Raw genomic sequence first — 287,278 nt, forward strand, 5'->3', positions numbered from 1 at the left:
CTAGGCGGCTTACAATATACTGAAATAATGGAGATATAAAAACAATAATAAATATAAACCAGATTAAAACTGCAGAAGATTAAATACAAACTAAAAAAAAGCAACCATGGATTTAGAATGGAGCAGAGGTGATGGGTTCTCTGTCCCTATACCAACCAGATCCAGCTTCTTCATCGGGGCTCCATGCCAACCTGCATAACTGAGTTTAAGGCTCTTCCTGTAGGCCAGAAGGATAAGGTGAATCTTGCCTCCAGCGGGAAGACGTTCCAAAGGGGGAGGGGGGGCCTTGGCAGAAAAGACTCTTCTAGTCCCCACCAGCCAAAATTCCTTGGCTGATGGAGTCTGCAAGTAGGCCCCTTCTGTGGGGTGGGCCAGTCTCATTGGGATAAAATAATTTCTCAGATATCCTGAGCATGGATGTATGGGCTCTCGCGTGTCGTGCCTTCCAACATCTGGAATCAACAATATGTTTCTTTATGCACATGGATATTCCATGTTGCCATCAGGCCACCTTATTTACTCTATGGTTCTCTGCTTATACACTGTCATGATTTTTGCCATCCGACACAAACTTTTAATTTTCTAATAAAGGAGAATATTTGTAACTCAGGGTTGAAATGAGGGGTCCTTGGTGCTCTCTGAGCTTGCTTGTTTTCTTACCCTAACTAGATAACATCATCAGCACTGATGGTGGGGACCGCTCATTTTAATTTTCTCACTAACGGAGCATCTACTGCAAGTAATTCCTTCAAACAAAATTCTTTTGTATTTGGTAAGATAGACTGCTTCCCAGATACATTCCTTCAAACATACAGGTTGCAATAGCAGTTAAATTCAGAACATGGCTGCATAAGAAAAACTTGGGTTTTCTTCCTGCTTTGTGGGTGGGGAATTGAAGCTTGACTTTTGAGACAACTAAAGCTCCCCACTGTAGGAAGTTAGCACCCACCCCTCTCCTAGAAGAATGAAATATTCTAGGAAATATTAAAAAGGCAGAATATTATACCTCCCTGGATGAGAAAAGGAGAAACTCTTGGAAAGCAGTCCACCTTTTGCTAATAGCCCCAGAAAGACTGGTGCCAATCTATCTACAAGACAAAAGTCTGGGCCAACCTATCTACAACACAAAAGAACTTCACCCTCAGGACATGATAGGATTAGCTCTCACTCAAGGTCCAAACCAGGACAAAGCCATTAAGCCCTAATAGGAATTGCCCAAAGCCTCTTCATTACATCATCACCCAGCAAGATTCAACCAGACCTGGGACTTAAGACAACCTACAAAGTTACCCCTGCATGGCTCCATGGGAGTCTGACAACCAATCAGAGTATATTTCTTACACAGGAACAGGATGCTCCAAGGCGGGGCCCAAGAGAGGGGTAGAAATCTCTCTCACCCATGTGCTCAATTGCCCAGGACCTCAAACCATGTGATCCTGTCCACCATTAAACCATCTTTACAAATAGCCTCCATGTTTCCAGTGTCTTTCTCCCCACTTGGAACTGAACCCAGATGGACATTTCTTCCAACACCACCATTGTCACTATGGTGGTGACCTCCAAGTAGGCCTCCTCTCTCCTACAGCCTGCCAAAATTTTAAGCATCTGGGAAAGGTAGATTGGCTTAAAATATAGAGGTACCAAGGAGAATGGAGGACGGGCCAAGTTCACATGTGGTGTGGTGAAGGGGCAGAAGAAATCTCCCACAATCTGAGCTCTGCAAAGAAGGAATCTAATAACAGAACATTGATATGGTGGAGCTCTCATAAGCCTTTCATAGGAAACTCCCCTACTAATGACTCTAGGGCACTGTTTATCTCCAAAGGAAGGAAGGAAAATGATTCAGAAGGAAAGACATTACAGCTGACTGGCTGTTCTGGGTCCCAGGAAAGGGACCTAAACAACAGGAAGTAATGCCGAGTCTTTCTCCTTCCTGTGAAGAAGAAAAAAAATCACGATTGCCTGGCTGAGGAAGGTAGGATTAAAGGGTTACACAAACAGGTGTGTTTTATTTAGCCAGGTGGCAGGCCAGTTAAGGAGAAGGCTTTGGAAAAAGCTGGCAGGGAGTAAAAAATAGCTTTCCAAGCAACCCTGCTGACTTTATTCAGAAGTGTTTTATTTATTTTATTTATTTATTATTCGAATTTCTATACCGCCCTTCTCCTTTCGGACTCAGGGCGGTGAACAGCCAGAATAAAAAACATTTATACATAAGTATGATTAAAAATAGATTTAAAATAATTAAATTTGGCCCATAGTTTAAAATTTATCAATTTAAAATCCATATCAAAATTTAAAGTTTTGTTGTCTAGAATTTTATTTTGATGATGTTTCTTTGATAAGACTTATAAATGTCATTTTGGTTACAATTACATTGGCTATTGGATGGAAGAGAGTGGAAAACTGCTAATGGAGTGGCAGTCTCTCTCTAAATATTAGAATTATAGGAAGTTACTATTCCAAATACAGATGGCTGTAGTATGGCAGTATTACTATTATCCTTCCCATCTTTTCTACTACTTTCTTCTATTGGTATCTTATGATTATATTACTTGTTTGTATGTACACTGAGAACTTATGCACCAGAGAACAATTCCTTGTGTGTCCAATCACACTTGGCCAATAAAGTATTCTATTCTATTCTATTCTATTCTATTCTATTCTATTCTATTCTATTCTATTCTATTCTATTCTATTCTATTCTATTCTATTCTATTCTAAATGCATGTCTAAGTACTCACTGTATACTTATGACCAGAGGTGAGATTCACATAATTTACCTACTGGTTCGCCCAGCACTGAAAATGTGAGCGCGCGCACATGCGCCCAGCCTTCTGCACATGCGCTTTGCTCACATGTGCGCCTTCCATGTATGCGCCTGGCCTCAAAAACCTGCCTAAATAGGACAGCGTAGAGTTGGGGCTGGTGGGCAGGCCCACCTGCAATTTCCGCTACTGGTTTATCTGAACTGGTCCGAACCGGCTGAATACCTCCTCTGCTCATGATAGATGAGGGCAGGGGTTATACTGAGCCGTGATGGCACAGTGGTTAGAATGCAGTACTGCAGGCTACTTCTGCTGACTGCCAGCTGCCTGCAGTTTGGCAGTTGTAACCTCACCAAGCTCAAGGTTGACTTGACTCAGCCTTCCACCCTTCCGAAGTCAGTAAAATGGGGCCCCAGATTGTTGGGGGCAATAGGCTGACTCTGAAAACCACTTAGAGAAGGCTATAAAGCACTGTGAAGCAGTCTAAGTGCTATTGCTATTATGACGTTCTTCTCTTTCTTTTTCTTTCATTCAGTCAAGGAACTACCAACTCAGTAAACCACAGCCTAATCAAGGAACACCAAAAAAATTCCCACCAACACTTGGACAGGGCAAGCCACTTGTTATATAAATACAGAGAGAACCCCACTCCAGGGATGGGTTCTACTTACCTTTACTACCGGTTTGCAATGGGATCGTGTGCAGATCACCTATGACGACATCCGGGGCGGTGAGCGGAACCTCCCGCCAGTTTTACTACCGGTTCTTCCAAACCGATCCGAACCGGGAGCAACCCACCACTGCCCCACTCCCTTCTAGCACTGATGATATTACCTAGTTGGGTAAGGAAAGGTCTGTAAAAAAACTAACCGAGTTCAGAGACTGGTCTCCAGTGTTTTTCTTCTTTGAAGTATTTGGCTTTATGCATATTTGCGGAGGAGAGCTTTGAGAGAAAAGGTTGCTTTTTCTAAGGTAGTTCCTGCCATCTGACATTTTATAACTGCCTTTTCTAATGTTGCTAGGACTATACAGCCTGTATCATTGTAGCTCACCAACTTTCAAAAAAAATGTTTAGGAAACATCTGTCTTATGCCAAACCAGATTAATTATCTATCCAACCAACCAACCAACCAACCAACCCAGTCCTAATTCTTTTGAACGGCAATGTTTTTGCACAGTTGTGAGTACGGGAAAGAAAACCTTTTCCTGCCATTCATTTCCTCTTTTTCTTTTCTTTTACTTAATTTAATTTTTAAAAAATTCAAAAGGAAGATTAAAAACTAATCTGAAACTAATATACGGTTAAAAAAAGAAAGAAAGAAAGAGAAAGCTGAATGTCCAAGAAAGTGGAAAGAAGTAAAATAAACACAGAAAAGAAAGGGGAGGGGGAAATATGCAAAGAAATCACTTCTTTTCAGCAGATATAGGTACAGTTATAAATTCGCCTCTTACACTGTGGTTTCAACATAATTCTCTTCTTTTTATAATCTACCTGTTTCCTCATTTTCTTAGTTATAGATGTCAAGGATTGTTATTGATGTGGGACTATTTGCTTTCAGAGCAGGTGCTCTGTTGCTGTGTTAACTAGCCTTCCTTTTGGCCAAATCACCATCTCCCTTGCACATATCCAGGTGACTGAAATATACACAGAATAGTGAATGAAACTTTTTTTTCAGGACAGGACGGGGAGAACTTGGATCCGAAGAAATTCTTAACAGAGACTATTTTTAACCGCTGTCTGCTCTGCCTACTGTGCCTTTCATATTTTGGGATAAAGGCAAGTTCTCCCACACTGTAAACCTGAATGTAAAAACAGTACACAACCCAGCCAAGCCCAAGGACAACTGGCTGTGTGTTTACCAGTTGGGTCCTTCCTGCTCTGTCTGGCCCAGGCTTCTTGTTTATCTCAGGCAGGAGAATTGGAGGCCCTCCAGATCTACCCTTTAGGAATCGATGGTGCAGCAGAAAATCAACAAGTCAGCTACAGCAAGCAGATATTCTTGCTGAGCTCTGTCTCCCCCACCACAACCTGGCACATTCTGTTCTCAGGCATGGCCCACACAGAGCACATCCACCAATCTTAAGGCTTGCGGTTGGATCGGATCTTTCATCTTCCCCCAATTCTATTTCCTGCCTGTATCCAAAGCTTTCTGCAAAATTCTTTCCTTATTATGAAGACTCCCCCGTTATATTACAAGACCGTAATGTGAAATGCAAGAGCTGAAAATGGTAAAGAATAAATGAATTTTATTTATTAAATAAAACAATTCATAAATGAATGAATGAATGAATGAATGAATGCTATGCGAAAACACCCGAACAGATGGATGTGATAACTCTGAATGAAGGTAATCTGATTTGTTGAAATGGGTTAATGAAGACATACAGAGAAGTGAAGCTCTTGATTTATTTATGAATACAGAATAATAGAGATGGAAGGGACTTTCATGGTCTTCTAGTCTAACCCTAAAATAGAACACCGCTTAGGGGGGGCTAAAAGCCCTACTAAGCAGGTATATACAAAAGTATGAAGGCTATTGCTTAAAAGCATTGTAAGCCGCCCTGAGTCTCCAGAGAAGGGCGGCATATAAATCAATCAATCAAACAAACAAACAAACAAACAAATAAATAAACCCCCTGTTCAAGCATAAACCATTTCAGACTAGTGGCTGTCCAGTCTCTTCTTAAAAGCCTCCGGTGTTGCGGCACCCACAACTTCTGAAGGCAAGCTGTTCCACTGTTAATTGTTCTCACTGTTAGGAAGTTTCTACTTAGTTCTAGGTTGCTTCTCTCCTTGATTAGTTTCCATCCATTGTTCCTTATTTTGCCTCTTTGGAAAATAGGTTGATCCCCTCTTCTTCATGGCAGTCCCTCAAGTATTGGAACACTGCTATCATCTCATCCTTAGTCCTTCTTTTCTCTAGGCTAGCCATACCCAATTCTTGCAACTATTTTTCATGTGTTTTAGTCTCCAGGCCCTTAATCATTTTAATTGCTCTTCTCTGCACTCTTTCCAAATTCTCAACATCTTTTTTTATAATGAGGTGACCAAAACTGGATGCAATATTCTGGATGTGGTCTAGATAATCAGATGCAGATCAAATGGATATGTGGATGCATATGAAAGTAGGAATCCGAGGGTTAATAATAGTTTGCTATTTATCCATGAACTGTAATAGCAGAAGAGTCAGAGATTAATTTTAGGAAAAATTGTGCAAGGTTGTGAATGAATGTGATCCAGGAGAAACATTCCATTCCATACCCAGTTGGAGCTGGACAAATTCCATTCCTATCAACAGCCACATTTTGAATGTAGTGTGCTAGATTTTATCCATGGCAACAATTGTGCCAGGAGGACATGACTTTAAAGCCGGAACAGTTAAAGACTGCATTAAGCTGCCTCAGCTGCAGATGTGATGAAAGCAACATCATTAGGACACAGTCCCAAAGGTGCTTTTTCAAGAGGCAACTGGACTTTCTGGTTTGTTTTTTTCTTTGAAGACTTTTCGCTTCTCATCCAAGCAGCTTCTTCAGCTGAAACGTCTTCAAAGAAAAAAAAACCAGAAAGTCCAGTTGCCTCTTAAAAAAACACCTTTGGGACAACCATGACTTGGATGACCGAGAATCTCCATAGACATTAGGACACAGTATTGCATAGCAATTACTAGTCATGTTCAAGTCATGGTTAAGAGGGACGAGATAATAGAATGAATGAGAACTGAGTTGCAAAACAAATATATGAAGAATGCATTGAGTGAAAGGGAAATATCAAGGAAAGTTGGGTTTGAATGGAAAAAGTCTTCAAAAAGAAGTTAAGCAGTTTAAAAAACAAAAGGCAGCTTGGGAAATGGCATGTAGACATGGTGGAAATAAAGATCACTTGCAATGGATGAAGTGAATTGTCTTGGTATAAATGAACCATCCAGAATCACTTGTCAGTGAAATCAGCATATAAATGAAATAAACTAATAAAGATATATCTGCCCCAAGCAGTATTTCCTTTTCTTTCTTTTCTTTCTCTTGTGCCATTTATTTGCTTTGGCTCCTTTTCTGTATTTTGCAGAATAGAAGGGAATGGAAAGGAATATAAACAGGAATAAGAATATTCTTTATTGGCCAAGTGTGATTTGACACACAAGGAATTTGTCTCCGGTACATAAGCTCTCACTGTGCATACAAAAACAAAGTCATAAATCATTAAGATACAATAATAAATCATAAGATACAATCAACAAAGTGATCGGTCATAAGATACCATGAAATGATGCCTTTCCTGAAAAAGACTAGCATAAAGAATGTACATTATGAATTATGATGGCTGGAAGATACATCCTAGGGCTACTAGAGCCTGTCTTCAAAAAATTCCAGGCAAACTCCAGATATTAGCAATGAGGTGTGGAAAACTTTGTGAATACAGGCCCAGATCTGGCAGTTCTATATCATCCATTTGCAAATCCTGCTAAATGGATGTGCTTTTCCCACTTTTCACTGTAAGCCCCTTAGGGTAGAGGTAAGACCCTCAGAACAATGGACTGAATTTCTGTGCTGAATGTGGTATAGGAATCCCTCGACTTAAGACCACAATCTTGCCCAATATTTCTGTTGCTAAGCGAAACATTTGTTAAGTGCACTTTGCTACCTATCTTGCCACCGTTGTTAAGTGAGCCACTGCAGTTGTTAAGTTAGTAACACGGTTGTTAAGTGAATTGGGCTCCCCTATTGACTTTGCTTGTCAGAAGGTCACAGACATGACCCTGGGACCCTGCAACTGTCATAAATACGAGTCAGTTGCTGCGTGTCCGAATTTGGATCATGTGACCATGGGGGGGGTGTTTCTACAATGGTCGTAAGTGTGAAAAATGGTCATAAGTCACTTTTTCAGTGCTGTCGTGACTTTGAATGGTCACTAAAGGAACTGTTGTAAGTTGAGGACAAGTTGTAATCTTCCTGTTCCTCTGCACAAAGTCAGCAGTTTTGCAAATGAAGCTGTTGTCAACCAATAGCTATAGCCAATGCAACCACGAATCCTTGTATGCTCTGTCCTTAAAAATAAAATTGATTTTCCAAAGGCTGCCAAAGCTTTCCCCAGTACTCTGGCACAGCGGAAGACAAACTGCAGAATGAACAAAAACAACCTAAAAAGAAGGAACAGAAACAGGGAGCTGTGTTTACAGTTTATTTTTAAACAGGTGGGTTCAAAAGTATTCTCTTGTCAAGACCCGAGAACTATAAATACGCATGTTTAATGGGCCCTGGTGGTTGATGTAATCCAATCTATATATGTTTCTGCCACAACCCAGTTCATTTGGGCTGTGATACTGAGTAAGCACAGACTGAGTTACCGTCACTGTGGCTCAGGTTGAAACTGACAGCACTGTTGAATGGGGATTGAAGGTGATGACATGATGCCATCGAGCCACACGATTGCCTTGTGCTTGGCAGTTGGATGCTGCTTGGATGATGCCGACAGGCTGAAAATGTCCTTTTTTTGGTTGGGTTTCATAGTGCTTACAAGATATTGGTTTTTGAATAGGCAGCTTGAACAGTGGGTGAATGCAGCCTACTAAGGGTCTTCCTAGAGAATTTAGTGGGACCTTCTTTAGGAAGAATAGACCCAAGAAGGATCTTGACAGACTTGAGCTTTGGGCCCTAGCCAACCAGATGTATTTCAGTAGTGAGAAAAGTAAGGTTCTACATTTAATTTTCCTTGCTTTTACAGAAAAAACCAAAGGTAGTACCTGACTCAATAGTAGTAATAGTGAGGGGGATCCAAGAATCCTGATGAATCACCACTGATGTATAGTAATAGTACTTAGACTTATATACCGCTTCACAGTGCTTTACAGCCCTCTTTAAGCGGTGTTACAGAGTCAGCATATTGCCCCCAACAATCTGAGTCCTCCTTTTACCCACCTCGGAAGGATGGAAGGCTGAGTCAACCTTGAGCCTGGTGAGATTTGAACTGCCAAATTGCAGGCAGCTGGCAGGCAGCAGAAGTAGCCTGCAGTACTGCACTCTAACCATTGCACCACTGCATGCGAGCCAGCAATGTGTTGCAGCTGCCAAAAAAGCCAATTAAATCCTAGATTGCATCAACAAAAAGGTAGCATCAAGACCACTGGTGGGATCCTCCCGGATTAACAACCGGTTCGGTGATCGTGTGCTTCGTGTGCACAGTTTGAAGAAATCTTCACCTCCGGGTTTCTTCGGAGGAGTAACACAGCTGATTCGCACAGCAATCTGCTCTGCTGTGCGAATCAGCTGAGGAGATAAAGGTAGGAAAATAGTGCAGGTGGGTGGGTGGGCCCATCTGATTGTTAAGACAAACCAGTTCGCTCCCAGCTGATCATCGGAGCTACCAGTTTGTCTGAACCGGTCTGAACTGGTAGAATCCCACCACTGATCAAGACCACGAAAAGTGGGAGTACCCACTCTATACTGCACTAATAAGACCACTTTGTGGAATACTGCATCCAGTTCTGGTCACCATGATAGAAAAAAGATGCTCAGGTCCTAAAAAGTGTGCGGAGAAAAGCAACAAGGATGATAATGGGTCTGTAGGCTAAACTGTACGATAAACATCCCAAGGCTTATTTTATTTATTTATTTATTGGTTGGATTTATATGCCGCCCTTCTCTGGAGACTCAGGGCGGCTTACAATGCATTAAGCAATAGCTTTCATACTTTTGTATATACCTGCTTAGTAGGGCTTTTGGCCCACCTCTAAGCGGTGTTCTTTTTTATACAAAGTCGTCTTATTTCCCCCACAATCTGGGTCCTCATTTTACCTACCTCGAAAGGATGGAAGGCTGAGTCAACCTTGAGCCTGGTGAGATTTGAATTTGCAGTAATTGCAGGCAGCTGGTGTTACTTAACAGCAGTTTAGTCTGCTGCACCACCAAGGCTCTTGGTATTGCAATCAATAATCTAGGAAGCTCTAATTAGACAGGCAGGTAGTACCAGTATTGAGAAGGGGCAGTTGCACAGGTTGTGAGCTATGAAGGACATTACAGGTGACAATTCAGTCCACTGAATTTTAACCAAAAGGAAATTGGTAACCAGTGTAACTCTCGAGGCAGTGTTACATGGAAAAATAGAGAGGAATAGAAAATGGATATAAAAATATTTTACAAAAGACTTTGTTTTTGCTGGAAGATATTTCGCGTCTCATCCAAAAAGCTCTTCAGTTCAGAACTGGAGAAGCTTCTTGGATGAGAAGCAAAATGCTTGCCTCACTTTGCGACCTATCTTGCCACCATTGTTAAGTGAGTCACTGCAGTTGTTAAGTTAGTGACACAGTTGTTTAGTGAATTGGGCTTCCCTATTGACTTTGCTTGTCAGAAGGTCACAAAAAAGACCCTGGGACAATGTAACTGTCATAAATATGAGTCAGTTGCTATGTGTCCAAATTTTGATCATGGAGGTGCTGCCACGGTCGTAAGTGTGAAAAAGAGTCATAAGTCATTTTTTCAGTGCTGTTGTGACTTTGAATGGTCACTAAGTCTTTAAGGAAAAACAAAATCCAGCTGCCTTTTGTAAAACCATCTTTGAGACAACCATGACCTGGATGTTGTGGGCTGTCAGAGCTGGCGGCAGACTCGGATGATGAGGAGCTTGGGGAGGAGCTTGGACCATTTCTGGAGTCTGGGGAAGGCTCTGAATGGATGTTCTGCGTCGGACGCAGAGATAGAGCCTTCTGACATTCCCCAGCCACTGGAGAGGCAGATGCCTTTGGAGGCTGATATGAGTGAGGAGGAAGAACAGCTGGGGCCTGTTCTAGAAGCGCAAATGCGCAGAGCTGTTAGGAGAGAAGAACAACTGAGGACTAGGAGTCGGCTCTACTCGGGAAAACAAGGCATACATGGACGCTGAATGGCCCCTCCCTGGCTGGGGAATAAATAGAAGGAAAGTGGTGGTGGTTGTAGGAGACAACAGTTCAGATTTCTGAAGATTTGGTTCATCGTGTTTTGTGCCTCAGAGACTGCTTGCCAGAACTTAATTTGCAACTTTGCAGCTGGGAGCTCAAGGAACTGATAAGGTCTGTTACTGCAGTTAACTCTTTGAAGGACTATTGCCTGGACTTTTCTGTGTGTGAATGCCATTAATTCACAGGAGATAAATAAAGAGGTTTTTCGGGACAAGGAGTCTGTTTCTTGTTTCTGCTAAGGCTGGGTCAGAACACTGGATGACCGAGAATCTCCATAGACATTTACAATGAATGGCTAAGAGAACTAGGTATGTTTAGTCTGAGAAAGAGAAGGCTTAGGGGGTGACATGATAGCCTTCTTCTAATACTTGAAGAGCTGTCACAGGGAAGACAGGGTCAATTTATTCTCCAAACCACCTGTGGGTAGGACAAGAAGCAATGGATGGAAGCTCGTCAGAGGGAGGTCTAATCAGGAACTAAGAGGAAATATCCTGATAGAACAATCATTTTATAGTCAGAACAATGGAACTGCTTGTCTTCCAGAGTTGTGGGTGCTCCATCTTATTTATTTATTTATTTATTTATTGAATTTATATACCACCCTTCTCCCCGAAGGGACTCAGGGCAGTGAACAGCCGAAAATTAAAATAACATACAATATAGAAGTTAAGATAACTAAAAATAAATTAAATTAATCGGCCTCCCAATTTAAAACCCCAAGCTACAATTAAAAACTATCCCATAAAACCTATTCATTCTATTCTATTCTATTCTAGAATGGTATTGTGAAATGTGGAAATTAGCTTTAAACGATAAAATGACATGTGATATTAAAATTAGAAATGGTGACTATAAAGAAGATATTTTCTGGAAAATTTGGAAACCATTCGTGGACTATGCGCTGGGAAAATTGGATGCTTCGGTACCTGTACCCCGAGAACGTGGATTTTGGCGATCATGAGGATATATCCGAAGAACCAAATCTTCCTTTCTTATGTATAGCACAGGGTGAAATATTGTATATGTTGTTTGTAATGTTAGTAATTTAAAAAAAAAAATCAATAAAAAAATAAAATAAAATAAAACCTATTCATTCATTGCTGGAGGTTTTCAAGAAAAGATTGGACATCCATTTGTCCGGGATGCAATAAGGTTTCCTGCCTTTGGCATGGGGGTTGGACTAGAAGACCTCCAAGGTCCCTTCCTTCCAGCCCTATGATTCTAAGATATAATTCGCAAAGCATGGTATATTTCCCCATCCCCCAATCCTTACGCTTCATAGCTGCACAGCGTCTCCTGTGTGGCACATGTTATTTCCATTTCTAAATGGCTTATAAGGATTTTATTAGTGCACATTCTTTGAATTGTCATACAGTACTTTAGGGATCTCTTCCAGCTTCTTAGAAAATAGATCTCTTGTTTGGAGGATGGCTGCTTCTCGTTCTGGGATGTGCACTGTGCATGCAGGGAATTGCCCTGTTGAGTCAGATTATTTCTCCTAGCCCACAATTCTGCTTCCAGCAATGATTAACTTGGCAGAGTTCACAGGCGGGTTTTAAAAGTGAGTGTCATGGCCATCCATTTGTTCTTTTGTCCCTAAAATTAGAGATAAATAGTGCCACAGTTTATGTACAGCCCATTTAGTGATTATGGTTAATACCCATCCATGTCTCCTTTCTCCCAGGTTATAGTGGCTGTATTTATGACTAATTACTCAAAAGATTGAATGGCACTTTTCGAGTTTTAGGCCCAGAGGAGATACTAATAGAGAAAATCCTTATTATTGTATAACCCAGAAGGGAGCTATCTATTTTGACTGCTGAATTATCATGTAAAAACCATATGTCTTCCTGTTCTGCTCTTACATGTGATTGAGGGAAATAACTGCGGTGTCTTCTCTGTGAAATTCCCATCTTCCTTGTGTTGCATCTGTGTGTAGCCTTACAGATTATAAAACCTTTGTTTGGGGAACATCTGGACTGCTGGGACAGTTCACTTTTTAAAGGACTGGGTATGTTGGCTATGCTATACAGGTAGTCCTCAACTTACGACCACAATTCAGTCCAACATTTCTGTTGCTAAGTGAGACATTTGTTAAGTGAATTTTGCTCCATTTTATGACCTTTCCTGCCATATTTGTTAAGGGAATCAGGGCAGTGGTTCATTTAGTAACACGGTTGTTAAGTGAATCTTCTGACAAGCGTTGGCTTTGCTTGTGAGACGGTCACAAAACGTGATTCCATGACCCCGGGATATTGCAACCGTCATAAATAGGAGTCAGTTGCCAAGCGTCTGAATTTTGATGATGTGACCCTGGGGATGCCACAATGGTCATACTGTAAGTGTGAAAAACACACCAGAGGAGCTCTGGTGGCTCAGCAGACTAAAGCACTGTTATTAACATCCACTAACATTTGCTGCCTGCAATTACTGCAAGTTCAAATCTCACCAGGCTCAAGGTTGACTCAGCTTTCCATCCTTTCTAAAGTAGGTAAAATGAGGACCCAGATTATGGGGGCAATAAACTGACTTTGTATAAATATACAAAAGTATGAAGGCTATTGCTTAACACATTGTAAGCCGCCCTGAGTCTCCGGAGAAGGGCGGCATATAAATCAATTTTTTTTTTAAAAATGTCACTTTTTTCAGAGCTGTTGTAACTTTGGACAGTCGCTAAACGATGAGTAATACAAAGTGAAGGCTGGGAAAACTCTCTGTTGTGTGACAGGGGTTAGTAGCCTGACCTATTGTAAAGGCACCTTCATACACTGAAAAACATTTTGAGTGTGCCATGTTTTCCCTATAAACAGACTTTTCAAAGAAAACAGTTGAAAAACAACGGGGGAAACACGCCCAGGCTAAATGACGCTGATTATTATGGTCCAGCAGTGATGCCGTCCGTTGTCTCTCCACATCCAGTCTGTAAACAACTCTCTTTTTCCGCTGTAGCTGTCATTTCTCCTAAGGAGACGGCCTCTTTTGGAAGCACGGGTTGTTTGTTACTATTTTCGTCTTTCCCTGAAGAATCGGCACTGCAGTCTACGACTTCCAAATGTGATGAACCTGGATCCTTTCATTTCAAAAGCTGTGGGAAAACTCGTGGCCAGGGAAAAGGGAGAATTCCCTTCCTTCAGACTCTTCCAGCAGCACTTTAGATCAACAGTTGGCGAGACAGCAGATGTTTATAATATTTTTTTCCTCCCCAAGCCAAGGGTTTTGCTTTTCAGTATTTTTGCTTTTGCTACTCGGGGCAATAGTCCAAGGGGCAGATGGAATTGGAGAAAACAATTCATTTCGTTTGGATTTCAATTCGGTTAATCAAATCAGTGCAAGAGGATTACTTGCCACAAAAACGATCTTGTTATACATAGCTGTCTGTCTGCCCTCTTGTCTTTTATTATTTATTTATTTATTAAATTTTTATACCGCCCCCTCTCCCGAAGGACTCGGGGCGGTGAACAGCCAAAATTAAAAACACACAATACAAATATTAAAATACATTAAAACGAAATTAAATTATCTTTGGCTTCTCCAATTTAAAACCCCTTACCCCTAAAATTCCCCAATTAAAAGATTTTTAACCCAGCTCGGCTTGCTGAAATAAAAAAGTCTTCAGGGCCCAGCGGAAGGTACAGAGGTCCGGGATCAGTCGTATCCCTGGGGGTAGCTCATTCCAGAGGGCGGGTGCCCCCACAGAGAAGGCTCTTCTTTATTGATTCTGCCCCTCCAGACGCAGCTTTTGGTGGCACCTCTACAACAGAAGATGTTGAAGTCCTGGGCCAGGGGCTTTAGAAAACCATATAAGGTGGGCAGTGGTGGATTTCAAATTTTTTTACTACCGGTTCTGTGGGTATGGCTTGGTGGGCGTGGCCTGGTGGGCATGGCAGGGGATTGATACAGTAAAATCTCCATTCCTTCCCCACTCCAGGGGAAGGATACTGCAAAATCCCCATTTCTTCCCGATCAGCTGGGACTTGGGAGGCAGAGAATAGATGGGGGTGGGGCCAGTCGGAATTTTTACTACTGGTTCTCTGAACTACTCAAAATTTCTGCTACCGGTTCTCCAGAACTGGTCAGAACCTGCTGAAACCCACCTCTGAAGATCGGGGTCTCCAACCCCCCGGGGCCCTGGGCCAGCACAGGGCTGCGGGCCGCCAGAAACCGGGCCACACAAGCGAGCAAAAACCCATCCAAGCATGTGTGGGATCCAAGCAGTCTGCACAACCACACTTCCCTGGTCCACCAAAATAACACCCTCCAAGAAACCTGTTCTGACCTAGGCTTCCTTAGAAATTAAACAGCACAAACTTAGGCCTGGCAAACCTCTTTAATTTATATGGCTGTAAATTACTTTCATTTACAGTCCGCAAGGCTTGATAAACAGTCTTTCAGAGGAAGGTTATCAACACCCCCCTATCTCACGTGGAACGCTGCCAAAGAGCTAATTTCCAGACGCAAGGCAAGGCCAAACTTGGCACTGAGTCACAAACAGAACGTTCAAATCTTGAACGAATTGCTTCCTGCAAAAGCTCACCTCCCGTTCGCTTCTCTTTTATGTCTTATGGGAGGGGCCAATCATCTCCAAGCCTTACTCCCAAGTTGACCCTGTTTCCTTAATTGTTCCTGTCTCCTGGCAGCTCTACGCATGCACACACTGGGAACAGGCTCACACCATTCTTCTGCTTCGCTGATGTCAGACTCCGGAGGCAGCAAAGAACTACCAGATGGCCTTGGCCCGCTTTCTGCCTCTGACTCAGAGCCATCATCTGAGCCTTCCCCAGACTCCAGGACTGGCCCATGTTTCTCCCCAACCTCCTCACTGTCTGAATCTGCTGCCAGCTCTGCTGGCTGCTGGCGGGCCACAACAGAACGGTCCCCTGGTACCCAAATGTTTGGGGGCTGCTGATATAAGGGGTAATATAATTCAGCACCTCAGGCTTAAAGAAAAGGAAAGTGCTTCAACTGGAGACGCTCAAAGAATCTGAAATTGTGGTGGATGGAATGAGAATGGAAAGATCAGAGGATCCTAAGATGTACAGGTGGTCCTTGACTTACGACAGTTTGTTTAGTGACCGTTCAAAATTACAACAGCGCTGAAAAAAGTGACTTATGACCATCTTTCACACTCATGACCATTGCAGCATCCTCATGGTCTCATCAGCACAATTCTGATACTTGGCAACTGATTCATATTTATGACGGTTGCAGTTTCCCCGGTCACTTTTTGTGACCTTCAGGCAAGCAAAGTCAATGGGGAATCCAGATTCACTTAACAACCCTGCAACTAACTTAACAACTGCAGTGATTCACTTAACAACTGTGGCAAGAAAGGTCGTAAAATGGGGCAAAACTCACTTAACAACCGTTTCACATAGCAACAGAAATGTTGGGCTCAAGTGTGGTCGTAAGTTGAGAACCACTTGGATTGGGTTTCATATCCACCTGAATTCTTCACCTTTACTCCCAGGTTGAGTAAGTTTTGACGATATCCTACACATGTTCAGAGGTACTATTTTTGACTGATTTCCCCGGCTCCTGCATCAATGAACCTTGTCCCAAATTGAGTTAGCTCTCTATCCAGGCCAAAGGCTGTGAATGTGTCCTAAAGCACAAAGGTTCTCAGCATGATTCCCATTTGGCTGTAGCCTTATCATATGTATCTGGGGGCCTCTTACAAAATGACAACACCGCCCTTTTCCTAGAGTTGGCAAAATTTACCTAGAGGTAGCTGACCACAAACACTGCTCTTTAGCCAAAAAAAACGCAAGTCACTCAGGTGAGCTGAGCTGGACAATAACAGCTTCTACTGTACTAGGAATTCTGTTTTATACTGTATTTTCAGTTGCAGCCTAGCTGAGATGCTCAGAGCTTTTCTGCAACGTCCCTCCAAAGTCTTAGCCAAAGGGAATGACTTCCCAGCAGCTTTGTATCTTAAGCTGAGATGCGATATATGGAATGCCCACATTTGGACTTTGAGCAGTAGGTTCTCTAAGGGAACATATGTTAATGAGAATGTTTACTTTTAAAGCAGCTGGTCTAGTAACACACAGCCCTTAGCAGGCAATATCTCCCCCACATGCCAGGGGTGTCAAACTCAAGGCCTGCGGGGTGCTTAGATCTGGCCCACAGGGCCACCCTGGAAACAGCCGAGGATCACCCTGTGGTGCCTCTGCCAGCGAAAACAGGCTCCCGGGCTCCGTTTTCGGCTGCGCCGGCCTCCTGCAACCCTCTGCCAGCGAAAACAGGCTCCCGGGCTCCATTTTCGGCTGCGACGACCTCCTGCAACCCTCTGCCAGCGAAAACAGGCTCCCGGGCTCTGTTTTCGGCTGCGACGACCTCCTGCAACCCTCTGCCAGCGAAAACAGGCTCCCGGGCTCTGTTTTCGGCTGCGACGACCTCCTGCAACCCTCTGCCAGCGAAAACAGGCTCCCGGGCTCTGTTTTCGGCTGCGACGACCTCCTGCAACCCTCTGCCAGCGAAAACAGGCTCCCGGGCTCTGTTTTCGGCTGCGACGACCTCCTGCAACCCTCTGCCAGCGAAAACAGGCTCCCGGGCTCTGTTTTCGGCTGCGCCGACCACCTGCAACCCTCTGCCAGCGAAAACAGGCTCCCGGGCTCTGTTTTTGGCTGCGCCGGCCTCCTGCAACCCTCTGCCAGCGAAAACAGGCTTCTGGGCTCTGTTTTCGCTGGCAGAGGGTTGCAGGAGGCCGGTGCAGCTGAAAATGGAGCCCGGGAGCCTGTTTTCGCTGGCAGAGCACTGGGGCCCCCACAGGCACCCCTGATACAAGTGATGTTGAGCTGGCCATGCCCACCCTGGCCACACCCACCCCAGCCCCCCATAGTCAAACACAACTCTGATGCTGACCTCAATGAAACCGAGTTTGACACCCCTGCTCTACGCACAGGCCTTCATCTGATCACAGATCATTCATCTGAAAATGTTAGGTATTGAACTTAGGACGTCTGCAGGCGAAGCCTACAGCCATATTAAGAACAGCTGCTCTTCAAATATTCCTAAATGAAGTACTGGCTTTCCCTTTCTCAAGCTTTTTATTTATTTGCCAAAATATATACGCCCCTTTCTTTTCCAGTTCCAGAAGGTTTACAACGCGTGCAATTAATAAACTCACGAGATCCATTTGTAAAACCAATCATTAATCAGAGCTGCTACAACCGCAAGGAAAGCCATAGCAAATATAAAATGAATCCAAATGCTCTCTTAAAAGAGGACTGCTTTTGTCATCTTCTGAAACATGCCAGGAAACGTTTTTCCAAAGACAATTTAAAAAGTCTCTGGATTCCGGGCCCCTCAATGGAGGGGTGGGTTCTACTTACTTTACTACCAGTTTGCAGCAGGGACGCGCATGCGCGCTCTCTTTGCTCGCTTGCTCGCTCGTTCTTCTGCACATGCGCAGAAGCTTCTGCACATGCGCAGAAGCGTTTTGATGACGTCAGGGTCGGTGGGCGGAGCCTCCCGACAGTTTTACTACCGGTTCTATAGAACCGGTGTGAACCGGGGGCAACCCACCACTGGAGATCTGGTATCTACAATTATATGAAAATAAAGATAGTAAGCAAATTAGGCTTAAAACTACCAGCTACGGAGACTTTGGGAAATTGCAGTAAACCTCAAATCCCTAAATTTCTATCTGCCCAGCCAGCAGCAACTGAAAAAGTTGAGATATTGTGTTGGGTGCTCCATCACTGGACAGCCACCTGTCTGAAATGGTATAGCAGGGGTGTCAAGCTGGCGGCCCGTGGGTTGGAAGTGTCACACGCAGGCCACGCCCACCTGAATGGGGAAAACGTCATAAAATGTCACATGACGGCAACATGACACAGTGAGTTTGACACCCGTGGTATAGGGTCTCCTGCTTGAGCAGAGGGTTGGACTAGAACAGAGGTCACCAACTGGCGGTCCGTGGACCACTGGTGGTTCGCGAGAAAATTATGGTGGTCCGCAGAAAAATTATTTGCGTTTTTTATATTGCACTAAATCAGGGGTCCTCAAACTACGGCCCCTGGGCTGGATACATGCAATGAACACTTGTGTTGCTGCAGAGAGTCTCCCCCTTCGGGGTCTTTTTGTGTGGGTTGGATGGGGGCAGAAATTCCGACTTGGGGTCTGCTTCAGCCTCCTGGTGCAGAGCTTTGGGCAAAAGCTGGAGGGAAGTAATGCTGGTGGCAAGGAGCCGGAGAGCCTTGTTCCAGTGGGACTGCATCATGGCTTGGAAATGGCTGACCATCTCAGCCTGCTGAGCCTCCAGGTGCCGGTACCTGGCCTTGCACTCCTGCAGGTCTTCCCTCTGCTTGGAAAGCCTATGCTCATAGTCCTGAGTGAGGTGCTTCTGCTGAGCCTCCTTCTCGGTCAGATCCAATTTGAACTGAGCTGTTTTGCCAACTCTTTCTCCTGGTGGCTGCTTAGCTCCAACAACTACTTCCTGTTGGGGCCCTAAAGAGCCCAGGCGGGCAGGTGAGGAGTGGCTGGCTGGGTGGGTGAGTAGAGGCTGGCGAGGCATCCCTTGATGCGAGTGACATCAAGTTGGCCATGCCCACCCAGTCACATGATCACCTAGCCACGCCCACCCAGCCAGTCATTAGGCAGATCATATTAGTGGTCTGCAGGATTTAAAATTATGAATTTAGTGGTTCCTGAGGTCCAAAAGGTTGGGGACCCCGACCTCCAAGGTCCCTTCTAACTCTGATCATTACAAGCTGAACACATTTAGTAATGAAATATCAGTGAATTTCAGGGGTTCTCTCTAAATCAGACGCAGAAAGAACAGCCTGGGTTGCATAAAGATCACTAGCAGGATTGCCCAGTGGAGAAGGTCGTATTCACATTCAGAGAAGAAAATAAAATACAAACTAATCAAAGATGGAAGGACATCAGACAGATATGATCATCCCTACATAGCAACGAGTTAGCAAAACAAGTTTTAGTGTGCTAATAAAATCCTGAGAGGCAATTATTTTCCATTTTGGATTGCCTCTGATATTATTCATTTTTATTATTTATTTATTTATTTAGGAGATTTATATTGCCGCCTATTCGCACATGGCGACTCAAGGTGGCTTACAAGAATATAAAAAGATCATATAAAAACAATAAAACTCATAAAAGAGAGAATCATATATAATAAAATAAAATAGCCCCCCACCCCCCACGTTGGCGACAACACATCATACAAGCCTTTTAATGGGCTCCATCCCGCTCTGCAGTCCCCAGGCCCGCTGGCAGAACCAGGTCTTTCAGCACCTTCCGGAAGAGTGTCAGAGTGGGGGCCATTCTAATCTCCCTCAGAGAGAGGGAGCCACCACAGGGTAGACTCTTCTTCTGGGTCCCACCAGGTGTATTTCCCTAGGGGATGGGACCCACATAGGTTCTACTTACCTTTATTACCGGTTCCTAACACGCTTGCGTGCATGTGCTCGCTTCACTCATGCACGCACTTTGCTTCTGCACATGATGACATCCGGGGCAGTGGGCGGGGCCCCTCGCTGGTTTTACTACCAGTTCTTGCGAACTGGTCCGAACCGGGGGCAACCCACCACTGGACCCACCACATTCCCTGCCTACCCTATGGGTCAGGTAGATGTGACTGGCAAGAGACGGTCCCTCAGATAACCTGGTCCCAAGCCATGAAGGGCTTTAAAGGTGACAACCAGCACCTTGAATTGCACCCAGAAGCAAATCGGCAGCCAATGCAGCTCTCGCAGGAGAGGTGATATATGTGCACATTGAGGTCTGCGCAAAACCATGCGGGCTGCTGCATTTTGCACCAACTGGAGGTTACGGATGCTCTTCAAGGGCAGCCCCATGTAGAGCACGTTGCAGTAGTCAAGATTAGTAACTGCTGAATTAACTTTATTTATGAAACTTGCCTGTTGTCTTTTAAAGCCATTTAGGTAGGTGGTAACAGCAAATTTTAACTGATTTTAAACTAATGCTCCACTTGACTTACAGTAAATTAAATCCCAACTTTAGTTACATATTGTAAGTAGAAGGATTTCTTTCCACCTGTCCTGGATCTCTCAAGTGTTTGCTTAGTTAGAGGGTTGTAATTTTAGACTCTGGCTGGAATTTTGTCTTACCTAGATTCCTATCAATAAAGAAAATATTGAGTAAATATTGCCTTTCCTCTCCACCTGTGTTCCTGCCTGGTAATCTACCACTTCTCTGAAATCCCAGATATGTTCCTTGGCTAGGTCCTACCTTGCCTTGTGATCACAAAAATAGCTAACAAAATAGAGAACACAGCCAAGGGAGTATTCTGCCTAGTGGGCCAAAGCTGGATTAAGTGGATGTCACATCCTCAAATGGTATCTTTGCTTTCAGACTTGAAGATACAATTTCCCTGGTACTTTTCCACCTATAACTCTGCAAAGCAGTCTAACTCAGACTTATATTGTTTTTCAAGTAGAAACATCCCCTCCAACATTATTAGAATCCATGTTTGCTATTTTCTAATCCTTGAAACACACAGAAGGTGCATGTTCAACATACTTGGGCCATTCCAACTGACAGCTTGTGAATTTGATGGGGGCGATAGCAGCTGCTGGCTTTCCAAAGCACCAGAAGGCAAGACAAGAAACAACGGATAGAAACTGCTCAAGGGGAGAAGCAATCTAGAACGAAGGAGAAATTTCCTAACCGTGAGAACAATTAACCAGTGGAACAGAAGTTGCCTTCAGAAGTTGTAGGTGCTCCATCACTGGAGGCTTTTAAGAAGAGACTGGACAAGCATTTGTCTGAAATGGTATAGGGCCGTGATGGCGAACCTATGGCATGCGTGCCACAGGTGGCACGGGTAGCCATATCAGTAGGCACCCCAGCTCAGCTCTGGCATGCATGCCAGCTGATTTTCGGGCCTTCTGGGCCCACCAGAAGTAGGGAAACAGGCTGTTTCCTGCCTCCAAAGGGCCTGGGGTGGGTGGGCCCGTTTTTCTTTCTCACCTGGATCCAGATCCATTCTATGCATCTGGGGAGGGCGAAAACAGCCTTCCCCACCCCCTCGGAGATCCTCCAGAGGCCCGAAATGGCCCACATAGAATTATGGGTGTGGGCACACATGCGTGCGAACCTCCCCCACCCCCCCTTCCTGGCACGTGATGACAGAAAGGTTAGCCATCACTGGTATAGGGTTTCCTGCCTAAGCAGGGGGCTGGACTAGAAGACCTCCAAGGACCCTTCCAACTCTTATTCTGTTAAGAGTCACACTAGATTTTGCACAGCTTAATAAATAGAAAGGGGCGTGATTCATTTTTTTGTAGGGGAGATTTCAAGACTTTCAAAAGCTGTAATTGTAAAGCTTATGGTGAAAAGGGAGAATGCCTCTTCTCCAAACTGACCCTGTAGTTTGAGCCTTGTGAGTTTGGGGAGGGGCGGGGGGGCTTTGACAACCATGAATGGAGGTGTCTGATGCAATCATGGGAATGTCCCATTCTCTAAACACACTTTGAATAGCAGCGCGCGAAAGGTGAACAAGTGCAGCAGAAGATTTAAAGTTGCAATCTGGCAGGACAATGTAAGTGATTATGGAGGCGAGACTTCCTGTCCTAGAACTACTGTTCTTTTTATATATATGTTCCCATTTGGAAGCAGGCATGCTCCGGATGTCTGGACGTCTGACCAATCCGCTGAATAGAAGATATTCCCTACCTCAAATGTAAGGCAGAGTAGAGATGGGAGTAACTGGACAGGAACACCGAGGCCTTAATGCTTGAAAAGCTCAAGATGTCAAACTGTAATTCATGTCTGCGTAACCCTTCCCTAAATAGCAAGTGCTTGGTCACAGCCGAGGCCCAGCTGAAGCCTCTGGGACTTCAGGCAGCCCAATTCTCACGCCTGCAATTAGGTGAGAAAGTTGTTCGGTGTTCCCATCCCCACCCTTATTTCTGGAGAGAGAGAGAGAGCGCGCATCAATAGCTCACAACATTGTCCATTTATGGTAGCATTTTGGCTTTGTGATCTCAGTGGTGTTTGCGGGAGGGTATGAGCCACAGATTCCCGACCCCCTGAATTAGACACAGCAGTTCCACTTATTAGATTCAGTTAGCAATCTGAAGCATGTCGTATAAACTCTGGCATTCTACTTGGACATGGGTAAAACCTAAGTGTTAAAGAGCCTTGGTGGCGCAGCAGACTAAAGTGCTGTTAACTAGCACCAGCTGCCTGCAATTACTCCAAGTTCAAATCTCACCAGGCTCAAGGTTGACTCAGCCTTCCATCCTTTCGAGGTAGGTAAAATGAGGACCCGGATTGTGGGGGCAATAAGCTGACTTTATATAAAAAAGATCACCGCTTGGGGGGGGGCAAAAAGCCCTACTAAGCAGGTATATACAAAAGTATGAAGGCTATTGCTTAACGCACTGGAAGCCGCCCTGAGTCTCCAGAGAAGGGCGGCATATAAATCGAACCAATAAATAAATAAATAAGACGGTTTGAATGAAAAAAGGAAAGAAAATTCCAGTGATTAAAAAGTTTGATTAATTTAATTGCAAACCTCGTACAAAACTAGGAATTCTGAGAAACACACATTGCTTTCAAATAGTTAAAGGCAGCCACGTTTATAAAATGCAAACCTAGAAATAGGTTTATGTCCGTATCAAACCAGAGTATACAGTAACAGAAAGGAGGTACAAAAACAAGGCCACCAGCCCCACATGGGGCAGAAGCAGGATGTTTACATGCTTAGAAGCATTTGGAATGCATTTGAGGGAGGGGGGGGATTCACTTCCCACCCCACCCCTCGTGGGAGTCTAATTAAGACCCATCTTGAAATGGGGGAAAGCATCCTCCCAATAACTTTTCATACAATCCATTTCTATTCTCCATTTCTGTTGAATTCATACAGCCAACAAAATCCAAAGATATTTTTTTTTCTAAATTCTGTAACTCAAAGGGTTAGTTTTGAGAATTTAGACGCACTATAAATGAAATTGCAAAATCAACCACCTGTTACAACCACATCAATCCTATTCCCTGATAGTACAATTGCAATTCTGTTGCATTTAATCAAAAACAAACCACTCCCTGATGTAAGGGAGAAAAAAATATGTGCACCCCTTCTGTCCTTATCAACAATTTTTAGACTGGAGACTCTTATCCACTCAACCCCTGACCATTCCCATAAGCGTCTGCTTAATGGATGAAATTAAAAGGGAAACCCAGTTGGGTAATCCAAAAAAAAAACGTCAGACGTGTTAACAGTGACATAGACAGTGTCATAAGGCAGGACTTCTTTTAGCCAACTTCCGTCTGAAAGTCATTTATGGAATTCTAGGCAATGGAACAGAAGCATCTTCTCAGATTCTCAGGGTGAATGGGTTCCTTCGGCAGCTTCAGTCTACACAGAGTAAAAACCCCCTCTGTAGGTGTAGGAAGGACATCGTGAAATGCACCCAAGGAAAGCACAGTAGATCGGTCTAGAGTTCAAAATGCTTTTGTGCTGATCCTGAACAGTCACCACTTTATGCGCTGAGGAAGAGCTCTCGTCTCGCTCTTCATCCCGAATGCCGATCTAGCTCGCTCTGTTTCAGAGAGAGTCCAATGAAGGCATTTTGTGTAGAGCACCGACTAAGAATGGGCACCCACATTTGCTCTTGGGGCAATCTTCTTCTTCACCCCACCATTGAGCTTCCACTCGCGGTAATCTCTCTTATTAAAGGATTTCCTTTGATCTCAAGTCAGGCAGTGCTTCCTTCAGCAAGTCATGCAACGTGGACGGATGCTGTTGTCAGAGGGAGGATTGGGGTCCACCTAGATTTCAAGGAGAGCAAGAGAAAGAGAAAATGTTACGAATAGCTCCCCCGGGAAAACTGATTTGATAAAACACATTTACTAGCAAGATCCTGATAGCGTCTAGTATAGGGGTCGGCAACCCGCGGCTCTGGAGCTGCATGTGGCTCTTTCATCCCTCTGCTGCGGCTCCTGTCACCGTTGGCTCCACAATTGATAGGGCTTTCAGTTAGGACAGGTAGAGGAAAAAGGACACTGCGCTAGGAGGAGACTCTATGGTGGGGGAACCAGACTTCCGGTTGGCTCCAGAATTGAATGGGGGGCTTCTGGTTAGGACCTTTGTGGCTCTTTGAGTGTTTAAGGTTGCCGACCCCTGGGTTAGTATAAGAAGGGCAACAAAAAGAAGAACTTTGCCAGCAAAGCAATAAGTTGTGCATCACTCTCCCGTGCTCACCTCAGAGTAGAGAGGAGGTGGTCGGAAACGAAATTCTTGGATGTAGGCAAAGAAAGGTCCTTCAAGTAAGGCAGGACACTCATCCTGAGAAGGCGGGGACAAGTTCTCAATGGTTTCTTCACCAGACACTACAGTAGAGTACTCTGGAGGAGCTAAGGAGAAACACAGTAGATTAACTTGAGTGCCTTTTACACATGATTTCTAGACTTAAATCTAAATGATGCTACCAGCAGGGCCTCATTTGTTTTTACATAAATTATCCCAAATACTATCTAAGGACAAAGTTTGTCATAGCCTAGCAGAGTACGTGAACCTAAACTAAGAATCTTAACTCCAACTAGATTCATGCAAATGAAATTGTATTGCTTTTAACCATTCCAAGAAAGATGGTATCTGGTCAGGTCTTAAAATTGCAGAAGGTTGCAACTTGCTACACTGAGAAAGCTTCAATGTCATAAATGCACAATATAGCCATGGACCTCAGGAATTCATCCACCTGCCTTTAACTCCCCCCCCCCATTACAAACTTTAATATTTTAGAACAAGCAAAATACAGTCCAGTAACTCCATCCCAAAGAAGGCTTCTGTTTTTTTAAAAAGGTAAAAGTGAAGGTTCCCCTTGCACATATGTGCTAGTCGTTCCTGACTCTAGGGGGCGCTGCTCATCTCCGTTTCAAAGCCGAAGAGCCAGCGCTGTCCAAAGACGTCTCTGTGGTCATGTGTCCAGCATGGCTAAACGCCAAAGGCGCACGGAATGCTGTTACCTTCCCACCAAAGGTGGTCCCTATTTTTCTACTTGCATTTTTATGTGCTTTTGAATTGCTAGGTTGGCAGAAGCTGGGAGAAGTAATGGGAGCTCACCCCATTATGCTGCACTAGGGATTCAAACTGCTGAACTGCCAACCTTTCGATCGACATGCTCAGCGTCTTAGCCATTGAGCCACCGTCTCTCTCTCTCTCTCCCTTCCTTCCTTCCTTCCTTCCTTCCTTCCTTCCTTCCTTCCTTCCTTCTTTCTTTCTTTCTTTCTTTCTTTCTTCTTTTTTTTACAAAAGCACAATTTTTGGAATTGTACTTGATGCAGGCCTTCTCAGTAGAGATGCTGCAAATTCAGGACCACCAACTAAAGAACCATTTTCTTTGCCTAGTTTCAATCACTCAGACCCAAAGATGCTTTTTCTAACACGCAACTGAACTGTGTTTTGTTTTTTTTCCCTTTGAAAAAGTTTCGTTTCTCATGCAAGAAACTTCTTCAGTTCTAGCTGAATTAGAACTGAAGAAGCTTCTCTGATGAGAAGTAAAACATTTTCAAAGGAAAAAAAAACAAGAAAGTTCAGTTGCCTTTTGGAAAAAGCATCTTTGGCACAACCATGACCTGGAATCTGGATGACTGAGAATCTCCATAGACTTTCAATCCCTAAATCTCCCAGTTTGTTTCACTCTTCACTTCAACCTTAAGCTGCTCACCCTCAGGCCGTTCAGAGATCCCCAACTGTAGCCAATCCATATTGAGGCTGTACTGGCTGCTGATGCTGGACGTGCGGCTGCCAAATGGATGCAAAGGAATTGTGCCTATCACTAGTGGCAACTCCAGGAGCAGCTTGGAAGTCCCTGGGATGTCAACACAGACCTGCCAATAAAAAAGCCCACCATTAGCTTTTAGGAAAAAGAGAGAGAGAAAAAAAGATACTCTATCTCATCCATCATTTCCAGATTGCCCTACATATAGCAAGCCCAGGTTTCTTTGTTCTACATCTCAAAAGCTAAGACCGCATTTCATTTTGCATTCTTTGCATAAGTGAAGACATTCAACATTTTTTCTAGTTCTGGGCGCTTTACCTTAAATAGGGCTCAAATTGCAACAGGGGAAAAGGGCAGTGAGAAAGATTGGGGAGGCAGGGGGGGGAAACCAAATCCTATGAGTCTGAGAGAGGATGTTTAGCTTCTATTTTTCCAAAGTGGGACAATGCACACATAAGCATATTTGCATCCAGTAAAAGTCAATTGACAGTGGGACTGGTAAAGACTGGAGTATTCTCCCCAGGGAAGCTCTTTTTATCGCCCTAAAAGGAGTCTAGACTAGGGGTGTCCAATCTTGACCACTTTAAGACATATTTATTTATTTTATTTTATTTTATTCAATTTGTATACCGCCCTACTCCCAAAGGACTCAGGGCGGTGAACAGCCATAGAATAAAACATATGAATACAAAATTTAAAATAGATTAAAACGAATAGACTTCAACTCCCAGAATTCCCCAGACAGCCATGCTGCAAGTCTTAAAGTGGCCAAAATCGGACTTTAAAGTCTTAAAGTGGCCAAGATTGGACTCCCCTGGTCTGAGATAGGAGAAATCTCATTTGGATATGTGCCTTCAAGTCAGTTTGACTTCTGGAGATTACATAGACAAGTCCATGCAGTTTTCTTGGCCACCCTTTTTGGGAAATGGTTTGCCTTTGTCTTTTTTCCTGAGCTGAGAAACAAAGGTTGGCCCAAAGTCAGCTGGCTCTGTGCCTAAGGCAGGATTAGATCTCATAGTCTCCTGGTTTCAAGACATCTTTAGGTGGAAAAAAGAATATTTCACCAAACTGATTTCAACCATTCTATTTTTGTTAATTTCACTGATTCTATCCAGCTTGTGAATTATCAACTTTGGCTGCTGTTTAAGTACCGGATTAAAACGGATGTTTTGAAATCGTTCATTTATACGAATAGCCTGAGCTCTTTTAAGAAGAGGAAGGATAAATGGATGAGGAAAGAAAAATGAGATTTTTCTGGGATGCAGTGTGTTAACCCACCAGACAACCCCAAATCTCTAAACTCTCTTATGTTTACATGGATGCCCTTTTTCACCTCACCTTCAGTGCATATTCAACATGGATGATGCGACACTGCAGGATGGAGGGCCCAACCGGTGGGATCTTGAGCGCACGGCCATGCCACACCTCTCTCGTCCCTGCTATAATAGAGTCTCCTGCAATGCTTGCCACCACACATTTCTTCTGTTTTTTAGTGCCTCGGGCAATGAATGTCTGTGTCTGGATGATGGCAGCCTTTGGTACGATAGAACGGTTGGTGCAGTTGTCAATTTCAGCAAAGATGGGGATGACCTCACCTGCAAAGGGAATGGAAGAGAGGCGGGTATTAGAAAGGAATCTGCTACAGTTACTCGTCTGCTCTTTTAAACTTTTTCTCTAACCTTTTGCTGGTCTTTGAAATTTTTGTAAGGGCACACAAATATTTGATGGCAACAGTACTGCTTCTCCCTACCCCTCTCCCCAAGAATTTTGATGATTCTGGTTCTTCATGAGGGAACTTTGAGAACATCTTAGCTAATGCTATGTTCGTGATTTATATAGTTATCAAATTTATATACTTCCCATCTCACCTAAGTGACTTTGGGTGGTTTACAAATGAAAAAAAAAGAAAGAAAGAGACCCAGTTTGGTTCAGTGGTTAGGGCACAGGCTAGAAGCTGGGAAACCATGAATTTAAGTCCCATTTTAGCCATGATAGCCAGCTGGGTGACACTGTGCCAGTCACTCTCTCTCAGCCCTTGTGAGGAAAATTAAGAGGAGGAAGGTATATTGAGTTATTTGTAAAAATAATAAAAGCTGGATATAAATAAATAAATAAATAACCCATACAACCATGTACAAGATGATTGTACATAGATTTGGAGGGGGGGGAGTTAAAAACAGGACTAGATTTTTAAAAAGTGGCGGGAGTACCATCAAGCCACTAACCACTCAGGGTTGCACGTCACTCTCAAATCCCCCTGCCAGTTTTGGAATTTGAGTGACTGCAGTTGTATAAAAATGAGCCATTCACCAAAATTCTGAATGTTGGGCACATCTGGGGTAAAGATGAAAAGAGGAACGATCCCATATTGCAGCCCCCTCCTAAACAATTGCCTAAAAGATTACCTGGTGTGTAGCCTTTCCGATCAATTTTGGCTGAGACCGAAACCTGGCCACGGTTACAGTACCACGCTCGCGCCAGCTTTTCTTTGGCACCAGCCTGGGGAGTCTGTTGGGAAAAGCGAAAAGAAGAGAAACACATTAGCAGCAGGAAAAGAAGAATCTGAAGTTGCTTTTCTTTTTCCATATTAAAAAATGTTTCAATGAGGAAGAGGATAAACTTGGAGAAAGGTTCACAGACAATAGCAGATTCCTTCCAACAAAGCACTTGGAGGATGAAGAGGGTTTTTTTTAGATTTTCTTTGGGTGCTGGATTCTTTGGGTCTTGTTTCTAGATCTTCAGAAGTATAAAAATAAATGAACCACGGTGTCACAAATGATTAGAGTTTGCTTGTCCTTCAGCACAAATTAGACAAGCTTATGATTGGGTTACCTAGGAACTACCAACTTTGGTATTAGGAGTTACAAACCATGGTGATGAAATAAGCAGCTCAGACATACTTGACAAATGTGTTAAGGCTGCAAATTCTGGACAGCGCAAAGTTAGGGAAGGCGGGATTATGATATTCGATAAAAGCATGGCAATAAGCTTCGCCATCCTATGACAGAAATCTTTAAAAGACTTCAGCTCATTCATATTGTCACCGTTCATCCTCAACATCTCACCAGGATATTGGAGAGAATCACAAGAGGCAAACATGATGGATATGGTTTTGATAAACGAGAGACCTCAATTAAGTAGCATGTATTTAATGCTACTGAATTAAATACTACACTTTCTGGTGTTAAATTTATATTTTAACACCAGAACACCCGGGTTCGAATCCTAGAAAGGTATGTCTAGCTGACGAGAACTAAATAGCTTGAAATAGGTCTATATTAGTCTCCCTTTATTTCTTTGTCGGTAAATATTAATTTAGCACAAACATTGTTTGTCATGAAAGTGATTGCCTGCAAAGGTTCCTGGACTGGGTCTGAAAGGCAAAAGCGGAAGCAGTATGCTCCATCCCATATTTGGGTAAACCAGGTTGCCCTGATAAAAAACACTTATACTTTCTGGTGTTTAAGTAATACATTATAGACAATTATAACCTAATACTTTGGACACAAGAATAGAATAAGCTGGCAATAAACTGTATAAGGCCATTAAGCCACTATAGTTCTTAAGGAGAGTCTAAGATTGTTCTTGATTGGTCTGTGAGACTAGATAAGACTTAATTAAGTATCTCCAAAGAATTCTATGGCTGCACCAAGACAGGAAAACTTTAATAACAGCCTGGAAAAAGGCAGCTGCAAACCACTGCTGTATGCATGACAAAACTATATGGGACTACCTGCAATCCAACTACCTCCTAACTAATATAGTCTTTTATCAATTGTAAATTGCTAGTGTGATCCAGGTTAGCTTTCTGGGAATAATCTGGAATGACTGTCTTTCCTTTGACATCCCATCTCAGCTTACCAGTAAGGTTGGGGTGTTGATATCAATGGGTTCAATGACTGTGAACTCCTTCTTGGCTCGTTTGACGGAAGACCAAGGCCGGTGTAATTTGGCCTTCACCCAGTAGCGGACACTGCCATGCTTGCCTTCAAAGGAGGTGGCCAAGGTCCTGTTTCGGGAAAAAGAAATATTGCGACTAAGAACAAGGCCGGTGTCAACCGCTCCAGCTAGAAAAAGCCTAAAATAGTCACTGTTATGAACCCACAATATATCTGAAAAAGATAAGGACTTACCCTGGGAGCTGGAAAGTGAAGGGAAATTCATGCCTTCCTGCCTGAAGGACCGTGACATCTCCATTGTCTGTTAAGGAACAGAAGAAAGAACAAAAGCTCTTTTTAATTTTTTAATTTTTTGCATAAAGTTGTGCCAAGCTTTTATGCAGTAGCAAACCAACAGAACTTAGGTGAAATTAAACACACATGCACATCCAAGAGATAGTAACCTGGAGATAGGTAACCAAGAATCAGGTTCAACTACATTAACCACAAAGGTGTTTTTAAAAAAGGAAAAACAAAGCCTCAAGTCATCCAAGAGATTACAGAACAGGGCTGTCTATACATTTTTTCCCCACCATAACCTTATCTTTCTGCTTTCGACATCAATACACCCAAGGGAAATATCTTGATATACCTGTCAATGGAACAGGTCGAAGCTACACCGAATTCCTGCTGGCTTACAAGAGGCATTTGGGAAACTCGCGCTTGGCTTGCCTAATAAAACTACCAGACTTCAAAGCAAGTTGCTAAACTCAAGAGAAGCAGTGCATAACGTCTCAGGCCTTTCTCTTTCCTTCGTCCACCCCCCCAAACGTTATATAATGCGCGGCTTCCGAGAAGAGAACTGGCTGGTCCCAAATTTGCCAGTTGCATCCACCTCCCGTCTGGCACGGAGGCTCGGGCAACCGGCCCCGCCGGAGGAATTCTGCAAGAGGGCAGCTGCACAAAGATCGGAGCAGCCTTAACCCAAGAGGGGGGGAAAATAAAATAAAATAAAATAAAATCCAGCTCTCTCGGGCAAACTCGCCTTCCCCATCAGACCGAGCCCGTCTGCGCCACGAGCAGCAGCGAAGCCAGCCAAGTCTTAGCGCGGCGCCCTTGCCCGGTTCTTTCTTTCTCGCAAGAAGCCAGAAGCTGGGTAGGCGTGATGCGCAGCTCCGGCGCTTCCCCGAGAGAGAGAGAGAGATTTATTTTATTTTATTTATTTTATTGCAATTTATATGCTGCCCTTCTCCCGAAGGACTCAGGGCGGCTTACAAGATAAAAATTGAACAATATGGATGAAGATGGATGAAGGAGCCCGGGGAGGCTGGGATCGGGGTCCGTTCCGCCCCAGCAGAGTAACAAAGTTGGAAGGGACCTTGGAGGTCATCTAGTCCAACCCCCGTGCTCAAGCAGGAGACCTGCACTTGGGATTCGAACCGTCGGACTGCCCACTTTTCTGATCGACAAGCTGAGTGTTTTAGCCACCTAGCCAGGTAAAAACCCACCCAGCCACCCGAGTCCGGGATGCTCCGTCGTCTCTACCTGGCGGGGCGAGGAGGGTCTCCCGGTGGTTGAGGAAGTCCACCTGGTCGCCGTAGCTCTGCGTATAGGCTGTGCTGGAGCCGGCGCTGCGGGACTCGGTCCAGTGGACCTTGGCGCAGCCTTCGGCGTGGATGTGGAGGGCGCCCAAGCGCGCTTCGCCGGACAGCTCCAGCACGACGCGACCGGTCACGCTCTCGCCCGAGCTGAAGACCGGCGGAGAGGCCAACTCCGGGCAGTCCAGCACGATGGAGAAGCGCTTCAGCCGATCGAAGAGCATGGCCGAGAGGAGGAGGAAGAGGAAAAAAATAATAATAACCCTCGACGGGAAAACTCGACGTGCGATCAAGCGGGGCGCAAGTGGCGCTTTTGGCTCTTTCTCCGCGCGCGGCCCCTTTAAATGCTTCAGCCGCCTGCCCGGGGCCCCCTCCGCAGCCCGAAAGCCACGCCCCCGGCAGCCGAGCGGCCAATCCGAGGGTGAGGGTTAAAAAAAAAAAAAAAAAAAAGGTTGGGCCTCGGGAAGGCGGGGCGAGAGGAAGCCCTTGGAAAAACAAGTCAACAAAACAGGCGCTCCTCAGGCTTTGAAAAGTTGGCTGGCGGGGCTGCTTGCTTGCTGCTCGCTTGCCTGTTTGACCCCCGCCCCCTCCCCTCGCTTTGCTCTCGAGTTTGCAAACGGGGGTTGGCTGGTGGTTGGTGGGAGAAGTTTCCAGAGAGATAAACTTTCCTCCACTGGGCAAAGTTAGCTTGGTAAACCGGGGCCAGATATATATATATATATATATTTAAATAATAAAATAGAATAAAATGCCTTGCGATTTAGGAAACTCAAGGAGAATTGAAATAGGTCCATGTCAGAAAAACAACACTGTAGGTCAGAGGTCTTCAAACTTGGCAGCTCAGAGGTCTTCAAACTTGGCAGCTTTAAGACTTGTGGGCTTCAACTCCCAGAATTCTCCAGCCAGCAAAGCTGGCTGGAGAATTCTGGGAGTTGAAGCCCACAAGTCTTAAAGCTGCCAAGTTTAAAGACCTCTGCTGTAAGGTTGTTTGTTGTGATGACTTTTCCGCCTTTCTCCCGCCTCACACAATGCATCCTATCCTAGGATCTGGAAAGAAGGTGTCCTTCAATTAAATAGAAATAAAAATTCTAGTCAGATCTGGTCTGGAGAATGTCCACCTTAATTATAGAAAGATGCGGAGAAAAACAGGGTGCGGGCATTTAAGGGGAATATCAGCCGGGAGAGAAAAAAAAAAAAAACAGCACCCAAATCCAGGAGCATCCAGGAAGTTTTTTTTTTCCTCTCCCTCCCTGTTTTTCTCTGCATCTTTCTATAATTAAGGTGGACATTCCCCAGACCAGATCTGACTAGAATTTCTATTTCAGTCAACCGAAAGTGCAACTGTATTGCCCTATCTTGCCCTGAGGCTAAACCAATATGCATTCCTTTGTGGGATACTTCGTTTTCTTGCCAGGAGAATTTACTTCGGAAATTCCCCTCTCCTCTACCTGCTTTTCCATTCCAGAACTGACTTAATCTAGTTCCCGACAAATGTCACTTCTGTCATTCTCTGGTAAAGACCTTAGTTGACTGGGGAAGAATTGGACTCTGATCCCTGTAGAAAAAGGCTGGATGCACCTTTTTTCCATCACTGATTTTTGCAGCCTTCCTTCCATCCAAGCTCCCAGGTGCAGCCAGGAGTTTTCCAGCATTAGTTTGGGAAGTCCAAGGTCTTGGGAGTGGGGGGAATAGAAAGGCTGCCTGATCCAAGGAAGGACATTTTATTTTCTTGCAAGATCCAGTATCAACCCTAGCTCTGAATCTGGGACAAGAGGGTGTCTTTTCACCCACACACAAGTATAGATTTCAGTTAAACATCATCATTATTTTTTGGAAATTTGGCACTATTGTTCCTATACAATTCTTCCCGCCAAAAGATCAAATGCAGAATGGTACAATCTCAATCTCTCTCTTCAAAGTTTTGGCAGGCTCACCTGGGCTATGGAGAAACCTGTAACTTAAAAGCAGTGTGTAGAATTGTAATAGAGAGGGGTGGCAAGAATACTAGAGATTTCCTCCTGATTAGCTCCTAGGTCTAAGAAGAACTCAAAAATTGCCAGTGGAGGATTACAAGGAAAAAGGGAAGGTAACATTCTGAGAGCATCTTCTATCCCAGGGCTCTGCAACCTTAAACACTCAAAGAGCCATATGGACCACATAGTTTCCCACAGAAAAGAAAACACCGGGAGCCACAAAACCTGGGTGGGCGTGGTCAACTCGACATCACTCACTTCTACCAGTCATATGACACCCCCCCCAGCCACGCCTATCCAGCCGGTCATTAGGGCAGAGAACCAGCTGTTAAAAAACACCGGGAATCACAAAACCCTTTTGACATTTCTCTCTCCCTCCCCCCTCCCCCCTCTCTCCCCCCCCCTCTCTCTGTATCTCTCTGTCTCTGCCCCGGACACTTCTCCATCACCTGCCATCGCCCTTACATTCTCAGGCTAGGTGAGAAGTGACTGGGAGGGGAGGGTGGGGGCTGGGCCAGCCAGTGGTGGGATCACCTGACGGAGCCACAGCAGAGGGCCCAAAGAGCTGCATGCGGCTCCAGAGCCGCAGGTTGCTGACACCTGTTCTATCTCCTTGAGTGGATATAAGAAGACTAAGAGTTATTAGGGTCAAATATGTGCTTTAACTCAGAGAATTATTATAAAAAATGTACAATGGAAACCAGAGGCTTTACATCTGAGGGAGAAATAGTTGAAGAAAAAATATGGGACTGTTTATATATATGAAAATTGCCATGAGACTTTTGTATTCCCAGAGATGGAAAGATTCCCACAATGGAAAAATAGATGAAGTTAAAAGAACTGGCTCAGATGGCAAAATTGACTACTTTGATTAAAGAAAACACCTTCTGTGACTTTATTTCTAGCCGGAAACCATGTCAGACTTTTTGATAGAGACCAAAAGAAATAGAGCATTAATTTTGCCATTTGACAATTAGAAATGTTTATGATTATAGAAATACTGGGTATTTATTATTGAATTTTAGATCAAAAAGTTAATATTTTTTATATTTGTGTCAAAGAAAGTTGGAAGTTACTCTTGCTTTATTTCTTTTCATTTTTCTTTGTTCCTTCCCTTCCCTTATTATTTCCTTCTTAATAATTTTTGTCTGTTTTTCATATCTTATAGAACTTTAATAATAAAAAAGGGAAGGCAACAATCTTCTCATCTTGGACATCTGGTATTCAGAAGTAAACAACCTAAGGACACGGAGGTTCCTGAATACCAGGAAAAATTACAAGCGTTCTGGCAAAGCAGTCACTTGATGAGCATAAAAACACCCATATTTTGCTCATAAGACATGGTCATGCCAGAGAAAAAGAAATTTCTTCCAACATTTGGCGTACACTGCCCTCATATGGGGACCAGGGGGAATAACAAGTGCATTTTGCATGAGGTAATTTTTATTGTTTGGTTATATTTAATGGCCCAGAAATAAATAGTCCTAAGTAACCAAAACAATTCTGGGAATGGATTAATGATGCTGTAATCTCTTATGCTTTTATGGACTGTCATACATTGCACTTTTCTTCAATAAAGATGCAACATTGGTAGATCATCCAGCCACTCATTTCATGTGTAATAAACAGAATCTCACAATGCAGGAATCCTATAAAATAGATCCTATAAAATAGATCCTTAAATGGATCCAAGTTGAGCACAAATTCCAAAGAACAAGGACCCCTGTTAGTATGTAGTATAATAACTTTCTTCTCTCCCACTCTTAAATATTTAGACATACTTCCTTATGGTACCTTAAAGGTTAACAGCCAATCAAAGGCTGTTTAATGAGAATTTTTTACCAGATTAAAACTACAGAGTTCCTTTAATTTCCCCTTTGATGCTGAAAAAAACAAGGTTCGCTACCACTCTAGAATTTAATATTTGAAAGGAGTATCCTCTAATTTATTTTATAAACGTAGAAATGTAGTACATCCTATAAATGTATTGGATTAAAGCTATATTTCCAGCCAGTTTACGTTGGGATAGAAATTCAGTCCTGTTGCACATCACTTAATGGGAATGAGCCAATTCTTTGGGAATAAGGGCTGGTTGTAAATCTGCTCTTGGCACGTAATGAATCGTGTGGGATTCCAGTTGAATTTTTAAAAGTTGTTTGCTTTTTGTTAAACCACAAAAGGGTTTTGTTATTACAAAAATATAATAAATGCTAAAAAGAATATGCTAGCCTCTTTGTTAAGACCAAGTAAAAGAGTGAAAAATAAAAAAGAGTGATCTTTCAAGCCCTTCAAAGCTCCTCTGGAGATGATGATAATGGCATCCATTAAGGGATATCCTGAAGCTGCAGTAATTCTTGTTCTGGAATCACTAGTAGACTAGCATCTCCTAATTAGAAATCAGAATCTGTTGGACACCTCTAGTAATGGAGTTGTGGATGTTTCATCACTGGAGGTTTTCAAAATAGACTGGACAACTATTTGACTGAGATGGTATAAGGTCTTCTGCCTTGAGCAGAGGGTTGGACTAGAAGATCTCAGAGGTCCCTTCCCGCCCTATGATTCTATGTTCTACCCTCTCTGCCCACCTGAAATTTTACAATGGTTTTATAAATTAAAACAAATGAATAGAAGGTTAATATTCTGCCAGGTGAACCACTAATCTTTACCATTGTGTTTTTTTTCAGTAATATCCTTGGATTCCATGCAATATCAGCTTGTACAAAACAGAGTATATTAAGATTAGTTAGCTTCATGGCAAATGAAGGCTTTGTGACTGTTTTTGCATGTATTGTGGCAGCCATTTTGTGAATAAGGTAATCTCCCACAACAGCCATGTTAGGAATATTTTTAATATTCTAAATCGGCCCAAAAGGATTGCCTGGTCCCATTGGTGAAATCCAAATTTTTTTACTATGGGTTCTGTGGGCTTGGCTTGGTGGGCCTGGCAAAGGAAGGCTACTGCAAAATCCCCATTCCCACCCCACTCCAGGGGAAGGATACTGCAAAATCTCCATTCCCATCCCACTCCAGGGGAAGGATACTGCAAAATCTCCATTCCCACCCCACTCTGGGGCCAGCCAGAGGTGATATTTGCCGGTTCTCTGAACTACTCAAAATTTCCGCTACCGGTTCTCCAGAACCTGTCAGAACCTGCTGGATTTCACCCCTGCCTGGTCCTGAGTGGATTAGATGGACTACTTGGTTGAATTAGTAATACACAAGAAGTCATAGTGACTGAGCCATTGATCTGTATGCAAAAATTTAGGCCTAGTTCTCCCTATCTGACCTCCATCTAAAGGATTTTAGGCAGCGAAACTAGATTAGGCATGTTTCTACATGAGTTGCATTGCCAATATATAAAGTAGGCAGATCAATCAGCTGTTTTGATAGAAAAGAAGGTTACCTATCATGAGCCCCTGGGTGCTCCTGCCTTGCTGACTCATAAACTGAGGCAAGATCTGAATTGCCTAAGGAGGGGTGTTGTTTACCAAGCTAGTTAATTGCTCCTAGTCAAATCTCAGAAAAAGCGTTTTATGTTTACACATCCTTGTGCAAATAGCTCCAGGCTTGGTATCCTGGGTCCCAGGAAGATTTCTGAAAATGATAACTAAAGAAAATAAGAAATGCACCAGGAGATTCTGCAAACACTATGCCGGAGTGCTGAATTAGTATGTTCTCTCCCTGGCTTCATGCTCTTGCTAAAATTCTTTTCCAAAATTGTGGGATATTTGAATGCAGCAATTTCAAGAGTGCTTGTTCGGCCACTCTAGTACTGTTAGGTTCCTTCTCTAATTGTCCCCAATTTTGCATCTGCTATGGAGGGCAAAAACTACAGACAGAATCTTTTCTCTGATGGGACATGAGTTTTGGAGCAGATCTTTACACTGGGAGGTTCTTATGTTAATAGTGTTTAAATGTTAAAGTGAAGAATTGTTTTTTTTTTCCACCTTTCTTGCAGAATGTGATTTAAATTTGATTGATTTGAATGTACATTGTTTTGTAATCGCCTAATTTCATTTTTAAGACTCAATCATGTTGTACTTTGTGATACAAATTTATGAATAATAAGTATAAACGTAAATATATACCCTGTAGTTTACAATGATTGGGGAGTTATTTCGTTGATTGTTCACTGTTTTGCAAACCAGTTGTATACTGATTATAAACAGATAAGGTGTGGCCTTTCTCCACCAAAACAGAACTTGCATTCATTTTGCATTTTATCTATTATGCTTTGTGTACAAAACCTGGAGCAATCAATCCTTGTGTAAATTCCCTTGCATATTTAGAGTGCTTATGGTCCTTTTGTTCTTAAGCACCCTAAGAAGAAAACAGGAGTCCAGATCAAGTCCATCTAGACCAGCAAGATGTCTTCAGGAAGTCTACAAACAGAAAACGAAAGGCAATTGCCATTTTTGGCTGTTGTTATTCAATTGAATGTATTTCATCTCAGCTCCCTTCTGAACATGGAAGTTCTATTTATTTACCAAAGCAAAGAATGCAACAGAGAAACCCAGCAAAGGAGAATTCATTTAATTTTAAGTGTTTCAACCTGCTAGAGGCTTATTAGAAGCCTTTGAAAAAAGTCGCCTTTATGGTTATCCTAACAAGTGCCATGTGGCATATTCCCTCTGAAAATAGAGATGTACAGTTGCCATTTTCTGCTGCTTATAGTGTCACTGTCTAGAACAGTGTTTCTCAACCTAGGCTGCATGAAAATGTATGGATGTCAACTCCCAGAATTCCCTAGCCAGCCATGCACTGGCCTAGAGCCTGGGACTGTGTAAAAAGGACATTTTTTTTTTTTGCCTCAAGAGAACCCAGAACTCTGGAACTATCCATGTCATATTTTTCATTGTTTTGCATTTTTCTTTGACTTTCTCATAGAAATGGAGAGAAATACAGAATCCTTTCTCATCCGAATTTAAACAGAAACAAGGCTGGGAAAGTTAAAGGTCTGCTACTTTTTCAAACAAAATAAAGCCTTTTCACTTCCCCTTCCCCTTGCATTTCTCTTATTTTTTTTCTTTTTCTTCCACTTTTCTTGGCTCTGATGGGTGAAAAATCTTGCAAAGCCTTTTTATGTTTTCACCAGTTGCTTCAGTCCATGGGTGGGACCCAAAGACACAAATATTTTAAATGAAATGTGAAGAACGGTGATTCCTTTGATATTCAACTACCATTAAAGCATAGAATATAGCTATTTAGTCTGTAGCTATTTTGACTACTTTGGGAGCAAAGAACAATGCATGTTTCAGTATTCATCAGCAAAAATGACAAACCAGTTGCGCCAAGGCACTTTCCAGCATGCACATGGGTGTTTCAAAGCCCTGTTGCGCTTCCAGCATATTAGCGAACCCAGCTGTCTACAAATTCTCTGCTTGTTTGTAGTCCTCATTAAATACGAAGAATTGCTGCCACTCCTGTATAGCAGCCTGTTGGCATCAAGGCAAGAAGTAATTAATTCTCCCAATGGAATTCTTGCCTCTGCACTGCTTTTGGCCAGAAACCCACCCTTCCTTCCTTCCTTCCTTCCTTCCTTCCTTCCTTCCTTCCTTCCTTCCTTCCTTCTTTCCTCCCTCCCTTCCTTCCTCCCTCCCTTCTGCCACCCATCCTCCCTCCTTTCCTTCCTATTTCTACATTCTACTTTTCCAGCCCAAACCTAAAGTAGTTAAGGAAAAACAACAATGTCAACGCAACAAGATCAAAACAACCCACACGAGGCGCAAACAAATCACACTGAAAAACTGACAAGATCTGCCTGCACTACCTTTCACAATAACCTTTCAGGCATTTAAATGTCAGCTCTTCTCAAGCCCATACAGTATCTTGGAAACCTGGTTTCTGTGTTTAGCTGACATTTGACAAATGATTTCCTGAAAGGCACCAGTTATGAAGCAACATATCTTTTCCCTTGCAAAGTGCTTAACATGCATAACCATAAACAAAAGGAAGTGCAAACTTGGACAATAATGGGACCCTCTTCACCCAGTGGTTTTTTGTTTTTTTGGCCAAAACCCTGAGAACAGAAACCTTTCCAGTTTTGGGAATACTATAATAAGTCTTGACACACATTTTATGTTTAAAAGGCAGGGTTGTTTCTTTGGGGTGGGTCAGACAGGGAAATGGTTAAATTGCTGTTAATTATTAAGTTCGGGTTTTAGTTAGCAGAATAGTCACCTGCTTAGATAAGGGGTGCTTTGGGGCACATTCCATGTCTTGGACCCACTCCCCAAATGGTGGGAGTGGACCAAAGAGACAAGATCATGAAGCTGCAAAGACAATCCTGTATTTCTACCTTGCCCAGGCAAGCCAGAAAGTCAACACCGGGAGGAAAACAGGGGGGGAAAATAGACCCTCTCACCTCTAATCAGGTGCTGCCGTCTTCGCAGGTAGGTCTCGTAGGCAGTGTAGTCGCTATAGACCGTGTTCATGCCAAAACTCTTGCTCTCCAGCCAGTGGGTAGCAGCCAAGCCTCGCGCACAGACCGCCAAAGCTCTCACTTTTAGTCCTTTGGCCACATCCAACACCACTCGGCCGGAAAGCAGCTCTCCTCCCCGGTAAGCGACTCCAGGACCGCGTCCTGCGTCCAGCTCCAGCATAAAAGTGCGGATCCTGCTGAAATGCTGCATTTCGGGCTGCAGGGGACCTCCAAGCAAGCCGCTGGAGAGCGAGACAGGTTGGAGGCTGCTTCTGAAGCAGGAGCGCGATGTTGGCAGGGTGTCTTTTTTTTTCTTTTCTTTTTGGTGCAACTGCTCTTCAGCACGTAGCCCTGAGCTGTGTGCTCCACAGCACAAGTGATGTGTATCAGATCAGGCCTTCCGATGTGCAGGTGTGGTGCAGAATCCACGGGTCTGGCGATGCTCCTTATCTCAGTCGAAGGGCCCGGGGTTTGGAGAGGGAAGACCTGAGCTTTGCCTACAACCGCTATCTGCAATCACACAAGGGGGACTGGCTGGCTGATTCTCTTTCCTGTTGACTTTATTAGGTGCATCGCCTTGCCTTAACTGTACAACTGACAGCAACAGGCGAGGAGCGTCACCAGCTGAGACACCTCCCACTCCTGCTCCCCCCACCCCCCCCACCCCCACTTCTTTCTTTCAGGGAGTGTCTCCAAAGTGCAGCGTGCAAAGACGTCGCTCAGCCCTAGGCGCGGAGATAACAATAAACGCAGGATGGAGGTGGAGAAGTTCAAGCCAGTCATTTCCCTGCTGCGCATTTTTTGACACTTGCATATTTGCATTTAACCCTTCGCGATAGGGATAGCAGCCGCTTTTTAATTTGGTTTTTGGATGAGCAGAAGAATGATTTCGAATGGGCAAATGCTCACGTTCTGCATGGTTGTTGGTTACCAATTAATAACTATTTCCAGGGTTAATTCTATTTTGTTATAATGTTAAAAACTGGTATTGTATATGAAATGCTCCTAATTATATATTTCTCTGTGTGTGTGTGTGTGTGTGTGTGTATACACGTCCACACTTGACAGTCACATTTGCCTAATTTACCTAATAGTTTTAAGTTGTTTTGGGTGTTTAATTATTGATCATTGGGTTTTATTTGGAAAAGTAGAGCAGAAAAATATTAATTGAACATGGAAGGATATACCTACTTATACACATAGTGTGTTCATGAGCATTCATTTGTATTTCCTTATGTGTGTATTTGTGTGCATTTTTCTATTTGGAAGATTGCAGATTTATCTATTCGGAAGATTCATATATCACCACAAAGTATATATGCATGTTTGTATATATTTATTTAAAACATAAGGATCCAACCTTTTGGTTTGCCTGGGCCACACTGAGTGGAGAGGAATTGGCATGGGCCACATATAGAATATAGTTAATGTATATAAATCACATAATATAATTAAAAGATTGTAATCTGGTGAGGCTGGCAGTTGTTCAGGGCCACATGCAGCCTATGGGTTCGAGATGCCTGTGTTGGAAGAAACATCCTTCTAGGTTCTGCTCCAAGTGGGGAAAACAGATACTGGAAGCATGGAGACTGCTTGGAAAGATGGTTTAATGGTAGACAGGATCACATGGCTTGAGTTCCTGAACAGAAAAAGGGGGGAGATACAGTAAATCCTCGGGTTTTTATGCTCTCTCTGGCTCTGCATTTCTTGGGGCCCCGAAAGAGTATCCTGATTGGTTGTCAGACTCCCAGGGGGTGGGGGCCTTGCTGGCTGATGGTCACATGTGCTTCCCAGGTCACATGTGGTGAGTTTCTGCTGCTATTGTGTAGAGAGCTAATCCTATCTTTGGCAATTCCTACTATGGCTCTGCCTGAAGGAGGTAGATCTTTGTTATGTAGAATAGACTGGCCCAAGCCTTAATGGCCCATTGACAAAGGGTGGGGGGCAGGAAGGTGGGAGCTGCTTTGTCTGTAAAATATGCTTCTCATATTTCTCATCCAGGGAAATATAATATTCTGCCTTTTTCATATTTCCTAAAATATTTCACTCTTCCAGGAAAGGGGTGGGTGCTAACTTCCTACACCTGATTTAAAAAATTTATATGGCTGCCTCAACAAAAAAGTAAGAACATAATTACCAACTATTGTAAGTATTACGGTATAAAGAAACCTGTTTTAATTTGAATCCCAAACCCATGACACCATAGTTTCTGTTCCCCATGGTTTGTGATTTGATTGCTGCACTTTTATCTCTAACTTTTGAATTAGTACAATTGTTCTTAGACTTATTTTAGAAATGATTGAATGGTTTAGAAACTATTTATTATAGAAATTGTATGCTTATGGCAGCATTGTCTAAGTGAAGATCTGTTTTGTGTGTCGAGTGTTGTTTGGGCTCACATTCAATTCTTGAACCCAAGGGTCAGTCTCAATGCTCCATGTATATGATTAGGCTTTTATTGGGTATCCTCATTTTCTGACTGGAAAAAGAGCCCTCAGGAATTCTCTTGCTAAGATTCCCTTCAAGAATTATGATTAGAATTGGAGTGGGAGAAGAAAAAAGGGATATTGACTGTTGGAAAGCTGACTATACTATCTGGAACGAGCTTCCCCCGGAGATCCCGGATCTGCGCACTTTCCGCTGTGCTTTGAAGACACTCCTATTCCAGCAGGCCGGCCTGGCCTAATTTTTTCCCCTTCTTTTAAATTTTTAAACTCAAATTTTAATTTGTTTTAAATTATTGGGAGTTTTAAATGGTCTCGGGCAAAAATTATTTAATTAGGTTTTAATCATGTTTTAACTTTCGTATTTATGTGTTTTATTTTGTGCCTCTTCACCGCCCTGAGTCCTTCGGGAGTAGGGCGGTATACAAATTTAATAAAATGAAAAATGAAATGAAAATACATCTTAAATTTTGTGTCCCTAAACAAATCGTTGCACTTGTAAATTTAAGATTAGGTGCTTGGGATGCAATCGAATCTAAATTCAATCTAGCAGTTGTCTAATTTAGCAGCTCATCCAAGTGCAAATCCTACTTCAGTCTAGCCACTCAATGCATCTAATGAAGGCAGCTACAGCTCATGAAACCTCTAAATAAACTTGGTTAGTGAGAAAAGCTACCAGAATCCTTCTGGAGAATTTATGTAATCCAAGTAGACAATACAAAATTAGATAGATTACTAGATAAATGGGACCTGATTTATTCATTCAAACATCTCAGTTACAGAGACATTTTTCAAGAACCAAGCTTCTTTCTGGGTTGATACTTGACCATCGTGCCAAGGGGAACATTGCTCCCTTGGAAGTCTGCCGTCGCGAGTGTGATTGGTCCACTGTACTTGTTTGTGTAGGCATCTCTCTGTTCAGTGCTGAACCAACGTTTCCCCTTCCATGGGTGGACAAAATGGGAATATTTAATCTGGAAAGGCAGAAAGGTCAAAGAATAAATCTTTTACAATATAGTTTTATTGTCATTGGTCATTCAAATCCTGCCCTCCTTGTGATATTTGCAGCATACAGGATGGGCAGGACAATTTAGAAATGGTAAGATCCTGTGAGAAATTAGTACAATAATTATGAACAATACAATGATGCTGAAAATAGGTGCAAATATATTTATTTATTTACTTATCTATATACTATTCTGGCTGAAATCACCAAGGTAACTCTAGGCAGTTTAAATTTATTTTATTTTATTTTATTTATATATTAGAATTTGTCAAACAAAAACGAGAACAAGTATTGGAGCATTGAGACCGACCCTTGGGTTCAAGAATAAAAGAATAAAAATACAATGACAGGGATGCTATCCACATTAGTACACTTATGCACGCCCCCTCTACTGGGATTAAAACAATAACAAAACAGTAAAGTTTACTTTACCACTTACTGGGGAGGATATCCAACTCAAAAGGATTAAACCATAAAAATAAACTATTAGGAAGATGATTCACCACAGCCTACTCCAGGGCTGCTGAAAACAAAGTTTTCACAGCTTTTTGAATGCCCAACAGAGTTTGTGCCATGTGGATTTCAGAGGCAGACTCCGTTCCAGGGAAGGCATTCCTCCTAAACTCCACAAGATCAGACCATACATAGTGCTTTACAGCTCAGTCCCCCAAACCCTCCCAATCTTGACTCCATAGCAGAGTTGGTGTCCACCAGCCGGAACGTGAATGCATAACTGAGTCCAATTTTTTTGTAAGCCACCCAGAGTCAATAAGAGTGAGTGGGTGGCCATATAACTTTACTAAATAAAATAAAAAAATAAAATTAGAAAGCTAGCAAGTGAAACAGCCTCTTGAACTGAGAAGATATCCAAGAAGCAAAACAGGATAGAGCCATGATGGTGAACCTATGGCAAGCGTGCCAGAGGTGGCACTTAGAGCCTGCTCTGCTGCCGTCACCCCAGGTCAGATCTCCATGGCGTTTCTTTCGTGAGCTGTTTCCCTGCAAACGACGAAACAGAAGCTCAGGAAAGAAAAAGATCTTACTTCTTGCCGTGCTGCTGGTGTTGGGATGCCCCGCCTCCTGCCAACCAGCTGTTCACGCATGTCCGCACATGTGCATATCGACATATGTCTGTGCATGCGCACGTTCACACATATCCATGCATGCATGTGTTCGTGCATGTCCACACATGGGCATGTTCGCACGTTTGTGTGCACCTATCAGTTTGGGTGTGTGCGCGCACATGCAGTTTGGGCACTTGATGTCTAAAAGGTTTGCCATCACTGGGATAGAGGGTCCAATAGATCACAGAGGAGAGGAAAATTAAAATACCCTCCCCCCAAGCTGGTTAATAGGAAAGGAGATTGTTCTTTCGGTAGTTTGGGCCTAGGTTAATATCCAATTAATATTTCTTCAATGGGAATTCTTGCTTAAAAGCGAGCTCCTGATCACGCTGTCTGAAATATCCAACAGAGCTAGCAAGAGAAGGGAAGGGAAGGGAGGCAGAGAAAGAAGAGCTGGCTAGTTTTGAATTCGGAGACTGAGATACAAGTTGAAAAGATGGAGAGGGGAAAAGGATGCTACTAAAGATGGTCTTCAGAAGATCTATTATCCTGTAGAAGAGGGATCTGCAAACTCAGGAACTTTTAAGACTTGTAGACTTCAACTCCCAGAATTCTTCAATGGCTGTCAGAGGAATTTTGGGAGTTGAAGTCCACAAATCTTAAAAGTTGCCATATTTGGAGACCCCCTGCTGTAGATGGGACCAGTTGCTATCACATAACTAGAGTAGTTAGTCAACTCTGGTTGGTCTCAAAAAGCTAGGCAGCATCCAACCTGGTTAGTATTTGGATAGAGGTCTTACAAGAATTCAGAACAGTAGAATAGACTAGGAAGTAAAAAAAAAACCCAAAAATACCCTTCTGTACTATTGCCAAAAATCCTACACTGATGTGTAGGTGGAATCATCAGATCTAATGTGTGATTTGAAGGGAACTTTATCTTTTTTCACCAGGAATACTTAGAGGAAGTACAGTATCAATGAGAAAGGGTGTTTTTTTCCTCTGACATGGCCCAGCTGACAATGCCAAGCGTGTGGGAGAGATATCACATGCTTCAGTAGGGCATTCAAGACAATAAGAAGAACCTTCCTAACCTTTTGCAGGTCTTCTTCTGTCAGCTGATACTTCCTCCCTTGGTGAGGAACAAGCATATCTTGAGTTGTAGTGGTGTTGAAGGTGGGCACTCCAGGCCCTGAATGAAAAACAGAATAACAGAGTAACCGTTGGAAGGGGCCTTGGAGGTCTTCTAGTCCAGTCCCCTGCTCAAGCAGGAGACCCTATACCATTCCAGAGAAGTGGTTGCCTAGTCTCTTAGAAAACAGAATATTTAAGAATCAAACATTGCTTTCCCTCCTACAAAAAGTCAGAAAGATTACATAAGAGTTACGTCAAGATACATCTCGAATGGAACAAAAAAAAGGGTGAAAATTATCTCCTCTCAGAACAAACTGTCACATTCACACACATAAACTGACTTACAGTTCATTGCCCAAGCAACTAAGGAACACATGAAGCCACGAAAAATACAGGTTAAAAATAGCTGAATTTAATCTGTTGAATGAATGCAGTCACTAGGTTTGTAACTGACCTGATTAAGTGCATTATGTAAGCATACTTACTGATTATTTTTCTAATTGGGGGAATCTCATGAATTCTTCTCCTACAATAATTCCAAACCACAGCTATATATAAGGATACCTAGGTCATTATCATGATTTCATGATAAACATCACCTTTATCTTTTTCATATGGAAATATTAGGGGCATATAATTTCCTGTTAATTTTTTCCTTTCCCTCCCCTAAGAACATTTGTTTCTCATAGGATTGTGAGCCATGGTGGCACAGTGGTTAGAATGCAGTACTGCAGGCTGCTTCTGCTGACTGCCAGCAGTTCGGCAGTTTGAGTCTCACCAGCTCAAGGTTGACTCAGCCTTCTATCCTTCCGAGTTCTGTAAAATGAGGATGCAGTTTGTTTGGGGCAATATGCTGATTCTGTAAACTGTTTAGAGAGGGCTGTAAAAGCACTATGAAGCGATATATATATATATAAGACTAAGTGCTATTGCTATTATCTGTTTATTTCAATATGATATCTCCAATGGCATCTTTTGTCAGAGGTGAGAATGAACAATATAGTTTTATTCTATCTAATAAACATTCTTTTGGCAGGGCTCCTGAGGTTGGAGGGCAGAGTGCTGGTGAAAGTGGATACAGGAGATACTTTAGAATATAGAATCATAAGGCTGGAAGGGATCTTAGAGGTCTTCTAGTCTAACCCACTGTTCAAGGTAGGAGATTTTATACCATCCCAATCAAGCTATTCCATTGTTTAATTGTTCTCATGGTCAGAAAATACCTCCTTATTTCTAAGTTAGATCTCTCTTTAACAAGTTTCTACCCTGACTTCCTGTCCTGCCCTCTGGTGTTTTGGAAAATAAGTCTGTTTCCTCTTCTCTATGGCAGCCCGTCAAGTACTGGAAGACAACTCTGTAACTTCATCATTTCATAAATGTAGAACTAAATGGAGTGCCCTCTCATTTTTTCAAAGGGAAGTCTGGCAACCAATTTCTTTGCTGGCGATTTCTATGTACTGTATACAGGTAGTCCTCCATTTACTACAACTGAGCCCCAAATTTGTGTTGCTAAGCAAGACAGTTGTTTTGTCCCATTTTATGGCCTTTCTTGCCACAATTGTTAAGTGAATCACTGCAGTTGTTACGTTAGCAACACAATTGCTAAGTGAATCCAGCTTCCCCATTGTCTTTGCTTGTCAGAAGGTTGCAAAAGGTGATCACATGACCCCGGGACACTGTGACCGTCATAAATATGAACCAGTTGTCAAGCATCAGAGTTTTGATCACATGGCCAGGGGAATGCTGCAAGGGTCGTAATTGTGAAAAACGATCATAAATCACTTTTTTTGCTGTTGTAACTTCTGCCACCAATCAAACTTTCTCTTTTAACTAGGTGAAAACCGTGGGAACCTTTAGAGTCAGTTTAATGTCAGGGTTCCAAGTAATAGATCCATAGCAAGCAAAGCTCCAAGGAAGAGAGATTCCTCAAGGAATAGCTTTATTGGAAATGTCATTGGCACATATCTGGTGAAAACCGATATGCGTTCCCACGGTTTTCACCTAGTTAAAAGAGAAAGTTTTCCCACAACCCCAAACAATCAGTCACATGGCCCAATCAAGTCACTGTCTGGTCATCTGGTGACCTCACTTCTCCTTCCACGGTCCAGGTGTGGGAATGACCTTGGTTCTCAAGAGAAAATATTTTGTTTTGGCTACACCAGGGGTGTCAAACTCAAGGCCCAGGGGCCGAATCTGGCCCACGGGGTGCTTAAATCTGGCCCACAGGGCTGGCCTGGAAATAGCAAAGGACAGGCTTGTGGTGCCCCGTTTTGGCTGACACAGTGTTGCAGGAGGCCGTCCAGGTCGAAAATCGGGTGCGGGGGGCACGCATGGCAATCCCCCCATGCCCCCATTTTGTACAGCAGGGTGCTGCAGAAGGCATCTGTCCTGTCTCTCTCCCCCCCCCCACTGGCCCACGGAGAACTACAATGCTGATCCAGCCCTTGAAGAAATCCAGTTTGACACCCCTGAGCTACACAAACCCCTCTATCTTAATCCTCCCTCCCTATCCCTCAACTCCAGTGTGGTGGCACTGAAGCTTCAATATGGCTTTGGTCAGGTCAGCTTCAGGGTTGACAGCAGTGGTGGGTTACCTCCATTTTGGACCAGTTCGCAAGAACTGGTAGTAAAACCGGCAGGAGGCCCATCCACCTCCCCGGATGTCGTCATCAGCGATCTGTGCATGTGCAGAAGTAAGGCACATGCACGTGAGCAAAGCGATCCCATTGCAAACCGGTAGTAAAGGTAAGTAGAACCCACCCCTGGTTGACAGGTTGTAAGTCGAGGACTACCGGTGTGTGAATGAGAACCCTGTAAGACTTAGCTCATGATCCCACCTGAAATAAATAGGACTGTACCTTCATAGTTGAGGAAAATGTGGCTATCAGTTGAAGTTTTGTTTTTGGAATCCAATTTGTGTATTTCAGGAGGTGGCTGATAGTCAGAATGATGGATACTTTGAAACAATGGCAACAACTGTTTATCTCCCAAGCACAGCTTTGTTGGTGGTTGAGTCCGTGGCCGGGTCACAAAGTCCTTAGCGTTTGGCTGAGTGGAGAGAAGACATGAATACTTTTATGTGTCCTGAATCTTTCCCTGTTCAGCTTCATTCAATAATCCTGAATTTAAAAGCACATTAAGAAAACTATTTTCTTCTCTTCCTTTTCTTAACATTGCAGATGTCATAGTAAAAATGTGAAATTCATTGCTATATGATTTACTGTTCAGATAGCTTTTAAGTCTGACCCAGATGGCTTTCTTTAGGCTCTTAACTTATACATCTCTTTTCCTTGACAGCAGCTGAGGATAGGAAATAGCCTAGAAATATAAAATTATAAAATAAAATATAAAATTATAAAATAAAAACAGCAAATAGCAAATAGCTAGAGCAGTGTTTTTCAACTGTGGCAATTTGAAAATGTGTGGACTTCAGTTCCTAGAATTCCTCAGACAGCATTGCTGACTGGGGAATTCTGGGAGTTGAAGTCCACACATCATTGAAATCCACAGCTAGACTAAGTTACACCCTAGGTTAAATTCTTAACAATGAGAAGCTGGGTATTACCGCTTTGTAGTAAAATTGGTTGTTGGTTATACCGGTGCATTTTCTCTTCTCATTGTGATCTCCTAGGAGAACAAACGACTCATTCTTTTTGGAGTTAGAATAGGATGGAGGGCCTGGAAAAACCACAAAGACAGAGAATAGATGGAGACTTAATCAGAACTGTGGTTCAGTCCTGGGATTTTTAGTGCCAGAGGAGTAAAAAATGTAAAAGGTAAATGGTATATGGTGAGCAGGCCAGGATCCAAATTCTGTTGATCCCCATCTCACCTCTTCCACACACATCTAAGAGTGTGGTGGTGCAGTGGACTAAAGTGCTGTTAAGTAGCACTTAGCTGCCAGCTGCCTGCAATTACTGCAAGTTCAAATCTCACCAGGCTCAAGATTGACTCAGCCTTCCATCCTTCCAAGGTAGGTAAAATGAGGACCCGGATTGTGGGGGGCAATAAGCTGACTTTGTATAAAAAAAGAACACCGCTTAGGGTAAGGTGACCAGACATCCCGCTTTTGGCAGGACAGTCCCGATTTTTAGCAATTTGTCCCGGATCCTGCGGCGTTTAAAAAAAGTCCCGATTTTTCATTCTGCCTCCTGAGTCCCGACTGCCTCCTGAGTCCCAGCTGATGGCTAGAGGGAAAAAAACTGTTTAAACTCTTGCCGCGGGGCTTCAAAGGGCCGCCCTACAGGTGATCAGTGTTAAAAGAAAACAAATGAGTAGACCGATGCCTGCAAAAATAGAAAAAACAGCTTCCGCATAGGTTAATTAGCACAAGTTGATTAGCTCGGCTTCCCCACTCTCAGCTGATTTGCTCTCAGCTGTTTTGCGCAGGGCTCTGTTCTGTTGCTAGCTGCAAAGAGTTCCTGGAGCAGATTTTTTTTCCCCTAGCTATGCTGAAAAAGGAAACTGAAAGTAAAGAAGAGTCTTTGCTGCAACGTGACAAAATGAGGCAGAGAGAGATTTCTTTTTCTTTTTCCTCACCAAAAAAGGTAGGTGCAAAACTGCAAACAATGGGAAATTTAGGGCAAAAGAGGAGAGTTCAAGATTTTAAAACACAAAAGAAAAAAAGCTCTATTTAACTAGGGAATTGTAATAATTGAGATACTATTAATTGTATATTGTGTTGAAAGCAGAAATGGTTAAGTTGTGGTTTGGAGGAATATATGGGGGAAATTATTTGGTTTATTATTATTGGTAAATATAATTAATTGATTTCTAAGAAATTGGATTGCATGGAAATAATTGGAATATTCATGTTCATATTAATATACAAAAAAGATAGTTATATAACTAATTGATTTATATTAAAATATTGAATTTGTATTAAACAACTGTATTACATAATTACATAATTAACCAATGTGAGGATGGATATAAAAATAGATGACAATGCGAAGGGGTATAATATAGAATAGAAGGGAAAAATTGAATTTGATTAAGATTAGAGATGAGAATGAAGGGTAATATTGTTTTTTTTTAAAAAATAGATGAGGAATAAATATGGCAAAAAAGAAATATAGAAATTGTAAATTTAATTGAAATGACTAAACACTGTTTAAATTTGTGAACCGGCCAAATACTCTGTTCAAAGAAAATACATTGTATGTTTGTATGTGTGTTTCTAATTATTGTTATTTATTCATATTTGTTCTCTTTTATTCTTTAAAGTTTAACAATTCATTCTTTATCTTAATATCTTTATATTTGTTTGGGGTTGGCTTTCTTTCCTTTCATCTTTTTTATTGTACAGCAATCTTTCTCCTCAAACCTACCACCTCTCTTTTCTTTCCTTCTTACTTTCTCTTCCCCTCACCCTCTTCTTCTCCTCCCTACTTCCTCTTCCTTTCTCCTTCTCCTCCTCTCTTCCTCCCTCTCTTACCCTCACTCCTACTCTAATTTCCCTTCCCTTCCTTCATCCCTCTCTATTGCTGTATCCTTTTATGCATATGGACTACTCAGAGGGCTGAAAAAGTTATTTTTGACTGGTCCTCACACTTTTGACCAGTCCTCGAACTTACGACTGTCCTCACATTTTACATTTTTGCCCTATCTTGTCATCATGGTGAAGAGAAGCAGTTGTGAAATGAGTGACATGGTTGTTAAGAATGCTGCACGAGCATAAATGTGAGGATGTTCATAAGTGTGAGGACCAGTCAAAAGTGCGAGGACCTGTCAGAAATGACTTTTTTCAGCCTTCTGGTTAGTCCTTTTGTGCATATGGACTACTCAGAGGGCTGAAAAAGTTATTTTTGACTGGTCCTCGCACTTTTGACCAGACCTCGAACTTACGACTGTCCTCACATTTTACGTTTTTTGCCCTATCTTATCACCATGGTGAAGAGAAGCAGTTGTGAAATGAGTGACATGGTTGTTAAGAATGCTGCACGGGCATAAATGTGAGGATGGTCATAAGTGTGAGGACCAGTCAAAAGTGTGAGGACCTGTCAGAAATGACCTTTTTCAGCCCTCTGAGTAGTCCCTATGCACATAGCCATGGCCACCCGGTCACATGACCAGCTAGCCACGCCCACCCAGTCACATGACCTCCAAGCCACTCCCACAAAATAAGCCACGCCCACAATGGTGTCCCTCTTTACCAATGTTAAAATCTGGCCACCTTAGCTTAGGGGGGGCCAAAAGCCCTACTAAGCAGATATATACAAAAGTATGACGGCTATTGCTTAACGCATTGTAAGCTGCCCTGAGTCTCCGGAGAAGGGCGGCATATAAATCGAACCAATAAATAAATAAATAAATAAATAAATAAATAAATAAATAAATAAATAAATAAATAAATAAATAAATAAATAAATAAATCTTTCAGATGCACTCATCCCATACCTCACTCAAGTGTGTACATAGAGAGTGGGAGTCAAAAAGTCAAGCTATTTTTTTACCTGCAGAATTTTGATCACACATTGTGACCACCTTCCTGACATTTTTGACCCTTCCGCAGACTCCCCTGATCCCATTCATGCCCACACTTTTACTGTATGTGGATGAAAAAATGTAGTACAGGTAGTCCTCAATGTATGACAACAATAGAGCCCCAAATTTCCGTTGCTAAGCAAGACAGTTATTAAGCAGCATCCTCACAGTCACATGATCAAAATCCAGACACTTGCCATGTATGACCCACGGTTGCAGCATGTGATTGCCCTTTGCCATTTGCGGTCAAGTGATCGCCATTTGCAATCTTCCCAGCTGGCTTCTGACAAGCAAAGTCAATGGGGGAAGCTGGATTCGCTTAACAACTGCATGATTCACTTAACAACTGCAGTGATTTGTTCAACAGATGTGGCAAAAAAAAAAAGATTGCAAAATGGGGTGCGACTCATTTAACCGCTTTAATTAGCAATGGGAATTCTGGTCGAATTGTGGTCGTAAATCGAGGACTATCTGTATTTACTTCACAACCATCTCTTGCCTATTTCCTCTGGGTGCCCAGATTTTTTAAAAAACCAAAGTAATATCACAAACAAAGTAGGGAGATGGGGAAATTGACCAGGGGAAGCATTGGCTCCAGCAGTCCATTTCTAATACACAAGGAGCCATGGAAATAATGAGCAGTGGAGCAGAAAGAAACGTACATCTTTTAGGGGACAGCTCCTTTCTTCATACAGAAACTCCCTCCTCTGAGTACTTGGCTCCAGGTACAATCATTCAGGAGATTTGTCAAGGCCTTCACAGATCAAGGGAAGAGGAGGAGGCCTCCAAGGTTCCATTCAAACTATGGACTAGAACCGTGATGGCGAACCTATGGCATGTGTGCCACAGGTGGCACACGTAATCATATCGATGGGCACATGAGCTCAGCATGCATGTGCCGGCCAGCTGATTTTCGGGCCTTCTGGGCCCACTAGAAGTAGGGAAACAGGTTGTTTCCTGTCTCCGGAAGCAAGAAACAGGGGGTGGTGGGGAAGGCCCATTTTTCTCTCTCCCCAGGCTCCAGAGCCTTTCTAGGAGCTTGAGGAGGGCAAAAACAGCCTTTCCCACCCCCCTGGAGGCCCTCCAGAGGCCAGAAACAGCCCATTTCCCAACTTCCAGTGGGACCAGAAGGCCCGTTTTTTGCTCCTAGAAAGGCTCTGGAGCCTGGGGAGAGAGAAAAATGGGCCTTCTGGGCCCACCATGCCATCGTGTGCCAGGAGTGGGGGGGGGTCGCATGCGCGGGGGCAGGGCACATAGAATTATGAATGTGGGCATGCGTGTGTGCAACCCCCCCTTTCTGCCCCCTCCTGGCACACGATGGCAAAAGGTTAGCCATCACTGGACTAAAAGTTTCCCATCCTCCTCTAGTAGTTTCGAATTAAGAATAATATCTCTAAGCATAGAGAGAGTGAATTCCTGTCTCTTGCCCTTAAGGCGATCTTTTGCACATTGAACAGATGTGCTGTTGAAAATGGAATCAATTGAGGAGTCCCTGGTGCTCTCTGAGCTTGGTTGTTTTCTTGTATAGTGGTACCTTGGTACTCAACCTCTTTGATACTTATCTGATTTGGTACTCAACACATTTTTACGCAACAATTTTGTCCCAGGACTCATTGTTTGTTTCGTACTCAATACACAAGCCAAAACTTGTCTATGTTGGCTGCCTTATAACTCATTACATTATTCCAATTGTTTGGTACTCATCATTTTTGGTATTCATTGTGCCTCCCAGAACAAATTAATGATGAGTACCGAGATACCACTGTAAATATTTCATTATCTAAACTAGATAACATCAACAGTGCTAGTTACAAGCACTGATGATGTTACCTAGTTAGGGTAATGAAACGCCTGCAAAAAAACAAGCAAACTCAAAGAGCACCAAGGACCCCTCATTTCAATCCTGAGCTACAAATATTCTCCTTTATGGAAACAACTCTTTGACCTTATGAACCTGTTTTGACAACTGGCATAAGTGATGACAGAGAGATTTTGGTAAAGTTCCCATCTCATCTTACTGAAATGAGTGAAATGATCTCATCTTAGCGAAATGAGTCTCTGTATTTAAAAAGAAAAAGGAACTTTCTGTCTTCCTTTCTCTCTTGTTCTTCCTTCTTTTCTAGATGCCCTTGAAGCAGAAGTAAGATATTTCTATCCTTATGTGTATATTAAGAAATTTACCCTGTTTTCCTGAAAATAAGACTCAACCGGAAAATAAGCCCTAGCATGATTTGTCAGGATGCTTGTAATATAAGCCGTACCCCCAAAATAAACCCCAGTTAAGATTGTCAGCCAAATAGACGCATTTAGTACTGTATTTCCCCGAAAATAAGACCTGACCAAAAGAACAAGCCCTAATGCGTGTTTTGGAACAAAAAATAATATAAGACCTGGTCTTATTTTTGGGGAAACACAGTATAAGAATCTAGTAGCACTTTTTTTTTTAACTTCCAGGTGATTCTCTGCTCATTTAGCAACCATTCAAAATTACAATGGTGCTGAAAAAAGTTAGGCCTGATCATCGCACTTACAACCATCACAGTGTCCTTACATGATCAAATTCAGGCACTTGGCAACCACCATGTAATTATTTTATTTATTTATTTATTTATTTTTCAAATTTCTATACCGCCCTTCTCCTTTTGGACTCAGGGCGGTGAACAGCCAAAATAAAACATTTGTACACAAAAGTTAAAATAGGTTTAAAATAATTAAATAAGGTTTGGCCCATAATTTAAAACATATCAATTAAAATCAATATCAAAATTTTTAAAAAAAACCATAAAATCAGGACAGCCTGGCTAACTGAAAAAAATAGGTTTTAAGGGCCTGACGAAAGGTCCAGAGGTCTGGGATCACTCGTATCTCTGGGGGTAGATTGTTCCAGAGGGTAGGTGCTACCACAGAGAAGGCTCTCCCCCTGGGGGTCACCAGCTGACATTGCCTGGCCGACGGCACCCTGAGGAGGCCCTCTCTGTGGGAGAGAACTGGCCGGTGGGAGGCAATTGGTGGCAGAAGGCGGTCTCGTAAGTACCCTGGCCCTAAGCCATGGAGCGCTTTAAAGGTGATCACCAACACCTTGAAACGCACCCGGAAGTCCACCGGGAGCCAATGCAGTTCGCGCAGGAGAGGAGTCACATGTCGCTCCCATAATCCCCCACCATATTATGGTGGCAGCCTCACAGGGTCACATTATCATTATTTGTGACCTTCCCAGATAGTTTCTTTTCCAATAAGAAAGGTCAGTGGGAGAAGCTGGATTCATGTAACAACTGCATGATTCGCTGGATGACTGCAGGAAAAAGGTAATAAAATTGGGATATCAGTCACAACAACTGCCTCACTTAGCAATGGAAATTCTGGTCCCAATTGTGATCATAAGTCAAGGACTACTTGTACAAGGTTTATAAAAGGCATAAGCTTTCATAAACTTCATCCAGATGCAGAGAATGTCTTATGTATGATTTCAATTACATCTAATGTTCCTTTTCCATCAAATGTCACAAATGTTCTTTTAGCATTCATTAATAGCTGGGCAAAGACCATGCTTTGCATTCAAGATTTATATATGTCATCCATCCACCCACCCACATGTATGAACATACGCACAGATACTTTGTCTCTCTCTCTCTCTGTGTAATGGTACATTGTGCTGCTCAGTATTACAGGCAGTTCTCGACTTACAACAGCTCGTTTAGTGACTATTCAAAGCTATAACAGCATTGAAAAAGTGACTTATGACCGTTTTCACATTTACGACCATTGCAACATCTCTAGGATCACATCATCAAATTTTGGACGCTTGACAAATGACTCGTATTTATGACGGGTGCACTATCCTGTGGTCACATGATCACCATTTACGACCTTCTGACAAGAAAATCAAGCCAGATTCACTTAACAACTATTACTAACTTAAAAACTGCAATGATTCACTTAACAATTATGGCAAAAAAGGCTGCTCACTTAACAACTGTCTGTTGCTTAGCAACAGAAATGTTGGGCTCAGTTGTGCCCATAAGTTGAGGACTACCTATAATTCACTTATCCTATTACAGGGGTTCTGCTGAATTTGGATCTCTAATATATACATTGTGCAGGGTATATATTATTGGGCATGTTGCATATTTAACAGAGTTGGAGACACTGCCTGAGTTGTTGTAATCTTGGTTCCCTCTCTATCACCATACCAGGTTGCTGCCATAAGTATGATTCAGACATGATAGTAGAAAACCTGTGTTGCCCATCTCCAGGCTGAACGTTTGAATGGTGAACCATTGCTGAGGCAATATGTGGGTCATAGCTGTGGGAGAAAATTTGAATTACTAGTGATTAAAAATAATGAACTTAATACTTTATTAGATTTCTAAGGCTGCAAATCAAAGAAAATTCAAGATGGTACACAAAAATTGAAATCATATGAAGAGTGCAGTCATCAAATCACACGATAGACAAAGTTTACACAAAGCTGGAGTGTCACAAATGGCTATTAAGCATTGAATAGGGCAGTGATTCTCCACCTTGGCAACTTTAAGATGTTACTGTTGGCTGAGGAATTCTGGGATCTGAAGTCCCCACATCTTAAAGTTGCCACAGTTGAGAAATACTAGACTAAGGGATGAATGTTTCTACAGAAAACTGTTCCCCCTCAATCTATCATAATGACACAACGACAAAATGTACACATACAGTACAAATTAGTTCAACTATAACTTCAATTGTTGTTGTTATTAGTCGCGAAGTTGTGTCCGACCCATCGTGACCCCATAGACAATGTTCCTCCAGGCATTCCTGTCCTCTACCATCCCCCGGAGTCCATTTAAGCTCACACCAGCTGCTTCAGTGACTCCATCTAGTCACCTCATTCTCTGTCGACCCCTTCTTCTTTTGCCCTCAATGCTTCCCAGAATTAGGCTCTTCTCCAGTGAGTCCTTCCTCTCATTAGGTGGCCAAAGTATTTGAGTTTCATCTTCAGGATCTGGCCTTCTAAAGAGCAGTCAGTCCTCTAGAACTGACTGATTTGATCGCCTTGCAGTCCAAGGGACTTGCAGGAGTCTTTTCCAGCACCATAGTTCAAAGGCCTCAAATTCTTTGGCGCTCAGCCTTCTTTATGGTCCAGTTTCACAGCCAACTTTCATAACTTCAATAGCATTCTCCAAATATATACTATACATTATTTTCCAAAAGGAACTAATTAGAGAACCAGACTTCGTTAAAATCCTTAACCTTGTTTCGATATAAAACAGGCTTTAACAAATTAAGAACAACAGTTCCAGTTAATTTTGCTGGCAGGGAATTTTATATAATGCAGTCCCAATGCATTTGAGGATTGGGGAAAGCTGGTATAATCTTAGTCAACAACTACAGCAAAGTCTTATAATTGTATAAATTTTAAAAGGCCAAATCTCAGGAGATGCTAGGATCTATAAAAACAGATGATGATGATGATAATGATGATGTTGTGATAATGATGATTTAATTACCAGTAGGTGGCACCATCTAGCTGACCTTGCCTAAGCTAGGAGACTACAGTAACCAGACTATAGTAAATATCTGGAAGCCAAAGGCTATATTTCAGATTTCAGACTTTAGGCCAGATATAGATATATGCAACCCACAACACACACGCCAGAAAAAGGCAATGATATTGTAAATCATATTGTTTAAGATTCATTACATCCATGTAAATCCCCAGTAGTCAAGCTTGAGTCAAAAATAATTTTACTTTCTAATTTTTCAAATGAACTTTTTTAAAACCAGAGAGGACAGGTAGCAGCATTAAAAGGGTGATAATATCATTGAGAGTCACGCTGATAAACCTTGTTGCATGTCATCTTGGAAGCCTAGTATTAGAAAGATAAACTATACAGATAGTCCTCAATTTACAGCAGTTTGTTTAGTGACTGCTCAAAATTATAACAAACTGAAAAAAGTGACTTATGGCCATTTTTCAGACTTATGACCATTGCAGCATCCCCATGGTCACCTGATAAAATTTCAGGTGCTTGGCAACTGAGTCATAGTTATGACAGTTGCAGTGTCCCGGGGGTGTCATGTGATCAACTTTTATGACCATCTGACACGCAAAGACAATGTGGAAGCCGGATTCACTTAACAACTGGGTTACTAACCTAACAATTGCAGTGATTCACTTAACAAATGTGGCCAACACAGTCAAAAAAATGGGGCAAAACTCATTTAACATCTGTCTCAAGTAGCAACCGAAATTTTGGGCTCAATTGTAGTCATAAATCGAGGACTACTTGTAAACATTTTAAGCAATTGAAAGAAAATCATGAGTATAACCAAAGGACATCCAGGTATGTTTCTTAAAAGATTGGTTAATGTGGAAAGGAGTTTGTAATTCTAGGAGGCTTGAGATGCAGTATATTAGCATGACGCACAAGAGACTATAGCAGCGTTTCTCAACCTTGGTAGCTTGAAGATGGCTGGGGGATTCTGGGAGTTGAAGTCCAGACATCTTCAAGCTTCCAAGGATGAGAAACACTGGACTATAGCCTTCTCCATTCCAGCCATCCCTTTCTGAGGCAAGTGTTGCATTGCTTACCGTTGACCTTCAGGTTCCTGGACAGTATATGCACGCTTCTGCTCACTCACTGCCTGGGAGTATCGAGGGTCACCCAAAACTATAGATACCACATTCTGAAATAGGAAAATGCATGAAGTGACCCAATGCTGCAAGTAATGTCTTTCCATCTTGTATTGTGGCGCCATTAGCAGAAGGTGCTTTTAAAATGGTAGGCACAATTGTGTGGAATGAATCCACCGATGGCTGTGATGTGGGTGACATTTCTCATCTTAGAAACAGTCTACCTCTGATTAAAGCTGGATTACCGCTTCCACATTTCCCTAGAAATATTCAGTTAATCACTGTCAGAAGAGAAATGCTCAGTTAGATGGCCCACTAAATATTCACCAAGGTTTTCCTTATGTTGGGATGAATCTGCCAGTAGCTATTAGCCATGTTAGCTGACCTGTATCTCCGTGGGTAGAAATGGTCTCCCTATAATAACAGCATCTTGGATTTTGCATGTAAAGATCTAGTTGTATTATATCTACAGTTGGGAGATCAAAAATGTTCCTCCATCTTGCTTAGGAACAGTTAATCCGGAACATTTTTCAGCTCCTGTTGATTTTCTATCAGTGCTCAGGTAAAAAAAATTGTCATTAATTTTTTGATATTAAAAATGCAATCTCATCCAATTCTGTTTAATGCAAGTCCATCCCCCACTTCCTTTGTGCAGGCCATCTTGTTCATCTATATTTCTCAGGATCTGTTACAGCTAATTCCTCTTCCCTCTACTACATAATGAGACCATCTTTGCCTCATCTTTTTGTTGGCTATATTCCGTTTGATTATTCGTGGAGCAGATTTGTCTAATTTAGCTGCATTTTCCTCCTCCTCCTCCTCCTCCTCCTCCTCCTCCTCCTCCTCCTCCTCCTCCTCCTCCTGATGTGAGAATGAATACTTTGTACATCCCCTCCCTTAGCTAAGCCTAAATTGGTAGCTAGGAAATACAGATCAGAGGCCAAGTAACCCGAGACACTCTTACCTCAGTGCAGCACTTGATTGGAGGTGCCCATTCACCTGTGAACTGTGATTGGTAAGACGTGTTGAAATAGTTATGATCATCACCTCTCAGGGTTAAACCACCTCCTGCCAAAGAAAATCGGAAAATCCATCATGGTGGATCAATCAGAATAGCTATCTAACTTGTCCTGTCCTGTATGAATGTTTGTGTGAGAGGGATATAAATTAAACTTCAGCAAGTAAAGTCTTCTTTGAATGTTGTTGGGTCACTTACCATATGCTAAAATCCATCTAGTCATTCAACCATCCAACCGTACAACCAACCCACCAGCAATAGCTTCACAATCTGTCTGGAAGAGGAAAGCTTCTGCCTATTTACAGAGATTGAACTCCAGCACTGTTTTTTTGCACATCACTGCTCCATCTAGCTTAATATTATTTATTTTGCTTGGCAGCAGCTCTTCCAAACTTGGCTGAGAATATGTTAATTGCAGAAACTAACTGATGAACTTGAGATCACCTGCATGCCAAAGAGATGCTACAGCTCGGAGGTTGAACTTTGCCTGCCCATTTTATCTATTTTATGCACTCTGCATACATCAGTGGCACTTGGCTGGTAGCCCTGGTCAAAAGATTCAGTCTAGGCCCACTGCAGAAATGTGGAAACACTCTTTAAGTATTTAGAAAATTAAAAGCAATGCCCAAAGACTGTCCAGGTACAGTTCTAGACAAATGTCACCATTGGGATATGTCTTCGTGGACATAAATTGCCTTAGTGAGCCACTGTTTAGAAGGTTTGAACTTGCTGTAGGTTTGGCAAACGCACCCAGGTGTTGGCTTGGAGCCCTGACTGCAGGTACCACCCCTTGGTAGGCTGGGTAGGACTGCTGGTAAAGGGTCTCTGGTAGGGGTTCCTTCTCTTTGTCCCCACTGGGAAAACTGTCGTCCCACTTGTCTACACGGTTGGGAGTGGTATGCGGGAGGCTAGGAGGATAAGAATAGCTTTCTCGGGTAATAGAAGTGAGGATGCTGTGGCGGGGATCTGCATGCATTTGGAAGTTGGATACAGGTATTTTAATAGCAGATTTCATTTCCAAAGGCCAGGTCGGATAAGAAAGGTATGATTCTGAGCAAGTGTCCCAGGCATCGCCCATTTCTTGGTTTAGGACATCAGCACATTTTGGAGGCAGAATGGGTTGTCGCTGATAGGAGCCCCATCTAGGAGGATAGTCTATACGATAAGGGGAGATTACTGTGCTACCCTCAGGCCTCTGGTCAAAGCCCAGTTTGAAATGGGAAGCCCTCAGGAAGGATTCAGAGGCCAGAGGAGCTTGGACTTTCTCAAAGGAAGTGGAGGGCATTCTGCAACCTGCAGTTAGGTAGCAACTGGGAGAAGATTAGCCAAATTCACAGGAGGAAAGATAAAACTGGAGCCAAAAAATCTCTATTTTTGGCAAGGAGGCCTATCACTTCTGGATTTTAAGTAAAAGCTATACATATCTCTTCAAAAAGGGGATGTGTAGAAGAAAAACAGCCTTCTTCCAGAAATGTGTGTGTGGTTTAAAGGGCAATAAGGAACCATGAATTCAATATTTGCAATCTCTCGTATGCTGCTTGAGTCAATCAAATACACCTTTGTTTTCTGATGAGTTCTGACATTCCAGAATGGAACACAGCTTACGGCATCACAGAAGAGAGAATTCATCCCAACTTGATGAAGTTTCTCATGATAGGTTATCCCCCTCTGGTGAGTGGAGAGTCAAATGGTCACTAGGGGGCTCTCTCGGACAGCCCATGAACCACCAAACTGGGCGCTCAGGACTGCCAGGCCCCTAAGAATAAAATAAACAACAGGACAACTCATGATTCAGACAAACAAAAGCCTTGTGTGGGACTGGAGAAGAGATGGAGCCAATGATGCAGGTCCCAAGCTGTGCTGGGTTAGAGGGAGGCCTGATGGGAGCTGCCACTCTCCTGTAACCAGACGTATTGTGAGATCCAGGATCCGCTCTGATTTTTGTTTTGCTAAATCAACAAGAAGCCTTGTGATTCTGTTTTGGAAACAAACCTGTTTTATCATTGCAATCGGCTCTCCATTTCATCTGCTACAGATTAGCTTTGAGGTCACAATGCAGTTTGTCACTAATAATGTAACCCATATTTCAATCAAGATGGACATTCCATTGCCTACATCAGTGTTTCCCAATCTTGACATCTTTATGTGTGGACTTCAGCTCCCAGAATTCCCATGACTGGCTGGGGAATTCTGGGAGTTGAAGTCCACACATCATAAAATTGCCACGGTTGAGCTGGCCAAACTGCTAAAATCTAGCATGGTGGTGGTGGCGTGTGTAGATGTAGATGTGAGAGAGAAGAAGGGTGGGGGAGAAAAGGGAAGTAGACTTTTGTCAAAATTACTGTATGTTTTATTGGTTATCTGATCATTTCTCAGTGAATTACAGGCTTTGTTCTCCCCACATTGCTTCCAGATGTTTACATCTGTTAAATGCTTATTTATTTCTTCCCTGTACAATTTCTGAGAATCAGCTTTAGTGAAACATCTATGTACAGGTAATTTTTGACTTACAATCATTCATTTAGTGATGATTTGAAGTTACAAAGGCATTGAAAAAAGTGACTTAAAACCATTTTTCATACTTACGACTGTTGCAGCATCTCCATGGACACGTGATCAAAATTGGATGCTTGGTAACTATTTCATATTTATGACAGTTGCAATGTTCTGGGGTCATATGATCACCTTTTGCGATCTTCTAACAAAGTCAATGGGAAAGCCAGATTCATTTAACATTTAACAATTATTTATTTATTTATTTATTTATTTATTTATTTATTTATTTATTTATTTATTAAATTTATATAGTAATTTATATGTTACTAACTTAACAACAGCTGTGATTCATTAATAACTGTGGGACGAAAAGCTGTAAAATGGGGCAAAACTCAGTTTATTTATTTATTTATTTATTGGTTCGATTTATATGCCGCCCTTTTTCGGAGACTCAGGGTGGCTTACAATGCATTAAGCAATAGCCTTCATACTTTTGTATATACCTGCTTAGTAGGGCTTTCGCCCCCCTCCTCCCAAGCAGTGTTCTTTTTTATACAAAGTCAGCTTATTGCCCCCACAAACCGGGTCCTCATTTTACCTACCTCGAAAGGATGGAAGGCTGAGTCAACCTTGAGTCTGGTGAGATTTGAACTCGCAGTAATTGCAGGCAGCTGGTGTTTAACAACTGTCTTGCTTAGCAACAGAAATTTTGGGCTCAATTGTGGTTGTAAATCAAGGACTATCTGTAGGAGGACAGGATATTTGGTTTTTTTAAACTCTATTGACAGATTAGAAATAAGATGGAAGTTACTGTATACAGAATTCTACAAACAGCCATTCAAAGTAAGGATATTATTTGCTGTGTTTACAAACTCTACAATACCAAACTGTGCATTAGGGGATTTTTTTAAAGCTTAAAACTGTTGTGAAAGTTTAGTTTTATCTTCTGGGATTACAATTTTCAGAGTTCCACAAATGCTGCAACCAACAACTATTCTAACTAAAGAATTCTGGGAGCTGAACCGGTACAGAGAGCATTAGGGTAGAATAGCAATAGCACTTAGACTTGCATACTGCTTCACAGTGCTTTTACAGCCCTCTCTAAGCAGTTTACAGAGTCAGCCTATTTCCCCCAACAATCTGGGTCCTCATTTTACCCACCTCGGAAGGATGGAAGGCTGAGTCAACCTTGAGCCTGGTGAGATTCAATCTGCCAAACTGCTGGCAGCCGGTGATCAGCAGAAGTAGCCTGCAATACAGCACTCTAACCACTGTGCCACTGAGGCTCATCAGAAAAACTGATTTATGACTTAATTCTTCTTGCAAAGCCAGCCAATTGTTGTTTATTCAATAAAGTAATGAATTACACAATTTATTTCTGTGAGCACAACCTAGGTATTGAATTTATGATTGACATTGTGCTTTTTATACCAAAGTAGTAAAAAAAACCTACGTCAGAACACATATCTGGACACAGGGATACTATTCATTTGCCAAAGACCCTCAAGAACTATCTTTCATAGCCTCCAGAAGGTTAACAATAAAAGGGTGTGTTGAATTATTCTAGAGGTGATATAAAGAAGATAATAAATTAATTCTGAAGATGCATCACCTTTAATAGAATCAAGAAAGATTCTGAGTGCAGCATGTTTTATTAAATACTCTTTCTTGAAAATGGACAAAGTCATAAGGGGAAAAAAAGTAGGAAATTAAAATACTGAATTCAACAGTACAAGAAGGAGGGGCCTCTCCTGAAAGAATATAATTTTAGAACACTAAATATTTCTGAAGATAGAACCCTTGCAGTCTCCATACAATTATCTAATTTGATTTCTCCTCCTCCTCATTCTTCATATCATCCTATCTGAAATGGCCTTCAACATTAAAAAATAAATTGGCAATAGAGAGCTTTGCAAAAATTTAAGAAATTGATTACATGCTAGAAATGGGCTCTAACATTGACATCCATTAAAAAAATTAACAGAGTATCAGTGATTCATGGACCCAGTAGAAAGACATCTTGTAATAACAAAATCTTTTACAGGTAGTCCTCAACTTACAACAGTTTGTTTAGTAACCATTCAAAGTTACAACGGCCCTGAAAAAAAGTGACCTATGACCAGTTTTCACACTTAGGACTGTTGTAGCATCCCCATGGTCATGTGATCAAAATTCAGACACTTGGGAATTGAGTCATATTTATGAAGGTTGCAGTGTCCCGGGGTTATGTGATTTCCTTTTGCAACCTTCTGACAAGCAAAGTCGATGGGGAGGTCAGATTCACTTAACAACAGTTTGACTTATTTAACAACTACAGTGATTCACTTAACAACTGTGGCAAGAAAGGTCGTAAAATGAGGCAAACTCACTTAACAAATGTTTCACTTAGCAACAGAAATGTTGGGTTTAATTGTGGTCGTAAATCGAGGACTGCCTGTATTAACTGCTGCTGCTGAACCTGCTAATCCCTGCTGTAAACTTTTACAATGAAAAAATGTAAACCTCTGATGATACAGAGTACATGTGTGCTGTTCCTGTTTTTAATACTGTTTACCTATTATGACTCCTAAAAATATACTTCAAAATAATCTTAAACACTGTAAATATCAAAAAGTATAATTGGTTCTGCTTTCCACACTCCAAGGGATTTAGTATACTTTGTCAGGGAAACAGTTCTGAATAAAGCTGGATTTTATAGTTTCAGAACGGAGGGAAAGAATAACCATTGCTGCTGTTGGAAGAATCCTAGCCATATCCTGAAATTAGCTCGGAGGCTAAATTAAATGTGTAATAGAAAGGCCAACTCTGTCATTAAGCTGACTGAAGTAGTAATTTTGGGCAGCAGACCAGAAAGAGCAATGGATTGGGACAATTCTTTCAGAAGTAGTTTCTTAAGCAGCCATTTTACAGCCCACCTTCTTTGTAAGAACTTAGAGCACCATCTATAATATGCCATTCTCCACTTGATCCTCTCAAAAAGACTGTAAGATAGATGATTGAGAAAGAATTGCATATTTGACCATGTACCCTCCCAACTAAAGCCCATCACACCAGCTTCTATCTATTCTAAACCATGTTGCTTATCTTCTGAGTCAGCCTTCCATAAGCATTATTTTAAGAGGGTTTGTGGTAGAACTACCGCCTACCAGCCATCTGGAGGGTGATTGACAGGGTAATGGGACAATTCACCACGGCCAACTCACTGCAGCCAACTCACCATGGCCAACTCACTGCAGCCAACTCACCATGGCCAACTCGCTGCAGCCAACTCATCATGGCCAACTCACCGTTGGATAAGTCGCCATGGCCAATTCCCCACAGAATAACTCGCTGCGAGACAATTTAACAATTCTATTTAATCATTTAAAATAAATAAAAATTATTTTAATTTTTGCCATTCACATTTCATTCTGTCCCTCCTTTTGCATCCTTTCAATGATTCTATTCCACCATTTCTTAGATATTATTTAACTCTTGTCCCGCAGCGAGCTGTTTTGTGGCGAGATGGCCATGACAAGTTGTCCTGCAGTGAGTTGGCCATGGAAAGTGGACTGTGGCAAGTTGGCCATGGTGAGTTGGCCATGGCGAATTGTTATAGACCTGACTGGCAGTGCAGTTGCCATTAGAGAAATGGACTAGAATGAGCAGCAGAGATACCAAAATCTCCTCCTGCATCACAGGGCAGCCTCCTCTCAACTCACATAAAGGGACTTCTTGGCCTACTTCAGTTAAATATCTGCAGCTCATTCCAGCATTCAAAAGACTTAATTACAACCAAGCCTTGTGGCTTGAGCCTTAGCTATTCATTTCCCCCTTCATTTACTTCTTTGCTGACAAAAGAGTTTGGGAGATTTGACAAACTTGCCTACAGTATTTTGTGCCCTTGAGCTGACATAAGAAACATATTGCTACTACATCCACTTTAGCTCCCTAAAGACTATTTGACCATGAAGAGTCACCTTGCATAGAAAATTTAAAAGCTCTATTGGTCAAGGAGCAGATAAATGGACATATATGGCAATGCTGTAATCCTTACATGTAAATATATGTTAAGATATTTAAATTTAGTAGCGGGGGACAGTGGGGTTTGAACAATGAGTCAGAACACCAAGTTGTAACTGATTGGTTGGAGAGAACTGGCTCCTGCATGAGGCAATCTAAACTGTGATTGGTTGCTGTGGGTGTAAAGGGGGAGCCTCCTTGTTTCCCGCCTTTTTTTCCCCTCTGTGTGCTCTGTAATTTACCTCCTGATGTTCCTGCTGTATTGATTTACCTGATGATGTTCCTCTTTGCCTAGTTTGCTGTATACATAGATGTAAAATATATTTAGTTTTTCACATAATATATTTTTTAGAATAACAGAGTTGGAAGGGACCTTGGAGGTCTTCTAGTCCAACCCCCTGCTTAGGGAGGAAAGCCTACACCACTTCAGACAAATGGTTATCCAACATCTTAAAAATTTCCAGTGTTGGAGCATTCACAACATCTGGAGTCAAGTTGTTCCACTGATTAATTGTTCTAACTGTCAGGAAATTTCTCCTTAGTTCTAAGTTGCTTCTCTCCCTGATTAGTTTCCACCTATTGCCCTTGTCCTGCTTTGGAGAATAGCTTGACTCCCTCTTCTTTGTGGTAGCCCCTGAGATATTGGAGCACTGCTATCATGTCTCCCCTAGTCCTTCTTTTCATTAAACTAGACATACTCAGTTCCTGCAACCGTTCTTCATATGTTTTAGCCTCCAGTCCTCTAATCATCTTTGTTGCTCTTCTCTGCACTCTTTCTAGAGTCTCAACGTCTTTTTTACATCGTGGCGACCAAAACTGAATGCAGTACTCCAAGTTATATGAAACTACAAGTTTGTGTCAGCGTCTCTGACTCCATTTGGACACCAGCTGTGTAATTCCCTGTGTCAGACCTGCCCCAGTTGGGCTCTCAGGAAAGCAAGACTCTTGAATCCATTGAGTTGAATCAAAAGAACGTTTACTGAGAGTCACTGGATACAATAAAGTCAGGCAGAATCTGAAGTCCCCGTGTAAAGCACAAAGTAATTCTTTCGATTTCCCAATCCCAACCCCCCAGACCAGTCCAGCGGCATGCCGAGAAGATGTTTTGAGAACTCTGAGGTGCTCAAGGGTAGTGAGGTGAACTAGGCAGATAATAGTTCACACTCAGGGTCTGATGACCTTGGAACCTGGCGAAAACCGGCTGGGAAGAAGTCCGTCCCATCTCTGAAGACAGTCCCCCTCCCTAATTCCCAAGCGAACTGCAGAAGCAGAAAAATCTCAAGCATGCTCATCCACTTCCCTCCCCTCCCTGCAGCATAGTGACAGGACACCAGAGCAATGGTGGATCTGACACCCCGACAATGTAGGAATGAAACTGTGCATTAACTGTAGAGCTTGGAAGAGGGACAAGTGACGATCAGTAGAAGGCAAGGACTTTCTGTATGTTATGGGTTCATGATGTTTCTTCACTAGCAGTTTCTACAGAAATAGTTCTGCAGAGTTTAAAAGACCAGGAATGTGTGATTTCTTTTGAAATCTCAGGACTACACTCAATTTTCAAGTCATGTGTGAAGGATTGCGTTTGAGAAATTTTCTGGGACAAACAAACTTAAACCAAACCAAACAAACAAAGACAAACAAACAAACAAAAATTAAGAGCTGTTGTGGCACAGTGGTTAAAATGCAGTACTACAGGCTACTTCTGCTGGCCTCCCCCTGCCAGCAGTTTGGCAGTTTGAGCATCACCTTCCATCCTTTTGAGGTTGGTAAAATGAGGACCCAGATTGTTGGGGGCAATATGCTGACTCTGTAAACCGCTTAGAGAGGGCTGTAAAGCACTGTGTAGGAGTATGTAAGTCTGCTATATTGCTATTGCTATTAAATTCAGTCAAACCAATTTGAAATTCAAATACAATTAAAGGGTTACTCCATTTTTATCATATAACGTAACATGTACAATTTAGTGGCAGCTTTAAAATGAACTCCATAGGACGCATCATGTGAGGGAGGGGGGGCTCATGTTCTGCCCCCGTGATGGATAGTTTTTCTCAGCCTTGTGGCCCAGAATGTTAGAAAAAAAGTCTGATGTTAAATACTGAATCCAGTGAAATCTATCAATTGAAGCTATCTCTGCCACATGTTCCACTACTGTCAGCTTTCCGACTAGCAATAACTGTCCAAGATCTCAGGTAAAGAAAACTATGCAGCACTACTTCTAGACAATCCAACAAATATCTTCTTGAAAATTACACTGTGCCTCTGGGCTATGGTGTCTTTCCTCAGAGAGTGGTTTCTTTTTTTCGATTTGCTGTCTGCAAGATAGTAAGTTGTTTTCTAGAAGCTCAAAAACAGTTCTGGGTTGAAGTACCATCACTGCATGGAATGTCAAAGCCTTCACCTACATTCTTAATCACCACCAGTTTATCAAACAGTTTGAAGGAGAGTGGAACTTGGGACATACATATGCCATTTTGGTCTCCAGCTTCAGTATTGTTCAGTAAGAGATGGGGACCATCCCCAGTCCTTTCTTCATGAGAGACACCTACAAAATCTTCAGATTCTTCCACAGGACTCAGAAATCTTTGCCCCTTATATTCAGAAAATAGGATTTCATCAGAGACCACCTCGTCCTCCTTGGGAGAATTTTCCTCTTCTGTACCTTTGACAAATCCCAACAAGTCCATTGTTGTATCAGTAACTGGCTCCTCTTTGTCAGATGAAGGCTCTACAACTAATGGTTGCATGGAGTTGTTGGCTTCCATTGGTTCCATAAAATCCAACTTTACCTGGGCCTGAAAAACATTAAGCAAATGTCTGTCTGGGGTTGGAGTCATCCCAAACTATTGTTTGTTTAATCATAGTTTATTGGATCAATGACAATTGGGAGGGCTTGCACCCTGGGGCAAGACAAATGATTTACAAGCTACAGTAGATATGTTTACCCAAACCAATGTGCCAAAAAATGAATATATCATTAAGCATAATGTGGGAGACTAGGATCTGCAGATCTCTATTAAGATGCTTTAAGATGAGTGGTGGTGAGGTCTTAAGGAACCATGTTTTTACCAAATTAGGATGTTTACCCATTTTATCCAGTATTGTGTGCTCTGATTGGCAATTCTGATCTAATTTGGCCATCTGGAAATGCTAGCAGAGGTTAAGTCCTCTTTCTAACTTAATTGGGAGGAAACCTGCACTATGAAATTGTGCACTGCTGTATATTAGTGCTGGCTGAGAAATTCTGGGAGTTGAAGTCTACACATCTTCAAGTTGCAAGGTTGAGAAACACTGATCTACAGTGTACAAGAGTATAGCACGAGTCTAGGCCAAAGAGATACTCTTGCAAGACAAAAAGATCCTAAAAGAAAGATTCATCCTACAGATCCAAAGTGCTGTAATGTCAACCATTTGACAATTGTGCTTTTGGTATATTCAAAAAAATGTCCTTCTCCCATATTACAGCTAGTCCTCAACTTACGACAACAATTGAGCCCAAAATTTATGTTGCTAAGTGAGAAATTTGTTAAGTGAGTTTTGCCCCATTTATGACTTTTCTTGCCACGTTTGTTAAGTGAATCACTGCAGTTGTTAAATTAGTAACACGGTTGTTAAGTGAATCTGGCTTCCCCATTGACTTTGCTTGTCAGAAGTTTGTAAAAGGGGATCATATGACCTTGGGACACTGCAACTGTCATAAATATGGATCACTTGTCAAGCATCCAAGTGTAAATCACATGATCATGGGGATGCTGCAATGGTCACAAGTATGAATAATTGTTACAAGTCCCTTATTTCAGTGCCGTTGTAACTTTGAACAATCACTAAACAAACTGTTGCAAGTCGAGATCATACTGTTCTGTGAACTTCAGAAGTACCTTTTCTTAGCTTCTCTGTCTCAAATACAGAGGTCTCCAGCGATCAAGAGATGATCTGCTACTTCTATCTCCTACTGATAAAACATGCAGAAATCCTCATTCAATAAATGAAGAAATCAAAATACCATGATGTAGAAAAATCTTCACTTGATGCTCACCTGGCCTATTTCTGCTCTGGTGTGGAACTTCACAGCTTCTGTATTCGTAGGATCTGGCAATGCTGGGCATAGAGATTTCTTCATTCTGGAACAAATGTTAAAACAATGGTTTGGGAAGCAGAAGTAGGAGGGGGGAATTGCTTAGCTCTTGGAAGGCCAGGAAAGGCTCACGATACAGATGTGGTTCTTTTGCATATCTCCAGTTTTAAAAAGTTTATGCATTTGCAAATCAAGTTAAGCCAGGACCTACAGCCAAGTCCTATAGAACAGCAGCCCCCAACCTTTTGGGTACCAGGGACCACAGATGGGGCTTCGCTTGTTTGCGCAGGGCGGTTTTTGATATGCCGTGGCCAGGGGTGAAATGTAAAATTTGTTACTATGGGCATGGCTTGGTGGTGGCGGGGTAATGTGACTGGGTGGGCGTGGCCAACTTTTTTTTTTTAACTTTTCAAAGCATTTTTTCTACCACCTCTTTAGCTGAAGAGGTTGCAGAAAAAAATGCTTTGAAAAGCCTCTATGATGATCAGGCAACTCAGCTGGGATCGTCAGAGACTTTTCAAAGCATTTTTTTTAACCACCTCTTCAGCCAAAGAGGTTGCAGAAAAAAATGCTTTCAAAAGCCTTTGACGATCCCAGCTGAGCCGCGCGATCATGCTTTGGCATTATGTGCAAACTAGGTCATTGAACTTTAGTACATCTGATCGTCCTGAAAGATAGGCCGATAGCATGATTTCCCATATTACAGATATGGAATACTATTGTCAGCACGCAAGACAATACCTTTGCTAGAATTTCTATCAGAGCTGGGATAACAAGTGACAATTCCCCAGCTCATGTTCTCAGCTGCTTTACTGCATCAACTCACTGAAGCCACATAGTAGATGATTAATTAGCTGACGACTTTGAAATCAACTATCCAGGGAGATAACAGTTGCTCACGGCAGCTGCTTAGGAGTTAATTTTATATGTTTCTTAACACCAATTCTTTAGGTAATTTCAGCATAAAATGCTGCCTTATATCAGTCAGTTTATATAGCCTATGCCATCCAATTCAGTTTACAAATTAATATTCATCAACAAAAAAAGAGTTGATTAAAACAGGAATCTTTTTCTTGTACAGCAAGTGCTGGAATACTATGCAAAGAGTCAATGTAATAAAGTGTGTTGTAAATGTAATAAAATGTGTTGTACAAGTGGTCCTTGACTTACGACCACAATTCAGGCCAAAATTTTGTTGCTAAGTGAGACTGTTGTTAAGTGAATTTGGCCCCATTTTATGATCTTTTTGTCATGGCTGTCAGGTGAATCACTGCAGTTGTTAAATTAGTAACATGGTTGTTAAGTGAATCTGGCTTCCCCATTGACTTTGCTTGCCAGAGGGTTACAAAGGGTGATCCCGTGATCCCTGGGATACTGCAACCATCATAAATATCAGTCAGTTGCCAAGTGTCTGAATTTTGATCACGTGACCACGAGGATGCTGCCATGGTCATAAGTGTGAAAAATGGCCATAAGGCCCTTTTTTCAGTACCATTGTAACTTTGAATGGTCACCAGATGAACTATTGTAAGTTGAGGTCTACCTGTATTCTCTCCCTTCATCATTGCTACATAGCCAGTCTATAGACTAAGCTTCCTGTGTCTTAAAGCAGGCACTTCTCTCCTGCCCTTGAAATAGTTATTGCACATGGCTTCATCACAGTTACCTTTTTTTGCCAAGGCAGAAGATGATGGTGACAAAAAGGATGCCTCCAAAAATCCCCAAAAATAGAAAGCTAAGCACCAGAGGTAGCTGCTTGGGATCTAGAGAGGAAGAAAAAAACATGAGAAGCTATTGCTACTATTGGGATTTCAGAAGGAGAACTCGGGGGGGAGAGAAGTTATACCTGGAGCTTTGGTTAGAAATCGATAAAAAGCTTTGCAGTTGTCTTTGCTGTTTGCTGTGGAGACCCAGATGCCAACAAGATAGACAGTGTCAGGCTGCAAGTCCTGGATCATATACCATGTTTGTGACATGTCGACGTCATAATCTGAACAAGAACAAGACAGTAATCAGAGCCCTTTGGTTGGCATTTTCCACAGCACCATGGCAGCAGCAACCAAGATTTTGGCCCAAATTCCAATGGGGAACCTTGCCAGGACACTAACCTTCCCTTCCAAATTGTATGACCCAAGACACGAAGGTCAGACCCCCAAACTCACATGTTAAGTTACCGTATTGCTCCTTTTGACAACATATGATATATTTCTTCAGTAGACCTGGGCAATCAGAGAGGGGTCTGGGAGGCTTCCACTGGATGACAGCAGAATTCGCAGTTTGGTTAGACACATTTACATGGATGGCATCTTCAAGAGAAGCTGCAGACCAAAGAGGACAGTTATCATTGGCTCTTGAAGACCATAAATTCCATTGATTTCTTCCATCTTTGGGAGGTTCTCTCATCACTTCCCTGAGAACCTGAATATAGAGCTAAGGATGAATTGCAGTCAGTGGTGGTTCCAACCGGTGTTACCACCAGTTGTCTTCGTGCATGTGCTTTGCGCGCGATCGCGCAAGCGCATTAGGTTTCTGCCCAGCTGAGGTGCGGCAATCTACTCTGTCGCGCCTATCAGCTGGGCTAAAAAACGAGAAATAAAGGTAAGTTTAACGTGGGGGTGGGCGGGAGGGCCCAGCTCCCAGTCAAGGAGAACCGGTTCGGTGACGTCACATCATCACTACTACCGGCTTGCCCGAACCAGCCCGAACCAGGAGCAACCCAACACTGATTGCAGTCAATTGTTGACCAGTGTAGGATAGTCAGACAAGGCTACCAGAGAAGGGTAGTCAAGGTCAAGGTTTTGAAATGTTCTCAAGTTGTAGAAGCTGTTTTAAAAAAAGAATTTCAGAGCCTCTGGTTGAAGCTTTGGTGATAAATTGGCTACGTTGAAATGAACCTTTTGTGTGGACATCTGCCTATCAAGTTCTTGCAGAACTCTAGACTTCTGTGGAATACAGTTTGAAAAACTTCGTTTAGGTGATCTTTGTTTATTCCTGAAAAACCGAAATACTTTTCACTGGCCCTCATAGAAGCTATCATTCTTCCTTCTTTCCCGAAAAATCTTACCTTCTTTCCTTCCATTCCATGCATTATTACAATCAATATTATAGTGAATTTCCAGATACAGGTAGTCCTTGACTCACAATAATTTGTTTAACAACAATTCAAATTATGATGGCCCTGAAAAAAGTTATTTGTGACCAATCCTCACACTTATAACTGTCACAATTATCAAAATTTGTCTGCAAAACTGTCGCATAATCAAAATTGGGGCATTTGGCAACTGGCATGTATTTAGGACAGTGACAGAGTCCTGGGTCATGTGATCTCCATTTGCGACCCTCCAATGGCTCGTCTAACAAGCGAAGTCAATGAAGCCAGATTTGCTTAACAACCATGCAATTCTTTTAACAATTGCTTAACCTGTATTAAACACTGAACTATAGAAACCACTTGTTGCCTGTTACACAAGACAAAATATAAATTTATATTGCCACAGAAATGGCATTTTTTAATTAGATTTTTATCCTGCCTTTATTTCTTTATAAATAACTCATGGCAGTAAATACACATACTCCTTCCTCCTTCTCTTTCCCCCTCAACAAGAACCCTGTGAGGTGGGTTGAGCTGAGAATGTCTGGCCCAAGGTCACCCAATTGGCTTTTAGGCCTGAGACAGGACTAGAATTCAGAGACTCCTGGTTTCTAAGCCAGCATCTCAACCATTATACCAAACTGGCTCTCTTTGTTAGATAAGTACAGTGAAATACTGTAGGGCAGGGGTGGGCAAATGTGGCTTGGCTGTCTCAGGAATTCTGGGAGTTGAAGTCCACAGGTTGTAAAAGAGCCATATTTGCTCACCCCTGTTGTAGAGTATGAAAATGCTCATGCATTTCTCTATTTAGTCATCTTTGATAACCCCTACAAGAGGTTACCTTACAGTATTTTCAAGATAATGGGCTTTCTAGATGGCCTGCTAATCACAGTGATAATAATAGATGCTCTATTACAGTGGTCCCCAATCTTTGGGACCTGGCTGGGGAGTGGGGAGATGGGAACTGGGCCATGCAAGCACACATGAAGCCCTTGCATGAGTGGGTGGGCTGGTGAGCGGCGGGGCAGCATGCATGCATGCGATTGCCCACTGGCCCACCGCTCACCCAAGTTTTGCTGTGTGTGTGCACATTCCAGAGAGCCACTCACACGGCCCAATTCCTAATAGGCCATGGCCCGATAGTGGGCTGTAGGCGGCCCAAGGCTTGGTACCCCTGCTCTATTATCTGTTTTTGAGGTATGAGATGCAGCCTCTGTCTCATCCCCAAGATTTCATAAAAGCAACCTGAATTTGCATTTGGCTAGAAAACTTGCTGGTTCTGGCTCAAATTAATGAATTAAGTTTCCTACTGCTTCTGCTCACCTGGGGGGCGGGGCTGGTGGGATAATTCTAGATATTGCTAGCTCTGGCCACTTGCTGCCAGCACTGCCGTTCCCCTGCAACCCTTCTTGATTTGGAATATTTGGGAGTTGGGGTTGAAACTAACAAGAGACTCCCATATTAAGCTGAAGGGAAGGGAAGACTGGTAAACCTCTCTAGAAGGCTCTTTTAGAACAGCTTAGAAGAGTGAATCATAGAGTCATAGGGCTGCGCACAGTCACTCAGGCACTCGTCACTTCCCGCCTGGACTACTGCAACAGTCTCTACATGGGGCTCCCCCTGGGGTGCACCCGGAGGCTCCAGCTGGTCCAGAACACGGCCGCGTGGGGGATTATGGGGGCGACGAGGCGCTCCCACGTGACACCTCTCCTGCGCGAGCTGCACTGGCTCCCGGTGGTCTTCCGGGTGCGCTTCAAGGTGTTGGTGACCACCTTTAAAGCGCTCCATGGCTTAGGGCCGGGGTACTTACGAGACCGCCTTCTGCCACCAATAGCCTCCCACCGGCCAGTACGCTCACACAGAGTGGGCCTCCTCAGGGTGCCGTCCGCCAGACAATGTCGGCTGGCGACCCCCAGGGGGAGACCCTTCTCTGTGGTGGCGCCCACCCTCTGGAACAACCTCCCCCCAGAGTTACGTACAATAACAGACCTCCGGATTTTTCGTCGGGCCCTGAAAACCCATTTATTTCAACTAGCTGGGCTGGCTTGAGTCAAATTTTAAACTGATTTTAAATTGGAATTGTTTTAATTACGGCCAAAATATTTAATTATTTTAATCAGTTTTTAGATTCTGTATGTTTTGTATGTATGTCTTGTTTTTACTTTGGCTGTTCACCGCCCTGAGTCCTATGTTGGAGAAGGGCGGTATAGAAATTTAAACAAATAATAAATAAATAAAAAATAAAGGACCTCGGAGGTCTTCTATCTGACCCCCTGCTCAAGACACAAGCCTTATACCATCTCAGTCACATGGTTGTCCAGTCTATTTCTGAAAACCACCAGGGATGGAGCACCCATAACCCCACTGATTAATTGTTCTCACTGTCAGAAAATTTTTCCTTACTTCTTGATTGGATCTCTCTTTAAGCAACTTCCACCCATGACTTCTTGTCCTCCCCCCCCACACCCAATGCTTTGGAGAATAAGTCAATAAGGGTGAAATATAGCTGGGATGAAGCTTGATGGACTTTCCAATGCACCATGAAATTCCCTCCACCCTTTCCTCCACCCCACTGATCTGTTGCCTGTGCTGTTTGTAGACAAGGTCCATCACCTTTTCAGAAATTGCCTGAATGACAGGTTACTGTTACAGAGCAATTCCATACCAATGATCTATTGTTCCAGCAACTTGAAAGGTGGCTAAAGGCTCTATCCCCAGATTCTGCCCCAGACTGTCCTGCTAAGGAGCTATTAGAGGTGTCCTGTCCCCCCCTCCCAACTGGTTAGTGACATTGGGCGGGAGGGAAAAATAAGAGGAGGAGCCTGGAGGAGGAACCTGGATAGCTCTGCAGACTAAAGCACTGTAATTTAACATCAGCTGTCTGCAATTAAAGTAAGTTCGAATCTTGCCAGGCTCAAGGTTGACTCAGCCTTCCATCCTTTCTAAGGTAGGTAAATTGAGGACCCAGTTTGTGGGGGCAATAAGCTGACTTTGTATAAAATATACAAAAGTATGAAGGCTATTGCTTAACGCACTGTAAGCCGCCCTGAGTCTCCGGAGAAGGGCGGCATATAAATCAAATTAAAAAAAAAAAGAGAGAGAACCATATTATTCCGCCAAATCAAGGATTGAAGTAATGCACTTTAACCTAGTTATGAGAAAGGGCTAATGGGTGACAAAGTATTACAGATTGGAAATGTTTGAAGTTGTGGTGCTTAAAAGGAAACACTACATTAAGCAGTTTGTTTAATAATGACTAGTAGGCGGTTTCACTCATGGGTTGGGGATGAGATGAGGATAGTGTTGCGGGACTAAGGGGAAGACTGGGTTTAGCAAGATAAGATTGTGCGATGATAAATTGCAAGTTGAGTCGAATCTAAGAACTTCAAAGTGCTCGAGGCAGAAATGTTACGGTTGCCAATTTAAAACTGCAACTATTCTGTCCTTATCTATCTTTTTCTGGTAAGTACAAAGCTAGAAGTAATAAAGGAGACGTTCAAAAAGCTTATCATTAAAAGACAACATCTAGATTACAAAATTCTGTGAATGAAGCAGGCAGAAACATTTTTTTTTAACTCTGTCCAGACATGAAGTAACTATTTAGGGCTATTGGTTGGTCTGACTGGTAGGATAAGCGGGGGTGGAAAGTCAGCATGTCATACTCACCATTTCTATGGAAAAGGTACCTATATCCAAAAGTTTTCCACTTTTTAAAGTCATGTTTGTATACTGCAAAGCGATAACACCTGTTGGATTCAATTTCCCCTGGAATTGAGGAGCAAAAATCACAGGTTTCAAAACCTTAGAAGAGACTTGTTGGATCAGTCCAAAGCTTTCTCTTACACACCATCATATTTCTAACAGTAATTAGTTAGATATTTCTCAAGGTCCAGTCAATAAACATCAGAAACTGTTTTCCCTCCAGCATCTGTTATGAAGCTAGATTGACTCCATAAATGACTATTTCAATTAGCTCTTGCTAATAATATCCATTTACCCATTTCATCCATTTCATCCATTTCTCTAATTTCCTTTTGAAGTCGATGACCATCCCTACAATTTCATCCTAGAGGTCTAAACAAATCAAGACTCTTATTGTATAAAGAAGTGCTTTATCACAGTTGTCCTGAAGTCCCTTCACAGCTTCTTCAGAGGATCCTGAGGTCTGAAGTCTATTCAACTATGATATAAAGAAAGGGGGTGGACCAAATTACTTCCCGCTTCCTCCTTTAGCCTATATTGTACTAGCTGTGTGTTCCCAGGATGTCCCACTTTAGCTTTCTTCTATGATTCCAAGATGGCACTATTAACAAAATATCAAAATTCAGCAATCCTAGAGGAATTGACAGATGCACCGTGCAAAATAACCATTTTATAGTATATTTCAGCTAGTCTTCCTGCCCCTGATTTGTTGGTTTAAATTAATGGCAAAGCTATTCACTAATCCCTTCCAGTGAAATACCACCGTTTTCAAACTCCTTCCCAACCCAAGTATAGCTCCAGCTAGAGATGCACTTGGGCCAATCTGGAGGGGATAAAATTAGAAAGCGACACAGCAACAAAGAGCACTTTCTCTTGATCCCGCTGCTTCTGCCAAGCAAGCTATGCCACTTTGAAAATTTCTCTGATGGAAAGAGTGATATTCTAGTGGAGGAACCTGGGTGGGCCTTAGGAAGAGTTTTCAGTGTTACCTGTAACCATGTTAGTAGCTTCAGGTCCCATGCAGTCTTTCTTAGGCAAGGTTTCTCCAAGAGGCTGAGCTTCAAAGCAAAAGTTAGCAATGTCCTCATCCATTTCCCACTCCAGAGTGTAATGCCTTCCGGACAGATTGACATTCAGAAAATTGAGACCTAGGACTGTAGAATCATAGTATTAGAAATTAACATTAAGGCTATCTAGAGGTAGCTGGAGAATTCTAGGAGTTGAAGTCTACGCATTCTTAAAGTTGTTAAGAATAGGCAACACTGTCTAGACCAACCGTGGTCAATGAATGAGCCGTGGAGCATCTCTGACAGATACGTGCCCTACTTTTTCCTGAGATTTCACAAAAGAAGGGCCATGGGGCAACAATCTTGCAATGCAATTAAAAATATCAGATATACAGTATATTTACAATATGCCACTGTTATTGAAATGGAATATATGCTCAAACCTGAGCTCTTAATTGGTCAAATTCACTTTTTGTCTTCTGCCAATTTCATTCTCTCTCTCTCTCTCTCTCTCTCCTGCTATTTCATTTCTTGAAGCTCCTAATAAACCAGGCTTGGTAAAACAGAGGGAAGCCATTCAAAGCAAGTCTATCCATGTTGCCATCAACCTTATGTTCCAACTGGTAACTAAAGCCTTGGTGAACAGCTTGCCAGGATCTTGGGAATTTCTGGATACATCCAATGTCTGGAGCAGACTTTCAATAGGTCCATCTTTTCTGTAGTGATTGGTGCCACTGACCAGTTCAATGGCAATCAGAGAGTGACCTGATGGAGAGATGCTCCAGAGAAATTTTTCTAGGACTAGGTTGGTCATTTTACTCAATTTATACCACATAAAATATAAAGGAGCAATTGATGGTGGAAGAGGGTCCCCATACAAAATGAGATTACTAGAAGATGGGTTGCTGTGATGGATTATATCTACAAAGGGGAAGATGTTGTGATGGGTAACAGTGAAGCAGCAGTTTCCCACAAAGGAGGAGATCACGCTCCAAGGACGGGGATGAGACAAGAGTCAACACAGCCTGGAGCTGGATCAAAGAAAGAGGAAGATATTTAGGACAGCTGCTCCATAGAATCTCCCAGGGTATATTCGTTATGGTTAGAGTATAGGTAGTCCTTGATTTACAACAGTTCAATTAGTCACTCTTCCAAGTTTCAACAGCACTGAAAAAAGTGACTTATGACTGTTTTTCCCACAATCATTGCCACATCCTCATGTGATCAAAATTCAGACAGTTGGCAATTGACTTTTATGATGGCCACAGTCCCCCAGGATCATGTGATCAGTTTTTGCAACCTTGTGACCTTCTGACAAGCAAAATCAATGGGGAATCAAGATTCACTTAACAACCGGGTTACTAACTTAACAATGATGCAGTGATTCACTTAACAACAAGAAAGGTCCGTAAAATGGGGCAAAATTCACTTAATTGCCTCGCTTAGCAATGGAAATGTGGGGTTCAACTGTGATCGTAAGTCGAGGACTACCTGTGGTATATGTTTAGTCTGGCAAGATTCTGTCTATATCGTGTAAACAAATAACGAATTGAACTTTGCCTGGGATTATGCGATGTTGCTCTTGGGCTGGGCCTGACCGTTTCTTTGTATACCAACCTGCATTTTGTTCTGGTGGTAACTTAAAGGAATAAGCTGGAGAAGGTCCCGCCTTGTTAAATGCCACCAGCGAAATGTTATATTCAGCTGCAGAAAGAGCAGTGTGGCACGAAGTTGCACTATGTACGGTAATGCTGTACTTTTCGAAGCCAGTAAAGCACTGCTTGCAGGCCAGCATGACGAAAGTCAGATTATAGCTCACCACCCCTTGCTCCACGGAGGGTCTCTGCAAAAATACAAAAGAGAGGATAGAAAGCATTTTCCAAGCCACCAGCTAATGCTTCCATTTCTATCTTTCTTTTCTGGGGAGAAAACCATTAGGGAGCACTATCCAGTCTAGGCTGGGTGATGTCTGCATGACAGCACTAAAAGATCTGCAGAGACTTTGCATCAGGCCTCATGACCCACTAATCCTCTTCTTTTTTAGATTCTTGAATTAAGAAAGGTTGTCACCTTGTAAAATAAAATGACAGATTCCAATTTCATTTACAACAGGGATGTCAAACTCAAGATCTGGCCTGTGGGGCTGGCCTTGAAATAGCAAAGGACAAGCCCGCAGTGCCTCTGCTAGCGAAAACGGGGCACAGGGGGACGGTGCGCCCTACCCCTGCCCCCCGTTTTCGGCCTGCAACACCCGGCCGGCCAAAACAGGGTATGAGGGGGCACAAAAACAGGGTGCGGCAGGGTGCTGCAGGAGGCTGTCCAAGCCAAAAATGGGGTGTGGGGCAGGGGTGAAATGCTCTCGGTTCGGACCGGATCACCTGATCTGGTAGCGATGGCGGCGGGTGGTTCGGAGAACCGGTAGCAAAAATCCCTGTGCCCACCCCCTTATGCCCAGTTGAGCCGCACAATCATCAGAGGCTGGTTTTTTTTAACTTTTAAAAGCATTTTTCCTACAACCTCTTCCGACGAAAAAATGCTTTTAAAAGTAAAAAAAAAGCCTCTGATGATCACAGGGCTCAGCTGGGATCGTCAGAGGCTTTTAAAAGCATTTTTTCCTGCAACCTTTTTGGCCGAAGAGGCTGTAGGAAAAAAAATGCCTTTAAAAGCCTCTGGCGATCCCAGCTGAGTTGCCTGATTGTCAGAGGCTTCTAAAAGCTTTTTTTTTGCAACCTCTTTGGCGGAAGAGGTTGTAGAAAAAATGCTTTTAAAACTAAAAAAAAAAAAATTGGCCACGCCCACCCAGTCACATTACCCTCCACCAAGCCACGCCCACAGAACCGGTAGTAACAAATTTTAGATTTCAACCCTGGTGTGGGGTGAGTGCGTGCGGGGGCCTCCCACAACCCATTTTGGCTGGCAGGTGCTGCAGGATGCATCCATCTTGTCTGCGGTCCACCCCATCTCTCCCCCCACTCGTCTGGCCTGAGGAGGACAACTGCGGATGCTGATCTGGCCCTCGAAGAAATCCAGTTTGACTCCCCTGATTTACAAGTACACCCTGGGCCCTACATTGGCCCTATAGACATCTTTAGCAAATTAAAATAACGGGTGACTGAAATCCAGGAGTATATTTGCAAATGGTACTTCTGCCCTCCAACCACCACCACCAGCTGAACGCATCAGCCCCGAACATACAGGTAGTCCTCAACTTACTAAAGTTTGTTTTGTGACTGTTCAAAAGTTACAACAGCATTGAGAAAAGTGACTTATGACCGTTTTTCACACTTACGACTGTTGCAGCATCCCCATGGTCACGTGATCAATATTCAGATGCTTGATAACTGACTCATATTTATGATGGTTGGAGTGTCTCAGAGGGTCATGTGATTGCCTTTTGCAAAATTCTGGCAAGCAAAGCCAGATTCACTTAACAACCATGTTACTAACTTAATAATTGCAGTGATTCACTTAACAACTGTGGCAAGAAAGGTCTCAAAAATGGAGCAAAAATAACTTAATAAATGTGTCACTTAGCAACAGAAATCTGGGGCTCAGTTATGGTCATAAGTCAAGGACTACCCGTATAACTTTCATATTTATGGGAGATTCATATGGGAGCTTAAATATTCGCACTGCATGTTTTTCTTGTCTTCTGCCTGCTTAAGAAACAATATTTTTAATATTTGAAATGCAGGCAATCCAAATGCAGGGTGGATTAGGAATCTGAGCCGCAGGATGTTTGACTGATGGATTCAGATGCCCCAAAGACTGAATAAAAGCATTCCCCTTACCGCCCATTGCAGAGTTATGTTCCTCTGGCCTTCCTTTCCTAGAGACTCCACAGTATAATTTACTGTGGGACTTCTGAGGATTTCTAGAAGGAAAAAAATGCATTTATTAGAGTCTGGAAACTTTGCTAATTTCCCCCCAAGCCTCTTTATACACCGGAGACAAATTCTTTGTGTGTCCAATCACACTTGGCCAATAAAGAATTCTCTGTTCTGTTCTGTTCTGTTCTGTTCTGTTCTGACAAGAAAAAGACACACAAACAAATCTCACCATAAGGAACAAAGAGGATTTCACTCCAGCTGCTCCAGTGACTGCTCCAGTGATCAGTTCGATACCGAATCTGCACTTCATAACGAATATTTTTTTCCAGGTGACATGTGGCTACTAGACAAAGGCAAGGATATCTGGATCAGTCTTCAATTGTCTGCAGACACGAAGACTATAGTAGCTGTTAAGCGGGGTTATCTACAGAACTACTTTCTTTTCTAGCCCGCATCCTTCATTGTAATCTGATCAGAATTTAACTATTCAAGCATGAAGGTGGCAGCGAGTCCAATCTATCATGTGGATTTGATTCAGAAATATCAACGGAACAGCTTGCCTCCCGCTGTTTTGGGTGCTCCATCACGGGTGGTTTTCAAGAAAAGATTGGACAACTGTTTGTCTGGGATGGTATAAGGACTCCCGCCTTGGACAGGAGGTTGGATTAGATGATGATTCTATATCCATTATGGTGAACCAATGGCACGCGTGTCAGAGGTGGCACGCAGCGACCCAGTTCAGATCCACGGTGCATGTGTGTATGCCTCCCGCCGGCCAGCTGGTCTTCAGGTCTCCGCTGCGCATGCGCAGGGGGGCACATGTGCAGGGGGCGGGGCATGTGCACAAGGGTGTGCACATGTGTGGGGTGGTGGTACGCATGCAGGGGCCGTGCATGCATGGGTGGGATGCATGCGCGGGGGGGGCGGAATGTTGCATGGGGGCGTGCACACCAGGGGTGGGTTCTAATATTTTTTACTACCGGTTCTGTGGGTGTGGCTTATTTTGTGGGTCTGGCTTGATGGTCATGTGACAATTCTTTAGGATTTAGCAGAGGTACTGGTCTACCAGGCTTTTAACTGCTTGCACAGCTGTACCGGTCTACCCATTTGTTTTTGCAGGCACTGGTCTACTCATTTGTTTTCTTATAACATTGATCAGTTGTAGGGAGGCCCCTTAAAGCCCCGCGGCAAGAGTTTAAATAGTTTTTTCCCCTCTAGCCGATCAGCTGGGATTCAGGAGGCAGCAATAGATTGGGGATGGGGGCAAATAAAAGGTAAGAATAATGCAGGGGGGGCGGGGGGCAGGGGGCCCAGAACCGGTTCGGTGACGTCATATCGTCACCGCTACCGGCTCGGCGGAACCAGGCAGAACCGGGAAGAACCCACCACTGGTGCACACATTGTATTTTGGGGGTTTGGACACACACACCCTTTGGGCACTCGGTCCGGAAAAGGTTAGCCATCCCTGTTCTATATCATTCAGTTTAACGGCAGGGGTGTCAAACTCAATTTCATTGAGGGGCACATCAGGGTTGTGTTTGACCTCGGGGGGCTGGGGTGGGCGTGGCCAGCTCGACATCACGCATGTGGTGGCCCGAGCGCTCTGCCAGCAAAAACAGGCTCCCGAGCTCCATTTTCGGCTGCAACGGCCTCCTACAGTCGTCTGCCAGCAAAAATGGAGCTCGGGAGGGCCGCACGCTCCATTTTCACTGGCAGACACACCGCAGGCTGGTTCAGTGTGGCCCCACGGGCCAGATCTAAGCACTTCACAGGCCAGATATGGCCCCCAGGCCTTGAGTTTGACACTCCTGGCTTAAGGTGTTGTATTCTATGACTCAAACACACCTTGGCAACATCTTCTTTCTCCATGTTTCTATAATGTTCATTTCATCCCCAGCCCTTGGATGAGGCCAGTGTAAGTCATCCTTAGCTTACTGGTGTTAAAGCGGGTATTTTCTTTAAGTGGATAGCATCCAAAAGTAGTCTCAAGTTTGTAACCTTGGAATGAGGTCAGGGGATTGGGAAGAAATATAACGGTGGAAGGAGAAAGACCAGCATGAGGATCTGCTCATTATGCCTCTGAACAAACCAGCACTTCCTCTGAAGGAGCAAATTTGTGACAATTGTACTAGCATGATTACAATTCACAGTGTTGGTATTAACCTATAAAATCCTTTATGACTTGGTGCAGAGGTTATCTCCAGGATTGGATTCTCCTTCATTCAATTAATCAAATTCATTCAATCTATATGGCTGCTTGACTAACAAATTGTAATAGTGGCTGGCTAATGTAGAACTAAAACCAATGCAATTCTAGCATATAAAAAAAAAAAAATAGAAAGCATGATACAAATCAAGGCCAGTCATTAAGTAACACCCATTACAGATAGACTCATCTACCATCCTGGTTCAATCCCGGGAGAAATGCCAAGTTTTCAAGGGTTTATGCTGGGTCTTGTGAGGTGAATTGATCTGAAGGAATATGACTAGGTCAAGGAGGGCCAGAATTAATGCACTACCCTCATCCAGTCCCAGCACAAGGGAAATCAATGCCATCTCAGTACTGAATCTTGGTCTGAAATTAAAGTAAATAGAGTCTGGGTAATCCCTGTTCTTTCAAGATCCTCTTAAACTGATTACCTTTCCTAAAGAGAGAAATTTAGGGCTAGAACAAATGTTGTCCAACACCAGAGGTGGGCTCCTGGGGGTTCGGTAGGGTTCGGGCGATCCTCTAGCCAAGGATTGCCATGGTTTGGCGAACCCCCAATTGCCACCCCTGACTGGCCATGCCCACCCCACCCCACCCCGCCCTACCCCACCCCTTCCAGGAATCTCCATGCAGCCCGTTCATCATTCCAGGTAAGTGCAGGGGCCGTGCGGAGGGTCTGGGAGGGCAAAAAACGGGCCTATAGGAGATTCCAGAAGTCCAGAAATGGGTCTGTTTCCGGTCTCCAGAGGGCCTCTGGACCCTGGGGAAAGCTGCTTTCGCCGTCCTGGAGGCTCGAGGAAAGTCTCTGGAGCTTGGGGAGGGTGAAAAACAGGCCTCCCGGAAGTTCCAGAAGTCCAGAAACAGGCCTGTTTCCGGCCTCCGAAGGGCCTCCGGACCCCTTTGGAAGCAGTTTTCGCCACCCCGGAGGCTCGAGAAAAGGCTCTGGAGCCTGGGGAGGGCGAAAAATCCCCACCACCACCATGGTGTGTGCGGCCGACTAGGCCATGCCCACCATGGCCACACCCACCCAGCAACGGGGCACCAAACCTATTGCTAAAGGATCTGAAGCCCATCCCTGTCTAACACCATCAGATATAGCGATGACTTCCTGAGGAAGGGATCAACAACTGATTCACTAAGAGCCAGTAGAACTACCTTCTCCTTCAAGGATGCATTCATCATCACCTAGATGTGTTCCCTGCATAGAGGCCTTAACCAGTCAGGAGGAACATAGATTTAATTCACAGGTGACCATGCTAACAGCTCCAGGAACTCAATCCACTTCAGCAGGACTAAGGAGCTCACATTTGTCCCAGATAACGAGCAAGACTGTGCCTCAAGCAACTGTGCCTCAGTTAAAATCCAAATTAGAGTGGATCTGATTAATTTTATCTGACAGATGCCTAGACAATTTTTCACAGCAGCTCTGCATATGTTCCTCAGACACCCTTCTTTTCCCAAAATTGGGTCATCCTGAGCAGAACCTACAGACATGTTAAGAACAGAAAAATAGCTATGTTTTGTTAGTCTTATTGACACAAGGTACTGTAACTCTTGATAAAAGATTTTGCTCATGTTTCATTGGATTCAATGTTTGTTCATTAGTGTGCTAAGTGTCTCTTTCTATATCATCTCCCAGAGTTTTGAAAACCACGAGGACCTTCATGATGCATATATATAAAGAGTGCAAATGAGCATAATCTAATTTAAGGTCCCTTCATTCTGTGAAGTGATTACAATAAAGTCTCAGCTGAACTGTGCACTAAAACTTTAGGAGTAATTATTATTAGGTAACAGTTGCAGACATTCACCTAGACAGGGGGTCCTTCATTTTGTAAAAATTAATTATTATTTTGCATTGGTGTATTAATAACTTCTATTTTTGATGAAATTTGCAACCAAAATATAATAGAAGGACATATAACAGAATAACAGGCTAGCTCCGCTGGTATGGAGTGTCCTGAGAGCAGAACCTTCCACTGTTGCCAAGACTGCCTACCAACTAGAAGTCAATGGCCGGCAACCTTGCAGGCAGCCAAAACAGAGATGGCAAGACACCATCAACAAAGATATGCAAGCTGCAGGCCTGTGCCCTGGAGACGCAGCTGACCGTGCAAAGTGGCATTCAATGATCCGAAAAGCCGACCCAACACTTGCAGGAATATGCTAGGAAGAAGAAGAAGGTAACAGAATAACAGAATGAGAGAGTTACAAGGTCTTGGAGGTCTTCTAGTCTACCCCCTGCTCAGGCAGTAAACCCTATACCCGTGATGGCGAACCTATGGCACGCATGCCACAGGTGGCACACAGAGTCATCTCTGGGGGCACACGAGCCGTCGCCCTAGATCAGCTACACCGCACGTGTGGCACGCCTCCCACTGGCCAGCTGATTTTCAGGTCTCTGTCACGCATGCGGGAGACGCGCACGCATGCCCATGCTGCCCTGCCCTTCCCAGGAGTCTGTTTTGGATGCCAAATAAGTGCGTGGAGGCCCTGGAATGGTGAAAAATGGGCCTACCGGAAGTCCGGAAATGGGCCATTTCCGGCCTCTGGAGACTTCAGGGAGGCCTGCTAGGCCCAAAATGGGACTCAGGGGGTTGGGTGGGTCGTGTGCACATGCACAGGGGGCAGGGCAGCACAGGGAGGTCACACGCGCATGCACGGATATGTGTGCGTGGGGAGCATTGTATTATGGGTGTGGGCCCACGCATACGCAAGCCCCCTGTGCTCCCCCCACTTTTGGCACGCGACAGCAAAAAGGTTTGCCATCACTGCCCTATACCATTTCAGACAAATGGTTGTCCAATCTCTTCTTAAAAATTTCCAGTATTATCTTAATAATTCAGTTATAATTAAATCAGAATAGAAATGAATACATGGTAGATGGTTAATCCTTTAAACATGTTACTAAGTCTAGACTTTATCAGTTGCTAGGTGAATAGATAGTTTATAGATTTGATGACATATATAGAATTTATTATTTTCTTGGTTACACTACATATCTCCAGAAGACTTTTTGAGAATGTAGGGGTATATTCATTACAGTAAATTAATAGTTACATATTTTTTAGCAATAGCACTTAGATTTATATACCACTTCACAATGCTTTACAGCCCTCTCTAAGCGGTTGACAGAGTGAGCATATTTCTCCCAACAATTTAGGTCCTCATTTTACCAATCTCGGAAGGATGGAAGGCTGAGTCAGCCTTGAGCTGGTCAGGATCGAACTCCTGGCAGTGAGCAGAGTCAGCTTGTAATACTGCATTCTAATCACTGCGCCACCAAGACTCTTTCCTAGTGGCTCAAGGTTGACTCAGCAGTGGGTTGACATATTGGCACAATTTACATCAAGCTGGGTCATGGATGTGATGATCATTTTGGTCCTATTAGACTAACATCCTACTCTCCACAATGTCCTCCAGGAAGCCTTCATTTATAGCTGGAGCTTAATTTTTGCAATAAATCATGAGAGATCCGTCATCATGTTCTTTGAGGGTGAATGCCACTTATTTTAAAACAGTAAGAATTCAGAAACATTTATTTTCTGTAAACGGTACATGTATTAATTTATTTATGTTTCACTTTTCCGAACCTCCCATATTCCTTAGAGGGATTCTGGCAGGTGTACAATAATATACCAAAGATCAGAAGACAAAGTATATAAAATTAAAAAGTTAAAGTTAAAAATTGTAAAAATTGTAAAATTATAAAAAAAAAATTAAGAAGGCAAAAATTATTAAACCCTGTTAAAAATTAGTTGCCCAAAGCAAAGGGAGACCCCCATCACACCAACCAGGCCCATATCTTTGGTAGTCAGAGCTATTATTAAAAGCACACAATTATTAAAATTTTAAAGTCTGAATTAGAAATGGAATCAACCTACCTATTAATCCCTCCGTGGTGTCATCAGAACTACAGTTTCCCTGAAAGCAACCCAGATAATATTCAGAATGAGGAGAAGGCTGATGATAAAAGGACTAAACTAAGCAAAAAAAAAACAACATATTCTTCTCAGAAACACAAAACGGAAAATCTGAGCTGTTTTATGTGGTAAGACTAATAAATAGATTATGCTGAAGTTTTTTTGTTTATACTCATCATCTCACTTGCACATGAGCAGGATGAAAAAAATATTGATTGATGGATTGATTTACAAGATGTAGATGGTAGCCGATCTCATATAACGACTTTAGGTGGCTCACAACAATCCATAAAAAATGGCTAAAACTAAAAGTGCCCTTCCCCCACCTCCAGATGGAAAACATTGCAGCCCTAAACTTGACTGTTAGCTCAACGGAAGCCAAAGGCATTTGCTTTTAAATGGGGATCAGAATTTTTCTTCTTCTGAACAATGAATTCCCTCAATAATTTGTTGGGGATTGCACGTCGGGTGGAGCTAAAGCAAGGAATGGGGGGAAATGGCAGAGCCGAAGTGGGGGGATGGCAGTGGTGAAATTCAATTTTTTTTACTACAGGTTCTGTGGGCGTGGCTTGGTGGGCGTGGTGTGGCTTGGTGGGCGTGGCAGGGGAAGGGTACTGCAAAATCTCCATTCCCACCCCACTACAGGGGAAAGATATTGCAAAATCCCCATTCCCTCCCCACTACTGGGGGAAGGATATTGCAAAATCTCCATTCCCACCCCACTACAGGGGAAAGATATTGCAAAATCCCCATTCCCTCCCCACTACTGGGGGAAGGATATTGCAAAATCTCCATTCCCACCCCACTCTGGGGCCAGCCAGAGGTGGTATTTGCCAGTTCTCTGAACTACTCAAAATTTCCACTACCAGTTCTCCAGAACCTGTCAGAACCTGCTGGATTTCACCCCTGGGGATGGGCAATCCAGGGCTGGCTTTAAATTATGGCTGAGCCAGCACCGGCCTTAGGACACAACATTTTAGGGATGCCAAGATTGAAAAGACTTCCAAAAGAACAGAGTTTATAAAAAGTAATGGATGGTACCAATGCACTCTGTGACCCAGTATGCCCACTCGAGGTCTAAATATAATTCTGCAGAATAATTGCCATTTGACCACAATAGGTACAGATGTAATTAAAACAATGTAAATAGTGTGAAAATGTCTGACAAAAGAAAAAAAAATGTTCAGGGCTGAAATCTTAAGAGTAAAAACTGAAAAAAAAAAAAAAGAAAAGAAGGAAGGAAGGAAAGAAGGAGAAAAAAGGGGAAAAAAATAGAAAAGAAAAAGAAAGTGACTTTTTTGAGATTTCCACCAAAACTGGAAGATGAGCCGAATCATAGGGGCACCAATATTTTATTATTTTTAAATGTATTAATAAATTATTAAATTATTAAAATTTATTATTAAATTTATACACTGCCCATTTCACTGTTAACAGGATAACAAAAGGTAAAAAAGATAATATAAAACAAAATTAAAATTTATTTTTTGGTTATCATATTGATGTATTCTTGTGTTCTTTTTATTGTTTATTTTATTGTTCTATTATCTTACCTCTGTTCCTTTTATACTCTTTTCATTTCTTCCTTTTTTATTTATTTGTATCCTGCCTTTATTATTTTTTATTAAAAAACTGAACATATCCAACACACTTTCCTCCTCCTATTTTCCCCACAACAAAGTGACTGGCCCAAAGTTATTCTGTCAGCTTTCATGCCTAAGGCAGAACTAGAACTCTTAGTCTCCTGGTGATTGCCCCGAAGTCACTTTCATGGCTAAGGCAAGATTAGAACTCATGGTGTTCCCACTTTCTAGACTGATGCCTTAACCACTAGGCCATACTGGTTCTTTTTTATTGTTTAAGCCACCTAGAGTAGCAAGATAGGTGACAAACTTATCAAATAAATAACTAAATAAAATTATGAAGATTAAATAAAAAAAACTAAATATGGCTTTGTATAGAGCCGTGATGGCGAACCTATGGCACGCGTGCCACAGGTGGCATGCGTAGCCATATCAGTGGGCACGTGAGCTCAACTCTGGCGTGCATGCGCGTGCTGGCCAGCTGATTTTCAGGCCTTCTGGGCCCACCAGAAGTTGGCAAACGGGCCTCCGGGGGGGGGGGAGGCAGTTTTTGCCCTCCCCAGACTCCTAGAGAGGCTCTGGAGCCAGGTGAGAGAGAAAACGGGTCTACCAGGCCATTGCGTGCCAGGAGGGGGGAAGCGGGGGGTCGCATGTGCATGCGTGGGGGCGGGATGCATAAAATTATGGGTGTGGGCCTGTGCATGCATGCCTCCCCAGCCCCCCACTCCTGGCACGTGATGACAAAAAGGTTAGCCATCACTGGTCTAGGGCAGTGGTCCCCAACCTTTTTATCGCCGCGGCCCGCTGAGCGCACGCAGGGGTGGGGCCACGGCCCAGGAGCTTTTGCGCAGGCCCATTGCGCACGGCCCAGGAGCCTTTGCGCTGCAGCGTTCCTGCCCCCGGCCGCTGCGCGGCCCGGTGCCAGGTACTCCACGGCCCGGCACCGGTCCGCGGACCGGGGGTTGGGGACCACTGGTCTAGGGCATCAAAAAATCTAGAGCCAGCCATGGGAGTATTGATCCTTGCAGAAACATCTATTACAAACTAAATAATGAAACAGGCAATGTGGCATCATGAACCAAGCTCTGACCATTTTAAAACATTGTTCACCGCCCAGAGCAACTTGGTAAGAAGTGTGGCTGTACAAAATAGATTGATTGAACAAATGAACGAATGAATGAACGAACGAATGAACAAACAAACAAACAAATGAATGCACACATACATATCAGTGATAGTCACAATGACTGTGGACCCTAGGAACTTCTAGATCTGTGACTGTGTTGCATCCAGAAAGGCACTAAATGTAGTTTCATTGCAAACTGCACTAAGATCGTCATTCTTTAAACATTCCTGCCCTTATTCACCAAATATTTTCCTCCCCATAATCTCTTGATGTTGTTATATTTGGAAGAATTATCTCATCTCAGCGGAAGTCCCAGAGTGGGGTAAAGATGGAGGGATTTATTTTGCGACAGCTGGAGAGCAGCTGGCGATGGGGCGATGTGTCATCCAGGCACCTTCCTGCTCCTAAGTCTTTCCATAGGGGTAACATTTCACACAGCTGTTTGAGAGTAGCAAGAAGAGGGTGTATTCCAAAGGGAGGGGTTGTGGAAATGCCTCTATCTTTAATGGGGGAGGGGGAGAAAACCCTATGATCTGCAGAATTTCATTCTCTGGCAATCATCTATGATGAGAGTTTCATAGATAGCAACCCCAACAGACATATACATAAGCTGCCTATCTGTCTATCTGATTAAATTCATCTCCTTTTCCTTTCTCATTTCCTCTGTAGCGAGTTTTAAACAATTGTCTCTTTGAAGCAGAGAGAAGCAGTGATACATATGATCGTTGCTTCAATAAATGCAATCTCCTGATCTCAACAAAGCCCTTGTGACTGTTGTCTGACTGATTGTGATTGTTTAACTGCTGGGCATTTTTATTCATTCTTCTCAGTAGTGAAACTAAACAACTTTACCTTCCCCAGTCTGAAGCCTTTTCGAGATGTAGGAGCTCAACATCCAAATTTCCTTAAATCAGGGGTCAGCAACCTGTGGCTCTGGAGCCACATGTGGCTCTTTCACCCCTCTGCTATGGCTCCCTGTCACTCAAAATATGCGTCACAACCACCAATGTGCGACACCTGCCAGCACGCGATTTATTGAGCTTTTCAACCCCCGGTAGGCCAATCATGGATAAATCAAAGAAAAAAAGACATTCAGAAGAAAACAGAACGTTTAATTCAACTACTTATGCTAGTTTTGTGGCCGCTCAAGAAATAGTCAGGCATCGGAAGGATTTTGTGGCTCCCAGTGTTTTCTTTTCTGTGGGAAATGGGTCCAAATGGCTCTTTGAGTGTTTAAGGTTGCAGACCCCCGCCCTAAACCTTTCAAGTGGAAGAAACTATCAAGGCAGCCCAAGAGCATCAGGTAGAATAGAGGTGGTTGAATCCAAAGCTGGACAATGAATAATTATCTAGCAAGTCTTGCCTACCTAGGTAGAGAATCTTGGTGGAAACCATTACACATGGCCATCATTTCCAGTGTTTACATGCAACTTACCAGTGTCCAGTTTATATGGTTGAACTGTCTCATCCTGACTTCACTTAGTGTAGAGCGACATGTGCTGGATCCAGGCCATTTCAAGGTCAGGATACCTTTCGCTCTAGAAATGTTGATGGACTTGGCTGATGGTGGATTAAATTTTACTGGAATGAAAAGACAACAGCTGAGGCTACTGAGTAAGAGACAGATGTGCAAGACTACAAATGCAAGATAATAATATGCCCCTTCACTCATTTTTGTACACTAATTTTTTCTCTCCCCTCCCCATAATCTTTTATGGTCCTTTTGATTTTTAGTTCGGCTCATCTGCTCATTTTCACCATCCTTTTCACTGAGGGTTTAGGAATAACAATTATGAATATCACCCAGAGGAAATCAGCCAGTCTGCTTCCACTGATGGGTTAAGATTGTACTGATGCTGTGTATGAGCTTGGCATTCGAAAATGTGTTTGTTGGTAAAGTGGAATTCATAATACGTACAATCTTCTCTACCTATGATAAACATTGTTCCAAAATGAAGCAGAATCCTACTTATTTTCAACTCCTAGATATCCTTAGAAAAGGAAAGGAAGGGAAACTTTGCTGCTTTCTTTGGAACCGCATTACCCATGATAAACTGAAAAGTTGAATAGGGAGCCATCTCAACAGTTTGTCTTCTGGTAAACTGGAGTTGTGTGGTTTGCAACAGTTTTAGGAATGCACGCCCACAACAACTCCTCAACAAATGGAATTTCCAAAATTCCAAATTCTAAACTTTCCCTAATAGGTGAAATCCCTTAACCTTGCAACATGCACCCAGAAAACACCTAAATCTTCCCTTTCTGTTTGTCTCAAAATGTAGCCAGGAACAGAATCAAGATCTTTAGAATACAGTAGGACAGTGTTTCTCAACCTTGGTAGTTTGATGTGTTGACTTCAACTCCCAGAATTCTGCAACCAGTAAGGCTGGCTGGAGAATTCTGGGAGTTGAAGTCCACACATCTTTAAACTGCCACAGTTGAGAAATACTGTAATGATAGATACTTCATGCTATAGGAAGTATTTAGCTTCTTTTAACTTACTGGCTTCCTTGACCAACAGTGTATGATTCTTTGAGACCCGAGGAGAACTGTCCCTCGGCACGCTTTCTACCCAGACAGTATAATTTCTTCGAGCATAGACTGTGTCGGTGTTAAAAATAAAGTGGGTCCGATCTCCAACCTCAAATGTATTTAATTCCCCTTCTGTTTGATCCCTGCGGGTGAGAAAGGGGAAGGAATTTGATTAGCTATTAAAGCCGTGTTTCTCAACCTTGACAACTTTAAAATGTGGGGTCCTTAATGTTTTCCTAGTTTGGTGGTTTTCTTGCAGACATTTCATTACCAAAGTAGGTAATGTCATCAGTTCAACAGCTACAAATATTTTTTTCAATTGGTATTTTAAGATGTGTGGTCTTCAACTCCTGGAATTCTGCAGGTCCTGCATGCTTTAAGTCCACAAATCTTAAAGTTGCCAAGGTTGAGAAACACTGCATTAAAGCAAACAAAAGGAATACTTAGAAAAATGGCCATCTGGTAACAAAATGAAATAAATTTTGTTTATTTGAGCCTGGTGGCTCAGCAGACTAAAAGCATTGTGATTAACACCAGCTGTCTGCAACTACTGTAAGTTAGAATCTCACCAGGTTCAAGGTTGACTCAGCCTTCCATCCTTTCTAAGGTAGGTAAAATAAGGACCCAGTTTGTGGGGGCAATAAGCTGACTTTGTATAAATATACAAAAGTATGAAGGCTACTGCTTAACGCATTGTAAGCTGCCCTGAGTCTCCGGAGAAGGGCAGCATATAAGTCAAATTTAAAAAAAAATTAAATAAATGAACAAAATGAAATAAATGAATAAAAAAATCTCTTATATTGTGGCAGAAAAAGCTTCCTAATTAGAATTTCTTTCTGCATCATGCTGGTCTGCTCCTGGAATGTATTTTTTTAAAAAAATTGTATCTCACCTTTATGTTTTTTCATAAATAACTCAAGGAGGCAAACATATTCAACATATGTCCTTTAACCTATTTTCTTCACAACAACGACCCTGTGAGATGAGTTGGGCTGAGAGAAAGTGACTGGTCCAAGGTCACCTAGCTGGCTTTTGTGGCTAAGGTGGCACTAGAATTCACAGTCTCCCACTTTGCAGCCTGGTGCCTTAACTACTAGACCAGTGGTCCCCCAAGCTTTCCAGCTTGGCGGCCTGGCCTGGTGCAGGGGGGGGGTACATGTGAGTGGCAGGCACATGTGTGCGCATACAGCTCCACTTGTACGTGCGGAGGGCACTCATGTGCATATGTATGTATGTATGTATGTATGTATGTATGTATGTATGTATATGTATTTCTCTTTAGCCAGGTTCTTCCTACGTAAGCCAAGATTTTTATGCAGCCCTAGTTCAGTGAAATCACAATCCTAGGGCTGAAGTAGGGCTGCAGAGAGAAATACACATAAAACCTATGAAAAGGGAAGAAAACAAATATATATACTGTATATATATTTGTCTCCCAAACTGCAGCACAGAGTTGTTGCTTTTCAGCAAGATACAAAAAGCCCAGAATGAGATTTCACAGAACTAGGGCTGAAGGTAAAATTGGAAGTGTCTTGGCGACGTTTCCTGGAAGCACGAAGCCGAGAACACCAGCCTGAAGATGACGAATGAGACTTCGTCGAAACGTCGCCAAGACACTTCCAATTTTACGTGGGAGAAGACCCGAATAACCAAAGACCTACATACAAACACCCGCGAAAACCTGAGAAAACATATATATATATATATATATATATATATATATATATATATATATATATATACACATACATACATACATACATATACATATATTGAAATTTAAACTAACCAAATGGATTAGGTTTGATCACCATAATAATCCACAACAAAAAATAAATACTATTAATATTTTTTTAAAAAATTAAGGGGCGTGCATAAGAGCACCAGTGTGCCTACCGTCCTTGTCCTAATGTTCCCTTTAATTGTATTCATTTTATGTATTCAATTCACGCTTATACTTATATATATTATCTAATATGTACTCGACAAAATAAAATAAAAATAAAAATCTCTCCCACAGCCCAATAGTAGGCCATGGCCTGGGGGTTAGGGATCCCTGCACCAAACCAAACTGGCTCTCAGTTTGAAATAGTTTACTTTCAGCTCCCAGCCTCCAATTTCTTTCTGGCATCCAGAGCATCATATTTCTGTAATGAGTGCTAGAAAAAGACTAGTTATAAAGATAGGTGAGTTTTAAGCTTCTATATGGGACCGTTGGTGAACATCAAAATGTTCCCAGTCCACTCCTGCTTATTTAATGTAAACAAGGGCCTTTTGCACTATTCCAGCACGTGAAAACCAGCTGCGCTTTCTGATGAAAGTGAAAATTCTGGTTGCAGTTACAAAAGATTAGTTAAATGCATCAATGTCTTTTTTTCCCCCCCTTATACTCCACACTTTCCCCCTTTTCCTTGCCTAGTTTCCCATTATTTACATTTTCTTTGCATTTTGTATTCTGGTAAGCTAATAAACATTTTAAACAAGGAGGATTAATTAAATACAGGTTAATGGTGGCAATGTACTGTACTCATCATTATCACTGCCTTTAAAGTGTTTATGGCTCTTTAGCCTCAGAAGACAAAGGGGAATGAGAGAAAAAAAAGATATAAAATGTGAATAAAGAAATATATCCCCACCCCCACCCCAAGAATCCAAGATCAGCAAGTATAGACTGGAATGAGGAGCAATAGAAGCATTTTTTGTAACACCGCGCATAATTAAAGTATTTGTTGTTAGGATCTGTAGCAATGCCCTCCAGATCAGACTCCTTTTCAATGTATACACTAAACCAAATCAAACTAGCCACTTAATGGCTTAGAAATAGGATGAGGAGAAAGACACAGAGAGAGATTTTTATAACAGAGGCATCAACATGCTTGGGCCAGCATTCACCTTAAGTGGAGGATATGGTTGACATCTTCTTTACATCCAGCCTCCCAGGAGCAGTTCATAAGACAGAGGAAGGCTGCTTCACAGCAGGGCTTGTAGCAAATCAGATTTCGGGGAGCACAATTGCTGGGATCTGCAAACATAAGACAAAGAATGATATTCCTGGAAACCCTGGAATTAGGAAATAGTAATGTAAGATGTTTACTTATTTAGGGCAACCCCTATCCTGCTTTTCCCATAGAATGCGTCTCATTTTGGCCAATTGTCAAACAACATGCGCAAAAAACGCAAACTAAAACTATGTTAACACACACACAAACACACACCAAAGCACTAAAGAGAGCTAAAGTTAAAGATAATATCTACAGCAAACAGAAACCATAATGTCATATTATAAACTGACTTTTACTAAATTAATAGAAAGTTTACTCAATTTCTGCTGTTTCTATGGTTATGTGTTTGGGATTTTGTGCCATGTTACCTGCCCAGATTTATTTGGTTAAGATGGATGGCCACATTGATAGACTGAAAAACAAATGAATAAGATGGTGAGACTTCATAAATCAAGGTGTTGCATTCTCCTTGTTCCTCCACTCTACTTTCTTTTTAAAGAAAACTCCCCAGCAGGTGAGAAAGTGATTCTAAATTTATTTATATACAGTCCAGCTCTCCTCCATTTCTATTTCATAACTGATGGCAGAGTAAGGAAGAGCGTTTGAAAGCATAGGAAGCTCTGGTTTTTGTGTCGGCATGGCTGGCTTTATCGCTTCCTGGTCTTCCCTCAGACGAGATAAACTTACCACTCAAGAGCTCCGGTGCAACCAACCACACTAGCATCATCACTGCAACAGCAACTTGTACCATCTTCAGTTTCTTCCACCTTGAGTGATGGGTGCTTTTCTCTTCCTAAAGGTGCTGGTTATTGCAGGATCTATCATTGCTTGCAGAGAAGTCTGCCCCTTTGCTCCTAATGGAAGGCAGGTACACCTGATTTGACCAGGAGGAGCTGATTCAACTCAATGGCCTCGCCGCTCGAGGCACTTTCAAGAAAGCTGTGCACGTTATCCTGTTTTTCTCTTTCACTTTGCTTTCAACGAAGCGCTGACCACAGAACCTATTGACTCAGCAGCACACACAAACACATGCGTGCCCCATATCTGTGTGCCTAGTTTGCAGGAACAGCTCCGCTTCTTCTTTCTCACAAGAAAAACCTTCAAGTGTGAGATCTAGAACAACTCCCATTCTCTTTGAGCTTGATGTAGACAACTTCTGAGTTGTGAGGTTTCATTCAGTAATCATATCATTCACTGACTTCACCGATGTCTTAGCCTGCATATCTGTGGCCCACGGGTATTTTTAAAACTAAGGGTTTTTTTTAAAAAAAAAAGCTTAAAAATGTAATATGGCAAGAGATTTAACAAACTGGAATCAGATTTGCGTGCAGGTTTTGAATTATGATCCCCTTTAGCAGATGCATGCAATGGTGTTAACAACCATCGTTTGGTGGAAGGTTAAGATTAATAATTCATCTTCATGGTTTGTAAATTGCAGTCGCAACATATACTTTGCCTGGTTGCTGAATTATGGAAGACATGATGGAACCATTAACCAAAGGTACACACAACAGGCTAAGCCACAAAAAGACTAATCAAGCCAGTCATGTGCTAATAAACTAGGCAGTTCTTTACAAGGTCTGGTTAAACATATTGTAAATATCAACGGCACTCTTATAATCTTCTCTTCCTCAATCTTGTTTATATACCAGATTAATCTTGAACTATCTGGAGGATAAAACAAAGGGTACTCTGTGAAAAAAACGTGGTTATAATAAATTCTAAATTATTGAGCTACGGTGGTGCAGTGGTTAGAGTGCAGTACTGCAGGCTATTTCTGCTGACTGCTGGCTGCCTGCAATTTGGCAGTTCGAATCTCACTAGGCTCAAGGTTGACTCAGCCTTCCATCCTTCTAAGGTGGGTAAAATGAGGATCCATTTTGTTGGGGGCAATATGCTGACTCTGTAACACCGCTTAGAGTGGGCTATAAAGCACTGTGAAGCAGTATATAAGTCTAAGTGCTATTGCTATTGCTATATGTTCTCTGTGTTATCTTTTCAGAAAGCAGAAGAAAGATTCCTGTAATAATCAATGTTTTCCTTTGGTTAAAACCAAGGAAAACATCTCATTCTGTGCTAGTGTTTTTTTCACGAGTGGGGGGAAGCCCCACCTTGTTGTGGGTAGAAAGCCACATCCTTTGAATATATCAAACTTTGCAGAAAGCCTTAACTAGGTCAGAAGTGTGGTGAGTAACTTAGGCGAGTCAGATTTTCTCACATGTTCCTGTCTAAAACCAGTTTATTCACTTGCATGTTAGGTGGGGAGGAGATATTGGCCAACTGGAACTGCAAGAGACTATATCAGACAATGGCACACCTTATTTATTAATATATTAATTTATTATTGATTAAATTTATATGCCACCCATCTCACTATCAAGCAGTTTTGGGTAGCTAATTTTTATTTATTTATTAAATTTATATGTGTAGGACAGGGGTGGTATTCACTTACCTTTGCTACTGGTTCGCAAATGTGAGCGCATATGCAGAGCGTCAAAAACGGGACGTGGTTATGTCCGGGTGGGTGGGCAGAGCCTCCCGCCACCGCCGCTACTGATTCACTCAAACCGGATAGAACCGGCTGAATACCACCACTGATGTAGGAGAAGGCAGAGCTGGGGGCGGAATTAAATATGTCATCAGCTTAGAGTCCTTGCCAATTTAGCACTGACTGTTACAGGTAGTCCTCAACTTCGTCAACTGAGTCCTTTGGGAGAAGGGCGGTTTTTTTACCTAATTACCTAAGCGTGAAATAATTGAATTGAAAGTGAATTACAATTGATTTTTTTTTTTAATTTGATTTATATGCCGCCCTTCTCCGGAGACTCAGGGCGGCTTACAATGTGCTCAGCAATAGCCTTCATCCTTTTGTATATTTATACAAAGTCAGCTTATTGCTCCCACAAACTGGGTCCTCAATTTACCTACCTTAGAAAGGATGGAAGGCTGAGTCAACCTTGAGCCTTGGCGAGATTCGAACCTGCAGTAATTGCAGGCAGCTGGTCTTAATAACCAGCTTAATAACAGGGTGCCTTAGACCACTGTACTACCAAGGCTCTTCTACCAAGGCTACCAATTTCAATTGAATTGAAAGAGAATTACAGGTCATCTTCAACTTATAACTACAATTGAGCCCAAAAGATTTGTTGCTAAGCAAAACATTTGTTAAGTGAATTTTGTCCTGTTTTACAACATTTCTTGCCACAGTTGTTAAATGAATCACTGCAGCTGTTAAGTTAGTCACACAGTTATTAAGTGAATCTGGCTTCCCCATTGACTTTGCTTGCCAGAAGGTCGCAAAAGAGAACGCATGACCCCGGGACACTGCAACCGTCATAAGTATGAGTCAGTTGCCAAGCATCCAAATGTTGATCATGTGACCATGGGGATGCTGCAATGGTTGTAAGTGGGAAAAACAGTCGTAAGTCATTTTTTCCAGTGGTGTTATGAATTTGAATGGTCACTAAATGAAGGGCTGTAAGTTGAGGGCTATTTGTACTTGATTAAATTGCATTTCTAATTCATCCAGTTTAAACACAGCTGTGGACTGTCACAATCATACTAACACACTAACAATGGCAAGAATCAATCTGGCACAACACAGGAGAAGATAAATCTTGCAGAGTGTATGTGTTTGGAAAGCCAAAACTAGAGGATATTAAAATATTCATAACAGAAGTCTAACCAAATTCAAGCAAATTCTTTTAAATTTAACATATCATCCAGCCAGGCCAATTAAAACACATAGAATTGGGTGTTTGAAGAAAAAAGAAACTGTTTTATCAAAAATAAAACAATCTAAACAGAAATGAGTAACAATCATTGAAGTTTAAACCTTACTAAAAAATACTGAAGCAGCAATTAATGGTTAAAGAAAAGAAAGGAGAAAGAAACAAGAATAAAAGGGTTTTTCCCCCTTTCAGACACATTTTAAAAATCTTAATATTATATTAAATCTCATCTTCTCAATGTCCGCTTCCACCCACCTCCGTGGAAAACTTAGGCCACAGCAATAGCAATACTAATTCATTTTTTGAAAGATCAAGAATAACATAGATAAATTAGCAACGAGACCAGGATGTATATACATATAATTATTTCTATATATTTTGTTCTTTTCCTCCTTCTATTTGTTTTTTTTCCCCGTTTGCTTTTTACTTACGGTCATTCATTTTTTTAAAAAAAATAAATGCATATAACACAAATTACTTCGGAGTTCTCCGACTTCTGCTCCTATTACATGCAATATTGCTAACAGAAGACATCATTCATTATGTATGTCTGTGGAAAGTATGCAAGCTTTTCTTAAATACAGTATTTGATGTGTGTTTAGACATTTATTAAAAACACACAATTAGAAACAGATTTACCAAAAAAAAACCCTCCATTTATAATCTTCAAAGAGCCCCAAGTCACATTTCTGTCTCTCTCCTTCCCTGGCTGGGGAATTCTGGGAGTTGAAGTCCTCCAGGCTTAAAGTTGCCAAGGTTGAAGAACCCTGTCCTAGTTGACACAACTGAGTGTTTTTTGCTATTCATCAGTAGAAACCAACCTCTCAACCAAGGAAGGAGCAATGTTCCAGGAGCTATAGGTTGGGTTGGACAGAGAGAGGTCTGTTCTTGGGATGGGTGTCAAGCTGAAGGGTCCTACAAAGATGCTTTGATCTCTGCAGGTGCAAAGCGAGAACAAAGCATCTCAGTGATCATCACTGCTGTTTCATCCCCAGAAACACAGAGCACAACCGCACACCCGAATGGGTGAGTCACCCAGCAGCCTTAGTGACATTGCCAGGCACTGAAACAACTGTCAGCAGAGCAAATGGTGCCAGGAAATGGGGCCCAGCAAAGGCAACTCAACGGCGGAGAAAAACAAGATCCTCATTCTCAAGTTGAAAGTAAAAACATCTGGTATAACTGGGAAATTTAACTGTAGAGTAGGAAGCAAAGCAGAAGATCTCTCTTTCTATCTATCTGTCTCATCTATCTGTCTATCTATCTATCTATCTATCTATCTATCTATCTATCTATCTATTTATCTATCTATCTTTATTTCCCACCTTTATTATTTTTATAAATAACTCCAGGCAGTGAACATATCTAACCCGTCTTCCTCCTCCTCTTATTTTCTCCACAACAACAAGCCTGTGAGATGAGTTGGACTGAGAGTCACTGCCCAAAGTCATCCAGCCCTCCCTCTTTCCCTCACCTCCCTCTCTCTTCATCTATCCATCCATCCATCCATCCACCCACCCACCCACCCACCCACCTACCTACCTACCTACCTACCGTATCTATCTCTATGTCTGTCTGTCCGTCTATTCATCCATCCATCCATCCATCCATCCATCCCATCCATCCATCCATCCATCCATCCATCCATCCATCCAATCCATCCATCCATCCATCCATCCATCTATCTATCTATCTATCTATCTCTATTAATTTAGAAACCGCCCATCTCCCACACAGAGGGACCCTGGGCAGTGTACAAATATAGTGTTAAAAGCATATAACATGTTAAAAACATAAAAAACTGAATGTAAACATTTAAAATGGGGCAAGAACAGTTAGAAACAGTGATATTAAAATTAATTAAAAGGCAAGGGAATGGCTTTCAGGGCACTAACTAGCTCTACAGCTGTGTGCTCCGCTGTGAGCTTCAAGCAAGATGGCAGAACCAGGTTTTCAAATATTTTCCAAAGGCCATCAGATTGGGGAAATTCAAATTTTTGAAGGCAAATACCTTTTCCCAGGCCTTTGAGGCCTTTGAACTATGATGCTGGAGAAGACTCCTGCGAGTCCCTTGGACTGCAAGGTGATCAAACCAGTCAGTCCTAGAGGAGATGTAGGAGATGTTGTGGCCCGCCAGTGGCCTACACGGATTGTGGCTGATCCTGATGACGAGGAGGCTGGTGTGGTGTTGCACCAGCAGCCTGTGCAGCTGGCGCTCGAGTCAGACAGTGAGGAGGCTGAAGAAGATGTGGTGCCAGAGGCAGAGATTCAGCCAGGGCCTTCAGATCCTCCAGAGGCTCCTTCAAGTGAAGAGACTGAAGTGGAGGAGCCTCTTCTCAATGCACGAGCACGCAGAACTGCTAAAAGACAGGAGTGGTTACTCAGGAGAAGGTCTCCTCGAGTGTAAGGCTTGGGGCTAATTGGTCACTCCCTTAACCTATTTAAGTTTGCACACAGCTGGCAAACGTTGCAGGAAACAACGTGTGTTCGTCTGGTCGTTCGTTGAGCATTTGAGAGTGAATTTTCCTTGCAAACCTGGTTTCTGGGCTAATTGCCAACTATTGTAAGCCTTTATCTAATCTTTGGAATTTCTGGCAGGCTGTTAAGGACATTTTTAGTAATAGCCTGCATTTGAAAAAGACTGTGTTTGTAGTAAACGGAGTTGTTCGGAGTTTTGTGTGTGCTACATTTCTTGGGTTCCGTAGCTGGGGCAGAACAGGAGATCAACCCTGACTGCTCTTTAGAAGGCCAGATCCTGAAGATGAAACTCAAATACTTTGGCCACCTAATGAGAAGGAAGGACTCACTGGAGAAGAGCCTAATGCTGGGAAAGATTGAGGGCAAAAGAAGAAGGGGACGACAGAGAACGAGGTGGCTGGATGGAGTCAGTGAAGCAGTTGGTGTGAGCTCCCGGGGATGGTAGAGGACAGGAAGGCCTGGAGGAAAGTTGTCCATCGGGTCGCGATGGGTTGGACATGACTTTGCAACTAACAACAACACCTTTTCCCAACAATCTAAAAGATGCATCTGTACACAGACATCATCAGTTGCACAAGACCAAAATCAAACTGTCTATATACTCTGTGAGCAGAGATGGAAAATTTCTATTTTGTCAGCAAAAACAGGATCTGTGCTAATTCTAGTTTAGATCATGTACTATTTTGGGGGTTGGGGACTGGAAATGAAACTAAGGAAAAATGAATATATGATGAAGATTAAAAATGGACTGGAATTGATAAATAAAAGGCATGAAGAAACCTGAAATGAAATTCAAGACATCATCAAAATGGAGGAAACATCCTGAAACAAACAAACAAAAACAAAAGAAGGCAAAATATCTGTTAACCTGTTGAAAATATTTGAAAAAATGACAGAAAGAAAAGCATCTGAGACAGAGGACAATTTACTCAGTCAAACACTGAGTTCCTAAGAACAAGAAGAGACACGGAATTACTGTACATTTACATAAGTAATGCAAAGAAACTGAGGCCAATAGTTTAATGGGAAAGATAAGGGACTTGTTTAAAAATAGAGTAATCTAGGGAAACGTTATATATACTCTGGTTTCTCTTCGAATCATATAAAATTTTCATCTTTTACTAAGGATTTCCATGGAAGGGAACATAAATGAATTTGGAACTACTTTTTTGAAACTTTACACTATCCAAGTCTCTTTCCGTGAGATGGGTGGCCATATACTGTACATTTGATAAATAAATAAAATAAACTTTATGCAAAGATGAGCATCATAAAAATCAAAGAAGACAAAAAAGCTATTGAAGATACGAAAAATGGATTGTAATAAATGAAACTGGGCAAAATATCTGAGTTGATAATACATATGAAGGTTTGGTCACTGAATGTCAAGAACGATCAGCCAGGCCCATGCATGTAGAGTTCAAACCAGGGATGAAATCCAGCAGGTTCTGACAGGTTTTGGAGAACCGGTAGCAAAAACTTTGAGCAGTTTGGAGAACCAGCAAATGCCACCTCTGGCTGGTCCCAGAGTGGGGTGGGAGTGGGGTGGAGATTTTGCAGTATCCTTCCCCTGCCACGCCCACCAAGCCACACCATGCCCACCAAGCCACGCCCACAGAATCGGTAGTAAAAAAAATTAGATTTCACCACTGGTTCAAACCAGCTACTTTATTGTTGCATGCCTATTTTATAGGAATCTCCCCAGACTGGCAGCTTTCACCTGGGAAAGATTAGACAAGGCTGAAGGACAATTGTGAAAGGAGGGGGGGTCAGACCTTGCCCTCTTTCGTTTATGTAACAGGTTCAGACTAATTCTCCCCTTGAGCCCTGCTCCCAAATGGGACAATTGCTCTCCAGCACTGAATTAGACCAAATGTCCACAGGATATAGTTTTAAAAAGGCAAAGGTGTCAGCCACAATGGTGCAGATGAAGTTCTATCCGTTGTTTATATCCATCACACAACTTGACTTTTTAAAACCACACCCTATGGGCACCCCTGGAACTAGAGATGAACATCCTGGAAAGTGAAGTTAAATTGGGCCTAGAAAATATGGTATGCAGATGGTCTTCAATGTATAACCCTTCATTTAGTGACCGTTCAACTTTGCAACAGCACTGAAAAAGGTAATTTACAGCCAGTCCTCGTGCTTACGACCATTATACCATCCCCCCCGTTATGTGATCAAAATTTGACACTTGACAATCAGCATGTATTTATGATGATTGCATCATCCTGGGGGTCATGTGGTCACCATTTGCAACCTTCCCAGCCAGCTTCTCACTAGCAAAGTCAATGGGAAAAGTTGGATTTGTTTCACAATCACCTGGTTTATTTTAAAACTGCAGTGATTCGCTTAACGACTATGACAAAGGAGGTTGTAAAATCAGGCGCACCTCACTTAACAACCACCTTCGCTTAATAACAGAAATTCCGGTCCCAATTGTGGTTGTAAGTCAAGGTCTACCTGTATTTAAGAACAAAGCTGCAGGTGTTCTTACAAGAGGTGCAGGTGATGTGATATAGTTTATCGAGAAGTATAGAAAACAGGGCAGTGACTATGGGACAGGAAGGATCAATTGATATTCCAGTATCTAAGAATGACAGTAGGAAAGAATGCTCAAACTATCAAACAACTGTGCTTATTTCATAGTTAATAAGATAATGCTCAAGAGTGCAGGCCAGACTTTAAAAATGCAGTATATAGAATAAGATCCAGCTCGATTTACAAGCTGGATTCAGAAGTGGGGATAGCTTGCTTTCAGAGATTGTGGGTGCTTCATCACTGGAGATTTTTAAGAAAAGACTGGACAGCCACCTATGTGAAAAGATATAGGGCTGTGATGGCGAACCTATGACACGCGTGCCACAGGTGGTACGCGGAGTCATATTGTGGGCATGCAAGCGTTGCCCTAGCTGAGCTACAGCATGCATGCGCGCGCTGGCCAGCTGATTTTCGAGCCTTCTGGGACCACCGGAAGTTGGCAAACGGACTGTTTCCGGCCTCCGGAGGGCCTCTGGGGAGGGGAAGGCTGTTTTTGCCCTCCCCAGGCTCCTAGAAAGCCTCTGGAGCCTGGGGAGGGCGAAAAACAGGCCTACCAGGTCCACTGTGCCATCACATGACAAAAGTGGGGGGGAGCATGGCAGATCACATGCACATGCGCAAGGGGGCAGGGCTCGTAGAATTATGAGTGTGGGCATGCACATGCATGACCACCCCGCACTCCCCCAGCTTTTGGCACGCGATGGCAAAAAGGTTAACCATCACTGGTATAGGGTCTCCTGCTTCAGCAGGGGGTTGGACTAGAAGACCTCCAAGCAGTGGTGGATTGCCCCTGGTTCGGACCGGTTCTATAGAACCGGTAGTAAAACCGGCAGGAGGCTCCGCCCACTGACCTTGATGTCATCAGAAGCGACTTGCGCATGTGCAGAAGTGCGCGCGATCCCGTTGCAAACTGGTAGTAAAGGTAAGTAGAACCCACCCCTGCCTCCAAGGTCCCTTTCAGATCTATTCTGATTGATTGACCTGGGATCACATTGCTAACATCCAAGCAGTAATAGAAAGGACAAAGGAGCTCCCTCAAAATATCTAGCTTTGCCTTACTGATTATACTAACCCTCTTAACTGTGTAGACCACAACAAATATGGCTCTTTGTGCCACTTGTGCCACATATACAAAAATGTACATGATGACTAGCAACAATTATAGTCTAGCCACTAAACACATCTGATGAAATGAATTACAGTTTATGAAAATTGATGCCTTTAAATCGATACCTTTTTGGACTAAATTTATTGGTTAAAAAAAGCTGCTCTCAGACTCCTTTGATCCTTTGCCACTAGAGAATAAGAATATGGAGAAATTAAACATTTCAAATTGAGAAAGGAGTGTAGCAGGGTTGTATAACACACATTTACTAATTTAACACATGCAGAATATATCATGAAAAAAGCTGAACTACGAGCCATTGAAATTAAAACTTCCAGAAGACATAGGGTTGCCAGGTCTGGTTCCAAAAAATAGCGGACAAGCGGGGTGGGTGGGGTGTTTAAGTAGTAAAAAAATAAAACAAATTTTTACAATTAAATTATATATTTTCTTACAAACATTTTAACACGTATTAAAATAATCACTTCAAAACTTTACTTAAAATTCAAAACATCAAATATAATAATATGTAAAATATTAAATTACATTTTACTTTGCTGTCGTGTGTATTTTTTATTTGACTGTGCAGCTTTGATCAATTCTTTGTGTTTAAGGAATAATTCTTTAATTTCAGTACAACGTTGAGAAATATTAAAAAATATACAAAGTTCACTTCGAACTGATGGTACAAGCAGTCGGTTACGTTCGTCAGTCCACAAATTTCCCATGACACTGAAAATTCATTCAACGTTTGCATTTGATACCGGAATTGATACACAATACTGGAACAGTTTCAGTGAACTCGGAGCTGGCTCTTTCTTGAAAAAGTACATCCACTTATCAAGGGATGAATCGCCCTGCAGATGAACATAAACTTCTTCTAAGGCAGAAATTTCATCAAAGAGAGTGTTGGGTGGAAGTTCTTCTCGCCATGGTGATAATAACCAGATGTTCGTCATTTCTTCTAAAGTTGGAAGATTATTGTGATCAATTAGATTGAAACAACTTAGCGTCTCATATACTGAATAGGTGAAATTATACCACTTTTCTAGGTACGCAATGGCTCTTTGATACACGTTGACGGCTTCTTTCTTGAACTTTTGCATGGCATTCTCAGGCAAATGTTTTTTACGTAAGGCAAATAAAACTTTCATTCCAAAAAACTGCTCATCGTATTTTTTTTTGCAAAGAATCACGCAGCTTACATATGATAATGTGAAGATCACATGCAAGAATTTTCTTGCTTTCCAGCTTCAGTAGGGTGTCTTGCATTATTGACATGAAGAAGTGCGTGAAATATAAATACAATTCTGAAATTGTTGGTTCATCGTCCTTTGCGAGTTCATTTTCCTGATCCGAAATAAGGTTCCAGATAACCTTATGGCACTCATCAGATCCAAGAGAAATAAAATACGATTTTAGAGGTATCCAGTTTAAAATAAGTCTTTCGACCGCTTTAAACAAACTTAACCAATGTGTTGGAACATGGCGCAAAACTTCATGGAATTCTGACTCGCAAAACTTAGGTACCATTTCATCATAAAGCTTTTGAATAAAAAAAATGTCCACTATTTTGTGAAAAAAAATAGTGAACATAATGTGAAAAAAGCGGACTGTCCGCTCAAATAGTGGACACCTGGCAACCCTACTTTAAATCGATACCTTTTCGGACTAAATTTATTGGTTAAAAAAAGCTGCTGCCAGACTCCTTTGATCCTTTGCCGCTAAAGACTAAGAATATGGAGAAATTAAACATTTCAAACTGAGAAAGGAGTGTAGCAGGGTTGTATAACACCCATTTACTAATTTAACACATGCAGAATATATCATGAAAAAAGCTGAACTACGAGCCATTGAAATTAAAACTTCCAGGAGACACATCAGCAACCCCAGAAATACCACTTGAACAGCTAAAAGCAAGGAAGACCCAAGAAATCTCTCATTGAAGGTAGACTATAAAAGGCAGTTGGCTGTTTAATCTACTGCAGGGGTGTTAAACTCGATTTCATTGAGGGCCGCATCAGGGTTGTGTTTGACCTCGGGGTGGGCGTGGCCAGCTCAATGTCACTCGTGTCAGGGACGCCTGTGGTGGCCTGAGCACTCTGCCAGCGAAAACAGACTCCCGAGCTCCGTTTTTGGCTGCGACGGCCTCCTGCAACCCTCTGCCAGAGAAAAATGGAGCTTGGGAGGGCCGTTTATGGCCCTCCTGAGCTCCATTTTCACTGGCAGAGGCACTGTGGGGCAGTCCTTCACTGTTTCTAGGGCAGCTCCATGGGCCAGAGCTAAGTACCCCGTGGGCTGAATCTGGCCTCTGGGCCTTGAGTTTGACACCCTCATCTACTGTGTTCTATTATGTCAATTGAAAATAGCAACCCAGTACAGTCAGCAGGAAGTAGCAGAGCCTTTATTTCCTTAGCTTCAAAAATTGACAGGAATGGAAACTGCAACTATGAAATAACAACCCATCTCCAACTTGGGAGACTATGAAAATTGTAGTCACGGGCACTGCAGAGACATTGTACCTACCAAAAATGCATGCATTATCAAGGCTATTGGGTTTTTTCTTTTTTAATTGAAATATAAGGCTGGAAAGCTGGATCAATAGAAAAAGTGCATGAAAAATTATTAGTGCCTGTTTTTGTCTGAGAGTGACATTGACTAGCCCAAAGTCACCCAACTGGCTTTCATGCCTAAGGTGGTACTAGAATTCACAGTCTCCTGGTTTCTAGGATTTTGTGGGGCTAGGAAATTTTTGAGACTAACTTCGATGGATAAGAAGAAATAATTAATGTTTGATTTGTTTTTGCTGTACAGTGTCCAGAGTGGTTTTTTTTACTTAGTTGTACACTGATTGGGAAGGTTTATAAGTACAATAAATAGATAAATACCCGTGTTTCCCCAAAAATAAGACCCTGTCTTATATTTTTTTGAACCCTGAAATAAGCACTTGGCCTTATTTTCGGGGAGGTCTTACTATTTTGGGGCGCGTGGAACAAGATGGGGCTCCTCTTGCTGTCTTACCTGATTTCCAGCTCTGTGTTTAAATATTTTTGGGGAGGGCTTATTTTCGGGGGGAGGCTTATTTTAGTGCATGCGCTCAAAAGCCCAATTGGGCTTATTATCAGGGGATGTCTTATTTTCAGGGAAACAGGGTATTAGATTAAGTAAAACTAGTCTGCTTACTAGAAGCACTAAGAATGAAGCTAAAGGTTAGATACTTTGGACACAGAAAACAAAGCCAAGAGTCATTGGAAAAGATCCTATTGCTTGGAAAAATGAAAGGAAACTGAAAATCCAACATACTAGGGAGATACTATAGCTGATGACTCAAGCAGGAGCTTATGAGAACTTAGTAAAACCGATACTGACTTGGTGAAGTGATATCACAAAAAATGAGAAGTAACTGAATGAATGAGCAACAACTTAAACAAACTTGGGTTTTGGCCTGAGCTGACAATTTGGGGAGGGGGGTGGGATTGCCTTTTCCAGCAGGCTACCAACATGCAGCTCAGGTCTAATCTGATAGATGTCAGAAGGCAGAGGTTTCCTCAAAATGATGCCTTTTGAGTTGGAAACTGAAACTGCTTTATGCTAAGTCAGCTCACCAAGAGTCTAACCAACTTCCCCTTTCTACTGCCCTTCATCTGTATTCAGGCTGCAATTCTCCTTGGCTATGCTATCTTAAAATATTACAGACTGTAATCTCAAACCATCAGATTCAGATTCTGATATATTGTGCAGTCACACAATGAAAGCTATACAGGTAGCCTGTATCACATTTGTTCAGTGAATGTTCAGAGATGCAATGGCACTGAAGAAAGTGACTTATGATCGTGTTTCACACTTACGACTGTTGTTGCAGCATCCCCAGGGTAACATGATCAAAATTTGGATCTTGGCAATTGGCTTATATTTATGACAGTTGCAGTGTCCCAGGATCATATGATCACCTTTTGTGACCTTCTGACAAGCAAAGTCAATGAGGAAGCCAGATTCACTTAACAACAGTTTGACTAATTTAACAACTGCAGTGATTCACTTAACAACTCTGGCAAGAAAAGTCATAAAATGGGACAAAACTCACTTAACAACTGTCTTGCTTCATAATAGAAATTTTGGGCTCCATTGTGGTCTCAAGTCGAGGTCTACCTCTGTATAGTACACAATAAATCTTTAGTTCCCAGGATTGGGTCTACCTTAGAGAGCAGAGCAATCTTTCAGGTGGCAAAAAGATGGTTACCTGTTATTCTAGAGATGCTTTGCTATACCTGATGTAAATCCAGGATGTGAGAACATTTTCCATTGGAGGAATTTAAGAAACAGTCAACTGAAATCAAATTAATTAATCAAATTTGTGAAATGGGGCAGCAAGGACTTTTTCTCATACTTTGCCTCAGAGTACAAAATACTCTTTCATTCAAGACATAGAAACTGCACACTTTGGGTGACGTCCATTCATCCCAGTTTGGTCTCTAGTGGTTAGGGTACCAGACTAGGAACTGGGAGAATGTGAGTTCTAGTCTTGCTTTAGTCATGAAAGCTGGCTGGGTGATTCTCTCTTAACCCAATCCACAGGGTTATTGTTGTGGGGAAAATAGGAGGAGGAAGGAGTATTAGAGATAAATCTTGAGTGATTTATAAAAATAATAAAGGCTGGATATTTTTTAAAAAAGTTAAAAGTTAAAATTTTAAAGTTTTTTTAGAAGTTAGAGGAGGCTGTGGTAGAAGCAGCTTTATCTTGTGTGCTTTCAATGCAAAGGGCTGTTTGCCCACCCCTTGATCTTTACACCAGACCTGCCAGGTAGGCAAGCCTTATTATCAATGCTCCTTTTGCAAGAGAGGCAGGAAGGATTTGTCAACTGAGGGGTTCCTGAGATTGCCAAGTCAAGGCACCCCACTTCAGGAGCTCTTCTTTAGAGAAAGCCCTATTCCCCACCTCATTAGAGGAATATAGGTGCAAATTGCAAAAGGCATAAAAGAATCACCCTGGTCTGAAATATCTTTGGCTGCCTCTTTCAAAAACAGTAACTGTGAGAGAGATCTTAGAGTTCTAGGGAGCAATTACTTAAACGTGAGCCAGCAGTATGCGGCAGCATCTGAAAAAGCTAATATGATCCTTGGTTGCATAAACAGAGGCACAGAATCGAAATCACATGGAGTATTACAAATGCTTTATAAAGCCTTTAGTAAGACCACACCTGGAATCCTGCATCCAGTTTTGGTCACCGCATTACAAAAAAGATGTTGAGACTTTGGAAAAAGTGCAGCGAAGAGCAATTAGGATGATTAAAGGCCTGGAGACTAAAACAGATGAAGAACGGTTGCAGGAATTGGGTATGCCCAGGCTAGAGAAAGAAGAAGATGGGTCAACTGAGCCACCAAGAGGGCCTGATGGCTCAGCAGACTGATAGCATTGTGATTAACACCAGCTGTCTGCAATTACTGTAAGTTCAAATCTCACCAGGCTCAAGGTTGACTCAGCTTTCCCTCCTTTCTAAGGTAGGTAAATTGAGGACCCAGTTTGTGGGGGAAATAAGATGACTTTGTATAAATATACAAAAGTATGAAGGCTATTGCTTAATGCATTGTAAACCGCCCTGAGTCTCCGGAGAAGGGCGGCATATAAATCAAATTAAAAAAAAAAAAAACTTCAGGGGTGAAATCCAGCAGGTTCTGACAGGTTCTGGAGAACCGGTAGCGGAAATTTTGAGTAGTTCGGAGAACTGGCAAATACCACCTCTGATTGGCCCCAGAATGGGGTGGGAATGGAGATTTTGCAATATCCTTCTCCTGGAGTGGAGCGGGAATGGAGATTTTGCAGTATCTTTCCCCTGCCACGCCCACCAAGCCACACCATGCCCACCAAGCCGGTAGTAAAGAAATTGGGATTTCACCACTGGAATTTGGAAACTTATTTTCCAAAGAAGGACAAGAAAGAATGGATGGAAACTATTCCAGGAGAGAAGTCAGCTGGAATTAAGCAGAAACTTCCTAACAGTGAGGACAATTAACCAGTGGAACAGCTTGCCTTCAGAAGCTGTGGGTGCTCCATCACTGGAGGCTTTTAAGAAGAGACTGGACAGCCAGTTGTCTGAAATGGAATGGGGTCTGCTGCTTGAGCAGGGGTTGGACTAGACGACCTCCAAGGTCCCTTCCGTCTCTACTCTGATTGCCGTGATCTTTGGGAATCGCAGTTCTCCATCCCTACGGCTACCTCGCGCCTGTCTCTGCCGTTCCCCCCCCTCCACCTTAGTTATTGCAGGGCTCGACTGACACGCCGGGAGCTCCAAGTCTCCTTTTCTCCACAAGGGAAAGATCAGATCAGCTGATTCCCCACCAGCCAATGCAGGCCGGGGGATTTCCGCCTCCCGCACGGTCCGGCCTTTCCTCCAAGCGTCGGGACCACTTTCCACCCTGCGGACGAGCTCGGAGAGGCATGGAGGAGGAGCAGGAGCAGGAAGAGGAGGCAGCATGGACGAATCCAGCATCTTGAGGCGCCGAGGGCTGCAGGTGAGGAGGAGGGTGGGAGAGTGGAGAGCCATCGCGGGCAGGTATAAAGATGCGGCAGAACCTAAGAAAACCAGATACGCCGGGGAGGAGGAAAGGATCTCCCTCGATTCCTAGCTGAAGACCCCACTAGGCGCGCCCGCAGATCTCCTGGTCTCTTTTCTGCAAACCGATCTGCTGCGCTTTTGCAGGGTGTGCCTGAGGGAGGGGGCAGAATTGATTGTGGGGGGGGGGAGGAAAGTAGAAGGCGAGTGTGCAAGGAAGGCACTGAGAAGGTGGCTGGGTGCGTGGGTGGGCGAGGGGGTCTACCAGCGTGGGCATCTTTTCGCCGGGAAGGGCTCGGGAGAGCACCGTGGCAAAAGCGGGGCGTGTTTCGTGCCGGCTGGACGTTCCCAACGACTGGCGGTAAGGGGCGCTGGTGAGCTGCAGCGAAAAAAGCAACTCGCTCCTCTTCTTCCCGCTCGATTCCCCCTTTGGCTCCTGCGTTGGGCAAGCGGGATCGGGGTGCCTCCGGCTGTCTGGAGTCGAAACGCTCGGTGGCTTTTCTGCCCTCTCTGCTTTTTTTATATGGGGTTCCCCATCGGGGCTGCGCCATAATGAAGAACACGCCTTGAAAAGTGGATGAAAAGCGCAGAAAAGCGCAGGGAATGTTGTGGCGATCCCCACCCTAAGAAGAGAAGCATGCTGGAAATCCTTGGAGGAATAGGAAGGAAATTCCTGGTTTCTTAGTGGCTTTGAGAATTTGGTTCAGTCCAGTGTTTTCTGGGGCACCAGCGAAATAGAGAAGATTTGGCCACTTCAGTTAAGGTGGGAGGGTGGCTGAGCCATCTCCATCCACTACTCTCTGATTTTTATTTATTTATTTATTTATTCAATTTATATGCCGCCTTTCTCCGGAGACTCAGGGCAGCTTACAATGCATTTAAAAATAAAACACACACAACCCCCCCCCAAAAACCATTATATATCCAGTATCCAGTATTTGAGATCACGGGTCCTAAGTCATCGAAGTATTTGCTCTGTAAATATGCACCAGGAGTAGATCTTTTTCAATCATTTACTGTTTATTCGTTTAAAGCAAAAATAAATAAATAAATGCAGGCAGGGGCCTGAAACTGCATATTCAGCAATATTTATAAATGCCAATAACTTTAGATAAATGAAACCTAACAGCTAAGAGTCAGAGCTGATATGAACAAGCTAAAATGGGGCTAAATGAAATAGCTCCCGAAATGCATGTTTGCTTATTTATTAAATTTATGTGCCACCCATCTCACTGTCAAATGACTTCGGGTGGTTTACCGCGTCATAAAACAACAATATAAAACAATGAGCATGTTAAAGACATTAAAAATTAAAACATGAAATGTTAACAAAAAGTAGATAAAGGAACAAACACACAAATGGGGTGGAAGTGGGATCTTCTTAATGTACTAGCCACCTCCTTCTGAGTGGGATGCCTTCTTGGGGCCCCAGACCAATTAGAGTCAGGTTTTAAGGCCCTTTTGGAAGGCCAAGAAAGTGAGGGGAGGCAGGTCTCACCTTGAGGGTCATTATATTTCAAAGGGCGAGACCAGTGGTGAATCCAATTTTTTTTACTACTGGTTCTGTGGGCGTGGTTTGCGCGTGGTGTGACTTGGGTGTGGCAGGGGAAGACTACTGCAAAATCCCCATTCCCACCCCACTCCAGGGGAAGGATACTGCAAAATCCCCATTCCCACCCCACTCTGGGGCCAGCCAGAGGTGGTATTTGCTGGTTCTCCGAACTACTCAAAATTTCTGCTACCAGTTTGCCAGAATCTGTCAGAACTTGCTGGATTTCACCCCTGGGCGAGACCCAGGTCAGAAAAGACTCTTTTCCTAGACTCCGCTGCTGAAATTCCTTGACTGATGGGGTCTGCAGCATGCCTCTTCTGAGATGGTTCCTCAGGTAGCTTGGACCCATGCCATAAAGGGCTTTAAAGGTGATAACCAACACGAATTGAACCTGGAAACAAACCAGCAACCAGTGCATTTCATGCAACAGTAGTGTTACGTGGGCCTCCTTAGGGGGCTCCAAGAACTGTCCACACTGCTGCATTCTGTGCCAGCGGTAGCTTCCGAATATCTTCAAGGATAGCCCCATGTAGAGTGCATTGCAGTAGTCCAAACATGAGATGACCAGAGCATGAGTGATTGAGTGCAGGGCCTCCATGATTTTGGAGAGGATGCAACTGGTGCATAACATGAAGTTCTGCAAAAATTCTCCTAGCCACAATTGCCACTTGCTCATTGAGTTTAGGAGAACTGCCAGATTGTGCGCAGGGTCTGTTTGAGGCAGTGCAACCCCATCCAGAACTCCCAGATCCTGAAGTTCCACACTTCCATAGCCACTTAGTCTTACCAGGGTTCAGCCTGTTGTCCCCCATCCAGACTCCCAAGCCTCCAAGCTCTGTGAGAGGGCAATGATAGCAATTCTGCTGTCATCACAAAGGAGAATATTTCTAGCTCAAGCTTGAAAGGAGGGGTCCTTGGTGCTGTCTGAGCTTCGTTGTTTATTTTTGCAGAGAATAGAGTAGAGTAGAGTAGAGTAGAGTAGAGTAGAGTAGAGTAGAATAGAATAGAATAGAATAGAATAGAATAGAATAGAATAGAATAGAATAGAATAGAATAGAATAGAATAGAATAGAATAGAATTCTTTATTGGCCAAGTGTGATTGGACACATAAGGAATTCATTTTTGGTGCATATAAAAAAAATACAAATTAGGTAACTTCATCAGTGTTAATGGTTGCATGCTGGGGAATTCTGGGAGTTGAAGTCCACAAGTCTTAAAAGTTGCCAAGTTTGGAGACTCCTGGAATAGAAAATTGGAAGATCCACAGGGCCAGTGGGATGGTATACCAAGCATGGCTAAAATGTCTGAACAGTGACAATGACTGAAGAGTTTCAGATCTGAGATTTGTGTTTTATATACCGTACATGCTGGGCACCTATCTGGTTGGGATTTTTGGAAGCTGTGGTCCAATGTATCTGAAAAGCTCCAGTTTGGGAAAGTTTAGCTAATCTACTTTGCAGATTTGTGACAAAAATGAAAGATAAGTGGAACTTATTTTTTTTTTCTCCTCAAAGGCCTCATTCATCCGAAAACGATGTTTATTTACAGCTACCATATCTGGACTAAGAGATCCAGCTGAGAAATACAGATAATGACACCTCTTTGCTGCCATCTAGCGCCCATATAGATTTGTTCAGCCCAGATACCATATAGCAGAAATCTTCAACCCCCAGGCTGCATCTGTGGCCTGCTAGGAACCAGGTCACACAGCTAGAAGTGAGCGGCAGGTGGGCAAAACTGCGCAAGCACCTGATCTAAGTTGCACGCTCCTCCTCGTCCATACCCTTCCCCCGGTCCATGGAAAAAATTGTCTTCCACGAAACCCATCCCTGGTGCCAAAAAGGTTCGGGACTGCTGCCCTATAGCACACTGTTCATGATTTATCTGTCAAAAACTCCATACTGTTGGGTGAAGTTAATGATGAATATGAGTGGCATTATCACATCTTCTTTCTTCCCTTTATCTTCTTTCTGCCACTTGCCTCTCTCTCTCCCTCCCCACCAGCAGGCAGCTAAAGAGATACCTGATCACTAGCAGACTGCTTCTGAATTTAAGCCAGCTGTCCTTCTTAAATGCACTGTTTTTACTCAGGGTAAAGTCCCAACGGTGCTTTTCCAAAAGACAAGTGGACTTTCTTGGGTTTTCCCTTGAAAATGTTTCGCTTCTCATCCAAGAAGCTTCTGAAGAAGAAGCTCCTTGGATGAGAAGTGAAACATTTTCAGGGGGAAAAAGCAAGAAAGTTCAGATGCCTTTTGGAACAACCATGGCCTAGATCAGGAGTGTCAAACTCGATTTCATTGAGGGCCACATCAGGATTGTGTTTGACCTTGGGGGGGTGGGGGGCGTGGCCAGGGGGGCATGGCCAACTTGATGTCACTCCTGTTGGGGGGGCACCTGTGGTGGCCAAGTGCTAAAGCAGGACTTCCCTCTGACCCTCCCTCTCTCTCATTATAATCTTCCTTCCTTCCTTCCTTCCTTCCTTCCTTCCTTCCTTCCTTTTCTTCTTTTTCCTTCACTCTTCACTCTTTTTTTTTTTTTTTTTAAATTTGATTTATATGCCGCCTTTCTCCGGAGACTCAGGGCGGCTTACAGTGCGTTAAGCAATAGCCTTCATACTTTTGTATATTTATACAAAGTCAGCTTATTGCCCCCACAAACTGGGTCCTCATTTCACCTACCTTAGAAAGGATGGAAGGCTGAGTCAACCTTGAGCCTTGGAGAGATTCGAACCAGCAGTAAATTGCAGGCAGCTGTGTTAATAACAGGGTGCTTTAAACCACTGTAGTACCAAGACTCTTCATTCTCCTTTCTTCTTCCTTCCCCTCTTTCCTTTTTTTCCTTCCTTGCTTTCTTCCCATATTTCCTTCTTTTTCTTTTTCTTTGTCTTTCTCCTTTCCTATCCCTTCTTGGATGTTCAAATGCAAAAGGGGATTTTCTCCTTTTGTTTTATTTTTATTTTGTTTTGCTAGCCCTCTGCCAGCGAAAATGGAGGGCCCCCCCTGAGCTCAACTTTCGCTGGCAGAGGCACCGCTGGCCGGTCCTTCCCAGGGCAGCATCTAAGCATCCCGTGAGCCAGATCCGACCCCAGGGCCTTGAGTTTGACACCCCTGGTCTAGATGATAGACACTCAGGATAAAGGTATTAAGTAACCCCTTTGTATCTTCTCCCCAAATAAACTGGGAGCAAATCATCCCTTTCCTGCTTGCTCTGGAGAAGACAAGAATTTTTGCTCTCATCATCCACCAAGGCAGTTCTGGTTGCTGAGAAAGTGCCCTGCAAGGGTTAAGCAAGCTGCTTCCACTGAGTTACCTTAAGGGCAGAGTCCTGCTGTTATTGGTCTTGGCAGCTCCCAGGAGCACAAGGCAGACGGTCCCCCTCTGCACCCTCTCCTGCCTGATTTAACTCATGGGAGAGCGACAGAAATTTATCTTGGCATTTCACGTGCCTCACTGCTTGGCTGAGAGTCCTGGGGGAGAAGTCCAAGCCTCAGAGATCAAAGCTTCAAGGGCTTCAGTGACATTTTGCCTGTCACTGAGAGACCAATCTCAGCCACGAAACAGAAACATGGACCTGACAGCAATGAGCAAGCAAGAAGACCAGGGTTATTTGCGCCCCCCCCTTTTTTTTGTTTTCAAATCTGGGTGGAGGTTGCAGGCAAAGATGTCCACAATCATGTAAGAGCTGGTGAAACTAGGAAAGAACTTGCCCAAATTATACTCCTGTCTCTTTTTTTTCTCTCTACCTTCCCAAAATCTCTCTCTAGCTCAGTGGTCCCCAACCTTTTTAACGCCGCGGCCCGCTGAGCGCGCGCAGGGGTGGGACCACGGCCCAGGAGCTTTTGCGCACGGCCCAGTGCGCAAAAGCGGCCGGGGGACATGAACGCTGCAGCGCAAAGGCTCCTGGGCCGTGCGCTGCAGCGTTCATGTCCCCCGGCCGCTGCGCGGCCCGGTGCCAGGTACTCCACGGCCCGGCACCGGTCCGCGGACTGGGGGTTGGGGACCACTGCTCTAGCTGAGCATCTTACTTTCTTTCTACCCTAGTTGGACAGACACCTCTGGGAAGCTCACACACCCAAGGAGGGAGATACGTTACTGTTTCTCAGAGGAACTGATGTTCAGACATTGATATCTGTAGCCCTGTTGATGGACCTCTTCAAAACTGTTACAAGATTCCTTTCCTTTCCTTTCCTTTCCTTTCCTTTCCTTTCCTTTCCTTTCCTTTCCTTTCCTTTCCTTTCCTTTCCTTTCCTTTCCTTTCCTTTCCTTCCCTTCTTTCCTTTCCTTTCCTTTCCTTTCCTTTCCTTTCCTTCCCTTCCCTTCCCTTCCCTTCCCTTCCCTTTCCTCCTCCTCCTCCTCCTCCTCCTCCTCCTCCTTCCCATAGATTTTTCCAATCCAAGTCCACAATAATCAACTTCCTGCTATTCAGAAGCTCCCAGACCACAAAAAGGAACTGCTGTCCCCATTTGACCCTAAAGTCAACTGGTGTTGAATAGAGAGGTTCATTTTAGACATCATAACTAGTAGCCTTGAATGGAGATGATGCAAGAAGATCTAGATACAATTATTGGTTAGTCCCAGAATTACACCATCTGCTTCTTGGTTTGGAACTTCAGGGCATTCTGGGTGTAGACAGGCCTTGCATGGAATCTGAGATGAGGATTGTTCAGGCTACACCCACCTCTTTCTTAAGTCAGGCTGTTCCACAGCTAGTGGCAAGTGGAGTGTGACATCATTGGTTGCCATGGCAAACGCTTCCTGCAGTTTCTTGCCATCCCAGAATGGTTGAAAAGCAAGAAAGCATTGGAAGGGGATGCTTTGGAGGAAAAAATGAATAGCAAAAAGGCAGCTTTAAGAGTTCTTCCATGAAAGTTGAGCATTTTTAAGCATTGGGTACATAAGGTGTTCGTGAGACACTGCATAGGCATGTGCTTAGGAGTACTTTTCTCAGTGAATGCACTTTGTGCATGAAATGTGCGAGCTGGATACTAATATAACAATGGCTAAGTTCATACATCATATGGTGGTTAAGCCATTCTGGGGCCCTGGAGCTACACACAGGCAATGAAGCCAGCTGTGGTCACCAGAGACTTCTAGTCTTAACCAAAGTGGAAATTTTAATGTGAAGGGGAAATTATTAGACATATGGCTGGGGGGTATCTATTCTAACTGTGCTTAATTTTAATTAAATACAAAGCCAAGCCAATGTTATTTCGTTTTTGCCCTGGCTTTGCCTATTACTATTATTATCATGAAGCCTAAAAATCAAGTCTGTCTCTTGGATTGGAATTGACCTTAAACCAAAAGCGAGCATACCACATTTGGCTTATTATTTGGTATGTGAAAGGAGCCAACATTTTCTTTATATTTCTTCTTCTCGTTCAAAACTTCCTTGTTTTTGATAAGGATCCCAGGATTTTGTTGGAAAAGGCAACAGTTTCCCCTTTTCTCTACAGCATCTCTACAGCAAATTCTGACAATATATTTGAGAAGAGAAGGAAACACAGTAGGGAATTGTGTACCAAAGGGCTTGTGATATTATTCCATTTTAACAAAAACAATGCACAGTCACCTTGGACTGATTCATTAATTGTGGGAGAAGTTTTTTGTGTCACCAAATACTGTTCTGTTTCAAAATGTTTATATTCCACCCTTAAATAAAACCACTTCCAGTTTGGTTTGTGATAAAGGATTAAGATCATCTTTCCCAATCCACTTTTTAAAGAGTTACTAAAAATTCAGAGTTATTTTTGGGTGTTTAGGAACTAGAAATAAACATTAATTTCTTCCTAAAAGCCCATGGAGACTTTAAAAAATACCCCTGAGGCACTTTTTGAAATGTCTGTCAAAACTCTAACAGCAACTCCCAAATAAGAAAGCTAGATTTTCACACAGTCTCATTAATTAAGTTAATTCCAAAGAAAAGGGCCACTGGAACACATCTTCAGTTTTCAGCCACCATTTATCTGTGAGTTGATGACTTTCATGCTCTTTTGAATTGTCTTTTAATTAAGCAGGAAGTTTCCTATCCATTAGTGGCATTATGAAAAGAATATCTGTCTGTTCTTGCCCTACCATATTTTGAAAATGCCCACTCCTGTTTCCAGATTCAGTGAATTCTGTTATTCCTGGAGTAACAGAAATTATTCCTGGAAGCCAGTCCTCCTTCTGGAAGAAGAGAATCCTTCCTAGGAGTGGATGAATTCTGTTCTCCACTTGATAGCCATTACTTGTGAATTCATATATGCTAGAGGAGTTTGGGACAGAAAAAGAGTCTTTGGGACTCAAAATCAAGATCCTAAGCCTCAAAGGCTCTTTTTTCACAAACAAGCTTTATCAGTTCAGTTGAGGTTACACAGCTTCCTAATCTTGATTAGTTGTCTTGGTGAGATTCTTTGTGGTTTGACAGTTATGTAAACCCCAGCCCATTGCTTAATTGACCATCCAGGATATTGTGTGTGAGCCCAGAAAATGGACTGATTCAGTAATCAGGTGATGCGTGTTGTGAGAATACAGCCAGAAAGTGGGGAAAAGATTGTAAGTACTGGTTAGCTCTTAACTTGTACGATTTCTGCTTTAAACCTTTTCTTTGCTAATTGGGAGTTAAGACTCAGGGCGGCTTATAATGCGTTAAGCAATAGCCTTCATACTTTTGTATATACCTGCTTAGTAGGGTTTTTGCCCCCCCCCAAGCGGTGTTCTTTTTTATACAAAGTCAGCTTATTGCTCCCACAATCCAGGTCCTCATTTTACCTACCTTGGAAGGATGGAAGGCTGAGTCAACCTTGAGCCTGGTGAGATTTGAACTTGCAGTAATTGCAGGCAGCTGGGAGCTAAGTGCTATTTAACAGCATTTTAGTCCTCTGCACCCCCCCCCCCCCATTTTTTTTAAAGATGGCTTCCTGGGTAATTTGCATTTGAAATTTTTATGTGAAAGAAGAGGGAAATTAAAGAATATATAATACATTTAAATTCAATTAATGTAGGTTTTGCTTTGCCTTGCCCATTTTTTGAGGCTGGGCCATACAGCGTAGAGCATCATGGGGAAGATTAGACTTGATGCAACCCTAGGTATCTCTCCCCATTTCCCCCCCCCCCAAAGGAAGTGCTTCCTGCTTTTACAATCCAGGACTTTTGAAAGACTCCATTTAACTCATCTCTTTCTCATGGAAAAAGGCAAATTGACATGCTAGCCATCACCCATTCCAGATGCACAAATATAGGTTCCCTATGCCAGTCTGAATTTTTTACAAATTTGCTATATTAGACTAAGTTGGAATTCTATAGATTTTAAGGTCCTATGGGAATCTAGACATTATCTAGCATGAATCAGAAAACATGTTAATCCAAGCTTACTGGATGCCTCAGCCCATTCACTGACGTTTTCTATACTAGCCACCTTGGTAGTAGATTTATTCCATCTACAGCAAGATGTTCTTCCCTCTTCTTGTTTATTTTTACTTGACTGCAGGAATATTGTAGTGTAGAAGCCATCTCTCATTTTATCCAACAATACGGTGGTAGGCAGGGTTGAATGAGAGAAATTGGCTCATAGTCACCCAGTAAGTATTGCTAGCTGAGGACCTGAACAAAGATTGTATAGAGGGAATGCTCTGGAACATAAGCAGTGTATTTCTTTCCTTTCCTAACAAGTACAAAGAGCATGTTCTTGCTGAAAAATCTGGCGCAAGAATCCCAGGAAAGGAAGATAACAGTAACAGAGTTGGAAGGGACCTTGGAGGTCATGTAGTCCAACCCCCTGCTCACGCAGGAGACCTGTACTAGGGATTTGAACCGCCGAACTGCTGACCTTTCTGATCGACAAGCTCAGTGTCTTAGCCACTGAGCCACCTAGTCAGGCTAGTCAGCTGCATCTTGAATAACCCTCATTTGTCGAGTGAAGAGAAACACTTACCACTTTTCCCATTCATCCATTCAGGCCAGCAGGAAGCTAAAAGAGCAAAAGGTTAACAGTGTTGGAAGGGACCTTGAAGGTCTTCTAGTCTAACCCCCACTGCTCAAGTGGGGAACTTTATACCACACCAACTTTATACCATTTCAGGCTAAGATTTGGGGAGTCTGAGCAAAGGCAAAGAAACAAGATATGGGTAATACAGAAGCGATGTAAACACTCTTTTATTTTCTCTTTTCTTCGTCCAGAAGGAGCTGAGCCTGCCACGCCGAGGGAAGATGTGAGTAAAGGGCAACCAGCCCAATTTTTTCTTCATAGGCTTCATTTTCATTCTCCCCTTTGGAGCTTCATTCATTTTCCATGTTCCATGTAGCTGAGCCTCTTGTGTAAACTGCATTGGGGCCATCTGCTTGAAGAGGGATCCACAAAGATCCAGAGAGCTTTGTGGACACCCACAAGTGCAAAACCATGTAAAAAAGAGGCTGGGTTTGATTGCAAAGCTGTGGGTGCCCTCTTAATTTTGTTGACTCCCTCCTTGTGTGGACACTCGTTATTTTGCTACTTACAAGTGGTCCAATGGTGAAATCTAAAATTTGTTACTACCGGTTCTGCGGATGTGGTTTGGTGGGGGGGGGTAATTTGACTGGGTGGGTGTGACCATTTTTTTTTTAACTTTTAAAACCATTTTTTCTACAACCTCTTCAGCGAAGAGGTTGTAAAAAAATGCTTTCAAAAGGCTCTGATGATCAGGCAACTCAGCTTGGATCGTCAGAGGCATTTAAAAGAAAAAAGGGGTTTTTTTTCTTTTAAAACCCTTTGACGATCCCAGCTGAGCCACACAATCATCAGAGGCTTATTTTTACTTTTAAAAGCATTTTTTCGGCCAAAGAGGTTGTAGTAAAAATGCTTTTTTTAAAAAATAAAGCCTCTGATGATTGCGGGACTCAGCTGAGCATGGGGGGGGGGCAGGGATTTTTGCTACCGGTTCGCCGAATCACCCGCCTCCATTGCTACCGGATCAGGCGATCTGGTCCGAACCGGGAGCATTTCATTCCTGAAGTGGTCTTTGCTTGGCAAACACTTATTCAGTGACTGCTCAAAGTTACGACAGCGCTGAACAAGTGACAGTTATGACCAGCTCTTAAATTTCCAGCCGTCAAAGCATCTCCAAGATCACATGATCACAATCCGGGCATTCAGTGACCGGCTCACAATTATGACATTGAAGCATCCCACAGTCATGTGATCGACATTTGCAACTTTCACTGCTGGTTTCTGACAAGCAGAGTCAATGGAACAGCTGGCACGAGATCCCAAAGTGTAATTATGTGAAGTTGTGCTTAACAATGGTGCAGGATTCTCTTAATGACGGCCACAAGAAGCACCGGAAGTGCTGTCGCTAAGCAGCATGATCACATGACATGACTTTACAGCTCTGTTGCTTAGCGATGGAAAATCTGAACCCAATTACCATAGTTAACCAAAAACTACCTGTATTTGTTTTTCTGTCAGCTGCATCTTAATTATTTATTTTATTTATTATTAAATTTCTTTTGTTTCCCATCTCACCCACGCGTTACAAGAATAGAGAAGTTCTGCTTTCTTGGGCCACAAAAAAATAGCGTTCCATTTCTGGCATTGGCTGGTCAAATAATTTGGGTAGCCCATAAAGACGCCAGGAAGGAAACCAGTCTCACTCTCTGATACTAGACACGGATGGTCTCTAAGAACATTTTGCTATTTTAGATTTAGATTTTTAGATTTTATTACACTTCTATACCGCCCTTCTCCCAAAGGACTCAAAGGGCGGTGTACAGCCATCTTAAAACACATATACACTTTCAAAATTTAAAAACAATTTAAAAACAAATATATAAATGTGGCCCACCAAATTAAAAGCTAACAGACACCCAATTTAAAATTCCTATTAGGCCAGCCCGGCTTGTTGGAATAAAAGAGTCTTCAGGGCGCGGCGAAAGGTACGCGGGGATCATACGAACCTCTAGGGCAGCTCATTCCAGAGGGCTGGTGCCCCCACAGAGAAGGCTCTCCCCCTGGGTGTTGCCAGTCGACATTGGCCGACGGCACCCTCTGTGTGGGAGCGTATTGGCCGGTGGGAGGCTATCGGTGGCAGAAGGCTATCACGTTATCTTCATCACTGATAGAAGTTGTCCTGAAAGATCTTTGAATATTAGTATTATTAGAATTATAGTATTATTAGAAGTTGTCCTTTTGTTTAATGACGGGTTTGCACCACACTTCGTGGCAGATTATTCTGCTTAATTGCTTTGTGAAGCAGTTGTGTCTGTAGCTGTCCAATTTACTTTTAGTATTCCTGTAAATCTAAGTGGGGGAGGAGGGGTGGAATTGTCCATAGAAAGATGACGGCACCAATGGGTTGGTTTCACAGAGCATTTAATACTCTCCTATTGTCCCTCTATCTTTTGTTAGAATGTTTTGGGTTTTGAAAATAATGTACGAAGAATTGTCATCCGATGTGCAAATGTACTTCCTACTCTGAAGGTTATTGGACTGGATACCAATCGTGCTGAGCATTGCATTCTTATTAAATCACAATCTTGGCTCCCCTTCCCCATTCTTTTATTATGCAGAGCTGTTGTTTTCTTTGTAAACTGGCTTTTGACACACATCTGCGGGTGGGAGATGTGGATGACAGTATGATCTCAAAAAACACAGAACAATCAAACATCTCAGTCTTAAGTGTGGAAAGTACTGAATATGTTTTCCTGGGCAACTTGCTATAATGCACACCCAAGAAAAGAGTTCCTCTATCGAGGTAGAGAGTGCTTTCTTCAACATTAATTTTGAACTTGTAGGTACAGGTAAGTCCTCAACTTACAACCATGTAACGACCGTTCAAAGTGCAATGGCACTGAAAAAAGTGACTTATGACTGGTCCTTGCCATCATCGTAGCATCCATATGGTTGCATGATCAAAATTTGGGCACTTGGCAACCGGCATGAATCTATGATGGTTGCAGTGTCCTGAGGTCATAGGAATCACCATTTGTGACTTTCCCAGTCAGGTTCCAGCAAACAAAGTCAATGGAGAAAGTTGGATTCATTTAATGACCGTATGATTCACTTAACAACTGCAGTGATTGCTTAACACTGGCACAAAACATTGTAAAATGAGATATGACTCGCTTAACAACTGCCTTGCTTAGCCACAGAAATTCGACTCCCAATTGTGGTTAAGTCAAGGCCAGCCTGTACATCCATAATCTGGAGAAGTAGTCATGGCATATGAAGTATCTCTGTGCATATCTCTTTATTTCCTTTTATAGTGACTTCAATAAACCAATCGACCTATGGCCTTCTGGAAACCACCCTAAGGATCAGAAAATGCCTATTTGAAACAGAACAGCTTTTTGTACATATGCAGGAAGTGCTTTTTAAAAATTATATTTATTGGCATTTTGAAATAGCATGACATGCCTGGTCTATGATCATAATAAAGATTGGCCTGATTTGATTAAATGGTATTAAGCCCCACTGCTGGTTAACATCATCATTTATTTGAGCTCTGCTGTGATTTTCTACTTAAAAAGGGGTTCAAGGCAGTTGAGATTAGCACCTCTAGGAAACCAGTGGTGGGTTGCCGCCGGTTCGCACCAGTTCTATAGAACCGGTAGTAAAACCGTCGGGAGGCTCCGCCCACCGACCCCGATGTCATCAAAATGCTTCTGCGCATGCGCAGAAGCTTCTGTGTGCGGCCCCATTGCGAAACGGTAGTAAAGGTAAGTAGAACCCACCCCTGTAGGAGACCTTCAGTCTCTTCCCTGCTACAGGTAGTCCTCAACTTAAAACAAAGCATTTAGTGACTATTCAAAGTTACAACAACACTGACTGAATAAAGTGACTTATGACCATTTTTCACCCTTACAACTATTACAGCATCCCCACGGTCATGTGATCAAAATTCAGATGCTCGTCAACTGACTCACATTTCTGACTGTTGGCGTGTCTCGGTCACCCGATCCCCTTTCGCTTAAAACAATTGTTTTACAACAACAACTTAACCCCTGCAGTGGGGTCCCTTTAACAACGGTGGCAAGAAAGGTGGTAAAACGGGGTAAAATTCACTTAACAACCAAAATGTGGGGCTCAGTTGTGGCCGTAAACCAAGGACTATAGCTGTACGGTACCAAACCCTGGAAAAAAGCATTTAAAAAATGCCAGTGCCTCACTCCTTTCTTAGCATTGTCAATCAGAAAGGTTGGCAGTTCGGCGGTTTGAATCCCTAGTGTAGGTCTCCTGCGTGAGCAGGAGGTTGGATTAGATGACCTCCAAGGTCCTTTCCAACTCTGTTAGTGTTAATGTTACATTCTTCCAAAAAGGGTCAGCATTTCTGGTCAGCTAGAAATTACCACCAGCTGTGGAAATTTGGTATTATTGGGGGGGGGGGGCGGCAAGAACTGTACATATGCTGCTAACCTTCCCCGCCCCAGAGTCTGTTTCACCCCCTTTTAAAGTCGGGGGCTAAGATTGGGGAGAGGAATAGCTCCGCGCGCGCGCGCGGAGGGCTCTTCCGCCGTCCCCCCTTTTCCCCTCCGAGGGCCGCGGGGGAGGAGTGGCAGGTGGGCGGGCAGCGGGGGAAGCCGGCGAGCAGCCTCGCCTCCTTTCTTGCGGCTGGTTCCCTCTCACTTGCTGCCCGACCGGGTTGGCGGGCAGAGAGAGAGAGAGAGAGGCGAGAAGGGCGCGCACCGTCGGGGCGGCAGCAACAACAATGCAAGCGCGCCGGGCCAAGCTGAAGATTCCCTCGCTGACCTTGGTGGAGTAAGTGAGGAGGGGCTGTGGAGTGGGGGGGGGTCCGTGGCCGGTGGAGGAGGGAGGGAGGGATTGCGGGGGGGGGAGGGAAATCTGAGATGAAGGCAATGGTTTTTTTGGGAGGGGAAGGACGGACCGGAGGGATCAAAGCACCCGGGACAAAGCTGCGTGAGGTGGGGGGGTGGCGCGAACGCGGGTGGGCGCTTCTCCCTTCTAGGGATTCCTTTCTTCCCCGCGCGCTCCCTCCTTCGATCCAGGGGTCTCCAATGACGCATGTTTCGGTTGCCAGGGAACCAGGTTGGGAGGGAGGGAGGGGGCGGGTTGTTCCCAAAAAGAAGCGAAGAAGAGGCTCACCTTCCTTCTCCACCGTTTCCATCTCCTGGCCAGCAGCTGCTTTAAAACTGAGGTCTTCCCAGCGTCCCTATTCAGCCACCCTGTTTCTTCGCCTCGCCCCCCCCACTCCCCACTCACCCCAATAATACGTAGTTTTAACAGCAGCTGCTTGAGAGTAGAAAGGAAGCAGGTGTACTAGACCTGCCGGATTCCTCTCCCTCCTGTACCTCCGTCCTAAGGAAGGGAGGAAAGCCTCACCTGTTGGATTTCCGCTTGCTCTTTTACCTTTTGAAGCGTCCACCTGCCCAGTTGAGGAGCTGAAAAGGGGAGATGGAGGAAGAATGGGGTGGGAAATGTATCTTGTCTTTTTATGTGCTCCGAGAGAGCGTATGCACCAAAGACAAATTCCTTGTGTGTCCAATCACACTTGGCCAATAAAAAATTCTATTCTATTCTATTCTATTCTATTCTATTCTATTCTATTCTATTCTATTCTATTCTATTCTATTCTATTCTATTCTATTCTATTCTATTCTATTCTATATTAAACCTTGCAAGATTAGGGTTTGGTAGGCTTTCCTAATTTAAACAGCAAGAGTAGCTATGTATCAGGAATCTGTTCCCCCCCCCCAGCAGCCTCATCAATATCTGGCAAGCCCATCTCTCCCCTACCCTCCCCCCCCACAACACCTTCTGTTGTAATCCCTCCCACACAAATTTTACCCCCAATTACTTGATCACAAAAAAAAAACACCCGGCTTCTTGTTGTTTTGGTAATCCTTGGATTTCCATAGTTTCAGAATCACACAGCTCTGGTTTTAGGATTGTCCAGCTGAAAGAGACCTCTGAGATCATCTAGTCCAGCCCTGCCCAGGGCAGAAATTCTGACATCATCCCTGACAAATCACTTGAAAACCTCCAGTGATGGAGCCCCCACAATGTCAGAAGGCAGGCTGATTCACCACCTAATAACTGTCATTCCTCCTTATTTCAAGTGTGGATTTACTGTTTGGATCTAGTGTAAAGCTTCCAGCATAGATTCTTATCCTGCCTTCAGGAGCTGTGGACATTTTCCCTTGACAGCCTTTCATATATTTCCTGTCTCCCCTTCTTGAGGCTAAACCCACCTAATGAATCCAACTTTCATAGGATTAAGAGAGCTGAGTATGTATAGCCTCAAGTCTTTTTGTGATGGAATTTAATAAGAGGAATGAAGGAATTCAACACAGCGTCATTTCAGGGTAGATAAATAAAATTGAGAACAGGGTTCAGAGTTCAAATTCTAAAGCTTGGCAAAGGATAACCCAATTTCCCTTCTAGTTGGGAATGCACTAGCATCTTTCAAGGCAGGTCACTAAGAAAGAATATACGGCTGAATATAGAGAGCCAGTTTTTGTTTTTTTTTAATTTGATTTATATGCCGTCCTTCTCCGAAGACTCAGGGCGGCTTACAATGTAGAAGCAATAGCCTTCATACTTTTGTATATTTATACAAAGTCAGCTTATTGCCCCCACAAACTGGGTCCTCATTTCACCTACCTAAGAAAGGATGGAAGGCTGAGTCAACCTTGAGCCTTGGCGAGATTCGAACCCTGCAGTAATTGCAGGCAGCTGGTCTTAATAAGCTTAATAACAGAGTGCCTTAAACCCCTGTACTACCAAGGCTCTTAAGTTTGGTGTAGTAGTTAAGGCATCAGGCCAGAAACTGGGAAGCCGTGACTGTCTATGGAGATTCTCAGTCATCCAGGTCATGGTTGTCCCAAAGGTGCTTTTTTCAAGAGGCAACTGGACTTTCTGGGTTTTCTTTGAAGACGTTTCGCTTGTCATCCAAGAAGACTCTTCAGCTCTGAGATTCTTGGATGAGAAGTGAAATGTCTTCAAAGAAAAACCAGAAAGTCCAGTTGCCTCTTGAAAAAAAACACCTTTGGTCCAGTTTCTAGTCCAATGCTTTAACCACGACACCAAACTGACTCTCTATATTCAGCCATATATTTTTTCGTAATGATCTGCCTTGAAAGATGCTAGTGCATTCCCAACTAGTGGAGAAATTGGGTTACCCTTTGCCAAGCTTTAGAGAAAAAAACACACCTTTGGGAGACCATGAGTTCTAATCCCACCTTAGGCACAAACCCAGCTGGACGACCCTGGACCAGTCATTTTCTCTTTGGTAGAGTATTTTGGGAAATACTAGGAAAGAGGTAATAGGAAACTTCTGAAAAACTTGCCAAGAAAGCTACAGGGACTTACCCAGGAAGTCTACAAGAACTGGAGATGAATATGGTCAGCTACAGATCATTTTGTGGCTTTTGAGCTAGTCTTACCCAGACTAGTACAGATTCTGAATGATGTCAGGTAGTCCAGGAAAGGAAAGCTGATCTGGCAGGCCCTCTTCCCTGTGCTCCCTGACACAAAACGTTGTCTTCAAGAGTGGTAGAAAGATCATTAGAACTTGAAGGAAGGATGAAGCAAGTGGATTATAGAAATGGGAGATGGCAACACTTTGTCCTATGCTCAATATGGTAGCAACCTTCTTGGGACTGGACTTGTTGCTTAGAGCTTGAGAAGGAATTGAGGGGGGGGGACCAAAAGGGCCCCGCCACTGTCAGAGGAGGGTCACTGCTAGGAGACCTCTTCGCATTATTCACCCACCCTTCCTTTGGTTGCCTCTCTTCCTTTGCAGCTTGTCACCCGGTAGCCAGAGCCCGACCCTTCTCAGCCCCTGCAGTCCTTGTAGTCCTTTGACTCTGCATCCCTGGAGGTAAGAGAGACGGTGCTTGTGGAGGTGGGGAGGGCCACTGTCCCTTCGGATTCTGAGAGGAAACCTTCATTAGAAGAGGTACGGTAAATGGTGGAACCAATTTCCTACAAGGCCACCTGCATTTACATCAGGCAAGCCTGAGTGGCACATTCTGTTGCTCCTCTCACGTTCATGGCCAAGTTCTCCTCTAGTTGCATTGCTAAAAAGATTAATGAATAACATTGCTGCACAGCATTATCTCTGACGCTTGAGGAGGGGGGCTGTTGGCAAGCAGCAGAGAAACAGCAGGAAAAGGTGAACGGGCAACAGCAGTGGGAGGGGAAAGGAAAACATTGTTTACTGAGCTGTTGGACTAGGGTTGTTGTGTTAATTATGCCACGATCTGATTCTGCTTGTTCAGCTGTTTTTATCTTGATGAACTGAAAATGCATTCTGGATTGGGTCTGTTCCTTATTTCCTGCCTAAGAAATTAATTTTCCCCCATCTCACTCTAATTAAGCAACAGGGTTGTGCTTTGTATGATGGGTAGCAGGAAATGAGATTTCTCTTTGACAGCCTGAACTAAAAGGAAAGCAAACTCTTGCAAAAGGAAGGTTTCTATTGCGTTTTTGGCGTTCTCTGCAGACATTACTTAGCCCATGACTGAAACATCTGCAGGAAAACAACCAGGCTCAGAGTATACGAAAAACCCAAAAGTTTAACCCATATAATTTCTGGAATTGGAAATTTTCTACAAAAAAAGTAGCAGGGGCTATTTTGAATCCGCTATGGGCAACCATTGTGCTCTTACAAGAGTCTTTAAGCTAGTTCACTTTTTCTGAGTACAGAGTTCGTTTCCTTTTCGGAGAAGGCAGAAGAATATTTTGAAATATTTGCATGTATTTAGAAATATATAGATTAATCATAGGCATATGTATACAGATAAAATACACAAACCCACATTAGATTTCCAGAAGGCAAACAACCTCCCCAAATGCTTGTAATTTAACTGAATTTTTTAAAAAATGCGAGCTACATTTTATTGTTCTTTCCATATGCAGAAATCTGCATCTCTCAATGGTCAAGGCTAGGTTGTAAGGCCTAGATTAATACAAGTAGAGTGAATTTTCTTTTCTTTACTCTCCACATATTGGTCATAACAGTTGTGGGTTATTTGGTTAAGTTAATGTGATCCATTATCTCTGTAATATTATGAATAATGATGGAGGCATTGCATTGGGGAATAATGAAATGTTTGCCAACAGGAACGGAAATCTGTTTTTTTCCTGTGACATTTTAGTTAGTTATATCAGGAAGAGGAAATCTTTAACTTGTTATTTTTGTAGAAACAGCACAGTGCTATTATAGGTTCATTAAAATCCTTTTATTTTGGATTTTGGGATTACTCAATATAGCAATCGAGAGGAAAAGTGAGGGGGAAAGGCTTAAATCAGTGTTTCTCAACCTTGGAAGCTTGAAGATGGGTGGACTTCAACTCCCAGAATCCCCCAGCAAGCGCTGCTGACTGGGGGATTCTGGGAGTTGAAGTACACCCATCTTCAAGCTACCAAGGTTGAGAAACACTGGCTTAAATACATTTAGAAGCTCTAAATAATAGGTATATCAATCATTGCCCTGACTTACTCATTGACCAAACAATATTGAAAGATGGGAGCAGATGGCTTCTCACCAAATAATTGGACAAAAGAGTACCTGTCAGTACCCTGCTAACTTATAACTGATACGGGATAATTATTTATTGTTTGCTTTTTAAATATGAAAGGTAGGAATCGGGGAATTATCTATTAATTTGCAAAGGCAACTTCTGCTTGCCTCCCTCACTGTTTGCTTACACAGGTTGTTCATTAAAATGTATTTTATATTGGTTGTGGAATTTAGCTGTTCCTGATACAGAATTACATGAGCACAGAATTTTGATATGAGGAATGGAATAAGTCAGAGTCTTGGAAGCAATAAATTATTTCCATTTAATTCTTTTGCAACATATTCTTACATTTTGTTTTGTAAAATGTATTTTTTTTATATTTTATTTATAGATTATAGAGTTGCTTCATGAAAATCTTCTTTTCAAGGAAATTGTTTCTTTCTTATAAATGTATTTACTAGAGAATCAGATGAGTGCAGTGGTTAAGATAGTGGGCTAGAAACTAGGAGACCGTAAGTTCTAGTCCTATTTTAGGCACAAAGCTAGCTGGGTGACTTGGAGCCAGCCATTCTCTCTTAGCTCTAAGAGACTTGTTTCGAAAACTGTTGCCAAAAAATCTGCAGGGACTTGTTCATGTAATCTACAAAAGTGAGGACTGACTTAAAGGCACAGAGAAAAAAAATTATTGATTAATAATCCTGTATCACAGGGGTCCCCAACCTTTCTGGCTTGGCAGACTGGTGGAGGTGGCAGGTGGCAGCAGTGTGGGGGGAGAGAGGCTGGTTTCACGTGCACGCTTTCCCAAATGCAGCTTCGCGCATGTGCATACATATGTGCACTTACCTTCCACTTCCATGGCTGAGTTCTGAATGGGCTGTAGTCCGGCACAAGGCCATGGGTCAGGGGTTGGGGACCCCAGATGTACTGCATCAATTGGTGGGTCCGTGGCTCAGAGTTTAAGACACTGGGCTTGTCAGCTGGAAAGTTGACAGACCAAGTTCAAGACCCGAGCAACACCCAATGGGGTGAGCGCCCGTCCTCGCCCCAGCTCCTGTCAACCTAGCAGTTTGAAAGCGTGCAAATACAAGTAGATAAATAGGTTCCACTTTGGAGGGAAGATAACAGTGTTCCATGATGTCATGCTGGCCACATGAGGGCAGAAATATCTTTGGACAGTGCTGGTTCAATGGCCTTGAAATGGAGATGAGCACCGTCCCCTTTAGTCAGCAAAAACTAGTGGAGTAAAATCCACAGGAATTGCTTTACCTTTACCGTATCAATTGCTATAGATACAGGGGTGTCAAACTGGCGGCCTGTGGGCTGGATGCATCACGCAGAGGCCACACCCACCCTTTGCCTCCGCAAAGACAAAAAAATGCCGGGATATGTCACGTGGCGCAATCGAGGTTGACACCCATGCTATAGAACAGGGGTCTCCAACCTTGACAATTTTAAGCTTGGCGGACTTCAACTCCCAGAATTCCCTAGGCAGCAAAGCTGGCTGGGGAATTCTGGGAGTTGAAGTCCTCCAGGTTTAAAGTTGCCAAGGTTGGAGACCCCTGCTATAGAACATAAGCAGTATAAAACATCCAGGTTCTCTTGTTGCAGATGAAGTTGGACTGAACTCCAGAAAGATTCACTTGAATGATTTCCTTAACCTAAACATCCTGAGTGGTAGATGACATGTGGACACATGAGCTAGGGGGTTATTTTGCAGTTTTTGTCTGATGTGGATTCTTTTAGACAGATTCCTGCACACACTTTTTTGCAGCATTTTAGAAGAGGCAGCTTAGACCTTAGACACAGGGACAACTGTGTGAACCTGCCCCACTCATATTATTTAATGACCCTATAAACTGTAGATCAAAATAAGGGAGTCGCTTTAGACATTGTCCCGTCTGACACCTAGGTTCTAGGAACATAGGTGTGCTCCTGAGCAGACCTGAGTAGGTATGGTCAGCTATGGTTGGTGACTCCAGGACCCTTGTTATCTCTATGGAGTCCTTTCAGGTGAAAGAGAGATCTTTAAGGAAAGGTATTTTCAGAAATCAAAACTAAGCACTCAAGATCTATGCTTCTGCCCACTGAACACCTGCAAGAAATTCTAGGTTCTTCCATGTACATCTAAAATCAGTGTCATGCCTCTGTAGCCCTACAATCTCAGAACTTGCATAAGACTTTGGAAAATAGAGCCGATTCCTATCAACTCTTTTTGGAAGGGAAAAAGCAAAGATATTTTTGCATCACAGTGTTTCCTTTGATGCTTTGCAGCAGGCAGCTTCCCATTAGAATTTCCACTTCATCCTATATCCTGTCTGCCTCTCTCTGATAACCAAGGGAGGATGGCAACTTGCCACCATCATGTCCCTCCCGCAACATTTTTTCAAGTAGCCCCGAAGAGCTGCCTCGTCCAACAGTACCTGATTGAACTTTCCCCTTTTTCTTTTCCTTGCTGCAAAAAGGAAGTGTGTAGGGGAAGAATAAAAGTGGGCGCCAAGTGCTGGTGTTAGTTTTTTTTATGGGAATGCTGGCTCGATCCATGAACATTGTATTGGCAACACTAGCATGATGATGTCAACCTAGGTGATGTTTGGTGGTCCTGGGGAAGTGCCTTCTCATCTATAGCAGAAAGGCAATTGCAGAGGGAGCTCTGACATTCTGCAAGGAGGGAACAACTAACAAAATGAAATTCAATGTAGAGAAAAGTAAAGTCTTACACTTAGGCAAGAAAAACCAAAAGTACACATATCGACTGGGTGAAACCAGGCTTAATAGCAGTAACTGTGAGAAGGATCTTGGAGTCATAGTGGACAACCAGTTAAATATGAGCTAATAGTGTACGGCAGCAGCCAAAAAAGCCAATGCAATCCTAAACTGCATTAACAGAGGGATGCAATCAAGATCAAGTGAGGTACTAATACCACTCTATAAAGCCTTAGTAAGACCACACCTAGAATACTGCATCCAGTTTTGGTCACCACACTATTAAAAAGATGTTGAGACTCTAGAAAAAATGCAGAGAAGAGCAACCAGGATGATTAGGGGACTGGAGACTAAAACATAGGAAGAACAGTTACAGGAACTGGGCATGGCTAGTCTACTGAAGAGAAGGACCAGAGGAGACATGATAGTAGTCTTCCAATATTTGAGGGGTGCCACAGAGAGGAAGGGGTCAAGCTATTTTCCAAGGCACCTGAAGGCCAGACAAGGAATAATGAATGGAAACCGATCAAAGAGAGATTCAACCTGGAAATAAGGATTTTTTTTCTGTCAGTGAGAACAATCAACCAATGGAACAGAAGTTGCCTTCAGAAGCTGTGGGAACTTCATCACTGGAAGCTTTCAAGAACAGACTAGATTGCCATCTGTCAGAAATGGTGTAGGGAAGTGTTGGCGAACCTTTTCGGCACTGAGTGCCAAAACAGGGGCATGCGCATGCATGGTGGGGGGAGCCCAGGGGAGCGACGGAATCCTGAAGAGCAGCTCCCCAGCACGCAAGCACGGGACCACTGGAAATGGAAGAGCAGTTCCCCGGTGTGTATGGATGTACCAGGACCCTGGTCTTCCAGCTGGATGGCATGCTTGTGCGCGCCAGAACCTGGAAGAGCAACGGGTGATGGCTGGCGTGCCCGGAGAAATAGCTTTGCGTGCCACTTCTGGCACACGTGCCATAGGTTTACCATCACTGGTGTAGGGTCTCCTGCTTGGGCAGGGGGTTGGACTAGATGACCTACAACAAGGTCCCTTCCAACTCTGTTAATCTGTAACTCTCTAATAAAAGATCCCCCAAATTTCTACTACTTAAATTGAGCAAATAGAAAAATATGGGGTTGTTGATTTGTGAATTGTGGTTCAAATTGTCTCATGGGACATACTTCCAGGTACTCAGAAAGAAAGCAGAGAGTTAATCAACAGCAGGCAAGTACAATAACTTTAAGATGCATGGACTTCAACTCCCAGAATTCCACAGCCAGCATGATCTAGTATAGGGGTCTCTCCAGACTTGGCAACCTGGCATGGCTATATACCAAAGTCGCGCTGAACATTGTTACCTTCCCACTGAAGTGGTACCTATTAATCTACTCGCATTTGCATGCTTTTGAACTGCTAGCTGGGCAGGAGTTGGGGCAAGTAATGGGAGCTCACTCCGTTGCGTGTAGCTTGGGTTTCGAACCTGGACTGTGAGCTCTGACAAGCTCAGTGTCTTTAACCACTGAGCCATTGTGCCCCCTAAATGTATTGTAGCTCTTGCTCATTACCATGCAGAGTGCAAACATTTCTTATGTAGGCAGCATTTCAGTATAATTGCTGAGAACCACAATTCACCCTCCTTCCTGTATCAAAGAGTTCACTAGCTGCATTAGCTGACTTGCATTTCTGACATCTTCATGGATTTGTTTATAAAAGATTTGTGGATTCACTGTAACTTAATTTCAGAGAGTGCCTTATCATGTAATGCCATAAGGTAGCAGGACCTATTTAATCTTTGCTATTTCAACCAAACTAAACACAGTCTAGCCTGATTAATAACTGGATGAAAGAGCACAAGAAAATCACAGAACTGTTGGCTAATTTAGGAAGTTGAAAAGATGTTCTGAAGGAAGAAATTTCAGACCACAGTTCTGTTGTTGCTAAAGAAGCTATAAAGCTATATGCTTGTGTGGTCAGTAGCTGTTAATGCCAGATATTTCTTTAACCTTTATTATAATGAAACATTGTCCATAAATATGTAAAAACAACAGTAAAGATCCAAAATATACAATAAGTACAAAGTAGGCATCCAGAATCCACCATATGCTGTAATGTATTAAAAGATTAAAAGCATGCCTAAAGTTTTTGAAAGCTTACTGTGCTTTTATGCTTTTATTTCTTATTGTGGTGGTCCAAGCACTGTAGAGAAAGGATGAAGGAGAATATTTGGTTAAATAAATAAGTAAGTAAGTAAGTAAGTAAATGGATGGATGGATGGATGGATGGATGGATGGATGGATGGATATAGCAGTGATGATGATGATGATGTTAGAGAAAATACCTGGGAAAATTTAGAAAGTCCTTTATCTGCAGCCAAAAGGAAAGGGAGTTCCATAGATAGGCTGGTGGAGCTGAAAATGTTTTCTCTCTGAATCAATATTTGTCAACCTTGGCAATTTTAATATGTGCGGCCTTCAGTTCCCAGAATTCCCAGTCAGATTGCCAATTCTGGGAATTGAAGTCCATGCATCTTAAAGTTGTCAATTTGACAAACTCTGCTCTGAACAGCCACCCGCCCACCTTACTTCTGATGAGGAAAATTGGCTTCATTCTATTAACGTAAGAAGTTCCCCACAGATCCAAACAATTTTTTTCCCAATGTTCGGGTTTTCCAAAGGGAGGCAATAACCATAGAAGACTGCAGGTATGGAATCTATGGGGTGTTCGTATGTTTCAACATGAATGCAACAAATCTCATTTGCACTGTTGTTCATCAGCAATTGAAAAAATAACTTTGGAATAAGTTCTGTAAGATACTTTTTTGTGTGTGCTTTCGATTCCTGGAGACTACCTGTAGACAACTTTGCAGTTTTCTTGGCAAGATTTTGGAAGTGGTTTACCATTGCTTTGTTCCTAGCCTTAGAGAGAGTAATTAGGGCAAGGACACCCAGCTGGTTTTGGGCCTAAAGTGGGAGTAAAACTCAGTCTCCTGGTTTCTAATCTGGTAACTCCACCACTAGACCAAATCTACAGCAGCCCCCAACTTTTTGAGTGCAAGGGACCAGTTCCATGGATAGAGGTTTTTCTACGGACCGGAGGTGATGTGATTTCACACACTGGCTGCATTCCGTGTGTGTGCGGATGGGGACTCACTTTTTTGCACGGCCCAGTTTCTGGTGCACCGTGGACTGGTGCTGGCCAGTGGCCCAGGGGTTAGGGACATTAGCCAATTTGTAAAGACAGGATTATCAACCACTGAGTTGAGTACCTGCTTTGAGGTTTTTGGTCCCAGCATTTTTTCAGGATGGAAAAGTTGCTTGCTGAAATCTTGAACAGTGGTGGCAATTGCATTATGTTTCAGTGAGCCAAGGATCTCACTTGTTATAAAGCAACCTGCAGTGTTCCAGTGGGGTGAAGCCCATAGACACATTCCAGGCGTATGAACTCAGTGTAAGCTCTGCGTTCATCAGCAATCTACCTCTGAATACCAGTTCGTGACAAGAGGCTTTCGAAACCTGCTTGTTGCCTTCTTGGAAGTACCCACTAGGGAACTCAATGTTGCACTACATAGCTCTGTAACAGAATAGCAGAATAACAGAGTTGAAAGGGACCTTGGAGGTCTTCTAGTCCAACCCCCTGCTCAGGCAGAAAATCCTATACCACTTCAGACAAATGATTGTCCAATCTCTTCTTAAAAAACCTTCAGTGTTGGAATACCTGCAACTTCTTGGAGGCAAGATCTATAGAGTCTGATCCAGTTGTTCTTTTATTTATTCTTATTTTCTCTTCTTTATTGAGAAGCACATTAAATATTTGGAGGTAGAGACAAACTATAAGGCAGCTGTGCATTATTTATGATTATTATTATTATTTATTATTTATTTCATTTTTATACCGCCCTTCTCCAGCAGGACTCAGGGCGGTGAACAGCCAAGGTAAAACATAACATACAAAGTTTAAAAACAGTTTAAAAGATATTAAATGATTTCAGCCCACAATTTAAAACAGTCCAATTAAAATCAATTACAAATTAAAATCGAAAGGATGGGATCAAGCCAGCCTGGCTAGATGAAATAAGTGAGTTTTAAGGGCCCAATGAAAAGTCCAGAGGTCTGGTATTGTGCGTATCTCTGGGGATAGGTCGTTCCAGAGGGCAGGTGCCGCCACAGAGAAGGCTGTCCCCCTGGGGGTCACCAGTCGACATTGTCTGGCCGACAGCACCCTGAGGAGGCCCTCTCTGTGCGAGCGTACTGGCCGGTGGGAGGCTATTGGCGGCAGAAGATGGTCTCGTAGATACCCCAGCCCTAAGCCATGGAGCGCTTTAAAAGTGGTCACCAACACCTTGAAGCGCACCTGGAAGACTACCGGGAGCCAGTGCAGCTCGCGCAGGAGAGGTGTCACATGGAGCGCCCCATTGCTCCCATGTGACACCCATAATCCCATAATCCCCTGCGCGGCTGCATTCCCATAATCCCCTGCATGACCACATTCTGGACCAGTTGGAGCCTCCGGGTGCACCCCAAGGGGAGCCCCATATAGAGCCCCATTTGTGCCCTATTTCCTCATATCATAAAAGCCTTGGCTGTCTACTGCAGGAAACGTTTAAAGAAGATGAATCCATCTTGATCTAATCCAGTGGCACCTCTTTCTTTTTTTATATATGAGGTGGAAAGTGATGAAATGTCAAAGCTTTCCATTCCCTCTGCCTTTTAGCCAGCTTGACAAAGAGCTAAGTTATTTTTAAAAGTGCTAGTAAAATGCCATGGAATTGGGAGGCCCTAAGATCGACTGCAGTGTGGTGCCATATCCTAGTATATACAGTACAATCGGTGAGCAACAAAATTTGTCTGAGCGTCTGTTACACTGTGACTGATCCTATCTTGCCTGTTATTTCTCAGAGATGGAAAATAGTGTGCGCTTTGTAAAAAACAGAGATTTTTTTTCAGTATAGCTGTTAAGAAGAGAAAATTATGTTGATACTCCTGTAAAGCATCTTACCAAACTGTGAAGTCAGTGCAAGAATTAACAAGATAGCAATCATTATCTCTTCCCAACCTGTCAGTTAAGGCTATCCATCCATCCATCCATCCATCCAACAATTGAATAAAACAACAAAGATAAAATCCGTATTAAAAGATACATATTATAAAAATGAATATACAAGCTTGCGGCAAAGAGAGGATAATTAGGCTGTAGCCAAATATTTCACAAGGAACAGTTGGTTGTGGCAATGCAAACAGACTGCCTTGCTGTTTTTCATCCTGCAGTGCTTTGGAAATAATTCTGAAAAAGTACTTTGGAGTATCTGAAGTGTAACTGTAAGCTCTGTCTCTAACTCTTTAAAGCAGCTGCCTCTTTTCCTAGAATGGTCCATCTCTGCAACGGCCATGGGTTCCCGGGGGGGGGGGATGTCTACTTTACCATCCCAGACAGGTATTGTGCTTGTGCTCCAAAACACCTTTTTGGAATTGAATCTGGACATTATACAACCCTAAAATACTGCACTTAGAGAAGAGTGATTGCCAAATCTTTTTGTAAGAAGGGGTTCAGTTGACTGCTGGCACACAAGCTGCTGAAAGAAAGCATCAAAAGGCAAAATGCCTGAGACAACTATCTTGCTGTTTTTAATCAGGAAATCAGAGCAAACCATTCCCAGTTGTGTATGTTTGTCTTCCTTGAAATAATGGTGGTGCCAAACTTCTCAAAGAAAGCCAAATCACGTTGTATCCAAATTCAAACCACAAGAAGGAAATGACAGCAAATGCATTACATTCCAAGTGGGTTTACATATCATTCTGCCAAGTCATAATTTGGTTTATTTGCTTCTGGCTTAATGCATTGTGTGAACCCAGCTGTTGTGGTTTACAAGTGCCCCAGACCCTCTTTTCCAATTCCTTATTTGTACTCTGTTGACTACAGTTGCCAAAAAACAGCAGCGTGGCTTCCCAACCATTTTCAGGCTGGAAAATATATCAAATTTGCACTCTAACCCTGCAAGTTTGTTTAACATACTTAAATCAACAATGACAAAATTCTTGCCCCCTCCAGAGGGGAAAAAACTAGAAAGATTGGCTCCATCCCTGTATGGAAATTTTTAATCTATCTACTTGCTTTAATACTCAACATTTATAGTTCTCGCATTCAAATGAACTACAGATACTCTTCAACCTATGTCCATATTTGGGACCAGAACTGTTGCTAGGCAAGGCAGTGGTTAAGTGAGTCATGACCGATTTTATGACCTTTTTTTGCCATGACTGTCAAGCGAGTCATTGCAGTTGTTAAGTGAATCACACATTCATTAAGTGAATCTCATTTCCCCCACTGACTCCGCTTGTTGGAAGCCAGTGGGAAAGGTCACAAATGACGATCACGTAACTCAGGGACACTGCAACTGGTGTAAATACACACCGGTTTTCTGGTGCCTGAATTTTGATCATGTGACCATGAGGATGCTGCAGTAGCCATAAATGCGAGGACCTATCATAAATCACATGTTTTTTAGTGCCATTGTAATTTCAAATGATTGCTAATGAATGATTGTTAAGTTGAGGACTGCTGTATTAAGAATAGTCCTTGGCCCCCAGAAGATTGCACGCCCCTTTTCATGTTCAATGAACCCAGTCAATTGTAGTTCAGCTAAAAAGAAAACATGGCTTAGCATAATGTGTAGTCTGTCAACTTTCATTCCCATCCCCCCAAAATAAGGAAAACTAAACCAGGTGTGGGAGATGACCAGGCTGAGCCTGAGGGAGGGGTCAAACACGTCATCGGTCACGAGTCCTTTCGCACCCACAAGAGATCCAGCCCACTTTGAATTCCTTAGACTCTTATCTACCACCAATTTGTTTGGACCGTTAGTAGCTCAGATTCTTTTAGAGAGCTTAAACTTGCAATAAATCTTCATATCCATTTGAACTGCCCGGAACTTCTGATTTCCCTTAACACCAGCTTTGTGATCTTCACAAAATGTAAGGTAGCCGACCTAAGGTTCAAGTCATGCTCAGATCAGCTCTTTGCTATTATACATACATACAATCAAATATATATAACTGCCCATCTCACTGGTGGCTCACTGAAGGTGTGGCGTGGTGCACAACAAACAGTAAAACCACATATAAAACTATATAAACATCACATTAACTGTAAGTATTATATAAATAGAGTTAGATCCTAAAAGGAAGACAGGAAAAAATGATTTACTGTATATTAGTAGTTTAGGAGATTACGGAAACCCACTTTCTTTGATTTCTTCTTTGGCTTATGTCAGTGTGGAATGTTGACATTTTCATACAAAAAAAATAAAAATAAAAATAAAAAGCCAGCTTGTTCTTGGCCACCAAATCCACCAGCTAGTAGCTAAGGAAAGCAATCCAAATGGAAGCAGCTTGCTAAAGACCCTCCTGAGACTGCTGAGGTGGTTTCATAAACCTTGGCCAGGAAATGAAGACTGACATTTTACTAAAGTAGTAATGGTTCAAGTCCAGTTTGGTAGTGTGTCATTTCTCTCAAACCAACCTGATCTGCTATGCAGTAGCTATGAAGAGGATAGCAACTGCCTGGGCTGCAGACTGTGTAGTGCTGTTGTTCTAAAGGCAACCTCATTGCCATGAACAAGAGAGAGAGAGCAAGAGGAAATCCACTGGGTAACACATGATTTCCTGCAGGGGAGGATATTGGTCCGTGTAAGCTGTACATTGTCGTCCCCATCCCAGGCAGGCAGCCACTGCTCTAGAGAGAGAGAGCCTTCGCCCACTTCTGCCTGACTGCTTGCTATCTCTTTTGAACCCTCTGCCACTGTATGCGTTGCCCTTGGCTGCTGACCTCAAGCTGAGAGGGTTAAAGCTTTGCCTCTTTGGTGGCTGTTGCACACAGAGAGGCAGGCAGGATGTTTGGGAAGGGAGGCTGGCTTGGATTCAGATTGGATCGATTGGATCCATCCAAGCTGAAATTTCCTCATTCTAGGGTGCAAGTTTCTGGAGGACATTAGTCTTTTCAATTTTAGCAGGCGCCATTGGCACACTGAAGTTTAAAGCCAATTTATTTCTTCTCTTTTCAGAGCCCCGGAAGTCTTAAGTTTTCAAATTTAACAAGACAGAATGGGGATGGGTTTGTCCTCTGTTCTTGCTGATGTAGTTCCCTTGCAGATAGCCCTTGACTTAAAATTCCCATGAAGCCTGGATTTATTTATTTATTTATTTATTTTGCTTTAATTTATATGCCGCCCTTCTCCGGAGACTTAGGGCAGCTTACAATGCGTTAAGCAATAGCCTTCATACTTTTGTATATTTATACAAAGTTAACTTATCGCCCGCACAATCTGGGTCCTCATTTCACCTACCTTTGAAAGGATGGAAGGCTGGGTCAACCTTGAGCCTGGTGAGATTTGAACTTGCAGTAATTGCAAGCAGCAGATGTTAATAACAGTGCTTTAGTCCACTGTACTACAGGCTCTGTATTTCCATGACAGTCGCAAATTGAGACACCCATGTGATCATATCCAATTTTACCCCTTTTTTTGCAGTTGCCATTAAACAAAACACCACAGTTGTTAAGGGAAAGCAGTGGTTATTAGGTGAATGTTGTGGTCATTAAGCAAATCAATATATTCCTAAACCAAGCGAAAAAGACAGAAAACGGTGTCATGAATTGCACTTACTTGACTGCAAAATGCTACAACTGGTTGTAAAGGTGAGCCAGTTGCCAAGTCCCCAAAATGTGGTCATGTGACTACAGGAGTGTGTGCAGCTGTTGGAACTCTGGAGCAGGGTTGCAAGTAGCTTGGGGGGGGTGTCCATTGCAACATTGAATGGTCCTTAAGTGACCAGTCATAAGTTGAGGAAAACCAGGCATATTGTCCATTATTTGGTTTGCATTTTTCTTTAGTGTTTTTATTAGTCAATTTTAGTCTTGAATTGGATTGACAGCGGAACGAGGTCAGACACAATGTAATTGCACACAATTTGCAATTATAAGCACATGATGTGATCATGGTGTTGGCTTAAATAGCTTTAAAAGGAATTGGATCAATAAACAAGAAAGGAGATATCTATTTGTGGCTGTTAGCAATGATGAATAATTGGAATAGCCTAGTTCAAAGTACGTCTGTCTGACAAATAATAAAGGAAGGCTTTTGGGCTTTTAAAGACCTCCAGCTATTCAGTGCAATAAAAAGAATTTTGGATTAGCATATCTAATGGGTTTATGTAAGAAAAAACATGTTATTTTTCTCCCCTATTCTGTAAATTAATCCATGTCTGTGTCAATAGCCTGTTTTGTCAGATGTTAAGTTTGGTATGGAATTTAGAACCAAGCAGTTTTCAAAATGTTTTCAGCCAAATGTAAATAAATCCAACTGATAAACCTGATACCACCACCACTTAAATCTAACCATGTCTACTTCTGCAAGAATATTGAGGTGGGACTTACATTTTACCGTATTAAGGATCTTCATTGTTGGGTCAAATTTCTTCAGGACTATTTTAAATAGGAGATGATGATTCAGGATACTAAAGTTTGCGGTACTGATGAGATGATCAGACCTGTTCAAACCTGTTCAAACTGAGCAGAGGGCTACAGCAACTCTCTTAAAGGAAAAAAATATATAACGGTTGCCATGTTTCTAGTTTGGATCATAGATAACAGGAGATAAGATATTAAATAACGCATGGTCTGGAATATGGGATTAATTAAACTTTTTTTTTTGCCTACATTTCATAATATGAAGTTCATCCACTAAATTGAATGGTAGATTTGGGACTCCTAAAAGGATCTATTTCTTTGCACAAAATAGAATTCAACTGTAGAACCCTCTACCATACTGCCAAAGGGTATCAATTTAAATGACTAGACTAGACAATACAGCAGGGTGGTCTGTATGGCCATTAGTTTTGATAGCTGCTTCTTGGCAAGCTGCATTTTTTGAATACCAACTGCCAGGGAGCAACAGTGAGAAGAGGGGCTGTTACAGCTGGCTGGCCTTTAAGTGACCCCAAATGCTGGAGGCCCAAGGCTGATCGGACAGGACACTTTCAGTACCTAGGAACCCTTGAATTTAAAGTTTAGTTTAAGCTGCAATGCAAAGCATGTCACTGGATTTCAGGCCATTCACATTCCAGCCTTGCCTGGAGCACTTCGGTTAATGGCATAATAAGACATAGTTAAATGCTCAATGGAAACTACAAGTTTCTAGTTTTCATAAATGAGAAGGAGGCGCTAGTACCAAAAGGAAACCGTGCAGGGGCCACCTCTCCTCCTCCCAAGGAGCCCCGTGCTTTTTTCCCCAAGGCTGCTGAGTCCAAGTTAACCCTTCTTTCAAATCGGCCGTTTTTGGAAAGCGCCACCGTGCATTCTCCCCGCTGCTGGGATTGAGAGGGGCCACGCGAAAGAAAAAAAAGGAGCTTTGCAAAGATCGAAAGGCGGCGCTGCAGAGTCCCTCCCCGGCTGCAAGACGGGCGGACCTCGGAGGCGGCGGTGGCGAAGACAAACCGGTGGGCCGCTGGCCGGTCGTTTCCCATTGACTGGGAGTGAGTTGGCCGGGGCGCGATGTCCGATCTGAGTTGCTGGGAAACTTTGGCGGGCACCCTCTTCCGGCGCTCCAAGAGGTAGGGAGATAAAGGGAAGGAGAGAAGCGCGCGTAACAATAGCCTTGGTATCCCTCCCCACCCCAACCTCCCCAGCAAAGCGTTTGCTTTCCGTGCGCAATTACGCATCGAACGGGACTGTCTCTGAGAGGGAAGTAGCCAGGCTTTGAAAGACGGGCGTTTGCGGAACGGGGAGTTTGATTTCGGGGAGCGGGAGAGCAGCAAATTAAGGCTCGGCGGTTTGGGGGAAAGCTCCGGGATCTTTCGGATCCGCGCCGCTCTTTTGAGAGCTGCCGGGGCTGCGCCCGCGCCACTTTTCTGCTTCACGGGAGGATTGGCCAGGAGAGGAACTTCTCTTTCTCCCATCCCCCGCCCGGCATCTTTTGTTGTTGCTGCTGCTGGGGATATCCAGATTAGGACATGAGCTGCAGCCCATATTCAGCGGCTGTGATGCAGGCGTGCCTCGGGATGAATGGCTGGTCCCAGGCCGGGCCATTTGAGGTCACTTGATCTCATTTGGATATCAAGCGGTGAAAGGAGCCAAGAGATTTAGGATTAAAAATCCGGCAATCTGCCTTGTTCCCAGCCCTGACTGAACTTTGACTGCTCCGCCCCTTCTGGATCTTTGGCACCATCCCCCAGAGTATCCTTCTGGACTAGTTCTAGGGATTGGGAAGCATTTGTCTTGCATTGGTTCCCCTCCTTTCTCCATGTCAATCACTGCAGGCTAGGTTATGGGGAGGGGGTAAGAAGTCTCCGTAGTGTGGGGTGCCTCAGGTTCCCATCTCTTGCTGCTGCTCTTTAACATCTAGGTGAAACTGCTGGGTGAGGCCATTTAACAATACAGGGTGTGGTATTGTCGTATGCTTCTGATATGATATTCAGTTGTCTCCAACCTTGACCGAACAGGTAATGCCATTGTGATGCTGACCCAGTGCCTAGAGGTTGTGATGGGGAGGAACCAGCTCTGACTCAACCAACCCCTTGGGTTTTTAGTCCTCTTTCAAGATCTAGTGATGTGTTATCTCTGACATGCACTGGTGCACAATCTGAGGACTCTCCTGGACTTGCAGCTTCTGCTCAAAGAGCAGGAGACAGCCATACCTGGGGAGGGGGCTTTGCATTTCTTGCATGCCAGTTATACCATACTTATTCCTGGACCAAGAGGCTTTGTTCATAATCAATCATGTCTTGATCACTCTGCTTAACAATTAATTCCCACAACACTGTCAAATAATTTACTAAGACTATATTACTATTATTCTTCTCTTCCTTACTAGCATCTCTTTCCACTTATTACTATAACCATGTTTCTTGTATCTTTCAATTTATATTGTTTTTATTTGTTTCCTAGTACGATTTGATAGCTTATTAGTAACCTTGACTATTACTAAGTCTTGTATCTTTTTATTATTGATGTATGTATTTTATTCTCTTTGTGTACACTGAGAGCATATACACCAAAGACAAATTCCTTGTGTGTCCAATCACACTTGGCCAATAAAGAATTCTATTCTGTTCTGTTCTGTTCTGTTCTGTTCTACTCTACTCTACTCTACTCTACTCTACTCTACTCTACTCTACTCTACTCTACTCTACTCTACTCTACTCTACTCTATTCTATTCTATTCTATTCTATTCTATTCTAGATCACTTCCTGCCTAGACTACTACAATAAACCCTAGATAGGGCTGCTCTTGATATTATAACTAGTCTAGAATATGACATATCATGCAGTGCCCCTTGCTTCACCCATATTACATGGCTGTTTGTGAATTACATTGGCTTCCAGTTGCAATTCAGGGTGCTGGTTATCCCCTTTAAATCCTGACATGGCATGGGATAAGGTCATCTTTGAAACTGCCTTTCCCTCTCTGCCTAGCACACCAGATTGAAAATTATGGGTGCATTCCGGGTTTTCCCCCCCTTAAACGTTGCCATCTAACAGAACCTAGGAAGCCTGCCTCTTCCATAAAGTCCTTGCAGTTGGAGTGTCCTTCCTTTATGATTCAACAGCTCCCCCCCCACACACCCCGCCTTTTAACATTCTGGAAGGACCTAAAGAGCTGACTCTTTCCACACATTGGGACAGAGTGAGGTTGGAGCCTGGTGATAGTTTCGTTGGAAGCATTAGAGAAGGGTAGGTGAAGTGCCAGGTTTTTGCTTTTATTCCTTTCATTGTTTTTTTTTTTTTTAATTGCTGTTGTGAGCAGCCGGAATGGGCAGCCACCGTATAAATCTATTAAATAAATAAACATATCTTGGTTTATTTATAAGGTTGGGCTCTGTGTGCACAAGATACGACTATTTCCAACACAGTCTACCTGCCAGATCACTCTGGATGCCTCCAAGAGAGGCCTTATAGCCAGACCTACTTAGAGTACTCATTTTAGTAGTTCTTCTGAACGTGGTACTTTTCATAGCTTTCAGGACCAAAATGTATGTGAATACCATTTGTCTTAAACTTTTGGAAGAATTTTAAGGTCTGTATGGGTTCGAGCTTTAAAAAGTTCTGTTCTTCTCAATGTCCTTCTTGTCTGCCTCTTAGAACAGTCCCCAAAAATGGACAAAAAGGAACCAGGTCTTCTACAGTAGCATCCTAGTTGCTAAAACTCAGGGATAGAGTGCTTTTAAATAATATGGAGGTTCTGTGATTTAATCTACCCTTTCAAAGCTATCTATAGAATAACTGCTTTTCGTGGCAGAGAATTCAATGAATGAATGATGTGCGGTCTTTTCTGAATTGCTTGTCTCTCAGTCTTAAAGTATTATACAGCTAGTCCTTGACTTATGATCGGTTGCTTAGCAACCCTCGGAAGTTACAGCATACCTGAAAAAAGGAGCTACAATCCAGTTCTGAAGTTTCAACCGTCGGTCATGTGACCACGTTATGGGCATTCAGCAACATGGCCACATTTATGGCTGTTTGTGGTCATATGACTGAATTATATGATGGTTTTGCTGAAAATTGGAAGTTACTTTGATACAATGGGTTTACTTAACGACTGCTGCATTTGTCTTATAGCCACTGGGTTCACTTAACGACCACTGCAAAAAAGGTCGTAAAATAAAATTGACTGGGTTACATGACCATTTTGCAACCTTCACAACGTTCCACTGCAGTGGGCAGATGTCAGGGAGTACGTGGCAAATGGAAATAAAATCAGGGATGACTTTATCCATTCCATGCCTTACTGACTAGGCATCACATGTCTTTTGCTAAAGAGAAAAAAAAAGGTGCAAACGCTTTTATATTTTTTCAAGGGGATTTCACAAAGACGGTACCTTTATTTACTTAATTGCTTCAGCAATCCCCATTTTATTTCCGCACCCCCATTGCTCTTATCCTTTTCAATGGACTAGCTCTTCTTTCTTCTTCAGCCTTCCAACCCCCCGCCCCCCCGCCATCCCTGTGGAAGATGAATTCATTAAATCCCCTTTTGCCTGTTGCATCTTTAATAACCATCATGCTTGGAATTATGTCTTTGTGATTAAAGAGATTGCAACGTGCAGGAGGAAAGTCACCACTTCCTGTTGTCGAAATGTGCTTTTGGGTAGAAAACTTCAGTTTTGGGGATGGGAGGCAGCTAAGCAGTCTTTTATAAAGCAACCTCAATTCTGCTTGATCTTCCCTCTCAGCTTCGCCCCCTGGTATCTGAGAACATTCTTCCCATCTAAAACGTCATCCGTAATCTTCATGTCTGTAATCGTCTCTGCAAGATCTCCCTGTTCCTGTTATGTAATTGGTTTAGTTGTATGTACATTTCACAGGGGCAGAGTTTGAACGTGGGCGTTTTCCAGTGCCCAGTGTCAATTTTGCAGTGCTATTTGATTCAGCCGTGAGTTGTGTTCCTTCAAGGTTTGGTGTGTGCTTTTCTCTGGACTGACTTTTAGTGAGCCCAGGTCAGAGTGTGACACAGAAATGATGGCCATTTACTTCCTAAAATTGCTTTGCAGCTGTGGAATGCAGCTGTTTATGGCCCTCAGCATTTAAAGTCACCCTTAACAGAGCTAATGAAAGGGGTTTGTGCAGAAAAAGCCCACTTCTATCAAATTGGTGAAGGGATACACAGATGCAGTGTGCAGGCAGGCCGGAAGCTGCCTTGGTGTGCATAGACCAGTATAATCTGGTCTGATTAGCAACAGCTCTAGCAATTCAGGCAGAAAGATGCTTTTACCAACCGGGCTGGCTTTTAAACATGGAAAATGATGAGAATTAAAAACAACCAAGCTCAGAGAGCACCAAGTACCGCACAGTTCAACCCTGAGACACAAATATTATCTTCTATTGAGGAGAATTAAACTCGGAGCTTTTAAAACCTTGGTCATTTTCTAGCATGTCTGGTATTTTCAATTATAACTCCCCATTATCCTCCATGTATCTCCTGTTTGGACTATCTCGCCTTTGAATTATTGCAATGGGCTCTACATGGGGCTATCCTTAAAAAATATCTGGAAGGTTTAGCTGATAACAGAATGTGGCTGCAAACACAATCTTGGGCACCCAAAGAATAGTGCATTTAATAACTTTGCTGCACGAGCTACATTGGGTGCCAGTTTGTTTCTGGGTTCAATTCAAGATATTGATTATAATCTTTAAAGCTGTACATGGGATGGGGCCAGTCTACCTTGGATACTGTTTTCATCCCATTATATCTATCCATCCCACCTGGTCAGGCAGGGATGATATGCCCAGAACCTGGACTGGTGGGGTCAAGGAAGAGGATCTTGTCTACTGTTTGCCTCTGCCCTCTCTAGAGGTGAGATGGGCCCCCACTCTCCTGGCCTTCTGGAAGGGGGTGAAAACATGGCTCTGTGGGATTGTTTGGAGAGCACAGAGGAGCATACAGTCTAGGAGCCTGGTGGTGCACTGGACTAAACTACTGTTAAAGTAGTATTTGCTACTACTGTCAGCTGCCTGCAATTACTGCGAGTTCAATTCTCACCAGGCTCAAGGTTGACTCAGCCTTCCATCCTTCCGAGGTAGGTAAAATGAGGACCCGGTTTGTGGGGGCAATAAGCTGACTTTGTATAAAATAGAACACTGCTTGGGCGGGCCAAAAGCCCTACTAAGCAGGAATATACAAAAGTATGAAGGCTATTGCTTAAAAGCATTGTAAGCCGCCCTGAGTCTCCGGAGAAGGGCAGCATATAAATCAAACTAATAAATAAAAATAAATAAATGAGACTGGTTAGCACCCTGAACCCCACCTTTTAATTAAGATCAAATGAGGTACTAATACCACTCTATAAGACCACACCTAGAGTACTGCATCCAGTTTTGATCATCACACTATTAAAAATATGCTGAGACTCTAGAAAGACTGCAGAGAAGAGCAACCAAGATGATTAGGGGACTGGAGGCTAAACATATGAAGAACGATTACAGGAACTGGGCATGGCTAGTCTAGTGAAGAGAAGGTCCAGAGGAGACATGATAGCAGTGTTCCAATATTTGAGGGGCTGCCACAGAGAGGAAGGGGTCAAGCTATTTTCCAAGGCACCTGAAGGCCAGACAAGGAATAATGGATGGAAACTGAACAAGGAGAGGTTCAACCTGGAAATAAGGAGAAATTTTCTTACGGTGAGAACAATCAACCAATGGAACAGAAGTTGCCTTCGGAAGTTGTGGGAGTTTCATCACTGGAAGCTTTCAAGAAGAGACTGGACTGCCATCTGTCAGAAATGGTGTAGGGTCTCCTGCTTGGGTGGGGGGTTGGACTAGATGACCCACAACAAGGTCCTTTCCAACTCTGTTAATCTGTAACACTCTGATAATGAACTTTTAACATTTTTTAATAATCCTTGCCTCATTTTAAGTTTTATATATTGCTTTTATGTTTTCATATTTTATTGAACACTATACAGCGTCTCTCTGTTTCAAACTCTGATAAATAAAAATATAAAATGTAGTCTGATAGGACAGGAGGTTGAGCAAGGTTGAGGGAGGGTTTCCTCTTATAGCTATGTCTAATCTGCTCCTGGGGAAATCTTATCTTCTTATGGCATGCACTCTGTCACACTTTTACTGTAATCATGAATCAAAAATGGGAAGCTAATTTCATAAACACAGAGACTGATGAGTAAGACTGAACAAGCTTAAGTGTTGTATGTGTGTGTATATGCAAAAGACCTAAACGTGGCTAAATGACATGCTGTACTTGGGTCAATACTGTGAAAATATTGGTTGTCTTTTAAAGAAATGAGCCACAGCTGGCCAGAAACAAACTAGACTTTATTTATGAATCATCCAATTAACTAGCAATAATGGGATTGCCCCCTGTGCGATTAAAATCATTATAAGAATGGTATGATTCCTCCCCATGTATTTTGCTCCTATCAATATATTTACTTGATAGCTGATTTTTTTGGGAAGAAATAGTTTTACAATTATTTAAAATAAAAATAGCTAAGCCAGTGTTTCTCCAACCTGGCTACTTTAAGATGCGTGGACTTCAGGGATATTTTAGGATTTAAAAAAAAAAGTCAAGATGGTGGCCACAACTGCACAGTTAAAGATCTCCCCCCTTTTTTTTACTTGTGCATGGTTTGATCGCCTCATCTCGTTTTTTTTTTTTAAAAAAAAATCCTGTGATTCCTCTGTTGCTTTTTTTTCTTCTGGCCATTACATTTGCTGCTGGAAGGGTGACATATTCCATGTCCAGCTGTGACAGCCTTTATTTACCTCTCTCCTGATGGCCAGCCAATGTCCAGTTGCTGATCCAGGTCAGCAAAGTGGCTCTCCCCTGTTGTGCTGTCTGTTTCCTCCTGGCTGGACACTCCCACTTTCCTTATGCCCTGATCTTGCCAAGCAGCCATGAAAAGGGATCCCAGGTCATTGTGAATTGTGCTTAGGGCAACAGTGAATCACTTCCTTTCTCAAGTTCAGCTGCTGATGCTTCTGACTGTGACTTTCCATTCCATTCCTGGGGGAATGCTTTTGGCTGATATTTAAGTCTTGGAGGCAGATGGGCTGTCTGCCACTGGTTCTAGGCCAGGGGTTTCAAAGTCGATTTCATTGAGGGCTGTATTAGGGTTGTGCTTGACCTTGGGGGGCCGGGTTGGGTGTGGCTGGGGTGGGCGTTGCCAGGTTGAGGTAACTCCTATCGGGGGGATGCCTGTGGTGGCCTGAGCACTCTGTCAGCAAAAATGGAGCTCGGGGGGCACATGCAGCTCCCCCGGGCCCTGTTTTTGTCCACAATGACCTCCTGCAGCCCTCTGCCAGCGAAAACGGAGATTGGGGGTGTGCACAGCTCCCCTGGGCCCCATTTTCAGTCACAACAGCCTCCTGCAGTTGCACGCAGCCCCCCCCCCCCCCATTTTCACTGGCAGAGGGCTTCAGGAGGCCGTCATGGCTGAAAACAGAGTCTGGGAGGGCCGCATGTGGCTCTGTTTTTGCTAGCAGAAGCACCACAAGCCAGTGCTTCGCTGTTTCCAGGGTGGCCCCGCGGGCCAGATCTAAACACCCTGTGGGCCAGATGCGGCCCACGAGCCTTGAGTTTGACACCCCTGTTCTAGGCAGTGGCCTGTGTCTACACACTTCCCATTTACTTTTCTTTCAACAAATGGAATAGAGACTTAACTTCCATCCTGGTGCCAGGATCATAACTTTTTATTGAATTGACTGAAAAAGCGGCTGTTGCATTGAAGTGTTTCATTAATTTGCGTGTGTTTCATTAATCATGACCATGGTCTTTGGATCATTGTCTTTCAACCTCAGCAACTTTAAGATTGTGTGGACTTCAACCCCCAAAATTCCCCAGCCAATATCTGTTTAAACTTTCATTCCATTTTCCATTAGCCTTGGTAGTTAAGAATATATCATTAAAACCCATAATATTCTGAATTTTTCCTACCCCAGAGTTCTGGTGATACTTGCTGCCTATGAAACCTTGTCCCTGGCATAATATCATTTATCCTGCTTTTGCAGCTGTCGCAGCAACAGGAAGAGCCTAGTGGTTGGAACTCCTTCGCCTACCCTCTCACGTCCTTTGTCGCCCCTCTCTGTGCCAACAGGTAAGTGTATGCCAAATTAGAAAAGCTTCTTTGTTGGAGGAACAGAGGACGGATATCCCTACCAAGACATGAAAAGTGGCAAGCTGGACTCAGGTTTATGGTGAAGAATATCTTGGTGCTGCATTCTGAGTTGTGGGAAGAGAGTCCTAGTGAAATAATCTCTTGTATTATCTTCAATATGATGGCCAACATCATGTAACGTCAGGTTATTTGAAGGACCATCTTTTCCCTGTTTATATCTGCCCATCCACCAGAGCAGGGAAGAGGTGTGTTATAGATCTCCTCTCTTAAGAAGGCCCATCTAGTGCGACCAAGAAAAAGGGTCTTCTCCGTGGTGGCTCTTTCCCTGTGGAACATCATCCTTGTGGAAAAAGATTGACACCCCACCTACCCCTTTGACTCTGTTTTGAAAGGTCCTGAAGACATGATTTTGCCATGGGGCCTGGTGATCTCAGGATGATATGGAACCCATCAAGTGGTTGATTTGCTTGTTGTCACTGGGGGATGGTGGGTGGTGAATTATTGAGTTTTGTATTGGGTGTTTTAGTTCTATAAGCCACCTGAAGTCCCCATGAGTGGGTTGGGCTGACATATAAATTTTCTTTTCCATGAGATGCTTCCTTCCTCTGCTTCTTTCATGACGGATGTTTTATTGAGTGACAAAATTAATCAGAGACTAGCCACTTTTTAAAATATTCATTTATTCATTTACTTACTAGCAGTTCTATGCTACTCAATTCCCAATGTTTCATAGTGGCATATATAGAAAAAGTACCCCAGAAGATTAACATAGCAAAAGAATATTAATATTATAATAGCACTGAGTAACATAGGTAGATACCAACATCTAATATTCTCCTTAGACTCTTTCCTAGAGCCATGTTTTTTTGTGGACATTCATTAGGGAGTGTCTATAACAAAGTATTCTTTATCAGGAAAGATAAAGGACAACCTGTTCCACAATAAGAGTAGCCACAGTGAGAAGATCCTGAGATAGGCTTTCTGTAGGTGGAAATGTCATGTGAAGGGATGGGACCTTCACATGACCTCTCTCCAAGATCTACCTGGTTGGCAGATTCACATTGGAGTAGTCAGTCTTAGAGAGATAATCAAGTCTTGAGCTCTGTAGGATTTTCAAGTAGTAATCAGCACTTGAATTGCTCAGAGAAGTCTGCTCACCAGCAGTCAGTGTAATTCCTAGAATAGAGTGCCAAAGGTGCTTTTTTTAAGAGGCCACTGGACTTTCTGGTTTTCTTTGAAGATGTTTCGTTTCTCATCCAAGAACTGATGAGAAGTGAAATGTCTTCAAAGAAAAACCAGAAAGTCCCATTGCCTCTTGAAAAAAGCACCTTTGGGACAACCATGACCTGGATGACTGAGAATTTCCATAGATTCCTAGAATAGAGGTATTTGATGGATAAATCTTGAAGCACCCATTCCTACCCAACTTTAAGTTTTTGAGTGGTGTTCAAGATCTCTTGGTTTCTTCTATACCCTTTGAATCTTTAATAAAAGTCCATTGTTTTCTTTTGTCCTGCCTCTGTCCAATCTCCTCCTCTCTCTCTGCAGCCAGTAGCAGTCCAGTTGATAGTCCTCGCAACTTCTCCACTGGTGCCTCTGCCAGCTTTCCATTTGTTCGCAGGTAAGAGGCCACAACTTCTTCGGTGGCCACATCTGGTGGAAAGAATCAGGGGAGTCTGCTGTAAGGGACCACAGAAGCTATTTGGGACCAGGGAAGAAGAAGGATGGAAGGAAGTGAATCTAGGCTAAGAGAAAGAGTTCCACTTCAAAGTTTGGCAAAGTGGGGAGCAAGCAGTAGAGATGCTATCAATAAAATATTAGGGCTTCACAAATTGGAAAAGTGAGTTATTTTACTTACTCACTCCTGATTTTTATATTGTTATTATATAAATGCCTTGGAAATCTCCATTTTTGCCTAGAAGTGGAAATTTATCTCTCCCTTCTTTTTCCATTGTGGAATTCAAAGCAGCTATTTGTGCAGGATAATTTCCTCTCCAGATTTAGATCCAGTTTTGCTAAACGTCAGCAAGTTTTTGTTCCTTAAAGGCATATAATGAATTTTAAGAAAAAGTGTGTTTTGAAAATGGTTCTCAGGTAATAAAGATATGTTTGTCAAACATATCAAATCAAAACATAATTGCAAATTGAGTAAAAAACCTCAGAGAGGCTTCCCTTTCTAGTTTGTCAACTACAGGTTTTCTTCTTTGCCATACATCATTACTTTGTGAGTTTTGGAAGGAAAAGACTTATTTCTCATGACAGAGTTTGCCTTGAATCACAGTTATCAAAATGAAAGTATGATGTAGAACAGGAGTGCCAAACTGGCGGCCCGTGGGCTGGATGCATCACGCTCAGGCCATGCCCACTCCAGTTCCGCAAAGGGAAAAAACATCGCAATATGTCATGTGACGGCAACGTGAGGCCACAAGTTTGATACCCATGATGTAGAAGAAGAGAGCTGGGGGCGGAGTTAAGTGCATCATCAGTTTAGAGTCTTTGCGTTCCCATAAGACCTCCAAGTCCAACCCCTCCTGAATTTTGTTGACCCTTATCTGGTGCCAATTTAGTGTTGAAATTTGATTGACCAGAGTCTTGTGTATAGGCTTGAATAAATCCATGCCACAGCCTTACAAATGGTCCTGATTCTTTGTGTCTGACATATCTCTAATCATGTGCAGAATAAATTTCTCCATTGTAGAAATTATAGCTAACTTCTACACAGTAACATCACTCTGTTCTTTTTCAACCTACTTTCTAACTTACGTTGGAATTTTTATTCCTTCCCAAGTTCATTTCTGAACTGGAATCGAAAAAAATTAGACAGTTGTATGAATTAAATTATTTTTTCCCCAAGAGCAATGACCGCAAGCTGTTGGGTCTTTCATTCTTTTGCTTGCCAATCAATTTTTACATTAAAAAAAAATCAAATGAAGTAAAGTACATACTGTATAACTATTTCTAATTTCAGTTTGGGGGAGGGTTTAGAAAAATGCCCCCAGGCCTGGGGAAGGCATTTTCCTGTGATTCCTAATTGTATATCCTCCCCCACCCTTTTCTTTCCCTACTTCCTTTTGCTTTTCTACTTCTCCTGTTCGCTCAATGATGCCTCGGAAAAAGCCATGTTCCTCGAACTGACAGGTAACTTTAACAACAGGAAGAAATCATGTAGGATTCTTAAATCTATTCAGTCGTTCTGTTCTGTTAGGGACTGTGCTATAAATACTTTGTTATAGAGTGGCCTTGTTAACAGAGCTGGTAATGAAAAATAAAAAATGACCATTACTTTTTTTGTGGGCAAAAACTTAATCATTGAATCATGACCCATAAGAAAACCATCACCCAGAACAGACAGTCTGGCTCTCCGCTAATTGCCTTGACTTTTGGGGTGGGGTGGGGGGGGGGGAGAAAAGATGATGTGTATATTTAAATACAATCCATTGCCCCAAGTTAAAAGAAGAACAATTTTTCAGATTTGGAGATTGCAAATTATAGCGCTTTGGCTGCTGGGTCGGAAGTAAATAAAAAGAAACTTCATTGATTTCCCCTAATTGCTGAGCAAAATAAAGCTTTAATTTTAATTTTCTTGATTGCAGTATGTTGCTACTGTTGGGAATTCTGTTGAGAATAGATATTTTGCAGTTATCAAAAAAAGAATTCATCTTTCAGAAGTGGATATTACTGTCCACTGATTGAAGCCCTGAGAAGCAGTCCAATGTTTAGGATTGATTGAAGGAGAGAATCCTCATAATTCTCTAGCCCTGGCAACCATCTGTAGTTCCCTCAGGAAGTCTGCCTGATGTAGAGCCAAACAGCCTGAAATATGCTGGAAGACCTATTGTCTTGTTTTTATAAATCTTTTAAAGAAGCTACCAAGAAGGCAAAACAGGGAACTGGAGGGCAAGGATATGTGTGTTTGTGTGCCCGAAGATGGTTCCTCTTATTCCAGCATTTGGCAGTTTGGGGAGAAGATGAGAGCTTGTAGTTAGAAATACCACATTCACATAAAGAGAATCATCCTAGGGAAAAGTCATAAAAAAAAAATCTCTGCTTGGTCTGGAATATACGGTGTATTTTGACTGGGTTTGAAAGAGAAAAGGTATGGGGATATAAAGGGCCTTTGATGTGTATAAGGAAAAAGTCCCTTCTTTCCCCCAGATCAGTGGTCCTCAACCTTTTTGGCACCAGGGACCAGTTTTGTGGAAGACAATTTTTCAACAGACGGGGTTGGGGAGGAGGAGAGTGCTACCTAGATCCCTCAAATGCGCAGTTTACAGCAGGGTTCACGCTCCTGTGAGAATCTAATGCCTGATGAGCTGAGGTGCAACTGAGGCAGCGATGCTGGCACTGGGGAGTGGCTGCAAATACATTTTGTTCACCCGCCCCTCACCTCCAGCTGTGCGACCCAGTTCCTAACAAGACACGGACCAATACTGGTCCATAGCTCAGGTGTTGGGGACCTCTATTGTAGATGATATTTGGGCAGTCATATTAGCCTTTCTCAATTGTTTTCATCAGTTTGACGGTGCATTTATTGGGTTTAAATAGCAATCCTCTGTTCTCCAAGACTTGTCGTAATGTCTACCTCTGTTTCTGCAGGGCTGATGGCCGAAGGTGGTCACTCGCGTCATTGCCCTCCTCCGGCTATGGGACCAACACCCCCAGCTCCACCGTTTCAGTAAGTACCATGGAGTAAATCTAGCATCTTATTAATAGGCAGATTGTGTGCTAAAGTGAGTCAGATTCATATTTTCTAGTCTAGGAAATCTAAGAATTATCACTGTAGTTCATATAGAAAGCAGGAGACCGAGAAAGGGTGAGCTACATGAAGTCCATTAAGACAGACATTTCTTTGGAGATGGGATGAATGGCACCTGCCAATAACCTGTTTTCCATCTTGTTTTCCTGGAAATATTCATTTCATACCTGCTTTCCTAAGGTGGGAATTAACCTACTTTGCTATAATTTTTTTTTAAGTTGGTGCTGTTGAACTGTTCTTATTTCTGCTTTCACTGGCTGTCTCAAGTATTTGCTAGAAATGTATCAACTTATCAGCATCAAAAATATGGCCAAACATGTAATTCCAAAGAAAATTTGGTTCTGCAGCTTGGGCACTGTAATAGGAACACAAACTTGTAATTTAAACTCTCAGTGGCTTTTTTAAAAAACGCTGCCAGGCTAAGAGGATATTGAGAGAGGCCTAGAAGTTGCTTGCAGAAGTGCTGGTGGTCGAGATAAAGAGGCCCCGTAGAAACCAAGGCTTAGACGTATGTAAACTTTACAGTTGCCAGAGTTAACATAGGAAGCGCATATCTTCCTATGAAAGGAAGTGGCTTTTTTCACTTTATTTCTTAAATACCTCATTTCCCCCTCCCTCAGTTTTTCCAGCTGCCTGTTTATTCCGAGGCTCTTCTGCAGATATTAAATTATTCCATGATGGTGTGTCAGAACAAGGGTTACTCACCTTCCTTCTCATGCTGGTCTGTCATCTTTTTCTCCTTCTCTTGTCCAGTCATCGTCTTCCTCCTCTCAGGAGCGTCTCCACCAACTGCCCTACCAACCTACGCCTGATGAACTGCACTTCCTTTCAAAGCACTTCCGCAGCACCGAAAGCGTTCCAGGAGAAGACGGGCGCCACTCGCCATATTTTCGTCCTCGGTCCCGCAGCTTGAGGTATTCTTGGCTTTGGACGGGCGTCTCTTCTTTAGATGGTTCAGAATGACACCACTAATGAAAGTAGGAGAAGGCTCTACAGGTGGTCCCCACTTAATGTCTGGTCACTTAGCAACTGTTCAACATTGCCATGGAAAAATACAAAAGGTACTCATGACTTGATCCCAGAGTTCCAGTGGCAGCACATGCACACACCCTCCCAGGGTCACATATCTGCATTTGCCAATCAGCTCCCTTTACTGCTTGGCTGTAACATTCCATAGTCATGTGACATGATTTCCGGTGATTTTTAGAGGAAAAAAATGCCAATAGGTATGCATTGACTCTCTTCACAATCATGGTGTTTGCTTAACAGCCGCCACTTTTGCTTTTCGACCACTGTGTTTATTTTTACAACTGTAGCAAAAAAAAAAGGTAATCAAATTGGGCTGTGGATGCCTCAACGTATAACCATCATAATTTACAACATAAATTCTGGGCTCGGTTGCGGATGTAAATCAAGAATTACCTGTATTAAGTGGATTTCATAGGAAGGAATTTATGTAGGGATATTTATGCATGGCCATTCTTAGCAAATGTCTTAAAGATTCACTCATTTTACCCCTTACAAGGCATCCATTTTGCACCTGAACTTTCTAACTCTGATTTTTTTTTAAAAAGGTGAACCTACCTTGAACTGCACTTTTTTCTCTCCTGCAGAAGGAGAACAATCTCTTCTTTATCACTTGCTTCCTAAGAACTTTTTTTTTTATTTGAGACACTGTCTATTACATTTCCTCACCTAGATTGAGCAATAAATCACCGATTGGGCAATTCATGACATAACTTGACTCCTCCGCTTGACTTGGCAGAAAACTGTCAGACGGGGCACTAGATTAGAATCTCTTAAATAAGAATAGAGTAAAGCCTTACCTTGAGTGGGTGGCCCCCTGCTAGCGCAAAGCTGGAGAAGGCTCAGTCTCCGGTATTTAAACTGGAGGCTGTCTTCCTCTCAATAGCAATAGCACTTAGATTTATATACCGCTTCCCAGTGTTTTCCAGCCCTCTAAGCGGTTTTACAGAGTTTGCCCCCAACAGTTTAGGTCCTCATTTTACTCACTTTGGAAGGATGGAAGGCTGAGTCAATCTTGAGCCTGGTGAGATTCGAACTGCCAAATTGCAGGCAGCCGGCAGGCAGCAGAAGTAGCCTGCAGTACTGCACTCTAACCACTGTGCCACCGTGGCTCATTAAAATAGCAGATAAGTGGAAACTCTTATCCAAAGAGGAGGGGCAAGCACTTGTGCCTGAATTTCAATATAGATAATGTAATGTCATAGTGTCTGGTAGCCTTGAAGCTGAGTGGTACTTTTATATGATGAGCATCTCTGCCCTGACCACCACTGGTTCTCACCTTGCCTGCCTTGTTTTACCAGAGATTGAACCAGGGATGTTCGTCATGCCGAACAAATATTCTAGTAGCTCCCTTGTCCTTTTTACAATCCACAACTGACTTCTTTAATTAACAGCAACTCTGCTGTTTGAACAACCGTAAATCACATCCATTTGAAAGAATCATCCTTGGATTCTTTTTTAGTCATGGCTGGGCCAGACTCCAATGCTGAGCCATTGGGGTGCATTTTAGGAAAGGAGGAAGCAAAATCAGGCAACGCTGTTTTCTCTTCCTCCTGATTTCAGTGGTTTAAGTTAGTCACGACATAAAGGTTCTTTGACTGATTAGTTAGATTATTGTCGGTCTGCAGCTTTGACACATTCAAAAGATGAGAACTGTGGCTAAAGCAAGAAATTTTGGGGAAATGTGACATCTTGAGCATTACTAAAGCTCTCTTCTACTTCCTGATTCCTGCCTTGCTTGAGTTCTTAGGACATGTCCTCAGCAGTTGCCTCTTCTTTTCACAGCCCTGGGCGGACAAGTGGGATCTTTGACAATGAAGTGGTAATGATGAATCATGTATACAAGGAGAGATTCCCAAAGGTAAGACTCTCTTAAGAACCGAGCAGGGGAATTTTCTTTTATCTCTTAGAATTAATGAACCATAGACCCATAGGTTTATCTTAGAATAATCTGTAAACCCTTGCTAAAATCTAGATCCAGCATTGTGGCTCCACATCCCATGGCACTGAAAGGAAATAAATTATATTTAATTGTATTTTAAAAAGCATTGGGTACAACAGTCATAGTACTGTGCTTCTATGGCTTTCATCTCTTTTCCTGTGTTGGAATTTTGTAGAAATTTAAGAACCGTAACCTTGTTGAAGTAAAGTGTGTTTTAATGAGAGAAAGACGAATGAAAACCGTCCAAAGGAAAGACATTTCACTGTTTTGGTGCCTCGGGCAACACATTTCAGAAGGAACTGTTTGGCGCTTCATTCCCTTCTCTTGCAGTTCATGTTTATTTTTACAAGTAGCTTGCGTGAATGTTGGAAGGATGCAAGAGAAACAAAAGATGGAGTGGGGGATTTGATCATGAGCCTTTTAGTTCTTCTGAGACGGGGTCATCTTAACACTGAAAATTGTACGTGGATCCCAACTGAAGCTTCTGGATCGCACGGTCACCCTCTGCTTTTCTCCCTCTTCTCCCTCCCTTCAAAGGCCACTGCCCAGATGGAAGAGCGCCTGGAAGAGACAATAGCTGCTTTCTCACCCAGTAGCATCCTGCCTTTGGCTGATGGTCTACTGGGATTCATTCACCACCAGATCATTGAACTGGCCCGTGACTGTCTCAACAAATCCCAAGGGGCCCTCATTACCTCCCGCTATTTCATTGAACTGCAGGAGAAGCTGGAGAAAATGCTAAGAGATGTGAGTATCTCTGTTGTTTCCCCACCAACCCAGACTTCTCTGGTGAGTTTTTCCTCAATAATGTTTATGAGTTCTTCGTTATGCTCTCTGCCAGGCTCAGGAGCGCTCTGAGAGTGAGGAACTGCACTTCATTGAACAGTTGGTCCGTAAATTACTGATCATCATTTCCCGGCCAGCTCGGCTGCTGGAGTGCTTGGTAAGGATGAAGCTGACTTATCTGCTATACTCAGCCTAAGCTGGATGGGAAGGGACAAAGGGTTACAGGATCTCCATCATCCTCTAGAGCACAAGTGTCAAACTCATGGCATCACGTTGCCATCACGTGATGTATTGCAACGTTTTTTCCCTTTGCAGAGCTGGGGTGGGTCTGTGTGACTCATATGGCCTGTGAGCCACCAATTTGACACCCCTCCTCTAGAGCAACAACAAGCCTTGAGAGATCATTTTTCTGCTGAAACTCTCACGTAGACCCCCCCAAAACTGTATAGAACAGTAGAGATGGTTGCCTGAGTGGATTGAGCTGTAAACCAAATGGTAAGGTCAAGGGTGAATGTGAACTGAAGCTTCCTCTTGATCCTTGTGGGTCAGATTGAAGATCTATAATGTAATCGATCATTTGACAGTGGCCAGCCAGATCCCCCTAGAACCGTGATGGTGAACCTATGGAACGCGTGCCACAGGTGGCACGCGGAGCCATATCTGTGGGCACGCGAGTGTTGCCATAGCTCTGCTCCAGGGTGCATGTGTACGCATTTTTGGGCCTTTTGGGCTCACCAGAAATCTGGAAACGGGCCATTTCTGGCCTCGGGGGGGGGGAGGCCATTTTCGCCCTTCCCCAGGTTCCTAGAAGGCCTCTGGAGCCTGGGGAGGGCAAAAAACAGGCCTACCGGGCCCACCATGCCATCACGTGCCAAAAGCGGGAGGAACACAGGGGGGGGGGTCACACGTGCATGCACAGGGGGGTGGGGCACAGTGAATTATGGGTGTGGGCACATGCGCGCTCGACCCCCCGCGCTTCCCCCGCTTTTGGCACGCGACGGCAAAAATGTTAGCCATCACTGCCCTAGAACAAGGGTCTACAAACTCAGTAACTTTAAGACTTGTGGATTTCAACTCCCAGAATTCCTCAGCCAGCTATGCTTGCTGGGGAATTCTGGGAGTTGAAGTCCACAAGTCTTAAAAGTTGCCAAGTTTGCAGAACCCCTACTCTGGAAGGTTACAAGCAATTCAAAAAGGTAACAGCCTTGCTTTTCTTCTCTTACTGAAACCATTTGTTACTATAAAGCTGGAAGATCCATTTAGACTTCATGGAGATTTGATAGATCTATTCTGCAATTTGAGAATGCAGCCCCACTCTGCACGTCCCTAAAACAGTTCCTGGAGCCTTCTGAAACTGAGCTAAACTTAAACATGCATGGTTCCAGCCACTTTTCCAAAATTTAAATTTTGAGCACCCCTTAGCCTTTCTGAATTTAACATACTGCCAGTGACTATCCTTAAAAAACAGTGCTAAATGTACAGTAGATGTGTTAACTTAGTTTGCTTTCAGCCTACACTTGTGTTTTAACTTCTTTTAGTAAAAAGGATGAAACATATATACTGAACTGGAGAGGCTATCACTGGCTATTAACTAAGCTAACAAAGCCCTCATGTCTACTTTTGGATGCTTGTTGCTGCTGGCAGTGTTTGCAAGACCATGTGTGCAAGATGGATCCTTGGTGAGAATTCATTGGGGCCAGTACTTAATTACAAGCAGGCTGAAATATGGGAATGGAAGCTTTCTTGGAACTGAAAATACCTCCGTTTCCCATGATGGCACCAGGAGACGATAGCTTGAGTTTTCCAGATGGCTCAGAGTTGAGATGAGTGATGGTTCTAGGCAGGGTTTATGCAGCAGAGACAGGGAAATTTTAATCTTTGGTATTTATAGATAAGCTTTTGTCTTCTGATTTCTGAGCCAAGGAAGCTGCTGCTTCCTGTATCGTGGCGTTGTTCCTGCTGTGGCTCTGTCTGCATCGCAGAATTGAGTGCAAGAGAAAAAAAATTATTTGGTCTTCTCGGAGTGACATTATTACAGATTAGGTTTCACAGTTTATTGGCTTTCATGAAAGGGATCCATCCTGGATTGTTAACAGTAACAGTCCCTAAATGTGAGAGGTCCAGGCAGAGAAGGAGAGCTCTTGTGATTTATTTTTAGGCCTGCTCATTTCCACAGCCTTTGGTTTGTTGTGGAGGAAGACTTTTGTTATAATTTCATTCATTTTTAAGACTTTTAAGTTGCTAAGCCTTATTATGTTATGAAAAAGCTCATTGTTTTCTATTTTCTCCGCTTCTTCTTCCCTTTCCGGCTTTCAGGAGTTTGACCCGGAAGAATTTTATCACCTTCTGGAGGCTGCCGAAGGTCATGCGAAAGTGGGACAAGGCATCAAAACAGACATTCCACGTTACATTATCAGTCAACTGGGACTCACCAAAGACCCTCTGGAGGGTGAGAGAAAAAAGAGTTTTTTTCTAGTTTGAGCAGGGCTATACAGAGTTTATATGTCAATCACTTGGAATTAGTGTTAGAACACAGCAGTATATAAAAATTGGATGAAATAAACAGTCCAGTGATATCTGTTTTGTATGCATCGCTTGGGCTTTGCTGCAGGCAACACCTCTAATTTAACTTGATCTAAATACTAGACCAACATTCAAGCAGTAAACAATACCCCATTCAAGGAACTATCAACTCAGACAAACAATCAATCAATGTAAGCAACAGCCTAATCAAAGAACCACGAAGACCATTCCCACCAACACTGAAAGGGCAAGCCACTTGTATATAAACCGAGACCATACCCCACTCCCTTCTAGCACTGATGATGTTACCTAGTTTGGTAATGAAATGTCTGTAAGAAAATAGTCAAGTTCGGAGAGCATGCCAAGGACCTCACAGTTGATTTAAATCCCGGATAATGGAAAGAATTCTGCCAATCAGAAAAAAGCAATATTGTTGTGGCCGTCAAAAAGAAGACCACAAAAGCATGGAAGGCAGATGGGAAACAGATCCAGTGTCTTGTTTGTCATTGCTTTCAATTGTGCTTCTCTTTTTTCCCCAGAAATTGTGCAGTTTGATCAAGTTGACTGCCCTTCCCCAGCAGGCCCAGAGCAGCAAGATGAACTTCCTGAGGTAAAATTATATTCTTCCCTTTCTGGTCTGTTGCAAGGCATTTCTCTAAAGCTGTATGTTTCTCAATTCAGGCAGCTTTAAGATGTGCAGACATCAGTTCCCAGAATTCTCCAGGGGAATCCTGGGAGTTAAAAAGTTCCCAAGGTTGAGAAAAACATTACTCTAGACCAGGGGTGTCAAAGTCAATTTCATTGAGGGCCACATCAGGGTTGTGTTTGTCCTGGGGGGGGGAGGCGGGATGGGCATGGCCAGGGTGGGCATGGCCAGCTCAACGTCACTCATTTCGGGGGTGCCTGAGACAGCCCGAGCGCTCTGCCAGCAAAAATGGGCTCCCAAGCTCCGTTTTCGACTTGCTACGGCCTCCTGCAGCCCTCTGCGAAAATGGAGCTGCGTTTTTGCTGGCAGAGGCAATGTGGGCCAATCCTTCACTTTTTCCAGGTTGTCCCCATGGGCCAGATCTAAGTACCCTGTGGGCCCGTTCTGGGCCATGGGCCTTGAGTTTGACACCCCTGCTCTAGACTGATATTCCTAAAGAGCCAGATGTACTCAAGATTGATATTTTATTTCATTTACTGTTAATTTACTATTTTTCTTTTCTCATTATAAAAATACTTAACATTAAGGACTCACATTGTCACAAGCAAAGGTCATGATACCGGATCCATCTGCTAGCAAAACAAGAGACACAGAAGCAATCCACCTAACAAAGTGGATTTACTAGTTAGCCACTTTACCCAGTTGTATAAATTACCTAGTTGGGTAATGAAACATTGGTAAGAAAACCACCAAGCTCAGAGAACACCAAGGTTTCCAAAGTTCAACCCTGAGCTACACAAATTCTCTTCCAGAGTGGCTTCTACTCCATTATATTACATGGGTGGGGAAGGCACAGGAGTTTGAACTTTGATTTTAATATAAATAGGATTGATATTTGATGTGTATTAGTCATTGGAATTCTTTCATGGCACTTCTTCAGCCTTCCTACAATAAATCTACTTATCATTTGGGTATTCTTGAAGGCCTGTTTATCAATACAGGCATTCCTTGACTTACGAACACAGTTGAGCCCAAAAATTCTGTCGTTAAGTAAGACATTTGTTAAATGACTTTTGCCCCATTTTTACGGCCTTTGTTACCACAGTCATTAAGTGAATCGCTGAAGCTAAGTTAGTAACACAGCTGTTAAGTGAATCTGGCTTCCCCATCGATTTTGCTTGTCAAACAGTTGCAAAAAGTGATCACATGACCTTGGGACACAGCAAGGGACATAAGTTTGAACCAGCTGCCAAGCATCTGAATTTTGATCACATGATGTTACAAAAGTCGTAAGTGTAAAAAATGGCCATAAGTCACTTTTTTCAGTGACCTTGTAACTTTGAACGGTTCCTAAATTGACTGTGTAAGTCCAGGATTACCTGTATCCAGTTCAGCTTGCCATCATCATTTAAAATAGTTCTGTAATCATTCATTGAAACATTAATAGGAAAGTCTTCTTTGAGATCATACTGCCTCTGTCAGGCACAAAAATCGCAGCATGGAAAATTTATTCAGGTCTATAACCAAGAATCTGGTCAACCAGGGGTGGGTTCTAAATTTTTTTACTACTGGTTCTGTGGGCGTGGCTTATTTTGTGGGCGTGGCTTGGTGGGGGTAATGTGACGGCGGGCGTGGCCAACTTTTTTTTTTTTTTTTTTACTTTTAAAAGCATTTTTTCTACAACCTTAAGAGGTTGCAGGAAAAATGCTTTTAGAAGCCTCTGACGATCCCAGCTGAGCCGCATGATCATCAGAGGCTTTTTTTTTACTTTTAAAAGCATTTTTTCGGCTGAAGAGGTTGTAGAAAAAATGCTTTTAAAAGTTTTTTTAAAAAAAGCCTCTGATGAGGTGGGCGGGGTAAGTGAGCGGCGACCGGGCCGGGACTGGTTCGGGGGCGTGGCCAGCTAATGTTATTATGGTTCTCCGAACTACTACAAATTTTTACTACCGGTTCTTGTGAACCGGTGCAAACCGGGAGCAACCCACCACTGTGGTCAACTAAGATTCAATGCTGAATTGGCGCCAGATAAGGGTCAACAGAATTCAGAAGTGTTGGATTTGGAGCCCTTGTGGGAACGCAAGGACTCTAAACTAACAACGCATTTAACTCTGCCCCCCATCTCTGTCTGCTCTTCTCCTACATCCTCCTAGGGCTGGTGGGAGCTGTGTTTGGTCCCCAGACTGGTTCTAATCCCCACCAGGAGATAGGATTTAGAGTTCTTTGATATTTCTTTAGACTCCCAGTAAACTCTTGTGTTCTTCCATCATATTGGGATAAATGAGGGTGTGTTTTTTTCCCTTATATTCTTGTATGCTACTTATTTCAGAAAAGTAACAACTCAATAGATGTCATTCTTTCTGTATAGACTGCAAGTAATAGGTATTCCCCTTCACTTTCCCTGTCTCTTGCAGAACCAGTCTTCTACCCCCATTCCTCGGAGGAAGCCCCGTGAAAGCGATTTTGAAACTATCAAGTTGATCAGCAATGGGGCTTACGGGTGAGTAGGCTCAGCAAATACAGTCTTCCCCTTTTGCCATAAGACCAAAACTCTTAGAAAAACATGGTGCAAAAAAGGAAAAGGACAAAGAATTGTGCCAGTGAGAAGGTTAGGTGACTTTCCTCTTTGCTGAAAGGGTTATCTAGTGCAAAAAATTTTGCACAAGGTGGTTCTCAACTTACAGCCCCAAATGGGACCAGAATTTCCATTGCTAAACAAGGCAGTTGTTAAATGAGCCACATCCGATTTTACAACCTTCTTGCCATTGTAGCTAAACAAATCACTGCGGTTGTTAAGCGAATCGCATGGCCATTAAATGAATCCATCTTCCCCATTCACTTTGCTTGTCGGAAGGCAGCTGGGAAGGTCATAAATGGCTATCACATGATCCCAGGATGCTGCAGCTGGGACATGTCAGTTGCCAAGCACCCAAATTTTAATAACGTGACCATGGGGATGCTACAATGGTTGTTTAAGTAAGTGGTGGTTGTTCAGTTGTGAGCCGTAGCAGCGCAGTGGTTGAAATGCAGTATTGCAGGCTAATTCTGCTGACGGCCGACTGCCAGCAGTTCGATCCTTGGGACTGTTTTCACTGCTTATAGCAGTCTTCTACAACTTGGTGCTCTCTAGATTGACGTTCCCATAATTTACAAATAGCATAAGTAGATGTTTGCTGGCTGGTTAGCTAGCTGGAGGATTGTTAAAAGTGTAGAATTGCAAGCAAATTCTGCCGACTGTCAGAAGTTCGATTCTCACCAGGCTCATGGTTGACTCAGACTTCCATCCTTCCAAGGACGGTAAAATGAGGACCCAGATTGTTGGGGGTAATATGCTGATTCTGTAAACCTCTTAGAGAGGGCTGTAAAAGCACTGTGAAGCATATATAGGTAGTCCTCGACTTACAACAGTTCAATTAGTGACCATTCAAACTTACAACGGCACTGAAAAAATTGACTTATGAACGTTTTTTTCAAAGTTACAACTTTTGCAGCATCCCCACAATCATGTGATCAAAATGCAGACGCTTGGCAACGGGTTCATATTTATGACCGTTGAAGTGTCCCAGGGTCATGTGATCACTTTTTGCGACCTTCTGACAAGCAAAGTCAATTGGGTAGCCAGATTCACTTAACAACCGGGTTAGTAACTTATCAACTGCAGTGATTCACTTGACAACGGTGGCAAGAAAGGTCGTAAAATGGGGCAAAACTCACTTAACAAATGTCTCACTTAACAACAGAAATTTTGGGCTCATTTGTGGTCGTAAGTCAAGGACTGCCTGTGTAAGTCTTAAATACTATTGCTAAGTGTGAGGACCACTCATAAGTCATCTTTTTCAATACTGTTGTAATTTCAAGCGGTTGCTAAATGAATCGTAAGTCGAGGACTACTTGTACTCGAATTAAATCCTCATTATGGCCATGGTGAACTGAGACAGTCACTATCTATCAGCCTCATCTACATTTATTTATTTTTATATATATATATATATATATATATATCTGCTGCCTTTCTCCGGAGACTCAGGGCGGCTTACAATGCATTAAGCAATAGCCTTCATACTTTTGTATATACCTGCTTAGTAGGGCTTTCACCCCCCCCCCCCAGCAGTGTTCTTTTTTATACAAAGTCAGCTTATTGCCCCCACAATCCGAGTCCTCATTTTACCTACCTTAGAAAGGATGGAAGGCTGAGTCAACCTTGAGCCTGGTGAGATTTGAACTTGCAGTAATTGCAGGCAGCTGGTGCTACTTAACAGCACTTTAGTCTGCTGCGCCACCAAGGCTCTTACATCAACGCTCTGCCAAGAGGACTAAACAATGGGTAGAAAACATCAAGATGTTCCCGTCTTCCCAAGTTGCCCAATAGTTCTCCATGTTCCTTTAGGGCTGTGTATCTGGTGCGGCACAAGGAGACTCGCCAACGGTTTGCCATCAAGAAGATTAACAAGCAGAACCTGGTGTTACGGAACCAGATCCAGCAAGTCTTTGTGGAACGCGACATCCTGACCTTTGCGGAGAACCCTTTTGTGGTTAGCATGTTCTGCTCCTTCGAAACCAGGTGTCACCTCTGCATGGTCATGGAGTATGTGGAAGGTGAGGTTGCAGAAGGACATACCTTGATGGGCATGGGTGGAAATGGAGCAACAAAGATGTCTAGGAAAGAGCAGCAGGTCTGTGTGGAAGAAATCCTGAGTCTGTCTAAGGTAGCATCTTTAGTCAAGGGATCACGGGTGGCAAAACTTGGAAAAGGCTTTTTTCCATGGACAGATTGCTAATGTCAGTTAGTGGAGGCAGTCGTGGGATAGATATATCAGTGGTTTGACTTGGTATCGGGTGGCTTCTAGTATCCTTTGCTCCAAAGAGAAAGAACTTCCATCTTGGCAAAATTTGGCTTTGGCTTGAATTTAATATCCATTTCTAGAAGAGCACAGAGCATTCCACAGTTCTGCGGTTTCATATTGTATGTGCTGAATTCCTAAAAGGCTACAGAGTTTGGAATCCAGAGATTGGCGAACTTTGAAAAGCAACATTTATATCCCTGTCAAACAGCTGCCAAAGGAAGTCTGCAAAATATGTTGTATGACGCCTGCCAAAGTCTCAAAAACATCATTGGTGTTTTAGACTTTGCATATTGAAGTGCTTGACATTTTCGTCTCCCTTCCCCAAACCCTCCTTGGTTTGCCTAAAATCTGCTTCTTGATCTTAAAAGTTTTCCTAGTGGTCTCTGCCAAAAGAAATCTCAGTCAGAGACTTTTAAAAAAAGCTCTTTTTGGGAAACGAAATAAAAGAACGAGGTATTGCCAAATATGTTTATTTGGCACGATGACATGTGCTTTTGGCTTTTCTAAGTGTGTGAGGGGGGAAGGAGGGTGAAAGTTTTTCCCTTTGATTTCTGCAGGATACTTTTAAAAAGCATATGTAAAATGTTTTCCATTTTGAAATTTTTAAAAAGCACTGGAATCTTTTTAAGAACATTAAAGGATCGCTATCCTGGACAATAAAAGTAATGCCATTGAAAGAAGCATTTTGGTAAAGAGATTAAAAGAACCACATAAAAGGCAGAATTAAATAAAATCTGTTTACTTGATGTCTAAAAGTCAGTTAACACAACAAGTTGAAAAAAGGTTTAGATTAGGGATGTCTAATTCTGGGAGTTGAAGTCCCCAGGTTTTAAAGTTGCCAAAGTTGGACAAACCTGGTTTAGATGTCAAATAATCAAAGCTGGGTTTGTCAAATGTCCCTGGTGTTTTACATGTAGTGAGCTCTCTGACATTCTATCTCCTTTAGGTGGGGACTGTGCCACACTGCTGAAGAACATGGGACCTTTGCCTGTGGACATGGCCCGGATGTATTTTGCTGAGACAGTCCTTGCCCTTGAGTACCTCCACAATTACGGCATTGTTCACCGGGATCTCAAACCAGACAAGTGAGAGTGGGGTACAAGTCAGATTGTGAAATGCAGGGAAGTGGGTGGGATGCATTTGTTTCAATAATTCTTGTTAGGGAGTCTTCTTCTAATACGTTTGTCTGCTGTAGCCTAGAATGCTGGCTGGCTGTGTGGGTTGCCTGAGCAGTAACACCTATACATTTGTGACAAACAACTAAATTCCCTCACATTGTATTCTACTTTTAGAATTAGAAGCCAGTGTCCCAAAAGGCTAAAAAGTTTGCTAATTTTTTAAATTTATTTTCTCTAATTTATATAGCTGTCCATCTCATAAGTGAGTGACTCTGGACAGCATATAACAAAAAGTTTACAGGTTTTGAACTATTTGGTTGATTCCTTTCATGGTTCAAACTCGTTTCATTTTGTTCCTTCACTCCCTCCCTCCCTCCTTTCCCTCTGCCTCCTTCCTTCCTTCCTTTTTTCCTTCCTCTCTCTCCCTCCTTCCTCTTCCTTCCTTCCCTCCTTCCTTCCTTCCTCCCCCTCCCTCCCTCTTTCCTTCCTTCCTTCCTTCCTTCCTCCCTTCCTTCCTTCCTCCGTCCCTCCCTCCCTCCCTCCCTCCCTCCACCTCCCTTCCTCTTTCTTTCCTTCCTTCCTTCCTCCCTTCCTCCCTCCCTCCACCTCCCTTCCTCTTTCTTTCCTTCCTTCCAGTTTGCTCATCACATCCATGGGCCACATCAAGCTGACCGACTTTGGCCTTTCCAAGATTGGCTTGATGAACATGACTACCAATCTCTATGAGGGCCACATTGAGAAGGACACCCGAGAGTTTGTAGATAAACAGGTATGATGTTTATGGGCAGGAGCCTGCACGTCTTCTAATGAAATCTTACTAGATTGTTTTGCTGGGTACAAAGGAAAGAGCCTCCAAACATTGGAAGCCACGAACCCATCTGAAGGAGTCCTCGCTCTCTTGATTCTGCCCTTTCTGGGTTTAAGGGGGAGACAGGGATCCCATCCATCCCTAAGAAGAAACCTCCTTGTTCCCAGAAACAGGCAGAATGCTGTTTTCTGTCCCTTTGCAGGTCTGTGGTACTCCTGAGTATATTGCTCCGGAAGTGATCCTGATCCAAGGCTACGGCAAGCCAGTGGACTGGTGGGCCATGGGCATAATACTCTACGAGTTCCTGGTCGGCTGTGTCCCGTTCTTCGGTGACACCACAGAGGAACTCTTTGGGCAAGTGATAAGTGGTAGGTTTGCTTTTTCTTAATGAAGAGACATATATTACTAGACTAGAGAAATTCAGTGACGAAGCAGTAAGGGCCCCATTTATTGCAGAAGTCAAGCCAGTGCCAGTCCCAGATGCCTGGCGGAACAAAAGAACCTTTGAGAAATCCAGTAGATAAACTCAGCGAACTGGAGAAGACAAAAGTGACCTTCGCTCAGCATGTGATGTGTCCCTGGAGATGACAGAAGGGGGAGGGTGTTGCCTTCCCACTTCACAGGGCCTTTTTTTCAGGGCTGAGTTGAAGTGCTCTCCGCTTGTCCTTGAACGGAAAGAATATTATGCCAGTGTAAGATTTGCCGCTTTGCTGAGCCTCCCCCTCCCCCTTGCTCTCTTCTGACACACTGCTGAATAGCAATGTCTTGGTTAGGCACCTTCAGAATATGGGAATATCCTGAGCATCCCCACGGTTTGGAAAATTCCCATCAATGGCAGCAGTGTTGCAGGGAGAGGATGATAACGATGAGCTTCTCTGCCATTTCCATTGATAAAAATGAAACTCTGGGAGTTGAGAAGAGGGATGAAGGAGTTGTCTTCCTCTCACCAACAGTATTTCCCCAAACATGCCAAGAGTGCAAAAAAGCAGGAAGTCAGATCTCTGGTGTTCTTAACCCAACTGTGCAAATAGCATCCCTGTACCAGTTTTTGGACTTGGTGCTAGAGAATTTCTAGAAGCCTGGCACTTTTGACAAATTAGCCATCAACAGACACATAGATGTAAACAGTATCTACATACTGTACAAAAGAGACAATCAGCAAGCCAAAAAGGGAACAAAAAGACCAAAACACCTCCCCACCAGCAATCAACACCCAGATGAGCCTAGATTAACTCCAAGATTAATATCAGACCAATGATCAATAAATAAACAATACTTCAGTCAAGGAACTGCTGAACAAACTAACAGTTAAACAGCCCAACCAATCAACCACCAAGACTACTCCCACCAACATTGACAGGGCAAGCTACTAGAATATAAACTGAGAGCAAACTCTACTCCTTATTAGCACTGATAATGTTAATCTGGTTTGGGAAATGAAATGTCTATAAAAAAAACCCAACCAAGCTCCCTAAGGACCCGTCATTTCAACCCTGAGTTAGAAATATTCTCCTGTATTGATACAAAACTTACGTCTGATATTTTCAGAGTCAGACCTTAAGGAGATTTATTCAGGAATCTCCTGGATTTCTGGCTAGCATGGTTGATCTCAAGGAAAAAGTAGGAGCAAAGTTTACTCTGTATTTCATTATTCATAAGATGGCCTTTACTAGAGGTATTCTATATTTTATGGTGGGCTAAGAATTAAGAGTGGAACTTTATGTACCTGTGAGTTAAGAAGAGCATCCTTATGTTCTCCCAACCTCACATCTACTAAAAAAGAGCACCGCTCTTCCCATCACATCCCCAAAACAATCTAAATTCTGAGAAGAGAAAAATTAAGGAAGGGAAGGTTGTCCAAACAGGAGTTTCTCTTATGTGATGTTGATCTTTCTGGCTCTATGCATAGAGGTTCCACTCGGGCCACACGATAAAAAAACTTTTGAGACTTTTGAGAAGAAAACTTTTTTTTCTTCTTCCATGAATTTCTCTAATAGCTCTGTCCCAGTTCAAAAGTTTTTGAAAACTTTTGGGGTAGGGAAAATTTCAAGGAGCACCCTCCAAAACTGCTTTGGTTTTACTTCCTTAATTTCAGATGAAATCATTTGGCCTGAGGGGGATGAAGCTCTTCCTGCTGATGCCCAAGATTTGATCACACAACTCCTGCGTCACTGCCCTCTGGAGCGGCTGGGCACAGGTATCCCAACAGCATCCGTACAGTTAGGCCTGACGGGTAGTCATTAACTCAAATGATGCGAATCATTTAGCATTTAGCAAGTTAAAACGGCACGGACCAGTCCTCATACTTACAACCACTGAAGCATTCCTACGGTCATGGAATCAAAATTTGGGCACCTTATAACCAACTAGTTATGATGGTTGTAGCTTCCCGGTATCATGTGATCCCTATTTACAACCTTTCCACCTGACTTCCAACAAGCAAAATCAGTGAAGGAAACTGGATTCGCTTAACAACTGCATGATTCATTTAACAATTGCAGTGATTCACTCAGCAATCATGACAAAAAAAAAGGCTCACTGAACAACCATCTTCCTTAGCAATAAAAATTCTGGTCCGTTTGTGGTCGTACGTCAAGGACTACCCGTACCTAAAGCTATGGGACAAGTTGAGATGTTGTGGCTCTCCTGCCCCAATAATCAGCTCTCAGTGCCTTGGATCCCTTCTTTCCCATCTCAACCTCTAGGAGGCGCTCATGAGGTGAAGCACCATCCTTTCTTCTACCATCTGGATTGGAATGGGCTGCTGAGGCAGAAAGCTGAGTTTATCCCCCAGCTGGAGGCTGAAGATGACACCAGTTACTTTGACAGTAAGGCATCCCAGATGAAGAGGGAAAGGATGGAGAGGGCTGTACTGGTTGGATGGCAGAGTTACAACCCTGAATCCCAGAAGGGCCCCTTAAAGGTATCCTGAAAGATTGGGATGGGGGCTGCCCTTGGGACTGTTTCACTGCTTATAGCAGTCTTCTAAAACTTGGTGCTCTCTAGATTGACGTTCCCATAATTTTACAAATAGCATAACTAGAGGTTTGCTGGCTGGTTAGCTAGCTGGAGGATTCTGGGTAGAGCCCCAATGCCTCTAGAGACCATGAAGAAGGCCACCATATACCTATAGCAGCTCCTAAACAGGGCAAATTTGTTAAAGTTCTGAGTTCCTTTTCTTCGACCTTCTCTTTCCTCCAGCTCGCTCAGAGCGCTACCGGCATTTGGGCTCTGATGATGAGAAAACCCAGGATGAGGAATCCAGTGCGGAGATTCGTCAGTTTTCTTCCTGCTCCCATCGTTTCAGCAAGGTTGGGAAGGGGCTCCTATGGGGAGGCTTGCCAGAAAAGTTCTGGCTTTGTTGTTGGCGAACATGGGGGCCACTTGAACTGCACAGAGAAGGAGGAGGTTTGGGGTGATATTCTCGTTGATTGCAAAACTATTCTTAAGCACTGAATAACAGAATAACAAGAGTTGGATGGGACCTTCTAGAGGTCTTCTAATCCAACCCCCTACTCAAGCAGGAAACCTTATACCATTTGAGACAAATGGTTGTCCAATCTCTTCTTAAAAACCTGTAATATTGGAGTACCCACCACTTCTGGAGACAAGTCGTTCCACTGATTAATTGTTCTGTCAGGAAATTTCTCCTTAGTTCTAAATTGGTTCTCTCCTTGATTAGTTTCCATCCATTACTGCTTGTCCTGCCTTCAGGTGCTTTGCAGAATAGGTTGACCCCCTCTTATTTGTGGCAGCTCCTGAGATATTGGAAGACAGCTATCGTATCATCCTTGGTCGTTCTTTCCATTAAACTAGATTCACAACCGTTCTTCATATGTTTTAGCCTCCAGTCTCCAGTTGCTGGCTATGTTACAAGAATAAGTATGTCCTGTATCCAGCTGATTTTTCTTCCTCCTCTCTTCCCCACTTCCCAGGTTTACAGCAGTTGTGAATATCTGGCTAACTCCTCCACGCTCAGTTTCACATCTTCTGAGCAGGGCCATGGTGAGGACAAAGAAGACAGGGCCGAGAGGGGAGATCACAGCTCTGGAGATGAGGACAAGAGCCGGCTAACTAAGACTGAGACCAGGTGAGCGGACAGGGTCACACCTGACCTTTTCAAAATGGAGCAGCGGAAGGATTTTGCACAACTTAGGGAGCTTCCTGAGTTTCTTTGGTTTCCTTAAAATTCCAAAGGGCAAGCTCGGTTTTGGCACCAGAAGAGGCAAAGGAGGGAAGTGTGTTCCGACCTTGTTACTCTCAGTTTATTTATTTATTTATTTATTGGTTCGATTTATATGCCACCCTTCTCCAGAGACTCAGGGCGGCTTACAATGCGTTAAACAATAGCCTTCATACTTTTGTATATACCTGCTTAGTAGGGTTTTTGGCCCCCTCTAAGCGGTGTTCTTTTTATACAAAGTCAGCTTATTGCCCCCACAATCCGGGTCCTCATTTTACCTAACTCGGAAGGATGGAAGGCTGAGTCAACCTTGAGCCTGGTGAGATTTGAACTTGCAGTAATTGCAGGCAGCTGGCAGCTAAGTGCTACTTAACAGCACTTTAGTCCGCTGCGCCACCAAGGCTCCTTCATGGTTCATCTTGCAGTGTTTGTAGACTTACATGAATGCCGTGTGCTGTAGTAGTTAGAATGCAGGACTGGGAAGAGACATATTCAAGTCTTCCAAGTTCGCTGAATTATTTTGAATGAGTTACTATCTCAGATAAAGAGGGACAGTTAGATAATATAAATTTGATTAATACATAAACAAACTGGAAAAGAAAGTAGTGGACCGTCCTCCATAGAGGGGGATCTGTTTGCTTTGCAAGGAAGTATTCCATTATCCTCCCTGCAGATGTCCTCCATTTTTTTTTCTGTCTCTGATGCAGACTTCGTGCCTGGACCTCCTGTGGCTCCACCGTCCATTCCTTCCGTCAAGAATTCAGCCGCAGTCCTGCCGTCCTGAGCAGCACCTGCAGCTTAGAAGCGATGCCCAGGTTTGCCTTGTCCTCTGAGGATGAGAGCCCCTGCCGGGGGACAGCCAAAAAGGAGCGCCCCAAGTTTGTCGTTGGGGATTCTGAGATGGCAGCACCAAGGACACCCAGCAAGGGCTCAGCGCTGGCAGGTGAGAGCAGGATATCTCCGGATACTAACTCAGGTGAAGCCAACAGTGGCAACAACATTTGCCAAGTTTAGTCCAATACTATTGTGACCTAGGTTTCCTGAATCATTAAAACACGGGTAGTCCCAAAAACGTCTTTTATTGCAACAGCTGTAAATTACGTTCATTCACAGATGAGTCCCAATTAGTTGCAAAAAGTCCTTCGGGAGAAGTCCTTCGGGATAATCACCAACCTTTACCTCAACCAAAGATCTACTTGGCAAAGCCACACGGATTCCAGAATCAAACAGAGATGTTGACTGGGAACAGAATTAACAATGTTGTTTTCCTGCAAAGTGCCCACATGCCTTTGCTCCTCTTTTAAGCCTTATGGGAGGGGCCAATCATCTCCAGGCCTTACTCCCAAGTCGTCCCTTTTGTTTTAACTGTTCGTGCCTTCTGACAGCTCTTCGCATGTGTGCACTAGGAACAGGCTCCTCCTGTTCCTCTGCCTCTCTGCTGTCTGACTCTGGAGGCTCTGGAGTCCGTGCATCACTCCCAGATGGCCCTGGCCCCATCTCAGCCTCCGACACAGAGCCCTCATCTGGGCCTTCCCCAGACTCCAGGACTGGCCCATGTTCCTCCTCAGTCTCCTCACTGACCAACTCCGCTGCCAGCTCCACAGGCTGCTGGCGGACCACAACAAATCTCCTATATTTGGTGATAACCAATAATGACGCAAGCAGGCCTGCCTTATTTATTCGTTTGCTTGTTTATATCTGTATCCTGGGTTCATTATTTTTACAAATAACTCAAGGTGGCAAACACATCCAATACACCTTCTTCCTTCTATTTTCCTCACATGAACGATCCTGTGAGGTGAGGTGAGTTGGACTGAGGGAGAGTGACTGGTCCAAAATCACCCAGATGGTTTTCATGGCTAAGGAAGGACTTGAACTCAGTGTCCCATTTTCTAGCCTGACGCCTTAACCACTAGACTAGAGCAAACTGGTTCCATGAACTTCATCATCCACAACTAGTATGTGTGGGGATAGACTGCTTCTGAACATGAGCTTTCTATTTGGTTACTTGATTTAGCTTCTTAATTAATTTAAGACTAGTGACCCTTTGCAAAGAATGGGAGAAGTTTTCTGTGCCCCAAAAATCAATGGAAATAAGAGAGGAAGAAGAGAATCAGGTTAAATGTGTGAAAACGCAGGATTCTGCCTTATACAAGCAGGGTTCCCACAACCTATTAAACCATCAACTTGAATTAACCAAATATAATTTCCATTATCACATAACATTCTTAACCTAGACAAATAAACAGCAACCCCACCATTCTGATGGCTTAGTACAATGCCCTGATGTGGTGGCCTGGTTCCCACAACATGCTGAATGCAAGCAACCCAACTTCCTCGAATACTAAGCTGGCATTTTGGGGAGAATCAGACATTACATTCATATTTGTTGGTTTGAGAATGGTCTGTGATGTAAACACAGGAATTGTGTTGGGTAAATTTGGGGTTAGGATTTAGCATGCTAGGTTAACCCAGATACAAACTCAGATCTTTGGTCCATCAAACTTGCAATTGTCTACAGCAATGATTCTCGATCTTGGCAACTTTAGGAGGCATGGACGTCAACTCCCAGAATTCTCCAGCAAACGTGGCTAGGGAATTCTGGGCATTGAAGTTCACGCCACTTAAAGTTGCCATGATTGAGAAACACTGGTTTACAGTGACCGGTAGTGACTCTAGAGGGTTTCAGACGGATCTTCTCCAAACCCACATGGAAATGAGAGGAAGGAACTTGGGACCTTCTGCATTGGCTCAGTGGCTAAGATGCTTAGCTTGTCGATCGAAAAGATCGGCAGTTCAGTGGTTTGAATCCCCTGCACTATGTAATGGAGTGAGCTCCCATTACTTGTCCTAGCTTCTGCCAACCTTGCAGTTCAAAAGCACGTAAAAAAGTGCAAGTAGAAAAATAGGGATCACCTTTGGTGGGATGGTAACAGCGTTCCAAACGCCTTTGGCGTTTAGTCATGCTGGCAACATGACCACAGAGACATCTTTGGATAGCGCTGGCTCTTCGGCTTTGAAACGGAGATGAGCACCACCTCCTAGAGTCGGGAACGACTAGCACATATGTCAAGGGGAACCTTTACCTTTACCTTTATCCCAAAGCTACAGGATGCTAAAGGTCCCTTTCTTTTCCTTCTAGCTGACCTGGCCAGTTTGAACCGTGTCCGTCTCAGGAGCAACAGCACAGGTACTAAGAGCTCTACCTCAAGAGGTTTGGACCGCGAGGGCAGTTATCGGCCCCACAAGGATTCTGCAGGGAAGCAGCTAGCATCTTCCAGTGGCAGAGTGCCAAAGTCAGCTTCAGTTTCTGCATTATCGCTTATCATCAATTCAGGTCAGTGGGACAAATAATTCCTGGTCTGCTCCCAGCACAAGTGGTTCTAGCAGTGCAGAAGCAGATAAAACAGGGTCAAACACACCACTGAGGTCGCCCTGAGTTCCAGATATCTTAACACCTAATGGGACCTTGTAAATGCAACCAAGGAATGGCGAGAGAATGGACGGAGAGCCTTTTGTGCAGCTTCCTTTTATTAAAAAAAATGTCCAATTTTTAAAAAGTACCATTAGAAAGATGACATGGGTAGGGAGGAATCATAACAATTTATTGTATTTCTTTTTCGGTGAAGTGGGGCTAGAGGATTTTATCTGCTGAGTTCTTAGGAGACAGAGCATGCACTCTTTTCTTCTGTTGGTCAATTGGGAAAAAAGGCTGTTTGGCTATTAGGAATTTCTGGGTGATTTTTTTTGCATTTTGAAGTTGCCCTCAATGTACAACCATTCATTTAGTGACCATTCAAAGTTACAATGGCACTTATGACCGTTTTTCACACTTAGGACTGTTGCAGCATCCCCATGGTCACCTGATCAGAATTTCGATGCTTGGCAACTGGCATTTATTTATGATGGTTGTAATGTCCCAGGATTGTATGATCTGCGACCCTCTGACAAGCCAAGTCAATGGGGAAGCCAGATTCACTTAACAACCCTGTTACTAACTTAACAACTGCAGTGATTCACTTAACAATGGTGGCAAGAAAAGTCGTAAAATGGGGCAAAATTGACTTAACAGCTCTCTTGCTTAACAATGGAAATGTTGGGCTCAGTCAAGGACTACCTGTAATGGATTGTTTTTGGACTTTTGAGTTGTGGGGGATTTTTTTTTTCTTTTCCTTTTTTTTGGACCTTTTGGAAATATTGGTGATACAGAAATGCTGTGAGAAAGAGAAAAAGAGAAGGTTTTCCATTATTTGCTTATTCTTTTCCATTGGAGATTGGCAATACTGTAATTTAGTTATCTCACTCTTATCATTGTGCCTCCCTCTTCCTTTTTTTTTTTTTTAACAGATGACTTTAGTGGGGCTGTTCTCAGAAGCCCCATCTCACCCCGCTCCCTCTCTTCCAATCCTTCATCCCGTGATTCTTCCCCAAGTCGGGACTCCATGCTTAGTGGCTCCAGTCTGCGGCCTCCCATTGTCGTCTACAGCTCGGGGAAGAAGTATGGCTTCTCATTGAGGGCCATCCGTGTCTACATGGGCGACAGCGATGTTTACACTGTACACCACATGGTTTGGGTAAGCCAACACCACACACTTTTCTTTCAGGTTGATGGAAGGTGATGGAAAAAGAATTTAGAAAGCTAGTTAGGATTACCTAGTTCAGGACTATTTAAAATAATAATGTAGGCCTGGTTTACAGATGATACTAAGATCAGGGGTGAAATTCAGCAGGTTCTGACAGGTTCTGGAGAACCAGTAGCGGAAATTTTGAGTAGTTCAGAGAACCAGCAAATACCATCTCTGGCTGGCCCCAGAGTGGGGTTGGAATGGAGATTTTGCAATATCCTTTCCCCAGGAGAGGGAAGGGAATTAAGATTTTGCGGTATCTTTCCCCTGCCACGCCCACCAAGCCATGCCCACAGAACCGGTAGGGAAAAATTTTGAATTTCACCCCTGACTAAGATACAGGGTGCAGGCATTCAGGAATGCCTCATCCCAGCCCATCTTTATATGTGGATTAGGTCCCTAAAATTTGTTATAGAAATCACAGTTAATAATGTGGGAGAAAGCAGCCATAAACTAAGCCATAAAGCAGAGGTCTTCAAACTTGGCAGCTTTAAGACTTGTGGACTTCAATTCCCAGAATTCTGGGAGTTGAAGTCCACAAGTCTTAAAGCTGCCAAGTTTGAAGACCTCTGCCATAAAGCGTTGTGCTTGTAAGGGGAGTGAATATAGCTCTTTGGCTTACAATAAGGCATGAATCCAGCCATTGAGATTTTATTAATAACCCAAAAGAACTTTGCTTTGTATGATTTGTTAAGAACCATAGAATTAAAAGGGTGGGGTGGTGGCTTGTAGACCAGATAATTCAGCTTCCAGTTTAGAGCTCTACTGTAAAACTGATCTTAAAGCTTCAGATAGAAAATGCCATTCCCTATCTTTGGGACTGAAATCTTTTAATTCAACAGATCTGTGGATGATTTGCAATAGATGTGCAAGGATTATATGCTCTTAATAATCACCAGGAAGCATCTTTTGCTCCCTTAATCACTTTGCCGGAAAAAAAAAAACCACTTTGGAGGAGAATCAGGAATCCGGGTTTTTGTTTTTTTGAAGGATGTTTGGCGAATTTTCTCAACACAGTCATAAATTCCTAACCAGGTAATTGTTAGCAAAAGGATAACTGAAAACAGAAACGGCAGAGCCACTTAACTCCTAACATGGTTCAGCCTTTCCAAAAACAAGGCCAGGCATTCTACCAAGTGGATATGAAGAAGAGGTTGAAAGAGAAAGATTCCAGTTCGATCCCAACAGAAAAACAGCCACAAAATACTTACAAATCATGAGGGCCCTATATCAGTGATGGCTAAGCTTTTCTGGACCGAGTGCCCAAATCGCGTGGGTGCAGGCGCAAATCCGCACATGTGTGCCCGAACCCCCAAAATGAATGATCGTGTGGCCCGCTGCATGTGCCCTGCCCCCCACATGCACGTGAGGCCCACCCACATGCGGCCTGCCCCGGTGCATGCGCATGTGGGCCCCCGCACACCCCACCCCCAATGCATGCATGACAAGTTCATGCATGACAAGCGGAGCTGAACTGGGGCGACGGCTTGCGTGCCACCTCTGGCACGCATGCCATAGGTTCGCCATCATGGCCCTATAGGTTCCATCTTAGGATACTTCTACTTGTGCTGAACCGTTGTTAGTTCACTTTCTCTTTGAGGATCTGAAGAAGTATAGTATGTGTTACAACTCAGGCTTCTGGCAAAAGCTAAGGTCTCAATATGTTTATGAACCTGGCTTTAATGCAACCTACAGCTACAGCAGAACTTTTGGTCCTGGGCTATAATCTCATCTATTATGTCACATATAGTTACCATATTTTTCAGAGTATAAGATGCACTAATAGGCGATAGGTTATGGCAATCCCTGCAGCCTGAAACAGCTGATCTTTGGGAGGCCGATCCAACCGACAATCAGCTGCTTGTGCTAATCAGGCTATGCTGAAGCTGAAACGAGTTGTTTGCTGCAAGGAGGCAAATTGCTGGGAGGCAGAGGCAGATATTTATTTATTTTTTTGTGTTAATCAGGCTGTGACGAAAATGAAACAAACTGAAACAGGCTGTTTACTGTTTGCTGCAAGGAGGCAAATTGCTGAGAGGCAGAGGCAGATTTTTTTTCTTGTTTTCCTCCCCAAAACTGGTAGGTGTGTCTTACAATCCGGAGCATCTTATACTCCGAAAAATATGGTATGTTTAGTTTAGTTTAGTTTAGTTTAGTTTATTATATTTATATACCGCCCTTCTCCCGAGGGACTCAGGGCGGTGAACAGCCATGGTAAAAACAATGTACAACAAAAATTAAAAGTTTATTAAAATAATTCAATCATTCGGCCAAATTTAAAACATCCAACTAAAATCATTTTAAAACCCCTATCAAAACCCAATTTAAAAAACCTTTATCCTGTCAGACCAGCTTGCTGGAATAATAGGGTCTTCAGAGCGCGACGGAAGGCACGGAGGTCGGGGATCCTTCATATGTCCGGGGACAGTTCATTCCATAGGGCTGGGGCCCCCATAGAGAAGGCTCTCCCCCTGGGGGTCACCAGCCTACACTGTTTGGCTGACGGCACCCTGAGGAGGTCCTCTCTGTGGGAGCATATTGGTCGGTGGGAGGCAATCGGTGGCAGAATGCGGTTCTGTAGGTAACCAGGTCCTAAGCCATAGAGTGCTTTAAAGGTGGTAACCAACACCTTGAAGCGCACCCGGAAGACCACCGGAAGCCAGTGCAGCTCGCGCAAGATGGGTGTTAGATGGGAGCGACGAGTCGCCCCCATTATTACTCGCGCGGCTGCATTCTGAACCAGGTGGAGCCTCCGGGTGCTCCTCAAGGGGAGCCCCATGTAGAGAGCATTACAATAGTCCAGCCGGGAAATCACGAGGGTATGTGACTATAATGTCACAGACGTGCATTTTTAAAAAATTCAAATCTTCCCACTCCATGAAATTTCTAAAGTGGTTTACCAGAGAATAATAAAATTTCAACAAGGACAATCAAATACATCAAAGCAGTAGGTGAACAGTGCATGGGTTGTGCATCGGGTCAGAATCCCAAATTCACTTTATTTCCAAGATGGAATTCTGAAACATAGTTTTTACTGGGTGCTCATCTTTTCTGCTGGATTGGGACCAAATGAAGTGAAAGAGGGAATGACTGGAGAAGTCTATGAAAGGAAAAGCTACTTGCATACTTAATTCTCCACCTTCCTGTACAAGCAAATATTTTCAAACATAAGTGGATTTTCACAAAAATTTTCACGGATGATGATCTATCTGTTTATTTCTGTCATAGAATGTAGAGGATGGGAGCCCAGCTCATGATGCAGGACTCCGAGCGGGAGATCTCATCACTCATGTGAACGGGGAGTCGGTCCTGGGTTTGGTTCACATGGATGTCGTAGAGCTGTTGCTGAAGGTATGTGTCTTCAGACAGAAATAAGATCACAAGTTGTGATAAACAAAGAAAATTTATTACCCATGCAACAGGAGAATCATAAAATAGACAAATAATACCTGTGATAATACTATTACAGGAAGTACAAATGTTGAAAAACGGTGAGATACTAGCTGATGGAATTCCTTTCAAAAGATAGCTATGAAAAACTCAAAACAAAATGGGTTCCAGAAGTAATTTCCAAGCATCCTTATTCTGCTTAGTCCAAAACAGGTAGTCCTAAACTTACAACTTCAATTGGGACTAGAATTTGCTAAGCAAAGCAATTATTAACTGAGTTGCACCTGATTTTATGACATTGTCTGCCACAGTTGTTAAGTGAATCACTGCAGTGATCATAGTGAATCATATGGTCATTAAGTGAATCATATGGTCATTAAGCGAACATGCTGATTGCCAAGTGCCCGAATTTTGATCATATGTGTGGAGACATGCTGCAACAGTCATAAGTGCGAGGACCAATTGTAAAAGTCACTTTTTTCAGTGCCATTGTAATTCAGACAGTTGCTAAACAAATGGTTGTAACTCGAGGATTATTGTAATGTGAACGTGTTCTATCCATAAGTGTCTGTAGCATTTCTGTGAATGGTGAGACGTATCCTTTCAAGGATGGCTTTTGGGGGGATCCAACAGCTCTCCATCCCTCTTGCAGAGTGGAAACAAGGTGTCCCTGAGGACAACTGCCCTAGAGAACACCAGCATCAGAGTGGGCCCTGCGCGCAAGAATAGTTCCAAGACACGGATGGCCCGGCGAAGTAAGAAGAATCGCAAACGGGACAGCCAGGACAAGTAGGTGGCCAGGATCAAGCAAGGATGTTAATAGAATTGATGTTGAATTGAGGAAGGTAAATAAGGCGAGCTTGGAATTGGGTGAGGCCCAGTGCTTTGGATGAGTGGAACAACTTGCCTCCAGAAGTTGTAAATGCTCCAACACTGCAAATTTTTAAGAAGAGATTGGATAACTATTTGTCTGAAATAGTATAGGATTTCCTGCCTAAGAAGACCTCCAAGGTCCCTTCCAACTCTTCTATTCTATTCTATTCTATTCTATTCTATTCTATTCTATTCTATTCTATTCTATTCTATTCTATTCTATTCTATTCCATTCCATTCCATTCCATTCCATTCCATTCCATTCCAATCCAATCCAATCCAATCCAATCCAATCCTATCACTTATCTACACACCTGTCTGTTGTTGGAACAGAACCTGGTCTTCATCTTAATCCAGTAAGGGAGGTCTTTCATGGTTTGTGAGTTGACCAACCTCTTCTTCTACCTGTACTTGTTCTGGACAAGCTACCTGAGCATCTTTGTCCCTCTTTTTCTGAGAGCCCCCTAAAGCCTTCTAAATTTGTCCTTAAACTTGGCAGCAAAATGCTGATTTTTGCAGAGATTATTCCGAAATATCCTGAAAATAAATACAGTAGTACCTCGGTACTTGTTAATTGGTTCCAGAAGGCGTCATGAGTACCAAAAACATTTTTTTCTGATAAGAAATAATGTAGCGCGTCATGAGGTAACTGACAGTGACAAGTTCTAGTTTGTGCGTTGCGTACCAAACAAACAATGAGCACCAGGACAAAATTTTCACGTCAAAACTCATTGAGTGCCAAATTCAAGGAGTTTCAAAGCAGTTGAGTACCAAGGTACCACTGTATATAAAATCTCACAAGACTCTTATCCACTGAGTCAGCTGTAGTGACTCAGCCACACCCCTGTAACCCTCAGAGCTCCGATCTTTTAAAATAGAATAAATACATATATACCCTCACCACAAGAAATCCTTCCTCCCCTTATGTTCTTGCTTCAGTGATGTTTTATCTGTTGATGCTAAAACTGGCTGAGTAGGACAGGACAATGATTTGAAGTCTACATCAAGATACAGCTGATAAATCAGACCTCAAATCAACCATCGTTCTGGTAAGTCTCAGCCTAGTTCTTCAAATGTTGGAACCCTTAGCAAGTGTCCTTCTCTCCCCCTCCTTCCTAGACGGAAATCCCTATTCAAGAAGATCTCAAAGCAAACTTCCGTTCTGCACACCAGCCGCAGTTTTTCCTCTGGGCTCCATCATTCTCTGTCATCCAGCGAGAGCCTTCCTGGATCCCCAACGCACAGCTCATCCCCTGGATCTACCGCTTCTTGCCGCAGCCCTGTCCCGGATTTCGTGCCAGGTAGGATCTTGTGAATATCTCGCAAAGTTCTTTTCCCACCTAGACGTCTTCAGCAGCTATGTCTGCTGGGATGAATAAAAGTTGTAAGAACTGTGGTGGTGCAGTGGTTAGAATTCAGTGTTGCAGGCTAACTCTGCCGACTGCCAGCAGTTCGATTCTCACCGGCTCAAAGTTGACTCAGCCTTCCATCCTTCCGAGGTCGGTAAAATGAGGACCCAGATTGTTGGGGGCAATAAATTGACATTTGTAAACCGCTTAGGGCTGTAAAGTACTACTATGAAGCGGTATATAAGTCTCCAGTGCTATTGCTATTATTTTTTTCCTAAAATTATAAGTTCTATTATGCAGACCACCTGGTTTATTTTCATTTCCACTCAAACTGACCACATTATGTAAAAAAATCGACACAGGCAATCCTTGATTCACCACTACAGTTGAGTCTATTTCTATTGCTAAGTGAGTCATTTGTTAAGGGAGTTTTGCCCTGTTTTATGAACTTTCCTGTCATGGTTGTTAAGTTAGTAACACAGTTGTTACATGAATGTGGCTTCCCCATTGACTTTGCTTGTCAGAAGGTCACAAAAGGTGATCACATGAGTCCAGGACACTGCAACCGTCATAAATATGAATTAGTTGCATTTTGATCACGTGACCAAGGAGATGCCACAACAGTCATAAGTGTGAAAAACTGATAGGTCACTTTTTTCAGTGCCGTTATAACTTTGAATGGTCACTAAACAAACTGTTGTACTTGTCTTTAAGTAACCGATGGGAAGGTTTTTGGAAGTAACTCCTATTAAGAAGTTTAGCATTTACGTTTATCCATCTATTACACCCCAGTTGCTCCAGGTTTTATCAGCACATTATGTTGCTTTGTAGGTCTCTCTTCTCAAGCTGCCAGTTGAATGATTACTTTCATTAAAGAATAAAGCTTCAGACTTTGTTTCCTGCTATAACTGTGAATTAATTACTGAAAAGAAAAGTCAGACTCCTCAGATTACTTTTTTACTTTGTCCAAAAGGTTAATCTTAATCTCTATTATTAACAGATTTATCTTCTTTATCAAAGTGGAGAAGTCTTAGGAAACAAAACCCAGCTGCTTGAAAAGAGAAATCATAAAGGCTCCTTGATATATTAAAAAGGTTCATAAAATATAACAGTATATGAATAATAATAATAATAATATACTTGGTTGATACTTAGGATGCTGGCAGCAACCTGTATCAACCATCAGAGCCAGTCAATGATATTTGTGATACATTTTTAAATTCTCAATTGACTGAGATTCATGTTTAATGAATAAAAGTTAATAATAATAATAATAATAATAATAATAATAATAATATTCTGTGCTGCTGTACTACAAAGTGGCTTTAAGAAAAGACAGTGCATTAAAAACAACACAAATGCAAAAAACAAGTGACAGGAACAAAACAAGAAAAAGGATAAGGGGTGCCACCACTGAGAAGGCCCAATCATGGGGTTTTGTAGATAAAATTCCCTCAGTGATGAGACTCTCAATGAGGTTTCTCTCCATAATCCAACTGAACAGGTATATTCATTTCAGAGTAGTGGATTTCAATATTTCTAGGCCCTAAGCCGTATAGGACAGGATTATCAAACTCAATTTCATTGAGGGCTGCATCAGGGTTGTGTTTGACCTTGGGGGGGTCGGTGTGGGTATAGCCAGGATGGGCATGGATCTTTTTAATCAAAATGTTTTTGATTTAATGAACTTTAAGTTAATACCCCATTAATTTGGAAATGGTGTCTCCAGCCATGTATTAATGCATCAAGTTTATAAAGGCTTCTTAGATTGAACTAATTCTAGGCTAACAGTTTGAAATACATATTTTGTATGTTTGTACTTTTAATATAAAGGAAGTCAGCGGTGGTAGAAGTATCTCCTGCCACCAGATATATACAGTATGTTTCTCCTAATTGCTTCTACTTTTGTCAGATTCTGTCTCACCCCAGAGTCCCTCTCCATCCTCCAGCACCCCGACTTCTCCAGCAGGACAGATCCGACCAAGTTCCCTACACGGCTTGGCACCAAAAGTCAACAATCATCGCTACAAGGTTGGGCGCCGCAAGTCAACCAGCAGCATCCCACCTTCCCCATTGGCCTGCACTCCTTCCTCCGTCCCCCAACCTCCCTCCCCACAAAGATCCCCTTCACCACTTCCATTGTTTACAAAAAACATCCAGACATTCCAAGGCAAGACCTTGTCTCCACCTACAATGGTCCGTCAAGTGTCCCGGCCTCGCAGTGCAGACAGCTCTCGTTCCCCACTCCTCAAACGAGTCCAGTCAACAGAGAAAATCCCTACTTCCCTTGCTGAAAAAGTGGTTGGCAGCCGAAAGCTCACACTGGAGACGCCCAACTTGGGAAATGGAGGTGCCAGGGAGAGTGGCATGGTCACCCTGGGTGACGCTGGCATTTCTCGACTTCGGGACTGGTCTGAGGAACGTTATGATCGAGACCACGAAGTAGTGGTGATGCGGCGGCTGAACTTAAATGAACGCCGGGACTCTTTCAAGAAGCAAGAAGCAGTCCAGGAGGTGAGCTTTGATGAGCCAGAACTTACATCCAGTGGTGAGGCCCAAGCAGAGAGTAAACCTGGAGACTGGCAGCATGGATCTCATGCAGCTTCCTGGATAGAGGACAGGTCTTGCTGCTCATCCATCCCTGATCCCCAGGTGCCCCTCGTGCCCGACATTGCAGTGCAAGGGGATGAGCCAGCAGGAATCGCAGCCACATGGGAATGCCAAGGATCATATCCTGTCCATCTGGAGGCCCGGGTCTACACTGAGCAAGATGATGGGACAATGGCTGTTGAGTACAAGAGTGTCTCCTCCCAGCACTGGGGAAATTGGGAACAGAGGGAGTCTTCGCCCACTGTTGCAGTCACACACAGGACAACCCATGGGGAGAAGGCCGTGAACTCACCTTCACCCTCCCTGAAGTGGCAATTACCGGAGAATTTGGGAAAATGACTGGAAGACCTGTTAAAACCACTTGTCCCTAGCGGACCAAAGGAGGCACTTCAAAGAAATGCCAAGGATTGAGAACTTTGGGGTCCCATTTTCATTCTGCTGATGGGGTCTTTTCCAGCTATTTACCATTTCCTCCTCCTTCTTGGGTAGCACTCCTCCTCACAGGGCAGGGTTAGTGGTGATTCAGGCTGGAGATAAAGGCAATGCTGCTTTTTTTACTAATTAGAAAACATTCCCATTTCACTCAGATTTGGGGCTAACAGATTTTATTCTATTTGGTGCCCTAAAACCAAGCATTAAACTTTCCCATCCATGCACTGGGTATCTTCTGGAGTGTGAATACTCTCCACAATTAATAATTTTTCCCACTGTCTCCTTGGCTACTGCTGAATGTGAGAAAAGGTAATAAATGAAATAGTAAAGCATACAAAATATCTTTTCTGCCTTGTGTGAGCAGCTAGGGGCACAATCTGTTCTTTCTAGGGAGCCTCTTCTCTTGCATTGAAACTGGTCAAAGGAGGAATTGTAGCAATGGTTGGAAAACTCCCAAATCCCAATCCCGTGACATCTGTAAACGTTGCAGTGCCTATGTATGCCCTTGATACCCTAACCTAATGCCAGCTCTTGTCTTGCAAATATTTGATCGAAAATTGAGGAGAAAAACCAAGGGGGTAAACAAGAAAAGAAAACCAACATGGTCCTGTTCAGTTTATATCCAGAAACTTTCATCGGAAAAATTCAGAAGTCTTCAGTTCCATTGCATTATCTTTTCTATCTATGACCTTGAGATTTTCTTTTGGGGGACTGTTATGGGGGTTCCCATTTGATTGTATCATAGTTACTGTGGAAGAATAAGGTGGGGTTCTTCACCCTGCACCATTTCTAGATCTACTGGTAAATCCCCCCAAAATGGGGGAATGAGATTTGGAGAGCATCTTCTCCTTCTTTACATCTTCTCTGTAGCAAATGGAAACTTCTTGGGGGGAGGGGATGTCCTCAAAAAGGTTTTGAGGGAGTCTCTGTCTTTGAATATGAGTCAGACACATCAACACACCTTCCAAATTACGCCCTTATTCTCAGGAGATCACAGCCAAATGCATAGAGGTTCAAATTCAACAAAGTACAACTGGCAGATTTAGGACCGGTTGTTTAACAACAGTCCAAAGTTATGATGGACTCAAAAAAGCTACCAGTTGTCTTCAAAGTTATGTGTCAGGGTTCCAACAGATGCCCTAATTAAACCATGAGCCTTGAGCCAAGTTTCAAAAAAATCCAGTTATTAGGAGCAACATGTCAGCACATACCCAAGTGAAGTCAGCTCTGCCCACGTAATTTACGGCCCAACTATGACCCTGTTTCCCCCCTCCTCCCAGGGTGTGTCATAAATCACATTCTCCAACGGAGCACTTTCACAGGCTGTAGAGACCACGCCTCTCCGTCTGGTTCCAGTAACCTGCCACACCACCCCTGCAGTCATGAGAGTGCAGTTTGGGTGCTTGGCAACTGGCTCACTTTTACAACTAGTTGCAGTCTCCTGTGATCATGTGGTCACAGTTTATGACATTTTTAATGACATCCAATCACATGGTGACTTGACTTATGACCGCAACAAGTTATAACTAAAATCCTAGGCTCAATTGTGGTCATAAATTGAGGGTTAGTCAGTTCTTATTGGCATTTCCAATAAAGGAACTTAAGTATCAGGATAAGAAATATCTTTCTCTGCGTGAGACTTTGTCAGCACTGACAGTTTCAGATTAGATGGTTCAAAGGTTTGATCTAAGCCAGTGGTAGGCAAACTTGGCTCTTTCACACCCTGTGGACTTCAACTCCCAGAATTCCCAAGACAGCCAAGCTGTCTTGGGAATTCTGGGAGTTGAAGTCCACAGGGTGTGAAAGAGCCAAGTTTGCCTACCACTGATCTAGGCGAAGAGCCTCAGTGGCACAGTGGTTAGAGTGCAGTACTGCAGGCTACTTCTGCTGATCATCGGCTGCCAGCAGTTTGGCAGATTGAATCTCACCAGGCTCAAGGTTGACTCAGCCTTCCATCCTTCCGAGGTGGGTAAAATGAGGACCCAGATTGTTGGGGGCAATAGGCTGACTCTGTAAACTGCTTAGAGAGGGCTGTAAAGCACTGTGAAGCGGTATATAAGTCTAAGTGCTATTGCTATAAGACAACTCTAATTTGCCATTCCATGTCCTATTTTGTCCTGGTTGCTTCTCTTAAAGTTCCCAATAATATCTGGGAAGTTGCAGTTGCAACACATCCACAAAGTGCCAAGTTGTAGTAGGCTGTCCTATTTTCTCAAAGACAGCTATCCAGGATTATTTTTAAAGTTTAATCTGGATGTAAGGATGGGTCCCTGCAGGTGAACATGGCTTGGTGGACAGTTTGGTGAGAGTCCAGCTCTGCATTCTCTCTTTCTAAGGTTCATTGAATACTTAAAATGAATACAATTAATCCTTTTCTTATGGCCACAATTGGACTGGAATTTCCATCGTAAATCATCATGGTCATACGTAGAGGGAAATCCAGTTTTATTATTGTTTTTCTGGCAGTCATGTAGCAAATTAGACAGTCATTTAACCAATCCAGTTCCCCAGTGGGTGCTTTTTTTTTTTGGAAATCAGTAAAAAAAGTCACAAATCACAATCATATGTCCACAGGACATTGCAACTGATTGTAAATGTGAGTCCATTCCCAAGTCCTTCAGTTGCGATCCTGCGACTGGAGACATGATGCGACAGTCGTAAGTGTGAGTGCACATCAGTAAATTGCTTTTTTCCAAGGTCTTCATAACTTTGAACCATTGTTAAATGAACAATTGAAAGTTAGGTCTGCTTGTAATCGGTTACATCTTTCCCTGATATCCCCCGATAATATTCTTTTCCTCAAATGCAACTCTTGGTTCCTTATCCTTTTACAAAACCACAAGATCAAGGCCTGATGTAGTCACGGTGGTTGAACTGCAGTTATTTCATAATGTTCAGATGTCTTCTAATCACCAGTTTGTGGTCCTCTCAATAACTTTTTTTACCCAAAGCGCATTTATAACTGCTGGCAGCAGTACACACTTTACATTTTGCTTCATTGGGGAAAGCTCTGTTCCCCCCTCTCTCTCTCTCTCTCTCTCTCTTTTTTTTGCTAATTTTTAAGCTCTTATTTGAGCAGTTGCCCAGCACATGAAGGAAAACTGGCTTCTTTTTCACAGAAGGGAGGAACTAGGCTTGATGGCTCTGAAGTAAAAATTCATAAAAAACTGTCACTGGCACATGATAAATGCTTTCCCAGAGGGGAGGAGGAGGAGGGGAAGAACTCCAAATCCTTTTTCCTAAACCATTTTCACAAGAATCTCCTCACACTTGGAAAACAGAGAATAGAGAATTCCCAGTTTCATCACTGGTAACCTATCAATTATACCAGTGCCTACAGTAGTTGGCCCCACAGAGTTCCTCTTTAAAATGATGATTCAAGGAATGAGCAATGTACAGGTAGTCCTCCACTTACAACCATGATGGAGTCCAAAGTTTCTGTTGCTAAGCAGGATAGTTGTTAAGTGAGTTTTGCCCCATCAGAGCCGTGAGTTGTAAAAGTGCAGAATTGCAGGCAAATTCTGCTAACTGCCAGCAGTTCGATTCTCACCGGCTTAAGGATGGCTCAGCTTTCCATCCTTCCGAGGTCAATAAAATAAGGACCTGGATTGTTGCGGGCAATATGCTGACTCTGCAAAACCGCTAGGATAGAGCTGCAAAGCACTGAAGCGGTATATTAAGTCTCAGCGCTATTGCTATTTTACTACTTTTGCCACAGCTGTTAAACAAATCACTGCGGTTGTTACATGAATCATGCGGTCATTAAGTGAATCTGGCTTTCCCCTGTTGACTTTGCTTGCCGGAAGCCGGCTGGGAAGGTTACAAATTGTGATCACACGATCCCAGGCTAGTGCAGCTGTCATAGATAAATGCCAGTTGCCAAGTGCCCAAATTTTGATCATATGACCATGGGAATGTTGCAGTGATTATAAGTGTGAAAACCAGGCATAAGTCAGTGCTTATGTAACTTCAAACGGTCATTAAATGAATGGTTGTAAGCCAAGGACTACCTGAAGCATGAACCGATAATGACTTAGTTTTGGCCAACGTCAAAGCCAAGAAGATGGCTTCATTCTGGCAGTTTAAAGTTTGATCTAGACACGGAAGAAGAACAAAAAGCCGAGAACTATCTATACTCCTTACTCATTTAAGATGGAGAGGTGCTGATCCATCACCAGTAGTTCTCGTGACCTTTTTCCTCCTTTTGTTCAAAATGCTTCCCTTCAGTGCCAATGACATAAGTTGGCACCAGTTCAGGCTCTCCTTTCCCGCCAAGCCACTGTACTGGTTGGTCTGGTTTTTTTTCTCTGAAAATATTTTAGCTGTAGGCCGTGGAAATAGTTTGCAGGATTTGATTGGTCCTTTTGCTGGACAGTAGAGACCGAATTTTGTCTGGTGCTGGAAATCCTGTGCCTAGAGGCTCACATTCATTGTCGCCCAGTCAAGGAACGCTTAATGGCTCTTCGTGATCTGCCAGGAGGTCAAAGTGTAAAGATTTCTTTGGGTCACACTCAGTTTCATCTGGCTTTACAAACATGTCCCTGTATTTTTCTTGGCAACAATATGATGTGGCTCATCATTTCTCTGGGGGGGATTTTTTTTTAAATTTCCAGTTGAGCACAAAACTAGGGACTTCTCAGTGACCTATCATCCAAGCACTAACCTGGCCCAATGCAGTTTAGCTTCTTGAGATCAGCAATAAACCATGTTTCTTACAGGTGCTACTTGGGTTGCAGGAGGCAGGCTGCTTTTAAAATAATTCCCCCAAATTTGCTTTCTGTGGGCCTTCTGCGTTTTTCCATATGGATTTTGTTTCCTCCGCCTCCTTTCCTTATCTGTAAATGCTGAGGAGATTTACGCTGGGGAAGGAGAGCAGATTTTGATCTCTTTGGGTGTCCTTTTTCTCTCAAAGCTCACCAAGATGCATCCCAAACAGGTGTTTTTCGAAAGAAACTGTATTGATTAGTTTTAATACCCCACTCTTTCAGAATTGCACTACACAAAATGGTATCATGACTCCCACTAGAAACCTGATTGAAATGGGAATTATAAGACAAATGGAGCCAGGCCTATATATATATAGGTGATAAAACAGCTGGGCCAGGGGAAGGCAAATCTCAAAAGTATATGCAAGGGTCTCCAACCTTGGCAACTTTTTAAGACTTGTGGACTTCAACTCCCAGAATTCCTCATGCTGGTTGAGGAATTCTGGGAGTTGAAGTCGACAGGTCTTAAAAGTTGCCAAAGATGGAGACCTCTGGAAGATCCCAGTATCCCTTTCTTCCTCACTGCCAAGATAAAGACTGGATTTTGAAAGGAACTCTACATTTTAGACCAGCCCTCTGATGCCCTTCAGAGGAACTGGAAGTACAGTTCTCAGAATTAGCATACTGGCCTGGGAATTTCAGGTGCCAAAAAACACATCTGGAAGGCATTGAGTTGGGAAAGAAGAATTTAGGCACATTTGGGTCTGCGTGTCACAGCTCCTGGAAATAGTAATATTTCTATCCTGCAGTTGGGAAAAGAAATTGTTCATTGGGTATGGTGGGAAGAAAAGTTTTGACTTTTTCCATACTTTTTATTCACTGCATCTCTGTAATATTTCCACTCTGGGACGTGAGCTGCACAATGAATGGTGCAAGCAGACCGTCAGTTAAGATTAACATCCAAAGAACTCCAAAATAAAAAGCACATGGTAAGACTTTAGAATGACATATGTTCCTGTTATTTCAAGAATTTCTGAGTAATATCCTGATTTAAGTTAATCAAATAAAAAATGAATGGGACAAATGAGTCATTATGATAAATTTCCTTACAGGTTTCAGTGTGTGTAACTTAAATTTATTTACTATCCCTTCACAAGCAGCAGGTCTGAAATTAAGTATTAAAATAGAGGAAGTAAATTTCCCAAAATAAGACATGTTGCACATCAAATGTATCTGAAATGTTTTTAAAAGGAGCAAACTGCATTTCTTTACTTGAAAATTACATTACATTTTATTCCTAAATGAAAATATAAGCCTGCTGCTATCTTTACATATTTGAGGAATCTCAATCCCACTTTAGCTCCAGAATGTCTATGGATATTCTCAGTAATCCAGGTCATGGTTGTCCCAAACCATGCCTTTTTCAAGAAGCAACTGGACTTCCTTGGGTTTTTTAAAAAGATGTTTAGCTCCAGGAGTATGGGGTGGCATATGTAGCAGACACCTCCATTTTTCCCCATAGCATGAGGCATGTTGAGCAAATAAGCTTCCCTACAAGTCACAGTTTACTGATCTTCTCATTCTCTCTTGCTTATTTACTCATTTAGACCTCATAAAAACTCTAGGCAGATTGAAGATGAGGATATTTGTTCCAATCACAGAGCCTGTTCTGTAATATAACATGCATTACAGAAAAAGTAGAAACAATTATAAGTCTTAAACCTAACCATGGTCTGATGAGAAAAAGTGATTTATGAACTTTAACAGATTGTACAGGAAAACATCCCACAGATTACTTGGGCTTCATGTAGATCAGGTATGTCCAACCTTGGTAACTTTTTAAGACTTATGGACTTTGACTCCGAGAATTCCACAAGTCTTAAAGTTGTCAAGGTTGGACACCCTGATTTAGATAAATGAGCTTGAACTGGCTCAGAACAGACATACGGTGGTAATCAGTACAGATAGTCCATAACTAGCAACTATTTTTTTAGTGACCTTTCAAAGTTACAATAGCAAAGAGAAAAGACAATTTATCCTCACACTTATGTTACAGCATCCCCATGGTCACATAATGAAAATTCAGGTGCTTGACAATCCGTACATATTTATAATAGTTGCAGCATCCCAGGGTCATATGACCACCTTTCAAGCCTGCGTCTGACAAGCAATAAGGCAGGGGTATCAAACTCGTTTTCATTGAGGGCCGCATCATGGTTGTGTTTGACCTTGGGGGGGGGGCATGGCCAACTCAACGTCACTCATCGAGGCTCCATTTTTGGCCGCGGTGGTCTTCTGCAGCCCTCTGCCAATGAAAACTCTGCCCAGGAGGCTGTAGGAGGCCATCATGGACAAAAACGGAGTCCGGGAGGCCCACGTGTGTCCTCCCGAGCTCTGTTTTTGCTGGCAGAGGCACCACAGGGCTGGTCCATTGCTGTTTCCAGGGCGGGCTGGCGGGCCAGATCTAAGCACTCTGCAGGCCATTTGACACCCCTGCAATAAGGTTAAAGATTGCATGATTCAGCTAACAATTGCAGTGATTTACTTAACTGTGACAAGCGAAAAGTTGCAAAATTGGGCACCACTCACTTAAATGCCTTGCTTTGCAGCCGAAATTCTGATCCTAATGATGGTCATATGTCAAGGACTATGCCTAAAGCTTATCCTGTAGGCTTTTTAAAGCAAATACTAATTTTGGCTGAGTTTGGCCTATAAGCAGGTGCAGCCACGATTCCCTTCTAAGTTGAAAACTCTCAGAAGGCGGCAGTGTGAACTTCTTCCACACGGTTGCCAAGAACATTACATGGATGTATCTATTTTTAATATATGGTATTCAAATGTAAGTTCAACAGCCTTGGAGATAACCACAAAAATGCAGCTTCAGCTTGCTCAATTTCCCAGTTTAACCCAGGAGGGAACTAATCATTTTATGACTCAGGCTGAGGTAAAGATATTCAGCACATGTCACGGATGTTCTCTTCAATCACAATTACTCCAAAGATACTGAAAATGGGTTGGTGAACTTTGCTTCTCATGTGGAGGAGCTTCATCCAATCCACCTTGTAGTGTTTCAAATTGCTTGTTAGTTGAAATAACCATCGTTCTCTTCTAAATAAAACCATGTCAGCATGCTGGCTGAGGAGTTCTGAAACGAAGTCCACACATCTTAACGTTGCCAAGTTTGAAAAACATTAATTTAAATCTTGGTTTTTTTTAAAAGTGTACAAGATATTCTAGTCTAAAATATATTTGGGGAGGCCCCCAAAGGTGCTTTTTCAGGAGGCAACTGGATTTTCTTGTTTTTCTTTTGAAGACGTTTTGCTTCTCATCCAAAAAGCTTTTTCAGCTCTGACAGGATAGTGGGGAATGGAATCCTGTCAAGAGAGTCTGAAGAAGCTTCTTGGATGAGAAGCAAAATCCCTTCAAAAGAAAAATCAAGAAAGTCCAGTTCTGAAAAGCACCTTTGGGACAACCATGACCTGGATGAATGAGAATCTCTACAGACGTTTAGCTATACAATTTGGGATGAACACTCTTTGAATGGTGTGGGAATAGCAATGGATTTCCAGAAGAAAAAAATTGCAGACTACAGGAAACAGGAGCAATACTCAGGTGACCCTCAGGACACAGATACACCTCCAAGTGCTTCAATGACCCTCTAAAGCAGGGGTCCCCAGTATTTTGGACCTCAGGGACCACTAAATTCATATTTTTAAATCCCATGGACCACTAATATGATCTGCCTACTAACCGGCTGGGTGGGTGTGGCTAAGTGGTCATGTGACTGAATGGGCGCGGCCAACTTGTCACTCATGTCGAGGGGCGCCACACCAGTCTCTACTCACCCCTCCTCTGCCAGCCACTCCTCGCCTCCATGCCCAGGCTCCTTAGGGCCCCAACAGGAAGCAGTTCCATGAGAAAGAGTTGGCAAAACAGCTGGCTCAGTTCAGATTGGATCTGACCGAGAAGGAGGCTCAGCAGAAGCACCTCACTGAGGACTATGAGCATAGGCTTTCCAAGCAGAGGGAAGACCTGCGGGAGTGCAAGGCCAGGTACCGGTGCCTGAAGCCTCAGCAGGCTGAGATGGACAGCCAGTTCCAGGCCATAATGCAGTCCCACTGGAACAAGGCCCTCTGGCTCTTCGCCACCAACGGTGCTTCTCTCCAGCCTTCACCCAAAGTCCCGTACCAGGGGGTTGAAGTAGACGCCAAGAAGGAATTTCTGCCCCCCTCCGACCTGCACAAAAGGACCCCGAAGGGGGAGACTCTCTGCAGCAGCACAAGCGTTCATTGCACGTATCCGGCCCAGGGGCCATAGTTTGAGGACCTCTGATTTAGTGCAATATAAAAAATGCAAATAATTTTTCTGTGGACCACCAAAATTTTCTCATGGACCACCAGTTGGTGACCGCTGCAGTAAAGGATGCAAATGACCAGCTGTCTGCAAGGAATATAAATCCTTCCATTCCCCACTGTCCTGTCAGAGCTGAAGAAGCTTCTTGGATGAGAAGCAAAATGTCTTCAAAAGAAAAAACAAGAAAGTCCAGTTGCCTCTTGAAAAAGCACCTTTTTGGGACAACCCTGACTTGGATGACTGAGAATCTCTACATGCATATTTGGGGAGGGCTACCAGAGGCCTTTCTTTGCTGCCATCTAGCGACCGCTCAGATTTTCACAGCCCTTATCTGGATTGTCCTGCTTTATTATACATCTCTATTAAGGGAACGCTTGCTGGCATTTAGCAGATGATAGATAAGCAAAATAGCTTCGCAAAGATTAAAAAAAAGCCGCTTCCACACATTATTCTGTCTCCTCCCCCGCCTCCATCAGAGCATTTCAATGACTTTAGATGATGTAATAGCAAGCAGAGCAGTTCCGCGTTATACATCAGCTCGAGGTTTCGCCCATTTCCGCCTCCCGTCGATTATGTTCGTGTCCCTTTCGGTGAACGCGAGCAACTCCGATTCGGATGTTTTCGGCTTTCTCCGGAATTTACGCAAATCGCTTCGGTCCTGTTAGGTTAGGGACTCTCGTTTTTAGCTTTCACCGCGTAGCGGTAATAATAATAATAATAATAATAATAATAAATAAAATCACGGCGACCCTTATTTTCCGGTAGATAATGGGGGGTTTTTTTCTCCCCCCTGCTTGTTGGAAGTGGCAAAATCCTAGCACGGGTTGCTTCTTTCTATACCAAGCAAATGCTGGCTTTGCATAGTTTACAAAAGAAGAGGCAGGATTTACACTCGGGATATATAATAATATTGCTCGGTTGGCTTTAGCCCCCCCACTCCCCCCCCCCGGTTTCCACGCATCTTCCACCCACGGCCAGGGAAAACCATTCACCCCCTTGGCGTGATTAACCCTGGAAGGAAGACCAGCCTCGCTCAATGGCAACTAAGCCATCTAAAAAGCGTTAATAGCTTGCTTCGAACCCCAGCGCTATGCCAGCGAAATCCGGGCTAAGAAAAACCTTATTCCCACGATTGCATAGTTTTTATTTTATTTTTATTTTTTTTAAAAAAAGAAGCCTTGCCCGGAAGCACCCCAGTTCTACGGTTCTTACTAAGACAGGAAATATTTGGGAGAAAATATAAACAGAACAAACTTAAGATTTGGTCTCCCCTATCAATTAGACCAGTGTTTCTCAACCTTGGTAGCTTGAAGATGGGTGGACTTCAATTCCCAGAATCCCCCAGCCAGCGCTGCTGGCTGGGGGATTCTGGGAGTTGAAGTCCACCCATCTTCAAGCTACCAAGGTTGAGAAACACTGAATTAGACGATAAGAAAGCTTTGGTATCGCGGAGAGTGTTATCTATCTATCTATCTATCTATCTATCTATCTATCTATCTATCTATCTATCTATCTATCTATCTATCTATCTATCTATCTATCTATCGCGGGGAAAGGAAGCGTTCCCTTTGCAAAATCCAACTTTTGCAGACAAAAGGACGAATTTGTCTTTTTTCCCAGTCTTCGGGCGCGCTCGGGCACAGACTCGTTTCTTTCCGCCAGTAGCGTTCGGATCATGCGTGTGGTTTTCTCTCTCTCTCTCTCTCTCTCTCGCTCTCTCCGAAGGCGAGACTTCGGTTATTCTCGGGTTTGGTCGTCAACTCTCGGCCCTTCCCGGTTTTCCCTCTTTCCCTGGGTTGCAGCTGCGTTCCCAGCGCCAAGAGCTGGCTGGAGCGAAGAGGGGGAGCTTGAGGAGGCACGGGAGCGCTTCGTGGGCAAAAGGTAAGTTTTAAGGGTTGCAGGGGGTGGGGGAGTTTAACTTGACCGTTCCATGTAGGGGAGTCCCCCCTTTTTATGCAGGGAGAATTGACGGCCAGTCTTTCCCAGCTCCTCGGTGCATTGCCCAAAAATAAAATAAAATAAAATAAAATCCTTCCCGGGGGTGTGTGCGAAATTTGTGCCATGCAAATCCACCATTTCCAGTCGTTGCCGGAGGTGGGTGGGGGGCAGATTCGATGGAAGGGGGGGGGGAGAAAAAAGAAGGGGCGATTCTCTGTGCTGTATTGCAGCCGTCGACTCTGTTATCTGGGTGCCCGGGGGTGGAAATAAGTCTCTGCCTCCGCTTTGGAAACAAAACTAAAATAAGGTTTATTTTTTGGAAATGGGCGCTGGGAAGACCGGGGTGGGGGGGGGGAACGACTCTGCGATGAGTGGAGAGGGGGGGAGAATTTCTGCTCAAATTATTATTATTTTTTTTTCCTGTGCTACTTCCTTCCCGCTCCCCATCTGTGGAAAAAAAGGAGGGGGGACTTGGGCATTCCTGTCCCTCTTAATGTACTTGAGCTTTGCGCTGGTTCTGTAATGCCCTCGCCAACCCAGAAGGTACAATTAAATTTTAAAACATTTTGGCAAGAGGAAATCGCTTGCGGGAAGAGGGAAACCTGACCATTGAAGTGAAGTTGGGGGGAGACCTTGCTTTGCATACCCCCCCCCCAGAGTGCTGTGGCTTTTGTGGTGGGGAGAGCAGGAAGCAACTAAGTGGAGTCTGATGATCTCTAGAATTTGAATCTGCTTCTTGAACCCAAGACTGATGGGGCAGGAACAGCCGCTTCACCCTCTCAGGATTTCCAAGTTTTTGGTTTTTTTTTTTTAAAAAAAGAGGGGGGGTGATGGTAATATTCCACCATAGTGAATAATGCATTGCTTTTCCTTTTTTAAAAAAAAAAACAAAAAATCAGAACTTATTTTGCCAAGAGCATCTCTTTGTGAAGTTGTAAGAAGCATCTTTTGAGTTGCCTTTTTGGTGGGTCTTCCATGGTTCAAGACAAAAAAAAAAAGGGAAAGGCAAATATTTCCAGGCTTTGCAGGCACAAGCCAATTATTTTGGGTGATCCTGGTTGCTAAAACGTTTTGGGGCCTAGCAGGCGGCTTTTGCCTTACTGTGTAGAAATTGTGGTGCTGTGTGTAGAAATTGTGGTGGTGTGTGTTTAGAAATGGCGGTGTGGTGTTGCAGGGCCTTTTTTCCAATCCGATTTCGGCTCTTTTGGCCATGCTGGTGTTCGCTGTTGCAACCTTTGCTCCCGAGTTGGTTGCCGCCTCATTTGGACCAGCCTTCTTAAACTTGCTGCTAGTGCTGAGATTGCAATTGTCAATCTTTTCGTGAAAGATACCAGGGTCAAGAGGGTTATCTGCTGTATCTGTCATTTCTACCTGATTTTCAAAGTCGGTCTAATCTTATTTTCCGCCCTTCCTCCTGGAGCTACAATGAGATTTCCTTTATCTAATGTTCATGCATTGTCCACATCAAGAATTTAGTCCTCAGTTTTAAAAGTTTATTCCTTTATAATCCCTGATTAGGGCTCCTCCTCTTCCTGCTTCTTCTGCCTCTTCCTGCTCCCTGTGTTTTCATAAACTCACCTGCCAACAAAGCCCTTCTCAGCTCCTCAGACAACTCCATTTTCCTCAGGAGCCTTCCTTGAAGCTCCTAGGGCCACCTTCCCTGTTCCCACAGGCTGTACCCATCCAACATTCGTCTGACTCCGGTAAAATTAAGCCCTCTAGGCAAAAGACTGTACCCCTTTTGTGTCTTGCATGCACCTGGTGCTTCCTTCAGCACAAATCCTGGATGAGCTGCCACATCTGTCGTAAAAAGTTGGAGAAGGCTCTGCCTCCCAGAGCAGGCTTATTCTGAACAGCAGCAGCTGCTGCCCACATTCCAGGCTGCATCTGGCACAGCCAAAATGTCGCTCGCTCAAGCGAGCTTTTCCCCCAGGAGTTTCAGTTTCTTCTCTCCTTTTTGCATCCTGCAAAGACGGGCGTCTGAACCATGTTCCTTCTCTATGTTTCAGAAGGGGCCTGTGTAAAAGAAACATCACTCTCTTCTCTCTAAAATTAGTGTAGCCCTGAAAGCTATTTGCAGTACAGGTAGTCCTTGACTTTCAACCTTTCGTTTAGTGACTGTTTGAACTTAACAATGGCACTGAAAAAAGTAACTTAGGACTGTTTTTCATACTTACGACCATTTGCAGCATCCCCATAGTCACGTGATGAAAATTCATATGCCTGACAACTGGTCCATATTTATAATGGTTGCAGCCTCCCAGGAGTCACAAGATCACTTTTTGCAGCCTTTTGACTAGCAAAGTCAGTGGGGAAGTCAGATTCGCTTAACAACTGTGTTACTAATTTAACAACTGCAGTGATTCATTAACAACTGTATCAAGAAAATGGGGCAAAACTCAGTTAACAACTGTCTCACTTAGCAACAGAAATTTTCGGTTCCATTGTCGTAAATTGAGGACTACCAGTAATTCCATCCCTGGCAAGTTAAAATAAGTGGCTCTTAGGACATAGTTGAAGAGGAAGGTGAGCAGAAATGAAGCCGTTGGACAGTAGAACAAAAAACCTGATGCCCTTAGTTGATTTATTTATTTATTTATTACATGTATTTATATGCCGCCATTCTCCCGAAGGACTCAGGGCGGCGAACACAAGTTAAGAAACAAGTACAATAAAATCATAATTTAATCCAAATAATTAAATAGTAGTAAATAATAAAGCCCTGAATCAGTCTCAGCCTATTTGTTTGAAAAGCGAAGTCTTCAAGTCCCGACGGAAGGAGCGGAGATCAGGAGCCGTCCGGAGCTCAGTAGGTAATTCATTCCAGAGGGTGGGAGCACCCACAGAGAACGCCCTACCCCTGGGCAAAGCAAGGTGACATTGGCTCGCTGTCGGAACCCTGAGGAGAGCGGCCCTATGTGAGCGAACAGGACAGTGAGAGGCAGGCAGGAGAAGGTCATGCAAATATCCCGGATCTAAGTCATGAAGGGCCTTATAGGTGAGGACTAGCACCTTGAAGTGGACCCGGAGAACCACTGGTAACCAGTGCAGCTCACGCAGGAGAGGTGTTACATGGGAGTAATTTGAGCTTCAGTTGTCTTCAGTGCCAACCAGCATGGTCAAGGCAAGAGCGCTTGTGAATCCAGAGGGCCCTCTGGGTTACCCATCTGCATATTAGAATGTCTAATGAGAGTATAAAATTTGGAATGGCCCCAAGTTTATTTTAGGGAGTGAGGGATGTCAGGTTTCAGTGATTATTCTGCACTAAATTAGAAACTGTGAACAAAGAGCCAATTTCAGATGCAACCCATATGGACTTAATTAAAGTAGAACTATTAAATATGCTGAGGTGGGTGAGGCCCACTTCATGAGCTCTGGAAGGGTCAGAGGAGGATACTGTAAAGCCATAGGAGTTTTTGGATAGTCAAAGATATTGCAGGAAAACAAAAAGGCCATGTTCATCCATTATATCAAAAAAATCAGAAGGAATCTGACAGCACCTTTTCAGGCTAACAGACTTGATTGAAAGGCATAAGCCGAAGGTGAATCTGATAAAGTGACCTGCAGCTCACTGAAACCTACGAGTTTTAATTAGTTATATTCATCTGAAAAGGTGTCTTTAGACTCCTTTTGATTTTGGAATGTTAAAATTTCAAAGAAAAAGTCCCCTGGAGACATTTGAGGTCTATAGCAGAGGTGTCCAGCCTTGGCAACTTTAAGACTTGTGGCTCGCTGGAGAATTCTGGGAATTGAAGTCGACAAGTCTTAAAGTTGCCAAGGTGGGACACTCCTGATCTAGAGAAAAGATGCCATTACTGATGGAGATGGCAAAAGTAAACGGTTTCAAAGGATGAGCAGAGAAAGGGCTTAGTTCAAGAGGCTGCAAGTTGTCCAAGAATCGTGGATTTCTATCCAGAATCACAAGGATAGGAACAATCAACCAGAGATGGTGGATAAGAGCAATTGGGATCTTTCCAGGTCTGCTCTCAAGAGAGAGACATAAGAAGAAAACTTGCAAGCTTATATAAGATCTATTAGCTTGTTTTGGTCTCTCCTTTGCAAAATAAGTCTATCTTTTCTATTCTGGTATGCGGTGGCTCAGTGGCTAAGACGCTGAGCTTGTCAATCAAAAGGTCGGCAGTTCAGCGGTTCGAATCCCTAATGCCGCATAAGGGGGTGAGCTCCCATTACTTGTCCCAGCTTCTGCCAACCTAGCAGTTTGAAAGCATGTAAAAAATGCAAGTAGAAAAATAGGGACCACCATTGGTGGGAAGGTAACAGCCTTCCATGCGCCTTTGGCGTTTAGTCATGCCAGCCACATGACCATGGAGACGTCTTTGGACAAGGCTGGCTCTTCGGCTTTGAAACGGAGATGATCACCGCCCCCTAGAGTCGGGAACGACTAGCACATATGTGCGAGGGGAACCTTTACCTACTAAGTAAATCACCAAGGTGCTGCATTTTTAGTCAGGTTTGGAGGCTGTCCATTTAACCAAAGCCAATCAATTCAAAGCCACATATATTAAGAACATGGAATGGATCTTGTCAGATCAGATTAAAAGGCCTGTTGATAGTTTGTTTTTTCTAGATGATGGTATGGCATTAGTTTGCCATGCTTTTCTCTGTTGTTGTTGTTTTACCTCCTATGTTAGCATATATTTGGAATCATCTACCATCCAAGAACTAATCTGCTCAACCATGATAAATAAGGCAACCTTTCGGACCTCGGGGACCACTAAATTCATAATTTTAAATCCCGCGGACCACTAATATGATCTGCCTAATGACCGGCTGGGTGGGCGTAGCCAACTCCTCGCCTCCCCACCCGGGCTCCTTAGGGCCCCAACAGGAAGCAGTTGTTGGAGCTAAGCAGCCACCATGAGAAAGAGTTGGCAAAACAGCTCAGTTCAGATGGATCTGACCGAGAAGGAGGCTCAGCAGAAGCACCTCACTGAGGACTACAAGCAGAGGTTTTCCAAGCAGAGGAAAGACCTGCGGGAGTGCAAGGCCAGGTACTGGTGCCTGGAGGCTCAGCGGGCTGAGATGGTCAGCCAGTTCCAGGCCATGAGGCAGTCCCACTGGAACAAGGCCCTCCGGCTCTTCCCCACCAGCGGCGCTTCCCTCCAGCCTTTGCCCAAAGCCCCACACCAGGAGGCTGAAGCAGACCCCAAATCGGAATTTCTGCCCCCTCCAACCTGCACAAAAAGATCCCGAAGGGGGAACCTGTCTGCAGCAGCACAAATGTTCATTGCATGTACCCGGCCCAGGGGCAATAGTTTGAGGACCCTTGATTTAGTGCAATATAAAAAATGCAAATAATTTTTCTGCAGACCACCAAAATTTTCTCGCGGACCAACAGTGGTCCACGGACCACCAGTTGGTGACCGCTGCTTTAGACAATGGCCAAACAGAATAGTCCCTGGAAATTCAAACACTCACAAGGAAGCAACACTGTCTACTGTTTTTTTTGATGTAAGAGAGACTCTTTAAGGTATACTGACACAAGAGCTGGAAGTTTAACCATCCTGCTTATTATTGCCAATTGTTGTTTCCTGATCTGTCTCAATTTCTTTCCCAGCCCATTCTCTATCCATGGAACATTTTTCTAGGGAGAATGCTAGATTGTTGTACTTGGACAGGAGTTAACAACATATACACACACTCACAAAAACTCAGCCTGTTTAACTTAGGCAGTAGCAGAGATTGTATGTGTTGGCGTGGGGGAAGGGCTGATGGGAGATAGCGTTCCCTGGGATAGAGATTTCCGAGGCACAATAGGGCAGAAGTTCCTCCTGCCGCCGCCTTCAATTTCTTCCCTGGACTTGGTTCAAATTTTACAAATGTGCATGTTTGTGTGTGTGTGTGAGAGAGAGACACACACACACACAGAAAGAGAGCGTGCGAGAGAGAGCTATTGGTTGAAAGAGGGGAGAGTGGAAGAGAGATGAATTCCAGGCTTCTGTTCCCAGTACAGTGTGAACTTCTAATGCCCTTCTCTGCGGCTTGCTCCAAGTCTCTCCAGCCATTTTTAAAAAAAATGTCCTAAATAAATCCATTGTCGTACATTTTCTAGCCTGCAAGAAATACTGAGAACTGGGAGCAAGAATATCCAGCTTAAAAGGGAGAAGGAAGGGAGGTAAAACTTCTCATGTTCATAAATGTCAGGCTGGGAATTGAGATGGATTTGCGTTGCAATTGAGAAATTCTATCCTTGTTTTCAGAGATTCACTTGAGAATAAAACTGGTCTAGGTCTCTGGCCACTATCATGCACATCTGGCTGCTTTTATTCCCAATCTTCTGGATTCTTGTTAGTGTGCTTTGTGAAGCGAAGAGCTGCTCACCCCCTGGCCTAACAACAGGGATTGCTTGTTCTGAGAAACATGACTTGGGATCAAAGAATTTCCTGGTTAGCTCAGAGCAATGTTTCTTATCTAGGTTTTCTTGGCTGTTTAATATACCTGGGGAGAGGTTTCTGGCACCTAAGGTGGCTATACAGGTAGCCCTTGACTTACTACCACAAGCCAGGGGTGAAATTCAGCAGGTTCTGACAGGTTCTGGAGAACTGGTAGCGGAAATTTTGAGCAGTTTGGAGAACCCGTAGCGGAAATTTTGAGTAGTTCAGAGAACCGGCAAATACCACCTCTGGCTGGTCCCAGAGTAGGGTGGGAACGGAGATTTTACAATATCCTTCCCCCGGGAGTGGGGAGGGAATGGGGATTTTGCAGTATCCTTCCCCTGGAGTGGGGTGGGAATGGAGATTTTGCAGTATCCTTCCCCTGCCATGCCCACCAAGCCACACCGCGCCCACCAAGCCACGCCCACAGAACCAATGGTAAAAAAATTTGGATTTCACCACTGCCACAAGCCCAACTATTGCTGAATGAGCCAACTAAGTGAGTTTTGCCGACCTTCCTTGCCACAGTTGTTAAGTGAATCACTACAGTTAAGTTAGTAACACCGTTGCTAAGTGAACCTGGCTTCCCCCATTGATTTTGTTCGTCAGAAGGTCGCAGAAGGTGATCATATGACCCCTGGGACACTGCAGCCGTCAAAAACATGAACCAGTTGCCAGACATCTGAATTCTGATCATGTAACCATGGGGGATACTGCAACAGTTGTGTGAAAAATGGCCTTACGTCACCTTTTTCACTTCTGTTGTAACTTTGAACCATCATTAAAAGTACAGAGTACTTACTTATACTTGGACTTCTCTGTCCTTTCATTTTTGCACAACTGTATTTCTAAGACTTTCTGAGTTTTTATTGAGATCATCCCCCTCCCATGGCTTCCTTTCTACTATCTTTTTAGTATCAAAAATTTTATTAGTTTATCAGAATATAAATACAAAGGAGAATGAAAATAATGGGAAACTAGGAGAGAGGGAAAAAGAGAAAATGGGGTAGAAAGGGAAAAAGAAAAAGGCATTGACTTCTGACTCTTTTTAGCACAGTAGAAGATAATAACATTACAACTTCTACTTTTTACTTTTATACAATAATATGTACTAGCCATTTCTATAACAATTAACCTATCTAATCAGCAAAACCAAAATCAAGAGTTTCATTTTTTTCATCAAAAGCACAAAATCCCAGGAGTGGATTCCAATTAAGACCAAATTAGATATATTCTTTTCTTTGAATAAAACAATGTAACTGTCTCTACTTTTTTTTCTTGGTGTAGAAAATAATATATATTTCTATTTGCACTATTCTATGAGGATAAGCTGGAAGGAGTGACTTAAATTTAATGGAGTCAGGATAGATTTTTACTAGTCTGATATATGTAATTGAAATGAAGTTCTAATGTAGTTTTGTATTTGTAAAGTAGGTTTGAAAATGTGTTTTTTTCATTATATATAATGCTTGAGTAATTCCTAAAGCTTCTAAAATATTATTAAAATGTATTTGAAAGTACGTTAAGAAGTTTAAAAAAGGTGTATTAGAATTTAATGATTTTACAAATAATATCAAAGAAAATTTTTTAAAGGGATGTTGAGAAAAAGTTTTTTTTTTCCATTTAAGGTTAAAGAATCTGAAAGACTCTACTGAATTTTGCTAATGGAAATGATAGTCCTTTCTGCTGTCTCAGTAGTATTTTTTTCTGCTGTTTCCTTGTTCTTGGTATTTCTCTTTTAGTTTAGCTCAGTGATGGCTAATCTTTTTGCTGTCACATGCCAAAAGCACGGGGAGAGCGGGGGGGGGGTTTGCATGCGCGCATGCCCACACCCATAATTCAATGGCCCCAGCCCCCCCCACATGCGCGCAACCCCCCTGCACTCCCCCGCTTTTGGCACGCGATGGCATGGTGGGCCCAGTAGGCTTGTTTTTTGCCCTCCCCAGGCTCCAGAAGCTTCTTGGAGCCTGGGAAGGGCGAAAACGGCCTTCCCCAACCCCCCAGAGGCCCTCCAGAGGCTGGAAACAGCCCATTTCCCAACTTCCGGTGGGACTGGAAGGCCCGCTTTTCGCCCTTCACAGGCTCCAGAGGCTTTCTAGGGACCTGGGGAGGGCGAAAACGGCTTTCCCCACCCCCTGGAGGCCCTCTGGAGGCCGGAAACTGCCTGTTTCCCGACTTCCATTGGGACCTGAAGGCCCGAAAATCAGCTGGCCAGCACACATATGCACGCTGGAGCTGAGCTAGGGCAACGCTCGCATGCCCACAGATATGTCTCTATGTGCCACCTGTGGCACGCATGTCATAGGTTCGCCATCACAAGTCTAGCTGTTGTGCTGAGCTCCATTTCTGCTAGCTGCTCGGGACACCTCCTAAAATCAAGTATAAGTATTAGTCCTCTTACTAAGGAAACATGTCTGAGTGACGGCCTCCCTTCCTCTACCTTTTCCAGAGTCCTGCACATCACAACTTCCTCCAGAACACCTTTGAGATCCTGAGCTGTGGTTTGCCTCTCCTCCCCAGACAACCTGCAAGTGCTGGATTATGCTCGTCACGTTCTCCCTTTGCTTCATCATCTGGTTGAATCGTGGCTTCAAGTTACGGGAACGACGGGGCTGTACTTAGGGCCCGGCCGTTCATGCCAGCGGACCCAGGAGACTTTCACCTTCATGCAGAGCACTTGAGAGGGAAGTGGGACAGCCACCCTCAGCCCACCCCTCTCTTCCACTTTTTCCCTCGCCGGTGCATTTGCTTGGCCTTTTCCAGGGGACTATGGGGAGCACAGAAGGCTTCCAGTATCGGGCCCTCTACCCCTACCGCAAGGAACGCAACGAAGACATCGATCTGTTACCTGGGGACACCTTGGTGGTGAGCAAGGGGGCCTTGCAGGCACTGGGCTTTAAAGATGGAGATGAGCAGATGCCGAACCAGATTGGCTGGATTCTGGGGGTCAACGAGCGCACCAAACAAAAGGGGGATTTCCCAGGCACCTATGTGGAGTATGTGGGGCCAGTGAAAATCTCCCTCCCGTCCCATCGTCCCAGGGTCACCAGGCCCCTACCCGCCACTCCTGGAACAGGAGCATCCCATGCTCCGGAGGAACAGGGTGAGTACCTGCGTCAAGGTGCAAAGTGAAAAGAAGGGTTTGCAAGAGGGAGGAAGAAAGTGAACCGGTGTGGCTTCGGGTCAGGCTTTTGAAAAAAACGCTGTTCCAGAAACGTCCAGTCCAGGGAAGTCTACCAACAACAAGAACACACCATTCATTGTTCTGCTCCAACCAGTTTCCTGGTTCCTGTTGGCTGGACTTGCCATCTGCCCCCGCAGAGCAGAGCAGAGTAGGTAGGCCCAGCTGCTCTCGGTCTCCTGAGCGGGAACAGCCCGGAAGGCTTGAGATGCCCTGCTCGGAATAAGGGGCATTTGCAAAGAGGTGATGCCTGGGTGCACACTTGAAGCCAGCAAGCAGTGTGGCCTCAAATTATGGGCTTCGGGGTCATGTGCAGTAACTACCACATCAAAGCGCAGAGTGGTTGTCTGAAAAGAAATCGTAAACTAGCCAAGGGAGACCATTTTTCTCATTAGGCTTCCCAGCATTTAGCCAGTGCAGAAGAGGAAGTCCTGCCAGGATGTGTTGTTGTTCCGTTAAATCGTAAAATCTATTTATATGGGTGTTTTTTGTTTTTTTTTAATGGACTAACCAGGTACTCTAACAGGGAGCTGCGAATGTGAAAAAGAAAGATGGATTTATTTTTGTAAAAACGCTTATAAATAATGCCAGGAGCAAGGATCTTGGGCGCATGAAATTAAATTGGTTGATGGAGAGAGACATCCCAATTTGGCACCTTCCAAAAAATGGGAGGGTTGGAGTTGCCAGCTAGGGTGTGGTCAAAGACACACTGAAAAGCAGGTAGAGTTTGATTGTAGCCACTGTCTTGAGTGTTTTGACCATATACTGTGGATACCCTCCTGTGGCTAAGAATTTTGGGAGTTATAGTCCACGAAAGAATGGAGGGTGTCTGGTTAGACAAGGTTGGTCTAAAGCAGTGTTTCTCAACCTTGGAAGCTTGAAGATGGGTGGACTTCAACTCCCAGAATCCCCCAGCCAGCAGCGCTGGCTGGGGGATTCTGGGAGTTGAAGTCCACCCATCTTCAAGCTACCAAGATTGAGAAACACTGGTCTAAAGCTTAACTAAAGAGAAGTTTTCTTCAAACAGCTATCAGTTTTTCTCTCTCAATACAGGTCGTCTTCAACTTACAACCACAATTTACCCCAAAATTTATGTTGCTAAGCGAGAAATTTATTAAGTCAGTTTTGCCCCATTTTATGACTTTTCTTGCCACATATCTTTTTTTTTTTTTTTAATTTGATTTATATGCCGCCCTTCTCCGGAGACTCAGGGTGGCTTACAATGCGTTAAGCAATAGCCTTCATATTTTTGTATATTTATGTCAGTTTATTGCCCACACAAACTGGGTCCTCATTTAACCTACCTTAGAAAGAATGGAAGGCTGAGTCAACCTTGAGCCTGGTGAGATTCGAACCTGCAGTAATTGCAGGCAGCTGTGTTAATAACAGGGTGCTTTAAACCACTGTACTACCAAGGCTCTTGGCACTTAAGTGAATCTTAAGTGAATCACTGCATTCTTAAATTAGTAACACGGTTGTTAAGTGAATCTGGTTTCCCCCATTGACTTTGCTTGTCAGAAGGGGGTAAAAGGGGGATCATAAGACTCCAGGATGTTGCAACCCGTCATAAATGTGAGTCAGTTGTCAGGCATGCAAATGTAAATCAAATGACCATGCTGAAACGGTCGTAAGTGTGAAAAATGATCATGTCACTTTTTTCAGTGCCATTGTAACTTTATAAACGGTCACTAAATGAACTGTTGTAAGCTGAGGACTACCTTTAAATGTTTTCTTCCCTTCCCATTACAAGTAGTCCTTGACTTACAACAGTACCTTTAGTGACCGGTCAAAGTTACAATGGCACTAAAGTGATTTATGATCGTTTTTCATACTTACGACCATTGCAGCATTCCCAGGGTCATGTGATCCAAATTTAGACATACATTTTGGCAACAGATTCACTTTTTGGCCCCAAAAAGTGATCAGTGTTTGTGGCCTTCTGACAAGGAGAGACAGTGGGGAAGCCAGATTTACTTAACAACCATGTTACTAACTTAATACCGTAATTGCAGTGATTCACTTAACAACTGCAACAAGAAAGGTCATAAAATAGAGCAAAACTCAAATTAACTGTCTCACTTAGCAACAGAAATTTTGGGCTCAATTGTGGTCATGCATCAAGGACTATCTGTACCTGAATAGCCACATCTTTGGGAGACAATGACTCCTTCCTGATATTGTAAAACCTTTGTGGCTCCTGCTAATTTTCAGAATGAATGACTCAGCTTTCTTTTTTTCACATATGATTTACTAATAATGTAATCCTTGGTGGGTTATGGGCTGAGCTCTCTCTGAACCCCAATCCCTGCCTTGCTGTGATGACTCCTGTTACTTCTTGGCTGGACTGATTGTGAAAAAATACAATAATCTGAGTGCAGTCCTACCAGTTGAGGCAAATATTTCTAGGAAGAAGTTTTGTTTCTTCTCCTTAGCAGGGCAGGTGTGAGATTTTTATGGTTTAAAATCCCCACATTGGGGACATTGAAAATAATTTGAAAAACTTTCTGCATCCATCTGTGAGCAACAGTGGGTGGGTGGAGGAATAGTTTTTAAGTGCTTGCTGGGGGAAAAAGAAAGAAAGAAAGAATAATAGCACCAGAAGCAAAAAAAAGTTCTCTTGGCCCATTTTTCTCCCATTTTCCCTTAAAAAAAAATCTTATCAAGGTAGCTGAGAACAGAAACAGAATCCTTTACAGACAGCTAAAATGAGCTTTCCTTCCCATTTCCTTTTTCATCAGCTAAGTTTCATTGAAGAAGAGAGGCCCAATGTTGAACCATTGGAAGGGGAAATGGCCTGCTTGGTGTATGTGTTTTACACACAGAGAGAGAGAGAGAGAGATAAACGAGCGTGCGTGCATGCACACACTGTTTCACAATCAGGAATGTGCTGACTTGACATTCTCCGGCTGAGCCAGAGGATTTGACGCCGTCGGCTGTGGGGCTTGGGGGCCAGAGCTGGCCTAAGGCCAACTTGCAAGGAAACAGTCCAGGAGCGTTTCTGGCTTTTTTTGAGTGGGGTGACTGAGAGTGCTTTAAAAGAGGTAGGAATAGGTTTGATTTTTTTTTTTTTTTTTACTTACAGAGTGCAAAGTAGAGCCCAGGGCAGCTGCAAAGGGCACTCCTGGCCAGGAGGAATTGGCACCTGTTTTACAAGTGAAGCCAACTGATTGCCAGATGCCCAGTTAAGTCTGGAAAAACCAGACCTTATTTAAATAAAATCAGGAGAATTGGCAGGTCATAGTGGAAGCTCCCTGCTATTTTTATGGTTCTTGGAGATTATAAATGTACAAATATAAAGATTAAAATTCTGGCCCTTAGCATCTGGACAGGTTCCACCTTTATGATCATCTAGCTTTTTTATTTTTACATTGAGTTCATTAAAAATGTTTGTAGCCTTTTGACGCCTAAGAACCTTCAGTTATGCCATTGATAATCTTTGCAACAATTGTTCAAAAACATGCCAGTGTTATTATCCCAAATTGCAGTTGGAAGGGTCCTAAATCCCAGAATCACTGATTGGCTATGTTTACACAACGTACTTTACCCTGAATTTAAGATAGCAATGTCCCACACTTGCTTGGGTCACATACTGCACGCATATAAACCTGTTTTGCTTACTGTGATGACCTTGTCACACAACTTATTAAGATAATCAGTGGATCATGCCCCGTATCACACTAAATCACAAAGTACGCACGTCATTTGAACCTACTGTCATGACTTATAGGAATTCAGCCTTGTTTCTATTCATTCCTTTCATTGTGATTCTGTATTAATAATAGGTCACAGTAGCTGTATTAATGATAGGTTATCACTGGTTATATTTATTCAATTATCAAATTTTTACAGGTAGTCCTTTTCTTACGACTGTAATTAAACCTACAATTTTGGCCGTAATTTGTGACGGTCATAAAACGAGTTTCCATGTTACCGCACCTGATTGTACAGGCTTTTTTTTTTTTTTTTTTTTGCAGTCGTTATAAAGAAAATGCTATGGACATTAAATGAATGCCACAGTTGTTAAGCAAATCCATTGTTCATGATGTGGCTTTTCTTTTGCCAGAAATATTGCTACCTCAAATTTAGGGTAAAGTATGTTGTGTAAACATAGCCCAAATGCTAGATTTTGGCAAAAATATTACAAATTGCAATGATATGACCATGGGACAGAGCCATAAATGCGGTCCAATTGACAAGCATGCCAAAAATGAGCATGTAACCGTATGGATGTTGGAACTTTGAATTCAGATTAGATTTTTAAGTAGCTTTTTTGGGGTATGCTATAACTTAAAAGTTCACTAAGCAACTAGTCGTAGGTGTACTCTTGTCACAAATGTGACTCTGGGCAACATACAATAAAAGAGTTAATAACAAGTATCAACCTTTAGAAACAATTAAATCCATTTTTCTCATTTAAAAATATTTGATGCTGCTCACATAATTTATAAGAGATCTAACTGGTGAGATAATCAAAATGTACCAAAACATTTAATAGGCAATTATCAAATACAATTTCTTATCAGGTACAGGTCATTCCCCCCAAAATGATTCTCATAAATACCTTGCTTACTAAAAATCAAGGAAAAACTGAAAAAAAATGGAAGAGAGTTCCATGTTACTTTCAAAGTATTTTTTAAAAAATTTAATTAGATTTTGGTACTGCCCAAGATGAGAATACCTCCTACCCCTCAATGTCACTGCTGTCATAGCTTCTCCATTTTTATCAAAATTCTGGGTTTAGGAATTTTGATAAAGTAAGCCAAGCAACTCAAGGCAACCAGTCTAGAAATTGTCTATCACAAGGATTGTGGCTTCCTGTTATTGCGCCCTAATTTTGAGCCCAGAGGAATTGCTTTGGGCATTATAGAGCCCGCAATCCTTCCTCCTCTGTACCCATGAAAAAAAATACATGATTTTTTCCTTCTATTTCCAGAGTTGCCTTGGAAAGAGAGATGGACAGCATATAAATTTAATAAATACATTTTAAAAAGTCTTCCCTTTTCAAATCTGCTTTTCTCTTTCCCCAACTATCTCAGGCCTTTTGCTGACCTGTCTTTCTGTCCATGTTTCAGGGGTGACACTTCCAGAACTTTCTGAACAGTTTGCCCCACCCGAGGTCGCCCCACCTCTGCTGTGTAGGCTGGTGGATGTGATTGAGAAGAAAGGTGAGCCAAAGGAGACAGCAGGGTTGTGTGAGATTTTGGCCCAGAGGCAACGCCTGCAAAATACACAGGGGATACTGGTATGAAGGGTACCTCTTGAAGCTTCCTTGCTGATGTTAAGACAGTCTGGATGGAAGACCACCTGGTGCTCTTTATGGGGACTCAGTTACATGATGGAGAATAAAGAATCAGTGTGACCTAGTGATTAATGGGTTGGGTTACCTAGATTTTTTTTCCATTTTCAACCACAGGAGCTCATGGGGTAGCTTTAAGCCATTCTCTCAATCCAATTTACCTCACAGGGTTGTTGTAGAAAAAATGAAGGAGGGAGCAGAGCGCTATTAATACTTACTTTGATTCTTGAGCAAAAAAGCAAGATATAAATGTAATAAGTAAAAGCAAGCAAAATAAATGGCTTGTCCATACCAAATGGACATAAATGGCTTGTCCATACCAAATGGAGTATAAGTAGTTCTAGTGTAGCCCTTTTTTTTAAAAAAAAAAGTAATTTTTTTAATAGGTAGCAAGGGCTTAATAGAAGGGAGGAATCATACTCAAGAGCTTTTGGCTTAGAGACTCTCTGGCTCAGGGGTTGCTGGTTCAAAAGAGGCTTGTGGCCAAAGTTCAGTGTGCAGCCCATCATCTCAAAACCCTGGTTAAGAGTTTGTCAGACCTGGAAGCCATCTTTCTTGTCAGGAACCCTGACAGATTTAGCATGTTGGGTAGTGCACAGACAAATAGGCAGAAGTGGAGTTGAACAGAGGAATATATTGGCAGGGTACTTCCTGTGGTTAATTCCCTTAAGAGGAAGGGTGCATAGAAAAGCTGTCTACCCTCCCTTTTCGGAAAGGTTGATTCCCCCGGGATGCTGGCGCTACCAAGATTTCCGCTCTGCGGGCCAAAGTAGATAGACCTCCATGAATGAATCTGGTGTAATGATTGGAGTAACGGGAGGATTGGAGAGGCCAGATTCATAACTTGAGGTGCAGAAGCTCATTGGGTGACATTGTCCCAATCAGTCTCCTTCTGCCTATCCTAACAGGGTTCTCGGTGTAGGAATGAAACCAGTGTCCTGAGCATTTTAAGGAAAGAATGGGATACCAAAGTATAAATATGAAGATGTGCAGGTGGGCAAACAGGAAAAGAAAACAGCTCCTTTTCCTAAGCATTGGCCTTACTCCTTCCATTTTTATTTCCCTGCCCCCAAAGTGCAGCATCCCCAGCTCTCTGCCCCCCCACCAGGAAGAAGGGGAAAAAAAAATCTCCTTTGTGAAGCTAATTCAATCTGCTGTGTGTTGCTTTCGCAGGGTTAGACAGCAAGATGCTCTACAGAACATCTGGCTCCGAACTAAGGCAAGCACTGAGAACCGGTAAGAACCAGTTCTGCGGGGAGCAAGCAAGGCTGATCAGATGGAAGAGATTAGAGGCTGCAGCAGCAGTGCCTGTATTCAGAGCTTCTCAGCAAAAGACCCAGGCAGGGAGGGCAGAAGCAAAGGGGTGAGAGTGGTTGAGAGGGAGCAGAGCATTTATTTAAAAAGCCGGAAAGCACCCCGTGAGTTCTGAGCCCATTTAGTTAACTCACTCTAAATTCAAAAGCGGAGGGAGGCAGGATGGTTATACCACCAATCTGCAGGGCTCTGAATATTTTTGTGTGGGTTTGGGTGGCCTTGTGTTCTGCAGGCAGAAGATCTTAGGACATTGCCAAGTTGGCCACCTCACCCTAAATGGACTGTTTTGACTGGCAGAAGGCCACTCTTGTTCAAGATCTACTTGGATTTTCTGTATGCGTAGGAAGAGAAAATAAATTGGGAAACACTGGACACATTTAAATTTGGGAAGCATATTTTGGGCTCTCTTCGTGCAAAATGGATGCCACGGGGGTGGTGGTGTGTGTCGTGCATTCACAACATGGCTGCCGTGGTAGGGATAATTAGTCACCAAACAACCACTTACCAGAAGAAAAACAGATAAGCTTGCTTTTTGTCACCATCGCTAAAATCCCCCCAAGTTCCTGGCTATCTCAATTTATCTTTTGTCAGGAAATGGTGATCCTAGACACATTCCCATCCCCGTTTTTATTTTCTAAACTCACATTGGGTTAATTTTTTTAAAAAGCAACTGATCCTTGAGGGTGCTTTGTTCCTGGATTTCTTCTGAAAGTCAACTTTTGCTTAGATGGGCTGCCACGTCCGTGGATGCCAAAACCACCAGCAGCCACACTGCTGGTGCATCTCTGAACTTTCAGCTGTCATGTTTTGAATTCCTTCCATTGACTTTAGCCCACACAAGTTAGTTTATGTCATCTGGGAAGTGCTTGTATTAAAAGGAACTTTAAGGCAATTGGAGAGTCAGAAGGCCTAGTAGGTGTCGTAAGAAGATCTACAAGTGGTGTCTGTTATTCAGTGGTGGGATTCAGCCAGTTCGCACCAGTTCAGGCAAACCAGTTGTTAAATTACCCACCCACCCACCTCCGCTATCAAAGTGGATCCTGGGCGCTGCACTGCAATGGAGAAATGGGCAATGGAGCAGCCGGCGTGAGGGAAGGAGAAGGCCACTTTCCCTCTTCCTTCTCCCTGCTCCTCCTCCTTCCCTCATCCCAGCTGCTCCGTTTCCCATTTCTCCATTGCAGCGCAGCCCCGAGGATCCACTTTGATAGTGGGGGGGTGAGGTGTAATTTCACAACCAGTTCACCCAGAGTCAGGTTGGCTGTCGCGGGAGACTCGTCCCAAATGTGCTGCAGAGCTGGAGGATGGGGATGGGCCATGCCTCCCACCACAGCCAACCTGACCATGGGTGAACCAGTTGTTAAATTATTTGAATCCTACCACTGCTGTTGTTGGTAGAGGCTGGATGAAGTAATGAGTCAATAATGAGCTAACAGTAGTCCAACATGCCGATAGCCTCCCACCGACCAGTACGCTCCCACAGAGAGGGACTCCTCAGGGTGCTGTCAGCCAGGCAATGTCGGCTGGCGACCCCCAGGGGGAGGGCCTTCTCTGTGGCAGCTCCTGCCCTCTGGAACGATTTGTCCCCGGAGATACGAAGGATATCGGATCTCCGGGTTTTTCGCCGTGCCCTAAAAACTTTTCTTTTCCATCAAGCAGGGCTGGCGTGAAAGCCCCACCCCCTTTTTTTAGTCTTTTTTAGCTTTTTAAATTGTCAAATGGATTTTAGTTTTCAATGTTTAAAATTTTTGGGCCACAGTTATATAATTCTTTTAATAATTTTAAATTTTGTATTGATATGTGTTTTAGTTCTGGCTGTGCACCTCCCTGAGTCCACTAGGATAAGGGCGGGATATAAATTGAATGAATGAATGAATGAATGGTGGAGCCCTTGCTTGAGTCCGGCCTGCATTTCCCATTGTCAGAGTCATCGGGAGAGTCAAGGCTGTAAGCTAGGAGATGGCAACCTGGCCAGAATAAACCAGGGTCAGCTTCTGAGTCGCTTCCTGGAACAAATCCTCTCTCACTTTTTCTGTCCCTGCAGACTGGGCTGTGACTGGCGATTTGGAGGTCTTAGATGTGCATTCCCTAGGCGAGGCTCTCAAGGGATACCTGCAAGATCTGCCAACCCCCGTGGTACCCCCTTGCGTGCAGGGTGAAATCTTACGAGTGCTCCAAGGTGAGAAGAGCTTTTTAGGGAAAGGAAAGCTTCAGAGTGGAGGTTAGGGAGGAGAGATGCACGAACAGCTGCAAGCTGGGACAAAGACCAGGAAGTTTGGGGCTGGCAGAAGAGGAGATCCTTTTAAATAAATAAACACTGACTTAAATCCTTTTTGCCCGCCTTGTACCAGGAAAGGCTCTAGCACAGCTTATGTAAAATCAGTAAGCGAGATATTCGTCCCGGCATGTAAGCTTACAGTGTAAAATACACAGCATAAAAGAGTCATGGCCAAGAAGGAAAGAAGCAAGCAATCGATCAATCTGGGCATCAACTCTTAAAGTTCCCTAATCAAAACATCTCAGAGACGGGAATGGCGTTTGCCCAGCTGTGGAAAGATGCTGATACGCCCCCTGACCATCTGATAATAAATAAGATTCTTCGATGTGCTGAGATGGACAGGTTAACATATATATTAAAAGATAAGAAAGACTGAATATATAATAAAAGTTGGGACAGATGCTTTGTCTGGCTTAAAAAAAGGTTAAACCTAGGGTGATAAGATCGTCTTATTAGATTAAATAGATACTTAATAGGCTATATAATTCTTTATAATTTTGGAAAAAACAGGCCAATTGTTTTGTAGATAATTAAAAGAACTTGATTGTATTGAAATGTTTGGTTAGGATGATATTAGTTAATATTAATTGGAGAGTGAGTTTAACTCTCGGTTAGTCATGTTGTTTTGTTTTAGTCTTGTGCTTATGTGTTCCTACATTTCATTTATATTGTTTTCCAATCATTATTATGTGTTAATTTTACTGTAAATATTTAATAAAGATATTTTAAAATATATATATATATCTCAGAGACGGGAGAAGCTAAAGAGTTGGTCGGTCAGCAGGACTGACATCATATCCTGATTCTCTGCCTTTGCTTCGGCCTCTGCTTTCTCAAACACCCCACAATCATTTGTCCTGTAACTTCTGGATTCCCTCCATGGTTTCTTCTCCCAGGATTTAATTTGAACGCTTGGTGGGGTTCTAGGTATGTAAGGAGTGCCAGCTTCCTGAGTCTTCCTAGCAGACATAGACATGTTTCAGTATGCCCAACCTTTTGGTACAAAGATGCACAGATTCTCAAGCCTCGCTCTCTTTTCCTTTTGGAAACCAACTTCTGCTCCTCTCTAGATGTTACCCAACCGGAGCTTTGTCAAAAGCAGTTGCTTTCGGTGTTGGAGTCTCCAGCCATGCCTCTGCCACACCTCCTCACCTTCCAGTTCCTGCTCCAGCACTTTTCCAAGGTAGCTGAACAAGCTGAAAGCAATGGATTGTCGCCTCGGACCCTGAGTGAGATCTTTGGGGTTCTGCTCCTTCGTCTCCCTGCAGCTGCCAGGTGGGTGGCCCCAAATCCCCCTCTGCCTTGGGGCAAGGATGCTCCCTTTTATCGGCACTCCTGAAAATACAGCAAGGGGCTGGAAATATGTCTGGAAGGTTGCTGGGCCAGAGGTGGCCAATCCTTGTTTAAATTGGAGCTGAAGTCTATTTGATTTTTGTCACTTTAATGCTTCCTATATTAATAATTGTTTGTATAGTTCTCCTTCTTTGTATTGTGAGAGTCACTTTGGATAGCAAGGTGAATGGTGTATAAATTTAATAAAAATAAATAAAGGGGATGGAATGGGGAGGTCTTTTTTAGATGAGAGAAGACCCCCCCAAAAAAGACATCTACAACAGTGGAACAGACTACCTATGGAGGTTGTGGGCTCTCCATCTTTGGAAGCTTTTAAGAAGATACTGGACTGCCATGGTTATGAGCATGGTTTAGTTCAGGGGTCTCCAACCTTGGCAACTTTAAAACGTGTGGACTTCAACTCCCAGAATTCCTCAGCCAGCAAAGCAAAGCAAAGCTGGCTGAGGAATTCTGGGAGATGAAGTCCACACGTTTTAAAGTTGCCAAGGTTGGAGACCCCCGGTTTAGTTGGTTTGGGGCACATTGCCAAGGGTAGGATTAGATGTTGTCGCTTCCAATTCTATGACGAGACTGGTGTGTTTATCTGTGGATTTGGATTCTGAAGGGTCCTTGGTGCTCTCTGAGCTTGGTTGTTTTTTTTGCAGACATTTCATTATCCAATAAGCACTGATGATGCTACCTAGTTTGGGTAATGAAACGCTTGCAGGAAAACCACCAAGTTTAGAGAGCACCAAGGACCCTTCATGTCCAACCCTGAGCTTACCAAATTGTTGTGGCCCGCCAGCAGAGCTGGCAGCTGATTCGGACAGTGAGGAGGTTGGGGAGGAATGTGGGCCAGTCCTGGAGTCTGGGGAAGGCTCCAATGATGGCTCTGAGTCAGAGGCAGAGAGGGGGCCAAGGCCATCTGTGGTTCTTTGCTGCCTCCGGAGTCTCTGGAGTCTGACATCAGCGAGGCAGAAGAACAGTGTGAGCCTGTTCCCAGTGTGTGCATGTGCAGAGCTACCAGGAGACAGGAACAATTAAGGAAACAGGGTTGACTTGGGAGTAAGGCTTGGAGATGATTGGCCCCTCCCATAAGACATAAAGAAGAAGCAATTAGTTCATCTGATCGGGAAAAGCTCTGGAAAAGCTCTGTTTGACTCTGTGCTAAGTTTGGCCTTGCCCTCCATGTGGCAATTAGTTCTCTGGCAGCATTCCAAGGGAGATAAGGTGAGTGTTTGTAAACATTCCTCTGAAAGACAGCAGTGGATGTGATGTGCCAGTGCCTGGAGGCTGTGAGAGTCTGATGGGAGTAAACAGGCTCAGGCTTAACCCAAACAGGACCGAGTGGCTGTGGGTATTGCCTCCCAAGGACCATGTCGATGGTCCATCCTTAGTCCTGGGGTGGGAGAAGTTGCCCTTCTCAGAACGGATTTGCAATTTGGGTGTCCTCCTTGACCCACAGCTAAGATTAGAGCAACATCTGGCAGCTGTGGCTAAGGGGACCTTTGTACAGGTTCGCCTTGTACACCAATTGCGATCCTACCTGGATCGGGAGACTCTTCTCACAGTCACTCATGCCCTTGTCACCTCATGGTTGGATTATTGCAATGCACTCTACCCCTGAAAAGTGTTCGGAGACTACAGTTGGTCCAGAATGCAGCCGCTCGGTGGTCGTGGATGCACCTAGGTACTCCCACATTACACCAATCCTCCGTGAGCTGCACTGGCTTCCTGTTGGTCTCCAGTCACAATTCAAGGTATTGGTTATTACCTTTAAAGCCCTATATGGCTTAGGGCCAGGCTATCTTCGAGATCGTCTTCTACCACATAGCTCCCAACGACCAGTAAGATCCCACAGAGTTGGCCTCCTCCGGGTCTCATCAGCTAAACAATGTCGCCTGGCGGGTCCACGGGGGAGGGCCTTCTCTGTGGCTGCCCCGGCTCTCTGGAATCAGCTACATCCTGAGGCCAGGACCACTCCCCCCCTACTGGCCAAAATGGTGAAAACCTGGCTTTTCTGGCAGGCTTGGGGCCGTTGATCTCACCACTGCGATCTTGTGAGATCCGGCCATGAGTGGTGTGTATGAGTTTTTAACGTCTCTTATTGTATATTGTTCATATTGTCTTTGGTGTAAGAGTCCTCGGAGAGTTGGGCGGCATAGAAATACGAATAATAAATAAATAAATAAGACTGTTTATCAAGGCTTGCGAACTGTAAATGAAAGTAATTCACAGCTGTATGAATTAAAGAGGTTTGCCGGGAATACGTTTGAGTTGTTTAATGTCTAAGGAAACCTAGGTCAGAACACAAATATTCTCCATCAATGAAAGAGGAAAACCTGTATGTTCAGAAATTATTTTCCTAGAGTGAAGAGCTCAGGCTCTGAATTTCTTTCATTAGCTGAGGCACTAAGCTGCTGCCCCCATGGACTCCGATGCATAACTTTGTCCTGTTCCTCCCACAGCTCTGAGACAACGCCTGATTTTCCAAACCTCTTCCTGGAGACCCTTCTGCAGACAAAGGACACTGAGCCAGACCTTCCTCCTCCAGGTAGGGAAACCTTGTGTCTTTATGTATGGTGCAGGAGAAGGGATTGTGAGGATGGGATGCGTGGCCAAAAGAGACAAGTGGATGTGGTTGGAACATGGCAGCAGGCTTCCCCAGCGATTCCTCCAGATGTACTGAACAACCTCATTGGCTAGGAAGTTGAAGATCAACACGTTTGGAGAGCAATAGGTTGAGGAAAGCTAGAAAGGGTGTATGTGTATGCAAAAGCCGAATGCCAAGGTCTCTAATTCGTTAAACTTCTCCAGGGTGAGTTGACCCTCCTGCATATAATTGAGAGGAATGGAAGGACTTCCTTGATGAGATACCATTGGGTCTCCATGCTCCTTTTCAAATAGCATGGTGGTCTTCCAGGATAGACTTGATAGTGTTCCTTTCAGCCAACCTGGTCTTCTCTTTTCCAGCTCTGCCTCCAAAGCCACCCAAAGCAAAACCTGCAGCAGTCTCTCTAACCAACGGGAATGGCACAACCCTGCAGGATGCAGAGTGGTACTGGGGAGACATCTCCAGGTAAAGGGGGACCCAAGTGAGGTAGACCAGGGATCTCCAACCTTGGTAATTTTAAGACTTGTGGACTTCAACACCCTTTGCTGGCTGAGGAACTCTGGGTGTTGAAGTCCACAAGTCTTAAAGTTGCCAAGGTTGGAGACCCCTGAGCTAGATTGTAGTCATGGGGAGGTGGGGGTATGTGGAAGGAACAATTGGGTCAGAATGGGACTTTTTGGAAGTGGGATGGAAGAGTTTGTTGAGGCTTTCCTTGCTCTGTTCATAAACTTTTCAGTAGTTAATTTAATTGTAAATGAGTTTGCCAGTTCTTCTGTCAGAAATGGTACCTCCAGGTTATTTTTAGGAAACTGTTGAAAAGAAGAGATTTAGAACATAGAACATAGAACAATAGAGTTGGAAGGGCCTTTGAGGCCACCTAATCAGGGGTGAAATGCTCCCGGTTCAGACCGGATCACCCAATCCAGTAGTGATGGCGGCGGGTGGTTCAGAGAACCAGTAGCAAAAATCCCTGCCTCCCCCCCTCATGCCCAGCTGAGCCGCGCGATCATCAGAGGCTTTTTTTTTTTACTTTTAAAAGCATTTTTTCTACAACGTCTTCCACGAAAAAATGCTTTTAAAAGCATTTTAAAATGCCAAACAGCATTGCCAACATGTTCATATAAGTTTGTGTGTATGAAGATCGTAAGTATTGAAACGATCCAAATCTTCCTGCTGCTTTTTCAGAGAGGAAGTGAATGAAAAACTCCGAGACACTCCTGATGGTACCTTCCTGGTGAGGGATGCGTCCAGCAAGATCCAGGGTGAATATACATTGACCCTCCGGTGAGTCCCAATTTAACTTTGTTGGAGGGCTAATATGATGGACTTGGAAGAGCAGGAGGAGACACACACACACAGAGCTTTCCTAGAGAAAGGCCTGGATTAAGAGATTGCATAGTTCCAAACTAAAAAGGGGAACAGGGGAAGAGGTTTAGGGTAACCACACCCTAGAATCTCTCAGGATGTATCTAGTAGGTTAGAAAAGTATAGCTTTAGTTTGGCAAGATTTAGTTTGTCCACTAGGTGTAAGCAATAGAGGATTGGATTTGATTGCATCTCACTGTCTCTTCTCTGGGTTTGGGCTTTAGAGAGGATGAGGGCCCAGGCATGCAGTGGGGAAGGAAACAAAATGGAGGAGCGGTGTGTTGCTTCCAAGCCTGGATGGGCTGAATGTCGGGTCCTCTCTCTTTTGACAGGAAAGGGGGAAACAACAAACTGATCAAGATTTTCCACCGGGAAGGCAAATATGGCTTCTCAGAGCCGCTGACCTTTGGCTCTGTGGTGGAACTCATCAACCACTACCGGCACGAGTCCCTGGCCCAGTACAACGCCAAGCTGGACACTCGGTTACTGTACCCGATCTCCAAGTACCAGCAGGTGAGAGATGGTTGTTAACTCACTGTGCACCAACAGAACGAGCCTCCGTCAGAAACAGGATGCCAAATAACCTGAGCACTTCCTGAGTGGAAGGAAGTCGTCTGATCTGAAGTGGGTAGTTATGGTTATGGTTGCTAAGTGAAACGTCTTCCTCAAGAGAGGCAGCCTGATGCTGGATTTTAAGAACTGAAGCGGAAGATAACTATCTCCATCTTCGGTTTGGTGTGTGGCCCATTGGAGCACACAGCTGGCCTACTGTCCAAATGGGACTCTGGGCTGGATTTACGATCTAAAGGTTAGGCCAAGTTCATAGGGGAATTTAGCTCCTATCAACAATGCTCCAAAGGTGCTTTTTCAAGAGGCAACAGGACTTTCTGGTTTTTCTTTGAAGATATTTTGTTTCTCATCCAAGAAGCTTCTTTCATAAACGTATGGCACAACATAGGAGAACAAAGCCATCAGGACTAGATTCAGCAGTCTATCTGCATTTAAAAGACAAAGGCCACTCTTTTGAAGACAGCAAAGTCCACATTTTGGACAGAGAGGACCGCTGGTTTGAAAGAGCAGTCAAAGAGGCCATCTGTGTCAAAATTGAACAGCCCTCTCTCAACAGAGGGGGAGGGATAGGACTTCATCTGTCTCCAGTCTACCACACAGTCCTTTCAACAGTTCCAAGAAGGCTCCACACCCATTTGCACCACTCAGGTGACCTTGACGATACAGATAAACCTCCAGGTGGCCTTAACAGCTCTTTAAAAGGATGCAAGTGACCAGCTGTCTGCAAGGAGTATAAATCCTTCCATTCCCCACCATCCAGTCAAAGCTGAAGAAGCTTCTTGGATGAGAAGCGAAACATCTTCAAAGAAAAACCAGAAAGTCCAGTTGCCTCTTGAAAAAAGCACCTTTGGGACAACCATGACCTGGATGACTGAGAATCTCCATAGACACTCCTACCAGTATCAACAAGTTGAGGTAGCTGAGCAAAGCCTCCTTATCTAGCAGCAGTCTGTCTTGTAAGCTAATTGTGCAGAAGAAGCAACATGAAGGGAAAAGAATAGTTTCCTAGATTTATGTGCTGCCCTAAGCTATTTCTTTACTGCCTTCTCTTTGGAAAGAGAATGCTGAGCTAGTTCCCTCAGCTGCTAGAGCTGCTAAATTTAAAAAATGGATTTCGATTAATATATCAGAAAGTGACATTCGGCAGCAATTAAGCACAGCAGTCTTAGACGCTCGATGTCCCGGCAACCTGGAGATATAATGTGCAACTATTTCCATTATTCCTACATTTGGAAAGCAGCAGACTTGAAAAGGCTGTCTTGGGTGACCAGACATTAATCTTCAATTAATCAATGGAAGAATTGGTCTGCTGGCCTCACTAATTTACCGAAAAGAACATGGGAGAAGGGAGGAATATGCAAGCAATTCACTGTTGGAACAAAGAAGGGAAAAGTGGCTTTTCCGAACTGAAGAGGAGCCAAGAATCTTAAAACCCAGGAAGGTTAAATTACAGAAAGTTGCCAACTCTGCTTTTCCCAGAGCAGTTAAGCTAACTGTCTTAAGGAGGCTTTCTTTCTCTATAAAGAGAAACTTGGCAAAGAATTTTGGAGTGTCTTGCTTTGGGGGAGGATGCTCCCTTTGAACGTCTCTCATATCATTTCCAGGGATGGTAACAGTCGTTCTCTTTAATCCTTTGCTCTGCTTTGGCAGGACCAGGTGGTGAAGGAGGACAGTGTGGAGGCGGTTGGGGAGCAGCTGAAAGTCTATCACCAGCAGTACCAGGACAAGAGCCGCGAGTACGACCTTCTTTACGAAGAATACACACGCACCTCGCAGGTACTTAAAACCGGCTGACTTTAAAAATCTTCTTTAAAGACTACAGGTAGTCCTTGTCAAGCATCTAGAACAGTGGTCTGAGTCTCCAACCTTTCTGGCATTGCAGACCGGTCAGGGAGAGAGAGGGAATGGTTTCCCACAAGCGGCGGGTGAGCGCATGGACGTACGCAGCTCAACTTGTGCAAGTGGCGAGCACATGCACCTGCCACTCACAGAAATGGAGCTGCATGTGCTCGCCCACCTGTTGCATGTGCAAGTGGAACTACACGCTCGCCCCACCATTTTCGCAGGCCCCACAGCCCAGGGGTTGGGGGCCCCGTGATCTAGAACTTGGAATGCTTATGACAGACCTACTCGGGAGTTCTTACAACCCAGATTCACACTTAATAACAGTGTGTCAGCCACGGAGGCCATCTTTTTCTTTGGATCTTCAGGGCTGCCACACTTAGTGCTGTGGGTAACTGGGGGGGTGGGGGATTGCATGGAGTTGGTAGAGTTATTTAGTCATAACAACATTCTTTTCTCCGAGAGTCAAGGACGTTCTGCCCTGCACCTGGAGTGGGGTGATCGGGAGGCATCTCCAGTTAGGACAGTGCATTGTGATGGACATGTGGGTGCAGGGGAAGGGACTTGGACTTTATTATGGGTGGGGAAAACCTGGAAGCTTTCAGATTCGGGTTTTTCCAGATGTGCCAATATGACATCTCTAAGAAAATGGAACTTTGAGGAACTTCCAGCCTTGGAGTCTTCTTTCCTTGGGGGTGTTACTTGGAATGCTGACACAGTGCCCCACCGCCACTTGCAGTCACATGACCGAACTTCAGGCGCTCAGCAACCGGGCAGCATTTATGATCATTTGCGACATCCCACAGTCACATGAACACTTTTTACAACAGTTTTGCCGAAAACGTGCACTTACTTCTGGTTTTGGGCAAAATTGCATCCATAGCAAGCCATGGGTTGGCTTAACAATTGTAGTGTTTGCTTAACAGCTCCTGAAAAAACAATCTTACCAACGTCACGGTTTATTTTATTTATTTATTTTTTTGCTATGTCAATCCTTTTTATTAGTTTATAATCTAAAATACAAAAGCAAATAATAGGGAAAAAAGGGAAGGGGAAAAAAGGGAAGGGAAAAAGAAAGAAAAGGCATTGACGTCCGACTCGCTTTGGTGCAGTAGAATAAGAAGTAACATCCAACCTCAGCTTGTTACTGTCACATAGTAGTATCAACTAGCCATTTCTGTAACAACAGGCCTATCTTTTCTTTTATGTACAATGAGAGCGTATGCACCAAGACAAATTCCTTGGTGTGTCCAATCACTCATGGCCAATAAAAAATTCTATTCTATTCTATTCTATCTAATCAGTAAAACCCAAAATCAAAATTTCATTTTTTTTCCCCACCTCAAGCACAAAGTCCAGAAGCGGTTTCCAAGTAGAAAAAAAAGTACTTGTGTTTTTTTTTTCTTTTATCAAAGCAGTCAATTTAGCCATCATGATTTACAATCGAGTTGGGTGGGCTCCGTTACAGTCGTTCAGGACTAACTGTACCTGCTACATATTCATGGTGGTTTCCACAGTATTTCCTCTTGACTTCATCGTCCTCTTTCTCCCTCCTGCTCAGGAATTGCAAATGAAACGGACGGCCATTGAGGCCTTCAATGAAACCATCAAGATCTTTGAAGAGCAGTGCCAGACGCAGGAGAAATGCAGCCGGGATTACGTGGAGCGTTTCCGGAGGGAAGGGAATGAGAAGGAGGTGCAGCGGTGAGACCCTTTCAGAATAAAGCTACATCTTTTTCCCCTCCCCCACTGGGCTGAATGTCACAAAGAGAACAGAATAGAGAAGAGGGTGGGGCCCAGAAAAACACCAATTTCCAGTTAATTGACATGAGTGAAGTACAGTTAATAGGGTTAATCCCTGTGTGTTTAATTTTCCCCAGCTGTCAAGTTAAAAGCTAGAATTTGCAGGCAATTCTTGAGGCTGCTCTGCGGCCTTTCCAAATGCTTTTATTGTGGGCCACCATTATTGATTTGAAAAACCTCAGCAGGATTAGACCTGGCATTTGGATGGGAAAGCACCAGGAAACTCAGAATTGTCAATTAGACTGGAATTTTTTTTTTTAATGCTGAAAAATGCTGAGACAGAACCACTTCTGTAGTGTTGTCATGAGGGCAATGTGGTTGTCTCTAAAGTTGGGGTGGGGGGAGAATTTCTCGTTTTTACTGTGTTCTCATCTTGTCAAGCCTCAAACCAAAAAAGACACGTAATTCTTCCAAGATGTGCTCTTTATTGTTTCACACCTATAGGCAAAATCTTGCCAGACTGAGGACTCTACTATCTGTTTCTACAATACTATATATTCTGTGAACCATTAAGCAGGGGCCATTTTCACCCTCTTCCTCTCACACATAACAATATCTGGGCTAAATTGTCTCTTACTCCTCTGGAACAGGGGTCTCCAACCTTGGCAACTTTAAGACTTGTGGACTTCAACTGCCAGAATTCAAGCTGGCTGAAGAACTCTGGGAGTTGAAGTCCACAAGTCTTAAAGTTGCCAAGGTTGGAAACCCCTACTCTGGAATGCAGCTGCTGGGGATCTCCTGCTACTCCTCCCTCCTGGGGATCCACCTCCTCATTACATTCCCTCATACATCCTAACAGAGCTGTTATTTATTAGATTTTTGTCCCCACCTTCATTACTTTATAAGTAACCCAAGGTGGAAAACATATCTAAATACTCCACCCTCCTATGTTCCCCACAACAACTCTATGACGTGCGTTTGGGCTGAGAGAGAGTGACTAGCTGATAGTCGCTCAGCCAGCTTTCGTGCCTAAGGTAGGACTAGAATTCAGAGTCTCCTGGCGACTGGCCCAAAGTCACCGAGCTGGCTTTCATTCCTAAAGCAAGACTAGCACTCACGGTCTCCAGGTGATTGGCTCAAGTCATCCAGTCAGTTTTCTAGTCCCTAAGATGGAACTAGAATTCGGTCTCCTGGTGATTGGCCCACAGTCACCCAGACAACTTTCATGCCTAAGGCAGGACTAGAACTCACACTCTCCTAGTTTCTAAGCCATCACTTCACCAAACTGGCTCTGCTGAGGCAACTTCTGAGCCTTTCTTGCTTCTCTAACAGCCTGTCCCTATCTTTTTCCCCCTAGGATCATGATGAATTCAGAAAAGCTGAAGTCTCGCATTACTGAAATTCATGATAGCAAGATGAAGCTGGAGCAGGACCTCAAGCAGCAGGCCTCTGAAAACCGGGAGATCGACAAGCGTATGAACAGTCTTAAACCTGACTTGTTGCAGCTGCGCAAACTCCGTGACCAGTACCTAGTGTACGTGCTCTTTATAACCATCCTGAGAAATACAGGCATAAATGCGGTTTAAAATCTGCCTTCACTAACCAAATGGATTGGATGTCTGTACAGGTAGTCCTCATCTTACAACTGGTCTCTTAGTGACCAGTCGAAGTTGCAATAGAACATAGAGTAGAGTAGAGTAGAGTAGAGTAGAGTAGAGTAGAGTAGAGTAGAATAGAATTTATTTATTTATTTATTTATTTATTTATTTATTTATTTATTTATTTATTTATTTATTTATTAGTCCAATTAATATGCCGCCCTTCTCCGTAGACTCAGGGTGGCTTACAATGCATTATAGCAATAGCCTGCATACTTTTATGTATATACCTGCTTATTAGGGCTTTCGGGGGGCCCTAAGCGGTGTTGCTCTATACAAAGCTGGCTGAATAGAATAGAATAGAATAGAATAGAATAGAATAGAATAGAATAGAATAGAATAGAATAGAATAGAATAGAATAGAATAGTTGGAAGGGACCTTGGAGGTCTTCTAGTCCAACCCCCTGTTCAGGCAAGAAACCATATACCATTTCAGACAAATGGTTATCCAATCTCTTCTTAAAAACTTCCAGTGTTGGAGCATTCACAACTTCTCAAGGCAAGTTGTTCCACTGATCAATTGTTCTGTCAGGAAATTTCTTCTTAGTTCTAGGTTGCTTCTCTCCTTGATTAGTTTCCACCCATTGCTTCTTGTTCTGGCTTCAGGTGCTTTGGAGAATATCCTGACTCCCTCTTCTTTGTGGCAACCCCTGAGATATCGGAACACTGCTACCATATCACCACTAGTCCTTTTTTTCATTAAACTAGACATACCCAGTCCCTGCAACCGTTCTTTATATGTTTTAGCCTCCAGTCCCTTAATCATCTTTGTTGACCCAGATTCAAAGTTATAATGGCCACGCACGCACAAACACACACACACACAGAGTCATGGGCACTTTTGGCCCTCATTTGCAGTCATTTGAAGCATATTGAGATCACATGATTGCAATTTACAACTTTTTTTTTTTTGCCAGAAACCAGCATTTTCTTCCAGTTTCCGGGAGAAAAAAATGCCTATTGCAGGCAGTGGGTTTGCTTAACAATGGTCACATTTGCTTAACAACTGCTGCAGAAAATGTCATAAAATTGAGTCAGTCATGTGGGTGCCTCGAGGTATGATCATCCTGATCTATGATGGAAAATTCTGGGTTCCGTTAGGGTTAAAATCAAGAGCTGCCTTGATTTCCAGCTTCCTTTTTGATAGCATAATCCTGCCCTCCAGTGGCCTGTCCACAAAATGCAAGTGCTCTCATAATTCAGTGCTAAGCAAGTACAGACTTGTAAGGCTTTCATCCTGATTGCTACTGTATGTAAAATAGTTAAAAGCCTAAGAAAAGTGCTGACGAAAGCTATCCAGTGAGTGGCTTTGCTTATCTGAAGGGGGCATGACCTGCTTCTAAAATGTTATTTTTCTGGTTTGCTAACATAACATTATATTAACATGATCTTGGGACAGCTAAGTTTAAAATAGCTATTTAATGATAATTTCTTTTAAAAAACTGTTCTTTTAACGTTAGAATTTTTCCAACCCATTGGGGCAATGCAAATAATTACCATTTTATAATTATGCACCAATGCCTTGTTGATGTGGTCACAATTGTCATTTTAATTTACTAGGCTTGACTGCAGCCTGGAAAAACAGCTTTGTGCATGTCCCTTAAATGCTGTTTAAAAATGAGCAGTTTTTGTTCCTTTTTTTAATGTCTCCAGATGGTTGACCCAGAAGGGGACTCGTCAGAAGAAGATCAATGAATGGCTTGGAATCAAGAGTGAAACTGAGGAGTAAGTGGCTCCATTCTTATTCTGCTCCGAGAGGGCTTTATCATCTCAAAAGTGTGTGTCTACAGGAAACTGTTTAGCATTCAGAAGGTTCCAGATTGAAACTCTGGTATGTCCAGTTACAAATGGACAGATAGTAGGGAATTGGAAAGGCATCTTTGTGGCAGAGACTTCAGTGAGCTTCTTATAATCTTCTGCAACCTCATCTGTCCTGTAGGAAGTCTAGTTTTAATTCCTATAGCATGAAGCCAACCCAGCTGGATAAGTGCTTATGATTTATAAGGACTGTGGTGGCCCAGTGGTTAGAATGCAGTATGGCAGGCTAACTCTGCCCACTACCAGCAGTTCGTTCCTCACCGGTTGAAGGTTGACTCAGCCTTTCATCCTTCCGAGGTCAGTAAAATGAGGACCCAGATTGTTGTGAGCAATGTGCTGACTCCATAAACTGCTTAGAGAGGGCTGTAAAGCACCGTGAAGTGTATGTAAGTCTAAATGCTATCGCTGTTTTGTTTGCAGCAGTTCAAATCCTGATATCCCCAGTTAAAAGAAATGTTTACCAAGACCTAGCTGGGTGGGTTAGTAGGGACCCCCTCTTGGAGTTCTACTATCCCAGCATCTGGGCCCAGTATCAACCACAACATCAAGGAATGGGGTGAGGTGTGACGGTCCTAAGGGGAAATCTAATGGTGCCCAAAGAGTTGGGCTGTGAGCACCTATTTGCATTGTACTGCAGGGACAAACTTGTATTGTTGCTTGAGTATTGTTTCCCATGGGCGTGACAGAATCCCTTCCATAAGACCTCATTGTTTGAGCTGGAGACTGCCGCAGGGTCCTTTTGCCTATACCCAGTTCATTGGGCTCCCATATCCCCGGGGGTCCACTCCACCCTTTCTGGACTTTAGGCAACCCACACACACCAGCAGATCCTTGGATAGTAATCTCAGTTTGTTATCATGTCCTCCCCACATCTACTGCTGTTCATTACTAGTAGAGGTAAATGAGAGTTTTCCTTAACTTAAGGTTGCTCTCAGTTTCCTAGGCAGAACAGCAAAACCCACAAGTGGCACAGCAGACTAATGCTACTGTTAAAGGTAGTATTTAGCTTCCAGCTGCCTGCAATTACTGCGGGTTCAATTCTCACCAGGCTCAAGGTTGACTCAGCCTTCCATCCTTTCTAAGGTAGATAAAATGAGGACCCGGTTTGTGGGGGCAATACTTTACTTTACTTTTACTTTTATTTGATTTGTATACCGCCCTACTCCCGAAGGACTCAGGGCGGTGAACAGCCAACAATAAAATACATACATACAAAATTTAAAAAGCAGAAATAAAATCGAATTAAATAGTTTGGCCCAGACAGATTAAAACCCCAACCAATTTAAAACAAATTTAAACTTTGAGGATTAAAAATATTAAAAAATATTAAAATATTAAAATTGTTTAAAAAGAGGGAGAAAGTTAGGCCAGGCCCGCCTGGTGAAATAAAAAGGTCTTTAGAGCGCAGCAGAAGGTGCGCAGATCCGGGATCCTCTGTATCTCCGGTGGGAGCTCGTTCCAGATAGTAGGTGCCCCCACAGAGAAGGCTCTCCCCCTGGGGGCCACCAGTCGACATTGTTTGGCTGACGGCACCCGGAGGAGCCCCTCTCTATGAGAGCGTACCGGCCGGTGGGAGACTATTGGTGATAGTAGGCGGTCCCGCAAGTACCCAGGTCCTGAGCCATGGAGCGCTTTAAAGGTGATAACCAAAATCTTGAAGCGCACCCAGAATACCACCGGGAGCCAGTGCAGCTCGCGCAGGAGGGGTGTTACATGGGAGCGCCATGTCGCTCCCATAACCACCCACGCGGCTGCACTCTGCGCCAGTTGGAGCCTCCGGGTGCTCCTCAAGGGGAGCCCCATGTAGAGAGCGTTGCAATAGTCCAGGCGGGAGGTGACGAGGGCATGAGTGACCGCACAAAGCTGACTTTGTATAAATATACAAAAGTATGAAGGCTATTGCTTAACACCTTGTAAGCCGCCCTGAGTCTCTGGAGAAAGGCAGCATATAAATAAATTTAAAAAAAAAACCCTTCACCACCAATTGCTCCACTAGAATGATCACAAACACCATTGTACCACACCCAGCTGCTTTGCTGCAGGGCTGTTGTAGTTGCTCTTTGCTAAGCTGCTGGGCTGGCTGGGGAGAGGTCTTAAAGGAACAGGGCACCATCATCCCAAAAGCTAGCTACTCTCAGGCAACCTGTCCTCTCCTAGATTCTCCCTGGGGAGGACTCCATGCCTTGGGTTGGGACTTGGAGTTGATTGATGATCTGGCAGAAGAAGTGGCTATTAACCTTTAAGCGTGCTTCCTCTGATTTTGTTTCTGCTTCAAGCAACCTGTAGGGCAGGGCAAGCCTCTAGATTGGTCTTTCTCAAGTACCTTGAATGCAAACAGATGCTAGACGAGTTTCCCAACAATCTGGCTTGAGACCTGGTTATCTGCAAGACTGTCTCCTTCAACTGGATCCCATTCCTTTGAATTGGAAAGCTGGATCCTACTCTTTTGAATTGGAAAGGAATTGCTGCTTCCTCTCCTGTGAGAGATTGGTGGGGTGGAACAAAACATTTCTGTTTTGCTGTGCTGGATTTAGAAGTATCTTCCACCAGAAATCTGAATGGCCCCATTACCCCTGATGTTCGGAAAAGCCATTAAAACAAAACTGTTCAAGAGAGCCTTTACTTATGATCTAGCTGTCAGACCATCTAACACAGGGGTCAGCAACCTGCGGCTCTGGAGCCGCATGTGGCTCTTTTATCCCTCTGCTGCAGCTCCCTGTCACTGGTCGGCTCCACAATTGATAGGGCTTTTGGTTAGGGCAGGTAGAGGAAAAAGGACGCCACGCTAGGAGGAGATTCTATGATGGGGAAGCTGGACTTCCGGTCAGCAGAGGAAAAAGGATGCCGTACTAGGAGGAGTCTATGGTGGGGGAACTGGACTTCCGGTCAGCTCCAGAATTGAATGGAGGGCTTCCGGTTAGGACCTTTGTGGCTCTTCGAGTGTTTAAGGTTGCCGACCCCGATCTAACACCTTAATGCAAAAATGAATAGTTAAATGAGGTGTTGGTTTTAATGAATGTATTATTTGGGTATTGCTTTTTCCTTTCAGTTTAGTTATTGCTGGGCATCATTTGGAGTTATTTTGGAACATGGGACTATAAAATTCATTGTCATGAATTAATAGTGAAAGGATCAGAATAACACAAATTGGGCAAGGGCTCTACAAATTGGCCTTTTGTCTCTGTCCTGCATCAAGTCAGTGCATTGGTCCACCAAAACAAATATCAGCTTTCCAAGATTTCAAATTCAAAGCTTACCATAAAATGCAAAGGGATCAACATAATGATCTTGGACTGACTTCTGAGTTCTAGATCTTTTTGTTTTACATAGCCCTGGAAGTCCATCACATCTATTGTCCTCTTAAGGAAGGAAATTGCTACTTGGTAAAAGGGCAGGATGTTCTTTAGTAATATCTCATAATCTCGAAAGTGGAGAATAGAGGGGAACTGGCCAGGCTTCCCCTTTGTGTTCTCACCATTAGTTCTGCCTTGCAGCCAATACTCCATGATGGAGGATGAAGAAGAGCTGCCCCATCACGATGAGCGGACATGGTATGTAGGCAAGATCAACCGTACCCAGGCAGAGGAAATGCTGGTGGGCAAGCGTGATGGGACCTTTCTGATTCGGGAGAGCAGCCAGCGAGGGTGCTACGCCTGCTCTGTGGTGTGAGTTGTCTGAAGTATTTTTTTCCCCCCATTCATTTAAAAAACCAAGCTTCATTCATTTTATTTGACTTGCTTGATCGACTGACTTGAATCAGTTGTTGCCTGTGTTGTGGTGAAACTCAAATGCAGCCTTCATTCATGTTTTTGATATATGTAGCCAATGCTCTCTAAAAGTTGTTTTATCTCACACGGCAAAGGATGCCTCTTCCAAGATGCTCTTCTTTGTAACGTCTAGAAATATTCATTATTTTCCACGGTAAACACTTTCAGAAATTGCTAGGAGCATGCACTGTCCATGATGGATTTATTTACGTATTTCTTTTGCAAAACTACACGGCCGCCTATCTTAATCAAATAATTCCAATGCTTAACAAAGATAAAAACAAAACATGCCTATAATTTAAAAAACAAAAAAACCCTGCACCTGTTAGAATGTGCCTTAGAAAAGACATTGTACCTGGTTCTCTATCACTTAGTACAGGGATCCCCAACCCACAGGGCACAGCCCGGTATCGGGCTACTGCCTGTTTGGAGCTGGGCTGCACATGGTGGGTGCATATGTTTGCACATGCAGCTCTACTTGTATGAGCTGTGTGTGTAAAGCTACATTTGTGCAAGCAGCGGGCGTGTGCACAATCATCCCCTCTCTCCCCCCTCCCCCACCAGAAAGATGGGGGACCTGGTACAAAATGCTTCTCCAATTATGACCTGCATTTTCTTTAGATGCAATACTTGCCTTTTTTGTTTTTTGTTTACTTTAATAAATGCAGGTGGTCCTCACTTAGCAGCCGCTTGTTCAGTGACCATTTGAAGTTATGTTGGTACTGAATGAGGAGGCTTAGGGCCGATCCTCGAGGTACCAGCCATCACAGCGTCCCAGCGGTCACATGACTGAATTTCAGATGCTTGGCTGCCAGCATGCAAATTCCATACAGCAACCCATAGTCATGTGGTTGCCATATGCGACTTTCACTGCTGACTTTCAATGAGCAGAGCCACTAGGGAAGCTGGCCGCAAGTGGCAGTCACATGACTTGACAACTGTGATTCCTTAATGACCAGAATTGCCATCATAAATCCATTGCGGTTACATTGCTTTTGACTTTATGCCCGCATTGCTTAGTGACAAGAATTCCCAGACCTGATTATGATTGTTAACCGAGGACTACCTGTTCTTCCAAGAATAAATTTCAATATTATTTGAAATACTGCATCTTGGATACCATCCATTTTTTCTTTCTTCCTTTGACCCCCATCCCATTCCCGGTTGTCCCTTGTTGCCTTTATGCAGCTCTTTGTCTTTCTTGAACAATATTTAATAACACGAAGTGTTAATTGTTAATTGTAAGTTCTTAATTTCTTGTTCTTGCAGGGTGGATGGAGACACGAAACACTGCGTGATTTACAAGACAGCAACAGGCTACGGCTTTGCAGAACCTTACAACCTCTATGCCTCGCTTAAGGAGTTGGTTTTGCACTACAAGCACACTTCCCTCGTGCAGCACAATGACTCACTCAACGTCACGCTGGCACACCCGATTCTCTCCCAGCTTCCTCCAAGATGAGCACTTCCCTTCCCTACCACTTCCCACTTCCTACCCTTCCAGAATCTCCGATGAATGGCCTGCCTTTCCTTGACTTCCTGTTGGGATCAAAAGCCCCTCAGATTTCCTTCTTGTGTTCACCGTTAACTCTGCCTATTGTTCTTGCTTTCCATCGGTGGCTCTCCTCTTCTACTTCCTTTTCCTGCCTACCCTCCTTTCTCTAAGCTGGGAATTTTTTCAACCTTGACAATGTTAAGATACTTGGACTTCGGCTCAGCACGCTGGCTGGAGAATTCTGGGAATTGAAGTCCATGCATCTTAAAGTGGTCAAGGTTGAAAATCACTGTTCTAGGCTAACTTTTTTTTTTACATTTGCTGGTGCATTTTGAATTCCTTCGTTTTCTCCTAGTGGCTTTTTTTGGTGCTAGGGAAACTACCTTATACCGCTGGGCACGATCTCAGCAGAGAAGCTATTCTTGGGGGGGAGAGGGGTGGAATGGTGCTGGTGCTTCTGCAGGCTGGCAATCCCTAAGAATTTGGGGAGAGACCATTATTTCCTTTCCTCGTTTTCTCCCTCTCGGATTTACCTGGGAAGGGCCGGATGAGATGGTTAAGAACTCCTCAGGCCTTGCATCCCTGTGTGTTGGCATTCACCTGGCAAAACTCAACCTGCTTTGCAGTGACTCTCTCCCCCTGTGCCGGCTTTCTTTTCGTTCCCCGGTGTAGAGTGATATGACAGTAATCTGGTTTTAGCTTCCTATGCAGCTGCTTCTGTTCTTAAATATGCAAAAATGGAGAGCGGAAAGGAAAACTACATTACCGTGGTCTTTGGAAGCTTCTCCCCACTCTTTCAATCTGCCTTGCTTTCCAAGCACTTTACCTGCTGCTGAATGGGCAGTGGGGGAGGGAGGGAATGATGCCGATTCAAATGGCCTCACATTTCAGCCTTCCTCCATGGCTCCATTTAATCAGGATGCAGAGCCTGCCTCTTCTTTGAACCCTGATGCTGAGGCTAGCAAGCCTTGCTGGAGATCCTCAGCCTTCCTGCAAGACCAGGTGTGACATCCCTTCTGATAGGGCTCCGCTTCAGCATCCCAGCTAGTCCTGCCTCTCAGGGCTGTGCTTGTCCATATTTCTGGATGAACCTGGAAATTGGCGGCTTGACTGCATGCTCTTTGGCATAAAGCCATAAACTCATTTCCAAACTTTTGCCCGAAAGGAAAGGGAGGGAGGAAGTTCTCAGTAATTCTCACTCATAGGCTTTTGTCCACCTGTATTACCTGGTCTGCTTTATGTAGGGCTGGCTTCCATTTCCAAAAGCTGGTCTAAAATCATTTGATCCATATAACCAGGGGTGGGCTTCAGATCCTTTAGCAACGGGTTTGCTGCCCTGTTGCTGGGTGGGCGTGGCCTAGTCAGCCGCCTGTACCACGGCGGGGGGTGGGGTGGTTCGCCCTCCCCAGGCTTCGGAGGCTTTCCTCAAGCCTCCGGGAGGACAAAAACTGCTTCCCCCCCGGGGTCCGGAGGCTGGAAACAGGCCCGTTTCCAGACTTCTGGAACCTCCAGTGGGCCCATTTTTTGCTCTCCCAGACCCTCTGCGTGGCCCCTTCACTTACCTGGAATGATGAACGGGCCGCGTGGAGAGTCATGGGAGGGGTGGGTGGGGCCAGCCAGGGGTAATATTTGGGGGTTCGCCGAACCCCAGCAATCCTTGGCTAGAGGATTGCCCAAACCCTGCCGAATCCCCAGGAACCCACCCCTGCGTACAACCCATTTTATACACAAACCCTTGTGATTTTTGTGTCTTGCGGGCACATGCAACAAACTGTCTCTGGTCTGAGCCTGCATTTTTTTTTCTTTTGTCTTCCTATCAAAGCACCTGTTTGATGCCATTGCTGACCTCCATTAAAGGATGGAATTATTATTTTTTAATTTTCACCATTCTTTTCCAGTTAGCAAGGAAGAGGGCTCTTTCTTGGTTCATGGCCATATGCCCCTCTGGATCTGCGTGTTCCTCCCATGCAGAACAGAGCAAGCTTGAATGAATGGATTCCAGCAGCAAAAGTTTTCTTTTTGTGCGCGTGTTCTCATCCTAGATATATGCAATAATACCAAACACCTCTCTTATTTCCCTTCCTCACATCATTCCAGCCATACTTTCCAGGCTCCTTCACTTTAAAAAAAAAGGAAAGAAATGTTTATTACATCATTGTAAGCTCCAGTATTTGCGTCAGAATTTGTTACTGTAAGATAAAAAGAAAATGAAAAGTTTTGTACGGTACTTCAACATAAAAAAAATAATAAAATGAAATGTGTTAATGCAAAAGCGCACATACTTACGTTTCTCTCTTTACTCCTCACATGTTTGATTCTTAAAATGGAAAAAAAATAATTCAAGTTTTTTAAAAAATTTGCAGACTGTTGGAGGGTTGAAGGCCTGTCAAGCAAGACCAAGACAGAACAGTGATAACCTTTAAAGAACTTTTTTTTTTCCTGTGAAGGAAGTGGGTAGCCTGATGCTTTTTGTAGAAAGAAGAAGTGAGAAATGATGTCTCTGCACATAAATCAGGGCTCTCAAACCATACTGCAACATTGGTGTCTTTTCATAACTTGATAACAAAAGTTAAAAACAAAGTTATCGAACTACAGCATTAAATACACAATTTTATTCCTTGAACTTAAAATGTTTCATTGTGGCCTCTTGACTGGCAACTTTTTCTGTAACCAGTATACCAATATTCTTTCTGGGTTGGTACATACTGTATTATTTTGTCATGACAATTTATGAAGTGGCCAACTATGAATTCTGGGAGTTGAAGTCTACAAGTTGTAAAAGTTCTCATAGTTGCCCACCCTTGATTTATAGGATAATTTAGGAAGCCTACTCCCAAAACCAACCCCAATTATGCTTTTCTTTTTTTCCTCATGCCTCATGCAATCCTTTCTCCTAACAGAAAGATCTCCCACTTCCTGAGCTGGCAGAACAACCCTTACAGCTGAGAAACCAAACTCGGCCTTCCTCAACCTTTTTCTTCCCCATTTGCTCAGGCAGTGCCAGCAAACAGACTCTGTTTCCCTGGTCAAATCTTCCTTTGCTTCGGCTCCCCATTGTCACTGCCTGAAGATCCCAATGCTGCCTGACAAACAGTGCCCTCCCATTCTCAAATGACAAGGCCTCATGGAAGTTGGTGGCATGAGTCAGTCAATTGATTTCTGCTATCGCCAGGAGCCCTGTTGGGTTGGGCTGAAGCAAGCTGCTAGGCCGCAGTTTTGTTCCTCTCCCTGGGATGCTTCAATGGCTCCAACTGGGCGTCTTAGTGGGGCTTAGCCAGACTTTTTTTAATTCATTTGCTGTTTTATTCAACTGTCTTGCTACCTGTGGAAAATTACATGGAGGCTCCAATAAGTCACTCATGCCTTACTCCCATGATGGCGAACCTATGGCATGCGTGCCAGAGGTGGCACGCAGAGCCTCCTCTGTGGGCACGCGTGTTGTCACCAGCTGTTCTGGTTTTCGTCGCACATATGCACGCTGGCCAGCTGGTCTTCACGAGTGCTGGAAAATGGCCCAAAAAACGCCCCCAAAACAGGCTATTTTCAGGCTGTTTTTTGGGCCCTTTTCAGGCCTTTTTTGGGAGTAGGGTGGGAATGGAGATTTTGCAGTATCCTTCCCCTGGAGTGGGGAGGGAATGGAGATTTTGCAGTATCCTTCCCCTGGAGTGGGAAGGGAATGGGGGTTTTGCAGTATCCTTCCCCCAGGAGTGGGGAGGGAATGGGGGTTTTGCAGTATTCTTCCCCTGCCACGCCCACCAAGCCACACCATGCCCACCAAGCCACGCCCACAGAACCGGTAGCAAAAAAAATTGGATTTTACCACTGAGCCTGTCCCATTAGAAATGGCAGGGAAGCAGGGGTGGGTTCTACTTACCTTTACTACCAGTTCGCAACGGGGCCGCCCGTGTGTGATCGCTTTGCTCGTGCACACGCATGCTCTTCTGCGCATGCGCAGAAGCGTTCTGATGACGCCGGGGCATGCAGCCCTCCCGAGCTCCGTTTTTGCTGGCAGATGGTGGCAGGAGGCCATTGTAGCCGAAAATGGAGCTCAGGAGCCTATTTTCGCTGGCAGAGCACTCAGGCTGCCACAGGCACCCGCGACACAAGTGACATTGAGCTGGCCACACCCATCCTGGCCACGCCCACCCTGGCCCCCCGAGGTCATACACAACCTTGATGCCGCCCTCAATGAAATCGAGTTTGACACACCTGGTTTAGGAAATCCCTCAAGACCCGGTTATATCATCAGGCCTGAACCTTATGAACATTCTTAGATCACAGTGATTTATATTCTTGCTCTTTCTCTGGATTCTGTATATTTTATTTTTTTTATAATATTCTTATTTTAATTTTTATCCTTTTAAAATGACTTTTCTTGATGTATTTGCTGTTTTATTCAACTGTTGTACACCATTAAGAATTGCTTTGTGTGAGGGGACAGTCACAGAAATGTGTTCTACAGATGGAATAAATAAATGCAGGTAGTCCTCCACTTACGACCATAATTGAGCCCAAAATTTATGTTGCTAAATGAGACTTCTGTTGAGTTTTGTCCTATTTTACAACATTCCTTGCCACAGTTAAGTGAATTACTGCAGTTGTTAAGTTACTAACACGGTTGTTAAGTGAAGCAGGGTGCCCCATTGACTTTGTGTGTCAGAAGTTCACAAAATGATGACACAGCAATCATCATAAATGTGAGTCAATGAATCAATCAGAATAGAGCTGGAAGGGACTTTCGAGGTGAGTCAATCAATCAGAATAGAGCTGGAAAGAACCTTCGAGGTCATCTAGTCCAACCCTCTGCTCAAGCAGGTGACCGTATAGCATTTCAGACAAGTGACTGTCTAGTCTCTTCTTAAAGACCTCCAGCGATGAAGCACCCACAACGTCTGAAGGCAAGCTGTTCCACTGGCTAATTGTTCCCACTGTTAATTCCAGGTTGCTTCACTCCTTGATTAGTTTCCATCCATCGTTTCTCCTCCTGCCTTCTGGTGCCAAGCATCTGAATTTTGATTATGTGACCATGGGGATGGTTGTTAAGTGTGAAAAACAATCATAAGTCACTTTTTCACTGCAGTTGTAACTTCAAACAGTCACTATGTGACGAAATGGGGTTGAGGGGTACCCCGGACCGTGAACCAGCTCATGAGTAAACACACTGAGACCGAAAATGATTCTGACAGAGGCGTCTTGTGTAAAAATATAATTTACTTTAAAACATTTAAAAGGCACTATGTCTTTAAGAAAACACATTAAAAACAAAGTCTTATCTGGGTATGTGAAACAAGGCTATCTCCCTAGATCCCTCTCCACAATACCAAAACAGTTCACGAAAGAATAAAGCTAGCATGAAGGTAAGCAGCTTCGGCGTCGATACATCATCAAGGCAATCATAATGGGAGCAGCACGAGCTTCACAGCTGAAAGTCACCTGAAGTAAAAACAGTTCAAAAAGCAAACATTGCTTGAAGCTTGTGGGAGGAAGAAGGTCCAGCAACAGCAGTCCCGATGATAGCTTGCATGCTACAAAACAGCAAAAGGCAAGCATCCGTGGGAGTCTCTCTGTAGCGGCGTCTGGAGTCCTTATCTGCATTCTTCTCCCATCTGCGGCGTTGCAACAAGCTTCCTGCAGGAGCTGTGCATTTAGGCCTAGATCAGACTAGGCCCGAGTAGCAAGCAAAAGGTCCTTGCTTATATAGGGAGTCAACCTGCAATTAACTAGGGCGGGGAAGGCTTGCAGGTAATTGCCAACAGCAGATGGCTTGATTAAAACCATACTGTTTGTGAGTAGGCAGATGGCCACAGCAATCCTGGAAACACTCGTGACACACTAGATGAACTTGCAAGTTGAACACTACCTATAAAAATCATCCTGAGGGTTAAGAGCTTGAGGCAAATGGTCAGTTGGGTAACTTTTCTGCAGAGGTCATTATGCTCCTGACCCTTTTAACTTCCATCGATGTACCTTGAACAGGCCTGAGGGGAGGGGAGAAACTGTTCATATGTATGTGGCAATTTTGCTTCGCGCTCAATCCAGCCATTTGTGGAATTTGCCCTTAGCCTGTTCTTTGGCCAACAGTCTCATAGCAGTCTTTGCCTCAGATTATTTGCTTCAGGAAGCCTCTTTTCAAAATAATTCCTCCGACTGCCGCCTTGTCATAAGATTAGCTACTGATTTACTTTTTGCTTTTGTGTTTTTCAGCCATTTCCCAGGTTGCTCTTGCCACAATTTTTGCAGTGTTCTTGCTAGGCTCTCTTTCGTCCTTCTTCTGCTATTTGGTGACAATCATGCTGGTATCTAAACACCAGGTTTTTGTGGCCTCCAAAACATTCTCTAGTCAGCGTTTCTCATTCTTGGCAACTTTAAGTCATGTGGACTTCGACTCCTGGAATTCCCCAGCTAGTACACCTTAAAGTTGCCATGCTCCTCAACTTGGTAGCAACAACACTGATTTTTGGTGGCACAATATTCATTGCTTCCTTTTTTCTAAACTTCCAACTCTTCTTTTTTTTTTTCTCCAGCTGCAAAAAAAAAAAAAGCCACCTCTTCACAAAACAAATAATTGACATATCTTCTGTGGCATACAAACCCAGAATATTTTTAAAAATGGACTTGCTCCTAGTCACAAAAATGCTTACTTGCCCCAATTTATATTGTAAACAAAATATATCGCCTGTCTCTTGTAAGTGTGGGAAGCCAGATTCACTTAACAACCAGGCTACTAACTTAACAACTGCAGCGATTCACTTAACCTGTGGCAAGAAAGGTCGTAAAATGGAGCAAAACTCACAACAAATGTCTCAAAGCAACATAAATTTTGAGCTCAATTGTGGTCGTAAGTCGAGGATTACCAGTATTGACTTGCTTGTTGGAAACCATCTGGAAAGGTTACAAATGGCAATCACATGACCCCGGGACACTGCAACTGTCATAAATACATGCCAGTTGCCAAGCGCCCAAATTTTATCACGTGACCATGGGGATGCTTTCACAATTGTGTGAAAACTGGTCATAAGTCATTTTTTTGTGCTGTTGTAACTTCAAATGGCAACTGAACAAATGGATGTAAGTCAAGGACTACCTGCACTTGTGTGCCAAAGCCAAGATGCTGAATGTGACTATGTGAACAAAGCCCCATCTTTATTTATATTCATTTATAATAGTTGCATAGTTGTCCCTCTCTTATAAAAGTGACTCTGATTCACACTTAATTTTAAAAACATAAAAGTCACAATTAAAAAATAATTATAAACAAGGCGCACAAATAGCAAAGGATTATATTAACCACAGTAAGAGAACCACTGCAAAATCACATGCAACATACATAAAAAAAGAACAGTTTCAAATTTGCAGTTTCTATCTTGACTTTTTGGGTAGATAACTTCTCCCTTTTTTAAAAAAAGTGTTAGAACTTTCCAATTCAATAAAGCTAGAAACAGTTAAAGGGAAAAAAAGGAAATAGAAAATAAGAAAAAAGAAGTAGAGAAAGAAAAAATAGAATTATGATTTTTACCCTTCTTTTTATCTGGTAACTGCCATCTTATTCTTTCTCCTTCCTCTTTAAACCTTTTTAATCCCCAAATCTATAAGTATGAATTCAGTCAATTCTTCTATCCATAAAAAGTCCTTTATCAGCGTTGTCATTTCTGCAAGCTCTGTTAATTTTATAATCCAACACTCTACCCTGGGTACTCTATTATTCTTCCATCACCATCTTCACTTTTTATAAACACCCCAGCAAGTGCTCCCATATGGTTAATTCTCCACTTACAACAATTCATTTAGTGATTATTTAAAGTTACAATGGCACTAAAAAAAAGTGACTTGTAACTCGGCGGTCCACAACTTTTCTGGCTTGGGGGCCCGGAGGGAGGAGAGGGAATGATTCAGTTTGAGTGGCAGGCGTGAACGTGCCCAGCTCCATTTTTGTGAGCAGAGCTTTGGGCATGAGTGCAAGTGTCCACCACTCATACGAGTGGAGCTTTGTGTGTGAATGCAAGCACCTGCCGCTCAAACAAGTGGAGCTTCATGCACACTCGCTCGCTTATGTGACCCGTTTCCTAACAGGCTTCAGCCTAGGGGCTAGGTGAAAATTTGGGTGCATGCATGGCATGTATTTACAATGGCTGCAGTGTCCCGGTGTCCCATGATAGCCATTTGTGACCTTTCCAGCCAGCTTCTGTCAAGCAAAGTCAAAGGGGGAAGCCATATTCACTTAATGACCATATGATTCATTTAACAGCTGCCGCAATTCACTTAAATGTAGCAAACATGGGTGTGACTCATTTAACAACTGCCTTACTTAGCAGCAGGAATTCTGGTCTCAGCCTTTCACAACTCTAGAAAAGAGTATTGCAAGGGTTTGTTTCTCATTCACAGAAAGATCTCAAGAAACCCATACAGGATTATATCTGGTTAGTGTAGACCACTCTGGGAACAAATCAGTGGCAAACCACCTCGGTGGTATGTTTCCATGAAAACAATATGAACATATCTATAGGGGAAACCTCCTTCTCTTACTTTATCTTACACAACTAGATTTTTTTTCCCATTTGCTAATCTAATTTCCATAAACTGGGAGGGTAGGTAACAATTTATGGATGAATTTACTGTGGAATTAGTTTTAAAAAGTGTATTGCTGTTGCCTTGGTTATATGTTGAACAACACATTTTTTCTTATTTTCAAATGTCTATCTTGGTGACAGAATTTTGGCAGAAGTGTGCCTTTTAAAAAAAAACTGTGGGTTGAATGATTCAGAACAATCTACATTCAGTTCCAGATTTTAGAGTTGTGAAAAGTCATGTGATATTTTCACTTCAGCAAACATCAGAGGTTTGGTTAGCCAATCAATTAACCTAAGTTTATGAAATCGCTCTGCAGGAGACTGTAGCTTGTCCTATTACTTTGGTTTTAGATTCTCTTCTCGAGTCCAAACATAACTGTCTTGGAATCAGCAAAAATATCACAAAGGTGCTTTTTCAAAAGGCAGCTGGGCTCTGTTTTCCATGAAGATGTTTCACTTCTCATCCAAGAAGCTTCTTCAGTTCTGAAGTTAAACCTTTGGGACAACCATGAACTGGATGACTGAGAAACTCCATAGACAATCAGCAAAAATAAATCAAATATTGCCCTACATCCTGTGAGTTCAATATCTAACATCCTTCCTTTGGTTTCCACAGACAAGTAGTATCAACTGTTAACTGTGTGAATCTGGAGAAGAACAACTCATTTCACATATGTTATCCTTCAACATGTACAGAGGAAGTCCTCCTGATGGTGAAAAAAAATGCTTTTTATGTGACCCAATACTGGGGAAATGTCATTTCGTTTTAATCCTACTTATTTTACATGCTTTTTATGTACTATATTTTTATGACCTATTTTATACCTTTTTACTTGCTCAGTGTTGAATGTTATATGTCTGTAACTTGAAGGTGCTTCTGACATGAATAAACAAAGATCAACTATCAAACATCAATATACCATCATCAATAAACAGTAAATACTACAGGGATAAAACAAGGATACATAGTCCTAGAGAACTCTGCATTTGCACTCTGAATCTCAGTGTCAGGTCTGGAAGCCATCTTTTGCATTGAGCCTTCAGGCCTGCCACATTTAGTGCTGTGGGAAACTGGGAGGGGGGATTGTGTGGAGCAGGGGTGATATATATAGTCATAATAACATTCCTTTCTCAGAGAATCAAGGACATATTGCCCTGCACCTGGAGGGGTGTGACTGGGAGGCATCTCCAGTTGGGACGGTGCTTTGATTGGACCATGTGGGTGCTGGGCAGGGATTTGGACTTTCCTTTGGATAGGGAAAACCTGGAAAGTCTCAGATTCGGGTTTTCCTAGATGTGCCAATATGGCATCTCTAATAAAATGGAGGAACTTCAAGCCTCAGAGTCTTCTTTCATTGGGGGTATTACTTGGAACCCTGACAGTAGTAGATGTATTGGTCACATAGTATCATATGGCCTTGGGCACAAAAAGTAGAGTTGATGGCACTGCTCCAGAATAGGACAAAGGGATGGAGAGAAGAACTGTGAATACCAGCCCAAACTTTATGATTAGTCTAAATATGAAACATCAAACCATCTACCAATAAAGCTGCAGTTTCTCTGAAAATGCACTAGATCATGCAGATGAATGAAAATATACAATTTTTGCAGGGAGATCAGTGAATGGGTGCAATGTCATTTGATCATCAATCATTGTAGAGAATGGAAATTGGGACATTCTAGGAGCTCTGGAGACACAGCGATAGGGGAAACACAACACAACATGGGAAGGAGCTGAAACACAACAATCATTGCCTTATTCACATTCAGCATATTTGTGCTGACTTGTGCTGACAGTGTCATATGTTTGTTGAGTCATGATAGTTATATAATCCCATGTCAATCACACCACATGATACTTGGGGCTTCTGACACGGCTAAATATTGCATAGAACATATTATGAAAGCATAAATGTCATCATCACCACTCACAAACTCACAATTTTTCTGGGGTTTGATGATTTAGATATCTATATACTGTAGTCTAATCCAGCAAGATGACTGAAGATTTCAGGGAATTTAAGTCCACTCATTTTAAACACTCGTCTAAACCTAGAGGAATGGCCTACTCTGAAGATGACTCTCCCAATGGCAAACATTCTTGCATTTACATGAGGAAAAGGTGGAGGAACCTGAATAGTGATCCTTTGGTTTGTCACCTGAGCTTGCATATCTGTCACATCCGCTAACATCTATTCTTGCAACGATCATAGTTAAATCACATTCTTCAAAATGTGTTTTCTTAACTTGACAAATAGGCAACCTTGAATGATTTTTCTCCTACTTTCCTGCTCTGTGTTAGTAAACTTGCACAAGGACACCAATTGGTATTGGGCCACCAGAAATAAAATGAATTAGAATCAGAATAGAACTGGAAGGGACCTTTGAGGCAGGGGTGAAATGCTTCCGGTTCGGACCAGATCGGCCGATCCAGTAGCGATGGCGGCAGGTGGTTCAGAGAACCGGTAGCAAAAATCTCTGCCCCCCACGCCCACACACACCCAATTGCCCAGTTGCCTGCTTGCCGCTTCTTTTAAAAAATGCTATTAAAGGGTTAAAAAAAAGCTCTGATGATCCCAGCTGAGCCGCGCGATCGTCAGAACCTTTTCTTTTTTACTTCGGCCAAATAGGTTGTAAAAAATGCTTTTAAAAGTAAAAAAAAAAATTGTGCGCCACAGCTGATTCCCCCCCCCCCGCGCGCTGTTCTACTTACCCCATGCCTCCTTTTGGTGTGCGTGGTGTACAATGCATAGTAAACCAGTTCAAATTTCACCACTGCTTTTCACCCTGCTCAAGCAGGAGATTCTATCCCATTCATGTTCTCTTGGCTCTTCTGTGTTGCTCAAACTCCGTATCCTGAAACCACCAGTAATAGTGGTCAGAGATGGTGGTGTTTGCTTGTCACCCAGGCTGTACTGGATTGAGGAAAGTTGATGATATAACACACCTTCTCTTTTCCAAATTAACAACTTAGGATCTGTTTCTCTGAAGCCTTGTCTTCTCCCCTCACTCTATTTTCCAACTGTAGGGACATAATAATAGAAGAATAAGTAGAATTACTGGGACATAATAATAACTTGCTGTTTTCCTTCTGTAAGAATTGCTTTGCTTAGAATTAGAATTGCCTCTGGAACTTTTGTTATCTGTTATCTTCTTTTTCTGTAAAACTCCAGCCTGATAACTGTGTTGCTAAGCACCCAGCCCCTCTGTTGCTAAGCACTCAACCCCCCTGTACCTTGCTGCACTACCAAAGGAAGGCATGGATCACGGGGCCTCTGAAGGTATAAATGGAGGCCATACCTTCCCCAAGGTGTGGCCTTTCACTGCATGCTCTTTGTCTATATATAGTGGTATGGTCTACCCAGCTCTTCTTCGTACAAATTAAAGCTGATATTTTTCCAAGCCTCTTATTTATTTGTTTGTTTGTTTGTTTGTTTGTTTCCATTTCTATACCGCCCTTCTCCAAATAGGACTCAGGGCAGTGAACAGCCAAAGTAAAAAACAGAACATACAAAATTTAAAAAACAGTTTAAAATAATTAAATATTTTGGCCGTAAATTAAAACGATCCAATTTAAAATCAATTTAAAATTTAACTCTAGCCAGCCTCTTTAGTCTCTCTCTTTGGCATTCTGGTGATTCAAGTACATTTTTGGACTTTACACATCGTCCCCCACCATGCTTCTGGCAGCAGAAAACAAGTTTTGAATTGCAAATTTGGGAAAAATAGACATTTGGTACATAATACCTGTACACTGCAGTCAAGCTAAGGTGTGCTGCAGACGTTTCTCCTCAGGGTCCATATAGACAGACACATAGAAATGCAGTTTAGCCCCTGAAGAAAACTCAGCTCATCAGCCTCCCTGTTGCCAGTGATGTTTTGAGTCCAATAACAATTAGAGGATTAATTATTGAATGAATTAAACAAAATTATGTTTACTAAACCACTCAGAGAATTCAGCCTGCAGGCAACTAAGATGCATCCATCACGATTGCTCAATACTTCAGCTCTTTTTCAAACCCTCCCCCACCTCCCCCATTCAATTTGTAGTCCAAAGACAATTGCCTTGAATTTGGAAACGGCAAGGAACGAACTAAACCCTGGCCTGCATCCTAGTGACCAATGGCTGTTGTTAAGGTCCAGAAAATGAGAATCTGAATAGAGCTGGAAGGGACCTTGGAGATCTTCTAGTCCAGCCCACTGCTCAAGCAGGAGAGACCCATTTCAGACAAATGGATTTACTGTCTCTTCTTAAAAACCTCCAACCTTTGAAGGCAAGCTGTTCCACTGGTTAATTGTCCTCATTGTTAGGAAGTTTTCTTCAATTCCAGGCTACTTCTCTGGAATGCATATAGGTTCCCCTCGCACATATGTGCTAGTTGTTCCTGACTCTAGGGGGTGGTGCTCATCTCCATTTCAAAGCCGAAGAGCCAGCACTGTCCGAAGACGTCTCCATGGTCATGTGGCCGGCATGACTAAACGCCAAAGGCACACGGGACACTGTTACCTTCCCACCAAAGGTGGTCCCTATTTTTCTACTTGCATTTTCTATGGGTTTTCGAACTGTTATGTTGGCAGAAGCTGGAACAGTGAAATGGGAGCTCACCCCATTATGTGGCACTAGGGATTCAAACCGCTGAACTGCCGACCTTTCGATTGACAAGCTCAGCGTCTTAGCCACTGAGCTCCACGTCCCTTATCTGGAATGCATAAATTTTTAATATTTCAGAGGGATGGGGCCAGAGACAAATTAAACTAAGCTTCCTACTCCTTATATAAAGATGCAGTTTTTTTGTTTGTAAAATCTGGAAACTCCATTTACTAAAAAAGACAAAAGGAACTTCCCAAAATGCATTCATTCAAGTGTCCCAGCTTGGTTAGAAAACTAGAGCCCTCTTTCAGCTTTCGGTGCCAGCTGGGAAGCAAAAGTACTACTAGCTCTCTTCCCTTGGTAGTCCAGAATTGGAATTTGGGCAGGCACATTTAAGGCTTTCAAGGCGCATTGGAGAGTTAAGGGAAAGGAACAACGGTCATCCCACATCCCAGAAACTTATTGTGAGAATGAATAGAATCAGATACAGGGTTATATTTCAACCTCTTTGCAAATCAGCAACATCTTGTTCTTCTGTAATCAATTTTGCTGGTCGTATCTGCATTTTCCCCCTCAGATAGCAGAAATGCAATCATGCGCCTGGGTGACGGCATCCGAAACTCCCAACCTTCCCAGAAAACGGGGAGATTTCAAACAGTAGGAAAGGCGCACAAGACCAAGGGCCGTCCGAGGCCGGCTGAGTCACGAAGAGCAGCCAAAGAGGAAAAACAGGTTGCCCCGAGCAGGAAAGGGGGCGGGCCGAGGCGGAGAGAGTTTAAAGGCCCGCCAAACTGGTCTTGGCGCCCAAGATTTGGGAGCGCTTCGCCATGGCTGGTTGGCTTCTTCTCCTCATCGCGGGCAGCCTCTGGGCGAGCTCCTGCGGGGAAAGTAACAGGCCGACGTGCGGTTATCCGCCGCAACTTTGGTGCAGTTCCAAAGAGATCGCCCAAGCCTGCCAGGTAAGCGAGCGGGTGGCCGGGCTTGCACGCCGATAACTCGTTTGCATGAGGCGCGCCGGGGCGGCTTCGAACTGGGTGCTTTGCAATCTCCTGCTGCAGAAGGCTGCTTGTTTCTCCCCCCCCCTCTTTGCTAGCTTCCCCTGAGCGATCCCCGAAAAGTTGCAGCCCACGCATGTCGAGAAACACTGGGGCAGGGCTTTGAATTTCAGCGGGCTTGACTCTGATTTGGAGGATGAGAGAAAGCGTCGTCCCAGTTGGCATTTGGGTGCCCGAGAGAGGACTAAAACCCAGATCTCTCCGTCCCGAGTCAGAACCTTCACCCTTTTCACCGGTGCTGGCTCTTCTCCGCATTGTCAACAAGAAAAAGTCCATTCTAAAAAGCCGCTCAAGGAAAGGAAAGAAAGCAAGCAGCTCAAACCGTCAAGATGGTAGAAAAGGATCCCCATCGAAAAGATGGGACGTTTTATTATGGGGTGGGGTGGGATGGTTGGTGCCCTCTGATCTTGGTTATTTTCTTGCAGAGGTTTCATTACCCAAACTAGGTTAACATCATCAGCGCACCCCTCATTTTAACCCTGAGCTACAAATATTCTCCTTTATTGGTACGGTTTATTTTCCAGCAGAAAAGTAATAGGGAGACCTATGTGGGGTAAAGGTTGGTCTGTTTAGGTAGTGTGTGTGCACTATTGATATTATCTTATCAATGCCAGAAAAAAGGGGAGGGGAGAGGAGGGGAGGGGAGGGAGGAAGGAAGGAAGGAAGGAAGGAAGGAAGGAAGGAAGGCAGGCTGTGAAGCCAAGCAAAGGACTTTTGAGTCAGGGCTTCCAAAGAACTCATGCTGTCAATGAAGAATCACTAGACGGTTACTATATTTTTCCTTCATTCACTAGTTTCCTAAAGGATGATCAGATGGAAGAAATTCATAACAGAAGGTCCGAAGTCCAGACCCATGACCTTCCCTGAAAAAGGGAAGATCTTCATAACTCTCTTATCCCAATCATAGGAGTTGGCCAGACATTTCTTTTAAAATGCTTCCTGTAGAGGCCAACAAGGTGAAATTTTGACTTAAGTTTCTTAAGCCTTTGTTGGTGTTAAGTATTGCTCATTATCCAAGGAGAAGGGTGGATCCATAGCTCAATAATAACCTGCAAAACATTGGTGTTTTTTTCCCCTTGCTGCTCCTCCTTTAATGCCAGAGGACTTGGATTTTTAATTTCTCTCAGCTATGCAATAGGGAGAGCAGGGAGTAGGCAGAAATTCCTGGAACCTGTGCATAAGGAATAGGGGGTGGAAACAGCAGGCTTGATCAGGAAGTAAAAGGCAGTATATGCCAGTAGTACATATTAAAAAATGGTCTCACAGAACTCAGCCTGAATTGTGTAGAAACCAGCATCCTCTCCAAGTTTTAAAACAAGGATGTCTAGCCTTGGCAACTTTAAAACTTGTGGACTTTAATTCCCCAGCCACTCGTTTCAAAACATCCCCTTTTGCTTCCCTTACTCTCTAGATGTGTGGGCCCCATTGACTGGCTGTGATGAAAATTGTATTGTGATGCATCTGAATTATGCAGTGCAAAGTGCAGAAAACCGATGAGCAATAGTCAGTTGAAGACATTTTTAAAAGAAGCGAACAAAATACTGCAAAATCAGTATTTTGCAGTACATACTGCAAAATTGGTACATACAGTACCAGTTATGTACTGTTCCACCCTTATAAATTATCCTTCCTTTCACCATGTTCATATGCTAATCCATATTTATCATCTCTCTCTCTCTCTCTAACTCCCTACCTATCTCTTTCTCATAGTTTTCTTCCATCATAAACTGCTGTTACTGCATTTAGTAACTAACATTAGGCGCCATATCTGCCATGCAGAATGTTGTTTGTGTGTGTGCCATTTGAGTCAACATTGACTCCTGGCAACTGCCTGGACTAGTCCCTGCAATTTTCTTGGCAAGAGTTCAGAAGTGTTTTAATTCAAGCTTATTCACATTTTGGTATCCTTTCTCTAAATCCACAACCATATATACTTTCTGTCAGCTGGCATATATTTGTGCTACCTTTCTGTTTGAATAGGGAACAGCAATGGCCTCCCGCTAATTTCCAGGCATAAATGAAATCCTAATGCTTATTAAAATAAGTTATGCAGCTATTCCATAAGCAAATCACATCTTTATTTTAATGTGTATTATCAGTGTACGGTCTGTTCCTGCTGTGTTTTTGAATGACTTTCTCATGCCAAAAAGTGGTTCCTCAATGAAATTTTTTAAAAAAAGGAAGACACAGGGCAAATGATGGCTCCTTGGGTTGCGCAAATACTTCCATTTGGTTTGCAAATCATGATTTAAGGCTTTTGCGTATTGGGCATACTCAGCTAATGGCTAAACAGACAATGGCTGAGCACAGTTTAGCTAACCGCACAAGGATCTCCCCGTTTCTCCAATTTTATTTTTGAATTCGAACTAATGGCGTTTTTATAATGGAGCAGCCTTTCAAATAAATATTGAAAGGAATTTTATTTCAAAACTGAACTAGGGTTCTTACCAATTCTGGACCTAAGGAAGTTAGCAGGGATAGTTCTCGATGTCAGCATTCCAAACTACATTCGTTCCAGTGCTGACATACCATTTGTTTAACAACATGCAAAATTACAGGATTGCCACTAAGAAAAGTGATTCATTGATTACATTTCGGAACCACCCATCTCTCTCAAAGAAGGATTCTGGGTGAGATACAATACAGCGTCAAAATATGAACCAGTGTATAAAAATTAAAACGTTAGAATTTTAGAATTAAAATGTTTACATTTATAAAAATTTTCAATGAGGGAAGCAAGAAAATTTTCAAGGAGGCAGTTTTAACCCCACTGAAATTAGTTAACTAAATTAACAACTAATGACCAGTCCTTGCACTTAATGTCCATTGCAACATGCACTTAAAGAGTTGCTGTGTCCTGTGGTCACATGATCATCACCTGCAGCCTTCCCAGGGGGGTCTTCCAGCAAGCAAACTCAATGGGGGAAATTGGATTTGCTTGAGAACTTCGTGATCCGCTTAATGACTGCAGTGATTTGCATAACAAATGGAACAGAAAAGGTTGTGACGTCTGGCGTGATTCACTTCATGACCACATTGCTTAGTGAGGATCCCAACTGTGGTCATTAGTTGAGGACTATCTGTACTGTTGGCCTATTTTCCCCTGCAGTTAGAAAGTTGGGAGTCCCAATTCAAAAGCCACCTTGCAAACAAAACCTTTGCAGCTAGATTGTAATAAAAGAGACTTTGCACAGCCTCTTTTGGCCCAGCCCATTTTATTAGGGAAAATTCCAGACAGAAAACCCCACGGTTGGGTAAAATAAATCGGCTCCGTTTTTGGCAAAGCCTCACACTTTCACTTCTCTTTACAAAGAAAGGAAATGGATGAATTCTTGGGAGGGGTGTGAATCAAAGCATGTGAGGGTTTTTTTTTTTTTAATTGTCACCTTCCTTGGTACAATCTTTCACAATTAGATCTGTGCATTGTATAATAATCAGGCTGTGTTTATAAGAGTTCACACTGGTTGTGGAAGGCATTTTTTCCTGAAAGAAACGTCCTAAGGTTTAAAACAGGGAAGTAGCCTGGAGCTACATCATTATTTATTTAGTGTGTGGCGTCTACAGAGGTCATGCAATCACTGACATGCATCTTCCCTCCTGTTTGTTAATTTCACATGGTTCCACATTTGAGAGCTGGCCCAAAGGTGTGGGAAAGGAGGAGCAGAGACACCAGCTCAGACATGGGAAAATTTGTAGCTCAGGGATGAATTTTGGAATCCTTGGTGCTTTCTGAGCTTGGTGGTTTTCTTGCAGAAATTTCATTACCCAAATGATAATGCATTACTCTTCTAGCACTGAAGATCTTACCTAGTTGGATAATGAAACATCTGCAAAGGAAACAACCAGCCCAGAGAACACCAAAAACCCCACAAGACAGACAAGGTCCTTAAATCAGACCTTCCCCATTTCGGCTGCAGGGGGCTGCACTAAGGGGTCTTATAGTCAGTGGTGAAATGTAAAATTTGTTACTACGGGTTCTGTGGCTTGGTGGGGGGAGTAATGTGACTGGGTGGGCATGGCCAACTTTTATTTATTTATTTATTTTTAAAAGCATTTTTTCGGCTGAAGAGGTTGTAGAAAAAATGCTTTTAAAAGTAAAAAAAAAAAAGCCTCTGATAATTGCATGGCTCAGCTGGGCATGGGGGGTTGGGCAGGGATTTTTGCTACCAGTTCTCTGGTACCAAATCGGGCGATCCGGTCCAAACTGGGAGCATTTCACCCCTGGTCTTAGTGATGGATGAGTTCTATGCTGACTGGGGACAGGCTGAAAAGGAAGAACAACAAAGACAGAGGAGAAGTCCAGTCTCCTAAAACAATTGGCCAACTCTATTACACTTCCAGACCTTGCCATCCCAACTTTTAAAACCTTGCAGGTGTTGGGCCCCATTTGACTTTCAGGGGGATGATATTGTATAGGTGGAACATCCTCATGACAACATCTATAGCCAAATTGCAATTTTCAGTGAAATGCTTGCCTATTCTTCTAGCAAAGTGATTACCCACAAGTACTTGAATTTCCCTCTCCCTTACAAACCTCTTTGCATTTTTAAAGGTAGGACATGTAATGGATTCCCATGGTTACAGAGGATAAGTAGGTGGCAGCACCTGGGGAACCATCCATTTCGCCCTCTGGTAGCATTGTATTGATGGATGCCACAGCAGGGAGTTTTTCTCTAGCATGATAGACTTGCCATAGTGACAAATACCTATGGCTTGGGTGTAGGATGTGGGTGGAGATTCATTTTCCAAGCTTGTGGGTTGGTTTCTGAAGGTTTTGTAACATCTTCAGCAGAATTGATGGAGATACCAATGTCGGTGTTCTTCTGCTTATAAGGGCTTCGTGTGGTCAGTAGGTCTTGTGATGGGGAAGTCACGTCAGGTGAGGTCTTATGATGGATCAGGTGTGGTTCATGTCAAGTGAGAGTCTTGTGATGGGACCCACACCAATCCCATCACAAGACCTTCATTTGATGTGACCCTCACCTGATGTGACCTCCTCATCACAAGACCTACTGATCACATGAAGCCCTTAGAAAAATACTGACACTGACATTCCCCTAAATTCCGTTGAAGATGTTACCCAACATGGTAACAAAATGTACAGAAACCAACCTGCAAGCTCGGAGAAAGAACTGCCACCCTCATGACAGAATTATCCAGATGCTGATTATTTTTTGCCTTTCCAACCATTTAAAGTTCTTTTGAATGAACCAGCAGAACATATGCAGTATAGGTAAAGGTAAATGTTCCCCCTCGCACATATGTGCTAGTCATTCCCTATTCTAGAGAGCGGTGCTCATCTCCGTTTCAAAGCCGAAGAGCCAGCACTGTCTGAAGACGTCTCCATGGCCAGCATGACTAAATGCCAAAGGCGAACCGAACGCTGTTACCTTCCCACGAAAGGTGGTCCCTATTTTTCTACTTGCATTTTTTTCATGCTTTCAAACTGCTAGGCTGGCAGAAGCTGGGACAAGTAACGGGAGCTCAACCTGTTACGCAGCACTAGGGATTTGAACTACTGAACTACCAACCTTTCGATCGACAAGCTCAGCCTCTTAGCCACTGAGCCACTGCATCCCTTTTTCATATACAGTATAAGCTATGAAAAAGAATATTTTCTTCGGCTCTATCCAAGGAAGACAACTGCCTTTTTAATTTGCTGGCATACTAGGCGGTCAAACCACGAACACCCCGTCTTGATGCAGACTTTCCTTTCTTTGCAGGTGGAGAAGCATTGCACCAGGTTGATCTCCAACACCCCGAAAGCCGACCCTGTCTCTATCAGCCTCTACTATGAATCCCTCTGTCCTGGTTGCCGCGAGTTTCTTGTGCTGATGCTCTTTCCCACTTGGTTGATGCTAGGAGATATCATGAACATCACTTTAGTCCCCTACGGGAATGCAGAGGTAGGAGAATATCCCTGGGTGCAGCAGAATGACTGAAGATGTTATGGAGACGATTCCTTGTCCAGATTTCTCATCCACTCCATTTATCATCTTACAGGAGAAGAAAGAGGCCACAAAATGGCACTTTGAATGCCAGCATGGGGAAGAGGAATGCTTGGGGAACATGATAGAGGTTTGTGCTTATAGAGTAACTGATAAAGTGAGAATAGTTGGGGGTGGGGGTGGGATGTGGGAATGACCTATTGGAGCAGATCAACCTTGCCCAGGTTGCAACTTGGAAATGGCTTCCTGCATCTACACCACGGGTGTCAAAGTCAAGGCCTGTGGGCCAGAGGTGGGTTCTACTTACCTTTACTACCGGTTTGCAGCGGGGCCGCGTGCACAGGCTTGCTTTGCTTGCACACGCGCGCGCATGCTCTTCTGCACATGTGCAGAAGCATTTTGATGACATCAGGGTTGGTGGGCGGAGCCTCCCACTGGTTTTACTACCGGTGTGAACCAGGGGCAACCCACCACTGCTGTGAGCTAGATTTGGCCCGCAATGTGGTCGGATCCGGCCTGTGGGGCCGTCCTGGTCTACTCAATGCGAAGAGGAAAGATTGGGTCAGCGTGGCTTCGGCCCAGTCTACCCAGTGCAAAGAGGAAACATGCCAGCAGTTTGGGGAGTGGTGTCAAGCTGGCCACGCCCATTCAGTTGGCCATGCCCACCCAGTTGGCCACACCCTGCCACCACTCCCAGGGGTGGGTTCTACTTACCTTTACTACTGGTTCGCAACGGGAGCGCGCACGCTTCTGTGAATGCGCAGATTGTCCATTATGATGTCCGGGCGGGTGAGCGGAGCCTCCCGCCGCTTTTACTACCGGTTCACAAGAACCTGACAGAACCGGGAACAACCCACCACTGCCCCCTCACGAGGTCAACCACAGCCCTGATGCGGCCCTCAATGAAATTGTGTTTGACACCCCAATCTACACAGCAGCATGCCTTAGAGCACAAACTTACAAGCCAAAGCTGTGTGTGATGTGTCAAGGGCCTCAGGAAGGAGGAGAAAGGCCCATTTCGGGAGTGGATTTCAGGGTGAAATGGATGCCTTAATTATCTGTCAAGCTTCAGCAGCCAGTTTGCATGTTAAACGTCTACTTGTAGAAACTCACAAAAGATAGGAAAAGAGCTCATATCCCCCCCCCCCGACCATACAGGTACTCCTTGACTTACGACCATGATTGAACCTAAAATGTCTGCTGCTAAGTGAGACATTTGTTAAGTGAATTTTGCCCCGTTTTATGATCCTTCTTGCCACCGTTGTTAAGTGAATCACTGCAGTTGTTAAGTAACACGGTTGTTAAGTGAATCTAGCTTCCCTATTGACTTCGTTTGTCAGAAGGTCGCAAAAGGGGATCATGTGGTCCTGAGACACTCCATCTGTCATAAATATGAGTCAGTTGCCAACAGGGTGGATTTGATTTAAATCGAGTTGATTTAAATCACAATTTAAATCATGATTTAAATCACTAGTAAAAAGGCTTGATTTAAATCAACTCGATTTAAATCATAATTTTTAGAGCAACTGTCATCTCTGCTACTCCTTTGACCCGCTGTTGACTCACCGATAGTCCCAGTGTTGCAGAATATACAGCCTCATGCTACATAACTAAGCTCCATTTCATGCTGAATAAACTAAATTATTTATGTATCTTAAATAGAAAACTATCTTACGATAGATTTTTACCCCAAAAGTTTTTTTATTAAAATAAATTCAATAAAAATCAAAAAAATCCGATTTTTTTGATTTTTAAAAAAAAATCATTGATTTTTATCCACCCTGGTTGCCAAGCCTCTGAATTTTGAACACGTGACCATGGGGATGCTGCAATGGTCATAAGTGTGAAAAACAGTCACAAGTCGTGTTTCAGTCCCATTGTAACTTCAAACTGTCACTAAATGAACTTGTAAGTCAAGGACTGCCTGTACTTCATTTGCTCTAAGGGTGTTTCCCAACCTTAGCAACTTCCATATGTTGGAATCCAGCTTCCAGAATTCCCCAGCCACATAGTTTTGGGAGTTGAAGTTCAGACATCTTAAAGTTGTCCAGGTTGGGAAGCATGGGGAAAGGCAATAAATGATGGGAGGAGGGGGGGGGGTGAAAGAAAGGAAGATTCTTATGTCTTACTTTTTTCAGAATTATTAGCTTGTTTAAATGTTGGTTCCATCTGTTAACATTAATTAAAGTTTTGACAATAGGATTTAGAATAGCCTAAACCCCTAGGCACTGGCATTCTCCACTGGATGGTTTTTCTCCTTTCTTCACCCTCTTCCCCATCTCTCCTTGTTGTCCCCATTGCAGGGGTGTTTGAAGGTGTGGTCAAAAAAGTCGAGGTGGCAGCCATGGTGTTGCCTTTTTATGCCCGTTGATGTAGATGTGTGTTGTAGCTGTAAGCTTGATTTTCTGACTTTATGCTGTGGACAGCCCTGCCCTAACCCTTGTGCTCTGTCTTCACTAGGCTTGTATCAGTCATCTGTACCCGAACTTCGATTTTCTACTCATCTTCTGCATGGAGTCAAGTACAGATGTCGTCACCAGCTTGCCACTGGTATGCCACGGGTTTTCCTGCAATTCTGATCTGATCAAGGATAACAGGGAGACCTCGGAGGGAGGGAGGAAGGGAGGGATGGTAGAACTAAGGCCTGTTCTGTCCCTGTCTCACACACGCACACAAACAGTCAGCCAGGAGTTAAAATAAACTTGCAGACAATAATTTCCTTCGATAACAGAATTGGCAGCAACCCAGTAGCTGCTTGCCAAAAACTTTACTCACAGAGGAAGGTGTTCCTCCTCCATCAGATAAACCAAAATAAATTCACAAAGCCAAAGAATTGTCAAGTCCAGTCCATAATAAATCCAAGGAAGGCAGATAACTAAGTTCCAGAGACATAGTATGACTTGCTAGCTGTTCAGTTTTGTCCGTCACAAAGCTTGAATGGCCACCACACCCCCTTTTATCCCCTGTGGGGTGTGGTCCAGTGACTCAGCTTAATCTCTGGCACGCCTCCTTCTCTGCTGCATGCGCTTGTCTTTCCGACGCTGGAGGGGATCCAGCCAAGACTTATCTCCGTCGCTGTCTAACTGCGGCTGCTTGGAGATGCCTGGCTCTTGGCCTATCTCTTCTCCTTCAGGAGACACCTGAGGCAAAGAGGAGGGTCCTGGAGAGGGAGGCCTGGCCAACTCCTCTCCTTCACTTTCGGAGTCTTCTCCCTCCGATAAGACGGGCTCGGGGGTCGGAGTCACAACAAGGCCAAACACTCGGTTTTTAACTTGGCCGAGGGACTGTGCCAGAGAATAAATTAATAATAAAATTAAGGAGAATAAGTAAAAGCTGAATACAAGCAAGAAAGCTGAAAAAAATCCTAGCAAGCCGGGTGTCCGTACTACATGTGTGAACTCCATTAGGTAGACCAGCCCAGAAAACCAATTCCTCTGGAAGACCAATACTAGTTTTATTAAGATAAAATTAACATTAAAAAATTATGTTTTTAATGTTTTAATTTTTAAATGTTTTTTATAATGATTTTAAATGCATTGTGAGCTGCCCTGGGTCTTCGGAGAGGGGTGGCATACAAATTGAATTAATAAATAAATAATTTAATTTAATTTAATTTAATTAATTTAATAATAAATAATAAGATTGTCTATCACCGTAATGGTGAACCTCTGGCACACGTGCCAGAGGTGGCAAGCAGCGCCCTCTCTGTGGGCATGCGAGCCATTGCCCCAGCTCTGCTCTGTCACGCATGTGCACATGCCTCCTGTTAGCCAGCTGGTTTTAGGATCCCTGCCGTGCATGCATGGGGGGGGCGCATGCGGAGAGCCATGCACGCATGTGCACGGGTGCATGCAGGGGCCACGCAGGGTTTGGGGTGCATGGGTGTGGTGCACACATATGCGCGGGGGATGGAGTGCATGCATGGGGATGCATATGCATTGCATTTAGGGGGTTCGGGGGTGCACGCATGCACGCTTTCAGCACTCGGTCCAGAAAAGGTTAGCCATCACTAGTCTATCATAATATCATCTTGCAAACCTTCCACCTCCCCCTTCTTATACTCCGGTGAATCAGGGAGGTAACTGCCTGAGCCTCTTCCAAATATCATCTCATTGCTCAGGACTTTAAAATATTTCATCTCCTTTAACCCAGGAAATACACAAAATGCCTTGCATATTTCTATCGAGATCATCTTCCTTACTTTCTACAGCAGGGGTATCAAACTCACGTTGTCACAGCGGTGTCACGTGACATATCCCAACTCCCCCCCCTTTCACTAAACTGGGCGTGGCCAGCGCGTGGCGCATCCGGCATACAGGCTGCGAGTTTGACAGCCCTGTTCTACAGTATGGTCAAAGAAGTTTAGATGGTAGTCTCAGATAGTAAAATTGAAGCTCCTAGTTTACAACTTCTTTGGGAGCTATGTTTTGTCCCATTTCCACTATCAGGAAAGCTTTTCCTTCTTCTGTCCCACTGTTTGAATTCTGCTAATACTCATTTAAATTTTAATTTAATTTGCTTAATGATGGTAATTGGGAACGGAATTTCACCATGCATTTAGCGATGATAGTCCCAACAGACTCTGGTTACAGTCGTTAAGTGAATCACTGTGAAGTGTTAAGCGAGCACCGGCTTTCCCATTGATTTTGCTTGGGGGAAGCCGTCAAGAAAGGTTGCAGATTGCAATCCCATGGCCATGGGAAGTTGCGATAACTGGAACTTTGAGGACTGGTTGTAAGTATCCCTCACTCGGCACCTTTATAAATTCAAATGGTTGCTGAAGAAATGGTCATTAACCAAGAACTACCTGAAATATATTAGATGCCGTAAGTCAGTGGTCCCAACCTTTCTGGCTCCGTGAACCGGCAGCAGCGGGGGGGGGGTGTTTTGCATGTGCCACGTAATTCAGTGCATACGCAAATGGAGTTTTGCATGCTCGCCTGTGGCTTACGCAGCCTGGTTCCCAACAGGCGGTGGACTATAGCAGACCGTGGACTTGGAGTTAGGGACCTCTGCCATAAGTGACCAATCGATTGAAAGCAAAATTTACTAATAATGTATAATTTATTCTTAAATTTTTATCCCACATTTTTTTCCAGGAACTCATATAGTACTTGCATTCCTTTTTTTTTTTTTTTGCTCATTTCTATAAGCTGGAAGGGTCTGAGAGAAAGCCTAAATAATACATCGGCTTCTGTAGCAGCAGGGTTTACAAAGGCAGTGAATCCACCTTCATCTTTCAGTGGTTGTGATTAGAGGCTCCAGGGATCAATGGAACGGGTTTAATGAAACTGCTCATTCTTGTTTCAAAGCAATAAGGATTGTCCATTCTGTTTCTGCAGTGCCTGAAATTGTACGCTCCTAACGCCTCTCTAGCAGATATCAATGCATGTGTGAATGGAGACCTAGGTAACAAGCTTATGCATAGGAATGCTGAACTCACCAGGGCTCTGAAACCACATCATGAGTATGTGCCATGGATTCTCATCAATGGGGTAAGTGTTAATGGAGGCAGGAGGTAATGTTCCCCCCTCATGTCTTCTTGTATTCATCTTAGAAGAGAATAATTGTAGCCTAGGATTGACCTCTGGGGTCCTTGGTGCTCTCTGAACTTAGAGCTGCAATGGTGATGTTACAAAGAAATTGCTGCTAAACCACAATGTAAAAGGAGAGATCTACATCTTCATCCAACATTTTTTTTTTCTTTTTACGACCTTGTACCATATTTTTTGGAGTATAAGATGCATCTTTCCCCCCCCTAAAAGTGGGTGAAAATTTAGGTGCATTTTATAGACCGAATATGCATGTTTTGGGCTTCCTGAACCCCCCATGCATCGCGTTTTCGCCCTCCCTGGCCCCTAGAAGCACTTTGCAGTACTCTGCATGTCCCGTTTTCACTAAAAACAGGCCCATTTTTGGGTTCCCAAGCCTCCGCGCATTGTGCTTTCACCCTCCTTGGTCCCCAGAAGCACTCTGCAGGCGGGACATGCAGAGTGCTGCAGAGTGCTTCTGGAGGCTGGGGAAGGCGAAAACGTGAAGCACGGAGGGCTTGGGAGCCCAAAAACGGGCCCGTTTGTGGCAAAAACAGGCCTATTTGTGGTGAAAACGGGCTGTGCGGAGCACCGCAGAGTGCTTCTGGGGGCCGGGGAGGGCAAAAATGCGACACACAGAGGCCAAAAACTTTTTTCTTGTTTTCCTCCTGTAAATTTAGGTGCATCTTATAGTCCGGTGCGTCTTATAGTCTGAAAAATATAGTAATCCCTTGATTAGGGTTGGAGTGGGGAGTGGGGGTGACTGAACGGTGTTTACTGGATGGATGTTCTTTCTGCAAATCAATAATGTATTTTTAATGACATAGTACAGAAAGTCCTCAACTTACGACTACAATTGAGACCAGAACTTTCATCGCTAAGCAATATGGTTGTATAAGTAAGTTGTCATATGACTGTGCCCCATTGTACAAACTTTTTTGCCCTGGTTGTTAAGTGAATCACCTGCTCATTAAACAAATCTGGCTTCCTCCATTGTCTTTGCTTTTTAGAATTCCCCGAGAAAGCCACAAATGGTGATTGTGTGATATCACAATGCTGCAACTGTCATAAACACATACTGGTTGCCAACTGTCCAGCTCACAATCATGTGTCCACGAGGACAATGTAACGGTTGTAAGTGCAGGACTTGTCTTGAATTCTAAACTTCCCATTCAAATTCGGGATGTCTCAAGATTGAAACAGGTTGATGTGACAATATTGGGTTCATCTTATTGTTATTTTGATCATTTCCAAATTGTTGTGAAGTTGAAAATACCTTTTATGGTCAAAATTGGATTCTTTTGAGCTTGGAATGTGCTATGAATGACTGTGTTGAGCATAAACTCAATTCTTAAACATTTTGCACAGTGCTGATAGAGGAAGTTCTGGACTTACAACAGTTCATTTAGTGACCATTCAAAGTTACAGTGGCACGAAAAAAAGTGAGTTATGAATGTTTTTCACGCTTGCAGCCATTGCCACATCTCTCTGGTCCTGTGATCAAAATTTGGACATTTGGCAACTGGTTCATATTTATGACCATTGCAATGTCCTGGGGTCATGTGATCAACTTTTGTGATCTTGTGACAAGCAAAGTCAATGGGGAAACCAGGTTCATTTAACAACTGTTTTACTAACTTAACAGCCTCAGTGATTCACTTAACAACTGTGGCGAGAAAGGTCGTAAAATGGGGCAAAACTAACTTAACAAATGGTTCGCTTAGCAATATACATTTTGGTTTCAATTGTGGTCGTACATCAAGGACTACCTATATTCACGTCTCCTGATGAAATCTACCTGCAGAGTAACCAGACTCATTGGTCTACTGCCATGGGTGAAAATGTCTCCCTCCACTTTGTTTATTTTTCTCAGGAGCACTCTGAAAAACTTCAAACTCAGGCACAAAAGTCTCTCTTCAATTTGGTTTGCAGCTTGTATAAGGCAAGTATCACTTTTTTCCAAGAACTATTCCTGGTTGTTTCCCCACTCATCTTGAATGGATAAAAAGGGGTTGGGGAGACATTATTCTATGAGTTATTCTGGCTTTGCTTATATTGCACTGCGTTAGCATCATATTATTATTTATTAAATTTAAAAAACTGAATGTATTTATTTAAATTTATTGGCTGCCCAACTCCAGTAGGCTCCAGGTGGGGTAGTAAACTAGGGAAAATACAAAACAATAAAAAATATTAAATCAAACAGAGAGCCCATTCTAAAATTTATCTGAAATGGGATAGGCTCTCCTGCTTGAGCAGAGAGTAGGACTAGATAGCAATAGCACTTAGACTTACAGTCAGGTCCAGAAATATTGGGACATCGACACAATTATAGCATCTTTGGCTCTATACACCACCTCAATGGAGTTGGAATGAAACAAACACAATGTGCGTTAACTGCAGACTGTCAACTTTAATTTGAGGGTATGTACATCCAACTCAGGTGAACGGTGTAGGATTTACAGCAGTTTGTATATGTGCCTCCCACTTGTTAAGGGACCAAAAGTAATGGGACAATTGGCTTCTCAGCTGTTCCATGGCCAGGTGTGTGATATTCCCTCATTACCCCAATTACAATGTGCAGATAAAAGGCCCAGAGTTCATTTCAAGTGTGCTATTTGCATTTGGAATCTGTTGCTGTCAACTCTCAAGATGAGATCCAAAGAGCTGTCACTATTAGTGAAGCAAGCCATCATTAGGCTGAAGAAACAAAACAAACCCATCAGAGAGCTAGCAAGAACATTAGGCGTGGCCAAAACAACTGTTTGAAACATTGAATCGCTCAGATTCGGGAAGGGCTGGCCTCTGACTGGGTATGTCCAGACGGGATGACTGAGGCAGGTCTTGAGAGTGTTATCTGGGGGGAGTTCGATCCTGTGGCTCCCGAGGACATGGACAGGGTCCTGGGACGGCTGAACGCGACCACATGTTTATTGGACCCGTGTCCCTCCTGGTTGGTACTGGCTTGGAGGTGACACGAGACTGGCTCCAGAAGATTGTTAACGCTTCTTTGAGTGAGGGGGTCCTGCTGGCCGCTTTGAAAGAAGCGGTGGTGAGGCCCCTCCTCAAGAAGCCTTCTCTGGATCCGGCTGTTTTGGCTAACTATCGTCCAGTCTCCAACCTTCGCTTCATTGCGAAGGTTGTTGAGAGTGTGGTGGCGCAACAGCTTCCCCGGTACCTGGATGAAGCTGTCTATCTAGACCCGCTCCAGTCCGGCTTCCGGCCTGGGCACAGCACGGAAACGGCATTGGTCGCATTGGTGGATGATCTCTGGAGGGCCCGGGATAGGGGTTGCTCCTCTATCCTGGTCCTGTTAGACCTCTCAGCGGCTTTTGATACCATCGACCATGGTATCATGTTGCACCGGTTGGCGGGGTTGGGGGTGGGAGGCACCGTTTTGCGGTGGTTCTCCTCCTACCTCTCTGACCGGTCGCAATCTGTGTTGACAGGGGGGCAGCGGTCGACCCCGAGGCACCTTGCTTGTGGGGTGCCACAAGGGTCGGTCCTCTCGCCCCTTCTGTTCAACATTTATGTAAAGCCGCTGGGTGAGATCATCCGTGGCTTCGGGGTGGAGTTCCATCAGTACGCTGATGACACCCAGCTGTACATCTCCACCCCAGGCCACCCCAATGATGCCCTTAAAGTGATGTCCCAGTGCCTGGAGGCCGTGCGGGCCTGGATGGGGAGAAACAGGCTCCAATTCAACCCCTCCAAGACCGAGTGGCTGTGGCTTCCGGCGTCCCGATATAGCCAGCTGACGCCATCGCTGGCTATTGGGGGCGAATCACTCGCCCCCACGGAGAGGGCTCGTAACTTGGGCGTCCTCCTGGACGCACGGCTGTCGTTAGAAGATCATTTGGCGGCCGTGGCCAGGGGGGCTTTTTATCAGGTCCGCCTGATACGCCAGTTGCGCCCCTTTCTAGATCGGGACTCCCTACGCACAGTCACTCAGGCACTCGTCACTTCCCGCCTGGACTACTGCAACGCTCTCTACATGGGGCTCCCCCTGGGGTGCACCCGGAGGCTCCAGCTGGTCCAGAACGCGGCCGCGCGGGGGATTTTGGGGGCGACGAGACGCTCCCACGTGACACCTCTCCTGCGCGAGCTGCACTGGCTCCCGGTGGTCTTCCGGGTGCGCTTCAAGGTGTTGGTGACCACCTTTAAAGCGCTCCATGGCTTAGGGCCGGGGTACTTACGAGACCGCCTTCTGCCACCAATAGCCTCCCACCGGCCAGTACGCTCCCACAGAGTGGGCCTCCTCAGGGTGCCGTCCGCCAGACAATGTCGGCTGGCGACCCCCAGGGGGAGAGCCTTCTCTGTGGCGGCGCCCGCCCTCTGGAACAACCTCCCCCCAGAGCTACGTACAATAACAGACCTCCGGATTTTTCGTCGGGCCCTGAAAACCCATTTATTTCAACTAGCTGGGCTAGCTTGAGTCAAATTTTAAATGGATTTTAAATTGGAATGTTTTAATTACGGCCAAAATTATTTAATTATTTTAAACAGTTTTTAGATTTTGTATGTTTTGTATGTATGTCTTGTTTTTACTTTGGCTGTTCACCGCCCTGAGTCCTACATTGGAGAAGGGCGGTATAGAAATTTAAAGAAATAAATAAATAAATAAATTCTCAAAAAGAAGGAATGCACCGGTGAGCTCAGCAACACCAAAAGACCTGGGAGACCACGGAAAACAAGTGTGGTGGATGACCGAAGAATTCTTTCCCTGGTGAAGAAAAAAACCCTTCACAACAGTTGGCCAGATCAAGAACACTCTCCAGGAGGTAGGTGTAAGTGTGTCAAAGTCAACAATCAAGAGAAGACTTCACCAGAGTGAATACAGAGGGTTCACCACAAGATGTAAACCATTGGTGAGCCTCAAAAACAGGAAGGCCAGATTAGAGTTTGCTAAACAACATCTAACAAAGCCTTCACAGTTCTGGAACAAGATCCTATGGACAAATGAGACCAAGATCAACTTGTACCAGAGTGATGGGAAGAGAAGAGTATGGAGAAGGAAAGGAATTGCTCATGATCCTAAGCATACCACCTCATCAGTGAAGCATGGTGGTGGTAGTGTCATGGCGTGGGCATGTATGGCTGCCAATGGAACTGGTTCTCTTGTATTTATTGATGATGTGACTGCTGACAAAAGCAGCAGGATGAATTCTGAAGTGTTTCGGGCAATATTATCTGCTCACATTCAGCCAAATGCTGCAGAACTCATTGGACGGCGCTTCACAGTGCAGATGGACAATGACCCAAAGCATACTGCAAAAGCAACCAAAGAGTTTTTGAAGGGACAGAAGTGGAATGTTATGCAATGGCCAAGTCAATCACCTGACCTGAATCCCATTGAGCATGCATTTCACTTGCTGAAGACAAAACTGAAGGGAAAATGCCCCAACAACAAGCAGGAACTGAAGACAGTTGCAGTAGAGGCCTGGCAGAGCATCACCAGGGATGAAACCCAGCGTCTGGTGATGTCTATGCGTTCCAGACTTCAGGCTGTGATTGACTGAAAAGGATTTGCAACCAAGTATTAAGAAGGGAAAGTTTGATATATGATTATTATTCTGTCCCATTACTTTTGGTCCCTTAACAAGTGGGAGGCACATATGCAAACTGCTATAAGTCCTACACCGTTCACCTGAGTTGGATGTACATACCCTCAAATTAAAGCTGACAGTCTGTAGTTAACGCACATTGTGTTTGTTTCATTCCAACTCCATTGTGGTGGTGTATAGAGCCAAAGATGTTAGAATTGTGTTGATGTCCCAATATTTCTGGACCTGACTGTATATACCGCTTCACAGGGCTTTACAGCCCTCTCTAAGCAGTTTACAGAATAAGCATATTGCCCCCAACAATCTGGGTCCTCATTTTACCCACCTCGGAAGGATCATGGAAGGATGAGTCAACCTTGAGCCTGGTGAGATTCAATCTGCCAAATTGCAGGCAGCCAGTGATCAGCAGAAGTAGCCTGCAGTACTACACTCTAACTACTGCCCCACCGTGGCTCAGATCAGGGTTCCCCAACCTTTCCAGCCTTGCAGATCAGGGGGAGAGGGAGGGAATGGTTACTCATGAGCAGTGGGCGAGTGTACGCACAAGCGCAGGCCTTATCTGTGTGAGTGGCAGGCTTACATAATGCAGCTGCATGCGTGCACATGCTCACCCACCATTTCCGTGGCCAGGTTCCGAATGGGCCAAGGCCCGGTAGTGGGCTGCAACCTGCGGGTTGGGGTCCCTTCCAACTCTGTTATTATATTCTAAAATAATCTAGTAGAAAGCAAAAACTACAACACAAAACAGGGGCCATTGAACGAATACTAACAGGTATGAAACCTGTTTTCTTCTTTTGTCTGTTTCTTCTTTTGGTAAATTCCAAATTTACCATAATTCCAAATGATAAACCATATCACCAGTGGTGAAAACTAACATTTGTTACTACCGGTTCTGTGGGCGTGGCTTGGGGGAGTAATGTGACTGGATGGGCGTGGCCTTTTTTGTTTTGTTTTTACTTTTAAAACCATTTTTTTACAACCTCTTCAGCGAAAAATGCTTTCAAAAGGCTCTGACGATCCCAGCTGATCGGCAGAGGCTTTTTTAAAAGAAAAAAGGGTTTTTTTCTTTTAAAAGCCTTTGAAGATCCCAGCTGAGCCGCGCGATCATCAGAGGCTTTTTTTTTACTTTTAAAAGCATTTTTTGGCCTAAGGTTTTAGAAAAAATGCTTTTAAAAGTAAAAAAAAAAAAAAGCCTCTGATGATTGTGCAGCTCAGCTGGGCATGGGGGTGGGGATGGGGCAGGGATTTTTGCTACTGGTTCTCCAAACCACCCACCTCCATCACTACCGAATTGGGTGATCCGGTCCAAACCGGGAGCATTTCACCCCTGCATATCACATAAAATACAACCCTTGGTGTATTTTATGTGATATGGCCAAAAGTCACTCTTCTCCTGGGTGATATAGAAATCTACGGATCTACTACCCTGTTTCCCCCAAAATAAGACATCCCCTGATAATAAGCCCAATTGGGCTTTTGAATGCACGGCAATAAGGCCAAGTGCTTATTTCAGGGTTCAAAAAAATATAAGACCAGAGTCTTATTTTCGGGGAAACACGGTAGATCTAAACCCAGAATGTATTTATCTATTTATTTAATACTAGCATTAAATAGACAAACAAATACATTCAGGGTTTAGATTTAACACTGTCTTTTAACTTGGGAGATATAGTTTTTTAATCTGCACAAATAAAATTCGTAAGAAGTATTCCAATATGTCGGGTGTTGTCCCTTGCTTCTGTTTATGGTGTTATTAAGTCTTTTGAAGGAAAAAAAATTAATACAGCGTGCAGTGAGAAGAAAACGAGAAATCCCCAATCTCATAGGCTAGATTTGCATAACACGTTAAATTAGGTTAAAATGAAGTTGGGCAGCTGGTGGTTGAGCCGATTGCGAAACTTAAATAGCTTTCTAAACATGCTGCGTAAAAAACATGCTTTGATTTATGAGCTTGTGGAATCTAAAATAAGCCTTTTATAACGGAAAATGGGGTAGCAAATGGAGCAGCAAGAAATATTTTTAAAAACTTGTTGCTACTCTTTGAAGTCCTTCATGACCTGCTGAGGTCCTGAGCTGCAGTGCTGCAACCTTTTTGTGATAGATCCCTCTTGTGACATCAAACTTCTTTGCGCTTTCTGAAGTTAATTTACAGGAGAAATTAGTCCAGAGTAGTAAATCAGGTGACATAAAAATCTTAGTTAAAAAAAAAGAACATGCACATTACACAGAGCCAATAACTAAGAGGTGTGATAACTAAAAGTCAGTATTATTTCATTGAGATAATCCTTCTTCCTTCTTATTTTTGCCTACTTTTGTGTTTGCAGGGAGATTTGCCACCTGCCTGCAACAGGCCAAAGGAACTTTCTTTTCTTCCTTTTTCCCCAAATCAAACTTTCTTGAGGAAGTCCGCACCCAACTTGTCCGAGGGGGAGGAGACAGTTTATCAGTCTGCCCAAGGAAAAGCAAAGGAAACCTTTTAGGATTTTAATCCTACATGTAATCCATCTGTTGAATTTTCCTGCTCCTACAAGGTGGAGCTTAGGTCTGGAATGTAATGAAGTCAAGGAACTCTTTCAAGGAGGCAGAAGAAGAAAAATCAAATGTTTTGGGAAGAAGAGTGGCATCTTGGTTTTTTGGTGCTATAAGAATAAACCTTTGGAAAGGTAGCTTCTGTCACTCTTTAGCAGGAATTACATATTTTAACCTCATAAAAGTTGCTGATTTTACCCTCATTCCTACTTCCTATTGATTGCACCCCCAAAATGGAAATGTTGTCTTTAGAAAAAAAAAATCATGTCTTCAGAAGGACAAAGTTGGTCTCTTCTTGCCAACATCCAATCCTGTTGGTGATCTGAGATGTGGGAAGCTGCATTATAACCTGGGGAGGTGGGAGTAACGTCTTCCTAAGGACCAACCTTGACATCAGCTCTGTTAATATTCCCGAAGAGTGTTTGCTACATAAAGATGCATCAAGGTAGCCAATATAATGTGGTTTTCCTCAGTGGTGATATCCTGTGAGGTCTGCTACCGGTCCCTGCGTGCGCATGCGCAGTGTGTGCCAAATGTGCGCTTTGCGTGCAGGCGCACTGCAGGCACTACCGCACAGCGCTGAAAAAAGCTTAAGAAGGTAAGTAGAACAGTGAGGGGGGGAACAGCTGTGCCGCGCAATTTAGATTCGCTAGAAAGCAGGATTTCCTGCTTTCTAGCGAATATAAATCACGCGGCACAGCGGATTGTTGGAAATACCGGTTCGTCTGAACTGGTAGCATTTTTTTACTAGCGGTTCAGGTGAACCGGTCCGAACTGGTAGCATTTCACCCCTGGTTTTCCTTCCGCGTGGGAGCACAACTACATAATTTGGTAGCTGGCCTCTATTCCTGTCTTTGTAATGCGGCTGGCGAGTGGTGCTCTTATGACAGAGCGAGTTAAGGGGCAGTGGTTGAGGGGATCTCCTGGCCATGGGAAAAACATCCTTCAGCTGCTGTCCCTGAAGCAGGCTAGGGATGGGGGAGAAGGCGAGTTTCAACAAAAGGCTGGAATGACAGGTTTAGCCATCTATTGAAACCCGATCTGCAAAGTGGGTGGAAGGTTTCCTGCTTTGCTCAGGAGCTCCCATTCCTTCTGTGGATAAAACTTCAGATGATCGCTCTTGTGCAGTCTCTTGTTCCATTGCTGTCTTCTGCTTGCCTTTTCCAGTGGTTGTCACCTTCTCTCTTGCGTGGATACATGCAATTGCTGTCAGGGTTCCAAGTAACACCCCCAGCGAAAGAAGATTGCAAGGCTTGAGGTTCCTCAAAGTTCCAATTTATTAGAAATGTCATATTGGCACATCTGGAAAAACCGGAATCTGAAAGCTTCCAGGTTTTCTCCACACAAAGGAAAGTCCAAGTCCCTGCCCAGCACCCACATGTCTATCACATGGTCCAATCAAAGCGTCGTCCCAACTAGAGATGCCTCCCAGTTCCAACCCTCCAGGTGCAGGGCAGAATGTCCTTGACTCTCTGAGAAATGAATGTTATTATGACTATATATCACCCTTACTCCATACAATCCCCCCTCCCAGTTTCCCACAATAGTAAATGTGGCAGGCCTGAAGATTCAATGCAAAAGATGGCTTCCAGGCCTGACAATTGCAATGCATGGCTATTCTATTTAATATGGCATTACAGATAGTCCTAAAACTTACGACAACAGTTGAGCCCAACATTTATGCAAGATGTTTGTTAAGTGAATTCTGCCCCATTTTGCAACCTTTCTTGCCACCGTTGTTAATTGAATCTGGAATCAATGGCCTCCCCATTGACTTGGCTTGTCAGAAGTTTGCAAAAGCTGATCACATGATCCCAGGACACGGCAGCCGTCATAAATAGGAACCAGTGGCCAAGCATCCAAATTTGGATCATGTGACCATGGGAAATGCTGCAAGGGTCATAAGTGTGAAAATGGTCATAAGTCACTTTTTTCAGTGCTATTGTAACTTTGGATGGTCACTAAATGAGCTGTTGTAAGTCGAGGATTACCTGTACTGTATTAATTAATTGTTAAAAACAGCTCCAGTCTTCCAGCCAAAGAGGCAGCCTTATTTTTATATCTATGTAATGAATAATGAATGCTGTATTGTTCTCTCAGATTCCCCTGCCTCTCTCACACTAACGTGCATGCTACCACTCTTGGACTCAATGGTCTTTTTCGCTTGATCGTCTTTCACACTTGTCAGTCACTCACGTTTACCGATCTGTCTCTTGTTCTTCCTCTCTCATTCACTCACTTTTGCTTATTTTGCCCAAAAACCACTGATGGGAAGCAGGTGACAGATTGAGATGGGAAAATAGTATGCATGAGCCACTTCATGAGACACCAATCTAATGTTTTGCATGAAATCCCTAGGCTCGCATATATCAAACGGCTACCTATGTTTTGCTGCACACTCAAATCTCTGATGCCCAATCAAACCTGCTGCCCAGATCAGAATGTCCATGGAAGGAAATCACGAACAAGTAGAGGGGTTGTGTTGCATTGTCAGCTTATTTTATAGACATATACCGCTTCATAGTGCTTTACAACCCTCTCTAAGCAGTTTTTATCATATTGTTAGCCTATTGCCCCCAACAATCTGGGTCCTCATTTTACCCACCTCGGAAGGATGGAAGGATGAGTCAACGCTGGGCTGAGTAAACCTTGAGCTGGAAGCCAGCAGTCAGCAGAATTCGCATCCAATTCTGTAGCATCTACAGGGGATGGGAATAAAAAAACAATGTCACAAGTCTCATCCCTTTTAGATTTGCCATTGCACACACACCTTGCAAGCAATGCTACAATGCTGCTTTTGTTATGTTGCATCTACATCCTGCAGATCAGAGGTGGGTTCCTCCCGGTTCCGCCCGGTTTCGCCGAGCCAGTAGCGGTGACGATATGATATCACCGAACCAGTTCTGCCCCCCCACTCCCCCGCGTTATTCTTACCTTTTATTTGGCCCCACCCCCAAACTATTGCTGCCTCCTGAGTTCCAGCTGATGGGCTATAAGGAAAAAAACTGTTTAAACCCTTGTCGCAGGGCTTCAAAGGGCTGCCCTACAGCTGATCAGTGGTAAAAGGCAGTTTGGTGGTAGACCGGTGCCTGCAAAAATACATGAGTAGACTGGTGCCTGTAAAAATAAATGGGTAGACCAGTGCCTGCAAAAATACATGAGTAGACCGGTACAGCTCTGCAAGCAGTTAAAAGTCTGGTAGACGAGTACCTTTGCTAAATCCTAAAGAATTGTCACATGACCATCAAGCCATGAAACCACGGATGATCTCACCCAGCAGCTTCACATAAATGTTGAGCAGAAGGGGTGAGAGGACCGACCCCTGCGGCACCCCACATACAAGGCGCCTTGGGGTTGACCTCTGCCCCCCCGTCAACACAAACTGCGACTGGTCAGAGGAAGGAGGAGAACCACTGTAGCACAGTGCCACCCACCCCTAACCCCTCCAACCGGCGCAGCATGATACCATGGTCGATGGTATCAAAAGCCACTGAGAGATCTAATAGGACCAGGACAGAGGAACAACCCCTGTCCCGAGCCCTCCAGAGATCATCAACCAATGCGACCAATGCCGTTTCCGTGTTATGCCTAGGTCTGAAGCCCGACTGGGACTGATCATGATAGACCACTTCATCCAGGCACTGGGGGAACTGTCGCGCCACCACACTCTCAAAAACCTTTGCCATGAAGCAGAGGTTGGAGACTGGATGATAATTTGCTAAAACAGCCGGGTCCAAGGAGGGCTTCTTGAGGAGGGGCCTCACCACCGCCTCTTTCAAGGCAGCAGGAAAGTAACCCTCTCTCAAAGAAGCGTTGACAATCCTTTGGAGCCAGCCTCGTGTAACCTCCCGGGAGGTTGGGGACCACCCCAATAATACCCCGGACCACCCCAATGATGCCCTTGACGTGATGTCCTGGGTGTTCCGGGGCTGGGTGAGATCATATGTGGTTTTGGGGTGGAGTTCCATCAGGATGCTGATGATACTCAGCTGTACATCTCCACCCCAGGCCATCCCAATGATGCCCAAGAAGTGATGTCCCAGTGCCTAGAGGCCGTGCGGGTCTGGATGGGGAGAACAGGCTCCGACTCAACCCTTCCAAGACCGAGTGGCTGTGGCTTCCGGCGTCCCGATATAGCCAGCTGGTGCCATCGCTGGCTATTGGGGGCGAGTTATTGGCCCCCACGGAGAGGGCTCACAACTTGGGTGTCCTCCTGGACACACGGCTGTCTTTAGAAGAGCATATGACAGCCGTGGCCAGGGGGGCTTTTTATCAGGTTCGCCCGATTCGCCAGTAGCGTCCCTTTCTGGATCGGGACTCCTTGTGCATGGTCACTCATGCTCTCGTCACTTCCCACCTGGACTACTGTAACGCTCTCTACATGGGCTCCCCTTGAAGAGCACCCGGAGACTCCAACTGGTCCAGAATGTGGCTGCGTGGGTGGTAATGGGGGCGTCGTGGCGCTCCCATGTAACACCTCTCCTGCATGAGCTGCACTGGCTCCTGGTGGTCCTCCAGGTGCGATTCAAGGTGTTGGTGACCACCTTTAGAGAGCTCCATGGCTTAGGACCTGGATACTTACAAGACCACCTTCTGTCACCGAGAGCCTCCCACTGGCCAGTACGCTCCCACAGAGAGGGGCTCCTCCAGGTGCCATCGGCCAAACAATGTCGGCTGGCAGCCCCCAGGGGGAGAGCTTTCTCTGTGGGAGCACCTGCCCTCTGGAACGAGCTCCCCCTGGAGATACGGATGATTCCAGATCTACGTACTTTCCGTCGGGCCCTCAAAACTTTTTTATTTCATCAAGCCGGGCTGACCTAACTCTCTAATGGTGTAATTTTAAATTTGAATTTTAAAGGAGCCTTGGTAGTACAGTGGTTTAATGCACCCTGTTATTAACACAGCTGCCTGCAATTTCTGCAGGTTCGAATCTTAGCAGGCTCAAGGTTGACTCAGCCTACCATCCTTTTTAAGGTAGGTTAAATGAGGACCCAGTTTGTGGGGGCAGTAAGCTGACTTTGTATAAATATACAAAAGTATGAAGGCTATTGCTTAACGCATTGTAAGCTGCCCTGAGTCTCCGGAGAAGGGTGGCATATAAATCAAATTAAAAAAAAAATGGGGGATTTTAACTGTTGGGCCAAAATGCTTAATATATTTTTAAATTGTTTTTAAATTTTGTATTCTATGTTTTTTATCTACGGCTGTTCACCGCCCTGAGTCCTTCGGGAGAAGGGCGGTATATAAATTTAAATATTAAATTAAAAATTAAATTAAATTAAAAGCCATGCCCACAAACTAAGTCACACCCACAGAACCGGTAGTGAAAAATTTTAGAACCCACCCTGCTGCAGATGCCCCTGGGTGGCTTAAGATAGGTGTGGTGATTCATTCATTAGGATGTTGGTTTGAGCTCCAAGCTTGGCAGTTTGGTTGCAAACGTTTTGTCACCATTCGAGGAGACATCGTCAGTGTGCTTTGAATTGTGCTCGTCTGTCAGAACACAGGTTTTTAAATACCATTCCCCCCCCCTCATTTTTCATGAATGATTCATTCATTCCCTAAGCACGTGGACGAGTCAAGCCTTCACATTAAATCATAATGTTTACTTACATGTAATTCTATGTCATCACCTCCTATGATTCCAGGCGGCTCATTGTAAAACTGGAAACAGACAGTATCACATATAAAAACATTGCGACACATTCAATAAATTAAAAAAGACCACGTGGTCTCCCAAGTAAATAAAATAATGCTTCCTAGCATAAGTGGCTTGTATAATAATCTCCCCCACCTCCATTCCACAGATCTGGGAAACATGCTTTTGACCGTTTCCTGAAAAGAGGGGAAGAGTCAGATGTGGGGGGAACCAGTCTTTTCCAAAGCAAAGAAAATTCCTTTATCATCCATAAAATAATGCAGAGATACTTGATGTTTGTGATTGACATTTGGGGGAGGAGGGATGTGGGCTACCAGTGGGAGTTCCAATCAATTCAAGTAGGCAGGAAATGCACCAAGGCCATATTCTGTATCCTGAAAAGATTATAGATAGTCCTCAATTTAGGACCACAATTGAGCCAAAAATTTCTGTTGCTTAAGTGAGAATATTTGTTAAGTGAATTTTTTTTACAACCTTTCCTGCCACAGTTGTTAACTGAATCACTGGTTTGTTCACAGTTGTTAAGTGAATCTGGCTTCCCCATTGATTTTGCTCATTGAAAGGTCACAAAAGGGGATCACATGACCCCAGGGCACTGCAACCGTCATGAGTCAGTTGCCAAGAGTCTGAATTTTGATCACATGACTGTGTGGATGCTAAGTGTGAAAAATGGTCTTCAGTCACTTTTTTTCTGTGCTGTTGTAACTTTGACGGGTAATTAAATCAATTTATAAGTTGTAACTACCTATAATGAATCCTGTGAATGGAGCAAGGACTTTCACCTGGATTTTTCTTTCTGAAATCAGTGACATTAACAAGAGTTCTGCCAAAGGTTTCCTTTCTAAGACAAATGACAGGAAAAAAGGGTGGGGTTTTATTTATTTTTTTGTTTTTTACTGCTCCAAAAACAACAAAGAAGAGGAATGTACTAGGCCAGACACCATGATCAATGTGAAACAAGAGTTAACATTGGAAAGAGATTGGTTAAGTTTCATTTTCAGCAATTTATTGAAGGGAAACAAACCATTTAAGACTGCAGTACCTCTGCTTCTAGATTTTGTGCTTGAGATAGAAAAAAAATGAAACTCTGATTTTTGGGATGTGCTAATTACATACGTTTATTGTTATAGAAGTGGCTAGTTTATATTAGGAATGCAAAGATAAAAAGTTGAGGCTGCAATGTTATTAGAATAGAAGTCTTTATTGGCCAAAGTGTGATTGGACACACAAGGAATTTGTCTTCGGTGCATATGATCTCAGGGTACATAAAAAGACAAGATACACTCATCAAGAATCAAAAGGCACAACACCCAGTGACAGTCGTGCGGTACAATAAGTTATCAAATCATACTAGGAAATAATATCAATATAAATCGCAAGGATACAAGCAACAAAGTTACAGTCATGCAGTCACAAGTGAGAGGAGATGGGTGACAGGAACGATGAGAAGACCAATGGCAATAGTAATGCAGCCTAATGTGAATAGTTTGACAGTGTTGAGGGAATTATTTGTTTAGCAGAGTGATGGTGTTTGGGAAAAAACTGTTCTTGTGTCTAGTTGTCTTGGTGTGGAGTGCTCTATAGCATCATTTTGAGGGTAGGAGTTGAAACAATTTATGTCCAGGATGCGAGGGGCCTGTAAATATTTTCACAGCCCTCTTTTTGACTCGTGCAGTATACAGGTCCTCAATGGAAGGCAGGTTGGTAGTAATTGGAAGCGAATGGTTTTTTTCTGCTTTTCCCTTTACCCCGCACAATTCTCTTCCTCTTCCCCCCACCTTCCCCCCTTTACCACAATCTTTATTTGCACTTGTATTTGATAAATTTAACAAAATTACATATATAAAAAATGAGTACATTGCAGAAAAACCTTCCTTTCGATTTGCCTTATGCAATTCCTTTTGCTACCAGAAAGAGGCAGTCATGGAACGCTTTCAGAAATAAACCTTAAATTCTGAAGCATTGAGAATTTCTGCAGGAGAAAAGGTGAGCGGGCTGTAGAGACTCTGGAAAGAGTGCAGAGAAGAGCAACAAAGATGATTAGGAGACTGGGGCTAAAACATATGAAGAACAGCTACGGGAACTGGGCATGGCTAGTCCAGTGAAGAGAAGGACTAGGGTTGATATGATAGCGGCCTTCCAACATCTAACAGGCTGCCACAAAGAAGAGAAAGATCAACCTATTCTCCAAAACACCTGAAGGCAGGACAAGAAGCAATGGATGGAAACTAAACAAGGATAAATCTAGTAATAATGAGAAATTTCATACCAGAACAATTAATCAGTGGAACTGCTTGCTTTCAGGAATCATGGATGCTCCATCACTAGAGGTTTTTAAGAAGAGATTGGACAGCCATTTGTCTGAAATGGTATTGATCCGGGGGTTGGTTAGAAGACCTCCAAGTTCCTATTCAACTCTGTTATTCTAAAGTCTATTCCCTATCTCACTTGCACTTTACAAAATGCGAAAAATCATTCTATTTCAAAAGGTTTTGACGGCACGTATATGTGCTTTTTTCTTCTTTTTAATAAAACAATTAAACATGTACATAAAAACTAACCCAACCTAATAGCAATAATCAGGGGCCTGATAGCTCAGCAGACTAAAAGCATTGTGATTAACACCAGCAGTCTGCAATTACTGTAAGTTCGAATCTCACCAGGCTCAAGGTTGACTCAGCCTTCCATCCTTTCTAAGGTAAGTTAAATGAGGACCCAGTTTGTGGGGGCAATAAGCTGACTTTGTATAAATATACAAAAGTATGAAGGCTATTGCTTAATGCATTTAAGCCGCCCTGAGTCTCCGGAGAAGGGTGGCATATAAATCAAATTTAAAAAAAAAAGAGAGAGAGAGAGAGAGAGAGAAATAGATCAATGAAAAAAGAATAGTGCAAGAGAAGAAAAAAAAGTTAAGAAAAATAGAAAAGAAAGAAAAAAATATAAAAAAGTAGCTTCCGATACTCTTCACAACAGTTATAACTATACAATGTTATATTTATACAAATATATATTTAACCTTTCTCTAAAGTTACATTTTATTACTCTTTGTATAAATGATCCTATTTAATCATCAAAACTGTAAATCACAAGTTCTGTTTCCATTTTTCTGCAAAAAGTCCATAAGAGGCTTTCAGCCAGCAAGAAATGTAGGCAATATCTTTTCTCTACTCAAAGAAATTACCTTATCCATTTCACCAAAATTTGTCAACTTCACCAACTATTCCTCCATTGTGGATAGTGTCAATCCTTTCCATATCTGTGCAATGGGGGGGGGGGGCAGATGTGTGTTCCTTGAGGTCTTATTTTATTGTGTGCTGTGACACGATTATTGACACAATTGACACATAATACAATTATGACACAATTATTATGAAATCTGTCTTGAGTGGCAAGAAGTGGTATAACATGAAATCAATCAAAGCCAACCGTAAACTTCTAGATTCTTCTTGAAGAATCTAATCGCAAACTACCTCAGTCTTGAATAGATTCATATGAAAAGCTCAAATTGCTAATCACACTCACCAACATGCAACCTAGAAGCAGGGTGTCTGCAGGAGGTGGTGGACAGCATCAAAAAAGTCAAGATCATATAATTATAGAACTGAAAGAGAACTTGGAGATCTTCTAGTCCAAACCCTGTCTAGGGCAAGAATCCTCAGACTTTCCCAGATGAATGGCCATCCAACTTCTGCTTGAAATCTTCCAGATATCTGGTATCCATGACTTCAGGAGGCTGGCTGTTCCACTGTTTAATAATCATCACCATCAGGAAATTCCCTTTAATTTTTTTTTTTTTAATTGAGTATTTTACATTTTTAAAACCAAACACACAATAGCAAAAGAAAACGAGAAAAAAACAAAACAAAAATACATACAATTACATCAAACGTTAAAATACAACACTAACAACAGATATATACAATTTTACAACTTTCTGCATCGACTTTTGTCTTTACTCTTAACTTTTATCTTCCCGCTCCTTCTCTTTATTTTTAAATATTCATGTGGAATTGGGATCGTAGAAACACCCAGGAGCATAGAAGAGTTCAGAGGCAGATGCATAAATAAATGTCTTAAACGTATTTATTCATATGATAAATCATATTAACTATGTACAACAGAGATCAAGTCTCATGAGGAACAAACATGAAGAGAGAGAGATGGAGAAAGAGCAAGGTGGAAAAGGTTGGAGGGGGTTTTATACTCAGGGTAAGCCCCTCCTTTCCACACGGGTGGAGACACTCTCTGCCTCCACTGGTGTCTATATGACACATGTGCCAATGGCTTGCAAATACTTGACAATTCATAATTTACCTTTTTGTAAGCAGGGTCATTATTTACATTTATATCCAGTATATTAATATCAGATTTCACTTTATATTCTTATAAATTTTCCATTCATTGTTTTTTATCTTACACTTGGGAGTTCTGGAGAATAAATGGTTTTCCCCTGTCCTTCATGTTTTGGAAGGCAGTCTCATATCTCTCCTTAGGCTTCTTCCCTTTAGGTGAAACACCTAGTTCTTTCTACTGCCCTTCATAGAATTTAGCTTCTAAGCCCCTCATCATCTTGGTTGCACTTCTCTGCCTTCTTTCTAGTTCTTCAGCATCCTATTTTTATTGTGGCAGACAGAACTGGACATAGAACTTCAGGCCTGACCAGTGAAGTAGAGTGCAATACTATCACTTTCCGTGATCTTGACATTATATCCCTGTGGATGCCGCCTAAGATTGCATTAGGGGTTTTTTGGGACAGCTTCCAAAGTGACATCACATTACACAATTGAAGTCCTGCCTCTTTCATCAACTGGAAATCTGGAGAGAAAAAAAAGTTGAGCTGCTTTAATGAATGTCAGAGAAGTGCTGAACTCATGTGAACTACGGCCCGTGTCCTGGTTCTCTTGAACTTCTCAACAGTCTACAATAAATTCAATCATCTTTTTTTTCCTGGAGTGGGTGGTGGGAGCCAGGTGCCACCGATTCTATACCTGTGCACTTGATTTTTACTTAGATTTTACCTAGGCAGGAAAAATCAAATGCACAAGTATAGAATAAGTGGGGGCACAGTGCGTAGAATGCAGTGTTGCAGGCTGACTCTGCCCACTGCCAAGAGTTCGATCCTGACGGGGTTCAAGTTTGACTCAGCCTTCCATCCTTCTGAGGTCAGTAAAATGAAGACCCGGATTGTTGGGGGCAATATGCTGACGTTGTAAACTGCTCAGAGAGTTGTGTAAAGCATTATTTATTTATTTATTTCATGTATTTATATGCCGCCCTTCTCCAGAAGGACTCAGGGCGGCGAACACAAGTTAAAAACATGTACAACAAAATCCCATTTTAAACCAAGTTAACTAATAAATAATAAATAATAAAACCCAGAATCAGAGTCAGCCTATTTGCTTGAACAGCCAAGTCTTCAGGTCCCGACGGAAGGAGCGGAGATCAGGAGCCGTCCGGAGCTCAGTAGGCAACTCATTCCAGAGAATGGGAGCACCCACAGAGAACGCCCTACTGCTGGGCGCCGCCAGATGACATTGGCTCGCCGTCAGAACCCTGAGGAGAGCAGCCCTATGTGAGCGAACAGGACGGTGAGAGGCAGGCAGGAGAAGGTCCTGCAAATATCCTGGACCTAAGTCATGTAGGGCCTTATAGGTGAGAACTAGCACCTTGAAGCGGACCCGGAGAACCACTGGTAACCAGTGCAGCTCACGCAGGAGAGGTGTTACATGGGAGTAACGAGGGGCTCCCGTAACAACCCGTGCGGCTGCATTCTGGATCAGCTGAAGTCTCCGGATGCATCTCAGGGGCAGGCCCATGTAGAGGGAATTGCAGTAATCCAAGTGGGAAGTAACCAGGGCATGAGTGACAGTGCAAAGGTCATCTCGGTCCAGGAAAGGGCGCAACTGGCGCACCAGGCGAACCTGTGCGAAGGCACCCCTGGTCACAGCTGTCAGGTGGTCTTCTAGGGACAGCCGAGCATCCAGGAGGACACCCAAGTTGCGAGCCCTATCAATGGGGGCAAGTTTTTCCCCACCCATCAAAAGTGATGGGGTCTCTGAAACCCGAGATGCCGGCATCCATAGCCACTCAGTCTTGGAGGGGTTGAGTCTGAGTCTGTTTCTACCCATCCAGGCCCGCACCGCCTCCAGGCAATGGGACATCATGGAAAGGGCATCTCTGGGGTGGTCTGGGGTGGAGATGTATAACTGGGTATCATCAGCATATTGATGATATTTCACCCCAAAGCCACGAATGATCTCACCCAGCGGCTTCATGTAGATGTTAAAGAGCAGGGGGGAGAGAACCGACCCCTGAGGCACCCCACAATTTAGGGGCCTAGGGGTGGACCTCTGCCCCCCCCCCGCCCATACAAACTGCAAGCGACCTGAGAGGTAGGAGGAGAACCACTGTAAAACAGTGGCTCCCACCCCCAGCCCCACAAGTCGCTGCAGTAGGATACCATGGTCGATGGTATCAAAAGCTGCTGAGAGGTCAAGTAGGACGAGGATGGAGGAACAGCCACCATCCCGAGCCCGCCAGAGATCATTCACCAGAGCGACCAATGCCGTTTCCGTGCTGTGCCCGCGTCGGAAGCCCGATTGGTACGGGTCTAGGTATTCCGTTTCCTCCAGGAACTGTGGGAGCTGTTGCGCCACCACAGTCTCAACAACCTTCACAATGAAGCGATATTATGAAGTGATATATAAATCTTAAGTGCTATTACTATTGCTACCTGGCTCACAGTAGTAACTGTGAGAGAGATATGAGCCAGCAATGAGCTGCATTTGGTTTTCGTTCCCTAAATATAAAACCTTACTTTTCTCGCCACTGAACTGCATTTTGTTGGATACGGCCTGGTATTCAAGTCTGTCAAGGTCTTTCTGGATTTTGAACCTATTTTGTCATCTGCAAATTTGATCAGTTTCCCTTCATCTAAATCATTTGTCAAGATGTTGAAGAGTATCTGACCTAGGACAGATCCTTGGGGTTCTGAACTAATGCCTTAACAATATTATACCAAACATTCCTAGCGTAACTAGAGGATATCAGAATGAGACACCTGATCGGTATGTTCATTTGTTTATGTCCTATGGTCACAGAGTTAAGATGAACCAGTTTGATGTAGTGGTTAATGAGAATTGGTGAGTCCTCGTCCCTTAGGCAGAAAACCAGCGGGGAGACATTGGGCCAGTCACTCTCTCTCAGCCCTAGGAAAGAGGCAATGGGAAATCTCTTCTAAAATCTTGCCAAGAAAATGACAGGGACTGGCCCTGGCAATCAAAAACAAATTCAAGGGCACATTCACATAAAAGAGTTATTGTTTACCTCAGGTATTGACCAGATGGGACTATGCAGCATCCCCTAACTTCATGCAACTTAATTCTGGCTGCTGCTTTGCTTCTGTCTGCTACAAGTACTAAAAATCTCTGCCTATTGCATGCCTGAGAACTAAACTCAGCAAAGCTTACCCATCACACTAACTCCCAAATTCTGCATTTTTAAGCTAATGGGAGCTTATTGGATTACCTCGGCCTCCTTCCTTCCTACGAGTAAATGCCACTTTTTTAGAGATCTGGAAACTTACTCTAAAAATGGTAAACATACCACCGGCTGAGTCGCAAGCGCCAGCCCATTAATGAGCCAGCTCAGCGGCAAAAGATCGCGCAGCCCTGGTGAGCGTTAGTGCAATGAACCAATTAAAGGCATTTCGAGTCATTATGTGAACATTTCTGCTCCATTCACATAAATAATTTTCAGGTTGTTTATTCTGCCACATGTAAATATATTCTCCCTCTTACCACCCACCTCTTCTTTTTCATCGTATACTTAAAATGCAGAAGAGTGGAGTTGTAAAACTATTCCAGAAATACGCTTGGTTTACTGTTTCAGCATTTCCTTTTCAAAATTAATGCTCAGGGCATCTTATTTTAACAGATTCCTGCTTTGGCAGTGCTTGAATTCTTAGGGAGGAATGAAAGCAGAAGTTCCTTGACTTTACAGGAACACTTCTAATTAACCTCAATATAAAAATCTATAGATCAAGCTTATCCCCTTAAAAAGTGATCTGGAAAGGTCAGATTGCTATCTAATTAGCTTTATTAATAACGTTCTTTTGCCAAAGGGAATAAAATATCTAATTAAAGATAAACAATACTGGTAGAAACTCCTCCTCCTCTGACAAAGGTTTGTACATTTTAGGTAACGAATCTTTAGAAGCAAACAGACCAAAAATGTCATTTTTAAAGTAATCGGCTAGCACAATACTAAGGAATACTACAGCGTGTAAATCATTATGGTTTGTGAACTACGGTTAGTTTCTTAGGGTAGGTTTGGATCTTATACTATGCTAGAAACAAACAATTCTCTGGCTTCACATACACATGAACATGTTGCATTTATTTTGCTGTCTGATTTTGTTTTTCTTAAAATCACTTCCTAATATTGTTTCTTTCTCAACTGAAATTTGGCTCTTCCAAAGCATTGTACAGACCTAAAATAAATTTGGGTTACTTTTTAAATTGTTTTGTGGCTAGGGAAAGGTCAGCTACAAGGTCAGCTATCTGTGATTAAGGACTTCAGTTTCCCAAGTCAATCCTACTACTTCCCATTCACTGCACTTACAAATACGTGTTAGAATTCCCATTGGAATCAGTGGGAACAACAACAGAGAAACTTAATTAAAGGAAACAAGACTTTCACTGAGGTCATAGTCAAGCAGGGAGGGATTAACAAACGTATAATCCGTTGCCATAAAATGAATAAATCTTTCCCCAAATGAGGCAACATTTCTACCAATACTAACTTAGCAAATTGAAAATAAATCCAGATAAAACATAAGAATTTTGGACAGCTGAAAATAGGATTCAGTCTTTTTTCAATTCTCCTGGTCCTTTCAATGGCTTTAAATACCATTAACCATCTGAGAATCTATTTGAGCAGGATATACATTGAACAATTCTTGATTATAGTTGGTCGATTCCTTCTAGAACAATGTTTCTTAACATTATCAACTTCAACTGCCTATCATACTAACTAGAGCACGGGTGTCAAACTCAAGGCCTGGAGGCCAGATCCGGCTGGAAACAGCAAGGGACCGGCCCACGGTGCCTCTGTCAGTGAAAATGGAGCTCGGGAGGGCCGTGTGTGGCCCTTGTCAGCTCCATTTTCACTGGCAAAGGGTTGCAGGATGTTGTCCCAGCCCAAAACTGAGCTCATGAGGGCCACGTGTGGCCCCCCCTAGCTCTGTTTTCAGAGGGTTGCAGGAAGGCGTCACAGCCAAAACCGGAGCTTGGGAGCCCATTTTCACTGGCAGAGCACTCGGACTGCCACAGGCACCCCCCAACATGAGTGACACCATGTTGGCCATGGCCACGCTGGCCACACCCACCCCAGCCCTCCGAGGTCAAACACAACTCTGATGAATGGCCAAAACTCGATGAAATTGAGTTTGACACCTCTGAACTAGAGAATTTGCAGTTGTCTAGCTAGGCAGTTGAAGTTCACACATCTTCAAGTTGCCAAGGTTGAAAAACACTGTTCCAGAAGATGGTGATGAGAAAAGTTAAAAAAGCAAAAGAATTAAAAAGAATATTGTTTTTATGGATTGCTTTCAGTATTTCCTCTTTCTTTTTATTTTCTTTTGATAAAAGCATGTGTGTTTAGTTTAGATAATGATAATAGCAATGGCACTTAGACTTATATACCACTTCACAGTGCTTTATAGGCCTTTCTAAGTGGTGTACAGAGCATATTGCCCTCAACAATCTGGGTCCTCATTTTACCGACCTACGAAGCATGGAAGGCTGAGTCAACCTTGAGCTGGTGGGAATCGAACTGCCGAACTGCTGGCAGCCGGCAGTCAGCAGAAGTCACCTGCAATACTGCATTCTAACCACTGCGCCCCAGCGGTGGGTTGCCCCCGGTTCGCATCGGTTCTATAGAACCGGTAGTAAAACTGGCGGGAGGATCCGCCCACCGACCCCGACGTCATCTCCCGGTAGTTCACCCCGCTGCAAACCAGTAATAAAGGTAAGTAGAACCCACCCCTGCTGCGCCCCCATAAACTATGGTGAGCACAATATAAATATTATTATGCTGAGTTTTGTAGTATTTTACAATTATTTCTCAAGGTGACACTATGATATATTTATTTGTTATGTGATCAATGAAATAATTTTAAAGGTAATGAAACTGTAAATGCTCTATTTACAAGGATTTTATTCTCCAGCCACTGTATCTTTTTTTCTTTTATGTAGTAGTATATTTTATTCCTTTAAAAGTTTTAAAATACAGCTAATCCTTACTTTACAACCACAATTGGAGCCAGAATTTCTGTTGCTAAACGAGTCAGTTAAGTATATCATGGGGTTGTTAAGTGAATCTGACTTCCCCTGATAACTTTGCTTATCGGAAACTGCTGGAAATGTTACAAATGATGATCACCAGGGAGGGTGCAACTTTCATAAATATAAGCCAGTTGCACCATTTGTCCGAATTTTGATCATGTTACTCAGGAATGCTGCAATGCTCCTAAGTGTAAAAATTGGTCATAAGTCACTTTTTTCAATGCCGTTGTAACTTTAAACGGGTGTCGTTGTAACTTCAGTCACTGAACAAATGGTTGTAAGTCGAAGCTACGTGTATTTGCTTTTTTTTTAAATCGCTTGCAAAATGGCAGAGAAATTTTGTGCATGTGACAGTTATTTTGTCTTCAGCAAAAAATATCTATGTTAAACTGGATAACTTCGCACAGCTCTGGTCAAAATGAAAGCAAATTGCACAGTTCTATAGGCAGCCTTGTCTCATTAGGATATTTGTAAGATTCAGCCGACCCCCAAGCTCGGGGGAATTTGGCAACTGTCAGGTCTGTGAAGTCTACAAACTGTACAAATTCGGTGTGACGAGGCACATTCTACCCAATTTCCTTCAAGGTCTCAGGTCAGCTTTCC

At 43.3% G+C, this 287,278-nt stretch overlaps 6 protein-coding genes, 3 long non-coding RNA genes and 1 other non-coding gene across 20 annotated transcripts; 5 read left to right on the forward strand and 5 right to left on the reverse strand.

The window, feature by feature from the left end:
• Window positions 1-23,168: 23,168 nt before the first annotated feature.
• On the reverse strand, window positions 23,169-40,990 carry ARRDC2 (arrestin domain containing 2). 2 transcript variants are annotated; one of them, XM_034437574.3, is made up of 8 exons: window positions 40,220-40,990; window positions 30,540-30,606; window positions 30,268-30,415; window positions 28,812-28,914; window positions 27,745-28,001; window positions 26,353-26,515; window positions 24,888-25,039; window positions 23,169-24,454 (listed from the first exon to the last, which is right to left on the reverse strand). In XM_034437574.3, exons 1-8 carry the CDS (start codon window positions 40,485-40,487, stop codon window positions 24,398-24,400), a joined length of 1,215 nt encoding a protein of 404 aa, XP_034293465.1. In that variant the 5' UTR covers window positions 40,488-40,990; the 3' UTR covers window positions 23,169-24,397. The 2 variants fall into 2 exon arrangements, with proteins under 2 accessions (XP_034293465.1, XP_034293464.2); XM_034437573.3 differs by lacking the exon at window positions 40,220-40,990 and adding an exon at window positions 31,830-32,264.
• A 2,458-nt stretch (window positions 40,991-43,448) lies between these two features.
• On the reverse strand, window positions 43,449-62,083 carry SAXO5 (stabilizer of axonemal microtubules 5). 2 transcript variants are annotated; one of them, XM_034437572.3, is made up of 8 exons: window positions 62,028-62,083; window positions 59,982-60,085; window positions 58,976-59,070; window positions 56,598-56,710; window positions 49,487-49,599; window positions 48,780-48,969; window positions 45,882-45,979; window positions 43,449-43,694 (listed from the first exon to the last, which is right to left on the reverse strand). In XM_034437572.3, the coding sequence occupies exons 1-8, from the start codon at window positions 62,059-62,061 to the stop codon at window positions 43,512-43,514; spliced, it is 930 nt and encodes a 309-aa protein (XP_034293463.2). In that variant the 5' UTR covers window positions 62,062-62,083; the 3' UTR covers window positions 43,449-43,511. The 2 variants fall into 2 exon arrangements, with proteins under 2 accessions (XP_034293463.2, XP_034293461.2); XM_034437570.3 differs by lacking the exon at window positions 62,028-62,083 and adding an exon at window positions 60,786-61,593.
• On the forward strand, window positions 46,945-70,530 carry LOC148116353 (uncharacterized). Its single transcript, XR_015734376.1, has 2 exons — window positions 46,945-47,076; window positions 67,314-70,530. It is a non-coding gene; the product is annotated as an uncharacterized LOC148116353 (long non-coding RNA).
• Window positions 68,444-97,573, reverse strand: IL12RB1 (interleukin 12 receptor subunit beta 1). Its single transcript, XM_034437569.2, has 15 exons — window positions 97,295-97,573; window positions 96,498-96,627; window positions 93,576-93,748; window positions 92,512-92,657; window positions 88,329-88,368; window positions 82,465-82,578; window positions 82,197-82,279; window positions 80,023-80,248; window positions 78,388-78,552; window positions 77,363-77,461; window positions 72,768-72,923; window positions 72,452-72,595; window positions 72,272-72,368; window positions 70,567-70,651; window positions 68,444-69,325 (listed from the first exon to the last, which is right to left on the reverse strand). The coding sequence occupies exons 1-15, from the start codon at window positions 97,356-97,358 to the stop codon at window positions 68,876-68,878; spliced, it is 2,172 nt and encodes a 723-aa protein (XP_034293460.2). The 5' UTR covers window positions 97,359-97,573; the 3' UTR covers window positions 68,444-68,875.
• A 6,320-nt stretch (window positions 97,574-103,893) lies between these two features.
• Window positions 103,894-104,009, forward strand: LOC117677531 (U5 spliceosomal RNA). The gene has a single exon (XR_004594808.2). It is a non-coding gene; the product is annotated as a U5 spliceosomal RNA (small nuclear RNA).
• An 8,512-nt stretch (window positions 104,010-112,521) lies between these two features.
• MAST3 (microtubule associated serine/threonine kinase 3) lies at window positions 112,522-190,059 on the forward strand. Of its 6 annotated transcripts, none has more exons than XM_034437567.3 (28): window positions 112,522-112,975; window positions 122,726-122,757; window positions 153,209-153,294; window positions 154,864-154,936; window positions 156,433-156,453; window positions 157,912-157,990; window positions 158,825-158,985; window positions 160,883-160,958; window positions 161,577-161,786; window positions 161,881-161,982; window positions 164,142-164,274; window positions 164,888-164,958; window positions 167,406-167,491; window positions 169,379-169,587; window positions 170,782-170,920; window positions 171,590-171,722; window positions 171,964-172,129; window positions 173,857-173,958; window positions 174,467-174,589; window positions 174,963-175,072; window positions 175,697-175,851; window positions 176,652-176,887; window positions 179,087-179,281; window positions 180,292-180,518; window positions 183,798-183,920; window positions 184,612-184,748; window positions 185,952-186,133; window positions 188,094-190,059. In XM_034437567.3, the coding sequence occupies exons 1-28, from the start codon at window positions 112,937-112,939 to the stop codon at window positions 189,128-189,130; spliced, it is 4,443 nt and encodes a 1,480-aa protein (XP_034293458.2). In that variant the 5' UTR covers window positions 112,522-112,936; the 3' UTR covers window positions 189,131-190,059. The 6 variants fall into 6 exon arrangements, with proteins under 6 accessions (XP_034293458.2, XP_087750641.1, XP_034293456.2 ...); XM_034437565.3 differs by lacking the exons at window positions 112,522-112,975; window positions 122,726-122,757 and adding exons at window positions 127,068-127,277; window positions 130,282-130,359; XM_087894515.1 differs by lacking the exon at window positions 156,433-156,453.
• A 9,607-nt stretch (window positions 190,060-199,666) lies between these two features.
• On the forward strand, window positions 199,667-239,157 carry PIK3R2 (phosphoinositide-3-kinase regulatory subunit 2). 3 transcript variants are annotated; one of them, XM_060694147.2, is made up of 16 exons: window positions 199,682-200,163; window positions 209,065-209,718; window positions 214,869-214,961; window positions 216,266-216,328; window positions 218,448-218,582; window positions 219,752-219,956; window positions 222,482-222,567; window positions 222,987-223,092; window positions 223,813-223,911; window positions 224,325-224,505; window positions 226,213-226,338; window positions 227,966-228,108; window positions 229,505-229,681; window positions 231,459-231,530; window positions 235,118-235,288; window positions 236,660-239,157. In XM_060694147.2, exons 2-16 carry the CDS (start codon window positions 209,385-209,387, stop codon window positions 236,850-236,852), a joined length of 2,184 nt encoding a protein of 727 aa, XP_060550130.1. In that variant the 5' UTR covers window positions 199,682-200,163; window positions 209,065-209,384; the 3' UTR covers window positions 236,853-239,157. The 3 variants fall into 3 exon arrangements, with proteins under 3 accessions (XP_060550135.1, XP_060550130.1, XP_060550131.1); XM_060694148.2 differs by lacking the exon at window positions 216,266-216,328 and having other exon boundaries at window positions 199,691-200,163; XM_060694152.2 differs by lacking the exons at window positions 214,869-214,961; window positions 216,266-216,328 and having other exon boundaries at window positions 199,667-200,163.
• Window positions 239,158-246,256: 7,099 nt separating this feature from the next.
• LOC148116354 (uncharacterized) lies at window positions 246,257-250,711 on the reverse strand. The gene is made up of 2 exons (XR_015734330.1): window positions 249,200-250,711; window positions 246,257-248,474 (listed from the first exon to the last, which is right to left on the reverse strand). It is a non-coding gene; the product is annotated as an uncharacterized LOC148116354 (long non-coding RNA).
• IFI30 (IFI30 lysosomal thiol reductase) lies at window positions 250,678-270,807 on the forward strand. The gene is made up of 7 exons (XM_034437563.3): window positions 250,678-251,002; window positions 256,822-257,004; window positions 257,102-257,176; window positions 259,507-259,596; window positions 262,389-262,541; window positions 264,451-264,519; window positions 270,466-270,807. The coding sequence occupies exons 1-7, from the start codon at window positions 250,871-250,873 to the stop codon at window positions 270,619-270,621; spliced, it is 858 nt and encodes a 285-aa protein (XP_034293454.1). The 5' UTR covers window positions 250,678-250,870; the 3' UTR covers window positions 270,622-270,807.
• On the reverse strand, window positions 270,099-279,638 carry LOC117677521 (uncharacterized). Of its 2 annotated transcripts, none has more exons than XR_004594804.3 (3): window positions 279,511-279,638; window positions 276,284-276,334; window positions 270,099-273,369 (listed from the first exon to the last, which is right to left on the reverse strand). It is a non-coding gene; the product is annotated as an uncharacterized LOC117677521 (long non-coding RNA). The 2 variants fall into 2 exon arrangements; XR_015734328.1 differs by lacking the exon at window positions 279,511-279,638 and adding an exon at window positions 277,075-277,170.
• Window positions 279,639-287,278: the final 7,640 nt, after the last annotated feature.

Source organism: Pantherophis guttatus, chromosome 1 (assembly GCF_059756535.1).
Source record: "Pantherophis guttatus breed Tessera chromosome 1, ASM5975653v1, whole genome shotgun sequence".
In the NCBI taxonomy this organism is placed as follows: Eukaryota; Metazoa; Chordata; class Lepidosauria; order Squamata; family Colubridae; genus Pantherophis; species Pantherophis guttatus.

Excerpts from the sequence above, each read along its gene's own strand:
- IFI30 (XM_034437563.3), top strand. The coding sequence starts at position 250,871 with ATGGCTGGTTGGCTTCTTCTCCTCATCGCGGGCAGCCTCTGGGCGAGC. Across the intron at positions 257,177-259,506 it reads GCTTGGGGAACATGATAGAG|GCTTGTATCAGTCATCTGTA; the intron begins GTTTGTGCTTAT and ends TGTCTTCACTAG. Across the intron at positions 264,520-270,465 it reads TGGTTTGCAGCTTGTATAAG|GGAGATTTGCCACCTGCCTG; the intron begins GCAAGTATCACT and ends TTGTGTTTGCAG.
- IL12RB1 (XM_034437569.2), bottom strand. The coding sequence starts at position 97,358 with ATGGTACAAGTTGCTGTTGCAGTGATGATGCTAGTGTGGTTGGTTGCA. Across the intron at positions 78,553-80,022 it reads ACCACCAGAACAAAATGCAG|TCCTAGGTCTCAATTTTCTG; the intron begins GTTGGTATACAA and ends ATGATTCTACAG. Across the intron at positions 72,924-77,362 it reads GTACCTTTTCCATAGAAATG|CTTCTCTTGAAGATGCCATC; the intron begins GTGAGTATGACA and ends TTTGGTCTGCAG.
- SAXO5 (XM_034437570.3), bottom strand. The coding sequence starts at position 61,320 with ATGCCCTCCACTTCCTTTGAGAAAGTCCAAGCTCCTCTGGCCTCTGAA. Across the intron at positions 56,711-58,975 it reads CAGGAACCTGAAGGTCAACG|CTATGACCCACATATTGCCT; the intron begins GTAAGCAATGCA and ends TTTCTCCCACAG. Across the intron at positions 49,600-56,597 it reads ATACTTATGGCAGCAACCTG|GCCCTCCATCCTATTCTAAC; the intron begins GTATGGTGATAG and ends TGGTTTTTCCAG.
- ARRDC2 (XM_034437573.3), bottom strand. The coding sequence starts at position 32,106 with ATGCTCTTCGATCGGCTGAAGCGCTTCTCCATCGTGCTGGACTGCCCG. Across the intron at positions 28,002-28,811 it reads TCGGAAAGGCTACACACCAG|GTGAGGTCATCCCCATCTTT; the intron begins GTAATCTTTTAG and ends TTCCCTTTGCAG. Across the intron at positions 26,516-27,744 it reads ATGTTGAATATGCACTGAAG|GTCTGTGTTGACATCCCAGG; the intron begins GTGAGGTGAAAA and ends TTTTATTGGCAG.
- MAST3 (XM_034437565.3), top strand. The coding sequence starts at position 127,228 with ATGCAAGCGCGCCGGGCCAAGCTGAAGATTCCCTCGCTGACCTTGGTG. Across the intron at positions 130,360-153,208 it reads TTGACTCTGCATCCCTGGAG|CTGTCGCAGCAACAGGAAGA; the intron begins GTAAGAGAGACG and ends CTGCTTTTGCAG. Across the intron at positions 161,787-161,880 it reads TGGAGAAAATGCTAAGAGAT|GCTCAGGAGCGCTCTGAGAG; the intron begins GTGAGTATCTCT and ends GCTCTCTGCCAG.
- PIK3R2 (XM_060694147.2), top strand. The coding sequence starts at position 209,385 with ATGGGGAGCACAGAAGGCTTCCAGTATCGGGCCCTCTACCCCTACCGC. Across the intron at positions 228,109-229,504 it reads AATGAGAAGGAGGTGCAGCG|GATCATGATGAATTCAGAAA; the intron begins GTGAGACCCTTT and ends TTTTCCCCCTAG. Across the intron at positions 229,682-231,458 it reads CTCCGTGACCAGTACCTAGT|ATGGTTGACCCAGAAGGGGA; the intron begins GTACGTGCTCTT and ends TAATGTCTCCAG.